The sequence below is a fragment of the Centruroides vittatus genome, unplaced genomic scaffold, assembly GCF_030686945.1.
Source record: "Centruroides vittatus isolate TY-2023 unplaced genomic scaffold, ASM3068694v2 contig_10, whole genome shotgun sequence".
NCBI lineage: Eukaryota > Metazoa > Arthropoda > Arachnida > Scorpiones > Buthidae > Centruroides > Centruroides vittatus.
Window position 1 is genome coordinate 4725894 of NW_027120658.1, and position 288358 is coordinate 5014251.

Sequence of the window (288358 nt, forward strand, 5' to 3'; positions counted from 1 at the left end):
GGTTTACCAGAAGCAATTACTTTCTTTCTTCGCTTTTATTAAATTTATTTTATTTTATTTTCTTATAATATTTTCATAATTCATTACGAAATATCATATTGCATATAATTCTATAAAGATTTATTTCAGTTAAAGGTAAATTTGGTAAAAATTCTTATAATTATATACAAATAAGATAGATTAAATGGAGTATTTGATATATAAAATCGTCATAATGAATGATAGAACTTTTAGAATTTGAAATTTTATTATTTTTTTCGATTAAAATTATTAATGAAAGAAAATTATTCAATAAAATTAAATTTGTAATAAATAATGAAATTAGTCAATGCGCACATGTAAAGTGTTATAAATTTTAACATTAATTTACAACTGAAATTAAAACAATTTAAATTTTATAAATTTCAAGGAAATTACGAAATTTATTTATTTTTTAAAATTGTTTAAAAGTAAAGTTCATAAATTTGAATCTTGTCATAGCAAGAAACACGTAAAGAGTCGATATATTTCGCATTATAAATAACTAAAAATATTTTATAGAGAATTCGGCGGCTGCTCTACAACACTCAAAGTGTGCTCTCTTTACTCCTCCCTGTTCGAGTGGTTAGACTAGAGTAGTTATTTGGGTCATTCGCCTACTGTGATTTGTTAATTACACTATTTCGGAATGATGACGTCATTAATCTCCTGCTTCTCGGTAGAGGTTGCAATTAAAATTGAAATTTTCAGCGAGTAGAAAGATGGCGTAAAGTGTAACACATCTATTACCTTTTAGTTTCATAGCGAAGAGCTGTAGCTGAGAAATGGTCTGGAATTGCGTTACGAAAGATTTTATAACTAAATGTTCTCTATGCTTATTTTTAAAATTATTTACTCGAAATTTGATACAAATTGTTAGAAATAAACTGTCGAAAATTTATAGTTTTCAGAATATTTAGCGCGTTACATTTCTAAAGGAAATCAAGGTTTTATATCAGCGTTATAATATCTTTGAAAAAATTAATTTTTGTTTACAAAAAATTAAATTATTGACTGTCTGATAAAGTCTAAAACATATCATGCAAACAGTATAACACGTTTTTTACCTTTGAGCAAAGAAATAAATTACTATAGAGACACGTATAGTCTCAAAACATTTTGAAACTATACTAAATACATTAAAAAATCGTAAAGTATTATAATAATTGTCCAAATGTTCTTAAGAAATTTTAATTTAGGTAGATTATAAAGATTCCATTTGTAGAGTTTTATGTTTTTGCATAAATTCAAAATGTAATTTTATGCGGGCGCATAGAAATTGTTTTAAATGTATCTACGAGGCGATAAAATTTCTTAATAATTTTTTAATAGTAAGCATTAAAAATTCTTCTGAAAAATATAATTTATTACATATTTAGAATGCTATTTACAATGCAAAATGAAGAGTTCTCTATTTAATATTTATGAAGAAAACCAATTCACAAGTATTCAATAAGGACGTTTGGAGAGCATTATTTTGATTATAAATGATATACAAAGTAAGACAAGTGTCATTAACCGACATATATTTTATTTAAACATCATAACTAATTTGAGTCATACGTTATATCAAATACATTATCATGTTGAAAAAATCATAATTAATTAGATCAGATCAATGTTATTTAAATTACTTAATTAAAGTAGTGGATATTTATTGATAAATTAAACGTGTTTGGGATACAGCATTTTATAAATCATAAAATTCTATATAATTTTATTTACATATAAAAAAATACTCCATATTGTAAAGTGTTAATAAATTATTCATCGTTTCAGTTGTTTTAAAATTTAAGATTACACTTTACAGTGTATATTTAGGAAGAAGATACTGTTAAAATAAATATTGTATAGAAGAGAATGTTATGAAAGATTACTTGCGAAAGCCATTGGTGTGAAAGCAGTACAGTGACTAGAGTCGATATTAGAGAGAGCCCGAATAATAACGTGTAAACCTACATTCACACTGTGGGTGCAGCTGTGAATGAAGAGTAAACTCTTATACATGTATATATCCAATCATTCTCCTGTACTCAAATTTTTCTTTATTAATTTATACACAAAAGTGAGAGATATTCGGTTCACTGGGCTCTCTGTCTCTCTGTTTACGCTGCTGTAAAAAAGTCTAATTTTTTATATATACATTAATTAAGTTATTAATCTATATTTTTAATTTGGATAAAAATACAAAAATTTCTTCATTTATTTTTTATTAAAATTAAATAATTAAATCCATTTTAGCGCTTTTAAAAAAACGGAAATAAATGATTATCTTTGACACTAAAAATGATTCATAACAGTTTGTTACTAAAAATTGTTCACTTATATGCATTTATTTATAAAAGAAAACAATAAAAAGTTACGAATATAAATGTAAGAAATAAAATTTTGAAAATTAATAAATATCTAATAGAAAAATTAACTGAAAACAATTATAATTTAAAAGTTTTTCTTTGTAAAATATAGAAACTTACGATTTATTTTATATAAATAATAAAATAGTTAAAATTAGCCATAAATACTATGAATTTTTAATCTAAAATAATTAATTAGAAAATATTTTTTTTGTATAGAACACAAAATTAAAACATAATTTCATTTCAGTAATACTTTATTTGCATTTTGTAATTTCGTTGTAATTTACTGGAATGTTCATCAGTATGTAATTAATTTAATTTAAAATGTTTAATTTACTTAGACAATGATAATGTATTTAATTTACTATGTTGATACTATCTTAGTTAAATATTTTCTCTGGAAGAGCCAATAGTTCCATGTGTTTACAAAAAGAATGTAATTAGTCAAGATGAAATACAAATTAAGGTCATGTTAACGTTAAAACTTGTCCTTGTGCCACAAGTGTATAACAAATATTACTATCTAAATGTCTGTACGAATAGTCTGTCGTTCTGAATTCTTCTTCGAATGTATTATACAGGATAGTTAGAATTAAACTGACAGTACTCGGACAGGGTACTCAGGGTTCCCCAAGACAGTGGTTCGTCGGTTTATGTTCATCCGCCACCCGTGCTTTACTCGGAATTCCATGGTTTGCTTCGTTGTGTTCTTTGTCCACTCCGAGTTGGTGTTTGTGTGTTACCTCTCCTTTGAAGGAGCATTTTGTTCTTGTTTTGGTTAAGCGTACTGTAATTGTCGGGTTTCATCTGTCACCTCCAATTTGGAGCACCCACACTGTTCTCTGCGGGCCTAGGCCCACGTTCTGTAAATATTTATCTTGGCATTACTTATCTTTGCCCGGTACTGACTCCTCATGGCCGTCTCTTCACACTTTTCTATCATCTTTGCCTCATCTTCCCTCCCCCTCTCTTCTTCTTCTCACTGCTCTTCTAAGGCTAAGCCATAGGTACAGCCTTCTAAACTTTTATAGTAATAGTAGTACTCGGACAGGCTATGGAGTCGGCTTTACTGAATCGAATCGAATGAATCTTGGTACACATGCTATGCAGATCATAGGGAAGAGACTTACGGAGAAAAATTAATTGAAATTTTCGCCACCAGGGAAAATGTGGCGCTGCGAGGATGACAATTATAATACAAGTGAACAAAATTTTATTATAAGAATAAAATTACATTTTACACATTTACAGTATGTGCTCAATGCAGGATCCTTCTCTGCCGACCACATGTTGTAATCGTAAAAACCGCATTATCAACTGCCGCACGTAATATTTCAGGAGGAATCTGAGGACATGTCGAACTATGCTAGACTTCAGCTCCGACACGGAGTGCACACGCCCCTGATAAACACGATATTTCAAATAATCCCACAGCCAGAGGCATAAGTTTTCGATTGAATAGTGCCACATTTTCTCCTAGTGGTGAAAATTTCAACTAATTCCCTTCGTACATTTTTTCCTCACGATCTGTTTTGTATGCATACCAAGTTTTATTCGATTCGGTTCACTAAAGCTGACTCCACACTTGTCTGAGTACCGTCAGTTTAATTCTAAATATTCTGTATATATATATGAGAACGTTATAGGATTCTTATTTAATTCAATATTTGTCTGTTATCAGCCCACAAATTCATTCTATATAGAAAGTTTAGTATTTCTGGGTTAGCCGTATACACCGCATGTCACTCTCACTGTTTTCTTTTCTTCTTTCGTTATTTTCTTCTCTATAAACAATTTCTCTTAATCTTTTTCTTCGTTATAAATAATTTCTCTCGATTCTCTTAGCAGAAAATTGTTGACAATGAACACGGGAGTCTTCAGTAAATTCCCTTTGTTACGTAACGTGCTCACGTCCATCTTTAATAATTAAAATAACAGCGAAGATATCGTCACAACATAATTACATCAATAATCTCATTAATACTACTTAACAATTACAAATATAACGTCGATTTGAAATAATCGAATAATTTTTTGTCGTTATAATTTTCACTTTGAAAGAATTGAAAATTTTAAACAATTATAAAGGTTATAATATATTATACATAAATAAAATAAAATCTTATATTTTAAAATTAGAAATAGTCAAGCTAAGTTGTAGTTTAGTGTCTAAATTCAGCAACACTGAAGACCTGAATATGTCAAGCAGAACGGTAACCCTTTTAATAATCAAATAACATTAAAAAAGTTATATGAACCAAAAAGACATTGACAATGTAAAGGATGACAACAAGGAGACAAAAAAATTTATTTTTTATTAAAATAACTGATATGTTTGAAACGAGACAAGGGTAAACATGCCAATTATTTTCATAAAAAATGAATTTTCTGTCTCCTTGTTGTCATCTCTTACATTGTCACTTTTTTGGGGGGTTGTTACGCCTATACTATAAAATAAAGTGTTGATATTATTTAGTTTATCATAATTTTATTACGAAATAATATTTTTTATTATGTAAATTTAAATTAAAATAATTTCGATTAAATCTGAAATTAACTTTATATTATATTTTAATTTAATAATAAAATATCTAATCAATATACAAATATAATACACTTATAATATTAATGTTTATATTGATACTAAAAAAGTACGCACTTTTTAATGCTAAACAATATTTTAAAAATATTATAAAGTGACAGGATTGCAGTTAATCTGTCTTCAGAATTAGTAGCAATACTAGTGTATTGCCATTAATTTAGAAGGTACACATTACCCTTATAAGGTACACAAATCGAGCGAAGGCTCAACTTGTGTACCTTCTGCAGGATAAACGACTAATTAGTGATGATAATTCCCGCCGTCCTATTTGTCTGTAATTGTCGTTCGTCAAACTTCCAATCGATATTAGTGGAGGGAGAATTGGCGTGCACCACACATTCCAAATACACGTCACTCCCTCCCTTAATAAGAGAATGACAAAGTTAGTTGTTGGAGGTGAAATAATAATCGAATCTAAATTCGATTATTATTACAACAGAAATTCCAGTTTTATTTTGGAAGAAGTGTTATTAAATAACGCATTTTTTACTTTCCAAAAAGTAAGAAATGACTCGCAAAGATTTTTACATTTTTGCACTCAGGGGGCAGAGAAATGCAAAAAATTCGGGGTTTTCTCTGTATGTATGGCTGTTAGTGTGTGTGAGAGGTGCATGATTTTGTTCAGCCTCTTTGAAGCTAACTCCTGTACTTTTGTCGAAAATTTTTGAAATTTTGCAGTGAAGTATGTGTATTAAGAGCATTGATGCTATTAAATTTTTGTGGTTAAAGATTAGGGGAGTGGGGAGATAAAGGGGGTCGTGTGCCTTATCTAGAGTAAAGTCGAACTTAATGACGATTTTACTCGTTATTAGCATTTACAATTTTATTTATAAAACCCATTCCTACTCTCAAAATCAAGCTTTTTGCCATTTTATAATGATTAATAATATGAATGTTTTCAATAATAAAATATCATAACAGATGGTGCCACACACGCAGTTTTAAATGTTGCCCGGAAAATTAAGCAACTCGTTTCTGGATTTTTAAAAATTAGCTATTGACTTAAATTTTAATATTTAAGTCATCGAGAGAAGGTTCTAGTAATGTTCAAAATAACCACTCAGTCGGTTTGACGAAACACAAAGTTTATATTTACAATATAAATGTACTGTACAAAATAATACAAATTAGAGTCACAATTAAATATGCACAAACACTAATCCAACGACAACCGACTATTCCCGTACAAATTCGTCGAAAGAACTCCTTACGATCAAACAGACTTATAAAGAACAACACATCCGAGTCAGGAACAGGTTCGTACTAAACCACTGGGGTTTACTTTCCCCAGATTTCCGTAGCGTCCAACGAGAGACAGTTAGAACTTCAGTAACAACGATCCTAATCCGATCCGATCCGATCTTCCCGATACGAACCTCTCTTCCCGCCGAAACTACTCCTTAAATAGTGTCCAACATTGGAACCCTCTCCAATCAAATTCGAATGTTTCCACAACGGCCGCCAACGGTCACTTCCCGCCGGCCAATCGTCCGTCTGTCGTCGATTTGAAACTTAACGGCTCTTTCCAACGAAAATTTCTAACGGCCGTTTCCCACGGTTTTCCGTTATGAAAGTTCGTTATAATTTAACAGGGTGGGAATCGTACGCCTTGACGATTCCATACCTTACAGTTCTAAAAATGAATTATTCGTATAATATCCAGATAGCAAATACCCAAACCACTTTAATTCATCGAGATATATAAAAGTTTTAGTTCTTTATTTATATTATCAATGCTTTTATCTGAGACAGGTTCTAAGGGGAGTGAGATTATCTAGAGTTTGTCTTCTCGTCAATGGCATGTGACTAGTTCTATTTGGTCTAATCAGCACCGAAATGACTTTACTTCTAGAATACAAGAAAAAGATTTTCACAATGTATGTGATACAATAGTTTCCAAATGAAATATTGACAATAACACTTCTTAAACTTACTTTACTTTATATCTAGAAGGACAGAGAAACGACTTTATAGAAAATTTATGTCAAACAATTTAATGTAACTGTAATAAAAATTACTTCACGGGTATTTAAAAAATAATGTAAAATATTATAAAATTATTTGAGAAAATAGAATATGTTCCAAACGTGATAAATTGCTTACATTCTTACAGGAAAATGGGAAAGGAAATAATAATATAGAATTTATAGTGTATTATTCACAGAAATATTTTTAAATGTTCCATATAAAAAAAAATAATAATAAGATTTATATCTTGATATTTTATATTCTATTTTACTTACTTTATATTTCTGAAGCAGGAAAATAAAAAATATTATAAATTTTTTTCCGAGAGATTATTTTTAATTTAACGTATATTAAAAATATATTTTAATTATTTAATAAATAAATTTTATCAAATTTAGTTTGAGCATAAAATAAAAATAAAATTAAAAATGATTGTTTCATTTATTAATTGAAGCTAACACACAGTTAAACCTGGATATAGCGAACACTTAACTACACTAATGAAACAATAAGCGCATGTAAGCACTATACTAATAAAATGCCAATAAATTTTGCATCACAAAGGACAAAATTAACTCAAACTCAAGCTTAAGATGAGATGAAACTCAATCAAAATAAAAATAATTATTAATACTCTTCATTAAAATGTCATTAGTCTAAAAAATGATTCAAATATTCTCTTATTTTACTTATTCGATCTTCTATCCTCAGAAACCCTAATTCAAATTAATTCAATTGCTTGAAGTATGCTTTAGAATAATTAACGATTAATTTTTCTTCAATATTTTTCTTTTTAGAACAATTTATGCATTGGAAGATGAGCCAGAAAAACTCGATAGCATCTGAATTTTAAAAATTTCAACATTATCAATTCAAAAAAGCGTATTATTCTTATAAATTTCAAGACGTCATATGCATTTTACTTGACAGTGGAAGAAAAAGGACTGAAAGTAAACGGAAGAAATATTTTAAAAAATACGAGAATCCTGGCTATATGATAATCTACATTTTATTTATTTTAAAATAAGTGAAATCTGCTGACAGAAAGTGTTCTTTCCGATCATTAAGAAATTATACTTTTGAATCCATTTATATTAATATTGGGTAATTATTTCTTCCAGTTAAACGGTTAACAATTCAATTTCTTAATTTTGATATATACTGTATATAACAGATGGAAATTATGGCAAAAATTTGTGAAAAATAAACCCCCTTATCAAGATTTTTACATTAATGGATTCAGGAAACCTTAAAACGTTGAGAAATGTAAAAAATTAAAAGGAGATTTATCTGTATGTATGGGTTTTAGTTTGTGTGGGGAGCAAAGATTTTCTTCATTCATTTTGAGACTTAATAACTCCTGTGTCTTTTGTCAAAAATTGTTCAAATTTTGCAGGGAGATTTTCGTGTTTGAGGCATTGTTGCTATTAAGTTTTCGTAGTTAGAGGTCGAGGATATGGGGGAGATAGAGAAGGGTAATTTGTCATATCTCGAGTGGGGACGGATTTAATGAAGATTTTACTCGTTATTAGCATTTACAAGTTTTTTAAAACAAAACACCTCTCTACATTCAGAATTAAGCTTTTGCCATTATAAAATAATTAATAATATGAAACTTTTAGTAGAAAAAAAAAACTCATAACACATGGCTTAGCACACAATTTTTACCTCTTGCTGGAAAAGTTACGCAACTCATTGCTGGATATTTTGCTACGTATTCAAATAAAGAGAAAACATTTCTCTATATCAAAGGAGTTCGATATTAATAAATAGAAAAAGCACAAATTATTATCCACCGCATTAAAACTAATCTATATTTCTGTATAAATGAGAAATTTATTAATATTTACAGTTCTATAAACATTTTAGAATCTTTCAGGTTTCAGAGACTTGTAGTAAACTAATTTCCCTTGAAAAAAAAAAAATAATAATAATAATATCTGTTGATCTGTTGAGAAAGACACTTGATAACTAAGTTATCAAGTGTCTTTCTCAACACAGAAACTATATCTTGTTAAATTCAATTAAAATTAATTCTAGAATTAACTGTAATTTTTAATTGAATTACAATCCATTATTTAATTCTTAATCTTTGTATCGAATTTCTACACGGAATTAATAAATTAAATTACAATTTCAAATAGTGTTTTCGAAAATTTTAAAATTATTAAATTATATATAATATAATCCTTCTAAAAACATTCAAAATATTTTATTAATTGACGTATTAAATTTTATTGTCATTTAACGTAAAAGACTTTATTTGTTCCAGAAAAAAGTTTTAAATCACAGAAAATGTTTAAATTTCAAACATTTTAACACAGAACTCAATATTAAAAATGCTGTAAAAATATTTTTATATATTTCTTTGTTAAAAGAATATAAAATACAATAGAATAATATATATAATATAATATAAAATATTTTTCTTTTCTCTGTCGTATTGTATTTCTTCTTTACATAGATTTTAAATTTTCGTTGTAGGCCCTATATATAGCCTATTTTCAATACAATCTTTTCGAAAAAAGAAATGTAGCATATTTTTGTAATTTAAAAAAGCCATTACAGGTTCTGTATTTTCTTATTTATTACTAGAATAAAGTAAAAACACTCGTACGTTATGAAAGAAATTTTCGTAGGAGATAATCTCTTTTAAGACATTAAGTTTATTGTCGCGCATTTGAATGAACAAAATGCTAAATTCAAAAATGGAATTTTTTGATAAATTTATCAATTTTTTAAATACTAAGTGACTGAAAGCACTAAAATATTTTCTAGAAGATTTTATTGTTTTTACGTAATAAAATTTTCAAGAAAAATTCAAAATGTACAGAATTTAAAAATATTTTCAATATCAAATCAGATTCAAAAAATGATAGAAAGGAATTCATTCAATTTTTGTAAGGAAGGAAACAACTAAAAAAATTAAAAAATATATATATTTTTAAAATATTATATTCTGGATATCCCAAAGACGTCATCATATATTTTCTAAAATGTTTTTTCTTTAAAAATATAATAAAAAATTACAGAAAGGATGCTGAAAAAACAAAAATTTTCACTTGAATTTTGTTAAATCTTTTCATTATGTGATTTAATATTTGAATTCTAATCAATTAAAAAATTCAGGAAAGTCTTTAAATTAAATAAACCTAAAAAAACAATTTAGGATCTTTATAAAATGCTGATTTATATAAAAATAATTTTTTAAGATTCTTAAATACATGTATTACATTTCGTTAATAATCTAAACTTTATTTTTATTTCTAAAGCTGGTATATACACTTTTGAAACTTTTCAATAAACTTTTATGTATATAATTAATATATTTACATGAAATAATAAAATATTTATATTAAGTTATTGTATACAGGATTATCTTATATATAAAATTGTCGTGTCACAATTTTTGTTACCGTACTCCTCCGAAACGGCTTTACCGATTTTACCAAATTTTATATGCATATTCAGTAGGTCTGAAAATCGGCTACTATCTATTTTTCATACCCTTACACCGTTTCCCCCTTTCAAAAATATATTTACATATGGATTAAGGCTTTTATGTCCAACAGATGGCGCTAACTTCCGATGACCTAAGTTTGCTTTTCTGTCAGGCATTCTGCTTTTCCGTGAGAATGGACTGAAGCAGATCATTTTCTATCTTCTATCTATATAAATAAAATATAACGTTCGTTTGTTCCTACCGATTCTTTTGAAATTTTGACACAACGTTGCATTCGAATACGCACGTGTTTTTATATAATATACATGTCGAAATTCCCCCAGTGGGGGAGATGGACGAGATTAAGTCTTACCGTGAAGAATTCGGCTTCTATTATACTATTTTACATGCGGTTTTTTGCGTTTTTAATTGCGTTTTAATAGGTTACGTCAACAGAATATACACTAAAAAGGGATTTTTCGATATTCCCCAGCGGGAAAAGTGACGGGATTAAAGCTTACTGTAAAGAACTCGGCTTTTATTATACTATTTTAGATGCGTTTTTGATTGCGTTTTAATAGGATACGTCAAGAGAATGTACACTAAGAAGGGATTTTTTGAAATTCCCCCCACGGGAGAAGTGTTATACATTTATAATAGATACATTTTGAGCCACAACAACGCGTGGACGGGTCGGCTAGAAATTACCTAGAAATAATTTATATGGCAAAACAACGTTTGCCGGGTCAGCTAGTTTAATATAATATAAGAACTTTGATATTTTACTTCCAATTTGATATATAATTATGAACAGGGGTTCGTACTGAAAGGTAGTATTACCATAGCAATTTTCAACAGGAGCCTCACGAGTAATATTGAACAGGCAAAAGCTGTAATAAAATTTTTGCCACACTGTCTCCAGCATGGTAAATAAGTAATTGTATATTTTATCAATGATATATTTTTACATATGCCACTGCACCAAGGATTTTAACAGGTTCTACATATTAAGATGTAGAAGAACCTCATAATAAATATCAACTCTGCCCTGTAAAAAAACAAACTATGAAAACATTCTTTTATATATATTGAGGTTTCTCTTACACTTGTAAATTTTTCATAGCTTATCAAGAAAAATATGTTATATGGGTAAAGCAACGTAATACCATGGCGATCTGCCAAAAAGTGCTTCTCGAAACTACTTTTCACACAAAACTGACTTCTATTTAGGTATAGACATGTGAAGAAAAGTCGTAAAATCAGGCAGCCATTCTATTAGTCAGGTGCAAAGCAGGACCGACTATCACTGTTCTTCAGTTTTCTGAACTTATACTGGTGAGCCAGAAAATTGTAATTAATTTTAAATAAAATGAGAAAGTTACAGATTCACTCTGATTAACTTGTATATTTTTTATTTCGTTCTTTATACATATTGAAACTATCCAAAGATATGAGATTTTGTAAAACTATATAAAAACATTTGTTATAAATTACAATATTTAAAAATTTCATAACATAAAATTACTTTCTTTTGTAAATTTTAAGACAGTTATATTGAATTTTCTTCAATAGTTAGTTTTTTTTTTTTTTAACAAAATCAAAAGAATTTCCTCAAAAGTTTTCTTCTGATTCCGAAACGAAGTTTTCGATTTTATGTTTTTGAATTTTTAAATTTGATTTTCTTAGAGAGAAACATCAGAAAACTTTTGGAACTCGATCGGACGTCGAATAGTTCAAACATAAATAATGAATAGTCCAAATACTAGTTTTGCCACCGTTCGATAGTAAACCATATATACATAAATATCTGATTTTATAACACTTCCTTATGCTGCTGGCAATAATTCCAGTGAATATATTAAATCTAACCCATAAACAAAATATTTAATACTGTTTAGGTATTTTAATTCGCCTTGTAAAAGAAAATACATTTTTATGACACTTATCGAATATTTCTTCTCCCCTATTAAAACCACTGTGATTTCTAAACGAAAACTTTAAATTCTAAACAATGTTCTTTTTTATATTTTTAGTTTGTAATTCAGTAAAATGTTCTAAAAAGTAGAATCCATTCTTTGACAAGTCGTTAAACATAATATATGTAAACTTTGATTGGGTAGGTAGTAATGTAAATATTTAAGTTATGAGTCAAAGAAAAATTAAAAGTAGACCGAAAATGTATTTTTAGCGCATGTTTTTCTTCTCTTCGAATATCATGGTATTAATGAAAATTAATTTGTAAACCCTTATTGAAAATAATTGAACGGTTTGGTTTGATGGGATAAGGTAACGCAGTACTTGGAGGATTTACCAAGGGGAAATTCCTTCCGAATAAAGGAAGCTGGTTTCTATTTAGTTGTTAGACATAAATAAAACCCAGAAAACTGTGTAGCCATCCTGTTTCGTGAACCGATCACGACCGACTTCCAGTGCTCAGTGGTTTTACACACTCGGTCACTACTGGACTATAACTGAACGTTGAACGTTACCTTAATTTTTAACGTGGCCAGTCATTGGCGAGTCGAACCCACGATGAGTGTTCAATGGTTTCATTCAGTAGTTTAGTCTGACCACAGCTTGGAGAAACCTGAATCGAGTCTGAACGTCGAAAACACCAAAAAATTTTATGGGCGATCCCTCCCTAGCACCATTGTTTCTGCCCTGAGGCACTAAGAGGATTTATTTCGTACCACTCTTAGGTTCGGCAAACCACAATGGGAGGAATTTAAAAAAATAATTTATACACAAAATAACTAGTGAAATTTAAGGAAGCTTTTAATAATCCATTACATTGATTTGCATTACAAACTTTCACATTATAACCTAAATTTATAATAAGTTTTTTAAATGATAGTTCTAAAGTCACAAATTAGAAACTTTAACAAAAATTTTCTTCTATCAAAAATTTAATTTTATAAAATTACCACTTTTTAAATCGATTCACTTTATTTTTCTTTAAATTTTCCGTTAATTTTCTTATTCCATTCGAATAAGGTACTTAACAGAAGCGATAAAATACAACTTTTAAATCGTATATTTGCTAATAAATAACATAATATTTAATTAAATGATAAAATAATATAATATATATATACAGTGGGTGATCGGTTAACGAACATAATCCGTTCCAAGACTTTGTTCGCTATCCGAATTGTTCGTTAACCGATTATCGAGTTATAGGTTTTTATGGAAATTTGATTAATTCGTTCTGGAGATTCCAAAAAATAAAAAATATATACTTTCTTACTACGTTTATTTATATGTAATAATAAAAATGCATATATGCACAGTCTTGCATTTTTATTAGTCATATTTTTTCCGTTATAGAATCTGTCTAATGTCGATTGCTTTTTTTCTCTTCTTCAGGATTTTCAGAAGTAATTAATAGCATTGTAATTGTAGAGATCCCCAAGCCTGTTAACCTCAACCTGGTTTGGATACCATTCTAAGACTGTTCTGACAACCTCCCACTTCAAAAGATGTTTAACAGCAGATGTCAGCATTAGTCCTCTTTTTTAGAAGAAAACGTATCTCGCCGAGTTTCTTGGTGTTCTTCATTCAAGAGTTCTTGGCCTTCTTCTGTCGTCAGATCAGTTGCAGGTTCCATTATGAGCTCTTCAATGTTTATTTCTGAGATGTGATTTTTGTTACTTCTTTAGCTGCTTGAGTCTTCTTGATTATACAGTATCTTTCTAAGATAAGATTGAACTGCGTCTTACTGTAGACCTGTTCAAGCCATACTGCATAGCAACATCAGACATCTTCTGCCCACTCTCTACCTTTACTATTATACTCTCACCTTTCGTAAATAAAAACCGACGCAAAATTTAACGAGTTTCATGAATACTATAAAATAATTGTTTCTGTCAGAACAATAAAAGGCTGGAATTACAAGGGAGAGTTTCAATCTTCAGAAGAATACTATCCGATCAGTATATACCGTGTTGAGCGTCGATGTCGACGTCTCCCGCTCTCCGAAAAGTTTCGAATTGTTGCCTGAAGACAAGGGAAAATCAATCGGTATTCATTATTTTACGTCGCTTCTTCTTGTGTTTGTTCTGTGAGGCGTTCGTTGTCCGAACATAAAAATCTTTCGGGAAAATGTTCGTTAACCGATCACCCACTGTATAAGAAACTCTCTTGGCTTGATTTATATTCCATTTCTTTCATCGAAATTTTCAGAATTTTTTAGAAAATATTTTTATATACATATCATTAATTATTTTAGTTTAATTATTGTTTACTTTTTATAATATTTAATTTTTTAATTTGCAATTTCGTTGCTAAAGAACTTTTTAAAATAAATTAACTTTATATAAAAATGCAGGGTGGTAGAAAAGTCATTTTATCAATTTAAAATCTATTTTCCTATTTTATATTTTCAAACCTTTGTTTCATATTTTGAAAATCAAAAAATAAAAACTTATCCTGGAGTTTAATTTAAATTGACGACAATTGGAAACTCAACTGACATATAGGTCCATAGACTTTATATGGCAAACTTTGACCTCGACTATCTCTGCCCATAGATGAAATTTTAAACTTATAGCTTCGTTATGAACTTATGTACTTTATTATATAAAAAGTAAATAGAAAAATTAACAAAGAAAAATTTATTCTCTTTTTAAATGGTATAGAGTTGCGACTTATAGGCCACTCTATATTTTAAACATAATTTTTTAAAATAATGTTTTATACAATTAAATTTAATTTAATACACATCTTAATTGGATTTTAAATATCTCTTTTACTTTTTAAATGAATAAAAAGATCAAGTTTTTTAACTTTATTGGCACAAGGGTATACTAGACCATACTGTTCCAAGTAGTTGTTAGAATTTAATAAGATAGTACTAGTACTAGAAGAAATAAAAATGTTAAATACTATAAAGGATTTAATACCGTAAACAATAATTAAAACGAAGAATAGATCTGAAGACATCTAAGCAGATCAATATTGTAAAACCAATATATATCGATAAAATCACTGGTGTAAATGTACTATAAAACGCACTGTTAAAATGATACAAGAACTAAAGTTGCAGTTTATTTAAAGGCCAATAGCCGACAACATAAAAAACATTGGTCAAAATCATGTCCAATAAAGATTAAAAGAATAAAATAACAACATTAAAATGCTGTGAACGGATAAATTCGTGATAAGTAGTTAAAATATAGATGAATTCAATTGCAGGTGTACACAGAATGATCTTCAACCGCCAAAGTTAACAGTGGGTGAAACGTTTATGTCTTATAAGCAATCATATCACGAAAATTTTCTCATGCTTATTCTCCAATGATTACTGTTTTCCCCTGGTATTATCTTATAAAGTTTATTACTAGTCTGTGCATCTTAAATTGTTTGCTACATGCTAATATATTTGGATATAAATTCATGTAGAAAAAAGAGCAATGGAAAAGTGATTTAACTGTCTTAGCAAGTTCGTTTTTATACTGACGTGTTGGTATCCAGCAAAATTTAATTACGTACAAAATTTAATTACGTAATTACGTAAAAAGCCTGTTCTATCATATTGATAGAACAGGCTTTTTGATATTTTCTAAACTAGAATGTTTTTTATACTAACAATACTTTATAGATTTATTAAGGAAGGTCTAACAGTGAAAAATCTACTTAAATTCTAAATACAATTCTAAATATCAAATCTTATTATAAGACAAACCAAAAATTATAGATTTAAATCCGTAATTTAAAATTATATTATTTAAATTTATTTATAACTTCAATAACGTCTTTATTCCCTTATCTTTTTATTTAATAATTATTTTCTTATTCATAAATTCGATTTATCATTAATAATAAAATAAAATCGTTATTTAAAATTAGTTAAGTTATTATTATTAATTATTTATTAATTAAGAAACTTAATTAAATTTTAATTTTTAAATGGAATTTTATTTATTTAAGAATAAAAATAAATAAGAAAGTTAAAAAAAAATTCTATCGAATATAAATTATATTTAGAGTTTATTTTTGATTAATTTTTAATGAAAATTTTAATGAAATCCTATCATAAATTATATTACACAAATAAGAAAAAATATAAATACAAAAAACGAAAATTGTTTTCAAAATTTTTGTTATTATTTTCATGTATTTAATTAAAATACGATGCAGTTTTTAAAATGATCTTGCAATATTTTTATTTTAAAAATGATTATAAATTGTAAATTTATTCATTTATTTATATTTATTTTATTAGATTTCATATTGATATATATGTATGGGGTTTATTCCATTCTAGTTCTATTCCCTGAAACTCAAGACGTCCTGCTCTCTCTATTTCCTCTATCTCCAAGGGAGAACCCATGCTCTTCTTGGTCTCGTGCATGGCCTCTTCCTTGCTCTCTCGTTTCTGTAGGTTGTTGCCGGAATGCAGCATTATGTAATCTATTTTCTGCCATTTCATTAACATGTAGCTGGTATTGATATTCCTATGCATCTTCGTCTATGTTTCTGAAACTTCAGCCTTCCTCTTACATCAATTTTTTGGTGTTCCAGCCGTGAGACTCCTAGAAATGGTCTCAAAATACAATATATATATATATATATATATATATATATATATTTATTTATTTATTTATATTTATATTTATTTATTTAAATTAATTGTTTTATTTGATGATAGCTTGAAATCACTTTGAGCAATAAGCTTGTATCAATGCAGTATGAATTTCCATAATGAATAAGATAACGAATAGAAAGTCTACATAAAATTCGAATACAATTCTAAATATCAAATGTTATTATAAGACAAACCAAAAATTGAACTTTTTAGTGGTTCTTAAAATAGTGAAATCGTTTGAAATTACAATACACAGAGAACGAAAGAATTGACTAAACTATTGTGATATATAACTCTTCCTACTAAACCGGAAAACGAATGGCTGATCTAAATATATTTAAAGCAGATAATTTCAGCTTATTTCAAGTCCCAACACGCGTTACCCACTTTGGTAAAAACTAATAACACTTAAATCTGTGTTCTATTACAAGTTGACGATACACAAAGCGAGGGATTGTGTTTCATCTGCCAGCAAACTACAATTTAATCTTTGAGTATGATCATATGTTAAAAGTGATTAATGACGTCAGGAAAGAAAACACCATTTCCATCTATCTTCCAGGGTTAAACTATTTATTTTATCTTTATCATAAAGAGGAAAAGTCTTAGTATGACGTAAGATTACCCCGAATGACGATAAAAAATAAAACTTTCATAAGAAAGTTACAGTTAAAAATATATATATAAATTTTAAAACGAAATATTTACAACATTTAAATGCAATTTAAGTAAAATTTATTGTTAAAGTTACGCGTGTTTACAAATAATAAAAGAACGAATGACGGAAAACAATCAGTCAATAATAATTGAGTTTGTGTAAACAAGATAAATTTTGCATAAAAATGTAATTTAGTGGTAAATGACCATAAAAAATACTTTAAAGGGGTAAAGAAAGAAAAATGAGACTTGATCGAATAATAAAAGATTAAATGCGTAAAATACTGAAGTTTATTGGACAAAGAATAAACATTGTCAAGCGCCTTAATTACGTTATTAATGTCAGTATCAAAGCAGAAGACTAAATAACTATGCAATAATCAATTAAGCACTGAAAAATTTCAAAGGAAACAGCTTGTAAAATGGTTCTTGACGAAAAAGATCGAGGATTTATTTTTAAAAAATCACACTTGATTATCTTTAAATCTGAAAATAATTTCCATATCGGAGATGGTTTCGATGAAAGAAATTATTATTGTTTACAACAAAGGGTAATTTATTATTAAGGTTTAAGTGATTTCCGTTAAAATTATGTTTTAACAGATTATTAGAATACTGGAAATAAATACACATCACTTAAATAACTTAGATCTTTGCTAATTCTTATAAAATTGAAATTTTGAATGTATTTATTCCAGAAGCCAAAACGCTTCAGGCTATTTATAATGCAAGCTTCAAATTATGATAATTATTAAAATGAAGTACAAGCATAAACATCCTTCATATGAATTGCAACTTTAATTCTTACAACAGGACAAGTTCGTGTAAAATGACACTTTCGACAAAATATTGTGTGGAAGTATCTTCACATTCTTCAAAATCTAATTCAAGAGCATCTGAATATGAGTCCAAACAGAACAATCCTTTCCTTAGTGCTTTCTTTGTTTTCAGATGTACAGTTTCATTACTTTGTTGTATGGCCTAAGCAGTTCTTAATAAAGTCATAATATTTTAAAATAATTTAAATTTAAACATTGCCCAAATAATGTAGTGAACAACTTTTCAATATAATTTGTTTTTGTTTCCATAAATTATTATGGAAACTAAAACAAATCGACAGGCAATATTATATAAATTTTACTAAAATTAGCATTTATTTATAAATAATGTTTGACAAAAATAGGTAGTACTTTATAAACACGTATATTTAAAAGAGCTAAATACATGCTAATAATACTGGTTTAACTGAAAATAGTTATGACAATATTATTAATATAATACAAATAACAAAATAAAAAATGTCTTGTAATTTTATATTTTGGAAATCTCTAGAAAAATATCAAAGAATTGAAGAATTCTATTATTAAAATAAGAGTTATTTGTCAATATATTTTCAATAGAGAAACAGTAATTACGTGCACCAACAAAGTTTTATTTTCAGAATGGTCTAGGCTGTTAAGGTGTCAGGCTACGGCTCTGTGGGACAGAATCAAATCTGGGAGGAGAAAGAGTCTCAGGAATTTTTCGGGAGCATCAGGATCCCTTTCTCGCCTCCATTGAGATCTTAGCTAAACCCACGATAGACATGAATAAAAAGTCTTAGTGTCCACAGGGCAACAAGAGTTTTAAAAATACTTGATATATAATAATTGTTTAAGAATTCTGTTATATTGGTCATTCTACATACGTAAAATGTATAAAAAATCGCAACGAAATACACCTAGAAAGAATTTAAAAATTCGTTTATAGAATCATAATTGATAGACATTAAACAATTATAGCTGTTAAAAATAGTGTGTCTCCTTTCTTTTATTGAATTACAACGACACAGTTCATAAATAGTTTCATTTGATTAGCAGGAATATCTGGAATCGATTTTTTGTTGAAATTAATTTTAATGTTTCTTATCTTTTTTTGCATGACTCACTTTGGCAAATCTGTCAAGAGACTTAATTAAGTCTTATCAGTATAGAACGATAATATTGTGTAGTTTGCTTCACTTGTAATAAGTTTTAGATATTCTGAACAAATTAAAATTTTATCAAGCATTTTATCATAAATAATTTAATACAATAAAACAATACGTACTTATTAATATATTTTAGTTTATTATTAAGTATTAAATATTCTGATATTGGATATTTTACTCTGAAATTTTTATTGCAAAATATAATGTATTAAAATATTACAGTTATATTGTATTCACACACCCCACACACAATTAAATTCTATGGTAAGGTGAAGTTATAGTGGCAACCAACTTCAAATACATTACTGTATTGAGTTACGTGTGCTCTTGAATATTCGTCTCTCATACTATTTATAACTATAACTGTTATTATATATATCATTTTACTATTTTGTTTCAAATCATAAAGTGTAAAAACATCGTATATTGAAAATACAGTAATGTAAATAATATTTTAAAACTGAATAGCTAGCTGACTTTACTTGTTTATTATATAAACTATAATGCATAATTAATATAATATAATAAACAAGTAAGTAAGGTCAGCTATTCAATTTTAAAATATTATATAAATTATAATTATAATTTATAATAAAATATGTACATATTAAACACGTAATTCATTTAGAAATAGTTAAGAGTGACGTTTTTTAATATATAAATTAATTTATTAAATATTTCAATTGACGTTTATAAATTTACAAATCTTTCAAAAAATATTAAATGTGTATATATATTAGGAATTAAATGTTTAGTCTGAACTGATTAATAACTTTTTATTTTTGATTATTGGCATTAAGTAGGCCATTTTATATCTTAAAAAGTATTATATCTTTGAAAAAATATTAAATTTCTTATGTGTTTTTCATACCAATGATGTCTTTGGTATGAAAAACCCATGATTAATTCAGCCATTGATTTTCAATATCCAATGAACATTCGTCATAGGGCCGGGCTGCAATTTTTAGATCTGGATGCATAATGCTCTTGATTTCAGTAGTATGTTGCCATACTTTTCCAGTTAACAAGAGAGTCATGCCGGTCACACTTATTTAACTCTGTCTGGGAAAACTTTCGAATTGAAATAACATGACTTTCGATCCAAATCAGAATTTCTTATATACTTATCGGCTCCTAAGCTTTACATACGTTGTCCATATGAAGTAGCATGACTTTCGATCCATCACTTAACCACTTCGGCAATCTGGCCATCCTAATTAAGACGCTTATTATCCACAACTTTAAATTTTTTAAATTTACGTCATTATACGGAACTCTTATCTTGTATGTTTAAATAACATTGTTAAAAATAATTAAGAATAATGTATGATATTGTTTTGCAATTACACTTATACATAATTACGTTTCTAACAGCTCGGAAACGATGAAAAATCTATACTGATTTCTAAATAAACACGTTGAAAATAAATATTTTAAAATGTAAAGTAATTTCTGTTATAATATCAAATTTCTTCATTAATATTAAAAGTAATCACGGGGTGGTCTGGCCTTCGAATCGGCCCGGGAAATTACATTTTTTTTTTTTTTCAAAATAATTAGAATTAAATTTTCTTACTTTATTTTTCTTGTTAATTCTAAAAATTAAAATAAAAAATGTATTTTAAGTCAGTTCTCTCCACTTTATAACTATTTTCATTTAACTTAACAAAAATACTAGTCCACGAATGGAATGAAAAACAAAGCAAAATAAATAAAAAAATAACTGGCAGAATGCTTGAGAAACACTTGTCTATTATACTTACAACTTTTAGAATGGTAGGCATATTGAAAATCATCTTTGTATTTGACTATGATTAAGGAATTTAGATGTCCTCCATTTATAGATCTATCATCCACAGTGTCTTCTAAACGGTTAGATTAATTAATTAATGCGTAGTATTAGCACATTATATACTAAATAACAGGCCATGATTAAGAATTTAAGAAATTGAAGAAACATTCTCATGATTAAGAAAGGACAGACAGACTTGCAGATTGGAAAAATTAAGGAATTGTAGTTAAAAGAGAAGTTTTAAAATGTTAATTTATAAAATTAAGTTAAAATATCAAAGTGGATTTCAAACATAACAAAGTTCGAAGGAAGAATTACACCGTATTTTTAATATAAGATAATATGATTTACAGAAATAATCCCTTATATTTTCCTACCAATTTTTATTAATTTTCAATTATGCTGAATTATAATAAATTTAAAAAGTACCCACAAATATTGGACATTTATAGTGATGATCTAAATGATTTCACGTAGAAATTTCAAGTGACGCATTTGTGGTGACGTCAACAATAGAAAAGAGAACAATTGGAAACTAATAAACAATAGTTTCAAATTGTTCTTTCTTTTTGTTGTTAGCAAAATTTTGATTCGGTAGGTGATTTTGAAAGTGATTCGGTTCGAAAGTAAGCGATATTTCATGTTTGAATAGGAGATACATAAAGTAAATGACAAAATCTCTGTAAGTATATAGAAGCTGTTTTGTTTTATCTTTTGAATAAGACTTCCTACCTTTACTACTTCGACACTACCCCAGTATAAAAACTCCTATATATAAACAAATTCTACATGGGCAATATAAAACAAAATTAAAAAATTAAGGACATTGAAGCACAAATAATTTGTGTAGAAGCTGTTTCTTAAAATATATAATCGATATAGAAACCGGATTGTGTCAAATATATGTAATGTAAGCGATATCCTAAACAGATAGGTTTATTTTCCAGTGTTGAAATCAAATAAAACAGTGAAAGAAATATTACCAAAGGCATTAATGTCATAAATTGATTAATAATTTGATCAGAATCAGTTGTCACATTTAAATCGAAAGACAACTTTTAGTACTTTGTTATAACTTTTAATACTTTTAATGTTAATACTTTTTCCACATAAACCTTTAAAGTACTAAATTATGCTATGATTTCGTGTATTATCTTATAAGAATTTCATTTCAGACAATTTCCAAGATTACCCAAAATTAGGAAATTTGTGTTTCTCCAAGAACGAATTTTTTTTTGACATTTTCTCTTCAAGACACAAGAAAGAAAAATCAAGATAAGTAGTTTAATTTCGCTACTTCCTTTTCGTTTAATATCGACAATAATTAAGGATTCTTTTACGAATTTAAATTACATTAAAAGCTTATTTTGTAATCACATTTCACGTTACAGTTTTATAAATATACTTGATACATTATTTAATAAGTACCTCGAATTATCTTCTTTCGGAAATTACTTTTGTAGAATAGGTATATTGTCATACCATATTAAATATATCAGTGGAACAGTTAATATAATTGAAAATTCAACGCATTTTCCAGAACAATAATTAATTACAGAGATGACAATATGGGAAATTAACCCTAAAAGTCCCTAACATACACTTCTAATATTAACGTGAAGAAAAAGCAACAACTTTCGTAATTTATAAGTGTTCAATACATGACATACATTTCCAACAAATTTCAACGAAGGAAAACAAAGGAATGACTTATTTCCTCTTCAGTTTTTCTTACACTACATGCAACAATTTAGCATTACAATTCACACTCTTAACACACAAGAATTTGAATACAATTTACATGAAGTGTGGTGTCTGACAATTCTATATCATGGGTTAGCTTGTAATAAAACAATTTAATTTCGGCTAAATTGGGATGTGTTCCAATCAATTTTAATCAATATTTAATTATTTAAAATTTAAAAAGAAATATACAGTTTCTACAGTTTTTACATCTGTATCTTCTAATTTAATTGGATAATTGTTACTTAATGAAAGGTAAGATTTTGATTGGAAATTTCATTTAGTCTACTTAACTACTAACTAAATTAATGTGTACTTTTCTGTATTTGCTAAAACAGAGAAAACTCTACCTTTGTAATAAATCTGGAATTCTGTATTTGAATCCTAATAATTTAGAAATTTCATTTATATTTTGAACATCTTTCGAGTTTTCCTTTCTCCTTCCATAATTACTTTTTAATCTATAAAGAGTAAAGTATTACATTTGTTGTTTCAAAATAAATAAAGGTAAAATTTTTAAAAAATAATAATAAATAAATATTTTTCTAGTAAATCTGATATTACAAACAAAAATTTTAAATGTAATTTAATAAATTTGATCCCCGAATCAATAGAAATTAAATATTGATGGTATTAATATAAATCAAGATTTATATTTAGTTTTGTTTCATACGTAAAATGTTAGAAGATAATTTAAATTATGAGTTTAAAATTCTAAACGACACATTACTACACAAACCATTGCTGCCTATTAAGAATTCATTAAAGATTTTCTAGAAATAAATGAAAATCGTTTAAAACGTTTAAAAATTTAATTATATGATTTTTACAATTCATTAAATTTAGAAATAATTGAATTTAATTTATTTGTTATTAAAGGTGGTTTTTGGAGACGGATTTACAAGGAAACATTTTTACCAAATCAATAATTTGCACTGGGAATTAGAAAAGGAATATTTAAATACGTGTAAGTTTTTGTTTTATAATAAAATCGAATCGTTCTCGGACTGTTCATTTACAAGAGACTCCTTAATAGTTTTCTTTTCTCCGAATAACAACATTTAACAGTAGAAGTTAAAACAAAAGAAGACTTCTATAATGATGTATTAGAATGCAGTATGATGCAAATTTCTGAAGAAAATGTTAATGGAAACAAAGACTGATGCATGATGAAGGAATAGTGAAAAAGGTTTCATTGCTGATTACGGAATTTCCAGGGGAGATAAAAACTTAATCATAATCACTGCAAATAAGTTGAAAGTAATAGTATTTATTTCATTATCTAATTTTAGACAATTTATATACTGTAACCACAAATACATTTCCTACATTTAGATAAAAGATAACTATATATTTTTATTATTTCTTGAACCGGCGAGTTTCAAGATACCCACAATGAGTTTTTATAAATTATTTTAAAATATTTACTAGATTTCAAAACTTTACATAAATACTCCATCTCAATTTTTTTCCTGCATTTTCAGCCTACTTTCTTAATATTTTCCATGTTTCTCTCAAATAATTTTCTCCCAAAGCTTCTCATATCACAAATTATGGACTGAAGTGTCAATTACAAATTCAAAACTCAGCAACTACATTTTGATAGCATAAATATAGTTGAAAACATCTCTTGCAATACATTGCATGGTTGCAATTAATGCTGATTTTCTCTGGTTGGCTAAGAGTTTGGCTTGTATCTTATTGCTTATTTCAGGTGGCATGTTATAATGAATTTTAATAAATTTGCTTGACCGATGTTTTTCGTTTATTTACATTTGTTATTGTGACATTAAGAGAAGCAAATTGCTAGTGTAAAAAGAAAGTTGATGTCTTCTCAAATGAATAAAAATTGATAATTTTAATTTTTGGATGGAAATGCTCAGATGAAAAAGAAGAAAGTTGCAACAAGTTTGATAGTCTGTCGAGTACTTTTCAACAATAATAGAGAACAGAGATTCAGTAGAGAAACTTTTAAAACAATAAAAACAAAGTGAAAAAATTTTAAAATGTTCTTTTCCAGATGTAGATGAATGTATAAGAAAAATGGTTTGTGTAATGGTAAGGCCAAGGAATTTCTCTTAAGCAGAATGATGTTACAAAGGAAAGCTAAGATTTTGAAAAACGTCTTGCCATAGCAAATTTAAAGTCAGCAGTGGATGACTTCAAAGCTTCAAAAGTAGACACAACATAGTCTTCAGAAAACTTTGTGGCCAAAGTGTTGGTGCCTCAAACTTGGTGTGAAGAATGGATCAAGCAGCTTCCTTCTCTCATGCATGCCTATGAGCCAGTGAATGTCTTCACCACAGGCCTTTTGCCCCTTGTTTACCCAACAGAATGTCAACAATTAAGGGAGAAGAGTACCGAGTAAAGTAGGTGTAACTGTACTCTTAGCAATAAAACTGGAAGTGAAAACTTCCACTACTGATGATTGATTGAAAGCGGTCCTAAAGCTGCCGCGAAAAGTCTTAAATGCAAAAAATTATGAAACTCATAAAGAAAAATTAACATCAGATAACATCAGATCACATCATTATTATTTTCTCTTATACAATTTATTTTTATTTATTTATATTGAAAAATTTTCCGGTTCGTACGACATACACAAACCGAAAATTTGCTTTTTATGTGTAATTAAATTAAAGTATTATTTTAAGGGATTAAAGTGAACTGTATATCATCATACAAATACGAATACAAAGGAAAGTTTTCTTGTGCTTCTTGTCAAGTTTAAATTTTGTTTTCTTTTTTAAGAACATTATTTATTTAAAGTATCGAAGAAACTAAGTCTTCTTCATTCTTTCGTATTGTCCAGTCACCAGAAAAAAAAACAGTTTTTTCTTCGCAGAGACGACCTCTTTATTAAGATTACTGCCATTTTAATTTGTAATTATATTGATATACAGATTTTAAATTGTTTGGTTTATTACCAATGAAATTTTAAACTGTTTTACATAATCTTTTCTTAGGAGTAGCCTCAATGAAAAGTTTGTCTCTGCGAAGAAAAAACTGTTTTATGCTGGTGATTGGACAAGACAGAAGAATGAAGAAGATTTAATTTTTCAATATTTCAAATTTGTGAAATATATCGTCTGACATTATTTATTTGTTTAGTGTAATTATGCAAACGTAACTACAGAAATAAAAACGAATAAACTAAGTAATTTATCAATTTTTAACACAGATATTCGGATAATCTACTTTATTATATAACGGTTTTTCGACTTTAATGAATACCCCCTCGTCCGAAATGATCTGTAAAATGGAGATTTTACTGTAATGTTAACGAACTTTAATTGTCACTTAATGTTTTATGTATATAAAACATAAAATGACAATACATAAAACATTAATTGAGGAGCACAAACAAATAGGCCTACAACTGTAGCAGCACGAGCCCTGTTTGGATCCGATTGATCCCGTAAACTTTTGGTGACAATTCAAAGAGTCGATCGAAAAAAAAAACGTAACCCGTCTGTCTTCCAAAGAAAATTTACGAAAGGAGTCTGGGCAGAATCTCAAAATAATTGAAGAGAGGAAGATAGAAAAGATACGAAGACGTTGTCAAAACTCTGTCCTCAAGGCTTAAAAGAACATTGCTGCTTTCCACCAACCGATCCATAGAAGTCAAACGAGTGAACTTAAACATTTTCCATGAACACTTTAGACAATTTTTTTCACTGCCTCATCTAACCATCTCAATCCCAACGATTATCCACTGTATCGATTTGAATTCGAACCTGTAACGTCTCTTTTGTACGCTGCCAGTATCTGGTATTTATGTCTGGAGGCACCTCTAACATCTCTCTCGACCCATAATGTAATTGCGACTGTGTAAAATCGCATTGTCTTGAAGGCAGAGGTGTAAAACAACATAGTTAGTTAAATTTAATTTTCTTGTTAAAAAAGTTAGTCTCCTTTTGCTTCTTTGAATGGGCGTCCTCTCACGCAGAAAAAAGTTAAAAGCCCCATTTGCGTGGATTGAGTTATCGATTTCCAATGAGAAAGAAAACCAACGGTGGTGTTTTTCAGAACTTTTGTTCATCACTATTATCCTAGATAATAGATAAAAAGCCATATAAATTAATAAAATTTATATGTTGTAATGTGCTACTTGTCGAAAAATGATAAGTATAGTGTAAGTAAAACTAAATATATAACAGTTATAGTTACGTAAAGTAAGAGCTTCACTATAAGTATATAGTGAGACAGTATAGTGTAGGTCAATACATATCGTAACTAGTATTTATAAGCATCAAGATAAATAGAACCCAATAAAGTAATGATAAACGGTTCCTGAAAATTGTATTTTTTACGAGTCGATGACTTTTTTAGTTAAAAAAACAACCAAAACATAGAAGAATATTAAGATATCTCCATACTTTATCCTAAATAAAGTTATAATGCTGAAGATAATTTTCTGTAAAATTTTGAGATGACGTTAATGGACGTTAATGGACGTTATGAATATTAATCAATCACATTTTTTAAAAGAAATTCTGTTCAAAAATGATGGAACTTTATATTATTTCTTGATACCAACTTAATTAAAATCTACTTACAGAAAATAATTAAAATTTGAAACTAATTACTAAGTTGTATATAAGTATTTTTCGTGAATAAATATTTTATTAAAAAATCGATCGAAGTTTATGAAAAATTTATATTTTATATCTTTACTGTAATAAAAATAATGAATTTTTAATGAGAAAACACAAAGAACCATTCATATTCATTGAAAATTTATATACAATTTTTTACCAAGTATATATATTAAAATAATTTAATTAATGAAAGGTATTTAAGGATTTTCTTAGAAATTGTAGAAATCATTACTTATTAATACTTAAATATAAAAAAAATTAATTTTAAAATATTTACATTAATTAAAAATACGAAAAATTCCACTTGAATGTACGTAAAAAACAAAGATTATATTGAAAAATATAAAGCAAATTTTTATTCGAAATGTAATCAGATGACATTTCGAAGTAAATATTTACAGTACATATAAAAATATAAATAATAGAGATTAAAAGCAATCAACTTTTCAAAACTATAAACAGAACATCTTTGTAAAATTATCAAGAGAAGAGATTCTCAAAGGAGATGAAACAATTCAGTAAACGTTATTGTTTATGGCATTTCTAATATCAAGTAACATCATCTCGAAAGAACTTTGAATACAGTGATTTGCTGTAATATTCTACCAATTTTTTTTCTCAAATATGGAAAAGTAAAACAATTTACAATTCGTCAATATAAATTGATAATAAATAATATAATCTTAACAAATTTATATACAATATTATTCATGCAATAAATATTTATAGCTAACTTTATATCTTTATTTTTAAATACTAAATAAGAAATATCAATAATGAGTACAGTATATAATGGTTTAAGTACTTCTACTCTATATTTATCATTCAAACTTGTCTTATGTAAAATGTATATGATAATATTGTTAAATATAAAGTCATGTATAATGAAATAACATTTAAATATGTAATTTTGTTCATAAATCATTTACACAGTAAATAAATCTTTTCTACTATAAAGCATGAGATCATGTCATAAGTTTAAAGAAAGATAAAAATTAAGCTTTTATGCAAATATTCTGTAAAGATAATTTTCTTTGTTAATAATTTTAATATTAAAATAAAAAAGTTAAAGAATATTCTAAACAAAAATATAAATAGAAAACAATTTAATCCAAAAAGATAACAAATTAAATTGAGGATCACTTAAATGATAAATGAGAAAATTTTCGATTTCCACAACATTTTTTAGTCTAATAATAGTTAGATTGCAATTTTAAAAAATTGTAGATCTATGAATTCCCACTGCCGTCGGTCTGATTGTCTGTCCTCCCTGAGTTTCGAGAAAGTTGTTAGATAGATGAAAGACGAAAACAGATATGGACATAATAGGGGAAGGAAAACCCGATTAACTATATAATAAGTTCTATTCTAGACCAGAAGTCACGCAAATTCAATTCAAAAATTTCTTCTTGAATGGAGTTAACATAGATGACCGACATGACTATGATCTTTTCAGGAAAAGTATGATGTACAGGGGCAAGTTACTACAAATGTGAGATGGAGGACATATATTTTAAATTGAATATATTAAGAATATGATTATAAACTGCAGTCCAACATTGTGACGATGTCACAATAAATAATTACTCGTTATCAAAAACAAATTTTAACATAAATAATGTGTAAAAATTGCATCTAGTAATATAGGAAACATACCTTTAGGGATTTTATTTCGAAATTTTAAAATACGATCACTAAAGGTAGATTAATTGATATTCATTGTTTGCATCTAAGACACGTTACACTGCCAGATTAATAATGTTCTAAATGTAAACAGAATGATAATTAGGTAATTTGCCTATATTAGAACAGCATTAAAATATCGTATTCATAAATAAATGTATACATTTCTTGATATTTCTGTGATAATATCTTGTATCTGCGTATTGAAGATAATCACCGTCTTACTTCTTCATTAATTATTTTGTATACATTAAATAAAATTCTAACGTTTTATATAGTAATCATATCTATAATTTTTTGCTGTGAAAAATATGTTCTGAAGTTATAATTGTTACATTATAAGTATATATGATATAGCATATATATATAAGCACGTAGTCTATAAAACTAATAACATTCTATAACACGTAGGATGATATTAAAGATGTTTATATTTTTATATCATTCTTTTGTCGAAAAAATACACTTGCATCAATTTGACATTATTTTACCATTCTTTAATGAGAAAGTATTAAAATGACGTCAAATAGACATAGAAGTACATCTCCAAATTCCTTTTATCTAACAAAATCGAGCTACTTGTTTAGAGCCACATCATCATTACAAAAATAAAAAATAAAAAAGAATACAGAAGCAGAATTAGTAAAAGTTAATTGTGAGACAACAAAAAAAATTTAAATGGGAAAAAAACTATTAAATTTTTATCTCAGTTTCTTAGAGTAAATTGTGATAAATTCAATCATTTTTTTTAGCAAATGAAGATTAATTTAGACGTTGCTCTTAATGATCTTTTAACTGTAATCTAAATTTATACAGTATCTTAGTACAGGATTACTAGTATAATCTACATTCTGCATGATAATATAACGACACAATGTAACACTGAGAATAATCGCATTCTTTATTTATTATTATTTTTTAAAATAAGAATTTTGAAGAAATATTTAGCTATCTGCTTCCTGTAGTTAACAATTGTTTTTAAAATGAGCTAAAATAGATAAGATAAAATATTTAATATATTACAAGTAATCAGAAATTTTTCTATTTTCATTTTAATTAAAATGATTTCTTTTATGAAATCTGGTTGGAGTTTATTTAAATTACAAAGAGATTAATAATGTGTGTTAGTATTGTAATATATCATTAATACTCTTAAGAGCATTTTAATAAAGTAATTAATATCAGCAGTGTTTATCCTAACTTCTGATACTAATTAATGTAGTCATTTCTATGGTATAATGTTTTATAATTAAATTCAAAATTCATAAAAGTAACTGCTTATATATCTGTGTTAAATCGATTTATGTACTGCTAGCCATTAGAATTGCTACACCAGGAAGGAAAGCAAATAGCAGAATTATATTTGTTTTACACATACAGTATAATGAAAGGAAGACATGATCAAATTGATAGGTAATCTTGAGGTACAGAGCACCCAGAATGGAGTACTTTTCATGCAAATTTCGTGTTTGTTGCATGCATTCTTCACGGTGTAGCAATTTTAATGTCCAACTGTGTATTTCAATTACAGTGTGTTTTTAGATATATATATTTACGTGTTTAATGATAAGTGTTTGTTAATTCTAGACTTTATTTTCACATTTTTTCCAAAAACTAAAAAATTGTAAAATTAATTAACATTACTGATAATCTTTACCATAGATTCTAACATCTCGGATGTAAACATATTGTCGATTTTAGTGCCATAAAATCTTCTGTGGTTAACATTCTCTCGATTATGCTACCACAAAAATCTCTGTGGTTAACATACTCTAGATTCGACTACCTCTGTGATTACAGTGTTTAAGTATTTTATAAATATTCTTACATACTAACTTTTTAACATCCATATTATTTACCTTTTAACATATATTATATACTTTTCCTACAGTAAATAGAAATTATTAAAAATACATAAATATGGATTAAAGCAGAATTATGAACAATATACCATTTTTGAACTTTATATAAGAAAGATCTGTAGGCATACAGTATGTTAGCAGTACATGAATTAATCTTTTCCTCTGTTAGTAGAATATAATTTGTATAAAATGGAATCGTACGGTACCAAATTATTTTTTTCGTTTATGCAGGTTTCATTTCATGCAGGTTCTATTTAAAACAAGTTTTACTGTATTTTATATCACTTATAGTTGGTGTAATGAACTAGAAAATACACGATAATTTTAAATATATTATGTCTAAAATAAAATTATACTTCAACGAAGATAATTTATTAATTTTTCCGAACATGTAAATAAAAATAAATAACTTAATCAATTTATTGCGAAAACAGAATGTGTTAGGTATACTCTAAACATTTCATCCAATTAATTTGGATTTTGTTAATTTTATGAGGATTACAACGTAGATTACATTATAATCCTAGCAACTACTATCTTTTACAAAATAAACATTTTACTTCAATTATTTAATACGGACGCAGATTAGCATACTAAACTAAAAAGTTCTACAATAACATTATTTAACTTAGATTAATATGAAAACAACAAAATTAAGCTTCTGTTTACAATGGATTAAAGCTGTTTCTTTTAAAAGTTAACGTTAACGAAATTAGAAAACAATAAAATAAATAATGTTCAAAACGCTTAATAAACTTCTATATTAAATCATGCTGTTACCATTAGTTCTGTGAATCAACTTCACTTTTTAAATAAGAATTTCTGAAGAGTAGGAATAACATTAGTTAGTAAGGTTCTAGAAGTGTTGAGAATTTTACTGACGTAAAGTAATCAAACACTAATCTAATACTGTATATATTACTTCAGAAAAATGAAAATTAATAGGAGAATTATATAATTCGAATTTCTTTGCTATATGTAATTGCTTATACTGTACTTATATACCTATTACTTAGCATATAGCAAAGTAATTCGCTTGTACAATATTTTTCAATCTAGGACAAATTCTATTACAGGAAAAAAAATTATATCGTTATCCAAATTACTATACTAATTTTAATACAGAATTGCAAATTATATAATTGGAAAGGCTCACAATCATAAAACAGAGTAATTAGAATGTCAATTTACCATTTCCTCTAAAACAGAAGAAACCATTATAGGAATACAAAATAGCAGTGATTTAATGCTCAAGTTTTCTTCATAATACTGTAATTTATACTGTAAGATTAATTATACTTCCTTATTGTTAATTATCTAAAGTAACAAATTAATTTATAAATAAATAGTTTTGATTAATACAACTACTTATAAACAAACTATTTTATATATACAGCAAATACACGCAGTATATAATTTTTCAGTTTATATACTGTGTGTAGAAAGGGGTTAAAAAACAACTAAATTCTTCTTTAACACACGCATAGAAGCTAGTTTCCCACAAAAAGTCCTCTAGGAGGCACTTTTTCATGGTAGATCTCTGATATGTTATCTTATTGTACCAACCCAATCGTTTTGTTTAAGTTTTTTGTCTTCAAATAAGTTTATTATTTTAATTAAAAATATAATTTTAAAAATATTAAATAAATAATTTAACTTTAAAATGGCTAACTAATTTATACAGTATCTTATACAGGATACAGAATAATCTACATCTGCATGATAATAATAACGGACATCAATATAACACTGAGAATAATCGCATTCTTTATTTATTATTATTTTTTAAAATAAGAATTTTGAAGAAATATTTAGCTATCTGCTTCCTGTAGTTAACAATTGTTTTTAAAAATGAGCTAAAATAGATAAAATAAAATATTTAATATATTACAAGTAATCAGAAATTTTTCTATTTTAATTTTAATTAAAATGATTTCTTTTATGAAATCTGTATAAATCTTGTATGTATTAATATTATGGATGACGTATGTATTACGCTAAATCCTTTCTTGCACAGGCGTGATACCACATACACTATACAAAGGTGTCGAAACATTGGGATTCACACCAGCACATACATCATATTACAGAACAATGCCATACTAAACACATATCACATAGAATATTCTTAAACACAGGTGCATAAACGAACAGCACGTAAACAAAACATTTGTTTTCCATAATTACGCTTCGACTTTGGTGCAGCATAGCACTAAGCATAGGTGTATATGACGTTTAGGATGCACTTCATCAACACCAAATTAAAAATAAAAATAATTAAGTCATGCAAATAATTAAAATAGGTCAAGTGATCATAAAATTTGTAATCATCTTTATTATCTTTATACTAAAATTATACAGCATTAACAATAGGCCTATTAAACTTTCTAAAGTTAATATTTATATATTTTAATATATTTACATATGTAACACAACATAACACGAGAAATGTGAAAATACTATTTTTGTGAAACGTTATGATATTTATGCAAATAAATGGAAACAGTAAACAATATCTACGAGTTCTGGAAAAAATGTTACTACTCTATATTCCATGAATATTTTTGTAATAATTCTCGGATTTTATAAAATATTTATTATTTTTTTAGTAAATTTTTAGTAATTAAGTATTCGTATAACTTATAGAATAGTACATAATAGGTACAGTACATAAAAGTATCGAATGAGGTAACAAAATATTGGTACAATAAAGAAGTTTCTCTATGAAAGTTTTAAGCATAATTTTTAAAAATTCTCATCGTTATAAATTAACAAAAATAATTACTAGAAAATATGATTGTTTAACAATATAGAGCTTTATTCATTTATAAATTAAACACAATTCTTACTTAAGAAATGTAAATTTTAAAAAATAAAATTAAAACTATAAAACATCGATTTAATCTCTATATTTCTTTTCTCTTTATGACACTACATGCATTTGTTTTCTCCTAATACATAAGATGCATTTTTTTTCTGCAATTAATATGCCATTATTTACAGAAAAATGATGACTAAGAAGTTATGATTCAAATTTTTAAAATATTCTACATTATTTGCTTATACTTTTTAAATAATGTATCTATTAAATTTCTAAGTAATACTTGATTATATTATTAATACCTAATTATACTTAATATATTGGTAGTTACTTTTTATTGCATAATATAAAGCAAATACTTGTTATTATCAAAAGACATTTTCCAATTATTTTTTATTTATATTTAAATTACTCTTATAGGGGGGAAACATTTTACCAGATAAATGAATATTCTACATCAATATTTCTTACTTATTTTCTGCAAAAAGAAGTTAGAAAAACATTTCATCTTGTAGAAGTAATGTAAATGCATCTTAATAAATAATTATATATCATATATATGTAGCCTTTTTTCTCAATTTGTAATGCATTATTCATAATTTTTATGTAATCATTCTTTTTATTTACGAATAAATTTTTAGAAAAGATTATCTTTTTAAAGATACAATGCTAGAATTTGTATGGAAATTCGAATTAATTTCTCGTTTTTTAACTAAATAATGAAAAAAAATCTCATTTGTTTCCACGACACGACACACTCTTTAGTACAATTTTATATTTGTTTTTATTTTGTTTGCACCAATAACATTTATTGAGAATTACTTAAAAAATTCTTATAAAAGAATAATATACAGTCGAATATTTTGTTTTTACAGAAGTTATAAATTATTTTATGCATTGAAACAGTTAATGAAATTATAGTTGCAAATTCAAGTAACAATTTTTCCGTTGAATGCACTAAACTTTAGACATAATTAAATTATTAAATAATATATAAAAAATTTATTTTAAAATTTACACACTTAATTTTTTTAAATAAAACTATAAACTATAATAAAAAGTTTTTTGTAAATTAAAAAAAATTCTCTAAACGATACAAGAAACGAAGTAAGTGGTTATTTGTATTAACTGAATAACATAAATAATTTTTATTATAAAATATTTTGATTTTTATAAAATTAATTTTAATTAAATTTTCAATGCTTCAAGTATGAAAAACGAGAGAGAAGAAGAGAGATTGAGTGCAATTTCTATTAAAAAAATTAAAACAAAACAAAAACTTAGGGGGAAAAGTTCGAGCCACGAGTGGATCTTCAAATTAATTTAATATTTTTTAAAATAATACGTTTAATGCTTCAATGAATCACGTAAGCAACTTATAACTCTCGCTTTCTTGAACAAGGAAATTGATGTAATTTCATTATCGATGATTTATTGATTAACGGATCGATTAATTAAAGCGTTAAGTGCATTTCAGACAACGACATATAACTGTTGATCATTTTTCTTTAACGTTAACTGTTAAAATTCTGTATTGCGCTTATTTTATAAAGTAAACGGCATCATTAATAAATTTTTTGTCATTTAGAAATAAATGATAACATAATTGGTTCGAAATTCAATTTATCTTTAACAGAGTTTTTAGACTTTTCCAATATCGCAATGAATATAAATATAGTTTCGTAAATATGTACCATGTTTCCAATATCCAATAATATTCTCCGGTATTTTGTGATGTTCACTAAACTCTTTCCTAATCGAAAAAAAAAGAAAATCGAAAATGGGTTGACTGCAGCTACCAACAGATATTGATTAATGATCGAATATTGTTGGGTCCTAAAGAATTTTATTCCTAATCCATACAGTTCACATTTTCTATATGTAGTTCAATTGCTAAACAAGATAGGTATATACAGATAAGCTATTTTAATGCATATAATTATATTATATTCTAGGAAATAAAAATAAGAAATGAGCGACAACTAATTACTTATTAACTCTTACGTCAAATTATATTATTATCACATTGTTATAATTTTATACAATTTAACAAAGGTTTAAGTATAATTTTGAAAGGGTCATCGATTCGACAGGAAATTCGAGTCGGACTGCAATTTTTAATCATATTTAATTTAAAATATATGCTCTCCACCTGAAATTAGTTGTGTCTTGTTCCTGTACATCATACTTCTGATAACAACAGGTTAATGCTGTTCATCTATATAACTCCATTCCGGAAAAATTTTTGAATTTAAATCGTATGACTTCCCGTCTATACCGGAAGTACATATATAGTTAAGCGGCACCCTCTACTAAATAAGCTTTCCATATTTGATTTCGGCTTTCATCTACCTAACACTGTTCTCTAGATTAAGGAATGACAGACGGTGGAAATTTACAGGTCTACAATGTTTTCAAATTGCAGCCCAACAATAGTTAAATAAGTCATTAATATAAGAAGTTAACAGTTATGTAAAAATATAGAGATTATTTATCATTTTTTTCGACCATTCTTCTTTCTTTCGCCATTAAGAAATTGTTAACATGTATTAAAAACTGTTGTAAAGCATGTCTAGACTACTACATTGTTTAGATATTAATCCATAAAATATATCTCATTATCATGGAAATCTAGTTATAACTAAAGGTAAATAAGAATAGAATTTTATTTTGTAATTTAATTTTTGTGATTTGTTTGTAAATATTCAAACATAATTTATTAGAAAAGAATTCAGAAAATATTATTTTAGTGATTGAGTCATTGAAACGATTCAAAAATATTCGCACTGAAAATAATTAAAAGAGTATTAAATTTATATTAAACAGCAATTTGAAAAATTTTAGACCTATAATTCCCACTGTTGTCAGTCCATCTGTCTAATCCGTCTGTCTGTCTTTTTTAAATCTCGAGAAAAGAGTTAGTTACGTAAAAGCAGAGAATAGGCATGAAAACAATTTTAGCGTGAAGGCCCTGGTTAACAATACACGCATCTCTACTGGAAATTGTGTTGTTTCAATTTAGATATTTCCCCTGAAAGGAGTTAAATAGACGACTGGCACGACTCTATTGCTAAAGGAGAAGTATGATGTACAGGGGCAAGGTACTGCTAATTTGAGGTGGAGAGCATATATTTTAAATTAAATAAATACATGATTAAAACTTGTAAACTGGCATTATGGCAATGTCACAATAAATAATTTTTCGCAATAAGTAATATATAATTAATAAATTTAATTTAATCGAAATTAAGTTTTGCATTGGTTTCTCTACTTATAAATCATTAAAAATTATTGAAAAATTGATAATGATAAATTGACTTTTTAAAAATATTTTTCAAAGTATTTTTTCTTATTATAAATTTATATCATATAAAGAAAGCAAAATTAATTGAAACTTTATTAAAACTTCTTTTCAAATAAAGTTATTTAAGATGTAATTTTTATTATTTTGTTTCTTTCAAGGCAATAAAATTCTAGAGTTCTCTTATTTTCATTATTATTTTAAGAGACTAACTTCAGTCTGAACAGAATGATGTGTTATAGATGAGATTTTTCTTCAATTCACAACAAAATTTGATTTAATATATTCATTTAAAATATTGGAAATTTTAGATAGAAATGTGTATGAAAAGGATTATTTTGATTCATATAAAGATCTTAATTACATAAAAATAATTTTGGTGATTGCTGTATTATTGTAAGAATTACTTGAAGAGAAGCTGAACAGAATTAAAACGAGTGAATAACAGAGACTCTTGAAAACTCTGATTCGATTAAATCAGATGGTTATCACTTTAATGTGGTTTTTCTACGTGGTTTGGCAATTTATTGCCATTCTAACGTTTGATAACATCGCTGTGCTCTGGTTAGAAATGGTTATTTGTGAGGATGTTTTGGAATTCCTCTAGGATACAAATCGTGAATTATTGCATAAAGATGAGAATGTTATAACGGAATTTCATTTATCACAGCATTACATTTTTATAAAGTATAATATATTTTACGTTTAATTATTTCGCGAACAGAGCTTATTGTATATTTAAAATATTCTTTCTAAGTTCTGAAAGAAATAACTTACATTTATGTCTGCTGCTCATTCGTAATTAGGATTTATATAATGAGTAAACGAATATTTTAAAAAATCTACCATAAAAAATGCTCATTTAAATATTATTTTACGATTAAATTAGAAATGTTATATTTTAGAGTAATTTTGTTTTTTTAATTTTTGAAATAATATCTTATATTAAAGCTTTTGTAGATACTTTCGTGAGAAATTGCTACATACCTAGAAAGGATTTACGTAAAATTATTATCTTACTTAAATTCAAAGTATTATTTCGGAATTAGTATTTGTTTAATGTATGGAAAATTCTGTTTTTCAAGGCAACATAAAATAAAATTTGTTTTAACAATAAAATTGTGTTCAATTTTCTATGAAATATAAATGGCAGAATATAGCTTGCTTTTCCTGATCAGTGTAACTTTATTGGGCTGCAATTTGAAAAAAATTCTAGACCTATGAACTTCCACTGTCATCCGTCTGACCGCCCGTCTCTCATTCTTAATCTCTAGAATGGAGTTAAATAGATGACAGCGGAGACTAGGTAGAAAAAGCTTACTTAACAAAGGGCTTTGATTAACTATAAATGATCTTGCTGTATAGATCGTTAGTCACATTATTTCAATTCAAATCTTTTCCTCTGAAAACAGTGAATAGATATCCGGCACGTCTCTATTGTTAAAAGAAAAGTATGATGTACAGGGGCAAGATACTACTAATTTGGAAATAGAGAGCATATATTTTAAGTTAAATAAATTTAAGATATAATTAAAAATTGGATCACGATATTGTGACGATGTCACAATAAACAATTGCTCGTTAATGTTGGTATAGTACAGAATTAATATTGTTTACAGTATTTGATACATATGATCATCGCATGTTACACACAAATAAATATGAAACATACGATCTTTCGTAAAAGTCACTTCTAGCAACTATTACCTTAGCAATTAAAAAATATTAGTAGATAATTTTAATTAAAATTTTTTATAGCGTGCCTGCGATTTTGTACGCTTATTTTGTCGTTGTTATGTAAATTAATGTTATTATCTTTAAACATCGTCGTTTAAGTTAATAACCAGTTACGAATGTACACGCAAATTACATTAAAATGTTAAAATCTTTATTGATATACAATGCAATATGCCGTAATTTTTAAACTTCGGACGAATTAATTAATTGCTAAAACAATTTAATTTTGTTATTCAACTTTTTATGATTAAATTCAAATTTATATCATTTAAAAACAATTATTATAAAATATCATGTGATGTTTCTATTTCTCGTCTTTCATTTCTCCATCCGGAATTCTAAACTAGTGATAAATCTAAAAAGAAAAAAAATAAAACTTTTTTCTAGGGTATCGTTTTTCTCACCTCGGAATTAAACTTTTGATAGCAAATATAGAAAGCAATTTATATCAATAAAAAGCTTCAACTTGATTTTTCAAAGTTTAGAGGATTTTTCTCGGATACGCCTTATAAATTTTTATTTATAAAAAATGTGATACTTGTTTTCCAGTTTATATACTCTTTTTAAAAGACTGAAACCATTGTTAACTTAAAGCAATTGACATCCTTATAAATTTTATAATAAAGAAATTATTTAAATTATAAAGATATAACATATATTTGCTGTTAATAATCATTTCTTTAATTAATTGTTTTTTTATAAATTAGAAAAATATTTATGTGCATTTTTTGTAGACATTTAATACGTGTTAAGCCTAAAAAATTAAATAAATATCAAATCCAGAGCTTGAAAGATTTTAATTTTCTGATAATTTTCGAGTTATCTTAGTCTATATTTTTATTTCTTATATGTATTATAATAATTTAATATTAATTTGAGATGTAAGCGTTGCAAAAAATGTATTATTCACTTATTATTACAAAAATAAAACATTTCACTTCGAATATTTGTATAAGAGATGAAATTGAAAAATTAAATTACGTCATTTGTATTATGACGAAGTCTGTACTGTAGATTTTAGTGTATGTCCACAATTGATTGTTGGTTTGTAACAAGTTTTATAAATGGAAGGAAGTGAGAAAATCGTTTGTGCATCGATACATTTACACATGAACACAGACACACACATAAACATACTCCCCAACGTCTGTCACAGATGTTGTTCTCCATCGTATCAGGTTATCCACTGTCTCGTCCACATATGCAATAATGTTATTAATATACAGCACCAGAATATTTTGTAGTAGCAGCAAGAATACTTATTATAAAGCACAAAGAATCAAAAAAGTAAAATTTAATATTGTTCGATAAATAAATAAACCATATTCCAATTTTTTTAATTACAAGGGTTTATTCTAGTGTAATTTTACAGCATTGTTTAATCGTTTTTAAATGTATTTTTTTGTTTAATATATTTAACAGTTTTTATATCAGTCATCTATTTAGGATTGACTGATAGAAAAGTCAGTCAATCCTAAATACACTTAATTACGTTTTTATTACTTTGTATCATACAATAAGGATAAGTAAACATTAGAATCGTTGTCATACTTGAAAACTCTGAAGATATATTTTAATAACTCTTAAATAAACACTTTAGTAAATTAATTAAATTTTCTAAATTTAGGAAATTTAATTTATGTGAAATACTTTAAATAATATTTTGTTAAAAATTCTATTAATATTACAAAATTTCATTATTTGTTTTCAAAGAAGTACTTGTTTCTTCCTGAACGTGCTTCATTAAGAGCATATAATGTTTATTATAATATTAAATACCTGAAAAATTAATTGTTAATAATAATAATAATTAAATTAATACGTTAAAATGGTTTCATTTAAATTTGCAATCCAACAACAATGAAAATTTTATATTTTAAATAAAATTTCGGTGAAATTCGAGATTTCGAATTGCTCCACACAACGTGGGAGATGAATATGAAAAACACTGGTGAATTTCTAAATTTATACTACATGTGAACATAATTTTTAATTGTTGTTGTTTTATATTGTTATACACTAGTCGCTAATTCACTTGTATATATAAGTGAATAAAATTTAAAAGTATTTGGTATATCGTGTTATATCTTTACCTTTCTTTAAGAATACAAATAAAATTATAGGATTTAAAGGAAATTATAACAAATTTAATTTAAAATAAAAGAACTTTGTGTTAAGAAATCTATTGAATGAAGACGAAGAATCATTTTCAAACATGATTCCAAATTCGACAACAGTTATAAATATTGTTTTAATATTATTCTGTATGTTTTCTGCTATATAATCATTTCTTAAATCTATAAATTATGTTCGCGGTTATGTAAAATTTAAATTTAAATATATTATGTAGCATAGCAATAATTATATTTATAGTACAGTACGTGTCTCTTTCATCGAATTTAATTCATTTCAGAAGACCGTTCGAACTCTGAATCGTTCGAAGTACCATATATTTGAAATTTATAACCATCATTTATCTGTTTTGACGATAAATTTTATGTTTATAACGCGAAGATAAAAATATAAATGAAAAAAATACAAGTAATAGAATAAAAAATCTATTGTCTTGTTTTCGGACTTTGTTGACAAAAAGACAATTTGAGAAAACTAGTAGAAGATGAAATTGCAAAATTCGTTTTATTCTATCAAGAAACTTTATAAAGGTTGTATTTATCACGTAATTAAATAATTTTTTTTATACTTGCTAAACACGATTTCAGAACACACACATAATTTTAAAACGTCTCTGTTTTGTTAAACGTCTCTTAAAAATTAGAAAATTCGTAGAAATTGAGAGAATTTGACTTTACAAAATGTCTGTCTGTGAAATGTCTTCTATTCGAAGATAAGTATTAATTATTTTCTGAGGCTAATAGGAGATAAAGCTGTTACTCCAAATAGGTAACACCAGCTGTTGTTCTTTGACTTATCTCACGTTAGACTTTCTGAAAAGAAACATCTCGTTAACCATTACATATTGCATGTTATCACTACATCACATCATTCATGATCTTATCTCGAAAACGGATAGATACACTTGTAAATAAGTACTGTAATATATTAAACTGCATTGTTTTTAATATTAATGTGTGATATAAACAGAACTGTTGAAATGGTTATTAATAATAAAAAGCCATATTCCATTTATCTTTAGTTTTATGTCCACATATTCACAAATCACTTCTCCATATATTATTTATTAAATATATTGCAAAATTTCTATCACGATTTTTCTTATATAACAAAATTTTATAGAATTTGTTTAGTGATTTTAAATTTCTGTTTTTCCTTTAAAGAACTCGAAGTTGTTTTGTAAATGGAAATTATTTCATATCTAATGGGATATCGACTAATAAAAAAATTGAAATAATTTAAGCCGTATATTAACACACAGTTATATACAGTTGTATACATTAGATATATATATAGATGGTTTATATGTATATATCTAATGTATATTGTATATGTAAATATACAATATATATATATATATATATATATATATGCTGGATACAACACACACATATAAGCTATAGCATATACAGTATACAGTATCCACTAGTATATATATACAGTTATACATTAATATATTAATACACATTAATTTAATAAACAATCGAATTCAATGCTTAATAGTCATAAAGAAATAATTATAAACATACGTATGAAACTGAACTGTTTTCTCATAGTTTTCACACAGACAAAAATTAGGGAAAGCTAAAAGAATTGCGGACTCCGGAAAACGCCGAAAATGAAATATTGTAAAAGGTAACAGGTTGGCAGCACTGTCATGTTGTGTCATGATTTACTTTAACCACGTAACCATGGCATGATGTGTTCGCGCGTATTCGTCTATGTTTCTTCCATCTGAAAATTCTGTTTTTGAAAGATTTTACTTTTCAGTTAAGTGTTTATCACAAATATTACATTAAGTTTTATACATATTTCTAAATGTGGATAATAATGCGTTTTATGCTATTTATTTGTCACTTATCAAAATGTGGATAGGGCTGCGTTTCACTTTCCCAAGCCAAGCTTTCACTTTTTAGAATCAAATATGGAGATTTGGAACAACTGTATACACAGCTTTGTAGTGTCCAGAATTATACTGTTTTTTTTTTAATAATGCTCTTCAACTTTAGATTGATAATAAAAAACTAAGATATAATTTATTTTTGTGCATATTTATTAGAAACAGAAATCAATAGAATCAACAGTGTATAAAAAGAAATGAACATCTCAAATGTGAAATCACTACAATTTTAGGTTCCCATTATCAGGATCTGCTCCTGGTCAGGTTCTAAAATTATAGTAATTTGGTCTTCATTAATTCTGCCAGAAAAATAGAAACAATTGCCTAACAGTATACCTGACTTTTACACAAATTATGAACATTAATTTACATACCAAAATTTTTATAAGTTCGATAACATTCACGAAATTTAATAGTATCTGTCTTTTTTGTAATTGTATAATTATAAAAATTCTAAAAGGGTTAAATTTTTAAAAGTAATTAAAAATATAAGAACAATAATTGGTATTTTGCTGTTAAAAAGAATTTTAATGCATTAATTTTTAAATGATCGGAAAGTAAAAGTGATGTGTGTTACTGCATATATAATCCCTATACATTTATATTTATATATATAAACGTGTCTATAAATGCAAAATATAAATGTAAAATATATAACAATAAACTTTATTATATTTTAAAAAAGCTAGTGAATAGAAACTTTATAAAGTCTTTACAGATTGAAAAGTTTTCGAAGTTTACAAAGCATATAATTCCTATATAAAATGTAAACAAAAAGAGTCAGAGCTAACTGAGATATTTATTTTATTTTTAATATTATCAAGTACAATAAAAATAATATATCCTAGTTCATCTTTTTTCTGTTGTAAGGACAGCATTTGTAAAAATCCTGTCTATCGAATAGGATGTAAAAGGAAGCAAGGGAATTGAAACAGAATAAACACGAGTCGAGTCGTCAAACTGTTGACAATATAAAACTCTTTGAGTGAAATTAGGATTTTTATGTCATTCTTATCACAACTTTACTAAATTCTCTTGGTTAAGTTATAAAAGAAAATCATTTTAATATGTTTTGACTAATAAATATACTTTTCCTGTTTGGAATTTTGAACGTAATTTAAGAATGTGCTTAAGGCTTTATTAATGAATAAGTATAAGCTAAGTTTAATTATACTTTGAGAATATTATTAGATATTAAGATTAGTATTAAAGTAAGAAAGAATGACATCTATAAGGGACATGTTTCTATATCCTTGAGACTAACATTTCAGAAGTGTAGTTGTATCATACAACTTCTTAACTCCTTATAATACTTGCAAATCACATTATATTAATTTAATTTTATATATAAAAATGAGAAAGTGCCTATCAAATAAAGAATATTTTCAAAATATAAATTTTATTTGTAAAGAAACATTCCACGTGTTTTATAAATAAATAAATGTAAATGGCAAAGAGCCCACCTTTGCGTAATACAAGCTCCAGGAGGCCCTCAATGTTCTAAAGAATCTCTCTTATGACGTATTAATTTATTTGAATTTTTTTAAGTTATATTTTTCATACAGATATATTAATTTTTTCTTATTTCTTATTTATCTATTTCGATGAATATTTGAAAAGTAATGTTAAAGGAGAGCTTTGCTTAGGCAGACAGACGTTCTCAATATAAATATTCTGCGACTTATTTTCACTTAGAGATTTTTGAAAATATGTAATTTAATTAAGTCTTCATAATTAATTACAAGAGTAATTAACATCAATCAGATTTAATAATATGTAGAATAATAACATATTTTTATATAATAATAGTCAGTAATAGACGGTGATTTATTCTTGACTATTATTATTTAAAATAAATATTATTATTAAATTTCGCTGTACAGAAATATTTCTTGTACAAAATTTCTATATTAAATATAAAAATATTTATTAACTACACACTTTTAAGTCAACACTGCATCACTTCTTTGATTTTTCAAAGACAAATTCTATCGAATGACTTCAAATTACGTAAAACCAATATCAACCAAACCTTAAAAAAATAATGAAATATATCAGTCTTATAATAATGATAGTAGGAAAAATATTATATAAAGGAGAATGTTGTGGTTATAATAATACTTGTATAGATATATATTAACAGACATTGTAATGGTTTTCTTCAAGAAATATGGTCATTGAAGATATATGGTAAAACATTAAATTTTATGAGATTTTTATGTATGTTTAAGAAAATAAAAAAAGTGTTTCGCATAAGTTATTTATAAATATTTAAATATTAATTATTACAAGCAGACAGACAGACGACAGTGGAAATTTATAGGTCTACAATTTTTTCAAATTGCAGCCCAATTAGAGATCATCTAACCTTAGTGTGAATTTAATGATAAAGAAAGGCATTTGAAGTAGAATATCGCAATGTTGTAAGCATTATACTAATGAAATTATGAAGGTACAAAAATTATAATCGAACAAATGAAGCAAATTATTTAATGCATCCTAACGTTTGAACAATGAAATGTTTTCTTTGAGTGAAGTAAAATAAATATTGATATTATTCATATCCTGATAATTAAAAAGATGAATACATTATAGAAGAATATTCACAATGTTTTAAAGAGTTATACGATGAAGATTTATAGATATTGATTACTGTCACCGGAAATTAGATGATAATGATGAAATTAGATGATGATGATAGATGATGAAATTAGATGATAATTGTTATTTTTACATAATTTATTAATTTATAATCAATAAAATAAATTAAATTTAGTATCTTTTTACAATAAATTAGTCTTTGAAATCTTTTTTACACGGAATTTAAATTTTAAAATTTTCCGTAAATTTTCGATTAAACGATCGAGAAGACAAAACATGATCTAAGCATACCGAATAATAACATTCATTATTCTTAATCCATAATATTTTGGTATTTATTTTTGCATTTTCAGCATAAAAAGTACACAAAATATTAAATTATCTAATGAAACAGTTGAGAACGTAAAAAGTAGAGAAGACAAAAAATCAGACAACTAATGAGTCTTTAACACTGATAAATGATTAAAAAAAACCTGAAAAATATAAAAAAACGGAAGATAAAAGGTACATAAATTAACAGAAAAAAAGTAAAAGTTTTTCTGGAGTATAAATTATATTAAGTTCACTTTAATACTGAAAAAATTAATTTTTTTAAAAAAATAACCTATGTAAAAACTGAACTATAGTGATTGGAAAGAAAATATTAACCTTTGGCTAAACGGAGAATGCAAGACAATAAAATAATTTATGTACTTAAATTTTAAATAGGAATGAAAAGAGGTGGGGGGAATTACAACCCTTAAGACAGTAATTTAAGGATATTTTTAACTGATGACATAATCGATGATTTACCTCTTACACAAATAAGTGACGTTGAAAGAAAGGAAGTGGAGAATAAAATAGATAATGAGAGAAATCTTAGTTTCCTAGTTTAATTTGTAAAAAGAAAGATAAGTAATTGTTCTTAATAGGTATGAATGTATACTGTTATAATAAATAAGTAAATATGTATGTATAGAAGCAAACAGAAACTAAATTTTCAAGAAGATTTAGAATTTCATTCAATAGGAAGAAGCGGAAAAAGAACGTCTACAGAAATTATTGCAACAATGTGTAGTAGATTCTTGCCTTACAACCTTAAAATGAGTGTGATGAGGATGTTATATAAACTAAAATAACAGATAAACGGTTTAAAATACATTACATCAGTCTTTAATGTTGAAAAGTTATTTAAATTTTCTTGTATCTTAAATAACCAACCGGTCGATTCAATCGAATATATTCGTCTCACAATGTTTGATGTAACGTTTGAGGATGTGTAATTTAGTTCTACGAGTACATTTTTTGGGGTAAATTTTAATTTTACTGAAAATATTCGTTTAAAAGTTAATTAACCTTAATTATATCATAATTACATTAAGTCGTCGGCAAGATGGCCGCTGTGGGAGACCCGAGATCAAACCCAGGTAGTAGTAGAAATACAAGAATTTTTCGATGTCCAGATAAGTTTGGCCCTATCCGTCATCATCCAGTTGTGGTCGAATCAATGATGAGTCTAAAAAAGACCCATTAAAATTTGTTTTTTGAGTGGTTCTTCATATCAGTGTTCTTTTTCACTTTCTACACGTATTATTTACCACTCATTCACTCTTTTATCTTATTCTCTCCGTCGATTTCTCCAAACCTCCTTCCTTACGTCCAAACTACTCGAGTAATTCCCGAAAAAATTTTTACATTATTTTCAAACAATAAAAATATTTTTATAAAAAAATTTCAAGCAAACTTTTAAAACATTATTCTCTTTATTTTATTAACTTCAAATATTTAAAAAATGTAGAGTGACTATGAAAAGGTTAAAAAAATATTGTTAAATAAGATCTGTGAAGCTGTAAATAATTAATTTATTTTTTAATTAAGAATGCTGGACTATCTTTATATCTGTATTATAGTAAATAATGAAAAATAAAACTTTATTCTTCAGTAATAAATCAGTTAATTGACATAGTAATAATTTAATATTATAAACTATTTAAGGCAAAACGTATATATTATTTATTGTAACGTATTTATTATAAATTTCTTGCACAAATATTAAGATGAGAGTTTAACTATCGTTTCAATAGACTTAAGCTTATATAAATTTTCAAGTTACAGTCATCAGGTCAACAGTAATTAATATATATATATATATAGTTCTAGCCGTCACAACACACGTATAGAGTGAGAGCACATATACTACAAATTATAAAGGTATATCAAGTTACTTACATACCAGATGAGAAATGATTTAATTAATATGTACCAAATAAATTGTTTTTAGTGTACAAATATTTGTATAAGCCATTATAAACCGAAAATTAAGTAAATACATTTCATCTATTAGCTAATGATATATAACTGATAGACCCAGAAGTGTATTATAGATAGAAGATAAGAGCTAGAAGGCTGTCAGTTCTCTGGCAAAATTTATTCAACCTTTTCTAATCCATGATTTAATTTTAATATAGATTAATGTCTTAACCAATAATCTAATTGTGAAATATTTCTTAACATTGAATTCATTGAATACTCTTCAAATTTTATAGTATATGTCTTAACCAATAATCTAATTGTGAAATATTTCTTAACATTGAATTCATTGAATACTCTTCAAATTTTATAGTATATGTTTAACAGTATTAAGCTCCATGCTGTGCATATAAAATACCTCGTAACAAAATAGAAATTATAGTAGTTAAAATGTGTTTTTAATGTTATTATTTGTTTATCAAATTCGTAAAAATTTATCTATAAAAGTGAAGTTGATGCGATATTATTAAATTTATATTAAATTTATGGCGAATGCCGTTATTAAATGTATAAATTTTATATTTCCAATAATTTTTGTACATTATTCATAATTTAATTATAGTCAAATTTAATTTTCTATTCAGATAAATTCGAAAATGTAATTTTTCTTCATTAGTTTTTTTGTATTCATCTTTATCCAGAAAATAAATTATCATTATATTACTAATTTATCTTTTTTACAATCTGCCATAAAAAATGCTAAAATTATATTTATAACTTTTATTATGATTTACAGTTTTAGATTTTAAAAAAATTTAATAGTTTTTGAAAATGTTTAATTATAATTATTGAAATATAATATATATTGCACTACTTAAGGTATATTATTATCATTCAATACCCTTTAATATAATTATAATTTTCTTCCATTAGGATTAATAAGAATTATATTAAATAAATTATCGGAAATATTAAGATTTGTCAATCGGTTGGTTAAAAAATTAAGAATATTACAGTAAGAAAAGTTTCACATTATGAGCAATTTGAAACAATACAAGCAATTGAACAATTCTATAACTTAATTTTTCTTGACAGCTCTCGACAGTGTAGAACATAACAAAAGTCGAGAATATGGGTAAAAGTATTTTACTGTCATCTCATGAAGTAATTTCTTTTTCGCAATTCGATCTAATCCCAGTAGATTAAGAAAATAGATAAATCAGAAAAATAATGAATCACCTGCGAGAGAAAATGATGTTCAGGAGAAGAAGGATGAAGATGCTCTTACACTAAAAACTACTAAGTAGAACTAACGTTTTGCTTAAACGAAGGAGAGTTGCCTATTTTATGTATTCTTTCTTTCTATTATTAAAAATATAATATACATTTCTTGAAAGAATAACATAACTTGAACATGTTAACTATTATAAAAATATTTAACTGGCCAAAAATTCGATTAAGAATACAGATGATAGATTGCAAAGATGTCAATAAATAAAACTTTTTGTATCTTTCCTGGAATAGAATATGATTTATGATAGCTCTTAATTGTGTTACAAGCGACACTAATTAATATTTACTTTATAGTTTAACCTTCCTCTACAAGTTCAGTAAAATGTCAGACGTTAACATAACCTAATTGGACATGCTTGTCTTTTCAATGAATTTACATTCTCTCTTAAGAGAATTCTCATAATCGTTACTAAAATTAAAACCAGCACATTTCAATGGCAAAGTATTAAATCATAATCATAAATATGAGTTATAGCACGAAATTTATAATATATTTCAGTTAACAGGATGCCAAATATTGTAAGTTAATAACATATTAGGTGGCAGTAAAATTAACAAAAGTTTGAATTTAACTTACTTGAAAAGTGTGGCATATTAAAGTGTTACGAAGAACACACGATTGATGTGTGATCCGAAGACAACCGATAAAAAATATTTTAGTTATAAATCAAAATTTATATTAATTTTGTAATTAACAGAACATTTTAAGTCAACATATTAAAACTGTAAACATCGACGCTATTCGCTGACAGGAATATATCAATATATAGCGATGAATAAACAACAGTAGCAACTTCCAATATTGCGATGTGTATTTTGTCTTAGATAATCTTAAGTTGTTTAATTAATAATATTAATTGTTTATATAAAATAAAAATTCAAGTTTTTTTTATTTCCTTTTTAATTGAATGTATCAACTCAGTTGTTGCTCTTAACTGCTTTGACAACTCTCCAGATTACGTTTTCTTCCAGTATAATGCCAATATGCATCTTGGCATTATACTGGAAGAAAACGTATATTGAAGTAATCTCTATGAATAATACACCATAAGCAAAACATGAACGTTGTTTACACATTTAAATAAGCTATTCAAATATGTATTAAATAAAATAATCAGTATTAAAAGATAAATTTATTAATTTAAAAATATAAAATACGAAAAAATTTTACCTTTAAAACTTTCAACTCTTATTATTTTCATTATAAATGTATTAAATAAGACAACAAGTTCTATTATAAATTCCGCCATATTCTTCCATATTATTTATAATTTTTGTTACTATCTCATCGTAACTAGTAACACAAACAGTTGACATTTCATAAATGATAGTAAAACGCTCCTCACACGTTATTTAATTTTTAAAAAAATTTAACTTCTTCATTAAGTATATAATCTTCATTCCTCAAATCATGATTGTAATATTTGATAATTGTAATATTTACATTCAAAGTACAGCCAAACTCGAAAAACTCCACGTGTACAGCTTGTTGATGAGTAAATTTTAGTATTTCAGTAAACATCATCAACATTTAACGCCTTATTAGATTAATTTACATAAAGAAAAATCTAAACTGTTGTGAAGGAAGAATTGTCAAAATTTGTCAAGAAAGAAGAGAAAGTTCTTTATCTTGAACTTTATACATGATTTTATCTGTTACATTAATTATAAATGCTCATACATTACTTTTTATTTAATTTTTTTGTGCGTGAGCTCAGAATTTTTACTAGATTTATAAATTATTCAGTTTATGTACGTGTGATGAGGTAATTTTAATCATAATGAATTATTCGCTTCATAAATAAACAAGTTTCATTATTACGATTATTATTTTGTAATCATGTTTTTAATTTTTACATATGGGGGAAACTATCCATTGTTTGGCGTGATAACTTAACCCTTTTTTGTCTTATAAGTGTAATTAATTTCTTTATATAATGTTGTTATTTTATTATTTGGATAGTTCTCTTCACAATTTTTTTTATTTTTTGGATATTTTGTTTAAATATTTCTTAGTATCGCTTTGTATAATTTGTTTGTTTTATTTATGTATGTTTTATATTTTTCTCTGTAATAACTTATGAATTGTAATATTACATTAGTTTGCAGTGTATTAGTAATGATTTTGCTGTATGTATTTCCCGCATCATGTGTTCTTCCCAGTATGTCTAAATAAATAAATAATTTTTACATATATAAAATTAAATTAAAAGAGAACGACTCACTCGTTAAAGTGCAATATAGATTCTTTGATACGTTGAGATAAAAATTTATGTTAATTAACATAATGTCTCGAATATTCTATTTGTCATATTAATTTTGTTGATATTTTACATGTTTTTATAAAACATACACCGATTCTTATTACATTTAATCATTGCTTAAAAGCTGAAATTTGTTATAGCTTTATTAAAGTGATGGATAAGGAAAGCACAAGGGCGATCTGTCAAGGGTGTGCCTTCTGGGAATAATTTCTATGAGAAACTGACCCCTATTTAGGTGTTAGAAATGTGAAGAAAATCAAGGATATTTCACGCGACCAAGCATGAACCCACTACCACTGTTTAAGGGTTTTATTTTCTTGGCTACTGGCGGGCATGAATTTGAAAGAATAGGAATTATACCACGTGTAATCCTATTGAATAATATGCAATTGTATCACATAAATAAAATAATAATAGCAAATAAATGAATTATTCAATTTAGAAAATCCTCAAAACAAACAATTCAAAAAATTGTCATTATTTGATCTACAAATCAAATACTAATTTTAATTAAAATTTATGACAAAACTTCAGTTTAATTTCACAACGGAATTAAATTATGTATAATGTTTTAATACACTTTACTGAAACTGTTTAATAATACAATAACTGGGTATTGGTACCACAAAAAGAAGTTAGTGCATGATTTGTATACGAATTCTTAAAAGAATTAACATAATTTCTCACTTACGAAATTGTTAATTTTATTAGAAATGAATAATTGTTAATATATTAATAATAATCATTACATATATCTTTTAGTATTATTTTTCTTTTCATTTCTTGTCTCTTTCTATCTTTTGAGGTCAAGATAGTGTTTTTCTATACCCATTGTAGATTTGGCAGACCCACAATGAGTCTCCACGGGGTTTGACATATTTGGGACATACCTCCTGCGAAAATTTCTAGGGATTGCTCTCTCTGATTTAATTCCGAGTCCTACAAAGCCTAGGCTGACACCTTAATTAACCGCCTTGACAATCCTGCAGACAAAATTATTGAATGTTATACAAGATCAATTAATATTCTCCCCGCTCAACTATATCATTCTGAATAAAAATCATTCGTTTCCACGGCAATTTTATCCTTACAAGCATAAAATTACAAACATAAAATTGGGCAATAAAAGAAAACGACTTTATGAGAACCCCAAGCCGGAAGTTTTGCCAACACCTCACTGATAACAGAGAGTTAAGTTTAAAATTTGAGTTTTCTAGGCCCAGTACTTCTTCTATAAGAGTGCCGGATGAAGAAAAGAAAATAAAGTGCAAAATTCGCCAAAATTTTTACACTTTTCAGTTGCTTACATTTTGACAACCTCTTTATAGAAAAGCCTGAAATTTTGCGAATCATCTAACAAAATTATTTTTCAAATGTGGTATTCAGAATTGCCACAGGTTTTTGGGGACAGAGAAATTTATCCCGGAAAATAGGAAATTCTGATTCCTTTATATATTTATTTGAGAGCTCTTCGTAAAAAGTCATTAATATTTTATAGTAGAAAAGTTTGAATAAACTCTTTTACGTTAAAATATTAGAATTTAACATTGTTTCATATAATTAATTTTTCAAATTTTGATAAAATTATCAACCTTTAAATTGCATAATGAAAGAGTATATTTTCCTTAAAAATATTTTCTGTAAATATTACATGTAAGCATTCGATCTTTTCATACGTAAATGTTATCAGGAGTGAGTCTATGCCAACTTTAACATATGATCTTATACCTTGTTAAAAGGTCGAAACCGCATAGGTTGGAAAAAAGCTACAAACACTACAGATGGAAAAAACAGATGAAAAAAAGCTACAGACATTGAAATCAGTAAATATAATTAATTGTACTGTATATAGTGCGGAGAATATAATAATTTCTCTACTGTAAGAAAGTTTACATAATACCTGGTTAACACAAAATACGAATGATAATGGTCAATGGTCTTGAGCTAGATCGTCTAAGTATTCCTTCTAATGGTAATAGGGCGATAATGATACGACTGCCGATTATGGAATTGGCGGCTGATGATGGATGGTCACAGATCAGTCTCGAAAGTTGGCTGAAGTCCTTACGAAGAAGCAAGGAGCCCAAGAGAAGGACAGAAAAAGAACAGGAAAAGAATAGTCCTTACTTCTTAGTAAGGACTTCCTTCCTTTTTTTATCCCTCTTGTGCTGTCACTTTTTTTTTCCTTTTTTTTACTGGAAAGTTTTATCCGGTAGTTAAATCTTTAATAGCACAAATTTGAGAAGTGTCTATTTTTATTTCTTTTCTGAAATTCAAGTTAGGGTTTTCACTATTAGCATGTGCCATTGACGTCTGTCACAAAAAAGTGTAAACCGGCATGGAAGTATTGTAATGATGTTCCTAGTAGAGTTCCTTTTTAGCGAAGATTGGTTTAAATCAATGCCAAAAACAACTTATACAATAGATAAAATATTTTGGATTCTCACAAATAATAGTGAATATAAATCTTCAAATTATGTTTTAACATAGGTAAACAAACTTTAAAAAGTGTATTTATGCTTTTAGAATAGCTATAACAGTTTATATATTTTATTTACATGGCATCTTCTTTGTATTCTATTACTCGTACCTGAGTTATAAAGTTTACCAATCAAACATTTTTAATAACAACATTTTGATAGTTTTAAGTTAACTCTACAATTTTTAAACATAATACATTTATGAATACTTCAACAGCTCCATATGAATATTACATTGTTAATTAATTGAAACTGAACAAATTAATTCTTATCGAGTAATAATATAGAATGGCAGATATAAAGACAGTTTAAATATTTATTATATATCCTACATTTCTATATAAATATTTTATAAACAATTCCCAATAAATATTGTTCACAAAACTAAAATTTTTATTTTTACTACTTTCGAAGCGTGTACAATGGAGTGAAGTAAATTTATCTTTGATTATGGTTAATTAAAACAACTATTTTCAATAGATACTCACAATCTTAGCGTCTTTCCTGTATATAATCTAATACGTAAATTATTATTAGCATTGTAAAGGTTAAGCAAACCACAAATGTTTTGTAAATTCCATATATACTGAAAGTAGTCATAGGAGTAGAATTAGCCAGGAAATCTTATTTGGAAGATCCTATTGATTTAAGCTGTAAAAGTAGCTTAAATCATTTTTATTTCAAATTTTTAAAGTATCATATTTCAGCACTGATGAACAGTTTGGCAATTTGTTTGTTTACCCGGAATCTTATAGCCCAATACTAATTATAGTCAACAAAATGGAACACATATTCGAATGCGAGCACCCGCACTGGCTACTTTTTAATCGCGGAAACTAAAAGAAAATACTAAAATTTCTACTTTTTAGGCAACAAAATTGTTACTTTTTTAATAGAAAAAAAAGGAATTCAATTGGCCATAGTGTCCTAGTAATTATTTAGTTGCCAATTCAGCGATAATTCGGTAAATAAATAATCTCCGAATAGAAAAATTTGAAGTTAAAATTTAAAAATTGCCTGTAATTTTATAAAGCTTTGTTACTAAATAAAATTAGTAATGAACATAGAAAATCCATCAGATAATCAATGGTTTCACTACATTTAATGACAATAAAGAAATTCGACTATTTTATTAAAATTTAATCAAAATTTTATATATGAAAATAGAATTTATATCTAGAAAATATTTTGGAAAAATAGGATTTAAATTGTCGTTTTTAAAATATGAAAAGAGAAGAGAATAAAACTGTCATCTTAAGTATTCTATTATTATAATCTTCTTTCCTGTAATATTTTATATAAAAATTGCTTTTTCTATTCAATAATATCCATTTTAGAAGCGTTTCTTATGTAGAGATTTATCTGAATGGATTGCTAAATAATTAAAATTATTAAATTATTCAGGAATCCAGTCATATAAGTCAGATAAATTTTTATTTTTATATAAACTGGTGTAAAAGTAATTCAAATTTATATACAGTCAAACCTCTGAACAGATATTGATGATAACAAAAGAAAAAATGGCCGCTGTTAGGAGGTGGCCGTTATTAGATGTTGTATACAAGTTTATACATTATATATTATACACTTATAATGTGAAATTAAATAGGAAATGATATAATACTGGCTCTCTAAGTAGAGGAAAACAAATAAATATAAAAATTAATTATTTTATTTATTTATTATAAATATCATACAAATTTATCCACGAATTTTAAGTGTTTTGTGAATGTTACACTTCGGCTCATCATATATTCATTAGAACCGGATTCTTATTTCTACGTAAAAATAAATAAATATAGTTTCATTATAAAATTTTCTCAAGTGCGAAATAAATGAAAGATATCCAATACTTAATCCTCATGAATTGGTTATACACTTGTATTTTATAAGGCATGAAAGTTTTATAAATCACAAAAGATAAGCATCTTAACTCGACGTTATTGTTTAGTTCCACATTGAGAATGAGTGCAATATAAATCTTTTATACTGTAAATATTTGAAAAATCTTTAATGCACTCTATAACAAAGCTTAGTACTTAAAACTCATAATTCAATAAATATTAATGATGAATTAGGCCTACATAGCCTATATACTTGTAAATATATTCTATTATTGGATTATTTCTAATGATTAATTACAAAAAGTATAAATATTTTTATAAATCAAGTATCTATATCCCAGTGGCGTGCCGTGACATTTGATGATAGGGAAGCTGTGTTTCTGTAAGAAGCCGACTTACAGGGGCAATCAATTAATTGCACGTCAGGGCCCGTTCGTATTCGTTTGTTCGATAAGCCAGTAAAAACCGTATACTTCTTTAAATGTATTTTTAATAGATTATCTGACGTACTTAATAAATAACAGAGGTAATTATATTGAACTTTCTTATTAGATTCAATAAATTTCCTATGCCCTCTAAATGCCAATTCTTTCTTTGAGAAAAAACATATAACGTCTATTAATTTAGATATACCTATTAATCGTAATTATCTCGTTGTAATTTTCAATATTTGTTTTATATTTTCTACCAATGTTAATTTCTATTTCGCTTTGATTTCCAAATTGCTTCAATTTTACGAAAGAATCGTTATTCGTCATAAATTTTATCGTCAAAATGTCGAAATTTTTTGTTGACATATTTATATTTAATTTAGGCATTGGTCTTTTTCTTTTAATAATGTTTTCTTTTTCATTATATGGTCTTGAGCCAAAACATTTTTAAAATAAATTTTTGAATCACTAGCCACGATATAAGGGCTAAAATTAAAATTATCAGAAAAACTTACTTGGTAAAACAAAATGTGTGACGAATATACATACTTAGTACAAAAAATTCTTCAATTGTACGAATATACTTTTAAAGAAACTTATAATTAAATATAACTTTGTGAAGAAACGTACATAAAAATAACAAAATATTCTTTACTTTTTAAATCTTAAAACAATCCACTTAGTGAAATAGCTCCCTACAAGTGGCTAATGAATGGAATCAGAGACGGTCCAGGTAGGTGTGTGCGTGCCAAATCCCGAGGGTGCCGATACCGGTCAATGTCAAATGCCTCTTTTGTCGCATCACTAGTATATATCAAAGGACGCGACAGGGTTGTTGTATATTTTAAACGTTTCTCACCATAGCTGTAAAAATCTAAATATGTTAAACTTAACAGATTGTCTGTCGTTCGTTTTCCAACTAATTCGTTTTAGGACCAAGTGTTCACGGAAATTTCCAAAATTTACAACTTTTCGGTCACTCTCATTGAACTGGAAAAATTTCTGTCTTTATTACATCTAATATTATGAAGAAATCAGACCCCACCGTACTCAGCAATAGATTGGTTCGGTTAAGCTTCTGTTTAAGTAAAATTTCGGCTCTTTCATCAAGGTTTTATATATGTTTGTAATTCCCTAATTGCTTAATTATTTAACTACTTCTTAAGTAGAAATAAGTCGAAACTAGTTACTTTTGTACTTGGATATCTGTAGTCTTGGGAAAGAAGTGGAAAGAAATTTTTATGACAACGGATACATAAATCGTAAATTTAAGGAAAACAAATTCTAGAGCTTTTTTTGTACCATTGTACGTCTCATTCATTAAATTTGGTTGTAAATGATGCTGCCAAAGTAACAGTTAATTTTTTAACACTTTACTAGAATTGTACACGTTTTTTCTGCATCCTCTTACAGATGGGACATACTAAATCGTAATATCACCGGTTTAACATCGAAATCCGTAAGTAATATAAGATGGGAGAGTGGAATAAACGCGGAATAAATATATCAAATATTTTAATGGATTTTTTTAAAACTCCTGTCAACTATACAAAACTATCATAAAAACATGCCAGTAAATTCCTATCGGTTGGGTTAAGTTATAAATCTAGTCTAGGGTGGGCAACCTTTTTTATAACATGGGCCAGAATAAATTTTACGTTCTTTCCGCGGGCCGTAGTAGTTAATTGACGTCTTCTTGTGACTTGTAATTTTTTTAGTCTGCAAATATGAAATAAATAAATAAAAAGTTAATTACTACATTTATTTCTCTTATCGTTTTCGAAAATTACAAAGAATTGGAAAAATAACTATTAATTAGTTTAATTTTATTTCCACTTTAATAATCTATTAAAGATCTCGCGGACCGGATAGAAACTTTTCGCCAGCCGTAGCTGGCCCGCGTGCCGGGGGTAGCCCGCCGTTAATCTAGTCCACTCGTGATTCACATAATCGGGCGAGGGCGGCCGAATATCTAGCAGGCAGGCGGCTAACAACCGGTCCAGGATATAAAATTAGAAGCTTTATGTGTGAAGCATCCACCAGCTAAACCGGATGAGGTTGGTGCTCTGTAAACCGCATGTGACAATGCCTATATAATCTGGCTGATTGGAAACTGACCCGGTTTCGACATTCCTTCTGCCACCGAATTATTCGAATATACAATAGCAATCTTATCGTTTTTTTCACATGTAGTATAGAAATTTGTAAAAGATACATAATGCAGTTATAATAAAATATTAATTTTAATTAATGCAAAGTGTGTTAAAATATGAAAATTTATATTTTATAAAATGCAAGGGAAGGTCATTGGAAGGTGGAATCGGCGCTTCCATCGCTTCCAATGACGGCACGCCACTGCTATATCCCTACAATTTACATTTTTCAATAAAAAGGTGTTAGATATATGACCAGCACGACTTAATTGTTAAAGGAAAAGTATGATGTACAGGGGCAAGCCACTACTAATTTGAGGTGGAGAGCATATATTTAAAATTAAATTAATTAAAATTATGATTAAAAATTGTAGTCCCGACTTTGTGACAATGTCACAATAAATAATTGCTCATTCTCTTAAAGATTTGTATATTTTCTATTATTTTCAAATATAACATTAGAAATTTTACTCGAATTCTAATCAGAAAAGAATTCGTACAAGTATTTTGAACTTTACAAATTAAATTTTAAAAAAATCGAACGTGCTTTAACCTGAGTAAACAGTGCCTCATATAATTAAAGGAAGTCTGTCATGTTGCTAACTTTATAGAAAACATAATTAAGGTAAACTAACTGACACAATAAGGAAAAAATACTTTATTTCTGCTAATAACATAAATATTTATCCTAAAACAAAAATATTTTCCAGCGTAATCTGTACAAAAATTTTTTGTGGTTAACTTAAAAATATTTATGAAAAATACATGGTAATTAAATTTTTTTAAATCCTTGAATCCATGTACTTGAATTACTGGATGAAACAGCGTAAAACTAAAATGACTACAAGTTATTGAGCTAATAGTTAGCACCTAATCATCAATTAATACATAAAATTGGTATTTAATACTGCTTTCATTTAGAATTTGATACGTAATTTTGATTATTCAAAGCAAAATACCTAGTAAATGTCAATCATTTGCGCTCAAGCTTAGCGCTTTTATCTCATAAGAAGAAAAAAAAAATAGCTGTAAACACTTCCTTCTGCGGTTAGATCCTTGAATATCTTGTACTAAATACTTGATCCAGCAATATTGGTTAAATCATAAAAAATAAAACGAAGGATCTAGGGTGTGAACAAGATTTTGACGAATTTCTATTAAAATAACAAGAATAAAAACAATTTTAAAAGTTTCTAGTTAAGAAGAAAATATGGAATTTATAATTAGATCTGTTCATTATTATTAAATAAGTGTTGTGAGAAACTAATTTAATATCGATTGAATGAGAAAAGTCTATGTGCATCGTGAATTATTCTCTTTCCAATTGTTAAAGGATAACTGGTCAAATCATTAGTGTACAATTTGATTATTTCACGCCATTTCATTTTTGAACCGATACTTTCATTCAACTGTCTTTCCTTTTAATTATACTGTACATTTTCAGCAATTATATTATTAGTGCACATTAATTGTATAATAGTAAGAATAAATTCACAGCTTTTTTAAGGATTTTTACTAAATTAAATTAATTTTCAATAACTTAATTAAGAATGACTGTCTTACTGCTTTGTTAGATAACCCGCAGCAAAATTGGTTATAATATAATTATTGTTTTTAAAAATGGTAATTAAATTGCATAATATTTACGAGTTTTTTCGTCTTTAATTAATCAATAGCGCAATTAAAACTGATATTAGGAACAGCCTAAATTAAAACGTGCAAATCTACATTCATTGTGAAAGTACCCACACCAAGAGCAAACTTTTATTGTGTACATGTGTGTGTAAATGCTTTTGTCATAGTTTTTTCTACATGTAATAAATTCCTGTTCATTTATTTATTTACAAAGGAAGTAGATGCCCATGTGTCTGCCCTCTTTGGTTACGCTACTGTCTTTTACGGAAGTAACTTACACGATATCCATTCAAGTGAGGAATAAATTATGTTCTACTTCAAATTGGCTTATATTTCCTTATATAAAACTTATTACTTTTACTTTTAATGTTATATAATAAGATATAATAGCTTGACTTATTTTTAAAAAATTATCTAAAACAAGAGAAGAAACATCTGATAATTCAATGCTTCTTAAAACTTTGCAAGGATGATAGAAAAGTGTGAAGAGAGGGCCACTACTAAGTGTGAGCGGTCAGTACCGGGCAAACTACTACATTATTTTAAAATATATGTAAATATGGTTATCCTGCATTTAATCGGGACTTCAAAATCCTACTAAAAAGACATAACATTAAATTCTTCGCAGTATGTAAAACCAAATTATAAATAAAAAAAAAACATTCGCTGAAAAATTTTAAAAATTCAAAATCATTATATCACATTTTTTGTCATTAAGAAAGGAAAAATTGAAGAATTGATAAGAGAGGAAGGGAGAGTTTTCATACTCTTTTCTCTGGCCAAACTGATGATGGTGATTGATATAGGCCAATGAATAAAACAATGAAAAAGCCGAGACCAAGAGATATCGGCATTTTTGACACGCAATTTACCAGTGAAGAAAACTATCACAGCGAATGGGACATAAAGTGAAATTGCTGGCTTTTCTTCAACTCCGATAGAAATCGGTGGGTATCATTGTCACGGGTGAAATGTTCTTATTGTTCACGAGTTTCCAACAGATGTCTTTGACACGTACTAACTTTTTTCAAATAGATCATTCTAAATTCAAACTCGAGATTCTTTCCACAAGAAATATTTAAGCCGAAATTAGTTTGTAAACAAATATTAACCTCTCAAAAATTACTCAAAATTCATTTAAAAGACTGGAAAGTATTCGAGAGTTTATTTTACTTTTGAATACAAAAATGTGTAATGTAGTTTGAGCAAAAGTTACTTATAAACATGCAAAACACATAACAGTTGGTATTTAATATTTGTTTATACATTATTTTCAGTTAATTTTTTACATGCAGAGTATTTCTGTTTGTAATATTCATAAAACACATATATGTTTCCATTATTACAAGAATTAAAATTACTATTAGTTGAAAGAGATAGGAAAAACATCTCACTTCTTTGCTCCAATGGCTCCTGATTACAAGAAACTACATTAATACTTCGAAAACTAAAAAATCATGAAAGCTGTAAATCTTAAGAATTTGAGTATTTTATGTAAATCCATATATTTGACTTTATTATTAATTTTCAGATGTATAGAAATATATTATTGTAAAACTACATTATACTATAATTTGTATTTAAGTTTTAAAATTTTAGTAGATACTTCATCGTTTTACGATATTTGACAAGTGGCGGAAACGTACGAAAAAGAGCTGATTTCCTTGAAATCAATGGTATTTACAGTGCCATTCATTAGACTTTCCGTTTGATTTGTTCAAAATCTGTGTATAATTAGCTGTACACTTAGAATTTAATATAATCTTTAATCAATTTCTTTTTATCTTTAATCAGAGACAAAGTCTGAAAGACTATCGAGCTGAATGGAGTTTTGCACAAAACAAATTCAAAGAAATTAATTAGTGAAAAATTTTAAAAGATTTGAAAAAAAATTAATACGATTTTTAAGAATTCAATTCTTTGAAGATTTTCTATAGCTTCGAGAAACGTTTTAAATGACGATTTTACACATAATTTTGTATTACCAATGTCTCAATTGTACATGTTCATTCATTTACATTAACTCATTCACATTTAAAAAATTCCTCTTCGAATCACTTAAGTTAATTTCTTTTGATCAGAAAGGAAACGAGAATATTCGCAAAAGATTTCTTTTAAGGTAAGAAAGAATATTAATTCAATCTTAAAAGCCAAATTAACTTATATAATGCTCATGAGGTTACTTAAAACGATTACCACGCTTGAAAAAGATTTCTGCATAAATTAAATTACAAAAAAATTGAGAAAATGAAACACTGTATTACCGAACACAACAAAAGTATAATTTATTTAGATTATATTTTGTTTGTTAAATTATTAATTATATTTCAACTGGAGAAGGAAACAATAGGTGAAATGACAGATGAATTGTATCATGGTATGGGGTAGTGTTGAGCTTGTGAAATGGTGTGGCGTTGAAGTGATTTTAAGAAATGAAAAATGCGTTCTTAGATTTTTGTAATTAATTATACATAAAATAATATACAAATTTCACTTGAAGAAAATACATTTTAAAAATTGTTGCATAAATCTCCGCTATTATATGTTCTAAGGAAACAGTTACTTAAATTTTATTTTAGTTTTAGTAATACACATTTACATTTACATTTACCAAAGGATTAGAAGGCCTCCACCAATAGGTATAGCCTTGGAAAAAGAAATATAAAGAGTTATAGAAGTTAGAAGAATGAAGAAAAGAAAAGAATGAGAGGAAAGTGAAATATGAGACTACAATGTGCCACCCGAGAGCCAATTGTATAACATCAATGAATACAAATTACAAACATATAGTTGTGTACAGAATGACTGCCTCTACAACTTGAAGCATTAGGAGCCCCATAACGGCTAACTTGCCTTGATGCTCAACACACAAAACGCGTATGAACAGCCCCTTTGGGGGTAAAACAGACAAAGCCCTCCATGGCTTAAGAGGTAACATAATAAAATAAAACAAAACAAATTAAAACAGTTGCATGTGTACACAAGACAAGGCCTCCATGGCTTTGGAGGCAACAAAAAAAAAACGAAAGCATGTGTACAAAACAGCCAGTATATGAGAAGAGGCTCCCAACAGCTGTCTTGCCGTGGGGCCAAAGCAAATGTGTATGTACCGCCTAGCTGTTATACTTTAGAATGTCCGTTGCTCTGATGAAAGTTTCAAGAGCCTGTAGGGTCTTTTGACTGGTGAAAAAGGCTTCCAACTGGCATGGCCAGTGAAAACCATGGTCATACAGAGTGCTCGCTAAAATTCGTATTTCGTGTTTGTATTTAGTGCACAAAAAGATGATATGCTGCACGTCTTGATCGTCAGCTAGGGCACAAGGGCATTTCCTATTCCCTTTGTTCAGGAAATGTTTCAGGTATGCCTTGAAGTTCCCGTGCCCTGTAATACACAGGATGTCGAAGTTAGAAACAAGTTTTTATTTTTAATTTTCTTCGCGAATGTGTCTTTTTAAATTTAAAAATAATTCCTGTTCTGGAACATTCTTTCGAACACTAATTTGTTGGTCACAACTTGTTTTCGAACGCATTTGTTGTTACTTAGTTGCAGTATGTCAAAGTACTATACTGCGATAATCGACTTGTACTGTACAGTATAATGTAGGAAATGTACCATCGGAAATTGTTAAATTACTTCCTATTCTATGAGACATCGTTTACAGGACCATAGCGTGGTACAAGGAGATGGGCACACTCAAGGACTATCCTAAAAAGGCAAGATTAAAGACCTTCAATATGCCTAAAAAGTGTAATATCATCATAAATCGCGTAAGGAAAAATCCAGCAGTGAAGATAGGAAAAATTGTTCTTCAGTTAGGTGTAAATTGCGAATTGATCCGGAAAATGGGGAAGTGTGACCTTGGCCTTCGATAAACAAATTACAACGTGTTCAAATACTTATTGAAATGAATAATCTTCCCAGCAATACAGTGCAGAAGTCCTGGCTTGGATTGGTAATCATGGTATTAATTTTATCCTATAAATAGAATGGTTACTATATAGCCCAGACCTCAATTACACGGACTATAGTATGCGGTCAATATTGGAGAGAAGAATCTATGCTATTCATATTAAAACTTGGATTTGCTGGGGCTGCCATTATTCGTAAATAAGAAAATATATATGTCGAGGAAATGTAAGCCCTATATAACAACTCTATGAAGCGTCTATGTCCCTGTATCAAGGCAGGCAGAGATATTTTCAGAACAGTTGTGAATACAGTTTTGTATTGTGTGTAGTAAAAGTTCGTCTCTCTCCTCCCTCGTCAAGCGGCTTTCTTGAGTAAGTACGGCCTGAGATGTTCGAAATGTAGGAAATACACCTCCACACTCAACTCGTTTGTTATATTCTGTTTATTTACAAAAAGTACAGTTTATCACGGCACCATACTGTTCTGATTAACATGCTAACATTCAAGGATAAGTTGGAATAATCGAAGATCGGATGCACCCTTGATAACTTCTACACCGTAGAGAAGCTCTGTCAGCACTTTTCCTCAGATCTCAGACATCACGCGGTACCTGAGCGTTCTTCCCAGAGGAGTACAATCTCTCACCCTATCGTCAACGGGCTTGCCAAGTTCTGAGATCTAACTGGTATCGGCTCCGAGCCTTGCCCTCCATCTCTTTTACTCTGATCTTCTCCCCAATTTCTATATATTTTTGGGGAGGAGCCAACTTCTGATCAATCAGAAAAGCGGTCGCGCGCGAAGCTTTTTTTCTTTGATCCGAATGTGGTGATCGTTCTCCCATGTGTTTGTTTAATTGGTGCTGTTCTCATACCGCTGTAAATGATTTTATGACCGGACCACGCCTGAATCCAATTTAACAAGCCACAAGAGTGCTTTGTTTTTCTCCCAAATTAATATTTTACACGTGTTATAGGAATTTGTTGTTAGATTTTATATTCAATACCACGTTCTCGAAATATAAAAATATTGATATTTTACATTGTCTTAAAACTTTTTGTTGTCATCCTCTATAAATGTGAAATTTGATAAAGACAGCTATAAGCAGTTTAACGATAAAATAAACATTTAATGATTACGTGAACGGACAACTTACTTATTGTAAATTGTCCCTTGTAAGAAACTGATTAATCCCCTGATGTACAGTACATCATTATTCTTAAGACAGGCAGTAATCCAGGTTCAGAATGTCTCTTTTACTTCTGCATTCCTCCGTTTCCTCTCTCTTAATTTTTCCTTATTTTCTTCTTTGTTCTTCGGATCTTGTTCGAACCACTTTACTTTTTCTTATTAGCGATACCAAATATAATTTATCGTTGTCTAATATTACAGTAACAATTATATTACTGTATATAATTGTTACTGTCACATTAATTTTAAAAAAACCCAAGAAATAAACTCCTTTATTTGCAACTACTAAATACATAATAATTGAATCATTATCAATAGGAAGCGTTTAATTTTGAAATATTTAATAGAAAAAATAATTAAATCGTCCACATGAACGGCATGTAACTTACTGAATATTCATCATTACATGATCAAAGCGCGTGTGCGAAATTTTTAAAAGAGTGGAATTAAAAAAAAACTACGATACGAAAATCAGTGTATTATTTTTTGCAATAAAGTTATACAGTAACACAAAGCAGTAGAATAAGAAGGAACTGAAAGGAAGCAAATGTAAATATAAGTAATATACACAGCTGGCCGTTAAAATTGCTACACCATGAAGGCTGCGTGCAACAAATACAAAATTTGCATGAAAAGTACATCATTCTGGATGCTCTGTACCTCAAGATTATCTTTCATTTTGATCATGTCTTCCTTTCATTATACTGTATGTGTAAAACAAATATGATTCTGCTATTTGCTTTCCTTCCTGGTGTAGCAATTTTAATGGCCAGCAGTCTCTTTAGTTTATAATGATTGTCTAGATTTTAGAAATTTAGTGAGGACCTTAGAGTGAGTTCTCTCCGAATCGACGATAAGGAAAAAGCTCTTAAATGGAAAGACATTGTTGAATTCAATATAAGGAAGAATGAGTTAAAATATTTTTTAAAAACAAACCATATTGATCATAATTATCTTTGACTACAGAATCCAAAATACACAACTGTTGATTAAAAAACTTCATAAATCAGCCGACAGTATAAGACGTGTCTCGAAATGCGGCTACAAAATAATAATAAAGAAGCAAGCGATAAACTGATATATTTATAGTATTTACCAAATGCTAAAAATAATAACTTCAAAAAAGAAGTGCTTTACTGTCAATAGTTTCTTATTTATGAAGAAAATATAGTACTGTTTTTGAATCGCTCTCCTGTATAGTTGAAATAAATAAGATTTTAAGTATTTTTAATATTTTAAGTGATAATAACAAATGTCAAAATATGAATTAAATGTAAAAGCTATTTTTAATTCTGATGGAATATTTAAATTAATTCTTTACGTTATTATTTGCATTTCATTTTATTCGGAAAATATTTATTTGTGAAATTAAAGTCAATTATTATTTGAAAAATTTTTAGCAAATATTTACTAAAAATATAAATTACTTTTAACAGTTGAAATGTTAAAACGTAAGTGTATCCTGTAAATTATAAAATAAAACAAAAATTTATACAGGAAACTTCTACAAATTAAATAATATAATTTTATTTTATCGGGTTATAAAATAGTTAATAATAAAAATATTTAAGCTTAAAAATTGTTTTAAATATCTTGGAAATATTTAATGTGTCGTATTAAATTTTAATTAATAAAAGTATCATAAATTTCATAATAATTTCTAATAGTAAAATTTTAAAAACACATTGTTTATTTTATGAACGACGCATTAAATTATTAAAACTACTTCCATTAAATGATTTTTATCGACGAAAATGAAAAGTTTATTTTTAAACTGTTCTCTGAAAAAACAATGTGTACTGAAGAAAATTCGTTAAACGAACCACGTATAAAATGAATAGTTATAATTTATATCTTATTACGTATATTTTTTTTTATAATTCACGTTAAAACGTTGTCTTTTTCATTAATTTCTTGGGTAGAGAAAACTGTGTGAAGCTTCTTTATACAGCTCAAGTTATGGGATCATGCAGAGAAGCTTCACACAGTTATTTATTGACAGTGTCTCCTTCGAGTAATTTAACCGGATGAAAAACGTTTTGCATTAATTTTAAGACGGTCTACGGCTGTTCTGCTATCTTTTATACGATTTTTCTCCATGAGAATAGTGGGTTAGTATGAATAAACTCTAATATTTCCAAAGAGATTTTCTTGCAAATTTCATTTTCAGATTGTAAAAAACTTAATGAAGTAATCATTGAAAGCATATTACAAAGTTGTAAAAATAATTTGTAAAGTAAAATGAAAATAAAAATTGAAAAATTATTAATACAAAAAACGATAATAATAATGAAATTTGAAATTTTTAAAAATAAATAATAAGTTCCTATTAAAAAAAAATTAGCGTAACTAATTTTTCGTTGGAATTTGTAATTAATGAAGTTTTAATATTGTGTGATAGTATTTAAATAATCAAACAAATTTAAATAAAATTACCTTCCTCAATAATATATTTAATAATAATAATAACAATAAATAAATTTAATAAAAAATAATCATGTAGCTCTTTAAATGTCATTAAACTACATTGAAAAAAACCTAAATTTAACCAACACTCTAATGATAAACATAGAAATACAGTTTGCTTCAATCAATTGATTAAGCAATTTCATTACTGAAGAACGTTGATTCCTTTAGCAGATTTTTCCTCTACCTCTATTACTAGACAATTCTACAATGCTGTACAGGCTGCTACAATGATGGCTACTTATTTATTATTGACGTTATTCACCTTCCACTAGGTTGTTGGCAGTCTGACATTCTTGTCAATTTTAGTTGGATAACCAATGTTCTTCTCATCCTAAAAGACTTTATATAGGATTACCGGGTCTTACTTTCGGTTTTTTTCTTTAGCGATTTGTCAAGTATAGTATTAAAGGTTTATCATAAGTAATTATACCGCTTCTACTCTTTTATTAAATTACTTTTATTAATTCCATACTTCATCACAAAATGACAAATTGCACGTAATCCTCTTAACAGGTAAAATCCATAAATTTGATAAAAATTTGAATGTAAAGAGATAAGATACATTAAATCTTACTTTCATCTTAGTTATTAAAAACTTCATTCTTGACTTTATCTGCTTTACAGAACACTTGATTTGTAGCAAGTGTCCAACACAGTCAAGTTTACCTCTGTTGTAATGGTTAATTCCATCTATATGCATCTAAACGTTATCTATTTCTTTCTCTACTTTTACATTTTCTTAGAATTATATCCAATTCTGTCTATACTTCTATACTATTAATAAAGTTGTAGTAAGAAATGCATAAATTGTCGACATATTTTTTGTATTATAAATACTTGAATTCAGCTTAGAATTTAGCTTTTCTACGAAGAGAACAATAGTGGTTGAAGATGGTTTAAGTGTAATATCTGTTACCTTTAGTTTCAAAATAATGAGTTACAGATGACAAATAGTTTCGAATATCCACATTTATCGATACAAAGGATTTTATAACTACATATTTTCTACGCAGAGAGTCTTTAGATTTATTTTTTTAAATATCTACTGGTGTAATGATAAATTTTTTTTGAGAAATTTTAAGAAATTCCAGGAAAAAATTACTTAAGAGTCCTATCTAATCTCATTTTCTTACTTTCGATAAAATGTAATTTTATTTAGGAAACATTGAATTATCAATTCACTGATAAATTATGCTCAAATAGTAAGCTAAAATGTAATGAAGATGAATCCAAAAAAATGACAAAAATATACAAAAGAAAAGCTAAATTATAAGAGAGTTTATAAAACATTAAGCAGAATCTTTAACACAATTTATTTAAATTAAAGTACCATGGTGGTTATTTTGATCTCAGATACTTTTCAAAGTAGCCTGCTATAAATTTAAAATGGTTAATTTTTCAGCATTATCGCTTGTATTTTCTTTTGTCTCTCCTATAAAATATCCTTTCGTTAGAGGAAGAAGATTTTATTGAAAGCAACTGTAGAGGCACAAAGGAATATTTAAGAATAAAATTTAATTTAACCCTTTCAGGTTTTCATTATAATTATTGGGTTTTGTCCATTTTTGATTCAGCTGCATTAGCTAATCGTAACTGAAAATATCCAGCAACGAGTTGCTTAACTCTCCCGGCAACATTTAAAACTGCGTATGGCGCTATTTGTTATGATATTTAGTTAAAAATTGTTTATATTTTTAATTCTTATGAAATGGAAAAAGCTTAATGTTGAGGATTGGGATGAGTTTTGTATAAAATTCTAATTGCTAATAACGAGAAAAATCGTCATTAAGTCCCTATTCCACACTATCGAGATATGGCACACGACCCTCTGTATCTCCATATCACCTTTAATCACCAAAATTTAATACCATCAATCCCCCAATACACAAATCTTCCTGCAAAATTTCACAAATTTTCGACAGAAAGAAAGGGAGTTATTAAACTGGAGGGAGTGAATGACTTACCACATGCACATACAAACATCGACACATACATACAACTCTCCCGAATTTTTTTGCATTTCTCGATGTTTCAAGGTCCCCGAGTCCAAAAATGTATAAATCTTGGAAGGTCGTTTTTTGACCTATCGCCATACTTTTCTTCTGTTATATATAATAGAGTATTAATGAATGTTGATTTAGTTAGATTAGACGATCGTAATGTCACTCAACGACACACCGTTTTTTACTCTGACAATTTACTTTCTCGTCACATACAGTATATTAAATACAATTATTTCAGTATTAGGAATATTAAAATTCAGTTAAATTTCTTTTAAAATATCGAAGGACTTGGAAGAGTTCGAATTAGCTAAAATATGTAATAAATATTAGCGATTCAGTTATCACTACAATTTTCTTGAATTTAGAAAGAATAAAAAGCATGGGATTTATTGAGTTATAAAATTATACACATATTTTAAAACAGTAATATATATTGTTATTTTCAAATTATCTGTAATGTTTCTAAGAATTTAACATTAGACACTTTAAATGACGGTTTGAATTCCAGGAAAGTTCCATTAAAGATCAAAATGGGGATATTGTATATAGTGCCTTGTGACAATTTAAATAAAATAAAAACATTATATAATTCTAGATCAATATTACTTGTACCTCTTTCCAGTGGATGAAAGTATTATCATAAAAAATTTAAAATATATTATATAAAAGTGTCAGGAATTTTGTGGACCTTATTCTGATAATCATTTACACAAAATATATTTCCAAGGCTACTATGTTCTAAGATTCCACTCACAACTATCAAAGTATAAAAATAAAAAGATCAAGATTAAAATAAGCCAAACAATTAATTAACTAGAATTAAACTTGTTTTCTATTTTATATATTTTACAATATTGAATATATTACATATTTGTGTATTTTTTGATTCTGTCACTTAAATTTTGATTTCTTGTCACTTAATTTCAATTAATAAAATTAACTGAAACATTAGTTTAACTTTGAATAATAAATTGATTGTATAATTTTGATACAGTATTAAGAATTTTTCGACCTTTCCGTTATTACAAGTTCCACCGGTATTTAAATCTAGAGAGTTGCTGTAGAAATCATTCGTAAGCCGAAATGGCGTAAAGCAAAGCAACTACCATTAACTTATATGGAAATATTTGTAGATCGTTCCGAGAATCAAAATTAATTTACTAAAGCACATCAAACAACACTTAAAACCCAAAATAATGCTAACTGCACCAGAAGTACTATCTTTGCCCAACATTGTCTGAGGGATAAAACCACTGAACACCTGGCCGTGGGTTCCCGCCATGCAGTGGGCTGGTGGATTTTTCGGGTTTACTTCGCGGTTTTAGGGGCCAGCTTTCTATAGAAAGTCCTCCTTGGCGGAGTTCCCTTGGCAGATCGCCCACGTTCCACTTTGCCGTAAACAAACATTGCAATCCCCAATCCAGCAAATCAGTAGAGTTAAAGACAGCCATCCAGCCATCAGAAATGATAACCACCCATAGTTCTGCTTCAAACGAGTCTTCAGTTTTCTTAGAAACTTTAGGTCGCTTTGGTTTAACAACAAGGAAAGAGAGCATGCTCAAAGTCGTGCACAATGTCTTCCAACTTGGCATTGTTCATGACTTTGAGGTCACAGCAGAAATCACTAGGACCGGGTGAAGACACTACAGAAGGGGAAAATGTTACCCTTGTCTTGTTTGAATCCTTGTCGTTCCACATCATCCATCTCCCACCACACCCAACACTCCATCGGTAAACGATCGATCGAGATGGATTCGGATTTCTATCAATTCCAACAGTGATGGCCAAAAGTTAAAAATAATGGCTATTTCTATAAATATTACGTAAGATAAATAGCAGAATGAAACAATAATTAGTGTAGTTTGTTGTAAAGCTGTTACAAATAAACAGAATAATTGAAGAACATACAAAAAAATTCAGTGCATACTTTATACAAAATATACAAAATGGAGAAAAGAGGGAAGTTGTGTGTCTCTGACAGAAAAAAAACTGCCACAGTTGGTTAATAAGGAGTGTGATCACCCCTAACCGCAATACAAGCATTACATCAATGTTTCATGCTAAGAATGAGGGTCTGGATTAATAGCAGTGACAAATTCTCCCACAGAGATGTTTTCAGCTCAGCGATGTGACTTGGTGGATGCTGGCGAGCCTCAACCTTTCATCCAAGAGCATCCCACACATACTAAATCAGGTTCAAGTCAGGAGAACTTGAAGGCCATTGCATTCATTGAATATAATCTCTTTAAATAAAATCGTCAACAGCTGAGAATAGCGTGGCCTTGCGTTATCGTCCATGAATAAAAACTGTGAACGATTAGCTCCTTGGAAAAGACGAGAATGAGGTTCGAGAATCTCATTTCTGTACCAAGAATCCTCCTCTGAAAATGTGATGACAGTGCATTCATTAAACATTATATCCGCCCAGACCATAACGCTACTACCAAGATAATGATCTCGTTCTGTAATGTCGAATGCGGGATTTTTGGACGGAAACTTACGACCAATCACAAACCTTCCTTGCGCGAACAGCTTTCACCCAAATCCGCTTTTATCGGATGAGAGTGAAATTTACATTTACGTCCACCGATATTCCGACCCACTCGTTTACGGCCAGGAGTTCACTATCGGGCAAGTGGTCTATCACCGGACCACACGTAAATCCAATTAGTGAGGTCGGCGCTTCTTTTGTTCCCTCTCTGTGTACAACTTTGTTTACAATACTTTACAAAGGGTTTAATGGCCGAAGATAAACTAAGTAGTTTATCTTCGGCCCGATTTGGAAACGTTGTACGGGGTCCACTAATATGCAGTTAGGCCACTGGGTGAGTTGAGAATATTTTGCTGAATGCATCTACAGAAATATTATTTTGTAACATATTGAGTGCATGACGTCATGTTTAACAGAAGACTTCATTTTTGCCAACCTCGGGTATAACTGATTAAAGATGACTGCGCCAATTCATTTGAAGTATTAGGTATATATATATATATATATATTTAGGAATATAAAGACGTGTATTGTAGTATTAATCGAGCGAAACACAGCTTTCACCAACTAAAAGTAGATATACGTAAAATATAAATTTAATGTTGAATTTAATTTAATTTTTCGAGTATATTTAAGTGTGTGGAAACGAGCAGAAGCTACTTAGAGGCCATCACCACCTGTTTCAACTTATAATTTATCGTTGAGCAGATACATTTCGGTTACAACAAACAAGTTACCACTTCCATACTTCTATTTAATTAGGACTCTTGAGTCTACTGATCATAATCAATACAACTTTAAATTGTATTTAATTACATTTCAAAATTATTCCTTAAATTTAAAAAAAAATAATTGGAACATTTAATAATATGGAAAAATCACATTTATTTACGAAATAACATGCAGATAGTCAGTTGCAGATGTTATAAACTTTCATCTCATATAAAATTGTTACTGCTGCATCTAATTTTAATTTTGAAAAATATACTGATTTTGTATAAAAATTTAACTGTTAAGAATATTCATTTGTAGCTAACATTTAGACACGAATAACTGAATTCAAGCATTATTCTATTTATAGTAAAATTAAATCTAATTATATACTGATTCCAAGTCATTTTACGTGTAATAAATAACTTTCCCTTCGTTCACTTTGGGAAGTCGAAGTTTGAGGAATGATGTCACTTCCCAACGTTCTCCACATCTCTACTACAATCTATAACTTTTTGGGCTGCAATTTTAAAAAATTGCAGCCCTATAAATTCTCACTGTCTATCTTTTTTTAATCTCGAGAATAGAGAAATCTGAGACCAGATAGGGAAACCTTAGGAAAAAATAGGTTCCGAATTAACTATATATGAACTTTCTAAGCAAACCGGAAGTTACGTTATTTCAATTCAAAAATTTTCTCTTGAAAAGTTAGATAAATGACCAGCACAACTCTATTGTTAAAGAAAAAGTATGATGTACAGGAGCAAGCCACTGCTAATTTGATATGAAAAAGTTATATTTTAAATTAAATAAATTAAAAATATGATTTAAAAATGCATTCCGGCATTTTGATGATGTCACGACAAATAACTGTATATATATTTATATATATTTCACCCCATGTATATATAAAAAATGCTTATATAGTTGTGAAACTGAGAAATAGAAATGCTTTGTGCAGAGTTCATTACTATTTATTATTTTTTTTATTATTTTGTATTCCTAATTTTTGATTTTTGCGTAAGAATGGGTGATTTTTTCTTTTAAGATTTTCCTGCACGTTTTTTCAATAATAAGAACAGTACCCTTACTTTTGCACTTCCTGTATATATAGACTAAATAACTGTAAATAGCAGATTTCAAAATTAAATGAAGAATGATCGATGTGAAGACTAAAGGAAAGCTATAATTTAAATGATTCGAATCAAATTAATAATAATAGATATCTCGAAAAACAACTTAAAATCCATCGCTCGGATATCCTGAACTCTAAGAGATGTCAAGGTTCATCAGTTCATAGGGCTATAATATTTAACTTAATGCGTTTTCTAATTTCTCGATAATGTGCTTGATATTCCGTTTTGAACAAAGTATTTTGTTTTCTATAAAAAGTATGTTTTTACACAAACGTTTAAAGTTAGGTCAATGTAGCTTTATTAAATTGGATGTAAAGTAAATTCATCTGGATTCAGTAAAATTATTTTTTTAAACTAGTAATATATTAGTTTATTATAACATTTTAAATAAATTTTAAGCATGAAGTGAATCAAATAATATTTTAAAATAGAAATGAATATGAATCAATAACATTTGATAAAACTAAATAATGTTAAATTTGGGCTAAATTAATTCTTTGTCATAAAATTCCGTATTATTTTGTACATATCTCTACAACAATCAATTTTAATATTAAAGATCTCAATGAATAGCTATATATCTACATGAAATATTTGATATTATAAGAAAATATATAAGTTATTTCTCAGTTTTAAAAATATTATAATTTTATTTAATTTTTTTGTAAAAATTTAAAAATTTAAAATAAATATATTTAAAAATAACACAAACTGAAAACTAAATACAAATAAATATTTTGATGTCTTATAAATAATTTAACTAGAGATGTAGAGATTATAGTTTAAGTTTATAACGAATAAATAAGAAAGCAGATGACATTCTCTTTCACAATAAATTATTTTTATTTATATGTACCACTACATCAATTTTAAATAAAAGTTTATACTATATATTTTAACTTCACATAAACAAATCCTTCAAAAATAGTATATATTTAACGTTTTTAAAAAAAGTGAAGAGGAATTCGTAGAAAAAACTGTAAGAGTCGTATTACTCAAATCTGAACTATTTTTATACGCTGGTAATCAAATTTTAGTGATAGCAGTCAATGAGTTAAATAAAATAGCAAAAACGCTTGATATCACAATTTTTATACCATGCAAACATATAAAACAGCTACAGAGATTAATTGGAAAATGATTGAAGAAATATCTGGTATTAAATGAAGACAATATTAACAATACAAAAGCTACAGAAATATAAGAAATCAACAAAACAATTATTTTTTTGGAAAACTGATATTATTCATTACGATATAAATTGCGATTACATAATACAGTATCACCACTAAAGTTATCCTTTGTTATAGAAATGAAGTCTGAAATCTAGTTAGAAAAGTAAAATTAAAAGTACACGATATAGTAAATAATAATAAATTACATTAAATAACAATTAAAATAGAAATACTTTTTAATGAAAACGGAAGATAAGTTTATCAAACTTAACATTTTAATATAATGTTGTAGACAGATGTTTCTAAAAGTAGATAAAATGATCTAGAACGTCTTGAGTTTAAAAAAATATGATCTATGGTTTAAATCCAAATTGTTCACTTGTCAGTGAGATGGTATAAAGTGATGATATAAGATACTTTTAGTGCTTATTGCCTCATGTATGTAATTGTTTAGGTGTGTGAGTGTATAAATAAAACAAAAAAACAATTTCTGCTTCTGTTTCTGATCTTAACATTGAATATTCATGAAGATTAAGTTTATAGAAACTATTGTCAGTATCAAGAATATTGATTGTTCCATTCATCTTCCGAAAGGATTAACACTTTAATTCACGATGTTTATTCCACTTAAACAATGATTATTTGTTTATTTAGCTTTGTTGACAGTTTGTTAACTTTCTTAGTTAAATATTGTTCTTGGTATAATTGAATTCGTCAAAAAAAATACAATTAATTTAAATCAAATATAAATAAGATGTTAAAATCGACTTTCTCGTATTCTAATAATAGCAAATATCATTCTTAATAAAATAAAACAATTGTTTATAAAGCTTGTACTTTCACAAATATATTTTCTCGAAAGCTTTGTTCTTGTACTCCTTAATTGCAAAGTGGTGATAAAGTATTATAGTATTTAACAATCGAATTATTAGAGCATATTAAAAGTTGTAAACTTACACAAAGTTCTGCTTTTAGGATAGGTCGTGACAGTGAATATTGTTACGTCAAAAACTTAATTACTTTAATGTTTTGATTATATTACACTGCATTTCAAATACCGAAAACTGCTTAACTGTATGTTATGTATCCTTTTGTAAAATGCACGATAAAATATTTGTTTTCTAATGGAACGAATCTTTGATTTTTAATCGGATCAAAATTATTTACGATAAATTATTTCGTGTAGTTAAAAATGCTGAATTTTTATATTTAGTATATATGATAAGTAAAATACATAAAATTAGTGAAGAACCTGCTCACCTGCAGGCAAAATACATGTAATAAATAGGCTTTTTTGAATTTTTCGTTGTACGTTGCTATCTATGGGGAAACATTTCTGGATTTTTAATTGATTATCAATCGAAGTGTTAACTTTCTGCCTAAAGTTTGACAGTTTTGGTCAGCGTATATTAGGCGTATCACTTTTATAGGTCTTCCTTTCCTTCAAGATAAACAATTCCAGACGGGCACATGCTGTCGAATATGTAAAATATTATCACTATTTTGTCATCTCGATAATTAATTAATAGGTATAACAACCGCAAAGTCATCAATCATAAGCATAATTAGAAATACTTATTCTTATTATGTCACAGGTATGATTCCAAAATTCAAAATTACTAGCAGTAATAGTAACACGTATTTGTAGTTTTATATTAGAAATATCACTAAAAATGTAAATTTTTTTCAACTAAATATAGCAATATTTAATTATTAAATTAAATTATTAGTAAATTTAAAAATTAAATACTATTTGATACTTGCTTCTTTCAAGCAACAGGCTTTTCTTCTCCTTTGAATATCAAGTGTACGAATTGAAGCTGTAAAAAAATTAGAAATAGAGTATCAACGGAGACATGTTTATTCTACTGTAGATACATTATTGATCATTGGACTCGTCGATAATTCTTTGCATTCATTAATTGGTTGGTTTGAATTGAAACCCCTCTAAAGCGACAACTCTCACATAGAGATCATTCTTACTCAGAACCATTGGTGATCGAAAAGTAAGAGTTTTAGTGTATTTGCAAACATATATTTACAAAGTATATGTCACGTACATAAGTAAAGTACACAATCCTACATGCAATATCTTGCATATAAGATTCCATGGAAAAATGTGATATACTTTTCCAATAAAATTTGTTTTGTCCACCTGTTAAATATAGTAACACTTTATTATAAAAATAAAAATTGATATAAAAAATATAATTGCTTAAAAACAAAACAAAAATTAACTAAAATTTTAAGTTTATATAAAGCATTATAAATTTCAACACATTGCACAAAGAAAAGATTCTAACAATAAATTATTTCCACAACATAAACGTAAGTTAACACCCGAAACAGCTTAATTTATAGGGAAAATAAAAGTGGTAGCCCTTAACTGATTTATATTAACACCAATGCTTTTATTTGCGACAAATATGAGGCGGGTGAGATCATCTAGGACTTGTTTTTCTCTGTAATGGCACGTGACCAATTCTCTTTTGGTGTAATCAGCGTTAAAACGACTACTACAGAACAAGAAAAAGAGAGGTTTCGGTAATGTATACTGTAATTTGTTGCCAAATGGAACATTGACTGCAACACTTCTCCAACTCACTTTAGTAAATCTAGATGGATAGAGACACGACTTTATTGCACATTTTCTTCAACCAATTTACTACAATTGAAACGAAAAGAATTATTTCAGAAAAAACTAAAGAATAAACTAAAAGATTTTACAATTATGATACTTATTTATTTTAAAATATTTTTGTAATAAGGATGTAAATCTTGTTAAATGGAGGCAGAGGATTTTTCTCCAGAGTAAAAAAATATAAACAATTGTTTGTTTCTTTTTTACAAATGTGAGCGTTATAAAGTTTGAAATAATGAAATAATAAATAATAGCAGCACGCCCATACACACCCAATCCACACCACATAACAAAAAATTAAACATTGTTTGAACTGTTAACATATTTTAAAAGTAATTACACAGTTTATTACTCAGATTTTTAGATACATTAATTTAAAATAATAAAAGTCAATTTCAAATTTAACAGATGATAAATATGCGAGTTTCACTAGTTTTGTTGTATCCCTTAAAGTTGAAAACTCTGAATAAGCACACACCAAAGAATAAATAAAGAAACATTTTATTAAAATATACTTCATCATAACATTATTTTAAAATTCTTTTAACATCATTAAAAGCATCTTTCTTGAAACAAAATCCAAACATTGCATTAGGTAAGTGGTTGTAATAGCTTAAGAAATCATTTTCTTGAAAATAATGATTAAATTTAGAAACTATTAAGAAAATTTTCTAGTTAAACTGGTTTTTGATGTAACCAAATCTCTGTTCGTACTGATACCTCCGTTAAATAATGTAATGTAGTATTTATTTTTTCTGTAACATGTGAAGTGAACAGGAAAATAATTAGAATACTGAATATTTAACGAAAGACAGGAATAAGTAATATTTGGTAATGAAGTCTACAACAGATTTGTTCAACACTGTTAAATACATTACGAATGAGTATCTGTGGTGATTTTTTGTAACCGTGAACGAATCAAAAGGCGAGATAAGATTAACGAGAACATTTATTAGCTTACATACATCCGACTTGGATTTTGCACAAAAGGCATCTGCTATTGTGAACAATTGACGAAATAAAAGTATACATTTACCAGATAATAAGCAATTTACTTTTTGTATATACAATTGACAAGATTATGTTTCAAATTATAAACAGGCGATCTTTCGATGGTCAGACATACAAAAAAAAATGAACAGTTAGCGCGGTTTACAATAAAGAATATGATTAATCTTAACGGTATCACAGATTATTATTATTTTTTTAATTAACTGTCTTTCCTACAGGCAATAGGAGGGCCTTTTTTCACTCCACTACGGATTCGGTCAAGCATAGAAGAATGGATGAAGAGGAAAAATGGGTGACAAATCAGACAGACCACCTACCGAAAAATTCCCGGGGATTATAGAACTGTTTGGATTCGATCACGGGTTTCCCATAGCAGTAGCCTGTTACCCTAACCACTCGGTCATCCGGGCCTCATCTTGCTCACAGGAAAAGTATAATGTACAGGGGTAAGACACTATTAAAAAGCTTGAGAATACTGAGATAAAAAATTTCAGCCCGACATTGTGAGGTCACAATAAATAATTTCTCCTAAAAATTAATTGTATAAAATTATTACATTTATAAATATTCGAATTAGAACATAAGATATAAATTAAGTGATGAAGAAAATAACCATTCTTAATTTGGCTTTTGACTTCAGATCAAAATAATATATGATACTAACAATAAAAATCATCACAGTGTACCAGAATTGTTTCGTCTGATTTTAAATGATTTCATTTGAATTTCAAAGCATTTATTGAATTACGAGTATGAGGTTATTTCTTCTCTCCTATTTATAATTTGCAATGTAAAATTGTGCGACGTAGCATAATATTGCCATCATTTACAATACATTTATATCTTCTTTCCCGATATGAAGTGGCATTACTTGTCATAACAAAATAATAGATTTTTCCTGAACTAAGTTACAAAAACAAACAGCAATAAAGTTTTAAAAAGTTTAAATAATAATAAATATATGCTGTAAGGTATGGAATCGCCAAGGCGCGCGATTCCCACCTGTTTGTTATAACGAACTTTCATAACGGAAAAGTCGTTAGGATCGGCCGGTAGAAACGACCGTTAGGAACTTCCGTGGGAAGAACCGTTAAGTTTCAAATCGTCGACCATCGGACGATTGGCCGGCGGGAAGTGACTGTTGGCGGCCGTTGCGGGAACATTCAAATTTGATTGGAGCAGGGTTCGAGCGCCATCGAATATTTAAACTCGGATCGAAGTTCGTATCGGGATCGGCTGGCATCGTATCGGGGTGATCGGATCGGATCGGATCAAAAGGAGATCGTCGTTATCGAAGTGCTAACTAACTCTCTCGTTGGAAGTTACGTGTTTGTGTACGAACTTGTTCCTGACTCGGAGGTTTTGTTAATTACAAGTCTGTTTGTTCGTAAGGAGATCTTTCGACGAATTTGTACGGGAATAATCTGTTGTTGTTCAGACTAGTGTTTGTGCATAATTAATTGTAACTCTAATTTGGATCATTTTGTACATTTACTGTAAATATAAAATTTGTGTTTTTCGTCAAACCGACTGAGTGGTTATTTTGAACATTACTTATGCTTTAGATATATATTGTATAGTGTTGTAGAGTTTTTGAAGTTAGTAAAAATTCTGTAATAAACGAACAAAGTATAATAAAATCATTCCACGTATTATTAAAAATTACATGTATATTTTGTTTCCATCTTTCCTTTTTTCCAGAAAACTCTGAAATTAAAATCTTTTATTTATTTATTTAGTGACAATTATAAAACAATTGTTAATCCCATTGTTTTTAATTAATTACAGTTTGTTTATTAAGACAAAATAGGTCAATATAAACAAAAAAAATATTTTTAGATAAAATTGTAAAAGAAAAAGAAGCTTATAGTTTCTTAGCTATTCTATTGATAAAAATAATCTGTATATATTTATATATCACGTTTTTCAATAACTTTATAAAATATTTATAAATATGATAATCTAAATACACTGCGCACTAATCCCGCACAAGAGGGGTTTTGGGAGTTTAATCCTCTTTCCCTGGATAAAATCGAAGTATGTTTATTTTTTGGTGGAAATTTTCAAATTGCAGACCTAAAAATTCTCACAAAAATAGTTTCTTTCATAAATTCCAGAAAGACTAAGAAAATTTTATTAATTATTTTATCCTGACTATCGGAAATTGAAATATATTATATTGTAATTTCAAGAGCTATTAATTTATGACCATTTTCTAGCAAGTTTTTGAATTTCTAGAATTAAATTATCAAAATTTTACTCTGAGAATAAAAATTAAGATTTTTGCCAGCTCATTATTTTGTCAATTCAAATAGAATTCTGCATTGATATTCAGTAAACCCAAAATATTATTGAAACAATATATGTTGAGTCTATGAGAATGAAACAATTTTAAAATGAAGGAAGTTTACACAAATTATTTGCAGGTAGAGAGTTAAGTAGGAATTATTATTTTAATTTATTTTAAAAGGTAATCAAAATACGCTAATTGGTACTATTATATGCAGTGTATAATGTATCATTTTCCAAACATAAAAAGCAGAAATATTACAAAAAACTTAGCTAATTAATTAAAGAAATTTTAATTTGGACATGGTTCATTTTAAGACTGAATCCTTCATATTATACTTAAACATCTTATAAATAACACTAAATCTCCCTTCAGCCTAATTTTATTCTCCAACAAACTTGATAAAAATAAAGATATATTTTAATTGCTTTTTATATATTGTACCTTATCGATCTTATTGGTCCAAGTTTCAGCTGTACTCAAAATGTAGGAATCATTTAATAATTTATTCACATATTCCATATTTAATTTATATTTTAAGTCTAGAAATCCCATATGATGACAGACATTAGCGTTTGATAATACAAGTCATTTCAAATTTAATCGGGGTGCTTAATATATCAGTAGAAATGATGGAATTTCTATTTTATTATAAGTAAAAGAATATATATGTATATATATTATTTTCGTGAATTATAAGTCCACTTGACAGAATTTTGAACTTTTCTAGGTAGGGAAGAATGGTAAATCGCATTAATTTTCAAACGATGGCAGCTTTAAGTCTTGTTTTTATGGACGTTTTTTTTTTAAATATTTAAATTGTCATTTTTGTGTTGAAATTTTATGAACTCTTCATAATTTGTTAATTTATTGTTATCGAAGATTACCACCAATGTAGAGATATTGAGCAAATTAATTGCTGTTATCAACCATATCGTTCTTAGTAATGCTTGTGATAAACTTATGTTTTATCCAATTTATTTTCATAACATTAATAAGTAAATTAGTAATCAATTTATCATTAAAAAAGCGTATTCTTAACAATCTAAAAGAATAATAAACTGTAAATACAGGTGCTTATTTTCAAATATTATTTAATAAGAAATTCAATTTCTTATTAATTTTTAATGAATTTTAGAACTAAACATCTTCTTAACCTTTACCGTTTTTGTTAGATAAGTGAAAACTTTCGAATTAAAATTAGAAACTTCCATTCTTGTAACTAATCAGAAATGTTTTAGATTACATATTAATGTCACTAGTCTCTATATGAGATACAGCAGGATAATGAAAATTGGTGCTCAGTCTATTTAGGATCGATCACCATAAAAATCTCTGACTAAGATAATTCAAATCGCTATTCTAACGTCTAATCATTTTCTGCTAGATACTACACTGGATAACCATCTTCACTTCTTCCCTTCCGTTAGAGGAAAAGATAGTTAGAGATGAGTAATTTTATTTCCATTCTTCTCCTACTACTATTACCATTAAAACAATATATATTGTTACATAGTATACCTCGTTCTATGTTCGTGTGTATTGTTTTAAAGCATAATTTTCGAATATTGTACACTTCCCTCCTAATATTATGGAAGTAAAATTACTTTTAATAAAACGAAAAAATAAGTAAAAATCGAAGTAAATTACAAATATTTTTCGGCGATTTTAATTCAATACTTTTATTTTTTTTGTGATTTTGCCAATATGAATGTTTTGATTTCATATAGGCTAGTTTTGATGTTTTTGATATACAAGTTATAGCAATATCATAAAATATTGCTAAACACCAACAGCTAATGTTTACACTCGAGTGTTATTCCCTACTTTCAAGTGTTGTCTTTAGATATTAATAAAGTTTGTAATAAACCCATCTTCTTCGTCTTCGAGATGAGAGTAGCCCAAAGTGCGAGTTAGCACAGCGGGGTAAATGCGTGAGATCGTTCTATTGTATATTTTCGTGCTGTCCATGATGGAATTGTGGCTTATTAGGAAATTCTCATAAAGACCTTCACTACCCAACATAGTTTTTCTGAGATCAGTTTATCTCAAATGGAGAAATACAAAAGCCGGGAGTAACCTTCGTCTAGCATCGACAAAACAGTTGGCAGATATAATTATTTTTTAAAATATCTTATTATATGGAATAAAGACATCGATAAAATTTTCTATAATAACCGCATTTTTTACATTTTTACTTTTTAAAATAGCTTTAAGTTACAGCTGCAATTAGTATTTTTAATCATCATTATTATTTTTAACTATTATGCTTAATGGATACTAAAATAATTAAAAAAAAACTATATTTAGTTATTTACATTCGGCAATTTACACTGAATTTTATTAAAATATACATAATTTTTACATTTATACTGTAAAAATCATGTATATTTTGATAAAATTCAGTGTAATTGGCCGAACAGTTTTTTGTAGGTACTCTCTAGTATTATAAATTAAATTTGAGTACTATGAAGTACTCAAATTTAATTTCAAGTTATTAATAATTACACTAGAAATATTATTCGACAGTATTTGAATTTAGAATCATAACCCCCAAAATAAAAATAAAAACAATATATAGTGAAATAAGTATTGTTTTAATAATAATCGAAGACAAATAGAAGGATCATTCATTTGTGACTCTTTTCCGTTAATCGAAGTAGAATAAATAAAGATGTCTACTTTTTAAAAGTACAAATTTATTGCTTATGCGAATTTCATTTTAATTCTATTTAAAGCTGCTGCAAATACTTAGTATTAACATAATATTTTAACAATTCGAGTCAATCGATTAGGGACACTTCAATATTAAAAACTGACCGCCTGTTCTTTATAAGAGCTTAATATTAAATTTTAAAAAATTTTCTGAATAAACAAATCCAAATCTTAATTTCAGCACTTATCAGAGATAGAAAAGGAACAAGGCTTTCCAATAAAATTAGGATATATTGTTTCAAAAACAGATTAAATTAAAAGAACTCGATGGTAGGTTCCTCAACCCTGATTTAACAGTTAGAAATTAGTCAGTCGTAGAGAAACCGTGTTGTGCTAGATTGCTTATTCTAATTGTTAAACACAAGATCGTGTTATTAACTCAAACACTTGGCTTTGACTAATCAACTAAATAAAGGTGGAGTCAAAAGCCAAGTGTTTGAGTTAATAACACGATCTTGTGTTTAACAATTAGAATAAGTTATCGTTTCATTTCGTAAGCCAGCATTTAGGGTTAAATAGTAATATTTCATGTGTTTTATCATTTAAGAAACATGTTTCCTAGAAATACATAGTACGCTTCAGAACATACAGTGATTGAAGTACCTACCCCTTAATTATATCAATAAGTATAGATAAAAATTTTAATCGTCAGAAATTTAATAAAACAATAATAAATCAATACGTTGGATAAAAATAAAAAAAGAAATAGCAACATAGAATTTAAGTTGTATAACTTATATCAAAGAAACTTTTCAACGTAAAAAAAGAAAAAAAAAGTGAAAATGTGAAACAGTAAAAAAATTGAAAATTCCAAAATAAAAATATAAATATATAAAACATATTATATATTATATTTTATATACATTACTTTATATATTTGTATTTTAAAATATGTTTTGTTTATTTTAAAAATAGATAAAATTCAACCACAAAATATATAATGTTAGAAATCTACTAATGGAGATGTTTTTTCTGCAGATTAAAAACAGAAATTTCTCAAAAATATTGCTTTTAGTAATTAAATTTTTAGCCAATTTTTAGTATTTTATGCATAAAATAGACAAAAAATATTATGAAAACCATAGTCTTTATTTATATTAAATATATAGGCTGTATTATATATTTTTATAATATATATATTTAATTTTATGTATAAATATAAATAAGAAATATTTATAATATATATATAATATATATTTTACTAAATAACTGATAAATATTTTAAAATATAACTAATTATTTTTTTTAATTTCAGTGTTTAAAATATTTATACAATATATTATTTAACCGATTTATTTATTAAAAAGTAAAAAGTTATTAAAAATGATATTTTAAACAAGAATAAAATCGTGTAAAATGCATAATTCAATTGTAAAAATAAAAAATTTTATAAATCTAATTGAATCCGAAAGAATAAAATCTGAATTAAACTTCAAAACTAATCAACTTTGGATTATTTTTTTTAATCTTTTATTGTTTACTTGTTTTAAGGAATTTGATATACTTTTTCAATGATTCACTAATTCAGTTTCGATTCTTTTTCAGCAATCATCATTGTTTAAAAATAGATTTACAGATGATTAAATTTAGAAGAAAAAATTTTAAAAATAAAATAACTTTCTTGACTTATTTTATAACGTTCTTTTTCATTTATTTGTTATTAAAATTGATATACTATTTTTTAATTTCAATTGTGTATTGAATTATTAATTATGAGTAAATGTTTTTGTCTTAATTGAGTAACTTAAATTGTATAAAATAAATATTAATCCTTTGAACGATTTAATTTGATTAATTTATCAATATAAATTACAGGCTACAATACAGAATTAACATGCTACTATCATTTAAGGCTTCGTGCCAGTCCATAATTTTGCCCTTTAAAGAGGTGGGCTAACTATCAACAAAGGGGGAATCTCTATCATTAAATTACGAGTTTGGGTAGAATTCTATTCTTAATTCCATTAAAAGTATGCTGAACAGATCATATGACCAGGTGAAGTTTAGAAGGAAATTTGTTAAATGTAAAATTTAAAGATTAATTTTTAAGTGCAAAATGGGTAAAATCTTGTTGTTGATTTAATTTTTATGTTGATTTAATGAATTCTCATCGTAATAAATCATTAATTAAGTGAATACTTATACTTAAAATATTTGAAGGAAATAATATATATTGATGTTATAGAGTTTTTACAATTTCAAATGAAAGCGTGAAGCTATGAAAGCTATTTTTTACATTTATTGAGATATTCAAAATAAATTTATTTTATTTTTCTAGTTAAATGACTCGACTGTGCTTAGAACAACATCTATTAATCACAAGGCAAATATAAGCTTCTTAAAGTGATGATGAAATGAAAAATCAATTTTTCTTATGAGCTGAATTTTTCATCCTTACATAATATGTAGTAGAGAAAGATTTTTTGGGTAGAAAGTGTATTTTATTTTATAGGTATATAAAAAAATCTTATAAAAGAGAGAAGGGTTTATTGTTATATTGTTTAGTATTTCTTCATATGAATGTAACCTAAAAATTCAGACGAATGTGTTTAAAATGTGTTTGACAGTAAATAAAAATGCATTGATAAAAAAGTGACAAGAAATTTAAAATGCCTTCCATAAGACGTTAAATATTGTAACTTAATAAAGGATTTTGCATATCTACACGTTCAGAAAAAATGTAGAAAAATTAAAAATAATATATTAATTAGGCTGCAATTTAAAAAAATTGTAGACCTATAAATTCCCACTGTCATAAGTGTCTGTCTATTCTTCCTTAATCTAGAGAATAGAGTTAGATAGATGAAAGTCAAGACCAGAAGCTGAGGGGCAGGAGCTACCGATTAACTGTACAAGGACTTCCGGTTTGCTCGAGAAGTCACGTTATTTCAATTCAAAACTTCCCCTGAATGGAGTTAGATAGATAACTGGCACGACTCTATTGCTAACAGGAAAAGTATGATGTACAGGAGTAAGAAACTACTAAAAAACTTGAGCACATTGTGACGAAAAATAGCAGCCTGTCATTGTAATTAAGAATATATTTTAAATAATTTTATTAATTAAAATATTAAATAAATATGAATAATTACAACGTCTTGAAATGTAAATATTCTATACTCTTATATCATCGCATATTACAGACGTATTATTACACCTTTATCTTGGATAATTAGTACCTGTGACAAGCAACAAATACAAAAACAAAAAAAAAAAAAACTATTAAATTATACCTGAAGTACACTAACATTGATTTATGTACGAAATTTATTACACTAAAACTTTGTTTAGAAAATTTTTCAAATATTCTTCACTTTTATCATTTATTAATGACATGAAAATATGAGATTTCTTTTATAATTGTTTTTTAACAACGAAGTTTTAAATTTTTTTTCAATTGCATTTAATTCCTATAAAATTTTATACTAAATTTTAATTATCGTCTTCATTATTATCATTAATATTTTAAAAATTAAATTTATGGATGTAAGATAGATTTGAATATAAAGAAAACTTGTAAATATTAATAACAATTTAACTGTTTTAATTCACATTTATAATGCATAAAATATAAAGATATCAGGGGGAAAAGCAGAAAACTCATCTTGAGCAAAAATTCATTATATTCGACTGGAAAAATTGTATAAAAATAAAAAATTTTAATAATTTAAGAACAAAAATTCTTTTATTCAAATTTCCAATTTAAAGTTTCTTTAACAATTTTATTGATTCATTAGTGATTACTATTATTAACATTTGTCCGCAGGCTCCTTCCTTATCAATATTTTTTCTACAGACTTCAATCACTTCATACTTTTAGTCAATCATAAATTCAATCTTGTATAAAATGTAAAAATTTTAAAGTTATAAAAGAATAAATATCTTCCAGGAAAACATAATCTAAAAATATTTTTTATAAGATATAATATTTTTCTGCACTTAAAAGTTTCACTTTCATACGATTTAAATGAAATATAATTGTAATCTTTTATTCTTAATTAAAGTTTCTACACATCATTAGGAACTAATAGGCAACAATCTGTTAGAAAGACGTAACATTCGATGTATTTAATGCAAAAATACAATTGATTCACATATAATGCTGGAAATGTAATATTATCTGCAGAAATTTATTAAAATATTTATTATTTTTATTTAAGGTATCATAAAGAAAATATGATAGAAATTAATTTATGAAAATTACATTTAATAATCTGAATTATTTGTTGTATATTGATTTCTGTAAGTTGAAAAAATCACGTTTTTCTTAAATTTAATTTATATTTTCATTCTCTTAAGAATAGTTATAAATTTTAAATTATAAACAAAATTGCTGAAAATCAATTATAAAGTATTTTAATTTATCTTTAGTTGAAATGAAGCATATAAACGAATCTAACGACGCGTAGAAATATACAGTTAGATGTAACACGAAGAAAAGCTGAGACAGGGAAGACAACATGCCACACACAGGCGTAGCAGACCAAACAAAATCATGACCTATCCTATGACAAAGAAAACGTAAAGCACGCCAACAGTACATAGAACCGTCTAATACAGAATATGTCTTAGCACACAGAGATTACATTTTTAGTTTCACAAATATAATAAAATATACTTAAATTTTTTCTTAGTTTTTATGAAATTTTATCAGCAGCATTTTATGACTTTATTTTTAAAATAAATTATTGAACGAGCATCTTCAAGATACTAGTTGAGGAAATTTTAAGCAGGAATGCTTGAGAACTGAATAAAAATCTTTATCCTCCCAATTATAATATCCCAATACAGCTATGCAGACATTTTAATTAAAACTATACAGATATTCACATTTCCCAATCCAGCTATCCTGATATCCTGAGTATTTAAAATATGAATAACCAGTTATTCAGATTTTAAATATTCTAATTTACCTAAGAACACCTGGTGTATTTCTCAAATATTTTCTAGCAAATTATAATATTCGAAATCTGATAAATATTAATCTATGAAATTCAAGATCATATATCAAAAGCTTAAGTGGGACAAGCCCAGATTAATTATATATGAAAACAAAAAGTTATGTTATTTTAATTCAAAAATTTTCCATTGAAAAGGTGTTAGATAATGACCAGCACGACTCTTTTGCTAACAGAAAAGTATGATGTACAAGGGGAAGACACTACAGTACTATTTTGAGGTGGAGGGCATATATTTTAAATTAAATTAATTAAATACACGATTAAAAATTGCAGCCCGGTATTGTGACGATGTAATAATAAATAATTACCCGTGTTTATATTACATTTATATGAAGAAGTTTAGAAATAATTGACAACTTCTGATAACTGTTAATTTTATTAACATAATGATTGGTAATTTATTTCAAAATAAATTACATAATTAAATAAAGTTTGAATTTTTCATACTAAATTAATGCTAAATAAAGTTATGAACTTCGTCAAAAATATTAAATTTATTGAAAATAATTAACTGCTTATTATTCGTAATTAGTATCTATAAAGGTAATTATATTTTCATGTATATCATTTCTTGAATTTGCGTAAAGAAAATGTTTATTGTAAGTTTTACTTGTTATTTAATGTTTAAACAGTTAATTTATCTGATATTTAAATAATTCATTAATATGAAAAATTTCATTGTCCTGAAGGAATGAAGTTATCACTAATAACAAGGTTTATAAAATTAACTTTTATTAATAAATTAATGATAAGTATTTAATTTTATGAGTTATGAAATTTCATTTTTTAATAGAGAATTAATTGTAAACATGAAATTTTTAAGGATATTTCAATAATTTGTCTTTAGAAATTAAGTGTAACATAATAAAATATATCAATATTTAAGAGAACATTAGGCAATACTTTATTTTACAATTAAGAAAAAAACTTAATAAATTTAAACAAAGAACTTGAACATGTTCAAGCAGATTTTAATTCATTTCTCATTCAATATGACTTTTGGAAAAAACATTTTTGTTAATGGAAAAATTGCATTTAATTAGATCACTTGTCAGCAAGTACCGAAAAGAACAAAATTCCGCGTAAGTTTATGCTCCAAGGAGCCTCAAATAATTGCTGATAAACTTATGCAACATTAACAATTAACAAAAATCGTTTAAATATGTTGCGTGATTTTACTAATAACACTTTAATGTTTCTAAATACACCAAAAAAACTTTAATACGCCATGTCTTGTATTCTACATTAGAAATATACATTCAAACAAGGTTATTGATCATAGTAATTTTTGTTATTTGGTATTTCAGAAATTAGAAAAGCACAGTGGCATTTATTCAGTGGCATTAAAAGTTGAATCACCTGACCATTCGTCAGCCAGGAAAACATATATGCATATATCAGTTCAACATAAAACAAAATACCCTGTATATTTTTTCCTGAAATATTTATATATATCTTCCACACATTGATTTAGATAGGGTTTACATTAGTTTACTCGAGTTCTCCTCAAAACTTTGATATAAGTAGAAAACGAATATTCACTGTACTTCTGTAGACACACGGGAAGAAATATTCGCAATATTTCCAATAGTTGAACGTGAAAGAAATCTGAAGGGAAGCATGTGACAAAATACAAATGTAAAGAATTTGTAAGTTTGAAGATTTACTTTAAATATATCTGTATATGAAAAATTATTTTTTGTATTATGATTTAAATTAAATAATAAATGTATTGAATTAATCATAATAAAAAAATTAATTTTATAACATATGTATAAATTAAAAATGTAAATTAAATTTGAAAGGTAAATAAAACTAATAAATGTTATATTAAGTAAATAAATTATAAACATTTTATTTTATTTAGTTACAAAGAAAAACACACAGTAATATTCATATTTTTATTCTTAATATAATGAGTGTGTGTTAATATTTTTAAATGTAGAGACATCTTTTCATTCTATCATAATTTATTAAGAAAATTTTAAAAAATTTACATTTTTAATATATTTTCTGCTAATCAAATCAAATCAAATGAAATCTTTATTAATCATAATAGGCCATAGCCTGTTATAACAGGGTGTTAGACTTACATTGTATCAAAATTTACTTATATCTACATAAACAACATTCATGTAAACTTACGTACCCTGAAATTATAATACCTATGTGTATCAGGTTTGTTACATATAAATTTAAAGATATTGGTTACAAAAATTTTTTGCGAAATTATTCAATTTGTATATCATTATAGTGTTTGTTAAGTGAAAGAATCGATACATTTGGTTTTCCTCCTTAAAAGCACTTAGTTGTTTTAGATCAGCTTTAATTCTTAGTTTCTGGCCTTCCTTGCACTCACGAAACATGGGAAGTTTAGTTAATATTTCTTTGCATCTTGGACAGTGTGCTTTCGAGAATTCATAAATTTTATTATTTACTATAATCATCTTTTTGTTTAATCTAAGTTGGATAAAAAATTTCTTGATTGCAAAAGGCATATTAAATAACATGTAGTTATTATTAAAAGGGTAATCAAAAATAATGCTGTACCATTCTGCTTCTTTCCGGTTGTACATTTCCCCAATGTCTTGAAATAAAGAAATTTTTAATGTATTTTGGATTAGTTGAGTTTTAACCAGGTCGCTAGTTTCTGATTTTTCCAGCAGTGGAGTTATAGTCTGTGAGTTTTCCTTAGTTAATAAGTCGAATTCATCTAATTTTTGTATAATTTTCTTAGATTAAACCTGATAAACTGTTTTCTTCTTTCAGTAAATTGACATCTGACTTGATTATTCGTAATTCTGCATTTAATTGAGTGAATTTTTCCTGTATTAATTCATATATTGATTTTAAAAAGTAATGCTGTTTTTTCTTATACCGGATATTCTATTTCTCGTATCGTATCGAAATAGTCCTGTATTCTTGAAGTTCTCACATCATTAGGATCACATTTATCATGTTCTTGTTCCACGTGATGGAATTCTTGACTAGGTAATGCTTCTGATAGAGTAGCTTTGTGCAATACATTAGGGTTGACGCTGCGAGGCATTCCTCGCCCCGTCCTTTGCATATCCATATGACCGCTTTGTTGTGGCGAACGGGATAACGACCCTGGATAGGATTCTATCCCGGAAATTAACAATAAATACATTATCAACGGCAAGGGTAACCTATTTATGACCAATCACTTTCGTAGTAATGCCAGATTCAACTTATCAGTTTATAAATCCAACAACGCAATATCGATACTCTCGTCAAGAAAACGCTCCAGCAACATCAACGACCGGAACACACGCCCCCCCCATTTTTTGCTAATGAAGACAAAAATAATTCATTTTTGTTTTCTTCATTAGCAAAAAAATAGGGGGGGGTGTTATATATTTCATTAAATATTAATAATGTATATGAAGAAAACAAAAATAATTAATTTTTGTTTTCTTCATATACATTATTAATATTTCATGAAATATATACATTCAATTATAACCTAACGTTGTTGTAATATATTTGCAAGGCAAAAATGTAAAGCAACTTCTATATTTTCTTTGTCTTTTGACGAAACTTTAACGCCAAAAAGTGATAAAATAATGATATTTTCGTAAATTCTTTATTTACTATTTTAAAAAATATAAAATTTTTTGTAAGAACAAAAACTTAATAATCAGTAAAGAACGCCGGAATTAAGATTTTTTGGGGGGCTAAAATTCGAAAAAATTGTAAACCTACAAATTCCGTCATAACGCTGTATGTCTGGTTGTATGTCGTTAATCTCAAGAACAGAGTTCGATAGTTGATAGTAGAGACCAGATATAGAAAGATTAGGGCAAGAAGTTTCGATAAAGTATAAACGAACTTCCGGTCCGGACCACAAGTGACGTGATTTGAATTCAAAAATTTTCCCTAAAAGGATAGATGACCGGCACGACTTTATTGTTAAAAGAAAAGTTATGATGTACAGGGGCAAGCCACTACTAAGTTGAAGTGGAGAACATATATATTAAATTAAATTAATTAAAATTAGTAATAATATTGAAAACTCCTTACAGAAAATACAGGCTCCATATTGAATAATTAAATTATGTTTTTTAGTAATGAAAAATAATTATTTTCAGTACGATGAAAAGTTTTACACTCAAATTGACGGATTATCAATGGAAACATTTATAGGCCCAAGACTTTCAGAGATTTTCATGATACGTACAGATGAGAAAATTAAAAAGATAGAAGGAATAGAATTTTATAATTGGTATGTATACGATTGTATCATTATATTTGATGGTATAAAGACAAATGAAGAATTAATTTTAAAACAAGCCATCTTAATAGAGAAAAATATACAATTTAACATAGAGAAAGAAAGAAAGAATAGCATTAGACATAACCATAGAAAGAAATCATAATAATTTCGAATATAGAAAATTTGTAAAACCTATACAAATACCAAAAGTTCTTAATTATAAATCAAATATACCAGCAACGATGAAATTTAATATTTTTAAAATGTATATTGATAAAATTAAAAATAAAACAAGTAAATTACAAAATCAACAAATTTAAATAGAACAAGTTATAGAGATGTTTTTATTTAACAGCTATCCGAAAAAATTACTTGAAAAATGGCTATATTGGATAGCTAGTAATGTAAATAGAAATAAGACTTTTGATAAAGATAAAAAATGTATAAATTTAGTCTATATACCTAAAATATTCGAAAAAGTTAAAACAGTTTTAAATGGAAAAGTAAATTTAATATCAGAAAGGAATGAGTTATTTAAGAGATATTTACGTATATCATAGATTAGATTAAAAAAAACTGATATAATGGAAGAAAAAGAGGTGGTTTATTCCTTTGATTGCAATTGTATCCCAGCAAAAACATATATAAGCAAAACAAAAAGGAAGTTAAGAATAAGAATAAAAGAACATACACGTGCAATCAAAGGAAATTATGCAGCAGTAGAACATTGCAATAATAACGAATGTGAAATAAATTTAAACACAATCAAAATATAAGAAAAAAGTCCAATAATTATAAACGACAATTATTCGAACAAATCTATATAAAAAGGCAAAGCATCAGAATTAATAATAATTTAGGACGTGAAATTCACCAAACCTGGCAGAGCATAATCAATAACGTAAACCAAAAGCGTATAAATAGAAGAAAGCATTAAGTGACGGTTAATTTTATTAGGTTCATGAGAACAACGTTTGATGTAAGTTTGTTAAATTTATAATATTTGTACTCTTTTAGAAATGTAATTTTAAATTTCATTCTTTTTTTAATATAGCAACATATGAAAATTTAATATAATCTTCTATGCATGATTAAAGCATGTTTTGAAGTACTGTACTTGGATACAAAAATTCTGTAAGTCTTTTTAATGTTTTATTGTCGGGAATTTGTTGTTATTTACTTATTTATTGTAATATTCGATTTTAGATTATCGTGATAGTAATATTGCTGAAGAGGGGTAAGTTCGCTCGAAACACGTATTTTATGTGTACAGGAAAACTACAACAGGTGATAAAATAAAGATTTTTTGATTTTTCTGATTACGAACTCTTTGTGTTGATAGCCAATACACCGGTATAAAGTCCTATCAATACGTTAAATCCACGTAGACAATTTATAACAAATTAAAGGTGTGATTAAAAATTGAAGCCCGGCATTGTGACGATGTCACAACACTGTTTGCTTCTTTTCAAGTTAATCTTCTATAAGCTAAGACGTGAATATTTGATTAGTATTTCAGTATTATATTTACTTTGTCTAATGTAGACATTTATATTTGATAATGGTAAATTGTGTTTCTTTTATGCTTCTGTTTGTTTTGTGTGTTTACTATTATTGTAAATGCAGTTATGAGTAAAATTGGTACTAGAATATTGCGTTATTTTTCCTGCTGTATAACTATTTTAAATGTTCAATCAACATTAATCAACTTTAGATGCTAGTTTAGATATGAAATTTATATAAATTCGATTTTATAAAATGGCGGACATATAAAGTAAACTGTAAATATATAACTTAAAACGTTGAATCCTTTAAAAACATTTTGAAGAATACTTTTAATTTTGACTATTTAAATAAATTTCTTCTTTTCTATTGCATTTTTTAATTTCAATATATTAACTTATAAAAATTAACTTATAGAAATTATTTTAAAACATACATAAATAAATTTATACTGATAAAATTATGAATAAAGTATATTTTTATCTTCAGTCATATACATCTGTTAAATTTTAATAAAAAAAAATACTTATTCAATATTAATCTGATGATAAAAATAAAATCTACACATTATTATCTTCAATACAATATTAATTTTATACATTATTACATGGATATAAACAAAAATAATTATAATTTTATTTTCTACGCATTCTCTTCCGTATTATTTATTAAATTTAATTAGTAAATAGAAAAATGTTTTTTACAGAGAAATCTGTTTTTAATGGAAAAATCTCAATTATCGAAATACTTTACCACATGGTCCTACCACGTGTGTGGATATAATCAGCCGGGCTGAAATTTTTAATCTTACCTCTTAAATTAAATAAATTTAAAATCACCTCAATCAAAAAAACCTCAAATTATTAGTCTATTGCTCCTGTACATCATACTTTTCCGTTAGATGACCGGCACTTCTCAATTGCTATCTAACTCCATTCTCGAAATTAAGAAAGGATAGATGTAAGCAGAGTTTAAAATCTGCTATTCATTAGCACCCCTCCCCATTAACTCCACATCTGCGATGGTCAAGAATTCAGAGAACTGAGGGGTCACGAAGGGGAAGGAAGAGCTTGGACAGGGGAGAGAAGAGAGAAAGGTCACCACTTTTTAGACCGGACATGTGTGTAACAGACGTTGAAGTCATCTGTTTTTGTGATCGCCTTACTTTTTAGTTTAATTATTATATTATTAAATTTTGTAATATTACAATAGACAAACAGACAGACTGTAGACAAATTCCCACTGTCATCTATTTTTTCAAATTGCAGCCCAATAAATAACGAATTAAAAATAAATACAGTAGAAGAATGTTTCTAGACAAATATATTTTCTTAAACACTCAATTTTCTACTTAAAAGAATATATCCTACTGTATTTTGTCTATGACGAATGTACAGAATATATAATAGTAGAAGTGTGTATGCAAGCGCATGAGCAGGATTTTTAAATAGGTGGATTTTGAAAGTAACAGATTATTTTTTCGCAACGTAGTTTGTACAATATAAACAACAGGCTAAGAAAGAATTGAATTGTAAAGAGCAATTATTGTGAGATTGTTACAATACTGAGATAAAATTTTCAAGTTAATCAAGCTTATAATTTACTTAATTACTATAATTTAAAATATAAGCTCTCCATTTTAGTAATGCCTTGCCCCTGTAAACCATACTTTTCCTGATAGATGACAGGCATGATTCCGCTGTTAACTCCGTTTTGGAAAAAATATTTGAATTAAAGTCATGCAAGTTTCAATTAGACCGGAAGTTCATATATAAACAATCAGTCTTCTTTCCTTCATCTTTCCATACCTGGTCTCGACATTTTTCTATATACTTCCGTTCTTAACATTCACAAAAGACAGAGACGAATGCCAGTGAGAATTTATAAATCTGAAATTTGAAAATTGCCGCCAAAAAATAAACATATTCTAATTTTATCCAGGGAAGAAGGATTAAACTTTCAAAACCCCTCTTGTGCGGGATTAGTGCGCAGTGTATTTAGGTTATTATATTTATAAATATTCTATAAAGCTATTGTAAAACGTAATATATAAATATATACAGATTATTTTTATCAATAGAATAGCTAAGAAACTATAAGCTTCTTTTTCTTTTACAATTTTATCTAAAAATATTTTTTGTATATTGACCTATTTTGTCTTAATAAACAAACTGAAATTAATAAAAACAATGGGATTAACAATTATTTTATAATAAATAAATAAATAAAAGATTTTAATTTCAGAGTTTTCTGGAAGAAAGAAAAGATGGAAACAAAATATACATTTTTTTTTTTTAATAATACGTAGAATATTTTTATTATATTTTGTTCGTTTATTACAGAATTTTTACTAACTTCAAAAACTCTACAACATTATACAATATATATCTAAAGCATATATTTATTATTATTTAAACTTTTTAAAACTTTATTGCTGAATGCTTTTGTAATTTAGTTCAGGAAAAATCTATTATTTTGTTATAAGTAATGCCACTTCATATCGGGAAAAAAGATATAAATATATTTTAAATGATGGCAATATTATGCTACGTCGTACAATTTTACATTGCAAATTAGAAATAGGAGAGAAGGAATAACCTCATATACTCGTAATTCAATAAATGCTTTGAAATTCAATGAAATCCTTTAAAATCAGACGAAACAATTCTGGTGCACTGTGATGATTTTTATTGTTAGTATCATATATTATTTTGATCTGAAGTCAAAAGCCAAATTAAGAATGGTTATTTTCTTCATCACTTAATTTATATCTTATGTTCTAATTTGAATATTTATAAATTATTACATTTTATAACTAATTAATTTTTAGGAGAAATTATTTATTGTGACCTCACAATGTCGGGCTGAAATTTTTCATCTCAGTATTCTCAAGCTTTTAAATAGTGTACCCCTGTAGCTTATCCCTGTACATCATGCTTTTCCTGTGAGCAATACGAGTTGTGCCGATTATTTAACTCCTTTCAGGGGAAAATTATTGATTTGAAATAACGCCCGATCAAAACAATGTTCTGTTTTGATCGGACGTTTGTACATTGTTAACCGAACTTCCTACCTCTAAGTTTCCTACTCATATCTAGTCTTGACTTTTATCTAACTCCTTTCTCGAGATTAAGCAAGAACAGATAGACAGACGGACGACAGTGGGAATTTACAGATCTACAATTTTTGAACTTACAGCTCAATAATCTTTATAATTTTATTATTTCTGCAATTTATTCAACTTCCATTTTAGGAGTATTCAATAAAATAATAGATTTTATAATAGCAGTTAATATTACAAATTTTACAAACTGTTTTAATATTAGCATTTTCTTTTTCTTAATTACTATAAGCCCAATTTTAAATAGAGCATATAATTTTGTTACTATGGAATTTTATATATTTTACAATATTTTACTGGAAATATAGTGTGTAAAATATATAGAAAACAAAACGGACAATAAAATTTGAGTCGCTGTCATACTTTATTCAATTGTGTAAGAAATTTATTGATATAAGAAGATAAGAAACTGAATGTTACAGTACTTCTCGAATGTCGATCTCGTAAGGCTATAGAAACATATCCCTTGCGGATTTACATTCTTACATCAATATTGATCTCTTTAGTAACAATCAATATTCTCTTTATATATAAATAGACTCTGTTTATTCTGTTGATTAAATAATGCTCAAATAATAATTTTTTAAATAAAGTCATTAAGGAAAGCTTTAAGCTACATAAAAATTAAAGTAAATAATATTTATTTAATAAAAAATTTAATGTAAATGACATTTTTATGTATTGGTCATGAAAATTATATGTTGTTTTGATAAAGGAAAGGCACAGATTATTTTCACCAAAATATTTTTATCTCGTCAACAGTTAGGTGGTAGGTTTTTTACTCTATTTTCAATTCCCTTGTGTTCTTACACGTTCTGTCCTGTGGACAGAATTTTTATATGACACAGATGAAATCAGATATATTTCATTTATTATATCGGACAACTAGAACACAGATTTTTCAATTTTTCAATAGTGTTCCTGTCAATTTTTATATTTATCATAACAAATATATACACACTTAAACTTACAGTTTAATATAAACCGCTGAGAACTTGTAGTTTAATGTCAATAAAATTATAAACTTTATTAAAAGCATAAAGTTTAATTAATCCTCATTATTAACTATAGAATTAAATTTATTTTGATATATTTCTTCATAAATGTTAATATTATACTAATTTGTATTATGGAATTACGGTATTCGGTTGAATATTATAAATACTTCATTTATCCAATTTGAAACAATTCGCTTAATAAGGAAACTTTATGACAATTTGTTAACAATTTCCTATGAGATTTGTTATTAGGATTTTTAATATCGTTAATAATAAAGTTTATATAAAATTAAATGTGTCTGTAATTTAATTTAAATCTATAAGAATAATTTTCTTAGTTTATTGTTAAGATTAAACAATCAAAATTTGTTATAGGATCTTTATTATAATGCGTTGTTTATAATTAATTTTAACGTAATAAAATATAGCCTTAATATTTACAAGAATGGCTGGATGGACGAAGTGTTACGTATAACTCTGGAGAAGAAAACAACATCAAAAATTTTTCGGGGGTGGTCAGTCCCGATAAGTTAAGCTCCGATTTTCACCATCTGGTTTCTCCCATAATGGCCTATTCGAATCCATAATGGGTATAATTGAATAGGCCTATTTAGAGAACTCACAAGACAGATAGTCAAAAATCAATATATATAAGATAAGGACCACATTATGGCCGACCAGGTTTGAACTATTATTTTGACCAACTCCAAGTGTTTTCCAAGAATTGACTAATCAATTACCTTAAATCTAGGTAATAGCTTAGTCATGATTACCTATGGTTATGATGATATACATAATAATGTATTATTTCTTATTATTAAAAGAAAGTTTCGTACATTGTAAAATATGTTTAAAAAATGGTTTACTTCGACTCGTAATTATAAGAATACAATTTTTCTCTATCAAATTATTTCATGTTTGAAATAAACACTGGAAAATAAAACGCTAAAAGAAACAAAAATAAAATTATACAAAAATATTTACTTATTTACGTACAAAGTTTATTTACATTAAATAAACAAAAATAAAATACGAAATATTTGTTATTGAAACAAAATTATAAAAATTTTTAAATGTTATAATTTTTAATAAATTAATAAATGAAACTTTTCAAGTAGTTTATAGTATTGTATTTGAAAAAATAGAACATTGAAAATTGCATTAATGATACAAATTTATTTAAGGAAAAACTACTTTGTTTACTAAATTTCATTTTTAAACTTAAGTATAAAAGAATAATACAATAAAATTAGATTATTGTATATTTAGCTATTAGTTTTTTAATGTGAGTTGGTTTGTTCTAAACGACCTATCATTAATACTTCTATCTCATCAGTCATAGTTTATTTAGTTTTTTTTTATTTTTTTTATTTTTTGTATTGATAGGAGAAAATTATCCTTTGCATTTATTTAGAATCGAAGATAAATTAACTTTCTTTTCTTGACGTAGTTATTTCTACAAACACTAATTTCTATTTACCAACTGAACAATATTTGCTACAATCATCTGATTTATTTAATTTATAAAAATGCATCTAATAAGTGAAAATATAAACTTATGCTTTATTTGTTTTTAACGTAAATTTAAAAATTGTATTCTACTATATAAAAAGTAACAAAAATGTTTTTATTAACTCGCAAATTATTTAGAACAATACAAAAATGTTACGTAAAAATTTAAAACTCCCCAACCCATAATTGAAAATATAGAAGAAACTTAGTCGTCTTTACACTTCGTCGTATGTAATCAATAGTTGAAATTACACATAAGCCAATAATTAAAAAGTGTATATCACCAGTGGACATGTTAAACTGTTTTATATAATTTTGACTTACTTGGAATATTTTGACCTTAGTTACTAAATAAATTACTATTGTTGCATATTAATCAGATTATAACGTACGTAGGTATATCATTCTCCATAGTCGTTTACTATGGAGAATGGCATGTGTGACAGACATTGGGAAGTATATGTGCATTAGCTTCTAATTTATAAAACGTGTTTCAAATCAACAAGAAATTGATGTCTTACAATACTTCCGACCAAATACAATTTAAGAAATTTAATTTTCTTTTCCATCCTTCGTGTAACTGTAAATTTAATTATGTTTCTGTGCTTTGAAGTTCAGATATTTCTTAAATTGTGGATAATTTATTTGTATATAAAATATTCGTTATATTCATTTATAATATACAGTAATGATTTTAGCTGTAAATTTGATTTTGAAATTTTTAAGTTTATATGAATTTAGGCTCTAAAAACACATAAATATTTTTAAAGAATTGATATTATATAGCTTTATATATAAAAATTTGAAATAGATGTTTAGAAATATTTTCTAGAATCTTAAAATTTGCCAAGAAGGTTTTTATTGACATAAATTGCTTTCTAGATTTGCTATCAGAAGTTAGATTCTGAGATAAGAAAAACGATACTCTAGTAAACTGTTTTTCTTAGATTTAATAGAAGTTTAGAATTCCTAATAGATATAACGCGACAGTTAGATTATTGTGAAATTTATAAAATTATTTGTAAAAATTATACAAAAAAATATTTCTATATAAATGTGAATTTATCTGCCCTAAACACTAAACAAGGCTTATAATTCTTGAGAACAAAGGAAATAATTTACATAATTAATACTTAATTGTTTGGTGTAATGCTACTTTTAAGTCATCACATTTATTTATATAACAATGCGTGCAAAACATAACCATGTTGTAAATCTTTTCCAATGGAAACTTCTTACTTTCTCTTCTTTTTTACTTTGCTAGAGCAATATATTATATAGGTTTACGTCATCGCTTCGAGTGACTTTTACAAAGGATCACATGTTTGACATCTTAGTTCAAACATGTGAACCTTTGAAGTCACACGGATATATCAAATAACATACTACGCATTAATATCACAAAAATTTTGCAATTTATTATCATTATTAATAAAATACTGGGTAGAAAAATAAACCGTGAAATGCATTTCACAAATATTTTAAGGAGGTTGTCTTATTTATGTTTCAGAAATTTTCTTGGGAAGATTACTTATATTCTCCATATATCAGAAATGAAATCTTACTTTTCCTTAAATTCCGTTTAACAACCCAATAAGTTTGCATAAAACATTTTAAAAATATTTAAATTTTAAAATATAATGTACGTTAACTTTTAATAAAAGTTATATTATCTTAACGTTGCATTATTTAACTTTATTGTACGATAATAAAATTATACTTAATGGAACACCATTAAGAGTACGTTCAACAAAACGAACCTTTATTACTCCTCATCAGAAGGGTTTTAATTGCGCGCGAGATGTGTCTCAGATGTGAGATGTTCTATGTCAATTTATATTACATACAACTCTGTTGAGAGGACTTTATGCGTTATTACAAGCAAAAGATTAAATAATGTATTTAAATATTTCTTCTACGAATGACTAGATGAAGTGAAATTTTCATAACGGCATTTCGTACTTAGTGTTTAGTCCAGTAAAAGAAAAATAATTATTTGTATCTGGAACATAAGAATGATGTCAAATTTCGGAGCTAATATAAAAATAGATTAGTAAATTGTGAAAAGCAACCGGATCAATAAGATAATCATCTGATCTTAATTGTGTCAGATGGTTAATTTATCTGTCTTCTGTTACTTGCATTTCTAACTTCTGTTTTATTCTTCTTCAATTATTGTTAACGTAACGCAGAGTTTATCAAATTCTTCTATTATTGATATAATAATCCTTCTACGAATCTACAGTTTTCTTACGTGTTTACGTTGTTTTATTTTCAAACATTTTCAAGAAATGTTTTGAAAGTTTATACATTTTTAATACACTCATCAACATTTAAAAATATACACCTGAAGAAATAACAAAATTCATTCGAAAACATTATCAAAGCTTTAGAAAAATATGAAGAAACCATGAATAGAAAGTAAATATGTTTTGTCAGAATTTGTGTTTTCTTTTATATAATTTCAAGTTAAAAAAACTTAAATATTTAATATAACTTGGTTCTAGTTGTATAGATATTTTTATTTACAAAAATATTTTTCAATCATCAAACTTGAAATTAATGTCACGCTCGTCAATCGTATGATCTTTTATCATAAGACTTTTATGTTACTTTCTTAACACGCAAAAGATGAATAATTTATACCCAAAGATAATACATACACTAGATTATTCTAAATAAATAAAAATTTATCTAAAATAATTCTGTAAAGTATTATGACAGAATTTTTTGTACTAATATTCGTTATATTTACTTGTTCGGTTCTATTGAAGTATTTACTATATACTACACTAGTATTGTATAGTAGTTTATAGTATAATAGTACTTTGTTATTACAAGTATAGACATCGCAAGCTTAGTAGACATTTAATATATAATTAAATATATTTACTATTCTATCTTGAGGAAACCGTGTTTTGTATTTTCGTTTCTTTTCTTTTCTTTCGAAGACACAATGTAGTGACGTAAACTTCGCCCAGTGTTTAAGTTTACGTCACTACATTGTGTCTTCGAAAGAAAAGAAAAGATATTTACTATTCGCAATTAAACAAAGATATAAGCCAACAGATTCGATACATAACCGTAAGTGACGTCACAAAATCAATTATTTTCCATCGAACCATTAATATGTTGAATGATATTTATTTTCTCTAAATAAATTGTAATAATACAATCTAGTTGACATCATTTATTTCATTATTTTTGAATTATTTTTATAAAATAATTTATTGACCGTTATAGTTTAAAAAAGAAATTTCATAGTTATTAGTTTGCTTTATTGTTTAAGTTGTTTTGATTTTTTTTTTATTAAGGACACAGTTTGTTTATCAAAAGAATTTTAAAAAATTAAAATTTATCACTATTTATTACTTTAAAATATTTTTCACGAGAATGTGTTTTTTTTTCTGATATTTAGAATGCTCTCAGGCCACTGATGTAATTAAGTTAAAGTACATTTTCTATGTGTTGTGATCGATCGACTTAGGAAAAAGCTTGCTCTGAACGAAGCATTCCTCAAGTCTCAACTATAACAGACTACAGTATTGGAAATGAAGCCAGTTTATATTAAAATGAATCGCTTATACGGAAAAAGTCCCTTGAAACATTCCCAATAAAAAAGAAACACGAGAAATCAATCTTAAATTATTTTATTTCAATAGAACGTTTAAGTTTTAATTTATTAAAATATTATTAAAAGTTTTAATTTCTCATTTTAATTTAAAATGACAAGCACTCTGTACATACAAAATAGGCTTGTGACATTGAACATTTTGTTTTAACTATAACTATAAGGAAATCGAATTTCAATTTATCATCCTGGTGGTGTTTTAAAGACTTCTTAATTTTCTGTTACCTAAGAGTAGATGTAAAATTGAAAATAGATAAAATATATTTTTTTGATTTTTTAATTTGAATAATAGTCTCGGCATTCGAAGTGACTCAGCTACAAAAAAAAGATAAAAGCAATTCCCTTTGTCAATATAATTTTGTCATCAACAATACACAATATTTGCTTATACTTACGTAAGAAATGATGTTCTCCGCAGTCTATCCTTTCATAATGGGGTTTATTTTTGATGATAAAAGAAGAAAAGCAGTAATGACACAGGGAACATTTTCACTATGACAAAAGATAAAGACACTAATTTTATTTTATAGTATTGTTTTCTGTTGAACAGAAAAAGTTGTTTTTGTTATGCATTCCTGTATATGTTTGTCTATATATATATAATATATATATAGATTTTTAGGATGAAAGGTTGTAAAATACGGAAGTTGCTGTATAATTGGGAGAAGTTTAGCTGTTATTGACAATTTCGTGAAGAATGGTGTAAATTACAGGAAAGAAGTCTCCAGGGAGACCCGGGAAAAAAAATTCTAATTCCTTTCTGTTTGTAGTAATTTCCGGGGATATTGCCGAGGAAGTTAGTATTAATGGGTGAACTAGTCAAATTTCTCTCTTTTGAAATATAATCATAATATTAACCGCAGTGTATTTCCTCTCTTATTGCGTAGTCCGGAGCCAAAATATCCAAATTTAAAATGTTTAAAAAATTTATCTTGCACTTTTTGTACTATTTCAAACCAGACAGATAGTACGTACAGTACGTAAAGCGAAATTAAGTGTTCTATTTACTACAAACTTAACTATTTTTAACTTTATATATAACCCAAGTGAATTAGTAATATAGTTATTTGCTTTCATCATGAAATTCCTGTGACACAAAAAAATAGATAAAATAATTGTAAAGAAATTACTCCACGTCTGGCTACCTGGAGAATGATGCGACAACTAAAATTGACTACAAGTTTTATCTCTTTATATTACAGATAAATGTCTTGGAAATAGGATGTTTTGTTTCATTTTCTTACGGCTTATTATTACTGAAACAATTGATAATGTTTATTTATTTATTGCATTTCTCTTTAGTATCCTTCTACTCAATAAAATTGCATTTTATTAGGTTAAATACACAACATAACGAATATGTTGGATATTTATTTTTTAAGGTAAACACTGGATTGCGTGCTGTTTAAAAGTCATTGGCGTGCCACATTTGGCACACGTGCCAAATGTGCCCATCCCTGATTCTATATTAAAGCCTGAAAAATTTGGTTTATTAATATTAAAACTTTGTCTCATCTACTCTATAAATTCATTCTCAGATGTTTGTTCTTTTATATCGAACAGCTAAAAACAACACATTACTACAAATATTGATTTTTTTTCTTCGATCCTTATTACAGTATTATGCGTAAAGCTATAAAGTTTCTAAACAAATGAAGAAGAAACATGAAATTCATTTTTGCAAGAGATTGTTTTGCAAAAAGAAAGAAATATAATTATAAAAATACGTTTGTTAATTAAATTAAAATGCAAAATATAAAATGCATTTTATATATTTTCAATAGAAAATAATTTTCAAATATTTTACAAAATTGTTTATATCTCTTATTTGTTTGAGAATGTTGCGACAATTAAAATTGTCGCAACATTCTCCAGGTAGCCAGACGTGGAGTAATTTCTTTACAATTATTTTATCTATTTTTTTGTGTCACAGGAATTTCATGATGAAAGCAAATAACTATATTACTAATTCACTTGGGTTATATATAAAGTTAAAAATAGATAAGTTTGTAGTAAATAGAATACTTAATCCCGCTTTACGTACTGTACGTACTAAATTGTTTAAATCTCTTATTCAATTAACCTAATTCTAGATACGTTCTTAAAACGTATCTAGAATTAGTTTAATTGAATAAAAGATTTTAATTCTTATTTGATGAAACTCTTTTCCTGTTTAACCAAATTTTTTTAATTCACTTTATGAAAGAATTGGAAAAAAATGTTATATTTGTATTTATTAAATAAAACAAATGTTAATACTAAATAAATTCTAAATAAATGAATGAATAGGTTTGTATATATATTAGATGGTGGAAGTATGTGCAATAAGAGAATCATAAATTATAAAAATTTACTTTTATCTTAAATGTAGATAAAATAAAGTTTATTAATTATAATCCTTAGTTTGTATATTCTACATAGTATGTAAAACAATAATTTCTAATCGACCTTTACGAATATTTAATCGTTGAGTAAATATAGTTTACAGAGTTCTTAAAAGATAAATTTATATGTTAAATAAACCGGTATTTTCATTTTTAATGCTTGTTTACTACTTATTATTATTAATTAAATTGTGAACAGTATTCGGTAAAATACTGAATATAGGAAGAATTGCCTTTTACCTATATAATTACACAAGATTCAAAATCATTACAGTCCTATAGTATCCAAATATTACTCCCAAGGCGGCAATAGCTGAAAAAGGAAGTTTGTTTTTAAAAGAAAATAATTGTCTTCAATTTTTTCTTACACTCATTCAGAAAAAAATTACACACCCAGCTAGAATTGTCCGATTACAGAAAACTTGACATACAGCTATATTCATACAGGTATGTAGATGATTACAGTTATCGTCCATTGCACTCCAGGAATGCCACTAACGTGACTTTCAATCGCTATTCTAATATCTAATAATAATAAAAAAACTTATGGGGGTTTTCAAAATAATCGGTCTCCTGTTGTTTGGAGGTTTTTGAAAGTTAGACAAAACACAAATACACAGTGGCTAGTCTCTAGAGGCCACAAATAGACTATCAAGAGAGATTTGTTCCATTTGAGCATTTGTGGTCGTCTCCGCAAGTACAGAGCCTGGAATGGCAGTAGCAACATCTGTGGGTAAATCTGTCACAGTATAGCACGCAATACTTATATGCCTCGATCCCCGAATTTATCGCCATATGTGGCTAGGAAACAGGAGGTCTTACAAAGTACTAAATTATTCTTTAAATTGTATCGTTGTTTCACGGAAATTGTTGTAGTATGATATTGTAATCACTTATTCTCGTCATAGTTTTAATGATTGTGATAAGTGATTACGACATAGTATATTCGCACTAATAAAGTTTCATTTGATTCCAACGTTCCCTACTTGATGCATAACTTTTCAGGAATGTATAATTTGTTATAATTTATTCTTATAAATTATAACAAATTAAAACTAATCCATTACAGTAAACCTCGTTATTTCGAAATTCGGGTGATCAAAGAAACACGTCTACGAATTATCCGAACTTTTTTTGAATCGAAGTTTTTTATAATTTTCGAATAAAATTATGACATTGTTTTATGTAGTTTCACCCGTTCGGTTACAAATATGTTAATATTATAAATTATTTTAAGTAATTTAACCGTCACTTGGCGTGTACTTAATGAAAAGGATGAAAACGTAACCAAATTACATTCAAAGCAAGACCTGAAAATAATGGATAAGTGCTTCAATAACAATTACCGCGAATTTCATCTTGAGTTAGACTACGAAAATCATTTGATGTGATGAAAACAAGCTTCATTAATAACTGCAAAAACTATAAGTACGGTACATTATATTGTGACTAAACACGTGGATTTAATGGACTTTGAAATTATTGAAACAATAAATTTTTGTCGAAAATGTCCAAAATTATTAAATGCCAAACAGATTTCATTCATAAAAATAAAAATATTCTTTTCGTTGGCAACGTGTACAATGTCCAAATGACTTAGAACTGATATACTGTAGAGTACAATAAGTCAATAATATGAATTGGTAAAACCGAAACTTCACTTGGGCTTGGAAACTTTCTTATAAACACGTAATATGATGGAAGATTTCAAATTAAACGATATTTTTGCGGTCAGTGGATTAGATAATGACTTCCAATTTCATAGTAAAGTTCAAATCGTGACTCCGATTTCCGGAATCAGGGACTATAATTGATTTTGAATTACGCCATACTTCAAATTATCCGATATCGAAAGTTTTAACCATGTTTTACTGTAACTACAATTAATTACAGTACTTATTTTTGAAGATAAATTTGAGTTTCAACAATTAATAAATGCAACTTGAAAGCATCTTCGAGCTTTTCTTTTGGTTAAATATGTTAATGCTTTTACTGGAATGTACAAAAATGACGACAATCATTTTTTTATATTGTTTCTTAACTGATGATTTGTAAATTATATGTCTAGATAAAATCTATACATTTCCATTGCAATAAGCATGTATTAAAAGCGTACTTCAGATGCTTCATCACGATTACGCGACTGTTTTATTTCTTCAAAAGAAAAAAAAAAGACAAAGCTTTTGAATTCCTTCCTTTTTTGTCGTGTTTTCCATACTTATCTTAATATACTTTTTATCTTTTCCAAAAGTCAAATTTGCCATTTAGAAATTTAATGAGAAAAATTACTCCAAAGGTTAGCATGTTATTGCTCTGTTGAAGAGCTTATTGGAAAAGTAAATGGCAGAAAATGAACTCACGTGTTTTATATTGCTAAACAAGCGACTGTCTTTTATTATTATTATTATTATTATTATTATTATGTTGGGTTAAGTGAGATATACTCGGTTAACACCGGTGGCTGTGTACTTGCCGGACCAAAGTCAAGGCATAGTAACCAAAACAGAAATTAAAGAAGTGTATCAGTGTGTGTGTCTGTATTCAGGAATTTTCTCACAATATGACATGTATTCAATATAGTGGCCTTCTGTAGTCTGATGTATGTGTTTCTTTTCAATTGTAATGTTTCCAGGCTTTTGTGTAGTGTGTGTGGTATGACACCTGTAGAGGAGAGAACAACAGGTACAATAAGCACCCTATCCATCCTCCACAGATGCCTTATTTCCTGGGCGAGTTCTGTGTACTTGCTAATTTTTTCAGTGCATGCGTTTTGTATATTGTGAGTGTTTGGAATGGATATGTCTATAATGTATGTGATTTTATTGTGTTTGTCAATGAGTGTGATGTCTGGTCTGTTGTGGTAAATTGTTTTATCTGTGATTATGGCTCTGTCGTAGTACATTTTGTGCGTGTTGTTTTCCAATACTGTCTGTGGGATGTATTTGTAGTATGGTTCGTGGATGTCTACTAATTTGTGTTTCTTTGCAAGCTCTTGGTGTATTATATTTGCTACTTGATTATGTCTGTGTAAATAATCTGTCTGTGCCAAGAGCTTGCAACCAGAGGTGATGTGTTGTATAGTTTCTGGCATGATGTGACATTTTCTGCATGTGTCATTTGTGAGTGTTGCATCTTTGAGTATGTGTTTTCTGTAGTTTTTAGTATTTATGACCTGATCCTGTATGGCAATCATGAATCCTTTCGTCTCCCCAAAGAGGCATCCCCGAGCTAACCAGCTGTTTGACGCAGTTTTGTCAACAAAATCCTGGGCCAGATCATAAGGATGCCTGCCATGGAGTGCCTTTCGAGCCCACGATTGCTTAATGGTGTCTATGCTTTTTATATGTTGTGTTGTGTCCATATGATGTGAGTGTAAGTTTAATGGTGTGTTATTCGAGTCTGCTAGAGTTACTGCTTTATGTAATTGTGATGTTTCTTGTTTTTTGTAGAAAAACTCTCGCAGTGACTGTATTTGTTTGTAGTGAAGGTTAACTATGTCAATCAGGCCACGTCCGCCATCTTTACGTGGAAGGGTTAATCTTTCTGTGGCGGATTTAGGATGATGTTGTTTATGCTTAGTAAGTGTTGTTCTTGTTTTCCTTTGGAGTTGCTCAAGATCTGTGTGAGTCCAATGTATAACTTCAAAAGAATATGTGAGTACTGGGATGACACATGTGTTTATTGCTTTAACTGTGTGTTTTGCATTTAACTGTGTTCTGAGAATAGCATTTAGCCTACTTTGGTATTCTTTAATTAATCTTTGCTTTATTTGTGTATGTTCTGTTAGTTTGGCCTGTTGGAATCCTAAATATTTGTAGAACTCGCCCTCTTCCATGGATTCAATAATGTCTCCATTTCCAAGTGCAAAATCTTCTTTCTTCAGGATTCCTTTTTCTATGTGAACTGTTTTGCATTTATCTAGGCCAAATTCCATTTGTATGTCCTTGGTGTATAAATGTGTGATTTGTAGGAGTTGATGAAGTTGTTTTTGTGTGGATGCATAAAGTTTTATGTCATCCATGTACATGAGATGTGACAGTGTATACTGTGTTGTTTTTTCATGCCTGATATTGTAGCCATATTGCGTGTTGTTTAACATGTTGGATAATGGATTCAAGGCTAGGCAGAACCAGAGAGGACTCAAGGAATCTCCTTGAAAAATTCCTCGCCTAATAAAAATTTGGTTTGTTTGTATGGAAGTGTTACTAACCCTGAGATGTAGTGTTGTTCTCCAGTGCTGCATAGTGTTTTGAAAGAATGCAATGAGTGATGGATGTATTTTGTACATGTGTAGAATATGTAGCGGTCAACTGTGTGGAACACTGTCGAATGCTTTTCTGTAGTCTATATATGCCATGTGTATGTTTCTGTGTTGTTTGTGTGCTTGCCGTAGAATGACTGAATCTATGAGTAACTGTTCTTTGCATCCCTTGTGATTTCTACGGCAACCTTTTTGTTGTTCTGTTAGAATGTCGTGTTCTTCAACATGTTTGTATATTTTGTTTGCAATACAGGATGTCAATAATTTGTAGAGTGTTGGAAGACATGTAATTGGTCTGTATTGTGCGCGGTCTGTGGTATTGTTGTTTTTAGGTTTCATGTAGGTGATGCCCTGAGTAAGAAAATTTGGCATGTCTTGTGGATTGATGATGATGTGTGTTAGGTGTTTAGCTAGTTCCTGGTGCAGTGATGTAAACTTTTTGTACCAGAAATTGTGAATGTTGTCTACACCAGGTGTCTTCCAGTTGTGTGTTCTGTTAACAGTGTATTGGAAATCATGTGTGTTTATTTCAGCACAGGGCATAGTTGGTATGTTGTGCAAGTTTCTGTTCTCCTCCTCGATCCAGCCTGCATCAGCATTGTGCGTGACAGCACTGGACCAAAGAGAAGACCAATAAGTTGTGAGTTCTTCTTCTGTTGGTGTGCCACTGTGCTGTGTATCAGTGTTTGCTTTGTTATTAATTTGTCTGTAAAAGAGTTTTTCATTGTTTGTAAATAATTTATTTTGTTGTTTTCGTAGTGTACATGTTTTGTATCGTTTGAGTCTACGTGCTTTGGCAGCAAGTTTTTGTTTTAGTGTATCAATGTATTCTGTAATGCGTGTGTTGTGATGTTCGTGTTTTGTGTGTGTTTTTATTTTCTTGAAAATGTTTTTGAGCTGTTTCCTTAATTTGGGTGTTATGTTGTTTTTAGTGTATTGTGTCAGCCTGCCTAATTGCTGTCTAATGTCATTTATTTGTGTTTCTATTCTTCTCTGCCAGGCAGGTTTGTGATAGAATTGTGTTTTCTGTGTATTTGTCTGTGATTGTACTTTCAGTCCATGTTGTGTCACTACTGTGACTGCCCCAGCATAAACTAATGTATGAATGTCTGAGAGTGTAGAAATTGAATGAATGTAGTGTGGTAGTAAGTGAGTGTTTACATAATTTAGTGTTTTTCCTACTTCCTTCGACGTGTTGATTTTTGGTATTCGTGGTCTTTGTGTGGGATCTGTGCCTGTATATTTAGTGAGTGTTTCCTGAAATATAAGTGAGAGCGTATTAACTAAATCCATGTCTATGTTATCAGTGATGGATGAGGAAGTGTCTGTAGTATCATTAGTGGTAATTGTTGTATGTGTGTTATTATCAATGCTTGTTGCTGGATTATCCTGACAGGTTACATGATCTTCATTAATGTTAGATGTTTCTGTCTGTTAATGTATTTGATCAGCAACCTGTTGTTTGATAAGTTCAAGTGTTGTTTGTGGAATAAGGTTATTGTGTATAATTGTTCTTTTTTGATCAACAACCCTTTGTTTGGTGACAGTGAGATGAGGATACTGTTATGTGAATCTAAGGTGTAGTTGTTGTCTGTATGCTGTCATGTTTGTTTCGAGTTTTGTGATCGTGTAGTAAGTACGGATGATAAACTCATTCATTTCTACCGTCCATTTCATCCGTTGGCGTGGTTTTTTAGCCTTTGTGGTCTGTGGATGCATTGCCACAGAAACATTAAGGCTAGGTTGGTTCCTCACATCTGTTGAGGGCATTGCAGTAGCCATGCTTGGGCCGGTGCTGCTTTCGCCACCGGTAACCAAGGGAGACTGTGGCCTATTTTTCGAACGTGAGCCTCTGCCTAACCCACGAACGCGGACCTTGTTAACCCGGGCGACGTCCGAGCCGGTATCACACTTTGATCTAGTTATTACCATAATAAATATCTCCACAGAATGTGGGTGTGGTCACTTTTAGCTTCATTTCTCCCCATAGACCTTACTGGCATGGGTGTCCCTACCAGGAGCTTGTGCTCCAGCCTGCATTGCCCTATGGATCAGTAAAATTACTGGGCTCTCCCACCACGACCAGGTGGTGACCATGGGAGAGTTTGTTGTTGTTTGTTGTGGTTAAGTGAGATATACTCGGGTTAACACCGGTGGCTGTGTACTATGCCGGACCAAAGTCAAGGCATAGTAACCAAAACAGAAATTAAAGAAGTGTATCAGTGTGTGTGTCTGTATTCAGGAATTTTCTCACAATATGACATGTATTCAATATAGTGGCCTTCTGTAGTGTGATGTATGTGTTTCTATTCAATTCTAATGTGCCCAGGCTTTTGTGTAGTGTGTGTGGTATGACACCTGTAGAGGAAAGAACTACAGGTACAATAAGCACCCTATCCATTCTCCACAGATGCCTTATTTCCTGGGCGAGTTCTGTGTACTTGCTAATTTTTTCAGTGCATGCGTTTTGTATATTGTGAGTGTTTGGAATGGATATGTCTATAATGTATGTGATTTTATTGTGTTTGTCAATGAGTGTGATGTCTGGTCTGTTGTGGTAAATTGTTTTATCTGTGATTATGGCTCTGTCGTAGTACATTTTGTGCGTGTTGTTTTCCAATACTGTCTGTGGAATGTATTTGTAGTATGGTTCGTGGATGTCTACTAATTTGTGTTTCTTTGCAAGCTCTTGGTGTATTATATTTGCTACTTGATTATGTCTGTGTAAATAATCTGTCTGTGCCAAGAGCTTGCAACCAGAAGTGATGTGTTGTATAGTTTCTGACATGATGTGACATTTTCTGCATGTGTCATTTGTGAGTGTTGCATCTTTGAGTATGTGTTTTCTGTAGTTTTTAGTATTTATGACCTGATCCTGTATGGCAATCATGAATCCTTCCGTCTCCCCAAAGAGGCATCCCCGAGCTAACCAGCTGTTTGACGCAGTTTTGTCAACAAAATCCTGGGCCAGATCGTAAGGATGCCTGCCATGGAGTGCCTTTCGAGCCCACGATTGCTTAATGGTGTCTATGCTTTTTATATGTTGTGTTGTGTCCATATTATGAGAGTGTAAGTTTAATGGTGTGTTATTCGAGTCTGCTAGAGTTACTGCTTTATGTAATTGTGATATTTCTTGTTTTTTGTAGAAAAACTCTCGCAATGACTGTATTTGTTTGTAATGAAGGTTAACTATGTCAATCAGGCCACGTCCGCCATCTTTACGTGGAAGGGTTAATCTTTCTGTGGCGGATTTAGGATGATGTTGTTTATGCTTAGTAAGTGTTGTTCTTGTTTTCCTTTGGAGTTGCTCAAGATCTGTGTGAGTCCAATGTATAACTCCAAAAGAATATGTGAGTACTGGGATGACATATGTGTTTATTGCTTTAACTGTGTGTTTTGCATTTAATTGTGTTCTGAGAATAGCATTTAACCTACTTTGGTATTCTTTAATTAATCTTTGCTTTATTTGTGTATGTTCTGTTAGTTTGGCCTGTTGGAATCCTAAATACTTGTAGAACTCGCCCTCTTCCATGGATTCAATAACGTCTCCATTTCCAAGTGCAAAATCTTCTTTCTTCAGGATTCCTTTTTCTATGTGAACTGTTTTGCATTTATCTAGGCCAAATTCCATTTGTATGTCCTTGGTGTATGAATGTGTGATTTGTAGGAGTTGATGAAGTTGTTTTTGTGTGGATGCATAAAGTTTTATGTCATCCATGTACATGAGATGTGACAGTGTAAACTGTGTTGTTTTTTTCGTGTCTAATATTGTAACCATATTGCGTGTTGTTTAACATGTTGGATAATGGGTTCAGGGCTAAGCAGAACCAGAGAGGACTCAAGGAATCTCCTTGAAAAATTCCTCGCCTAATAAAAATTTGGTTTGTTTGTATGGAAGTGTTACTAACCCTGAGATGTAGTGTTGTTCTCCAGTGCTGCATAGTGTTTTGAAAGAATGCAATGAGTGATGGATGTATTTTGTACATGTGTAGGATATGTAGCAGCCAACTGTGTGGAACACTGTCGAATGCTTTTCTGTAGTCTATATATGCCATGTGTATGTTTCTGTGTTGTCTGTGTGCTTGCCGTAGAATGACTGAATCTATGAGTAACTGTTCTTTGCATCCCCTGTGGTTTCTACGACAACCTTTTTGTTGTTCTGTTAGAATGTCGTGTTCTTCAACATGTTTGTATATTTTGTTTGCAATACAGGATGTCAATAATTTGTAGAGTGTTGGAAGACATGTAATTGGTCTGTATTGTGTGGGGTCTGTGGTATTGTTGTTTTTAGGTTTCATGTAGGTGATGCCCTGAGTAAGAAAATTTGGCATGTCTTGTGGATTGATGATGATGTGTGTTAGATGTTTAGCTAGTTCCTGGTGCAGTGATGTAAACTTTTTGTACCAGAAATTGTGAATGTTGTCTACACCAGGTGTCTTCCAGTTGTGTGTTCTGTTAACAGTGTATTGGAAATCATGTATGTTTATTTCAACACAGGGCATAGTTGGTATGTTGTGCAAGTTTCTGTTCTCCTCCTCGATCCAGCCTGCATCAGCATTGTGCGTGACAGCACTGGACCAAAGAGAAGACCAATATGTTGTGAGTTCTTCTTCTGTTGGTGTGCCACTGTGCTGTGTATCAGTGTTTGCTTTGTTATTGATTTGTCTGTAAAAGAGTTTTTCATTGTTTGTAAATAATTTATTTTGTTGTTTTCGTAGTGTACATGTTTTGTATCGTTTGAGTCTACGTGCTTTGGCAGCAAGTTTTTGTTTTAGTGTATCAATGTATTCTGTAATGCGTGTGTTGTGATGTTCATGTTTTGTGTGTGTTTTTATTTTCTTGAAAATGTTTTTTGAGCTGTTTTATTATTATTATTAGCAAAAGGAGGTGGAGGAGAAGAAGAAATTTACTACTACAAACAAAAAAAATTATAATTTCTCTTAAGAAGTAATTATATTATTTATTTCTTTTAATAAGAATTAGTTACGAATTGTGTGTTTAATCTTATTAGTAATTGTTACTAATGATCAAATTTCGTGTCGAAGCGATGACAATCTTATAACTAGAGTAGACAATTATTTCGTTAATCTTTCTTTTAATTTTTTTTTCTTTTTTTGCTAATACCACAAATTGACAGTTATATAGTCTGGCTTAGTAAGGATTATTTGCAAGAAATCCAAATGAATAACGACTAGGATTTATTATTAGAACCTTACTGCCTTTCTGCTTTTGTGCATTGTAGCATGTGCTAATCAATTTATTCCCTATATATTTTGGTTTAATGCCATTTAAAATTTGATTAACGTTTCGAAAAAAAAATTTTGGAATTTATGGTCTGAGTTTAAATGCTTCAGCATCCACGAGTAGTTGATCGTTAATCAAAATTTGCTGACTAATGGGATATACGCAGTTAGATTTCAATTTTCACATCTGTAAACAATTATTTTCTGATCTTCTAAATTTATAATGTTATTAAATTTTTTTTAAAATCATTCTGAAAAGTAATTTATATGTAAAAACAAATAAAAGCATATAAATCAGAAAAATCTTTTTCCTATTTTTAATTTATTAGATATTAATTTATCCTTATTGCCTTTATTGTTTTAGTTTATTAAACTGAACGTCTTATGTAGTATATATAATAAATTTAAATTAATTATATAAGCCTACGTAAGATAGCATTAAAAATGTTAAATTTAAAAAGTTAAAGATTAACAGTTAAATTTGAAATGTTTAAAAAGGTGTAACGGTAATTCGGTGTAAATTTGTCTGAAGTTTTGGACGTTTTCAGAAATATTATGAAAAGTATTTAGAATACATGTCGCATATTCCGAACTAATAACATTTTTATAAATGCACTTCATGTTACCAAGTATTCTTTCAAATGCTATACAATACTCAGAAGCCAGAAATTTTTCCCCACAATTGTGTAACATTGGTACCATTGTGTGATTTTTAAAAAGAATTATTTCAAGTAGCATGAACTAAAACTGGCACTCAGAAAGAAGAGTTCTTCGCCTCCTTCATTGCAGAACCCGCAGAACCAGTGTCCGCATTAGATACACCTTATCCAATAAGGGATACTAATAATTTGGCAATACAACTGATAATTCGGGGCTACAAGAGATTTTTTCCAGCTCCGAATTATTAGTTGAATGCAAAGCAATGGTCTTCGTCTTCACCGTCATCCTCATTCCATTGTGGTTGAATATTGTACCTGGTTGCAGATCTGTAGCAGATGTTTCATTCTCTGGTAAAAGTACCGAGGTTTCGGGTCCAATATTCACTCTCTGGTTTTTTTGTTTTCGGAATCAATTGCACTTCCGCGTTTTTTTAACTTTGCCATCTTGAACATGCAGATGAAATGTTATCGTTCAATAAAAGTGAAAAGTAAGTCTAGCATGTGAATACAGAAAGCTCTAAAACAATAGGATCGTGTAACTAGATTCTCATATTTAAGGCTCCTCAAAACATTTATTAAAAAACTATTCATTCCATTTTGGTTCTTGTGCGAAAAACCTTATACCACCAACACTGTGCAACCAAGCCTGGTAAAATGACATGAGCATTCCAAAGTTATCCAGAAAACAAAAATTACCCTGTTTACGGCAACTCTTATCCGATCTATATATATTGTAAAAAGTCATCAATAATTTATATGTTTCTATCTTCACAATCAAAGAAGAATATTTTATAATTATTCGAAGTAACAAATATTCAATTATGGTTTTATATAATTGTAGCTGAAATTATGAGTATAGTTTTTTTTCTAGTGTTTCAACAGTAAATTCTGTTTTATAATAACAACTTTTTTACTTCATAGTCGAAATCCTATAACCTAATTATTAAAAAGAAAAAAAAATGAAAAGTTTAACAAGGAAAATATATTAATGATGTTCAGTTATCTAGTTAATTTACGTACGAACTTTTTATTGTAAACAAAAAAAAAACATACTTTCTGATTTTTAGAAGTATTTTCAAAAACAAAACAAAAAAATTAATCGAATTTTGTAAATTTTAAAATTAATTTTTCTATTACTAGGTACGAAACGTAATGCATTTACACTGGAAATTTTTATTATTACACGCATTAAACTTTTTTAAAGTTTAATGCATGAAATAATTCAAAAATGAAAGTATTTTTGAATAAAAAATGTTATCTTTTCTTAAGAGAGAACTCCAAAAGATAATCGTCAGTGAATGTTGGTTGTCTAATGAAGTAAACAACTATCTAAGGAACATTTTTCATTTTTGTTTTTCTTAAAAATAAAAAAAAGGAAAGAATAAAATGTTCAAAAGTGATCCTGAGAGAATGTAATTAGGATATTTGCGATACTTCAGACCTAACTAAAAATCCTCTGTTTTAGAAAATTAATCGAATTTCTCGGTAACGATTCAACATTCCAACTCTTTCATCGTAACACGACACCAATCGCAAAACTCGGCTGAAAAATATCTATCACTAAAGCCACAGACCACGTTTATATTCTCTTTTTAAAAGTAACAGAGAAGTTATGTAAATAATTTCACAGATAAAAAGCAAGAGATGTGAAATATAAAAGAAAGAATTACATATTAATTTCCGTTGATATTTATAAATTATGAGACAAATTACATTTATTAAATTATGTTAAGATTTAAAAAAAATTCTTGTAATTTTACTAAAATATAATGAACTTGGTAAAGACTAACAACATTTAATATAGGAAATGATCCTGTATATTTATCAACTATGAGTTCAAATGAAAGCTTCCGAATCGAAGATATTTTCAGTCATTTCTCAAATCAAATTTAAAAATACGTATAATACTGATGCAGAAAACAGACGAAAGAACTTTCTTAACCATTCTAAAATAGTTAATTTCTAAAACATGAGGTATCGTTCAATAACAGAAAGTGTTAAAATTAGATTTAATTTTAATTAAATCATAAAGTATTAAATTTATATTACAATATGCTATAACTACAAAAGCGAGTACAGGAAAACTAAATTACTATATAAAATAAATAATAGACAGCGTAAAACAGATCCACGTAAATAAAATATTATTGTGATTTTAAAATTCTGTTGCAAGTAATAATTTAAAAGCCAAGATATTGTAACGAAAAGAATATAAACGTCATAAACTGAACTTATTAAAAGGTTAGAGGTTACTAAATCTTAAGTCTAACTGGTATCATTTATAACAATAGCTTTTTCATAATTACAAATAACATCTAACTGTATAAATATAACGGTAATAAAGTTGTAGAACCACAACGTTTAGCTAGATGCAATTTATTAACGATATAAAAATAGAGATGCGTATTGACCTAATTGGAAAATATTAGGTGCGATAACTAATTAGTAAAATATTAAACGTGTTTTTTGAGATACATGTTAAAGTTTAATAGAATATAAAAGTTTTTATTTGCTGGAAAATTTATTTATATGTTAATATTTTGTTTCTGTAATGAATAAACTTTCTTATGAATTATAATAAGTTTTGTTTGTAACTTACTGCATAGTGAAGAATTTTCTACAAACTTTAAATATTTAATGAATATTCTAGTAGTTTTCTTTTATTTTATAGTATACGTGAAAGTAGATCATTATTTAGGCATTTATTTTTCTATTTTCCGTATTTTTCTATATTATATATCTGTGATTAATGAAAAAATATAATGAGTAAATGCGAAATTAATAACGTTACTATGATGATCTAGTTAAACTGTTTTTATTAAAATACAGAAAAAATAATACAAATTAACTATCTAATTAATTTTAATTATTATTCGGTGAAAATATGATGTATAATTAACGTTATTTCAATTTCTTGTGCCATGCTAATACAGGGTGTCCCAAAAAATGTATACAAACTTTGATTGTTAGTAAGTTTTATTTTTATTTTTATAATTTTAATTTCAAAACTTTATAATTTAGTGTAAAAACATCATAATGTGAAATAAAAATCTAAATTATAAAATTATAAAACGAAAATTAAGAAAATAAAATTTATTTTTCAACATTTATTGTATATTATTTCTTTGTTGATTTTACATTGTTTATTTTATATCAGCGCCGTCCAACTTATCATAGCCCGCGGGCCATATTTTCTTCACCAAACGTTTCGGGGGCCAAGAAGGTTGATAAATGAAAAGTCAGTTTATGTTAATTAAAAAAATATTTTATTTATACTAAAAAGAAAACTTTAAAATATTCGTAATATATTAATGAGAACATTGTGGCCGTAATTTTCACATAGTAAAATAATTTTAATATTAATAATAATAATTTAGTAACATAAATTTATTCATAGTAAAATGTACTCGCGGGCCGTAAAAATAATTTGGCGGGCTTATACGGCTCGCGGGCCGCCAGTTGGACAGCCCTGTTTTATATAATAGAAAAAATAATTTAAGTTTATTAAACAATTGTAACATTGATAAAATATTTCATAAATTAATAAAACGTTTTTTTATAACTAAAATAAAATGAAATAAAATATTATTATTATTTATTTGTATTATTATTTGTAAATAATGTATATTTGTATAACTATTTGTAATATAATATATAATAATATATTGTATAGATTAATGAATATCTTTAATATGGTGTTAGCTATAATTTTAAACATAAGATACTGTATATTTTATTATGTGATTGATGAATCCATTTGATAAAAACCGGTAAGAAGAATGGGCTATAAAATTAGGAGTTGGTATCATATTCTCGAGTTCTTCTTCAGATTACATTGAAAAGAAGCATCGGAACGAATGTTATATTATCAAAACAATTTTTCCCATTGATTTTGATTTAGTATTTGATCGTCAATTAAGAAAATCTATTCGTTGTGCAGTTGTAAAAATTATTCTGTTTATTTAACTAGTTTTCTACTAATAAATGCAGCAAAATTACAAAGCAAAAGCTTGTTTCGTGATAGCTATAAAACAAAGAAACGTTTTCTACTGGAATATCTTTCGAAATGTTCGGAGTAAATTCCAGTTTAGAAAAAATTTGTATAATCTTCTTACCTTTACCATTATACTTTATTATCTAATATCCTTCTTGGCGTTGTAAACTTTTTGTTAACATTAAAAATTCTGATCCTTTCTAAACTGAATTTCTCTTATTTAATCACTTTCTATCATGGTTTAACTTGAAAAATAAAATTTTAGTCTGTCTGGTGTTCTTTCTTATTGTTAATTTACTTTTATAAATATTTTTAACTCTATAAAAAAAAGGATTAGTTGAAAACATTAGTCTTAAAACTGGAATCTATTTAATTTATTCAATAAGTAACTATTTAAAATTTAAAGAAACTGAATAATCCTCTGTAAGTTCTTGCATCTTACCTTAAAATAGTACTCAATTAACTTTTTAAATCGTCTGAGACAGAAATTAAAGCTGAATATTGTAAGAAACTTTGAATAAAAGATACAAGTATATTTCTGCTAATGTATTATTATATAAAAATACACATAAGTGTGCAGTACATGTTAATTTCGCAATAAAAAAAAACCCTTTTCAGAAATTCATCAATACTAATATTCTCGACAAGTTAAAAACAATTTTGGCTGCAATTTGAAAAAATTGTAGACGTTACAGTCAAAACCCGTTTTTAGTTAGAACGCGTTTTAACTAGTTGAAACTAGTTTATACTGGATGTCTTTGTTAAAACCCGTTTTGTCTAGTTAAAACTAATTTTAACTCAAATTCATTTTTAACTAACAGTAAATTCCAGTTTTAACTAGACAAAACGGGTTTTAACAAAGACATCCAGTATAAACTAGTTAAAACGCATCCTAACTAAAAAGTGGTTTTCACTGCAACGTATAGATTGATTCGCGGTAAGATGGTAAACGGGGAAGATGCCTACTTTTTTAAATTTTCAAACGGTGACGTCAGATATTGTCATGTGTTTATGTGATGAATCGTTGGGCCAATATTGAGTGCGAAAAGCTGTAGTTGGCTACCGTTACCTCATTTTTTACATCTGAGAAGAATAAAAGTAAGATAAGAACGAAGTTTTTGTTGTGAAATGTTTCTAGAATCATTTTAAAACTAAAAGTTAAAATAGAATTTATTAAAAATCGCGGAATTAATAATGTGTGATGTAGTTAAGGTTTTAAAGTTTCCATTGGGAACTACCGCCGATCCCGATCAGACATGTTAGAACATGTACAACGTAGGCATCTTACCCTGACAAATGGAAAAGATGCCACATTTTTCATAAGGGGTAACATGCCTAATTTTTGTTAATTGATTAATATGCCTATTTTTAATAAATTTTTGTTTTCACGTTTTATTGCAGGATATGCATAGAAATTATATAAGGACTTCTCAAAAAATTTTTGGACTGAAAAAAGCTTTCAGCTAGCTATTCGCATTTTTCACCGGATGCTCGCCCTCTGGTGTTTAAAAACAAAACTATTCTATCTGGGTCGTTTGCTTAATTCTTGTGTATTATCAGCAGTAAAGATGAATAGAAAAAGCAAAGCTTTCTGTTGCGTTCCAAATTACAATTTCAAAGACTTACGGGAGCTTAATATAAGTTTTCGTCTATTCCCACACGAAAAATAGATGATTATTCGGAAATCGGTCGGTTATATTTATGAGCTTCTCCGAATTCTGAAAGAGTGGATTACTGTTAAGAATTGGCGGTGTCCCGATTGTCCAACTTTACATGAACAAGTTATGCTGTCAATTTTAAAAGATATTTTCTTAAAGTTAAAATGCCAGTAATTTTGTGTGGGACAAAGGATCGGATTTAAGCATTTCGAAGCCCTAAGCTGAACTCTAAGTCCCCTTACCAACCCTTCCCAATTTTAGAAGTCAATCATAAAAAGAAAAGAATTAAATCAGATTATGTCTCCGATTTATACGGATATTGGAAGAAAAAGATGAGGTTTCACTGGTCTTGTTTTATAACTGAATTTAATTAAATTTTTATACTCATTCAATTAAAAACCTTTTTTAAAATTCGTTTTATCAATTTTTTTAAAAAAAGACCTTATGTTAATTCTTAGAAATAAATTAATGAAATACTACACAAAATAAAAAGTAAAGCATATACTGTTGGTTCGTTAAAAAATGTTTATTACAAAATTCGACTTTAATTTTTTTATTTTTTTTTATTTTTACAAATGTTTGAGGCCCCTTGAAAGTCGAAGCCCTAAGCAACAATTTAAATAGCTTTTTACTTGTAAATCCAGTCTTGATAGGACAATGTCGAAGCTGATGCTCTTAACACAAAGGGCACAAATATGTATAGAACGATCTCTCACTGTTTCGATACCACATAAAGACGTGTCCCGCTAGCAATAATTGTTCTACTATAAAATTTCTCGATAAACAGCTACAAGCAGCATGTATCATTATATCGGACAATAATATATGATTAATTTTACAATACTAGGTTCAAGCGACCCAGATGAAGTAGCCATTTTATGGAAAATGCAGCGCCCTCTATAGTTCATGAAAAACGCGAATAGAGCACGTTAGAACGGGCGGAAACTTAACAATACTTATGCTGTGCTGTTATACTTACTATGAAGTACTTTGTACTACATATGCAATAAATTAAATTTGGTTAAGATATTCGAAAATTAATTTTATGCAATTAAATTTGTTATCTTACCTTAATGGCATACGGCATCTCACCCGGATACTTAGGGTGAGATGCCTAAAATGCCAGACAGTAAAAAAGTCGTCATTGCAAGCACAATATACAATTATTTTTCATATAGTCCAAAGTTTTATTTGAAAAACATGCTCAAGAATATATTTTCGTTAGAGGCCTCCAAAACCCTAATTATCGCTGTAATTTTCTTTATAAGCATAATGTTAGGCATCTTCCCCCGAATCACTATACACAACTTTATTTCCCCCAAACATATTTATGTAGCTAAAATTAGTTTTAACTAATGTTAAAAGTTAAAACTAGTTTTATCTAAAATCAAAACATGTACAGCAGTAAATTAACTAGACAAAACCCATTTTGTCTAGTTAAAACTAGAATTTATTGCTAGTCAAAAATGAATTTGAGTTAAAACTAGTTTTAACTAGACAAAACGGGTTTTAACAAGGACATCCAGTATAAACTAGTTTCAACTAGTTAAAACGCGTTCTAACTAAAAACGGGTTTTGACTGTAGCATAGACATAAATTCCCAGTGTCGTCGGTCTGTCTGTCCGTCTTTGTTTAATCTCGAGAATGGAGTGATATAGACGAAAGACGAGGCTATATATGAACTTCCGATGCAAACTGGAATTCATGTTATTTCAATTCAAAATGTTTCCCCTGAAAGCAGTTGACCGGCACGACTCTATTGTTAAAAGAAAAGTATGATATACTGTACAGAAGCAAACCATTTGTAATTCGCGAGCATATACGTATTTTAAATTAAATTAATTAAAAACATGGTTAAAAATTGCAGCCGGGCATTGTGACTATGTCATTATAAATATGCTCGTTTATATAAATTTATAAAGAAAATGCCTTCTTCAATAATGAACACTTTGTAATTAATTACAGGTTATCAAAAAGATATTTATTAAAATATTTTATTAAATTTCATAAATTTTGGGCACGTTTACTGGGATTTTAATTTTAAACGTGTTTAATTATTAGGTATAAATTTATGTTTGCTGAAACGAATTCTCTCAACTGTTTATATTCGTAATATTTTAATATAGTTGGTGATAGTAAGTATCACTACTCAACGCTGTCTAGAGAGATATTCAGTTCCATTAAAGAGAGACATCCCAAAGTGTAATTAACCATATCTGATAAGGTGACATTTTAGAACACGTGAAAATCATTTCCATTAAAATAAGTACCAAAACTCACCCATAGCACTTTTGGCTCTGCAAATAACAAAATTTCGTTTGTAGAAGGCACTCATGCCATACAAACGCCACAGCAATGCAGGAGATACTGCTTAATGTGGTCTCTGTTCTAGCGGTATGTGTGAAAACAATGGGAGGTGTTTAAGGGGCGATAGTAATCGATGATCTGTGTTGCTTCTCGCATGCAATGTGACATTGTCTTTCAAGGCTGCAAAATTTGCGACAACTCCTTGACAAATCATACATTTAAGTATCCCTGCAAATAAAACTGTTTTCTATCGCTTGCAGCGCAAAAAATACCATAGTGGCGAGTTTCACTACTACCTTATGTCATTGGCATATTATAAAATTTAACCATATCAAATCTGCAGGAGTATTTTAATTATAATAATTTGGTACTTTATTTAAACTAATCGATCTTTCAGAATTATTAAATAAATTTGTCCTCTCACATATCGATAGAGAGCTGATTTTAACAGGTTTTACATATTAAGGTCAGAACATCCTCAAAGTAAAAGTAAACTCTGTTTTGTCATCTTGTTATGTTGTGTTAACTGAGACAGGCGCTTTAACATTGGGAGATATCTTTGATCCAAACCCATTGATAAGTCCTTTGGTGGGATGTACAGTACAGTACATAGAGAACTGGGCGCCTTATTTAAGATAGGAATGTGAAATCGGAATACTGAGCACCTATCGAAAATTATCCTTCGTCGTTTAGCGGGTTCGTAATCGAAGAATAAGGCAAACAAGCAATAAACTAGCAACCGCACAACAAGAATGAGAACAAAGACTTCATTCTCTTCGTAAGGAGGACACATTATGAGGAAGCTGTATTCATTTTTCTGTGTTTCTTCAATTACAGATTTTTTAATTGAATATTCATACTTGGATGTTTTTTTAATCAATTAATAAAAATGTATTAAAAATAGTTAGAAATATTATCTGAAGTAAGGCATGTACTGTACTAAAATAAATAAGAAAACAAAATTAAAATATTCACAAAAAACCAATAAAAGTATTAAGTTAAAAAATTAAAAATATATATTATATTTTTAAAATCTTTAAGTAGAAATGTTTACTTTTAATAGCAATTTTTAATACTTTCTTCAATTTCTTCACTTAATAAAACAACGTATGCATATAAATGAGTAAATACAGATAAAATTAAAACAATAATTATGCTAATCATTCAACTTTTCAAATTTTTATTTTTTCTTCATAAAAATTTTTCAAAATATTAAAATTTATTTAGATTTTTTTATGTATTGAAATATTATTTAATAAAAAAGAAACATTCACAAAACATAACTTAACAAATGAACAATAGGTCCTGTACAATTTCTATAAGAATTTTGAAGACTTTCATATAATTCTATCGCATAAATGACTATTGTATAAATAATTTGTCTTCTATGAATAATGTAAATGCTTGAAAATAAAAGAAAAGGATCAAATTTTTGTGTTTTCTATTGTTATCAACAAACTTCTTGAATAGCAAAAATTAAAATTTTATCGAAGAAACTTCTTTTACAATCTCATCTAGAAAAGATATTTTAGAAAAATATACAAAACAATAGCAGAAATTGGACAAGCTGGCAATGGTAAAACTAACCAAAATAGAATATATTTTTATTTTTTTACTTCGAAAATATTGTGGTGAAGTGTATTGGAAACATGGAATTGAATACAAAATAAAACATCGTGCTTTCTTTTAATATATTTTTAAGATATTGATAAAAATAAAGCTTGTAAAAACAATTTTTTGAGATATATATATATATATAAATATTTCATACGTGTTTTTCTAAAGATTTATAACTAAATTTAAATAGATATTATTAATCTATTTATATTTAAACTAAATTCCTATTATTCTACTAAATTTGAAATAATAATAAAATAATTTTCATTTAACAATTTATTTAAGTCTGAAAGTATTTGTGAATTGTTTATTTATTTATTTATAAAGCAGTAAAATTATATAATTTGTAATATTCGATTTTGCATATCTTCTATATATATATAATCGAGACGAGTTGATAATAATAATAATAATAATAATAATCAGCGCAGAGCCCAAACGGTTAGGAGTTGAAAGTTGAAATTTGGTACACAGTTAGGGTACGTCACGAGAACGCACACTAAGAAGGGATTTTTTTGAAATTCCTCCCCACGGGGGAGAGGGACAGGATTAAGTCTTAACACTTCCATCACAATGGAAGCGTTAAGTAACAATGGAAGTGTGAATCAACAATGGAAGTATGAAGTAATAATGGAAGTGTCAACAATGGAAGTGTTAACAATGGAAGTGTTACGTAACAATGGAAATGTTAAGAGCCCAAACGGTTAAAAGTGGAAAGTTGAAATTTGGTACATAGTTACGGTACGTCACAAAAACGCACACTAAGAAGGGATTTTTTGAAATTCCTCCCCACGGGGGAGAGGGACAGGATTAAGTCTTAACACTTCCATCACAATGGAAGCGTTAAGTAACAATGGAAGTGTGAATCAACAATGGAAGTATGAAGTAATAATGGAAGTGTCAACAATGGAAGTGTTAACAATGGAAGTGTTACGTAACAATGGAAATGTTAAGAGCCCAAACGGTTAAAAGTGGAAAGTTGAAATTTGGTACATAGTTACGGTACGTCACAAAAACGCACACTAAGAAGGGATTTCTCGAAATTTCTCCCCACGGGGAGAGGGACAGGATTAAGGCTTAACACTTCCATCAACAATGGAAGTGTTAAGTATCAATAGAAGTGTTAAGTAACAATGAAGAACAAGAGAAGGCGACGTGCAAGATTTACGGGCGCTGGAGGAAAAAAAAAAGTAATATGTTAGAACATATTCGATTTTCAAATTTAAACAGATTAATTCGGTTTTTCTCGACTTTTCTTCTTTAGAACATTGGATGAAAATCGAACGATATAATCAGAACACGTCGTGAAAATCGAACAATATTACAATATTCGATTTTCAAATTCGACCTTTTATTAAAAATATTTAATTTGTTGATGAAATGACTCTTTTTCTTCTGTGACTATAACGTAATAATCTTAATCTTCGCTATCATTACTTTTGCCCGAGCAACGCCGGGCCTATCTGCTAGTTAAAATTATAACTGCGATATTATTATTTATTCATAAATAAATAAATATACATAAATAAATATAATATGTAATAAGATGTTAAAATGTAACTCTTTAAACTAATAACATTTAAAATGAAATGTATTATACATCCACAGACTTTCGTGTATATGGATTTTAATCCATATACACGAACAGTTTATATATATATTAATTAATAAATAAAAAAATAATTAGACATGTTTCTATTTTACAACATTACTAAATTGTTTTATTTCGAATCTTTAATTAAAGAACTTAAAATCTTTGGATATCAGAATACATATGCAGCCTTATGTAAACTTTCATACACATGTTCTAAAGAATTTTTGAAATGAATCCGACATAAACAATGAAATTTTAAACCTATTCTTCGCAAATACGTTAACAATTTACATATTTTCATCACTTGAAATCTTAATTAATAACTATAATAGTAAAGACACGAACAGGTTTTCTTTCGTAACTTTCCAAATGTTTGAATATAAGAAACGAGACAGTCTTAATATTTCTCAATACTAGTTTCATTAAATTCACACACAAGCCTTATTAAAGACAAATAAATAAATCCCTCTTAGAATATAATAAAATTATGTCTTTATTTCTCTTGAATAGGGTGAATGAATATTATAATTAACCAATTCATTAGTCAGATTCGTGATGAAAATTTAAATTATTTTGAACATTGTACTAATTCTTCGTGCAAAATTCAAATATTTTACTAAATAATTTTATTGTTTATTATATTAATAATTAATACAGATGAAATAATTACAATAAAGATATCTATTTTACTCTTAACAGAATATTTTAATAATCTTATAATTTATTGATAATCAACTGTAGTTCTATAAGAATTCTAATTAATAGAAAGTGGTAATTACGATATTTCATAATTAATAATAATTATTACTATTGTTATTTAAATTAATTATAAATTTGCAATATTTAAATTAGTTATTTTAGAAAATTAAAATTTACTATTGTTTATTGGGATTTCGTATATTAATCATACTGGTTTGATCGATTGGGGACAAAGTGCATTAAAATTAAAACATTATTACTTTATTAAAACAAATGAAAATAAATAAATTTCGTGTTAATATTGACTCTTTCTGCCAAATCGATCACACAAGTTTAATTTAGTATTAATATACGAAAGTCCTAGTACATGATCATTTACAATAACATTAAGGACATTAATTAATATTTTTTATTTTTCATTATTTATAAATTAACAAACGATACAAAATAACAAAGGAAACAATTTTATACAACGAAATTCAATGCGAGAAGTCAATATATAAAGGATTCTGTATCGAAAATAGCATTAAGGTTGCTATTATCGATTGCTATGGCATTTCAATACTCGCACAATACAATTCATATATGCAAAATGACCATCTAAGACTTACACCGTTTTTATATTTTATAAAAAATCGAGCAAGCAATAAATATCTTTTCTCTACTCCCAAGCAGAATTTTTTTATTAAAAAATAGTGCGATAATATACGCTTTCCTGATGTTACAGAGTTACTAAAAATGAGTATAGACCTAAGTTATCAAGCACTCCAGTTACAGTAATGATTACAATTTTGGTCTCACCGAGTCAAATAAACAAGGGAACGTGACGTTGGACGACGTCACCGGATGGTGGTGATGTCAAGAAGGACAATTTATGATGTCGATAGACTCAAACCATCATGAGAAATAAGCTTTTTTTTTTTTTTTTAATTTCTTTTACCAATATTTCTGCTTCATTGCTAATTGATTAACTCGATATTATGTCTGAACTTACTTACATTCGTTAATGATCTCATATAATTCATGTTGTCTCTGGAGGAAACTTCGAACGGTAGTTTATGTATTGTCATTGCAACTTATTGGATTTTTTTTATTATTATTCTTTTATTTAATAACAGAAAGTATTGTAAATTCTTAAATTGATTTTATTTATTACAATAATTGAAAATTGTACTTGTCATTTAAATTTTTTATCAATTAACGAGAATAAATTTATGAAATAAATATTCCCTTTGCACATTCTTTGAAGTTCAATTTCAACGTACAGTAATTGGAAATTCGGATGATTTAAATGAAAAATAACGTATATTTTAGTTTTACTTTTGAATTTATAGGCATTATAAATTGTAAAATCTTTTTATAACCCTCTTTTTAAAATATATTCTAATTATTCTACTTAAACTTCTGTTCAAAAATAACAATTTCTTTATAAAATAAGAAGATAAGAACTTAAAAGAACAAGATTTTAAAAGTATTTTATTGATATTATCTATTTAATACAATTTTTAAATTTTATAATATTTGCTAATGAAGTAGAATGTAAAAATTTTCAGCATTCCTTGCAAGATTAGTGAGTGCCTGACAACTGGGAGTTTAAAAGATTTCTTAAAGGCAATGAATGACGTGACCTTTCGCCCTTCAATATTGATTATTTTCGGAGGTTGGCGGGAAAATAATACGTATGCTGACAAGCTATACTCTACACAGAAGTGAAACAAGAGCAAACAAGGTATGACATGACTAACATTTTCATGCAAACGGAGTGCATAGACGATTACATTGGGGTATTCATGATAATTAAGTGATAAGTTATCAAGAGTGCACTTTAACATAAATATATGATCAAAATATAAGTCATATATTTACGAAAAACTTTTAAAGTAAAAGATGAATTTAGAGTTTCTTCTTTTCTGATATCTGTCCGCATTTATATTCTCCTACGTCTACAACCGAAACGGAATTGAGTTGCATGAGTTTTGATAAAATATTTAAGAAGTCTCATGTCAAAATGTCTTAGGTAGTGTGACGTGCTTGATTCCTTACTTAGCATCTATACTGTAGTGTGTGATTTAAAGTTATATTTACCCTAATGTTGATGCTATCGAATAGTCTTTGGTGGGGAAATGTGGATACTGTTTATATTGATACTGCATGAAAATATCCAATGGCGTATTAATAATGTATATACTTCAGTTTATAAGTATTTTGTTTATTATTACACTAATCAAAAGGAAATCTCGGTCGAATTGCAGTCCAATTTGTAATTTTCTCTTGTGTTGTACTACGAAAATCAACATTAACAAGCAATTAAATTGAAACTCCCGGCTCGAGTACCCGCTGAAACTAATGTAAAATTAGATTACTTTCTACATACTGTAATTATCAAAACAATATTTGAGCAAATGTAAAGAATAAATTTAATTTTACGTTTAATAATTGGAAGAAAGTTTATAAAGAATTCTTGTATAAACTTACGAACGTCATTTCCTATCACACTTCGTCATTAATTCGAACAAAGGAAACTATAATTAAATTCATAAAATTGCCAATAATACACCGAAAGAACGGATTAAAGAAGATATTTTATTACAAATTAAAATTTCAATTAAAGGATCATGAACAAACATCAGCTGACATCTTAAACAGTAAATGATTAAGTAAATTTTTAATCAATCTTCTTTATTGATTCAACTGAATTCTAAAGAAATTCAGATTTTATTAACTCTGAATTTTCTCTTAAAATGAAATGAATAAGAACAGTTTAATTAGAAAGAAAATTCTCTTTTATAACTCAGTCGAAAAGAAGAAAATATAAACGATTTTAACCTTTATTGTAACTCTTATCGTTTTAATTTGATAGTAAACCATAATAAGATCTGCTATCAAATTATTTTTAAGTTTTTATCGAACAAAGTTTAACTGAATGTTTATCTGGTTACTGCTTAAACATACGTGTTTAAGCAGTAACCAGATGGGTCATACATTCATTGTATGAATTTAAATACGTAATTTCTTCCATAAAACAACTTGAAAGGCAATCTAAGAAAGAAAATATTAATAAATTTAAAAAATCTGTAACTTATATTTTTATAAACGAGCATAGAAAGGTCGAGAAGGAAATAGTTTTGGACTTAAAATTGGCACTCCCTTCCTAATGAACTATTTTATTTTCCTGTAGGAAGTAGTTTTTTTAATTATTGAACATTAAATGATTTTATAACTTCCCTCGATTATTTTATTAATTTTAATTTAAAACAATTCACTAAAATATCTAAATATTGTATGGAAATTAATTATAGCCAAAGAAACTGTCAGTCTGTTTTGTTTCTTTTAGTCTTTATTTATATTTAAAAATGTTATCATGATAAATAAGAATATTTTTCCAAAAAAATATATGAAAATAAAAGAACAAATTATATAAAGTATTGATTTGAATGAATAAACTTTAGAAAAGTGATAAAAATATATTAAAAATTTATTTTTACATCATGTTACTTCATATATTTAAAAAGTCATGTGCAATTTCACCTAATTACAAATCCTATAATTACTATAGCTTTTAAATAGTTTCAAGAAGACTTCAAATTGAAATAAAACTTAAAAGTGAGTATAAATGAAAATCAATAAAACATTGAAATTTTTCTCTTAGGAATGTTATCATCAATTCGTCGGGTCAGTGCCATAAAGTAGTATGTCACTTTTCTTCTAACAGACAAGTGAGTAAGGTTACAGAAACAATATTTTCAAAGAAAAACCTCCATTCAAGAGAAGTTACCATTAAAAGAATTCGGTCAGTACGAGAAAAATTAATTTTTTTTTATACGTTCTCAAACTATTTTCTGGCTTTTCAGTAAAATTGTTTAAAATTGACATACAACTTTCTCACACCACCGGAGAATGTTCTCATTACGTCAATGCACCAGTGATAAAACCATTGAACAGTTGAAGTTAGTTGTAGGTTTCTGCCTGTCCAACAAGCTAACCACGTGAAGTATGACGGATTTTCTTCACGTTTATAACACCTAAATAGGGGCCAGCTCACAAGAAATCCTCCCAGGAGGCATTCCTTTTGTCAGCTCTCCCATTGATTTTTAACCAAACCTGTATCATTGATATAACTTACCAGCTGCCGATTTAGTGTAATTGAAACAACTTTGATGATCATTTTTTATTTCAATAAACACGACACTAATTTCTACCCGTATACAATTACGGACTGCAAAAAGCTCTATAGAATTACCCCTAAGAATACTTATTGACTAATTCATTAAAGATTTTTAACTATACAGGATAATTTATTTTATTAAATAGGCCGTAAAGAAGATCTCTTTGCAAAATCCTTATTAAAGACTTGGTCCAAGTCTTTATTAAAGTGTCAACAGCCAAGTGAATGTGTTTGTCGTTTCACTTATGATACAGAGACAAAATAGAGAAAAGTTCTAGATAATTATCTCAAAAGTTTGCCAAATATCGTATTAAATCTGATGATGATGAGCAACTTCGGCCAGTGATGAAATTTTTATGTAGTCGTTTAGGCTATACATTAAATTATTTAACTAAAGAAAAAGATAATCTACATGTTATTTAATACAAGTTATAATTATATATGACATTGTACTACAAAAGTTTACTTTTCATGTTAAATTACGTAAACGAAACCACATCAAAATCATCCAGAAAATAATTAAAATATACTTTTCTGACATATTTTTTAACGTTACATTTTAATCGCTGAATATTAACAGTATATATATATATTGGATATACATAAATTCCCTTAAATATCGATAAAATTAATATTTATCTGTTATATTAATAAAGATCCACAGTTCTGAAATCCATGTACGATTTTATAAATTTAATGTTAATTCAGAAATGTGCCTTATTTTTTCACTTTTTTACTTTTTATAAAAACAGTAATACCTAATAATTAGTGTTTTTAAAAATGTAAAATTCGAGTGAAGACATTTTAATTACACACTTTCTCGGATTATATTCTTTATTTACTTAATTACCAAATATAAATAGATACAATAGATTCTCTTTATATGCCAACTTCATATTCAAAGGGCAGTTTTCCAGAAACAACTGCTGGTGAATTATCTTTGTGGGATAGGACGCTCAACTACTAATCTTGTGGTTTTCTTCCTTCTCCTACTTTCTAATGAATTTTCAAGCACAAATTATCTCATCCATACTTTCTTCTTACCTCAAGGATCATCTGCGCTCAAAATTGTCAAGAGTTTCCTTTACTTTCTTTCATTTTTACACAGTTTTCTCTAAAATTTTTTATTGAAAATAAAATTTTCAGAAAATTTTATTTCCAATAAAAGAAATATATATTTCTCTTATAGAAAGTGATAGTAACATTATATTTCTTTATTGTCTATATAAAAATCAGTAATAGAAATCAAATAGTAATCTTTGAAAGCAATTTTTGAAAGGAAATTTTATCAATAAGTAATCGTATAAACTTCCTTTTTGATAAAGTATGAGAAATTTGGAGTAAAAAGCAATCTTTTTGAATAATGTATAAAGGAAAATTGATAAAAATTTAATTATAAAAATGAAAGTATCGATTGAAAATGGTTAAGTCAACCGTGTAGTATGAAAATTCAGGTTATTTTATGTTTCATGTGAAGTTATCAATCAAAATATTTGGCCACTATAAAACGATAACATTATTCTGATATTTCGACATAAAAATACTAACATATAACACCAATAATATTAAATCTAAGACGTGATGTCACTTTATTTTTAAAAAAATATTAAATATTAAACGTTAAAAATTCTATGCAGTTGTATTAATTAATGATATTTGGATGTTTAAAAGTTGTCTTATACATTACTTTTATCGATGTATTAAATATTTTAAACGAAATTAATATTTACTATTTGAGTACTGAATCTAGTATAAAGTGTTAATGTAAAACAAAAGTTTCTAAAAAAAGTAAAATACACTAAAACAGGTATTTAAATTATTTTACTTTCCCGGCTGTTAAACGTAACAGAGGGAAAGTATGGCGATCAAAAATTCCTCAAAGTTTTTACATTTTTGGATTCAGGGGACCTTGAAACGTCGAGAAATGTAAAAACATTCGGGTTGTTTTTCTATGTGTATGAATTTTAGTGTTTGTGTGGAAAGATTTTGTAAAGACAGTTTAAAGCTTAATAATATCCGGTCTTTTTCGAAAATTTCTGAAATTTTGTAGGGTGTTTGTGTTTTAAGAGTAAGTTCTTATTACGTTTATTTGAATATTATTAAAACACATTAAAAATTATTATTAAATTTATCAATAACTGGAAGCATAGTCGATAATCTGTTGAAACAAAGTATATAATAATTCATAATTATGAATTATTATATACTTAATTATTATTATTATATAAGAACTAATATATAAATTGCATAAAGTATATAAGTTTATTTAAAACTTTCTAAGTATCATGCAATGTTGTTTTCTAAGCCAGCGTTTCTCAATGGGACCATGGAGCCACAGAACAATTCAATGAATCCAAAGGTTAAAAATCAACTTTTGGGGGAGCGAGTATGCTCTAAAGGTGTCAAGTCAGAATAAGATATTGAAATTATATAAAAATGTTAAACTTAAATAAATAAATTATTACAGAAACATGTGTAAATGTTTAAATATAATACAAAAGTAAATTTGATAAGGAAATTAAACTTAAATATTTTAGAAACAACAGTTATATATAGTAATACCGTATGTACTGTACTGTATATACGTTTTGAATTTGAAGGTCGAAATTTAACCTTAACTCAAAATTTATTAAAATGAGCTACTATTCTGTGTTCACGGAAAAATATCAAGGTCCAAAAAGGTTGAGAAACACAAGTCTAAGCTACTCTCGCTATCTGGTCATCATTACTCCTTGATAGAGATTAATGGATTTGTATTTATGGACAGAGTCAGGGATTTCACATTCTGCAAACGGGACACACGACTAAAACTAATAAATATTTATATATAAGGAATGAAATATTATTATCACTTCAAATAATGACCCGTGAATGTTTTACTTGAATATTAAATTGACCCAGAACAAGTATTTGTGCGCTTATTTTCATAATTTTAAAATTAATTAGAAAATATTACACGTTAGAAACCAAACTGTTAATTAGTGTCAGAGGTCAAGATAAACATTTTCTTCTAACGTTAATGATGCTATTGCACTAATTACTTCATTGATACGCTGTTAAAATAAGTGTTCAACGATAAAGATTGTCAAGTTATAATGCATATATTTTATATGGATCAAGTGAAACAGGTTAAGAATAAATATAAATTTAAGAGAAAAATTTAATAAATGAATATTCTTCTTACTTTCACTTGATTCATATAAAATTTACATATCAATAAAATAAATAAAGAAAAATGGTGTTGATAAATAACGTCTCATATGTAACTAGTAACAGATGTTCAACTAATATAATATTTAAATTTAGGATTATAAATGATGAGAAATAATATTAAGTTGCTCTGAATGAGTCTCAGGAAAATACGGGTGTAAATTTACAGGTTTTCGAAGCATTCTATATAATACATACAACTGTATATAACTTTATTTATAAGAAAATTAGAAAATATGTAAAAAATCAACAAATTATGGACGTTAATTCAAGCATGGATAGTACTGTTCCTGCCTAAAAGTGCTAGAAAAGGAAGTCTCAGATTCCATTGATTCAACAGTAGTGATGTTGATTCTCAGAGGACGCCATTCTCCTGTCTCTTGTCTAGTCCGTCTAGAACACTGGTTGTCACTTTCCAGTGACATGTCACTATTCTTGAGAACATTGTTTTCCTTTACTCCAACTTCCAATAATGTCTCGTGTTTCTTAAACCTTTACTTCAATACTTTCTTGCAGGACGAATTTCCAGTCACAAGCCTTCTGTTGCAAAATCATCCCTACAGGATCGAAAAAAAAAATTTACTTTTACCTGAGAATAAATGAAAAATAATGTTTGCATCTCTGTCGATAATCTAATAAACGTCTAATTGCCCTATGTTTAAAGAAATGGTACACTTAACTTATTGATGACAACCGTGGTACTGTACATCAATATCAATTAATAGCATCAGATTCTGACATTCTGATATTCAAAAAAAGGAAATCAGAACAGTATATATGAAAGTATACATTTTAAAATTAAAACAAAAATTGTTCAGATAAATTTTTTACAATATCAAATATTTCTTTTCATCTTAATAAATAGAATGAATTATTGTCTTCCTAGAAAAATATTTGTTTAAGGTAAAGTGTAGATAATTCGGATAATATTTTAAACTATTATTAAAGGAATTTGAGATAAATACAGAACAAATCTTCCTTCGTTTCTTAAATGTATTAATGTAGTCAATCCTGGAACCGCATTGTGACAATTTACAGAATTTCTTACAAAAAAAACTGTTTTGAACGAACCAGTTCTTATAGGGAACTTAGTATTAATGTATTCTGTACAAATTGAATGTACGAGGGAATCTAAAGTAATGATCTAGATCTACTAAGTGACCACTAAAACCATTGGCTAATTGATTTTCTTTTGTACTAAGTAAATAAAAGAAGAAAAATTCAATTGAAAAGACTTCGATTTTTAGTTTTTAAATTTCAGTACTTCTTCGATGAATAGTTCTTCATAATAAAATATCAAATTATTTAAGTAGGCCTAAACATAAGTCAACAATTTCATTCCGGTCAAAAATATTTCAATAATTAAAACTAATAAAATTATATATGCAATTCTTATGTGTCTATGCTAAATGTGTATGTAGTGTATTGGTTTATTTTAACAGGAAATTATAAATATATAGTTAAAAATGGGATTTTTGACAAATTATAATTCGTTTAAAAATAACCGATATTAATATTGCACTATAAATGAATTTAAAATGTTTATCAAAACATTCTTTGGTTTCTAATGTGCATTATTATAACATAAAAATCTGGATAATAAGATATAATTAGGCTTTATTCACTTTTCCATTTAAATAATGCATAATGTTATATGTATTTTGTTAATTATCAGGAAGATGTAAAATGCAATAATCCATAAATAAGCAGGGTGTCTACTTAAGTATTCTAGCTATTCACAAATGTAAGGCTGGAATAGGCATGTAGTGCATTCTTAATCTATCGCTAAAATAACCGAACAACCATTTTCAAGCCAATTTAGTATAATATACAAATAATTTTTGACTGAAAAGAATAAAGACGAATTTCATACAAAAAAGTGAACTTCATTTTGTTGGAGAACGTATTCAAAACGACCGCCTTCAGCGGATATACAAAGACAGACTGTCGAATATGGCGTTAAGGATAACACGTAGTATTCCTGATGTCACCCTTTTCGTATGCTTCATACATCGATGTTTTTAAGTGACACCATAAGAAAAAGTCCAGAGGGATCGAATCTGAGAATGTGCTGGCCATGAAACAGGACACATCTGTCGAGATGAGGTGGCGCGCACTCGTGCAGGTATCGAAAATACCAGCTGTAGTTGAACCAATGGTAAGACCGAATTATTCGTCACCGTTGTGTTTAGGATCTTCAAATATCGGTCACTATTCGGGAAGCCGCAAACGAATATAGGATCAAGAAGCTTACTTATTACCTTTATTTACAAAACGCCTCTGTCCACAGTGCATCGCAGAGGTTAGATGAATACGCTACATTTGAAGGGTACAGCTGTAAATCAACAAAATAAACAATAAAATAATACATAACATTTACACGGTAAATATATAAAAGGAATCTAGTGATTATGTTATGCTTAAATATGTAACTAGTGAACACTGAAAAGATACAAATTATATACAAAAATTGTAAGAAGACTAGTTTTTTTCCCATAAATACCGTATAAGCAAATGAAAATAATACCATAAATCATATAGCTAAGATTACTTTAGATTAAGAATTATACCAAAATTTAAAGAAAATATATACAACAATTATTTACAAAGTCTATACATAAAAAAAGAAGGTATAAAAATAACTATTAGGTAATAAGATACTCTGATTCTAAATATTGATGACCCATCTGTTGTTTACAAGTCTCTTTACAATCTGTTGTTTACTATTGTACATATACATATGAACTTTGTACATATATAAATGTACAAAGTTTGCGTATATGTGACAACAGAGCTGTGACTGGTTTTCATCCTGTTGCCAATATGTACGAAATAGTCCATGATGAAGCTTCTGAGGCTTTTAAGCAAACCCTGATTACTGATAAGTGCCTGTGCTGAGAAGGGCCAGTTAACTCCTTCAAAATTTGCCACCATCTTGATTTCCAGGCGGGATTTTTCCATAATAGGACACTCATAAAGGCAACGAATAGAACCATCCTCCTCCCCACATAGTATGCAATCCCTGTCGCCCTGAATATCAGACCGGCACAGACAGCTGAAAAAGCAACAATCCCAGTGAGATATTGAATTTCCTTGTGAGAGAAGGCACCTGCAAAAAAGCAGCCTATCGAGTCCGATGTTGAGAAAAAAAAGACGAGTGATTCCCCAGTGCCCTCACCTTTCCACATTCTTTGCTACAGATAGTAATTGTGAGTATTTATCCGGGATATTACGGAGCTGAGTGGCCGAGCATTTTAGATACAATCACAGAAAGATGCTTGCTGCCTCGTTAGCAAGTTCATCTGCTCCGTCATTGCCATTATTCCCTTAGTGACCTGTAATACGCGTTAAAGAATACCGATTGTTAGAATTAATGGTGCATCAATTTATCCTGTTAACAATGCGATGGGTATTCCTGTCATCGTTTAGTGCAAAAATAGAGGTAGCTGAGTCAGTGCAGATGTTAATGCATTGTCGATGACAGTAATTATTGCACTATTCGAAAGCACAGAGAATAGCACACAATTCAGCCTGAAAAGCAGTGCAGCTGTTCTGAAGATGCCTTTGCCGAAAAGTAGTGTTCAAGTTGTTGTTATATGCCACAAAGGGACAGCCAACCCTGTTGTCAAATTTAGAACCATTCGTGTAAATACTGAGTTCGGATTTGTCGAAAAGGCTGACTAGTAAACAAAGGCCATTGATGAGGGAGTAACATTTCACCAATAGCGCACTGCCTCTCAGAAACATTCTGGCTAAGAACAGTGGAGAGCTCTGAAACGGGAAAAAAGTTGGGCTCAAGCATTGGTCTTGATTTTTATTACAGTTGGCTGTTTACCAGCCAGGACCTATAGTGCACAGATTGAGGTAGTGCTGTAAGCTCTGACAAGGACCAGAAGAGCTTGCCTCTATGCACTAATAAATCGCCTTTTGATGTGAACATTGTCTATGTCCTTTACCCAGACAGCAGAGGCATACGAAAGGATAGGAACAAAGACGCTCTCATAGATAATATCTATGTTTTCTTTGCTAAGGCCCCTGGTATTTTTTGAATAATTAGCCAGATCATTAAAAATTGTGGTTGGTTCTGTCAGCAATGTGCTTAATGTGGGGTGTAAATGTGGATCAAGGAGCATACCTAAGTATTTTATATGCTTGTAACATTTGATGCCAACAGTCCCCATTTTGATGGTGGAAGACAGATCCTTTAGTAAAGGATCTGTCTTCTTTGTATAGTGATTATAATGGCCTTGCTCTTTACTGATCAGCTTGTTGTTTTGTCCCCAGGCGAGTACCCTATTAAGAATAGCATTAGCTTCCTCTTCAAGATGCTGCTTGGAATTGTCTCCGGTGAGCAGGAGAGAGTCGTCTGCGTAAGCGATTTTAAAATTATCACTAAAGTTCTGCTCTAATAAGTTGTTAAAAAGAACGTTCCTGAGGGTAGGTTCAAGAACCGACTCCGTGGACATCCTTTCTTTATGTTCCTTTCAAAGGGAAGCATACCATAATAGAGCATGGCCTCTCTATTTTGGAAGTAGTCAGTGATAAGTAAGCTCATAGATGTTACTCGAGTAATTCATTTGGCGAATTCAGTTCTTTCAATAAGGCATGTAGTAGTTCCCACCATGTCATATCGAAAGCATCCTCAATGTCCAAAAAATCTCTAAGACAGAAAAACGAGCCCTGGAGCTACCTGACATGGGTGAATACATTCAAAATATCGTCCACAGTGCCCCTCTTCTGCCTATACTGTTTTAGGAGGACCAAGAAGCTGCTCAATCTAAATTCCATACCAGATGTTTAAATAAAATGCACTTAATGTCATGTAAATCGCGTGCATCGAACTTGATCATGGTAGATATTGTGACTAGGATATTCCATTCCGTAAAAACAATGTCTCATCAGTTTATGAAATTTGCTGAAAGAATTATAGCTTGTCATGCTATAAATTTAATATAATGTTGCACCACTCGAATTGCTGTGCGGAATCCTCTTCATGTTGTGCTGGTTGCAGATAACAGCAAAATGAATTCATGTCATGCGACATAATATCCGCTGTATCCGTATCCACTGCAGTACAGAACCTAACCTAACCTAACCTAACCTATCCAATGTTGGAAACATCTCTTTTGTTCCGGCATAGATGTTTAAGTGGAAACCAGTAAAAGTGGAAATCAGGGAAGATGACTAACGTTTTGTTTTTCTTGAAAACGTCAGTTGCAGTTTATTTATTTGTGTGCTTTGAATACAAATATCAAATTCTGAGTTGTATTTCGAAATTAAGCATTGGGACTTCCTCTTTCCGCTACAGAGAATTTGTGCACCAAAACTGAGCTGGCTTTGTTAGAATACTGTGGAGGTATAAGAAACTGGGTACCGTGGAGTCATTTTCTCTTTTTTGTCTCGTGCCATTACGGAATCCAACTTAAGCAAATATTCGTGTCAACGAATATTGAAAGTATACTTTATTAGTTTGCATATCATTAGCATATATGTTTTATTACATGGAAATTATGGAGTCTATAGGTACTCAAAATCTGCAGCTCTGTACAGTCAAAAACCTACGAAGTTCACTTGTAGCTCGCATTCAGAAAAGTTTCTCACCACTGATGAAAAATAATCTCTTCTAAAAATATCTTATTCTCCAATTCTTAACATTTTCAATAAAATAGAAAGAAAGAAAACGCAGAAATGGTTACATCGTGACTATATTAATGTAGTATTATAGGTACTTTCAGAATATTATCAAAGGCTACTGTAATATATAATTTAACATAAAAACAAACATTCTCATCAAATTTATTATAACATCTTAGTTAGAAAAGTCATGTTTTTGAATGAATTCTCTATATAAAAGATTATCCATATTATAAATACCTAATCTGCATTGAAGTACCTTAGATAATTTACTTAGTACACTGAATTTCTGCTATCAATTATCAGATATTCGAAAGATATTTTATTGGAAAAACATTCAAAGAAAACTTTAAAGTGTTTTCCCATTTTTGTAGTTTTACATACCTTGAAAAATACTTAACAAAGTGTTTTTAGATGCTTTATATACATGTTTATAATAATAAGTATTTGTAACTTTAGAAATGATAAATTATTTAAATCAGTATTCGAAAAATTTAATTTTAAAATGGATAGACGTGTATTAAATTTAAACTTAGTTTCGTAGAGTGCAAGTATACGATATCCAATTAATTTCTGTTAAGTAATATCGATAGCACCTATATGACAGCATTTAATTTTGAATAAAGTCAATCTAGATTAAGTAAGAAGATTAAACTGTCTACTATACTAAATCTATATTAATACAGAATAAATTATTAGTTTTATGTTTACACGTGTATATACAAGGAAAATGAAATTACAAGTGATGTAATTTCATTTCCCTATTTCAACATGAAAATTCTACAAATATTTCATAATTTATTCAAAGAACGAATGGAAATTTAATTGAATAATTTGTCAAAACCATTATTCTTTGTATATTCCAGCATCGTTCATAAATACTCTAATTTCTGAAATTTTGTAAATCTCTTCTCCTTATCTAATCCAAATATTCTTAATCTCTTTATTCTGTATTATTTAAGTTAATCTTGAATATCCAGTTATGATACCAACACATTGAAAATACAAAACAATATATTAGAGAAACGTTATTTTTTTTTAGTTAGTTTTTGTTAATTGTGAAGAGAAGTGATCACCTGTGCTTAGCATTACAATTGTATAAATTTAATTTACAATTAAAAATATAATTAAAACATGCCAGGACATTTTAAACCGTGTTTTACATATCGAGGCGGAAGAGCAGCCTACAAAAGAAGGTCGACTCTGCCGTAAAGACAGTTATTTCCCGAGTGTGAAAAGGACGTTAAGATTTAAAAGAACACACATTTTTTGTAATTGCTTCTGTGCATTTGATACTGTAATATATAAATTAAATAAATAAATATAAATAATTCCTTTTATTCGTATATAATAGAAATTAATTTACCTTAAAAGATATAGAAAATGTAAGCAAATAATATTTGCATACACGTGAATAATCAATTGTGTTTTGTTTGATTAAATACAAGATTTTGCTCATAGCATCGTTTTTCCACGCGAAGAAATAATTTTATAGAAACAGTTCTATTGTAAAAGAGTTATAACAGTTAATTTGCATTTTAATGCATTTTTTAGGATAAGCGATTTAATATTTCGCAATGTAATTCGTCTGAAATATTATTATACGAGATAATAAACTTGGATGAAATATATGAAGGAGAACTATAAATTCTCGAATTGATTTACATTAATCACTATTCTTCACGCATTATTTATATTGAGATAATATGAATAAAAGTTTCAGTTTTTGTGAAAATTTACTTATAAACATTAAAAATTTTAATATATGCAAGAGAAATATCTGCTTATATTTATCTTATTGTGTGAATATACACAGATGGGCAAAAATACAATTGTTCTTATGGGAAAAGATATGTAGATTATGATTATTACAATAGCTTTATTAACTCAAAAGAATGTCAAAATAGAAACAAATAGTACAAATAAATAAATAACACAAGAATAAACTCTCTGTTTACTTAATTACAACTGTAAACCTACTTTTGTCCACGTCTGCAGTTATACTTAATTTTATCTCAATAATATTTGCTAATCAAAAGTTAATCACTTACATATTCTGAATAAATTTAAATTAAAATGAATTCTAAATAAGCAGTAACGTTTTTCTAAGAAGCTGTATGATTGAAGTGATTGAAACTAAAATTAGAAAATTAGAATGTCTCTTTAAAAAAATAAATTTTTTATAAGTTAAAAAGTTTATCATTTATTTATCTTTATTATATGTAAATACATATATACATATATATTATACACCATATTAATAAAAGAATTCGAACACCCATCTAAGTTGTCAGATGACCGAAGCGATTTGTAAAGGTCGCCTTTGGTGGCCTGTGTCAAAGAAACCGCCCGACTGAGGTAATTGCTCCCACCTGGGGTTGGGGCCATAAACGGCCGGAAGGATCAAAGGTGTAGCGTCTCCACTTAAGGGACAATGTGTTGGCCACGTGCCGGCCAGCTTGAGAAAACAAGAATAAATAAAGCACGGACGCAAATGTGAGCTACGTCGGCAGGGGATAGGGCGGACGTCTTGGAAGGCTCTAAGAAGGGGAAGGAAGTGATTGGTCGCAGAAGGCAGTGCCAGAATCCCTTAAATTGGAAGGGTGGCAAAAAGGCGAGGAGAAAGGGCGAGGGACCTGGTACGTGGCGGTCTCTGACAACAGGCAGACCTTTGAGGCGGATAGAGAGAGTGTTCTCCTCTTAGAAAGTCCTCTGGAGAAAGGTTGTTGTAGAGACGGACGGCCACGAGGTTAAGCCATCTCCGGAAGAGTGACTCGTGTTCCCAGGCCAGCTAAGTCGACGTGCTGCATCACAGCTTCGATACTGTAGTGTACGTAATGCTATTACATAGTGTATATCTTTGTAAATATTTGTAAATAAACTGTATATAACTGATCATTGAGTGTGGAGGTGTGACTTTCCGACGGACCTTCTAACGGAACATTCGTAAAGATCACGAGACGAGTAAGAAGGATCTTCACTGGCGCAGTCTTCGACAGGATATTCTTGCAAATCTTCAGGAGATTCTCGCAAGACGACAGGAAAGTACTGAGCCCACATTCGAGATTTGGATACTTACGGAAGGAAGAGTAGCCGGAAATCAAGGCGGAACAGAACTCAACAGTGGTAAGTTGTTCTTGATTATTTGTATTCAGAATGCCGGGACGCGGAAGGACTCAAGGGTCAAAAAGGGGTATGCCATGTTCTGAGGATCAGGGAGGTCGGGCTGATCTTAGTCAATCCCAGGAAATGGATACGGAGCCGGAAAGGGAAATTTTGGACCCCGAGGTCAAGGTTACGAACAACCAGAATGAAATAGAGGGGCATGAGTCTGACGAGTTAGAGAAATTACGCTTGCAGATTAGACTAGCCGAGATAGAAACTAAAAACAAGGAGATTGAAAGGGATATTAGAAAGAGCGAAAAAGAAATGGAAAAGGAAATTAGACTAGCCGAAATAGAGTTAGAGAGAGATCGTCTACGAAGTGATTCTAGGACTAGTAATAACTCTGAGCTGGGAGGTAACTTGGATAGCCTAGCTAGAAAAATCAGATGGGCGTTACCTAAAATGCCAGACAAGGAGGCGGAAGTACCGTCGTGGTTTCGAGCCGTAGAGGTAGTGTTACAAACGTACGATGTGCCGGAAGAACTTCAGGGGCAGCTAGTTTTAACGGTGCTATCGGAGAAATGTAAAACGGCGTTAAATAGGCTTACGGCAGACGAGATCAGGGATTACCAAACCTTAAAACAATTCCTACTAGACGAGCTGAGACTGTCTGCCGCTGAGTACCTCAAAGAGTTCACTTCCGCTGAAAAGGGAAGCAAAGAAACGTGGCCCCAATTCGCAGCTAGAATGGAGGATCTGTATCGGTATTATCTGAATAGTAGAGGCGTAGATTCTTTTGGGCAGCTAACAAAATTAGTGGTCTCGGATCACCTTAAGACTAAGTTAGATGCCGACACTAAGCGTTATGTTTTGTTGCAAGAAGGTAAAGGCTGGTTCCCACCGGAAGAGTTAGCCAGATACGCAGATAAGCATGCGGAGGCTGTGGCAAAGGGTGACGTTAGACTTATACCTGAACGCGAAAGGGATAGAACAGTCACTAGAACTGGAGGCATGAGCGCGAACAATGGAGGTTCAAGAATGAGATGCTATGTCTGTGACCAAATGGGTCATCTCAGAAGGGATTGTCCTCGGAGACATACTAAAGAGGAAGGACCGAAGTCTAAAGCAACGCGAGCGGTTAAAATAGACGAAACTGTAGAATCGGACGAGCAGCTAGTAGCTAGGGTAAAGGTGAACAGGGAAACGATCAGCGGAAACGTACCCGTTAGTGTAAACAAAAATCTCCTGCTCGCTTGTAAAGATAATAAATTTTCTGCAATAGTGGACACGGGGGTAGATATGACGGTAATTAGGAAATCTGTAGTGCCTGTTTACGTGTCGCGGGCAGCGAGAAAGGTTAAGTTGATCAGCGCATTTGGGCAGCAGGTATCAGCAGTGTTAGCGACAATACCTGTGAGACTAGAAGGGAGGTCGAATAAAAAGAAAAATGATTACGCTCCAGCCTTGATAACTTGCGCATTAACTGACGAACTTAGCTGCGGTACAGATGCATTACTTTCGGCAGCCGATTATTGCGTTTTGAGGAGAGTCGAACGGACGAAAACGAATAGGCGACGGAAACCAGTCGCGAGGGTTACGGTTGCGAAAGAAAGCGGGGAAAATAGGACGAGCCCCACGACAAATAAAAAGAGCGATGCTAGAAAATATTGTAAGGCGGGTCATGGTCGGCAGGCAAGCGTTCCCCTTCGGCTAGTTGACCGCACGCCTCTTAAGGAACAATCGGTCCCTAGGGCATTGGTAGCGCGGGATAATAAGGCAAAAATCGCGCACAGAAGAGGGAAAAATCGTAATGAGATCGACGTACTATCCAGACGGGAAATCAGGAGCAATCCGGAACCCCCAGATCGTACAGACAAGGCAGTTTAATTTCGGTATTAAGTCCTTCGGATAGATGTAATCAGTATCTACCAGGCGATTTTGAATGCAATGTGACGGGACAATTTGCCGAAGATGTTATTGACTGTGTAAAATATCTTTTTCTGTAAAATATTAAATACTGTATATTGTTAGTATAGTTTATTATTTGTAGTAACTTGATCCTTGTAATAAGAAAGGAGGAAGTGTAGTGTAACAAAATAATTTGTACGGTAAAGGTTGCTGTGTGTCGCGGTAGTATTGTTTATGTCAAACAGGCTTTTGTTGAAGCGCAGTTTGAACCTTGTCGGTGGGAGGTGTAAAGGTCGCCTTTGGTGGCCTGTGTCAAAGAAACCGCCCGACTGAGGTAATTGCTCCCACCTGGGGTTGGGGCCATAAACGGCCGGAAGGATCAAAGGTGTAGCGTCTCCACTTAAGGGACAATGTGTTGGCCACGTGCCGGCCAGCTTGAGAAAACAAGAATAAATAAAGCACGGACGCAAATGTGAGCTACGTCGGCAGGGGATAGGGCGGACGTCTTGGAAGGCTCTAAGAAGGGGAAGGAAGTGATTGGTCGCAGAAGGCAGTGCCAGAATCCCTTAAATTGGAAGGGTGGCAAAAAGGCGAGGAGAAAGGGCGAGGGACCTGGTACGTGGCGGTCTCTGACAACAGGCAGACCTTTGAGGCGGATAGAGAGAGTGTTCTCCTCTTAGAAAGTCCTCTGGAGAAAGGTTGTTGTAGAGACGGACGGCCACGAGGTTAAGCCATCTCCGGAAGAGTGACTCGTGTTCCCAGGCCAGCTAAGTCGACGTGCTGCATCACAGCTTCGATACTGTAGTGTACGTAATGCTATTACATAGTGTATATCTTTGTAAATATTTGTAAATAAACTGTATATAACTGATCATTGAGTGTGGAGGTGTGACTTTCCGACGGACCTTCTAACGGAACATTCGTAAAGATCACGAGACGAGTAAGAAGGATCTTCACTCGATTATTGGTCAGTTTACTGCTCTGGAGGTTCCTAGATTCAAATCTGGAATATAGGTATTGATTTTATTAGTATCTTGCCCCTGTACATCTTACTTTTGCTGGTAACAAGAAAGTTATACAGGTGATCTATCTTACTCTGTTCTGGTGAAAATATTTAAATTGAAATAATATAATTTCTGTTCAAAACCGGAAGTTGCTGTACAGTTAATAGAGACTTCTATACCGAAGTGTTTCATAACTCGTTTCTATTATCATCTAGTTAATTCCGTTCTCGACATTGATGAAGGACAGACAGATACAGACCAATAGAAATTTATTGGTCTGAAATTTGAAAATTACAGCCCGAAAATATATTGAAACATACATCTAGAGGAAAGATTTTTAAGAGTGAAGAGAGTGATGGCAATAAAAACTGTACTCATTCACTATTAATACCTTACATTCAATATGTAAATTTTGGACAATGAAGTTTCTGGAAAATATAAATAGTATAGTGAATACCACAAATACAATTTTCATTTATTTATTTTTCAACAAATAAATTTATCTGATTTTTTTTCATATATGTATTCAAAAATAAATTCTAATATTTGCAACTAAATATTTTAAAATTTTTTTTGACTGTTAATTTAATCACAATTAATCATTCCTGATTATTTTCACAAAAGATGAAGAAATGTTTTTAAATAAATTTAAATCTCGTGAAATTTTGTTTAGTAATTTATTAAAAGTTTAAATTCGCCGTAAATTCTACAAATTTTAATAAATTATAATATAATAAATCACAGTATATTAATTAAACTGAAATATATTTCATTTACTGTTCTCTATAATCAATTTACTAATTAAATAATTTTATCACAGTTAAATTCGTGTTATAACTTTTAAACGAGATTTATTCTGAAATTATAAATAATGATTAAATTATTACAGATGTAGGCTAATCATTTTCTGTATATTGATTGAGTTGCAATTTGAAAAAAAAAATTGTAGATGTATAAATTCCTACTGTCTATCTGTTCTTCCTCAATCTCGGGAAAAGCTGTTAGATAAATGACTGTGGCCACCAGATTTGAAAATAATTTTAGCAGGAGGCTCCGATTAACTATATATAATCTTTCAGTTGCACGGAACGTCACGTTTTTAAATTTAAATTTCCCCCTAAACTGAGTTAGATAGATGTTCGGCGTGACTATTGTTAGCAGAAAAAGTATGATGTACAGGGGCAATATACTACTAATATAAAGACCTATATTTTAAATGAAATAAATTTAAAATTTTCAGCCCGGCATTGTAACGATATCACAATAAATAATTGCTCGTTGTAATTAAATTGGAGTTAAAGAATAATACTTTTACTTAAAAGTTAATTTTTGCTGAGAAAACATGATAAAGGGTCATCAGTCGGGAGTCAGCAAGGATCAAAACATGTTTATAGTTTAAGGGGTTCAAGAAAATTGCATCGTTGTATACAACAGAGAGGGAGGGGATCAAAAGTGTCTCAAAAACTTATACAGTAATTAATTAATGGAGGGTCTTAAGAAAAGTTATTAAATAATACTTAAGTAGTTTCTTATAAATTTAAACAATGTTACGTAAAGTTTAAAGCAATTTCTAGTTTAAGATATCTTTTAGGGCTTAAGAAAATTGTAAGAATATTAAAAAATAAGATAAGCGAGTCTCCATTTTCTTGTTGATAATCAAAATTTATTTACTTTAAAAAAAATAAATATTGTATCAGAAAAAAAATCTTGATCTTTTCTACATCTTACACAATTTGTTTCCTGTGATTTTAAATGAAAAATATATGAATAATGTTTGTTTATTTTTGTGTACCTTATTGATTTTTTTCAACTCTAATATTTTAAGTACAGTAAACAGAGAAAAAAATCGTTAAATTTGCAATAAAAGCAAAATTAATAAATCAGAAATCAATACAAGTTTCCTCTATATCTACGAGAAATTAAGTTTAAAAACATTACGCATTATTAAATTAATTTCTTAATTCTTTAATTTTATTACAGAAGAACATTATTTGTTTAATTATTGAAAAAAAAATAATCTTCTAAAGCCTAACATCCTCGCTGTCATCACTGTTTACATCCTTTCATAAAAGTGAATTCGCATCGATCAAACTGTAAAAAACCGTTGACGTCTGACAATGTCAATTTATGTTTTTAAAAGAAGAAAAAGAAGAAAAAGATAAAAGCAAATAAAATATTATTCTTTTCAACTTTGTTCATAAATAAATGGAATTTTTTGAATTATTAATTGTTTATAGGCCTATATATTCTACAGTTGTGTAATATATATATATATATAAGTTTGTTCCTATATCACGATAGTTTTAATTCTGATTAAAAGTATAAAATTATTCATATATTTTTAACAATAACAAATTAAATATAAAGAATAGATTTTTATAAATTTCATTTAAATTTATTACATTTCAGAAGGACATTATTTAGTTTTTATATCAGTTTTCTTAATAAAACTAAGAAGAAGTGATGTATCGATGTAAAGATTGATAAGTACTTATATTCTTTATACCCGTTAATATCGTAAATAGAACTTATCTTTTAGATAAATAGTTCCTGTAGGATGCTATCAAACTAAGTGTTTTTGATTGATTAATCTTAGGATACATTCGAAGAAAACAAGACACAATAAATGGGTACAAGATCGAATGTTAAATTAAATCACCCTTTTAATTACTGTATTCTTGTATAAAAGTTGAATTTACATGGAAATTAAATAAAATATTATTTATTTTATTAATGTTAGAAATTCTATCCATCATATAAAATGGTTTACAAGCATATATATATATATATATATATATAATCATTTAAACTGTAGTAATAAAAGTATTATTAACACACAGAAGAACACAATTAAAAGAGTTTTTAAAAAATATTATTTTTTAACATTAAAAAATAAGTTGAACTACTGCTTAATTTACAGTATATAGCATCTAGAATACAATATTTAAAAGTACAATATTAAAATAATATGAGAATTTTAAGTTTTCACCTTTCAAGCATTAGTCACATGCAAAACTTAATCATTAATTGTTGTCCTAAATTTAATTTAATTAATTAAAATTAGCTGAAATTATTGTTAGTTTTCGTTTACAATAGTTCTATATCATGCTGTGCAATTAATTAAAACTTAATGTTATACTTAATTAACGTCTCAAAATTAAATATTTTTAAAATCTCGGTTTTTAAATTAAGCTATAATTTCGAATTCAAATGTATAAGAATTTTACAAACAGTTTAATTAAACTTTTAATTATGGAAAATGTAATATAAATTGTTGTAATTAAATATATTAACGAAAATTTTGTAAAATATCTAAATGTCAAAATTAAATTTTAACAAACTATTATAAATTTAATTATAATAGTGTTATCATTTAATTAGTAGTTTGCTAAAGAAAATATACTATAATAAAATATAGCAATAATTTAATTATAATTTTTAAAATATATTTACATTTCTGAATCTCTCATAAAGTGTTAAATTAAATTAAATTTTAAATTATTTAATAAACTTCTAAATAACTTTGAATTCAATTAAGTACAATTAAATTTAAAGTAAACCATTCTTATTTATTTTAACAATTTCCCATACAATTTAATTTACAGTTAATTTACAATTTAATTTAATAAAAAATCTATAAATTTTGCCTAATTTTATTTTAAAAATAATTAAGCTTTAATATTTGACAGTTTTTTAATTTAATTTTTTACATTTAAATTTATTTTATTAAAAAATTTTATTATAATAATTTTTATAATAAATTTTTTATTCACTATTTTGTACTTTTTTAATGAAATTTTATTATATTAAAATTGTGTATTTAAATTGTTAAAGATATATTAATTCACAGAAAATATGTCATTTTATTTCATAAATTTAATTAATTATTTAATAGAATCTTCTTTTATTTAATTAATTATTTTTATATACATTTTTTCATTACTTTAACAATTTTAAACTTATTTGTATATATATATATATATATTATATATATATAATTGGAGCTCAGAAGTGACGATGAAGTGACGATGTCAAAATAGTTGTAGTGATATCGGACCTTCTCCTCGTTCTCCCTCACTTACTGTTTGGTCGGAAAGGGTGCAATCTACCTACACGCGGTAATAAAGGGTTGTAAAAGGGGATAATAAATATAGACAAAGAACCATAAAAGGAAGGGAGAGAAAAGGCGGGAAGGGAGACAGTGAGAGGAGTTCGGGACACGGGAGAGAGAGGAAGGGCGAAGTGGTGGTCCCTGAGTGAATTAAAGTTTTTTTTTGTGGAATATCTGTAGGGTAGGGAATCGCCTAGGCGAGCGATTCCCGCCCTGTTCGCAAGGTAACGAACTTTCGTGACAGAAGAACCGTTAGAAAGGTCCGTTGGAAAGATCCGTTGTGTTTCAAATCGACGATAGACAGACGATTGGCTGTCGGAAAGTGACCGTTGGCCGGACGTTGTGGAAACATTCGAATTTGATTGGCGGAGGATTCGAACGCCGGACACTATTTAAGAAGTTGTTTCGGCGGGAAAGAGATCGGATCGGATCGGGATCGTTTTCTATCGAAGTTCTAACTATCTCTCTCTGTGGACGTGACAGGAACCTGGTGAAAGTGAACTCCAGTGGTTTATTACGAACTTTTCGGGACTGAGAGGTGTTGCTGATTCTAAGTCTGTAACCTGAGATCGTAAGGTGTTTTTCTGACGAAACCTGTACGGATAATAGTCGGTGGTCACTTGGATTAATGTTTTGTGCATAATTAGTTGTAAATTATTTTGTATTATATTGTATATTGTCTTGTAAATATAACTTTGTGTTCTGTTCAACCGACTGAGTGTTATTTTGAACATTACTATATCTGACTGTTTTGGTTTTGCGAGACGAACCGACAGGGGGAATCCGCTGATTCAGAACGGATTCCCTACAATAGTTATTTTAATTTAAAAGTAGTTTTGGCTTAGAAAAGTCAGTTCCTTACTACGCTATTTCATCAGAATTGGAACTTGTAAACGTCAAAGATATTAAAAATGTCATTACAATTTACGTTTGGATCCTTTCTCCTACCGGTATTTACTGTATTATCTCTTAAAAATTATTTACAAAGGTTAAAATATATTGTTTATTGCAAAACTGAAAGATATGTTAAGAAATTTAGGTTTTTTCTAAAATGTTTTTGAACTTTTACCAGTTGTACAGTACAAAGCTAATTATGTACAGTTATAATAAGTATTTAAAAAGAGAAGAAGTGCAGTACATACAGCAGATTAAATATACGTGTTATTCTTGGTTTTTGATGTCAAATCAGCCGTTTTGGATACATAATAGCAATATTTTTCAACAAAATGGAATTCTACAATTGAGACTCGATATATATACATTTAGATGGAAATTCTAGCGAGTATAAATTACATATTCAATGAGTTCATTTCATACTTTAGGATCCGATACTCTGCCTTCTTATTTTTGTATGCGCCCTATTTTAAAGAGGTTGGGGCTAATCTTGAAATATAGATGACTTTGATTAATGTTTACCAATAATAACTTTAACAACGTTATTTCATAAATATATATTAATTAAATTACTGACATGTTTAAGTTTAAACTAATGAATAATAATTATTACCTATATTTTGGTTTTATTTATGTTATAACTATATATTCCCCTTTATAAAGAGTGTGTGTGTATATATCTAAATTGAATAAAGATTTATTTCTTTGTTACTATTATTATATTGTTGATAATTTTAAGTTTGAAATAATTTAAAAGTATAAAATATAAGTTCATTCATTACTTATCATTTATGTTAAGATGCGGAATTTAATCTAGAAATTTGAATTTAAATGTTTAAAAGTTGAAATGGTATTAATTTTAATGCAGTCGATTTAAAATTCCTTTTTAAATTGGACACGAAAAATGAAGGTTCTTATCAAGTTTCACACACTTATGTCTTCTCAGGATACATCCTTAGGAATTATACTCTTATAGGTGTACTTAAATAATTAATTTATCGTTACTTAAAAGAATAAATCTATGTTGTCAACACACGAATAGGATGATCAAACAGAGTAGAAGATGAAGGATTGGGATGAACTGATCTTTGGACTTACTTTGCAGAAAATAGGAAAAGAAATAATTAATTATTTAATTTGTTGTAGAATTTTATAGATTTTCTTTTTATGTAATACAAAATTTATATAAAATTATCTGAACATAAAAAGTATTTAATGAATAAAGTTGTCAAAAGATTTTTTTTTTAATTATCGTAGATTATGGGTTATATTTAAGAAGTATTTAAAAGATAATCAACATTTTGAAACATAATTCATGTATTTTACAAGAAATATGTAAATTGGTACGTAATCCTGGAAATATTTACTAGTATTTGCTTTTATATGAAATATAATTCCGATCAATGTATGTAAATACACAGGAGAGAAAGTTTGATATTATTCTTCTTGGTATTTTAAAGGTAGATTTAAAACAATATTTACGTATCTGAAAAGTAAAAACAGAGAGACATGGATTTATAATTTACAAATTTATATCTTTTTTGTAATTTCTTCGACATATAAATTATTTAGCGAAATTAATTGTTCTTTAATCATGTTCTTTTCATTCTCAAAATACTTTAGTATGAAATACAAAAATTTATTTTATTTCCTTCATTACTTGATATATTTTTTCCTTTAAAATATTTAAAATGTATTAAATAATTTTTATAAAAATAAATGAAATTCTTAATATTTATCAAAACGGTTTACATCAAAGATTTGATAAGTGTGACCAAAAACAAACAAACAAATAAGTCTATGAGAATTCTGAAATCAAACTCTTTAATATTAAACATTTACAAAAATTATTTTATGAAGTTGAATTATTGGCGAGTAGAAATAGAGATTTCTTTATGAAAATGTATTTATTTTTCGAATATTCAAATTTTATTATTATTAATTATTGTAATTCTGAATTGATGAAATGCATTCATATTTAGATATAACAAAGCGGAATATGTAAAATAAAATAGAAAAAAGAAGTATTCTAACAGATAGAAGATAGTCCTAAGATAAATTTAAGATATTTTTTCGAATTATGCGGCTTTAATTCAATAAAAGACAAACGATACTTATTTTTCCTAATAAATGTTATTGTTTAATCTCTGCTTTCTAGATAATGTAAAAGAATATTTTTCACACCAAATTTCTAATTTCATAGATGGTTCAATATAATAATATAATGGATAAATTTTTAAAACAGAAATCTTTAGCGGAGAAAATAAAATTATAATGACTTATATAGGAGAAACTACGATAGAAAGAAACACTTAAGGTTTGAAAGGTTGTAAATAGTAAATACACATAGCCTTTTGAAAATTAATAACTTTATTTTCTAACTACGTGACAACATAATAATTTCTTTTTTAACATAAAGCAGATACTAGCTCAGCCAAAAGTGAATTAGACTATTCTTTTTTAACTATTAAAAATTAAACATATCAATTATTATTTATGTTATAAATGATATAAAAACCATGCATTTTGATCCGTTTTGCCCCAGCTCTGTGGCAGGACTGAACACTATTATTTTCTATTACTTAAAAGTAACCAATGATAAAATTACTTTGTTCTTTATTTCGATTTAGTTAAATATTATTTATCAAAATTAGTTGTATTGCATATGGGACACTTGAAAAACATTTGATAGATTAATACAATTTTATGTAAATATCATACGCAAACACAAAAAATAACCATACGTTAACGAAATAATTCTATGTACAGGTACATTCAAACGCAGTAACACAGATTATAAACTAATGTGATTTTATTTATTTTAATAATTATTGTGTAAACACAGCCATAAAATTTAAGAAAATAATTAAAGAATTTTCTAAAGTTTTATAATTTAAAAAATAATTATTATAAAATAAAAATCATACTAAATAATTCTTTAGAGTTGGCATTTCTCTTCTGTAAATACCACACAATTTACTTTCCTTTTTATCATTGAAATATTGATTAGTGCAATTAGTGTTCCCTGTAATGCAATAAATTTATTACGCACGACCTCCATCTAAATTAAGTTATTTAGAAACTGTAAAGGATTTTTAGACATTAAAAATGTGATTTTATTATTTCAGTTCTATAAGCTTTATAATTTTTTTAATAATAAATTGTATTATCCCTTAAATGCAATTTCTCATAAAGATAAAGAAGATTAACCAATCATATATTTTATGGTAATAATTACGTCAGGTTTATTACTCTAACACAAATTAAGTTTGCCTACTTATTACGAGTAATGAATAACTACAGTAAGCGAGTGCTTTTATATATCCAAAATATGTTGAATAACGTCGTAAAATAATAAATAAAATTTTTATTAATCATTATTTTGTACGAAAGATAAGCCTCAATATAGGTAAAATAATGATACGCTTCAAATTGAGTAGCAAATTTGAGAATATTTATTCCCAATTGTTGGAAAATAGGTAAGGAAAAGGCCAGTTTTAATACACTTAGATTAGATAGATGTAACTCACATCTAACTAAACCAATTGTATTGAAACTGGCAAGTCACATCTCTCCGATTTAAGTGTATTATACAGAGAAAACAGACCAATGGAAAGATGTGGCCTAGGTTCAAATCGGGAGGACAGAGAAATTAGCTTCTTCCTGAACCAACCACAACTACTCCTTTATTGATCAAAATCTATCCTTTAACTTCAGAAGGATAGAAATTGGCAAAAAGTAGATTTTGGATGAATGCAAGAAGCTTTCTATACTGGGATATCAGTCACTGAGGATTAAAAGTAACTTCTGTAGAAGAAAGTGATCAAGTAATAGAAAGAATTGAGATGGAAGAAAGAGTATAAGAAGAGGATTGAATCTAAATTCAACTAAATCCACCCGAAAAAGAAAAATTATCTTGACATTTTAAATCCAAGTTATCATTAATCCGGGATTGTTTTATCGAAGTTCTTCGTTAAAAACAAAAAGTTATTATAAATAAATTATATATAGTAAGTAGACTTCAGTTGATGTGTGTGCATTTCAATAAAGAAAAACATGTTGGATTTGAGGACTTATAGTTAATTATTATATTTCTTTAGACTATTGTATGAAATTATATTAAAATAATTTTACATTATTAAAATTTTAAGGTAATTTTATAATTATAAACATAGGAAAATATAATTTTAAAACAAAAATTAGTTTCCTTAATTATAATTTTATAGAAGATTACTGCATAAACTTTTATTAGTTTGATAATACTTTAAAGTATATTTAAACTGTGCTAATACTTTAAACATAATAATTATGATAGAAATTAAAAAGAAAAATAAATTGATAACTTTTAGATAAAACGTCTTGGCACAAAATTGCAATCATTATTAATTAAATTTAAGTTATCTTGTTAATAAATGATACTATTTGCTCGTAATAATTCTGCTAATACCGGTATCAAGTATATTTATTGAAATTAGTTAATTAGAAGTACAGAAAAAAAAGAAAAAAATACCCCCCGTCAACTTACATTTTCTTATCATTCCTTTTAAATTAATGAGTAAATACTTGAAAATTTCAAATTATTTTTAGTTTGAAAGTAGACGATTTTAATCTACAAATTATTTCAGTCTTTTATCATTATAACTTTTATATTAAAAAGTCGTTCTGTCCTGTAATTTACGCAGATTCATATTAAAATACTCTAACTTTAACAAAGAAAACCCTAATCAGATATCATTCATTTTTCTTTATTCTGTCAGCTAACAGCTGTATTTACTCCAAGTATAAGGTGAAATAGCAATAGAACAAAATACATTAAATTGTTTGAAGACTTTTAAATTAATAAGTACAATTCACTAATAATAAAGTCCCTAGATTATAAGTGTAAGGTTAAACTAGGCTAGACTGCAGTATATGTTAAAAGTTACAGTATAGTATACAGTATAGGTATTGCCAGATTAAAGCCTTTTGGTATTAATTTCTATACTTTTATTTTTTATGAAATGCTCATGTAGAGATGTCCCGACCCCATAAAATTATCGATACAGAGTACTTTTTGATACCTTTTCCCGTGTATCGTTCATTTTTTCACAGACCGGCAAGGTCTAAAACCGGATTTTATGGCCGAATCAGAAACCGAAACGGAATTTTAAACTATTTTCGATTAAGATAAACTTATATAAAAATTATTATTGACCAAAAATCAATAAACTTATTACGTCAAATTTTATTTCCAGAATTTATTTATGCTTAGAGTTCTGATTACTATTTATAAATAAATATTTAGTTAAATATTATGCAGTACTTTTGTTGGTTGATCAACTTGGACGATCAGTGATGTTTAAAATGAGCTACAATTTGCATATATTTGTTTTTACTGACATTAGTGAAATTTAAACACAAGAAAGAACATTCGACGTAAAGACATTGTTTACCTCTTCACTAACGATATGTTATCCACATCTCTTCATGTACGGTAGTATTAACAAACACAGAGTCCACTAACGTGACTAGATATGGGGCTCCTTTTCTGTACGTAAGACATCATATGAGTGTAAACTGAAGTACTGACTGAGACACTGACTTCGGAACCAGGTAGCCGGGATTCAATTTCCCGGAGTAAGCAACAAAATATTAATTGTTGCTCTGAGTCAACTCTGCCTTCATTATACAAAAGGAAATGTAATTTAGTACAGTTCCTTCTCAGCAGTAAAAATAACTTGAAGTCGCCGCGACATTTCCAGTTCTGATATCCGACACCGGCTGGTAGCGATGTTTTAAGACCGATATCGATACCGGTATCGATACTTTTGTCGTAACGAAACATCCCATATCGTGACGTCCCTAGGCTTATATAGAAAATAACCGTTGGTTGCATGCAAAAATAAATCAAATTTGACTTTATACTGAGAATAAAATGTATTATACTAAAATTAAAATCACACTCTGAAAAATCGACTTTTTTTATTCATGGAAGTATCAATTCGTTCAATGATATTGATTATAAAACTTTATAAACTATCGATAGAAAGTACACAGAATCAAGGCTAATCAGTTTCAAATAAATGAATCTCAGCAGAATACCTCTTCTTAACTGAGAATGTTGACAAGAGCAAAACATTGTGAAGATAAATAAAATCTTATCGGAACACGTTCTTCACGACACAGACGTGGATGTGTTACAAAGGAGGAATTTTTTTCTTCATTTCGAACAACGTGGAAATTCTAAAATAAGTTCAAAAGAGGTTAGAAAAAATTAATGTCACGTGATATTCAAATATAAAAGAGTATAAACATGTGTAACAACGAGTTAGCAATATATCACTAGGCAAGTAAGAGATTCATTTAGTTATAAAAATACACTTCATATTTCTTTTAAAATCTTCGCTAATGATTTAATAATTGTTAGGAGATTTAAAAATTTTATTTTGGCACAGAAAAAGGTATAATACTTTTTGCAATGGTTACTATTGATGGTAATTTGTAGCCGATTATATCAGAGCAAGATTCTTTTTGATAAAGCAGAAACGAAAAGTAACTTCTGTAAATTGCTGGATTATTTCTTCAAGATGATAAAATTATCATCAGACTAAACAGTTGTGAAGATCTGAAAGTAATTTTTCATTAAAAGCGTTTTAATCTCATTTAATTAATTAGATTCTAAAAGTAAATAATATTTTATAATCAATGTAATACTTCGACGTATTTAAAATATTAGTTGAATATTACTGTATAAACTTTTAAAATTCAATAGTTTTATAGTAAATAAACATAATTCTTAAAATATATCAATTCCTTTAAAATAGCCCAATAGTAACAGAGTAGATATAAGTACTGAACACCAGTTTGGCCCTCACCAACTGGCTGGCCACGTATACTATTCTAGAATTTCTTCACTTCTCTAACATCTAAATAGAAGCCATTTTCTATAGAAAGTATTTGGAAGACATCCCCTTGATAGATCTTCCAAGTGTTGAGTTCCTTTCTTCATTCAACCCAATGCTAAGAATATGTCTGAATACGTGTAAAGTCACTAGATTCACATTCTTCTATGTTAATAAATTTATTGCTCTAGTAGTCGTTTTACATTTGAGAATAAAAATATAAAAATTCATATCAAAAATAAGAAAGATATATTTTAATATATTTAGCATCCATTCTCAAATCCCTCCTTTTCTAATATAGTTATTCCTATTTTATTTTTAAGACACAACTATAAACCACATAAAATAATGTTTATAGTTGTATTTTCTTACTTATTATATTCCCAGATAGTTATTTTATACTCCTCAGCCCGTAAAATTATATTATCTTTCACTCTATTCACGAATTTCTGTAATGCTGTGTAATATTTAGTTTTTCTAGAAAATAACAGTTACATATACAAAAATAAGTTATAAAAAATCTAATTTTACTTGTTTATTTCTCATAATTTAATTAAATATTAATAATTAATTTATTCTCTAATATATAAACTTTATTAAATTCAAATATTTGTTTGTCTTCGAATTATTTATGGACCGAGATAATGCAAACAGATCCCTAAAGAGAGAGATAGAGACAATAAATATAATAAAATAGTAAATGAAACGATAAAATTAAATTAAATATTGAAAATACGAAAATACATTTGTAATTAATTTCTACAATTTCTATCTACGGTGTCACTAATTTACAATATTAAATCTAGAAGCTGTTCGACATTGTACCTTGTTGGGTATGAATAAAATGGTTATTTGAGAAGAATAAATTAAATATTTGATATTATAATTGATATAATTTAATAGTTTTCGAATTAGAAAAACATCTTGTCATGGAGATTTGATTAAATTTTATACATAATTAATTGTACTATCATCTTCATTTAAGAACAGATTATAAAAGCAGAAACTTTGATTTTTTTTTCAGAAATTTTACTTGAAGGTTTATAAAAATGTCATTCCTAGAAAATAAAAACATTTAAATTTTATAGTAAATCTACAATAGAAAGAAAGGTTATTTGAACAAAGATAAAATATATATTGAAATAAATCAGATAAAATTCCACGATTATAAATCTAATGATATACTTTATATCCGAAATTCTTATACAATCGAACCTTCAATAATGGCCAACTAAAAACGGTCATTTATAAAGGGCGGCCATTTTTTCAAGAATGTTGGACAAAAATGCATAACAAAATAATTTCTATCATTCCCAATAAAGGCGATTTTTTTGTACTCGCCATTGACCTTTGACTGTATATGCATTTAAAAACTATAAGCGGCATATTTTTTCAACTAAAATTCTTCACCTATTTCAGAATGACAACGGAGACAAACATAATAGGGATTGTTATTGTTGCACTAAACATTATTTTTAATTATATTCTAGAGTTTATAACACAATCTTTTCACTTGTTGAATGTATTCTAGATACACTAAATAAACGCACTCTCTATCATCTGTAACATTTTTGAAATTAACTAGCAATCGTTTTTCCTTTTTTTAATGAAATTGTTTGTGAATTTTTTACAAATAGATTTCATTTAACCTTTTCTTCAGTGTAAACTGTAGCAATGACACGACATACCCCATAGCGCATCGAGGATTAGTCCCACATTGAAGAGATACTTCAACGAGACTACTCTTGTCAAGAGGTGCTTCACTGTGGGACTAATAGAACAGTAGTCTCACATTGTGTGGACAAATTTGTTTCTCCCGATATAAATATAAAACGGCAAACCACTTCGATCATTAACAAGGATAAATAATTAATAATCAATTGTTTTTAAGAAAATATAATCAAATTTTACGTATTGTAGTTTCAATAAAACTCATATGTAGTATTTTATATAATTAAACTACGAATAGATCTGAATAATTTAATTTCTTGTAAATATATTATAATTTTATATAAACAGAGTAATTTAAAGTAAGCAGATACATTCTCTGGATTACTTTGTTTGCTCTTTTAATTCTAATCCATCAATCACTTAATTCTTGTTCATCAATTTACATTGAATCTGATATAAAAATTACTTTAAATTAGGGTAATTTTAGTAAAATTTAATACTAAAACCGACCACTGAAACGTTAATTACGTGAACATTTTTCTAAAATAATTATATTGTTTTATAATAATTTCGACTAAATATTTTTTACCAAAATTCGTGTAAGCTTAGTAACTTATATCATATTTTTTGCATTAGATACACATTTAAAACAAAAATAATTAATAAAGGATTATTTTAAAATAAGTCATACATTACGGAAAATTTGATGTTAATAATTTAACTATAAAATTAAGAAATAATTGTCTTAAAGGACTAGCGGACGGTCGAGGCGGTTATGGCTCCATTTTACCGTTCTGAAGGGACCGGTTTCGAGTGCAGGTGGTAATAAAACCTTCAGGAAGTTTTTATGGTTATTGTCTGTCTGGGAAATTTTAGACCCTCTGGCCAAGCCCACCATGGGTCTAATCAACAAAGGCTATTTTATATTACATCTTTAAATGCTGTGCCTGTTCTATTGTTTTTCAAATATATGAATGGACCTATGTCATCTATATGCCCATGTACAAAATAATTATGTTATTAATATATTTAATTATAATAGTAATGTATAAGAATGATACTAAGCATATATTAAACATAATTTAATAAATACATCAACTTTAAATGATGAAAAAATGTTGGAGGGTTTTAGCTAATGAAAAAACAAATATTTTTCCGCTGGTTCTGATTCTAGGCAATTTTATTTTTAATAAAATACTGAAAATTATGCGAGATTAAAATATAGTAACAAAATATGTAAATTTTAATATCATTTTAGTAGTTTCCAGCATTAATAATTGATACAAATTAATGAGTTTTGAGTACTTTAATTTATTTTCTATACATTTCTCGACAATTCGGACAAATACATTTGTCAAGTCAATATAAGTTTATTATGAAATTGATCGAATTGTAATTGTAAATTAATCATATGAATTACCCTCTTCTCCATTTTGATTCTTTCATAAAATGAAAATTTAAATTTATGTTCCTGTCTAGATTTAAAAAGCCCACCACTGGTCGAACGGTTCTGTCGCTAAACACTGGGAGTTCGGTCACAGGTTCGCGCCGCGCTCGGACGGGCTGGCCACGTGGAGTTTTCCGGATTTTCTGTACGTTTGTAACACCTGAATAGGGGCCAGTTTCCCATACAAAAGCTCCCAGAAGGCATTTTCCCTCGCGTAACATAAGCGCACCGGAGAAGGCAATGTGGAACCACTCTGGTTGTAACTTCCCCAGGATACACCTTGGCGTTTTAACTAACCACTTATTAACCTGCACGAAGTGCTCGTCGACATCAGGATTTCTGATATGGCATGCAGAGAGAAATTTACAAAAATTTGAAAATCTAGACAGGTACGTAATTTTAATATATATGAATCAATGTTTAGGTTTTGTTTCGAAGAAATCACGTTACTTTTTTATAAATAAACATCCGAACAGGAATAAAATATAATTTCAGATACGTGAGAAAATATCCACGTGCAACATACGAATTACACGTGCTGCAAATGCAATTTGGTCTTTACCTGTTTAGAAACATATTTTTTCTTTTTTTTGTAGAAGTAATTAAAATATTATTTCATTTTATGAAGTTACTCTGTTTTTATCAATTTTTCTTCGATATTTTGTAAACTTAAATGAAATATTTTTTGTTTAAAAAAAGAAAATAAATAAATTAGAAAAACTAACTCGTGTATTGTATTTTAATTAGTTTTGGAAACTTCAGAAGTTAATTAAATTAAACTAAAATGTAAAAGTACGAGTGAATATTTTGTTAACTTTTTGCAATTTTTATAATCCTGTTTTACTCTAACAGAATAACAATAAAGAATTCAAAAATTAATTATAGAAATGCTTAATTAATCTCTGTTCTGCGTAGACTAATTTTTATGTCTACATTTAATTCATATCTACATGAAATTTCACTATAAAATATATTAAATACCAAATTTTTTGTTTCATAAATTTAAAAAAAAAAATTAAATGCATTAAAGCTTAATTACTTAACTAAAAACTGATTTTAAAAAATTATACAGTAGTGTAAAATACAAATTTTATAAACTTGTTAATATAAAATAATAAATCACTGTGAAAGTGTTGAGCAAGTTAAAAATAATAGAAAATAATGCAGATTAGCTGAGTTATAATAATGGAAATTTATAGGAAGGTTAAAATTATGCAAAAACAAATTATTAGTTAAAACATTATGCAAATTAGTCAGACTTTTGTATAAGAACACCCGACGATACTACTTATTTCGGTTAATGTTACCCTTGGTGGCAAGATGGCGACCAGAGGGATTTTTCCCTACATTCTAGACGGCAACGGGAAAAATTTTCCCTAATTCGAGACTGTTACGGGGATAATTTTTTCTTTGCGTTCGACGTGGCTAACGCGTTTCCGGTCGCCATCTTTGTCTTCTATGGAGACTGCGCGTTGCGCACTGTTTCGTAATAACGCAACCTAGTAACTCCTATACTATAATTAGCTACTGTAAACCCTATTTTAATAGAAAAAAACATTTTTTACTCACGTTGATTGTCTGTCATTTCCCTTTTTTACATTTCTTCCCGACTTTCGAACTTTGATCTTCGTTTATTATAGATCTTTTTTCCCCCCTTGTTTTGCGTCGGCTGCTACTGTCGATGACTTCTTATTTCTTCTTTTTTTACTCGCGGTGGTTGACATTTCCTTATCCCGACCCTTCTTTGCTTTCTTTGAATTCTTCTTCTTATTATCGCCGTTTTGAACGGGTGCAGACGGAACTGTCTCGGGTTCTACTGTAGCTTTTCGAGATATCCCGGATGCTAAAGCCGAAATCGTCGCACCACATTCTAGCACACAGGTAGTGCCATATGAATGACAAGATACATCCCCAGGACAGACGACCACTTTTGCTTTTAAAAGTTCCTTCGTACACTGAATATTTAACTGCACATGAACTGCATTTAAGAAGACATTCATTTCTTTCGCTTCTGTAATATAATTTGCATGTCTTATCGCACGTAGAACACGTCGACTCTATCTGCTGTATACCTAATTTGACCGCAAATTTGAATGCATTATCAATTGCCGGGTTCAATCCCAATTCCGAATAATCTGTTTCCATCATTTTATAAAACTTCCTGGTAGTACATTTGGCCCAGAATTCCTTCGAACTCAAATCAACGTCGCCCATGACGTGCACGAAATTTCAACAAAAAGAACGCAATTTCTTTTTGTTTTTACTCGTAAAAAATATAAATTATCTTTTTAGCAATTCGGAAAGAACAGATATTGTAAAAAAAAAACTCGCTGCCAACAACGAACATGCAACACACCACTGTCTTCTACACTCCCTCCAAACGAAATTTGCATAATTTGACGATCTCGGCACCAACACATTACGTCACAACATTTCCAAAGAGCTTCCTCTCTCTCACGTCACAAACGCGAAATCGCGCGTCTCTGGAAACACGGTCGCCACGTCGAACGCAGGGAAAAAATTTTCCCCGTCGCCGTCTAGAATGTAGGGAAAAATTTCCCCGGCCGCCATCTTGCCACCAAGGGTAACATTAACCCTTATTTCGTATGAGGTAAAAGAATGAAACGTTAGAGTAAAGATAAAGAAAAATGCCTTCTCACTTGTCTTGTGAAATATCAATAATAAAGATCGATTCAATATTAGGAATATGGAAATAAACTCTTTCAAGAGTCTTGAGAGGTAAAACAACAACATTCGTAAACGTTTATTTGGACACCCAAGATGTTAAACTGAAAAAAAAAATATATATATATATATATATATATATATATATATATATATTAGTATAATATATAATATATATATATATATATTAATATTTAACAGGATAATTAAAACAGGTCTCAATGAATTATAAGAATATTTTTCCATATATTTTATTTTTTATAAAAATATAATTCTTTAATAATTGAAATATTTAACTTAACCTTAAATATAATTTTTGTAGACATGTGCGAACTTATTAATGAATAAAATATTTCTAAACTGAAGGATTAATAGATTATACAAGGGATTAATAGAAGGATTAACTGAAGGATTAATATATTATACTTAAGTAATAATTTAATAAAATACTATTACAGTATCTAATATTAAAAAATTCTAGCAACGAGTTGCGTAAGTTTTCCGGTAAAGCTTCATATTTTTGTGTGGCGCCATCTGTTATGAGATTTTACTTTAAAAACATTTTACATTATTAATTATTACAAAATGGCAAGAAGCTGAATTTTCAGGATAGAAATGAGTTTTATTAAAAAATTTCAAATGCTAATAACAAGTAAAACTTTCATTAAGCCCACTCGATACATAAAAAAAGTGATCCTCTTCTACATTTCCACTTCTTTACCCTTAATTAATTATCAAAGCTTCAACCCATCTAGTACACACAAATTTCCCTACAAAATTTCAGAAATTTTCGACAAAAAGCACAGGCGTTATTAATTAAGATTCAAAATGGGAAAAGAAAATCGTACCCCCCATACTCACACACACTAATATCCATACATAGAGAAACCCCCGATTTTTTTGTTTTTCTCTACGATTCAAGACCCCCTGAGTCCAAAAACTGTAAAAATCTTGGAAGGAGTTATTTTTTTTACCGATCTCCGTACTTTTTCTCTGTCACACTGTGACACATAACAACTGGTAAATTTAAAATGTACTGTACCTAATATATACTCTAACAGATGTGAAGTCATAAGACTGTATTAATAACCTGTACTAAAATATACAATTACATGTTTCATAAACATAAAATTAAGAATTCATAAATAAAATGATTTTTAACAACAAAATAATTTATCGTGAATGGTTCTGGAGGATTTAAAATGAAAATAATCAAGAGAATAACAATTAATATAGAAACAGATTGTAAAATGTATAGAAGATTAACAATTTTCTGAATGAGGATATTAATGTAAATATAATGTATGCAAAGATAATTAAAATAAAATGCACTTTAAACATTTAAAATGAAATTATTTGGTTTTATGGATCACTATAAATAAGGGAAGAATTAAATCATTACATTTACAAATTTATAAACACTAATTTATATATCATTTAAGGCTATTTTATCAAAAAACTATTATTAAAAAATATAACATTATTAGTAAAGTATTTATAAGTTATAATAAAGATTGTAGCTAAAGAATATATTTTATTTTTAAAAATTAAATTGATACTCTTCGCTTTAATTCTAAGAAAATAGTCTTTATTTATTTAGCGCCAAGCACATTAAGCTTTTTAACCTTTTTAACCTTTTACTTTTTAAACTTTACAACATTAAATATCGTTTGCATATGTAAAAATAATTTTTAAAATAAAGTTTTATACTTTATATATAAAATTTCTTAGTATAAATTCTTTCTGAGAAATATATCATAGAAAAGAGCGTACTAAAGATAGTCTCAACACTGTCATTTGTATTAAACTATAATTAAAAATAATTTAAATTATTATTATTATTATTATTTTGCGTTTCGTTTAGAGTCTTCTATTACTTCTTCGTCTACATCATATTTATAACGTTATTTATATAACATTAATTTTAAAATATTCATAATAAATTAAAGAGAAAAACAACTGTTAAAACAGTCAAATTGTTAAAATAGATGTAAAGAATCAAACATCAATTTTAGAATTAAATGATAAATGGAATGGGTTAAAGATAAGAATAAAAGAATTGACAATGAGAAGAAGATAAATGATACTATAAAAAGGCTAATATTTTATTTTTATTACTCGGACATATTCTAAGAATTTTATTTTGACAAATCCAATTTATATTATTTATTACGACGTTTTTTTTAATGCTGAAGTGTAGATGTTTTTCACTTGATAACTATTATTTCAATGTGGCCAGATGTATTTGTCAAACAAATATTGATAAATAAAATTTGTAATTTCGAGAAAATTTAAAAGAAATACGTAAAGTAGGATAAAAATTTTAACTAGAGAAGACAATGTTTTATTGATTAATACAAAGAAGCGCGTATTTTAAAGTTTAGTTTTTAAAAATTAAATGTAACGAGATTTTGTTTGTTAAAACAAGCATTAATTATTTCAAAATTATATAGGCCTATCTTTGTTATTGTTAATTATGCTTCAAATACATATTCAAAAATATCCAGTGACGATCTGCGTAACTTTCTCGGCTGTTATGAGTTTTTACTTAAAGAAAATAACTTTTATATTATTAAGAAAAATAAAATTGTGTGTTGCTACATCTATTATTAGATTTTGTTATATAAAAAACCTTAATACTTTTGTAATATTTTTTCGATAGTAATGTATAAATCATCTATTCACAAGCGATTTTTAACCAGATATTTATATAAGTTAATAGTAAAATACAATTTTATACGATTTTAATTTATACATCCTGTAATTTAAAGGTATGTTTTATGTATCATTTATGTACTTATTAATTCTTATGTACGTACTTTTTATTGAAATATGTAATCAATATACATTATATTATAGTTGGCTGAGGAGGGGCAAAAACAGCCGGAAACGTGTACAGGAAAACGATGTACCGTATCAACTAAAAAGGTAAACAATGAAAATTTGCCATGTGTCTTCAAAATACACTATAAAGTCAGTGTTTAACAAGTCAACAATTAGAAAAGGACACAGTTTCACAAAATACAATACATATAAAAAACCTTTTATATTTTTAATTACTTTAATCAATCCTTACTTCCTCAGCAGATTTACCAACAATAATACACAAACACCTAATTACTTGCTGAGCTTGCTGATATCTTTATTTTCAAACGTTTTCAACCTAATTATTATAGGTCATCCTCAGGAAAAATTTATTCCATTTTCACATTCGAATATATAGCCTTCGAATGCTCGTGATATTACAACGTTTCGAATGTGAAAATGGAATAAATTTTTCCTGATGATGACCTATAATAACTAGGTTGAAAACGTTTGAAAATAAAGATATCAGCAAGCTCAGCAAGTAATTAGGTGTTTGTGTATTATTGTTAATTACTTTAAAATGGAAAAATGATTAAGTTTGAGGGTAGGGATAAATTTTATAAAAAGGTTTAAATGGTAATAACGAATAAAATGTTCATTAAATTCTACTCTTGTAGGAATACAACACATTCCCTTATCTCCTCACCCTCTCGACCTTTAACTACCAAAATTTAATAGCATTGCCCTCATGTACAAGCCACCATGTCAAATTTCGTTTTCTTTATTTTTATCCCGTTCTGAGATATTAAGCGAAATAGATGCCAACATACAAACACAATCATACCCCTCACACATACATACATACGTATCCACGGAATTTTCGGCGTTTTTTGGATTCAGGTTTCAAAATGTGAGGATTTTCAAAAAGCTCGGAAGGACAAATTTGACACGATTCCGATATTTTCCCTTGATATGTATACATAACAACAGGGAAAGTACAAGTGGTGACCATAAGGAATACTTTAAAAACTTCATATATTATGACAGGGGTGGGCAAGCAAGAGTTCAGTGGGAGCCGAAATGTAGGTTTTGCAAAATGCATGGGAGCCGCAGTTCTGTACTGTCGTGGCGGATAGTATGGTAAAGCGCGCAATTTTATTATATAATATAAATATAATATAAAATAAATATTGAATTTGTTTAATAAACATATTTTCACGAAATTATAAAAATAAAATTGTAAAAATAAAAATAAAAAACAGAAATTAACACTTTCAGCAAGAGCCGCATGCAACTCAAAAAGAGCCGCATTTGCCCATGCCTGTATTATGAGTTTAATTATATATAACACAATTACGTGGTTTGAAATTTGAAAATGAATTTTACGTAACTTTCAGAAGTATAAAATATTTTTGTATTATTTTATTTAAAAAATTAAAAAATTCGTTGCAGAACGTAAATCTAAAATATTACATTTCTGAATGTGCCAAATAGATGAAATCAATGAACACTAGTAGTTGGTCGTGAGTTATGCCCTTGCCAAGTGGAGTTTTCCGGGTTTTTCACATGTTAATATTACCTAAATAGCAGCCAGTTTCCCACAAAAAATCCTACCGAAGACACATTGGTGTCCTTGGCACATCGCCCACATATTATGTTGCTCTAAACAAGTAAACCAAACTTGAATTCAGCTTAATTTATAAATAACAGCAGTTGAACAAAATTAATTATTTTTTTAAATATGAAAGATAAAAATGCATAATAGAAGAGGGAATTAAAATTAAGTCACAAATAGACGATTCATATTTTTTATTATTGTACTTGTACCATCGAAGTGACTTAAACGATGATTGATCGAATGGTTACGTTTAAACGATTATTGAGAACGTGCTTAAAATTGAGGTAGTACATCAATAATCATTTAGGTACAGTACACCTTTACTTTGATGAACAATTCAACAACAATTATTGAAGATTTATTGCCTGGAGTTTAGATACTTTTTCAATGATCTTATCTTTATTTGTGGTAAAATCTTAATATGTTTTTTATTGAAATTTTTCAAAAAATCTTCAATTTATTCGAATATTTTACAGAACAGAAAAGAAAAAAATTATTTGGAATAGGTTCAACGTTGTTTGAAATTTTCGTTTCAAAAACTTTTATGATGTTTAAACAAGGAAAGTTTCGATGAAACTCGCGCACAATTTCTTCTTACAAACTGTATAAAATATACCTAAAAGACGTAAGGGATGTAAAGAGCATGTTAAAGATTATATTTATTATATTCTCTTGGGTTAATGCCAACTGCTGAAGGCAAATGACCCGTAATTAGATATGTATGATCTTTTATCGAATATTGGTAAAGGTAGTATACTTTCTTTACGTCTGGATTTTTGAATTCAATCGCATTTCAAAAGAATTCTCGTATTCCTTTTTTGAATTTCAAAGAAATAAAAGAAATGACAGAAAATGTCATTATTCGGAATAAGAATTGTACTTTGTTTATTTCTGTTTTAAGAAAAGAAGACAAGTATAAAACCGCATAAAAGTATTTTTAATGTTTAGAAAAATATAACTTTAAATGATTCGGCATTTGATTGGAGTCTAGCTTTACAATAGCGATGTTATTTATATACTTTAAATGATTTCATTTCAATATATTGTGTCTTAATTTTTAAATTATTTTTCAAATAATAAATCAAAATTCCTTACATAATTCTACCGTTTTAAAAGGTTTGTGCTATTTATATTAAAATACTTAATAAGTGAAGAAATTAATTTATACAGGATGCTCCAGATTTGAACCATAGGAGCTATGTTCATCTTTGTATGTTCTTTCACAGCTAAAGTAAAATGCTAAGGATAAACTAAGAATGAAAATAGAAGAAAAGAGTTCATTAAAGATACATCTTTGGATATAAACATTGAATTTAAAAGAGGAAGCTTAGTCACCAGTGCACACGTTAAACCAACACAGTCCATTAAATATTCCATCTCATTCGAATGACCCTTATTTTTTGTGGTTTTAGGCTCTTTATCGCTCAGAGAGCACAAAAAGGCCAGATAATGACTTTTATCGATACAAACCGGCACTATTTCAAGCGCTCGTTAAAAGAATATATTTGTATTGTAGTATTGTACTGTACATGATAGACTGAAGGAATTTAATATAATTAAAGACACGATCAACTTTTGGATACAAACCTAGCACGATAACAGGACTTATTAGAAGCTATAATGGAAGCAGACTAAAAATTCTTAACAGCAGACTCAACAAAATCACAAAGTTCAATTTTTACAACGCCATGAAGAACATTATGAAAGAAATGGCAGACCGTAAAATTAGTTCAGACTCTTTACGAGTCTAAACTAATTTTAAAAAGAGCACCAAATATTTACAATATAGAATATATTGAAGAATGACAAAGTTATGTTAAACAAAGAGGAGAAAGTGGGTGTGTACAAGATACCTTATGAAATTAGAACTATATTAAAGTTACCAAAAGAAATTATACTTAAAAAACATCAGTATTGTAAAATAGGGCTTATACAATACAATACTATTCCAGATGGCACAAATGAAAGATTCTATGGTAAAATGAAATGAGGCAGAGATAATTAAATCTTTACAATCAACAATATATGCGCTGAATTCTTACGTCACTTTTATGTAAAATTTTACTTTTATGTTCTTTATATTCAAATATTTAAAATTTAATGTTCTGTTCTATTTTAGAACAGTTTATATAAAGTTATAAAATTACTTGTCCTGACTGACTGACTGATTGATTCGTCATCGCCCAGAGCAAACCGCTGAACCTAAAGAGGTGAAATTTGGTACACAGTAAGGGTACGTCATGAAAACGCACACTAAGAAGAAATTTTTGGAAATCCCCCGCGGGGGGAGAGGGAGAGGATTAAGGCTTAACCTAAAGAACGTCTTTTACTGCACTATTTTAGATGCGATTTTTTGTTTTTAACTAGGTTTAGTCTTCATTGAGTACTTAAGTGTACTAAATTGATAACATTTCAGACATTGTTATAAATATTTTTACATATTTCGATCTTTTAACCAATGTTCGAATCGTTTTAAATTCGAAAGTCTGGATGCAGCATTCTCTTTGGAGACTTCAGCCCGAGTTCAGGTCCCCTCCACGAAAGTAACACGTGAAATCAATTTATAAGGAAATGATTTAAAATTGCTTTGATAGAGGTTATAACTGCAGCACATTAAAATATATCCCGGTTATATTTTCGTCTTGAAAATTATTATTACTTTTATATAAATTATTCTACACTCTCTACAACAGTGCACTGAGATTCCAAAGATTATAGTATTAATTTATAAAATTTCTTGATATAAATAGATTTATATACATTTTTTAAATTTAATTTTTCTATCTGAGAGTAAACTCGCATTTGATTTACAGAATTAACTCTTAAATTACAAAAATATATATATAGTATTTTACTTATTTGCGTTATTTTTTTACGTCAGGATAAAATCTTGTAAATATAATAGCAGCAATACACGTTAAATAAATAAACAAATAAATAAAAATGTTGCAATTTATAATAATTTCTATATTTTAGTAGGAATTAAAGTGAATATGATAAAATTGAGAGGATAAGTTAAAAAAACCGAAAGAACAAAATGAATTATTTGATAGCCGGATGACTGAAACGTTTGTCAGCTTACCATTCTGGGGAATTCGGAATTGAATTCCAACATATCTGGAACGAACTTGCGACCTCAGGCCTAGGATGATATGGAGAAAGTCCTCAGTGTCCGTGTATGGGCAATAAAAAGGCCTTTTTGCATAATCATCAAGGGAGGCGACAGGAAGGATGTTCTAGTCGCTTCCCTTGTGTGTCTGGGAACTCACAATGACTATGCAAAAAGACCTTTAGTGCCTACAGGCGGAAAGTGAGGAAAATGGGAAAACGCATTTAATGCCGTTCTTATAAAGTCTTTTTTAATAAATATAATCTACAATATTTTCGATATCTACTTCCTGAAAGAAGATCTATCACTTCTTTAAAAGGTATCATCTGACATCCCGTGAAATATCTTGAATTTATTCGTTACATTCCTTATCTCTCCAGTTTATAGCCTGAGTAACAATGAAACTCCTTTAAAAATAGCACTTCTATTTTTATCTTCATTTTTATAACAATATAATTTTGAAGAAATATTTTCATTAATGTTTATTTTTTTAATTTTTTTAAACCAATAGAATATTTCAATATAAACTCCACTTATCTTGATTCCCAGATATATTTATATTTAATTTCTTTGAAATAAAATATTAAATGATGTATGGTTTATTTTAAATTAATTTTATGTGTATCATATACAAAATTTAAGGTATAAATTAAAGGTATTGCACGTATGATGAATGATGGAATTAATCAGGAAGTATGACTGTAGTTCAAGGAGTTAGATATCAAATATGCCTTTAATAATAATGGCGATTCATTTACATCCATACATATTATAATTGTATAATACATATAAGTTATAAAGATTTTATGTAATTAATACAGAGACTTAGAATGTGAGAAACTATTAAAAAGTTTCTCACATTCTACAGCTTTAATTGTTTTAAATTAGGTTTTTATAAAAGTCAGCCCTTCTCATATATTTTAATTTCTATATTATATATATATATATATATTTTAAATATTTTGATGCAGATAAAAAAAATAACTTTCGAGGTGCAGACAGCTAAACAAATTCGCGAAATGAAGTAAGTTTATTTTATTTAAATTAATTTACTTAAAAAATTTTAATGATATAAACATCCTTGAAGGATTTAATTGGAATTTTAATGTTCGATTTACACATAATTTGTGTTTTATTCACTTTTAAAAATCATTTAGAGTTGCAACTTGATCTTCTAATTTGTATATGAACAGCAAATAAAAATGTTAAAAAATAGAAAATTGAATAAAATTAAATTTTAAATTTTCATAATCTTATATATAAAATTCTCGTGTCACAATGTTAGTTACCTTACTCCTCCGAAACGGCTTTACCGATTTTTACCAAATTTCATATGCATACTCAGTAGGTCTGAGAATCGGCTACTATCTATTTTTCATACCCCTACACAATTTCCTTCCTTTCAAAAATATATTTATATATGGATTAAGGCTTTTATGTCCAACAGATGGCGCTACCTTCCGACGACCTAAGTTTGCTTTTCTGTGAGGCATTCTGCTTTTCTGTGAGAATGGACTGAAGCAGATCATTTTCTATCTATCTATATAAATAAAATATAACGTTCGTTTGTTCCTACCGATTCCTTTGAAATTTTGACACAACGTTGCATTCGAATACGCACGTGTTTTTATATAATATACATGTCGAAATTTCCCCCAGTGGGGGAGATGGACGGGATTAAGGCTTACCGTGAAGAACTCGGTTTCTATTATACTATTTTACATGCGGTTTTTTGCGTTTTTAATTGCGTTTTAATAGGTTACGTCAACAGAATATACACTAAAAAGGGATTTTTCGCATATTCCCCAGCGGGAAAAGTGACGGGATTAAGGCTTACTGTGAAGAACTCGGCTTTTATTATACTATTTTTAGATGCGTTTTTGATTGCGTTTTAATAGGGTACGTCAAGAGAATGTACACTAAGAAGGGATTTTTTGAAATTCCCCTACGGGGGAAGTGTTATACATTTATAATAGATACATTTTGAGCCACAACAACGCGTGGCCGGGTCAGCTAGTTTCTATCTATAATTTTTTTTTTTTCGAATGTAAAAAAATATTAATTTTAAATGAATTATCGAAATAGAAATAAATAAAAAATTAACAGTTATAACGCTAATAAATAAACTTAAATTAAATAAATAAAAATTAATGTCAAAACAAAATTACTTGAAAATATTAATGTAGTAAAATATATTTTCAAATTGGTGTCAAAGAACAAAAAATTGTTCAACAGAATTTACATTTTAACGGTATATTGAACAATTAAATGTACAATAATCAGAATATATTTTGATTTATCGGTTTATCTTTTATTAATTGGGCTGCAATTTTCAAATTTTAGACCTATAAAGTACCACTGGCATTTGTCTGTCTATCTGTCCTTCCTTAATGTCGAGAACGAAGTTAGATAGATAAAGGTCCTGACAAGATATGGAAAGCTTAGAGAGAGAGGACTCTAATTATTTATAAATGAACCTTTGGTTTGAAACGGAAGTCACGTTATTTCAATTCAAAAATTTTTTCCTGAACGGAGTTAGATAGATGACCGGCATAACTGTTGTTAACAGGGGAAGACAGTAATAAAATTGAGAGCATTGTGACAAAAAATGCAGCCCGACATTGTGACATCGCAATAAATAATAGAATGCGTGCATTTTGCATTTTTTTTTTCAATATTTGGTGTGTATTGATAGTAAAGTACTAACATAATTCGCTCAGTGACTGTTTTTCACTGTATAAATTGACTTCATTAAAGATTAAAACGACGAGTGTATGAACCTTCTTGGGAGGAATGAAATAAATCGAAACGAATAAAATTGCAAATATGTCAAATTATTCTGATTTTTTAAAGTAAGAGTAATAAAACTAAATTCATTGGTAAAGAAAGAGAAAAATATAAATAAAATTAATGTTTCAAAATTCTAAGTTTTATATTCTCATATCGTTTTACAATTTAAATTTAAAATATTTATATGAAATTTATTTTTATTTTGTTATGTACAGTAAAACTTCTCAAAAACGAAATCTTAATAAAACTGTTCCATGAAAGGATAGAACATAATAAAACAGGACTATGACAAATCAGAACACAGTGGAAAAATAAAACATTTATTATTATCGTTTCTATATGTTGTATAGATTTTTAATCATTGCAGATTGTCCATTTGGCATAAAAACATCAACGTATAGTTCTACAACATTAAATGAGTAAGACCTTTACACACCTCCGTGGCTTCTTATTGGTTTTCGTCAAAACTTATTTAAATGTACAGAATAATGGGATGAAACATTCTCGTTCTAGCAAAAGTACAAATAAACTATGCGCCTACATTTCCAAGAATTACAAGAGTTGACGATTATCTGTTTTGTCTTTATAAGTTTAAAGAATCAATTTATAACAAGCAATTAAATAATTGCTTGTTATAAATTGATTCCGCATTGTGACGATGTCACAATGCGGAAATGAAATTTTTAATCATGTTTTTAATTTATTTAATTTAAAATATAGGCTTTTTACCTGAAATTACTAGTGGCTTGCCCCTGCACATTATACTTTTCTTTAACGGTAGAGTGGTGCCAGTCATCTGTATAAACACTCTTCATGTGCGTATCTGTGCTAGAGTGTTATTAGGAAGATAAACAATGTTGGCTTAAAGGAAGTGTACGAATCTCATACTGACATAAAGTTGAAAATGAAGTCTCTACCTGCTCTCTCATTTGTGCCAATATCAGAGGTAAGAACTGTCTGACCAGCTAGCTGCAACATTTCCGGATGAGGATAACTACAATGAAATTCTCACATATTTCTTCACAACCTACATCAGAAGAGTTGCAAGAAGATCGCCTTTCTTTCCAATTAGAATATGAAATCATTTTAAGGCTGATACTGAGAGATCCTAAGGTTACAAATTGTTGTAAAGGTTTTCACAACGCCTTAAGCTCATTGTTTCATTGTAGTCAACCAGGTATTTGGAACCTATTAGAGGGATTAAGACGAGATATAGCTTGCCAGCGATTACTATTACCAATGTCGATATAGGTCGCCCAGAAGTCAGAAAAAGAAGGCATGGGACCCTTATTCATCAAGTAGCAACAGTTGTGCAAGAAAATCAAAATCAAGAAGATAAATTGAGATTTTTATACCTGCAATGATTATATTTTTAAAAATATATACTTTTTTTATACACATATTTCATTAATAAATAGTTATGACATATCGAGATATGACAAAAATAAATATTTTATTTTTCCCCTGTTCTGTTTCTTCCGTTTTACACAGATTTCATTGTATTTATCATTATATGTTATTAGTATATGAATATCATAAAAATGCGATATAATTTTGAAACATAAGTGTAGATTTAATGTAAAAAATATTATAATTTATTATAATATTTTCAGCTTTGCAGAAATATTTACATCGAATTATTATATTATTTAGAATAAATAATATGAGGGGAAATATAATTATTAATATTTTTAAATTATGAATGAAAATTGAACTTTGACCTTTTTCTGCAATAATTGTATTGTTAATCTTATTAGAATAAGAAAGTATTTAATTATTAATTTTAATTTATTATATTAATTAATATAATTAAATGTATACATTCATCTAGATTTTTTACATAAAACTGTACATGTTTGAAGCTTCTTAAACATAACATAATATAAGAGAAAATAGAGTAAATATTCAATAAATTGTCATTATTGACAAAATTAAATTAAAGTAAATAATATTTCTAGACGTAAACAATACTTTCTACATTAAATTTTATTTTTTACTATTTAAAATTAGAAATTATAAAGAGAAAAAATTGAACATAATTTCCAACTGAATAAAGAAGGAATATTCAATTTTATATCGGAAGAAATTACTGTTTTTAAAGCAGATAAAAAATATTAAAAAATATAATTAAATTATATATAATTTAATTATAAAGAGTAGCAAAAAATGAATACATATATATATATATATATATTTGTATAAAGAGTATAAGAAATATAAGTAAAGAATTAAAGTAAAATAAAAAATAGCAAATACAATAAATCAGAACAAATATATACGAGTTTTATATTTACGAATTTCATGTAATATATATAAATATAGACAGTATACAATGTGCAAATTATAAATATATAGACTAAGTAAATAGCCTAAATAAATAAATAAAAATAAAGTATCCTTTAAAAATATTAAAGATCCTATTTTTATAATATTCATTTAAAATTAAACACAAATATCAAACAGATTTTTACAATTTCAATAAAAACATGATTTTCCTAGTTTATCTATGTGATTTTATATTTTTATATTCAAATCTCTCATTTCATTAAAATAGTTCGCGTATTTCATCGACTCATAATAAACAAATATTTAAAAAACTTTTATAGTTATATAAATATTAAAAATTTCTATATAAAACCTGAATTTATCGTAAGCTTTTTCTCAATAATAAATTGAGATATATTGATTCCATTTCATTCGAAAGGGAAATATTTATAAATCTTGTTTAGAAAAATAAAAAGTAAAGAAATTTCAATGCTAAAAGCAACGATATGACTCTTGAAAATTTGGCTTAAAAAAATTTGTGAAATATCTACATGCATTCACACAGTAATAAATAAATAAATAATAAATTCTTTTATATTGTTGAATAAACTTTTAAAACATACAAAAATTTAAAAATTTCGAGGAAAGATAGGTTATATTTGTTAACTTATAACGATGCAAGAAATAAAAAGGTTGAGGGTAGAATTTTTTATCACACAAATTAAGTAGTGCATTTTAATTTCTGGTAGTTTGATTTTATACATAAAATGTTTGGAAAATTTAATAAAAAATATACTAAGAAATTTCAAAATCACTCCATGTGGCAATAATGTGTTATATTATTTTCAGCCATTGTTAATTAAAATAAGTTACAGTAAAATATTTTAAACAGTACTTTACATTGATAAATATTTAGGACAAGTACATAATCAAAAATTCACTAGAATGGAGAAAAGTCTTCACAAAATAATAATAATAATAATAATAAAACAGAATAAAATAAAGAGCAAAAATACAAAAAAGAATGTTTTCATATCACAACAAAGTCACTTGCTTTTTAGAGTGTTTTTTTTAATCTAATAAGTTACTAATATTCTATATAATTTATAAAAAAAATATATTATAATATGTATGTAATTTATATATAAATTATAATATATTATAATATATATGTAATTTATATATAAATTATTTATTTATTTTAGAAATTTTCAGTAAATTTATTCAAAATTTTCAAAATAAATAAATAATTGAATAACCTTTAGAAATGACTATTTTATTAGTTATTTATGTATGTATATATATATATATATATATACATATATAATATACATACATATACTTGTACATATACATACATATACAATATATATACACACATATACATACATATACAATATATATATATATACACACAAGATAACGAATATATACAAGATAAATGATATACATATCATTTCAATTGCTCTTCCTGTGGCAAGTAAGTCGGCCTACTGTAAATAGGATTATGAGAAATTATGGAAACCCCTTGACAAATTAATCTGGAGGATTTAAATTTAATTGTTAATAGAATTAACATAAATTAAAACTAAATGTGTTTAATTATTTATTGTTCTAAAAATGTATCTTTATATTATCAAATTTCTCATGAATTTTTCGAAAATTTTATAATTTACAAACAAATTATAATTAAATTTTAATATATAAATTAGAAAAATAAAAGCCGAAAATCCCGAATTAAAATATTTTTTTTATGTAAAAAATAAATTTTTATTGTTTAAACAATTAATTATGCCATTCAAAAATCATAATATAAATATTAAATTATAAATAATATTTAAAATATTATTCTTTTTATCATTAAACTCGCGAAATAAAAAGAATTAATTAATGATTAATATAAATTTATATTATAATTATTATAATATTAATTTTATAACTTCTACTTTTAAATTACAATTAGCATAATAAACAATTAAATTTAATTCTTTAATAAATAATATTAATCTATTTATAAATATGTTTTATAATCATCGTATGCTAATTATGTATATCTCTGATAATTAATTATAAGAATAGTTCCATTGTTTTATCAAATATTACCATTTAATGCGATCTTTAAACATGATTTATCCTTGATGAAATGGATATATATCATTGAAGTTATCGAGATAATAACCAAATATCCCTTGGGCCATCATTCATTATCTTGTCATAAATGAAAACAATAGCTAGAAGTAAATATCTTCATGACAATCGTCATCTATTCTACAACTGTATTGTAATCGTAGAACAATTATTAATCTGTATAAATTGCTGAGGAAACAATTGATTAGGTGTAGTTACACACATAATTTATTAAATAAAATCTTAATTTTCGCATTTGCAGTTTACTAATTTATTTACTTCTGTATAAAAATATAAAGGAATTTATTTTATTTATGACATTTGTAAACTTTATTTGGAGATTTATTAACGAGTACGTAATTTATGGTGTATAAGGTAAACTTTATATTTACTAATTAATATAAAGTTTACCTTATCTTTAAACCAGAATAATAAAAGCTATGATATACATTCAATATAATCCTTCGATATAGCGCCACACTTGATTAAGAGCAAATGATGGCGCTAAATCGAGGATAGACTTTCGAAATTTGCGTACCTAATTAGAATTAGAATAAGCTAATTTTTAAATAAATATTTAAATAGTATAAATTTTTTTTTATTCTCGAAATTTTCCCATTGTTTATTTTTTATTATTTACACGAACTTTTAATTTTAAGTAAACTTTTTAAATGTTTAGTTCCAAGCAAATAAATGAAATAAAACAAATTCAACTCTTAAAATTAAAAAAATAAATGAAACTTTATATTAAATTTTTCAAGTTACGTTATATGATAAAAGTTCGTTTTTATAATTATTAAAGTATTAAATCTTTGATTTCCGAACCTCTAATCAATTTTAATTAAGAATATTTATACAAAAAAAATTTAACAATTATTTTCGAAATATTTTTTGTCTAATAAAGAATAAAAATCAGAACTTTGAACAAGGCGTAATAAATTATGTTTTCGTTACTTTACCTTAAGTAAATTTCATGAAAATAAGGGGAAATAATGAAGTTAATTTGATTTATAAACAGTGGTTTAACAACGACTTTAATGCACTTAATTGAAGAGAAATACTATAAAAAATTCTATTTTTTCGAACACCAAAGACCAATTTTATTTTTACTAAAGATAAAAATGGGATTACTAATTTTAATCTTATTTTCTAGATACATTCAACTTCCATGCTATATTTTTATTCCCTTGGTGGAAAGGAAGAACTATAAGGAACTAAACGAAAATATTATTGTTTATTAACATGATATTTAAATACTAATAAAATTCAAAACGTAACTGTATTAAAATTACTTATTATACAGAAGAGAAAGGTGAAGAAAGAAAAAAAGACAGACTGACAGCCCATTCTCTGAAAGGATGCTGATAATAATATGTAGAAAAAAAAGATGTAGATCAAGTGTGAAGCTGAAATTGATATTTATTACTTAATTGATAACAACTTACGATATGATATGATACATAACTTCTTATTTGTCTGTTACGAAAGAAAACTGATAAATTCAAGGTTATTTTTCAATTATTTGTGATATTGTAAATACAGAATGAAAGCTTTAGTATTAAATTTTTAAAATTAAAGTCTGGTAAGATAAATTCCTAATATGTACAAAAAATGAAAAATGTAGTAATAGTACAATTAAACGAACAATTAATTATTGTAACGTTATCACAGTGCTCTCAATTTTAGTAGTATCGCGCTCCTGTACATCATACTTTTCCTGTTAACAATAAAGTCATGCCACCCATCTATCTAACTCCGTTCAGGAGAAAACATTTGAATTGAAATTATTAATACGTAATTTCTGGTACAAAAGAGAAGTTTGTACACGGTTAATCGAGCCTCCTGTCCCGATTACCTATATACGTGTGAGAAGCCGGGAGGTCGACTGATATCGGCTTAAAACCCCTTGGATCGGCGACGACCTGGTAAAGGCCGTTCAAGCGTTACTGGATGGCTGTTTATGTTTGTTTACGGTCAGAGATCGGAAAATCCTAAAACTTCCCTCCCCTGTCAGGACTGACACCAGTTATGATTGAATTTATAGCGTCCGAACTCGCGAAGTCTGCGGAATTTGTCGGCAAAGAGGAGGGCGTTTCTAATTTCGAGTGGGGAGCGCGATGGGCAAGTCGATAGGGGTCCAAAGTCCGAATAGTTGAATCGACGCCATGTTTAACGAAATAACAAATTTAATACATATCTAAAACTTACATTACAATATACAAGTATTACGAAACATACAACTACCTGTTAAGCGTAAGCAAGGTTCTAGGGAATTCGTTCCCACTCTATCTACTTCTAATTAAGAGGGAGTTTACACATATAACCCCAATGTACAGTACCTCGTGTCATTCCAACTTGACGTTTCTAGATCCGGTCACTTGCTGTAGTTAAAGTCGTCAGGACACTCGTGGATCAAGGTCGAGGGTTCAATGTCAACAATCAGGAGAGAGACTGTTCGGGAGGCGAATATCCGGGACACGGTCTGGGAGTCACTTGCTGTAGTCAAAGATAGTCCTTAGATACTGATCGCCCGAAGATCGGGTGCTCAGCCGTTATATCCCCATCAAGTATGGGAATTCGATCATATGACCATTTGTTTGTATTGATGACACTCTGAATGTGTCATCGATGGGCCGGCTAGGGTGATAAGAATTAGTATACCTCTGGCGGATAGTTTACTCTTCGATTGTTTGTAAATTCTCCCAGTGAACTCGTTTAAACATCAACCCTCTCACACGTTAATAATTTGTTGTTATACCGTTATTTCGAACTTTCTCACGTCGATGAGAGGGGTAAGGTTTTCGTTGTGACAAAGGTCTCTTTCAACATAAATGTAAACAAGGTTGTAAATAAAGAGGGAACAAAATAAATGTCATTCTTGCTAATTGGATCTACGTGTGGTCTGGTAATGACCACTTGCCAGGTGGTGAACACCTGGACGTAAACAAGTGGGTCGGAATATTGTCGGACGTAAATGTCACTATCATCTGATAAAAGTGGACCTGGGTGAAAGCTGTTCGCACAAGGAAGGTTTATGATTGGTCAGAAGTTTCTGTCCAGGAAATCCTTAAATTGAGGAGCAGACGGAAAAAAAGATAGAGAAGGGCAAGAAACTGGGTACACGGTAGTCTCAGGCACTTGGGAAGCCTGCTGAGTTTAGAGAGAGCATACTCCTCTGGTAAACATCTCAGGGACAGGTAAGTGCAAAGGATAAACGAACCGTGCAGTTGAACCACTCCGTAGGCTGACCAAGGCTTCTCACGAACCTAATCGTTCCAGTAAGTCAAACTACACCACGCCTTTTGTTTAATGTGTTTTCTAACTGGTATTGTGTAGATATTTTTGTAAATAAACTGTACATCACGGACTATCTTCAATGTGGAGGTGTGCTTTCATCGAACCTATACAAGAGCATTATCGAGTCGTCGTTAATCCAGAAAACCAAAACGAGACAAAGTTAAGAAGGAAACTTTACTATGAATTTCTTATAACTCGAGTTTTTGCTAAAAATTCACGAAAAAACACTTGAATCTTATATACAAACTTTTATCTATTTAACTCGGTTCTCGAGATTAAGGAAGGATAGACATACGACAGACAGAAGACAGCAGTGGGAATTTATAGGTCTGGAATTTTTGAAAAGTACAGATCAACAATAAATTTCATAACAACAAATATTCATAGTAATGTTCAAAATACCCCACTCTGTCGGTTTGACGAAAAACACAAATTTTATATTTACAGTAAATGTACAAAATAGTCCAAATTAGAGTTACAATTAATTATGCACAAACACTAGTCTGAACAACAACCGACTTTTCCCGTACAAATTCGTCGAAAGAACTCCTTACGAACAAACAGACTTGTAATTAACAAAACCTCCGAGTCAGGAACCAGTTCGTACACAACCACGTAACGTCCAACGAGAGAGTTAGTTAGAACGACGCTCCTCCTTGATCCGATCCGATCCGATCACCTCCGATCCGATGCCAGCCGATCCCCATACGAACTTCGATCCGAGCTTAAATAGTCGACGGCGCTCGAACCCTGCTCCAATCAAATTTGAATGTTCCCGCAACGGCCGCCAACGGTCACTTCCCGCCGGCCAATCGTCCGATGGTCGACGATTTGAAACTTAACGGTTCTTCCCACGGAAGTTCCTAACGGTCGTTTCTACCGGCCGATCCTAACGACTTTTCCGTTATGAAAGTTCGTTATAACAAACAGGTGGGAATCGCGCGTCTTGGCGATTCCATACCTTACATTCATTATCAGATAAGAAGGATGACAAGTGAGTTCATTAGTTACATCTAGTATTTCTTAATGAAAAATATCTGTAATCTATTAACAAATCATTATCCAGACAAGATCCAATCATTATATGAAACTTTTATTGAATTTATGTAGACATATATAGCATTTTGTATGATAGAGTCTTATTTCGGTCCATCAAAAATAATATTTATTTGACAGCACTTACTTTAATCATATAATGAAGATTGCTTGTCGGACGTTCATCTTGTATGTGAAATCTAGCTCAGTTTATCTCTTCCTATAAATTATATGAAATAATACATTTATTTATTTACCTATATTTGACTTATTCAAGTTAGATAGATGAAAAGTGAGATCAAATATGGAAAGGTTGGGGCAGAAGACTCCGGTTAACTATATGCGAGCGTCCTGTCTGGACCGGAAGTCACGTGACTTTTTACATTAAAACATGATTAAAAGTTGCAGCCTGGCATTGTGAGGATGTCACAATAAAATAATTGCTCGTTATAATTAGACTTATTATGTCGCTCTGTGGTTTGATCAAGTTTAATTGAATTACTTTTAGCTTTGATAAAGGTTTCTTCTATGAAAATAGAAAACAAGATCCGACTCATCACTACATCAACATTTCTTCAGATGCTACTTAAGTGTATATAGCATTTTCCCTTATCTTGTTAATACTTTAATCAAAGAGTCTACTTCGATTTGTTGTGATGCTAAGCCATAACATAACAGGCTCTTTTTCTCCATCAAGCAATGATACATTTGAAAATGTGAGGCCCTAAGCTGCAGCTTCTTTAGCTTATGTGGAAATCCGGCTCTACCTCAAAGTTATGAATTAGAAGTGAATTTATAAGTAAAGTTTTCTTAGTAAAGTTACCTTGTTTAAATACATCGTTGTATAAAATGAATATATTCCAATTTACACATTAACGTTCAATATTTTTACCACGGTTAAATATTCAACATAAAAATTAGTAAAAAATTTGAAAATGCTTTCATTTTGGCTTGAAATTAGGGGAGTCGTACAGTACCAACCTGTACTAGTTTTTCTCTACTGGAACTAGATAGCAGCATTATACAGATACGCAGAAGAATATTATCCTCATTGGTCATATATTGAGAAATATTTTGTTTGGTTAGAGTTAGGGGAACCAAGAAACATAGAAGGTGTTTGTTGATATTTAGTGCGTCCAAAGTTATTTTCGCGGCTTTATTTCTACTTAGGGGATAAGTAGTTAATTTTATTTTAAAATACATTTTGTCTACAGTAATATTTTAAGATTTATCGTATTACTTTCACAATATAAAACTGTATACAACGACAATCTCCAAAATGTTATCCCCGTGGTAGTCGTTTAGTATTAACCACTTACCTGTCATGCAAGTACCTACCAAAAATACTTTTTTAAGAAAGATATCAGTTTTCTTTTTTCTCAAGTTAGAGAGGAATGGAAAAAGTGAGAAAAAGAAGACAGTAAAATGGACTGAAGCTGATATGAAAATGGCAATAGATGACATCCTTGCGAACAAATATGACTCAGAGACAGAATATTAAAAAATATTAGTGGATCAAATGAGAGCAATCCGAGTTGGCAAAGAACTTTCGATGAAGAAATGAATAAACAATGAGAATCGAACGGGAAAGAACAACATCACTAACATGACTTCATCAGCGGCCAGTGTATGTCCGTTTTCTGATCTGAGATTTTCGACTTACGCTTTCTCAGAGTCGGAAGTGACACCCTTCCCGCGACTTTTCAACACCTCCAAGTTATTTTGGTGCTTTAATATAACAAGGAACGGCCGATTTCAGTCAGTCGTCGCCGTTCTTCATCCCTTTAAGATCTGTGCCTGTGTGCTATTACTACTGTATCAGCAGTTTTGTTCATGTCTTTGGATTTCTCGTCGTCCTTCAGTTTGTGTGCCAGACTGTGTTTCCAGAACTGATAATTAATGCAAGAAATTACCTCCCCTTCTCCTTAACGTGGGATTTCTAGTTCAACTCGTAAGGTACAAAAATTTGTAAACTCTCTCTCTCTCTCACCGATGATAATCAGCATAAATGCATATACTGTGTCTTCTTTAGTCGTGTAATGTACTGTTCAAACTTCGTGCCGTCTAATAAATGTGTAAGTGTAGTAACCTGAGTTGAATGACTCCTTTTCCACTGAATCTCGTCATTTCCTAATCTATCGTCTTACCCCTACTCTCACGTACGAGACCGCGTTATTGCCATCCTAAAAATACTCGAACCTTGTAACGTACTTGGTATCAGAAATTTCCGAGTGTATCATTTATAGTCGGAAATCGGAAGGCTAAAATGCCTTATAAAACTTCACTGGGATAGCCTGGACCTCACATTGGTCCAAGAGAAAAACATCAAACGGAAACACATAAACAGAACCTCACAGTGGTGTCTAGACATCACTCAGCAAGCGTCCTTCACATAATTTTTTTGTAAGGAAGATCAGGATTAAAAATTTTATTCAAGAAGACTGGGTGCAGTATATTGCATGTAAGGATTGGTATTCACTTTTTGAATAAATATTATTATTATTAATTATCGTACAATAGTTTTACTATTGTCAAAGAATTTTGTACTTTTATTTGCTTGAATAAAAATCATTAAAACAATTTATATTCCATTAAGATCTGAATACTCTTTAGAACAGTAACTGATCGGTACTGACAACAAACCTCGACAGAAAAACCTTTAAAAATGCATCCTTTTGGGTCGAGGTTTGGATATTATTAAGTGCAGTTAGAGAACACTGGACGACAATATTTTCACTACCCGAATTCATAACTTGTTTATTTCAGAAATAATTAGTACTTAAGGTAAAATTTTAGAGAAATCGTATCCTGCACTTTATGAAGCCCTTTTGAATATTCACGACTACACTCCAGAAGTTAGTTTGAGTTTGAAAAAAAAAAAAAAAATTAAATTTGCTTAAGTTTCTATAATATAAATCACTTAAAATGAAGATACATGATGTTAGAATGAGTAAGGCAAGATAAACTCAATTGTCCCTTATGTCCTTGACTGGGTTCATGGTTGTTGTTTTCTTCCATTCACTTTTACTAAATGATAGAGACTTTTGAATATTTAATGTCGATCTCTTGTGTTGTCATTCTTCGATAATCCATTATTCATTGCATTATCATTGTTATTGATAGATCAATGCCAATCGAGACATAGGCGTGTCATTTATTGATTATGATATATCTGCGTTATTTTAATAAATATTTCATTTTTCATGTTTTTTTCATATTTATCTTTACATTATTCTTCTGAACAGGTTTCACATTTGCACTTGGAATTAACTTCATCGTTTTTTCACGATTTTCATTTCTTCACGCAAATCTTTTCTAAAATTTTATTTTAAACAGATGTTTTGTCTATTTCTTATCTCCACTTTGTATGATAAATTTTACTCTACATTATTTGTTCGTACAATTGTACTCTAAGAAGTACAATAAAATTTTGATTTTGTACAGTACATAACATGTAAAAGCATAGCCCTGAATGAAGTGTTGTATTTTATTGCAGTCAGAAATATTAATTATTTTACATTATTACCCAAATATATAACAAATAAAAAGGTATTTAAACTAAATTAATGGAAGAAAATAAAAGTGTTTGTGATGTAATAAGGAGACATAAGACAAGGGTTAAGGAGGACTTTCTGTAGGAAACTGACCCCTAGGCAGGTGTCAGACAAATGAAAAAAATCCGAAAAATTCCAAGGATCCAGCTCCTTAAATTTCAAATGCAAAGCTGGAAATAACTACCACCGTTAAGAGGTTTTATCTATTTAAAATGGGAAAAATGTACGAGTTATTTCAGTTTGTTGACTCTTTTCCTTCTTCAAATTCTTATTTTAGATAACATTTTAATTAAAGTTTTTAACATTCCAGTACGAAATTTAAAAGAAATATTATACAATATAGCTGAAAATTTTATATTAAAATATTATTGAATATATAGTAAATTAAAAACAAAGAAATAAAACAACTTCATTAATTCAATCTTACAAAGTTTACTTACATTACAACATTAAAGTTATATAAGCTTATATAATAAATCACATATAAAATTGTTATTAATTTGACGATTCTAAAGTTGTAAATCATTAATTAATTATAAAGGAAATGATAAAATTTTGATAAGCAAGGAAAATATAATTACAATTCACCCAGAAAAATATTAAAAATGAAGGAAATGTTTTTGTCTTATTGCATAATATAACCTTACATAGGTGAAATCTTGCTAAGGTTAAAACGTAGCTGAGACAAAATTAATAAATTTTTAATAAATCCGCTTATACGTTTATTAATATAATCTTTTATATACGAGAATGTAAGATTTTCTGAATAAACTACATGAAAACATTAATTAAAGTTGCTCGATAACGTTAATAATCTTCTTGATAGAATAAACAACCGAGAGATATTTATCTTGAATCGCCATTAGTTTCTAAAGATGAACATCTTTAAGATGTTTACGTTAAAGAAGATTCAGATCTTGTTTTAAAGATTGAGTAATATTCTCTTCGGAAATAATTATTCCTTCTTGTATACTTTAATTTTCATTGTAAATTTTAATTTTATAAGCAAAACGGTAATACCCCGATTCGCATTTTGCACATTTTATTTTGATTCAACTAATTTGCTTTCTTAAACATTTCAATTGATTTTAATTATATGCAAAAATATTCATAATTTCTTTTCTATTAAATTACTTTAAAAATTCCTTTAGAATTTGCTGTACAGGTTCAATTAAATTTCAAGATTTGGCTTTCTTGTAAAACTTTTCCGCCATTTTGGCACAAAAGGCCTTTTAGTAGTATCTGCCAGGCCTACAATGGGACCTGCTGAACAATGAGGAAGAGGCCCCCTATATCCTCTGAAAAATTCCTGACATTAGGATAAATATTCTCCTCTGATTTCCTCTGAATTAGAAATAAATTATATTTCTATCGTCTCTAAACACAAATCATCTCTCTAAAGTCACGAATGTATACTCTCGCTTTTAGATTTCTTTAAATAAAAATAATAATCGTCTTTTTAAAAATATTAATAAATTAATTTAAAAACTTTCCTAAAAATTTCATTTTTAAAATAATTTACTTGGAAAGTTTATTTATTTATTTGACATCTTTATTTTTGTATGATTTATTTTTACTCCTTCAAAACTTATATAATATATTAGATTTGTACCTGAAGTTTGATGTTTTAGCCAATTTATGAGTGAATATTTTAAGATATAAAGTGTATAAATTGAGAGAAAAATGAATTTAATGTATTTTGACAACTTTGCTAAAAGAATTTTTTTATTATTTACGTAACAATTTTTATGCATTTTTAAAATATTTGTTTACTGTTTAATATTTTTAGCCATAATATTTTTAAAATAAAATTATCCAAATACATTTGTGCATATTTAAAGAATAATTTATTTTACTATAAAAGTAATATATATCATTTTAACAAAGCTAAATTCATGTAAATAATTACATTAATATTAAAATTATATAATCTATGTTATGAGTATTTAAGACAATATTTTTAGAAATGTTAATAACTGAAAATAAATAGAACATATTAATTCTATAAATATATTTTAAGATGTTTATCTTATATTATAGTATACAGTATAATATATACGACTATAATATATATAGGGGGGGTAAAGAGCCACAAAACACGTTGTCTTTGCATGTATTACATAAGTAGCATGATTCTCACCAATAATTTTTAATATTTTTCTAATAGAAAACAAGGTTCCCTATATAACGAAAATGGGTTGAAGAGAGATGTTGATTATTGGTTAATATTCGGGTCTCCTGAATACATGAATAACCCCGAATGAGGTAATTTTAGAAGTTTCGTAAAAGTACCATTGACTTTCATACATTTTTTGAAGCAAGTAATTCAATGAAGCTAAGCCCATTGTACACACACAATCTGCTCCGAAAATTTTATTGAAATCCATTCATTGCTTACAAAAATATTGCACAATAACGAATTTTATTCCTTAAATTCTGTGTTAATTAGATTACTACTATAGTATTTCCAAAGTAAATTTATAAAGAGTAAAAATCAAAGGGGACATTTCCTTTGTATTATACCTTTTGGATGAAATAACCTCATATTCCCCTATATATAGAATATATTATAATATATTTATTATGTTAACTCTAAAAATATGTTTAATTCTAGTTAATTCGATAAAAGTTTAAAAATAATTTAAAATAATGAAGCGTTAAGAGTAACAATTACGTAATTTTGATGCCTTCTATTTGTCTCGAATCAGATTTGTAAAAATAATTTATCTTATAAATTAAATTATTTCTTTTTCGTTTTAAGATAAAACTTCCAGAAAGTTTATGAAATCTAAAAGTCCTTATTGTTAAGATGAATCAACAATCAAGATACATTATAAAATTACTTAATCATTCACTGTTCAAGATGTCAGCTGATACTTGATCATAATCATTTAATTGAAATTTTAATTTAGAATAAAAGACTTCCTTTAACCGTTCTTTCTTTATAACTGACAGTTTTATGAATGAATTAATAGTTTTATTTGTTGGAATTAATAAGGGAGACGTTAGAGGAAAAGAATTTTGTAAGTTGATACAGGAATTACTTAAAACTTTCAAGTTTTCTTTCAATTAGAGAAGTCAAAGTTAAATGTAAACTTTACATTTAATCAAATATCTTTTGATAATTAGGGCATATGAAAAATAATATAATTTTATAGTAACTCTCAGCGGCCACTCGAACGGAGAAGACACATAGTCTAATTGCTTGTTAACGTTGATTTTCGTAGTACAACACAAGATAAAATTACATTTGGTATCATTTTAAACATAATTCCATTGGAGCTAACTTTTATGCCCCGATTATAAAAAAAAACTTATTAATATGAAAGACTGATTGTTTCCTTTTTTGGATACATCAAAAACCTTCCGACCGAGTACAGTTTAAGTAGTGGCTCTATAAATGGTAACTAGGCTCTGTGAGGCACACCGTTCTATCAAAGGAGTTTCATTAGCATTGATGTTTTAGTATAAAGAAAACATTACAAGACCCATCTACAGTTTGAATGCTAGGCAAAGAAATTTAAATCGAACACGTCACACAGCTAATGACGTTTTGATAAGAGGTTTCTTTAATATCTTAACAAAACCTTCAGTCCTGTAACTAACTTCCGATTTAGTTGCAGACATTTACAATACATATATTTTATAAAATATTTATTTTATATATGTCTTATGTTCATCAAAACTTCTTAAAGTGACAGATGAATAGCGAGTTCTTTCGTTTCTGAAATCCACCCAGCATTTACTGTATATTCTTCTCTGAAATCGAAAGTTCCGTTTTAAACAGGTTCTATATATATATATATAGTAAAACCTGTCCAAAACAGGACCTGAATAAAACGGATAACACAAGGTTCACTGTATATAAGTAAAACCTGTATAGTGAATATTTTTTCCGTTTGGTAGATATTTTTATACAGAAAAACCTGTATAAACCGGAATCGCACGGTACCGAATGTTTTTCCCCCCATTTCGGCACGTTTCCGTTTTGTACAGGGTTTTTTTTAATGTAGAAAATTGCTCTGTTCCGAAGAATTTTTTCCTGATACGCAGGTTTCCGCTTTATTCAGGTTCCGTTTTAGATGGGTCTTACTGTATAATTATCTACGAATGAATTAGACGGCCGGATGGCCGAGCGGTAAAGGTGGCAGCCTACCGCTCTGGGGGACCCGGGATCGAATCCGAGCGGGTCGAATAATCCTCAGGAATTTTTCGGGGGGTGGTCCGTTCGAATATGTCGGGCCCCGTCCCTCACCACCCGGTCGCCCCATTGTGGGCCTGGCCGAACCCATAATGGGCCTACTAAAAGAGGCCCTCTTAGTGCCCACAGGGCGGAAAGAGTTAAAAAAAAATTATCTACGAATGAGATAATATTTAATAATGTAGAGTTTACTTCTTAATTAGACATAGGTTTAAGAATTAAAAGTAAAAGCTTCATAATACAAAAATCATATTAAAATCTTCTAATTTTTAAATAAAACTCAATCCAAAATATGTATTCACGATTTTAAAATAGAAAATTAAAACGTTTTAAAGATCGAAAATTCATATAACAGTAATGATGTGGAGATTTATAAGATTTTGTTCAATTCATTTCCTTTAATTATTGATGTAATTTAATCTAAACGAAATTTTTCATAAAAAGATTTACAAATTTAATAAAATTTAATGAGGAACGATATCGAAACAGTTATGCAATTCCGAAAAAAAACGAAATATAAACCTATTGATTTTAATTAGATCTGCCGGATTTAATTTTATGAAAAATGTTTAATTTAATTTAATTATTCGTAAATCTTGAAGAAAAATATTTTAAATTTAATGTAGAGAGGAACATTTCTTATAAAGAATTATTTAAAAAATCCAGCAATGAGTTTCGTAACTTACCGGTGAAAAACAGTGAGGAGAAATAACAGTAGCTGTGACGCAATCTGTTATGATATTTTGTTAATTGACAATATAACAGTTATTTTTTATTATAAAATGATTGAAACCTTAATTTTGAAGGTGCAGATAAGTTTTATACATAAAAAAAATGAATTGTATAAGCTAAGTCCGATTCCAGTCGAGATATGACACACGCCCTCATTCTATCTCCCCATATTCTTGACCTTTAACCGCCATAATTTAACAACGCTCCTTATACACAAGCCACCATGCCAAATTTCGTTATCCTTACTCCATGCCGAGATATTAATCGAAATAGATGCACACACACACACACACACACACACACACACACATGCATGTTGACGACATTTTTCCTGTTTTTTATGGCTTTTTGGGCTCAGAGGGCTCAAAACTTGAAGATTCTCAAAAATCCAGTTGGTCAAGTTTGACCCGATTCCAATATTTTCCCTTGTTATATACATAATAATCCGGAAAAGTAAAAACTAATATTCTAAGCGATATATTTTTATTTAATTACACATGTTAAACACTTACCTTGTTACACTTATAAAATAAAATATATAAATGAAATATCAAAGATCCGAAATGAATTCTCTGTTAAATTAGTTTTTTGAAGAATTTCAGATTGGAAATTAGTTGTAAAAACGAATTTTAAAGAATATGTGAAGGACGTATTCATTATAGAAATTTACTGCAGGTAATATATAAATATTTAAACCATCCTTATATTTCTAGTCATTACAATAAATGAAACACATTGTAATACATCATTATTTTGCTGAATTTTTTACGGAAAAAAAAATTCAATAGGTGAAATGACAACACATAAACTACCGTTCGAAGCTATTTCCAGAGATAATATAGATTATGTGAGCTCATTAAAGAATGTAAGTTCAGACATAATATCAGGTTGATCAATTAGTAAGAAACCAGAAATATTGGCAAAAGAAATTAGATAAGAATCGTTACTTCTCTTGATGGTTTGAGAGTACTGACTTCATAAATTGTCCCTCTTGACGTTACGACCATCAGGTGACGTCATCCAACGACACTTTCGACTTATTTATTTGACTTGTTTGGGCTAAAGCTATAGTCATTACTATAACTGGAGTGTTTAATTAAATTATATCGTCGTTTTTAGTAACTTTAACATCAGATAAAAGTTAAACTGGAGATTATTTTTTATGAAAAGTTCATTTCTGTGGTTAGTTCTTTATTACTTGACTTTTATGAAATGTAAAAACGGTGTAAGTGATATAAAATACATTTTTATTTCTTAGATGGTGCTTTTGCATGTATAGATTGTATTATGCTAGTATTGAAATACCACAGACCTTAATGCTATTTTCGATATAGAACCCTTTACATAGAGACTTCTCGTATTGAACTGAATTGTACCTCTTCATTTATAGCATATAATTTACTATTTTGTATCTTTGATTGTGATATTACGAAACAACGAAATGTTTTCTTCTTTAAATCAAATACTATAAAATTTAAATCTTGTAATGTACATATTTTAGTGAATCTTTTTTGTTTTTTTCTTATATCGGTAGATCAATAATTAATTAAATTACAACACCAAGTATTCTACTCTAATAATTGTATTTGGTGGTACAATATACAATACATTTTATAAATAATGCATATTTTTAATATTATATTTGCAAGTAGCTAAGGAATAAAGTACTTTGGCCTCACTTATACGAAACGTTTGGATAGAAACAGACTTCTTACAGAAAAAAGAAATAGTGTATTCGAAACGGGATAATATAACTAAAAAACCTGAAATTTAAATAAATAAAGCAAAAAATGAAATAATTTAAATATCTTTATCGTCAAGTTTGAAATTTTCCATATTGGCTTTTACTGTAATCCAATATAAAGGATTAACGGATTAAAAAATAATGATTTTTGTTAAGTGTATTCCGGTGTAGTTTTTCTGATTTGAACCCCGTCCCGATTTTGTGCATGGCCGAACCCATAACGGGCTTGCAAAAAAAGGCCCTCATAGTGCCTACAGAGTGAGGAGTTAAAAAGAAAATAAGAAATGCACGTTACAGAAATTTCTAATTTGTAAATTTCCGGAATTTTACAATTAATTATGATTAAATTATTTAATTCATAATGAAGAAAAGAATTTTTTAAAAAAGATTTTGGGTGAAATAATATTAAATTCGTTGATGCTGCAAAGTCGATGCGGAGGTGGAACTTTGAAATAGGTTATGATTTATTATATGTTGAATGTATAATCATAGGGATTTAGAAGACAAAAGATACGTCGTTGTGTATTACTTATGGTTTAAAGTTTCAGGAACAGTCTCAATCTATTACATGAGATACTCGAAAATATTACTTCTATTTCAGCAGTCACTTTATGCAGATTCTTTATTATAAATAAAATATAAGATGTCGGAAATGATGTTTTTTTCTTCCTCTAACATGTGACATTTATTTATAGATGTTTATCAGATGATATTAAAGAAAGTCAGTAGGGCGTACATATTTTATGACATAACTAAACATATTAAAATTGTAATTAGAATCTAAAACCGTTATAAAATTCTAAATACTTAAATTAGAAAATTACAATATTTAGAATTTTTAACGGTTTAATATGAAAATTCGGCTAGAAGCCCCCAGTTTATTAGTATATTTTGGTATAAACAATTTTTAAAATGCAGATTCTGATGTAAATTTGTACATTCAAAGAAGAAAATGAAGATTACTTCAAGAGGCGTGGGATCCGAACCTTTATTCTTCTATTAGAATGTTTTAAATAGAAGAATTGGGTTCAGATACCTTATAATAAAAGGAAATTTCTATTTGTGTTGAAATCTATACAAAAATATAATTATAAATTTATATTTCACAGACATAAAAATCTATGAAATGAATTTTTTAAATTTATCACGAAAATAATAATAATAGCGATAAAAGTTAATACTTTATAATAGAATTACATTAGTTTATTAGGAATTAATATAAACTTTAAATGTTTATTTTTAATTATAGACTTTAGATTATGTGTTATGTAGGCTATATTAATTGTAATTAAATTTTATTGTTATTTTATTTAATTTTGTAGTAAAAAATAGCATTCAAATATTTATTTTCAATATATTTTTAATTTAGAGTTATTAAATTTCTAATAAAAAATTTTACTGTACACATTAATATACGATACTACAGTGCCCTTAATCTACAGAAGTTAAAAAATTCAAAGTTTAGTAGATTAAGAGTGATAAAATACTAAAAACTTTATAATTATCTGTGATAATTCAAATACCATTTATTGAATTCTTTTTTATTTATATCTAAGTTAAGTCGCATCAAAGACAGCGCGGAATTTTTATTTTGTAGTACACTATCAATTGTCAATTAAGTTGATTCTTCAATACTAGATTCTCGATGTAAAAAAAAAAGAATAAAATAAAATATATTAAAGTAAATTTCACAATTGTTGCTTGTCCAATCCTTTATATTTTTTATTTTTGTATTTTTTCTTCCTCACAAAGATTCTAAGAAAAGTTTCTTCTTTACAAATTTTATTTTTATTTTTTAAAGAGTTTGTTGACAGGAATAGAAGAAGCAAGAATTCATTTCTTTTTCTTTATTTGTTTAATGTTTACGTTATTTTTTTATTATTTGAAGGAATATGATCTACAATAACTCTGTATTCGTTCATAGTGCAGAACTAAATTAAATTCTTCTAAATTCTTATAAAATATTCATTTTACTTTATTTTATTTATCGTAAACATTTCACAAACTGGATTATGTTTATTTTATGGAATAATTTCATTATTCAAATATTGAATTAAAATAATTTAATGTAATGTATGTAGTTTTCATTTTTCTTTTCTTTATAAGGAAACTGAAAAGAGAATGCTATAACACACTAGAGAAAAGGACATAGATATACATTTCTGTTTGTATGCTTAAATTAAAAGAGGAAAGTTATACTTTATAATAAATATAATTTCATTTTAATGGATTTTGTTATAACCCAGTCAGGAATTGTTCAAGTATTTTGAACTTAGAAATTATTCTAAATATATTTTATTTACTTCTAATTTATTTTAATTGCTGTTATCTAATAAATTCAATTTTTAATACATGAATAAACCCAATAAAACTTTCTTTAATTTCTATAAAAATCAAGTCTGAAACATAATTTTATTTCATTTAAAAAATAAAACACTTCTTTATAATTATATCTTTGTTAACAAAATATTTAAGATAAACTTTTTATATATTTTTAATAATTTTATTTCTTTTTATTAAAAAAAATATTTCCTTTTTCATTATAAATAAATAATTGTTATAATAGAAATAAAATTTTTTTGGTATTTTTATTTGTATTTTATTTACTTCCTTCATTAGCATTTTTGTTAGTTTTATTTCATTAAAATTGTCTAAACTTGAATTTTAGACAATTTTCTCAGAATTTTCGCCAGAAATTTCTCATGCAATTGTCACATTTTATTGTTAGAGAAATTTGAATTATTTTTAATATTTCAAATTTCTCTAACAATAAAATAATAAACATAATAACTTTAATGTTAATTGGAGAGATTTGGCCAAAGTTTTCTTCAATTCAATGAATTTTTTTATTAAATTTTAGATGAGTTTGAGCTTTTCTATTTTTTAAAGTTTTTCTTTAATTTTAAGAAGTGAAATTTTTCTAGTTGTTTATATGAATCTTTGTTTAAAATGAATTAAATTGTGACAATCATAAGTTATATATACAGGTATAGGACAAAATAATAGGAACACCTGTGAAAGAATTTAAAATATTTATTAGTAGGGAGTTGGACCACCATTGGTCTGAATTACAGCTTGTATCCAACATGAGATTGAGAAATAAAGGTCCTGCAGAAGATTAAGGGCAATTCCTCCTGCAGAGCGGTCTCAAGTCGGGTAGTGTGCGTGGAGGAGGAAACCGAGCATGGACTTTGTTCTCTAAAAATCCCACACAGGCTCATTGATGTTGAGATCAGGGAGGACACCACGTGAGATGTTCCACTTTATCATTATGCTCATCCAACGATGTTTGAACACAGCAAGCCGTGTGTACAGGGATGTTGTCATCTTGGAATAGAAGACGTTCTCCAGGAAGCAGTATGAAGCATAGGGTGTAAATGATCTGCGAGAATACTGCGATAATGCTCGCCTCTGACCTTTTCCCTCAGGACTACGAGTGGTTTCAAGCCACGCCACAATATTGCTCCCCACAGCATCACAGAGCTCCTCCATGCTTTACGGTAGGAACCAGACAGTCAACATGAAGTGCCTCTACCAGTGTTTGCCAGACGAGCACACATTTAGTGGTCTGAAATAATGTAAATGGTGATTCATCAGACCAGATGAGCTGTTCGCATTACTATTGTGTCCAGTTTCGGAGGTTTCGGCACCACTGTCGTCGCTTTATAGCATTCTGCGGAGACACTAACTTTGGGATGGCTACTCGGCCATGATTGCTCGTAGCATGCAGCTCCCGCTGAATAGTTTTGGTGGATACGGGGTTCCGGAGATGGGTGTTTATCTCGGAAGTTATCTGCGGCAGTGTAGTCTTATGTTTTTGGGCGACTATCCTCTTCAACGCTCGTCTATCCCGGTTGGTCAACTTTGACTTTCGCCCACTGTTCTGCTTCGCAGAGGACACCTTTCCCAGTTTTGTGTAGGCTGTCATAATCCTTGACACAATGGACCTCGAAACACTCATAAGGTTGGCTGTTCTAGACATGGACGCTCCAGCGAGGTGAGCTCCAAAAATCATGTCTCTTTACACGTCAGACAGGTCGGACATAATGGCGTTTTGCTGGGAACAGAATTTTCTCATGCAACTGTCACACCGACAAATACTCGATTGATACATTCCCTTTCACAGCCACTGGATAGCAGACTGTTGCGACACGTTGCCGGGCTGTATTGGATGGTCGAAGTACAACACATTTTGAAAGGGGTGTTTCTATTATTTTGTCCTATACCTGTATATATATTATATACTTCATTTTCATTTTTCCTATTTTGTGTATCCCAATATTTTGGGACAACCCCACGATTATTAAACAGACAAATCAATTAAATTAAATTAATCTTAATTAATTTTTGCCTAACAATTTTTAAAAAAAAATATAATTACCTCTCGAATTGAATTGTTACAGAAATATAAAGAAATTGCTGTTCAAAATTAAAAATTACAATAGAAGGAATTTTATTTATAATTTCTTTCTCGTAACTTTCTCTTATGACTTTAATTTGTTTCTAGTATGTTTAATTAATAATAGGAATTTTCATAGTAAAAATATAATTCTGGATTATATATTTAATACGTCGGCTGCAATTTTCAAATTGTACACATATACATTCTCACTGTCGTCTATTTGGTTGCCTATCCTTCGTTACCCTCAAGAATGGAATTAGATAAATGAAAATCGAAAACAGATATGTAAAGCTTAAGGCCGTAGGCCTGAATTAACAATATATGAACTGCTGTCTAGGTCAAAAGTCATGGAATTGTTTTTAAATAAAAGACTATTAGAAATTAAAGACAGGATTTGTGACCATATCACAATAAGCAATTTCAAATATAGATTTCTGGTGTTTTACATGTAATAATAAATAATAATTATTGCTTAACACTTTCGATTGCTAATTAAATATTATTTCTCTTCATTTTATAAAGGGTGTAGACCGAAATATTGAATCAGGATATATCTCCCTTCTGCAACGTATCAGCTAACAAGTGCATAATAGTATAGGGGCTATTCGATGACGTGTTCGTCATGTAATGCCGTTCCCATTTCCATTCCGTCTCAAAATTATACAAACCGTCCTTCGTCCTGTTAAAATACTCAAGGGGAAAATAGCTAGACACAATCAAAAATGAGAGGAGGATACTGAGTGAAGCTTCTCTGCATGGCACGTGTATCCTCAAAGACAGTTTATAGGAATAAATAAGCTAAAATGAATTAAATAATGTTTATGAATTTTACACAGAAGATTGTACGGTTAACGAAGAATATAAGATATCGAAGAGTTTCGATTAAAAGAAAAATTATAAATTCGTAAATTAGTCCGAATTTCAGTGTAAATTAAAGTGTAATTAAATTGATATAAGAATAATATATTAAGAATATTAAGCTACACTCAAAATATTGGTATACCAATATTTTGAGTGTAGCTTAATACTTTATAATATCCTACTATAATAAAAGTGTAGAGGAAGAAAACAAAAAAGTATTAAAGAACTGCAGCTAAATTTTAATGCAATTTAAATATCATTAGTAACAACACATCACATAAATCATAAATAGTTGACAATTATTTAAATTATTTTTACATAAAAACGGGCAATTATTTATTGTGACATGGTCACAATGTCGGGCTGCAATTTTAAATCATATTTTAAATTTATTTAATTTCAAATATATGGTCTCCACCTCAAATTAGTATTGGGTTGCCCCTGTACATCGTACTTTTTCTTTAACATTAGAGTTGTTCCAGTCATCTATTAACTGCTTTCACGAGAAAAGATCTGATAGGAATAACGTCTTTCATCTATCTAAATCCTTTCTTGAGAATTAAGAAAGACAGGCAGACAGACAACAGTGGGAATTTATAAAATTGTGAAATCTTGTACGATAATTTGAATAGTGTTTGATAATATTTTTATAGAATTTAGTAAAATAATTATTTATACGAGGCATAATAAAAATAAAAGTTTTATCATCGTTATGCTGTAAGTTCGAAAAATTTTTACAGGATAAAAAAATAATATTTTACACTCCAAAATTTAACAAATAATAATAATGTAAATCAATATTCGAATTTTGGAAATAAATAATATTTAATTTTGAATTAACTTAAATGAATTTAATGCATTCAATTATTTGCTTGTTTCTAAATTTTTGTGCAGAAAAAGGAAATAAACTTTTCTCTTTATCTTAAAAACAATTAAAATATATCAATTAAATAAAAGTCTGCTCGATTTTGATGAAAGTATTAAGAATATAAACATTAGAGAAAATTTATTTATTCGTCTAATATTAGGGAGGATTAAAAATAAAACCTCTAGCTCGAGTTTTATTCTCAAGTGATTGTAAAACTTATAATTGAATACGGATCTAAATTAAGATATAAAAACTTATGTAAAAATAAATTTTGAGATTAATTCCCTATAACTTTTTAGAAAAAATCTCAATAAATAAGCAGCTACAGGATTTAAGAATGGTATAATTACCTGAAACTCTCTAAGAATTAGACTTAATAATAATAAAAAGAAAAAAATTGTTATTTGTTTTCAAATTTCTGAAGAGAAAAAATAACTTTAAAGAAAGAAATTAAGTAAAATAATGCAAACCAAAAGTTCGTATATAGCTTATATAGTTAATCGGAGTCACCTGTCCCTACTCTTTCCATACCCTTTCTAAAATTGTATCTATTTAACTCTGTTCTCGAAACTAAAAAAACAGACAGACAAATAGCTGCCAGTGGGTGTTGATAAGTCCGGAATTTGAAAATTTCAGCCCAATTATATGCAAAGGAATAGGTTAATAATGACGAATAGAACAAATAATGTTAAAAATATATAAATTCTGTTGAGATTTCTGGAGGAAAAATCGTTAAAAATCACCGTAAATACGAATATATATGTGTTGTTTTTGATAGTTGAGATGCTGCTTGTCAATATATACTGAAGAAAAACTCGAAAATATGACCATGACCATATCTAAACTTTTTACAGTCGACTTTGATCAAATAGATTCCTCTCTCATATAACAAAATATATCTTATGTTCGGACTCATCTGTAATATCAGCTGAAAAGTGTATTTTATTATATTTTTATTGTAATTTTGGCTATTAATATTTTGTAAACATACAAATAAAAACGAATTTGTTCATTAAATCTGTATATACGAGATCTATACTTTTACATTCATAAAATAACTGATTTTTATACTATGGATATAATAGAATGTTTTAAATTAAAATTTATAATTATATTTTTAAAAATATTCATAGTCCCATCCATTACCACCCGGTCACTCCATTATGGACCTGTCAACAAAAAGGCCTTCTTAATGCCTACAGGGAGGATGAAAAATAAAACATTTGCTTATAAATTACAAGATACAAGAATATGTAAATTTCATTTTAAATAAATCGTTGAATATTTAACGAATTTAATAATATTTTTTTATTCTAATGTAATACAGTAATCGTTATTATTAGATAAGATGCTATGATTTTTAAAACTTATCTCATAATAAATGCTGAATGATAATCATTAAGGGAATATTTCTTTAATGAATTCCGTTTTAGTTGTTTAATTTATCTTACATAAATTAGAGATAACTCGGCTACATTTTATTAAATTAAAACGTTGATTTTTTTCTACATTTTTAAAATAATTTTATTAAACTATTTTATAATTTATACAATCTTTCAGTAAATGTTTTTAGGTAAGAATTTTCAAATTGCAGACCTATACACTCCTATTATCGTCCGTTTAACCGTCTGCCTGTTCTTCGTTAATCTCGAGAACGGAGTTGGATAAATGAAAATCGACACCGGATATGGAAAGCTTACGCTCCGATTAAGAACATACGAACTTTTGGTCTAGACCGGAAGTCACGCTATTCCAATTCAAAAATTTTCTCCAGAACGAAGTTAGATGACCGGCATGACTCACTCGTTTAACTTATTTATGATTACTTTAGATACCTTACTAAGAAATTCTTTGAAGAATATTTAAGCAAAAACTTTTAAATGAAATAAGCAATTAAGTTTCTATTCATCTGCCATTTTTTAGTTAAAAGAGATTGAAACATGGTCGGTTGTTTCAGTGACAAGAAACATTCTTTAGCAGAGTTTTACGATTAGTATCGTGTCACTTCCACGGAGTTACGACGAAAGAGTTGGAATGTTGCGATCGTTACGGAGAAACTTGGCTAGTTTCCTGAAAGTAAACAATTATTAGTTAAGTGTAAATTATTTCGAATATGAAAGTTATATTTCGATCACTTTCATGGACGTCCGCAGAAAATATTCGAGAAGACATAGCTTTTGGACAAATAATTACATCAATAAAATTTTATTTATTTCATATTTTGGATACTGTCACAAGTAGATTATATAACACAATATTGCATCTAACTGTCTCGTGATTCAGGGTGTAAAGTTACATTTAGGATTATAATTTGTAAAAGTTTTCATTTGATCCCAGAAGGAAAAACTGCCCCATAATCATTTGGATTTCTAGAGAACTAAAATTGATTATTTGATAAGTGTTTTATTTCTTTAGACAACCAACGGATACTGACGATTACTTATGAAATTTTTAAAGTAGTTAAAGTACTTTATATTCGAAATATTACATTTTCTCTCTCTCTCTCTCTCTCTCTCTCTCTCTCTCTCTCTCTGTCTCTCTTTCTTTCTCTTCGTTTTTTTGTTTATACCTCGCTCTGATTTTAAAATTATTTTTTTATGCGTCTAAAAGAATTCACAAAGTAAGATAAAAAACAATGGAGTTAATGAAACTTTTTTGATAAATATGTAAAATATTTAAATTATATTCAAATACTAAAAGTAAATAATTTATATAAGTAATTTTTTAAATTACAATAAGTTTTTAAAATATTAATATATATTGACAAATGAATTAGACAGCTATCTAAGCATCATTAAATAATTATTTTTTATTCAAGTTTTCCACTTTTATAAATCAAGTTTTAATTAAATCTGTAAGATTTCAATTATGAAGAATAAAAATTAATCGTTAGTTTGATCAAACAAAAAATAAAAAAAAATCTTATAAAAAACCACTGCCAAGTGTGGAGTGGAACTTTAGTTTTTATCAAATATTAAAAAAATATATATATTTAATGCTTCAATAAATGATACAAGAAGCTTATAATATACGCTTCTGTGACCCTGAAGTTTGGTGTAATTACATTATCGATGGCTTGATGATGTATAGATGAGTCGACAGTTAAGTGCCTTTCCAATAAATCTCATATAATTATCAATCACATTGGTATAAAATTAGCAATAAATAATTGCAATAATGCCATGTTTACGTGTTATGTAATAATTATACTGTATATAAAATATCTTCTCTTTTATAAACTTAGTAATACATTATATAAATATATAAATTTAAGTTTTATTAATTGTGTTTCAGTTTTGTCAGAAATTACAAGGTTGACATAATTACAACCCTGTTATAACATAAATGAGCTTTTAAATGCTTCCGATGTATTGTGATAAATATACAGAATGGTGAGAAATCTGTGCCAGAAGATTACTGAGGAAACCAGTAGTGAAGCTGCTCGTTTCCTCAATAATCTACTATTATCGTGCAGTTTATTAATATACTAAGTTAGTACCGTGTGAAACGATAATGCAAGAGTGGTGCAACCACTTCTCTTACGTTGATAAAAGCGAAGTTATACCAGTCCCTAATGGAAATAGGGCAACAAAATCAATTGTAAAGTTGTAAAGGATGACAGAATACGTAAATTTAATATTTATTGCGATTCAGAATGCCAATCAGGACAGGGGAACATGCTTTCAAAAGGAAGTGAATGAGAAGAGAAATGACATCAGAAACAAGAGAAAAAGTTAATTTTTGATTTTTTCCATTACTAATTAGCTTGCAATCATTGTTTGTACGTAAATAAAAGAAATGTATAAATGTTAGAAGTTTTTAGTGTTTGTTTTTTTTTCTGGAGTAATTTTTCATCGTTCCGGAGTCTATTTGATACGTTTGAATGTAACAAAAGAAGAAATTACTTATTTGTCATACTTCGCGACTTTGAAATTGATATTGTATCACGCTTCTATAAATTAAAGGGAGAGGATACGATAGTTGCAACATCGTTTAGTTCTGTCCAGAATTAATTAACATCGGCGTAAGAAACAATACAATTTTAGAATTTTTTTGCAATGATTTACTGAAGAAATGCTTGTCACCACCTTCTAGGGATAAATGTATAATATCCAAACGCACGTATTTATAACACAAATTATACCTTCAATATTTTGTGATGAACAGTACGTTAAACTATGTTTTTAAGGGGGAAAAAAACAAATTATGTATTCCTTAATAATTGAAAATTCTTACAGAAGAAAGTATTTGATTCTGATTAGTAAATTTCGCATTCTTCGAGATTAAATGTCGATCAAATGCTAAATAAGATTATTATATGTGTTGTATTTTTTAAATAAGAAAATGTCAATGCCGTTAAAGTAAGAAAAACATAATTGCAGTAATGAGAAACTCTGTTAATTATTTCCTATTAATTGGATTTCTTACAATCAACCCTTATTAAACAAGCTATATAATTATCGCTGTGTAATTAATCCATTAGAATTTAGCAAAGAAGATTAACAAAGTGATTGTCAACATATGAAAGGTAATTCTAAAACTGTCACGAAATTCGATCATCAGTAATAACTACTGACGAGATCAAACACACGATTATAACCAATTCTTCTCATTAAAAGTTCTAAATTATATATTTTTGGATGGAACATAAGCAAAGTTCTTTATAATTATTTGACATTCGATAAATACTATTTTTGTTAATGAAAAATGATAGTCGATCATTTAAGAATTCATACAAATTTTTGTATTTTCGTATTTGGGAAGAAATTAACGATTTGCATTAATTACAATAAACATCAGAATTTTTGTTTTACACTTTTATTATAAATCTGCTGTTCACGGGATATGTGAAACACCTTGGGGTCGTTCATTAATTACGTATACTGCTTAAGAAGGAGACAGGAGGTGGCAAAAATTTGTACAGGATGAGGAGAGAGAGAGGGAGTAGACAGAAGAGGAATTGTCTATGTTGATTTTAATAGCGGTATAAGCCTATCTACTATACTATTAATAGTAGGTAGGTACTAGTATTTGGAATAAAGTATCAGAAACTCAGAACTCATCTGCATGTAATTAAAAAAAGGGGGATTTGCAAAAACACATCACTGAATCAACAGGGAGAGGGGAATTAAGAGTGGATAAAAAAAACTGTAAATGTAATTAATGAACGGCCCATTAGCCCTTTTTTTATATATGCAACAACTTTTCAATGTAACGAAAATCTACAAGGTAATCCAGGAATGTATGATTAAAAAATAATAATATTCTGGTTAATTAAAATTTTCGTAATTTCATTTATATATTATTATACAGGTTATCTGTATTAACTATATTATTTGACTAACAAAAATAATGGAAATTGACTCTTAACATTAATTAATTATATTTAATTATATCTTAAAAACCTTCAAAATCCACTTGAATATTGAGTATTGGAATCAAAATTCTAAATTATCCACTTCCGTTTTCCTCTGTTCTAATTTATTTCTGGAAAAGGGATGTAATTCTGATAAAACAAAAGGCATTTTCTCTTAATAACCAACTCCATTTTTCAGCCATTGCCATCTCCAGAGTAATATTTGGATAGTTTATGAGTATCATTACTTTGGACATTGTGTAATTATATAAGCATAATGTAATTTCGATATCGTTTGCAGTCACATTCTTTTCTTACTTTCTGTTATCTAATTAAATATTATTTATAATTCAATTAACTATAATTAAACAAAAGTTAAAAATGAAATGAAAATGCAGCGAAATTCTTTTATTTTCTACATTAAGAATTTATTTTTAAAAATTACTAGGGAACAAAGAACTGTATAATTAATTGTTTTGCAGGTAAAATAAATGTTATTTTACTCCAAACATTTACATTTCATAAATAAATCAAGATAATACGGAGAGAAATTCTTATTAAAAATTTATTTAATGAGCGGACTACAAAAAATTTCTACATAATTTAAAATAATGGAATTTTAAAATTCCTTTGATGTACTTGTTTCCTTATATTATTAAGATTTTTTAATTCTATAAGTAATAATTTAATTTTTTATGTGAATTCAAACTTTCTCTTCTCATCTGCTACAGAAACTATTCAGCAACACAGAACTCCCGATTGTCCGTGTTAATTAGTGCAGGGATGTGCACGGAAAAGCAGAAAACACGGATAATCCAAAACATCCCCAAAACTATAAGACTGAAGCTATTCAGGGATTACAGTGCCAACTTTGCCCTGAAAAACAATATTCCAACACTAATGATTTATTTCAATTCCTTTATTTACTTTGTCATTTTACAGTAATTCTAATATTTTGACGATGCACGGATAACCCACAATACCGATAATCCACCCACGGATAATTGGGAGTTTTGTGTATATTTTCTAATGAGTTGTTAGAAAATTGCTTTACATAAAATTAAATTTGCTCATTAATACTTTTATTATACGTGGCAAAAAAGAAACTATAAAGTTACTATTTATTTAAAAATACGAATAATTGTTAGCATTTTTAGAAAATATTTACAATAAAGAGAGTAGAACAATTCGTATTTACTGAACGAAGTGAAAAATTTTGTAGTTTTATATTATTTTTAGGTATAATTCTGTATTAAAATTGCAATACAACATCAGCATCTTTAATAATATAGTTTAAAAAATGCTAATTTTACTCTTAAGAATGAATAATTGATGATAAAAGTTATCAAAGATAATTTTATTAAAGATCAAAGTAATTTATGTAAAAAGTTTGAAGAAAATTTAAATGTTTATTCGCGACAAATCAAATTTACTTTAGTTTGTACACTCGCAGTACATCAATAAATATTATACTTAATATTCATATTTAACAAAATATTACGAGGGAAAAAATAGAATATGTTAAAGTAAACAACTTATAGAAGGCTTATTTTCGTTTATTTGTTTAGAAACATTATAGCTTCCTGCAGAATACTGTAATAGTAGTGAAGAAAAATCAATATTTGTGGTAATGTGTCGTTCTCAGCTGTTCGATATGAAAGGACAAACGTGAGGGAATGTTTCATCTGTTTCACAACTTCAAACTTTAATACGAATAAACCAATAAAGACAGAGGGGGTACCCAATTCTGTCGCTAGTGACACCTGAGGGGATAATATCGATTTATCTGGGTGTCAATAACTTACTATGGGTTGCAATTTATATATAAACCCTTCACTTTTAAAATATAGATTAAATGTATTAAACGAGTATATTATAAATTATGATTTATATTTTAGTAAAAATATAAATTATAATTAAAGTTTCATACGAAAAATATTTACTAAGTACGAAGGCAAACATGGAATATAATATAAAAAAATTAATTTCGAACGAACAAAAATCTTTAATCATAGTTTTAATTATTTAATTTAAAATATATGCTCTCCACCTCAAATTATTAGTATCTTGTCCCTGTATATCACACTTTTCCTGGTAACAACAGAGTCATGCCGGTCTCTGGAGAAATATTTGAATTGAAATCACGTGACTTTCGGTCTATACCGAAAGGCTGTAAACAACCAGTCGGGGCCTTCTGCCTCAACGCTTTCTATATTTCTTTTCTACTTTCATCTATTGAATAACGTTCTGAATTTTAAGGAAGCACAGACAGACAGATGGCCGCAATTGAGAATTTATAGGTATTTATTTTTTTCAAATTGCATCCGAAAAAATATTGTAAATTTAATTATAAAAGGAAAATTTAATTAGTTTTTTATGAAAAAATACTGTCGTTTTATTTAAAACTTCGGAAAGATAATTTAGGAAAGAAAGTTATAAACTTGTTTTTTTTCTGTCTAATTTAATAAAACATATAAATTAAATTTTATTGAATTTCTAGATAAATTTATATTCTTATTACGTTATATCTTATGAAATTCAAGAATTTTCTTTTTCCTGAATAATTTTTGAAAATAAACCGATAGAAGTAAATAAAGGATTAAGGAAATAATACAAGTTTAAGTACTTACAGAAAATATATTTTTCATGAGAAAGTTAGTGCAGATGATATATCATTTGATTCATACATTATTCTTGATTGAAGCTATCGAACCATTCGTTTCTTCAATCTTTTATTTATAGTAAACTGTAATCACTATCACGTATTCAAGAAAAGATTGAATAAAATCTCATAAATATAAAATTTTAAGAAGCTATATTTAATTCTTTATAAATTCAATCACGAAACAGAATTTCTTTTTATAGCTTCAAATTCTTTATTACGAATTCTGATGGTTTTCATTTATTTTTACGTAAATATACAAAGAGACATCACTCTTTAAAGAAAAAATAATTCTTTTTTTTCCATATTTTAAAGAAGAAATAGTTATGTAATTTTTATTTTTTAATCTTTAATTTGTTTGTTGGCAATTTAAAGTAAATAAATAAATAAATTAATTATTTGAATCCCTACGTGTCAGAGTTCTATCAATAAGACAAGAAAGGAGGAAAGTTTCATATTGAAAACACTGCAAATAAGTTATTTTTAATCAAATTTTGATAGAAAATTATGCCTTATTTCGATTGTAAACATGATTCTATATTATAAAGAATTCAGAATTTTATACAAATATGATGTTAATAAATTAAATTTACTCTTCTCTTTCTTTCTTGAAGGTTCAAACTTTCTAGCAATTTCTGTAGTATAACTATACGTGATTTATTCTGAATAACAGCATTTTCAGTCTAACTAGAATGGTCTGTTGAGTTGAGGCTTTAGGGTTTAAACAATTGCTAGCAAAGCTTGCCCCTTCATTGATCGGTCGCAATCCATAGCAAATGCATTTTAGCTTATTTACCTGATGTAGTCAATGTCCTGAGAGTATTCTTAATATTAATTTTAAAAAAAACTTTCTTATTAAATTATTTTAAACGAATAAATATTGATAAATATTAATTTTCTAAACATTATTTTCGAATGAGAAAAGATCTCACTAGTAAAAATAATTGATATAAGTACAATGATCTTATTTGACTGCAATTTTTAAATTGCAGAACTATACATTCTCGATGTCGTCCGTCAGTCTGTCCGTCATTCAATAATCTCGAGTACAGAGCAGATAGATGAGATAGAAAATTGAGACTAGAAGTGAAATACTGATGAGATGGCGGTACCGTGTAACTATATGCACATTCCCATGAAGCTCCAAATGATTACATAAATATCTAACGTATGCAACTATTTGCTCAATTAACAGATAAAACACGTTTAAAAGATTTTATTTGTGTTTATATTAAAATGAATTATATTTCAATCTGATGTATCTGAATATACAGAGCAGTATTATATTATTCCATATCAAGTACAGTACCTGAAAGAAATACAAGCAAATCAAGGTGATTAACATTCATTAATTCTTCTTGTTCAGATCAGAAACTGGAGAAGCAGTTTGACAAGACAAATTATATAATATATAAGAAAATATTTATTTTTTATTACGAACAGATAATTAAATAATTATTACATTATCTCTTATTAAACGTTAAAAATAACATATTAGATAATAAGATAGACCTTATATATTATAATTTTTATTTTTAAAATTTCAATAAATAATAAACTATATAAAAAACGTTTATATTGTAACAGAATATATATATAGATTTTTAAACAATTTATTGATTTAATTCTTTCTTTAAAACTGAATAAAAATACGCCCATTGCACTATAAAATAATAATTAACAAGCATTTGGTGAATATATCAAGATGAATAGTTTCTTTTATAATAAACATTTCTTATAGAGATATAATGCTACATATTCCCGTGAATATTGTGATATAAAATTGAATATAAAAGATTTAATAAATTTATTTAACGTAAAGAACAAATCATGACGTTATAACGTAATATAATGTCATATTAATAATTATTTAATGATTCTGTTTAATTCGCCAGAATTAATCAGAATACAAGTAATTAATAATAAGTATGTTATAATTTATAGACTATATAAATATGCCCACAAATTTTTAATGTAACAAATTCATTGAATACATAAATAACATAAATTAATGGTATTGTATGTCATAGAACCATGTGTATGAAGAAAGTTACCAGTTGCAGTATAGGTTAAAATGACTTTAAATTGATGTTATTAAAATAATTATAATTGGTAACTAAATGTGGAATATAATGCTTGGTTTGACTTGTGTTGCTAGTGTATTTTTTAACATTAATAACAAGCGATTGTTGTCAAAAACATCCTTTGTAACTGGCTATCGCCTTATTACGAATAAATTTTGAATTGAAATTGAAATTTTACCTAATGGTAAATAAATAAAGTTTAAACAATATATTTTTCCGAATAAGTATGTTATATTAATTAAATAATTTTTATAAATGTATTTATCACTTATACAAATTCATCATGAGCATTAATGAAGTAGGAGAGTGCAATTTATCAATAATCTGAAACTCACGAAGAAGCATTGGATAATATTAATAAGTATAATTATTAATTAAAAATAAAATTATTTTATAATATAAGTAACCAAGAAAAATTTGTCTTTACTTCGTATAAATAATATAAATGTAGTGTAATTATAGTGAAAGTTTAGTAAAATAAGACAATGAAAGAACAAGTAGTTAACAAAGATTCATGCAGACAGTGATGTAAGTTCAGATTTTTATCTCTTTGTTGTGGTTTCTTTTCGTGATTTGGCAATCTATTGCTATAATTATTTTGAGGTTTGACAGTATCAAATTGTTCCAAATTATAAAATGCTTTATGTATTTTTAATACTCGTAATACATTAATAATTCGAAGCAAATTTATACATTATGAAATTATCTTGTAACATTTCAAACAGTTAGAAGTAGAAACTTATAAAAAATATTTAATAAAAATATAATAAATAAATATAATTTGAATAGAATTAATTTGAATTTTAGATAAAACAAATAATTAATTTTATTTAAAAAATTGTAAAATACAATACAGTGACATCATCTTAAAATTGTATAAAATTATTGGTATATTAGATAAAATTTTAAGTAAAATATGTATAATTAATTACGATATCTACGTTAACATAACTTTAAACATTATTTCAAGTAGAATTTTAGTCTAAAAATTATAGTAAAATCAATGAGAGAGAGAGAGAGAGAGAGAAGAGAGAAGAGAGATCTTCTAAGGAATATATTTTATAACATCATAATTCTAATCGAATCGTCTTATTAATGATTACAAAATTCTTTACTTTGTATGAAATATATGTCGTATATAGATTACATCTTTTTATACTGTCGTCAAAGGACCACAAAGGATCACATATTTGATACGAGTACTCAATACCAAACATGTGATCCTTTGTAAAAGTCACTCGAAGAGATGTCGGAAAACTACATGATATATTATTGTAGCAAGGAAAAAAAGCGAAAGTAAGTAATTTACATTGGATAAGATTGAGAACATCTCTAGTGTCTTTATAACTCAAAATTTTGTTATTGTTATGTAAATGACTGTCATCATTTTAAAAACATACTTTATACCAAAACTTATGATTATGTAAATAACTTCTTCTCCTAAAATGTGGTAAACATATTAATCACAGTGAAGATCTAGCCTATGTACCATATAAATTCTAATATTAATGTACAAGTATAATTTCATTTAAAAATTTTCTAAATCATTTTAAATTTAAAACACTTAATCAATATTTTATTATAAAAATCAAATACAAATCTATCGTTTGTTGAAGAATTATAAATAATCCTTCCATTTCTATGCCATTTCCTACTGTCAACAGTTCGCAACTGATAGCAAATCTACGAAAAACATTTTACTAGAGTATCGTTTTTCTCACATCGGAAACTAACGTCTGATAGCAAATCTAGAGAGCAATTTATGTCAATAAAAAGCTTCTAGCTGATTTTTGAAAGTCCAGAAAATATTTCTAGAATATCCATTATAAACCTTTATTTGTAAAGATATATGACACTAAATTTTTCCAAGTTTATATATCGTTTGAGTAAAGGCATTATTAAAAATTAAAGCATCAATATAAAATAATTTTTAAAAAACAAATTCCTCGAAAAATATTAAATATTTTACAGTATTATCAACAAGAATAAAATTTTTTTTTATTTTTTAATATTAAATATATTAAGTTGACAGACATATATGTAAATATTCTATTTTTTTAGTTTATTTCACTCTGTCGTCATATTTTATTTATTAATTCATTATAATCTAATTAAGAAATTTTACTAGAAAATGTTTATTTTTAAATCTATTATTCGTACAGTACATTATCCAAAAACTTAAATTTTCTTCATTCAATAATTGTATATTCGTAAGATAATGTTTGTTAAGATAATGTATGATTTTCAATACAATATAAAATAATTTAATAATTAAATTATGTTACTTGTATTGTATTGAAGTCATACATTATCTTAAAGCGAATAATTGATTGTTGGTTGAAAACAAACTTTATAAATAGAAAGAATTGAGGAAGTTTTAGTGCATCGACATACTTACAAACGCATCAAATACTTGCCAATGTCTGTCACAGATGCTATTCTCCATTGTAACAAGCAAAATATCTTTATCGTGACAAGCAAAAATATTTTTTATAGAATACAAAAGTAAAATCCAATTACATTTAGTAAATACAAAAATATACGTTAATGATGTATTTAAAAATATATTTGTATTAATTAATTTAAAATTAATGCTTCTGGAATTTATTTTGTAAAAATATTTTTTTAATATCTTAATAATTGGATATTAATTATTTTTCTGTACTAAATATTTAAAATTTAATTATTTTATTCGTTATTTTAAATTTTATACAATAAAATATTATTCTGCGTAATTAAAAAATACAATGATTATAATTAATATCACAGTTTAAAATGCAAAATATTTAAATATTTTAAACGTAAATTTTTTGTTTACGAATTTCAGAACAAAAAAAATCTCAAATATTTCCTATATTTTAATAAAAAATCATATATTTTTATTAAAATATTTTTAACAATAATTTTTTATAAACATCTCTTAATCTTGGCATTGATATACCACAGAAATAACTGAAATTAAGATTCGTGATTTTTGCTAAATTTTTATTTATTGCATATACTTCTCAATTTACAATAAACAAAAGAATTATATTTTATTTAATAGACAAGTTTTTATAGATATAACAAATCAAGTGATTATATTAAACGTTTTTAGTTTGAGAACAGAAGTTTCTGCAGAAGTCTCTAGAGAATCTGTGCCAAGAAAAGGCATCAATTTAGCTTTGACGATGTAGACGTGTTAGGATAAGTTTCGTTCCTAAAATGATTCAAGGAACACTAGCTAATGGGAGTAAAGAAGTGTTAATGGTTGGATCGACAGAACTAACTCTCCTCTATTCCATATAATGACTAATAGTACCTTACGATTTAACATAATTTTCTCTCTTCCATCCTTCTTTTTATATTAGCTGTTGTTATTATATTCAGGTTGCTAATAATAATATAAATAATTTCCATTACATCATGCATACATTTATTTTAATAGTATTGTATCTCTATTTAGAAAATGGATATGGTTACAAGGAAAAATTGATTTGATGTAATATACAAGTGAAATCATGAAAGTGAAGGACTGTTTGCAAATTGCCTGTTTCCAGGGTTATTTTGACAAGTATTCGTTATTCTCTACCACTAATACAGATTTCAACTTCACTCCCAATTGATAACAGCTGTTTTCCTTTGGTTTCTCTAACACATGAAAGATTTTGCGACGTAAATATTCTTTTTCTTTTTATATTATATGCTACATTATCACCCCGAGATTATAATGAATTGATTCAGAGTCTTATCAGTAGGTAGATACACTTCCATATAACTGTTATATTTCTATTGTTCTTTAAATCATTTTATAATATGAAGAAAACTGCGGAAGTGATAATTATAAAAAGTCTTATTCTCGTATTTTTCAAATCGGTTTTAAAAATCTATAGCTCCTTCAAAGACAAATTTCAATATATATTTAAAATTCGAAAAATAAATTATGTTAACATATTTTTTCCTACAGAAAATATAAAAATAAATATATTAAAATGCATCAGAAATTCTTAAAAATTTCTTTATCAATTTAATAACTTTTATTTTTACGTTTTTCATCTACTAAAATAATTTATTCTGTTTAAAATAGAATCGATTTTGTATTTACTGGGATATCGATTAATGGAAAATTTACATAATTTTTATCCATATTTTAATATTAACAATAACAGCTTTATATATAAGACATTTGTTTTAATATGTAATAGTAGTAGAAAGAAAAATATTTTAAAAAATATTCTGCGATATTTTCTTTAATTTCCTTATCATTTTTTGTTGAAAGTTGTTTGCATACATGAATAGATAATAGTAAAATGATTTTGTTCTTTTATTTCATTTGTATTTACAGATACTTTTAAAAAACATTTTGGTTAATCAGGTTCGAGTGATGCAAGTGGAATATAAATAAAAAAGTTAATGAAAGCTTTTAGTGTCTATACATCTTCTGGAAAATTTCCCAAGAATTTTACTCTATTACGTAACAAAAACATTTTTTAACATGGATAATTAAGTTGCAAACTTCTGTTAAATCTATTTTATAACAAATTCAGTGATTAGATCAAAAGTATTCTAATCGGTTATTTATCGTTACCTCTTTTTTAGATGTTGGCAACTCGTCTTTAATTAATGTGATTAGACTGCAATTTTTATATTACAGACCTATACATATCCACTGTTGTCGTTCTGTCTGCTGTCTGTCCTTCGTCAAGCTTCAAAACCTATTTAGATAGGTGAAAATCATAACAGGATATGAAAATCTTAGGGGCAGAAGTATTTGTTCTTTAACAACTCAATGCATGCCTTTCATAAATTTCTCAAAATTTTTATTATATATTTTATGTATTTTTGTAAATGTAGAGAAATCGTTTTCTTAAAATTTTTCTTGAAAAATTATAAACGTCAAAAAATCTAAAAAAATTAGATTTCTACTTTAAATGAATAAATGTAGAATAAATATAAAATACACGTCAAGATATATTCTTACATATGTTTCTGAGAATTTAAATGCAAATTCTGAATAAAGTTCATTCATAAATTTAAGAATTATATCTAGAGAAGATCTATAATACTCACACAAACTACAAGAAAACGAAAAGTCTAAAATATGTATATATATCTTATAAGGAAAAAAAAATAGAGACTGAGCTATGTCTGTTTTATATTTAACGTTTCAACTTTTATAAAAAGAAATATATCTCACTTCATTTTTTTCCATGATATATATGGACGACTTTCTAAAAATTCACTCCACAACACAGAACGTATCTGAACACAAGAGAATTGGAATTGAGTAAACATAACATTCTAACTGTTGACAATAAAAAATAAATAAATAAATAAAACTGTGAGTGAATAGAAATTTTACATCTTTCCAAGAAGTCTTTTCCCAAATATAAAAAGTATCTTATAGTATTTTCAATAATATTTAATATTTAAAATTTAACATCATTTAAAACTTTGATAATCTTATTAATAATATAATTTTATAAACATTATAAATTAAAGATTAAATCGAATTCTTTTATATATTTTTAAATTATTAATTTACATCAGTAAAAGGAATGTAAAAAATAATAATTTAAAATGTAATTTTAGATTTGAAGCAACAAAATAATGTATAACAGTAGAAATTGCGGTCATCACAAAGCACTTGCCTTTACTGGGTTTTACGGATTATCGGGAGAATTTCAAAGCACTTATTGAATTATATGAGAATTTTTCATGTCTCGTAAATCAAATTTTCGATAGAAAATGATACAAGATTGTATAATGCAGCTATTGTTTGGAAATACATTTATATTATCTCTCTCAATTGTGAAAGTGCATTAGTTATTGTAACAAAATAAATATCTTAGAACAAAGTTACATAAACATTCAGACGAAGCAACTCTACAATCTTCTTCTATATTTTTATATTTGTAGATAATTTAAAAGGGGTAAATAAAATATAAAATAGGCTATTTACTTTTTAAAAATACAAAAATTAAAATTCTTTTCTATTATTTATAATTTTCTAGAATATTTTTTCTTTAGTAATTAAAAACAAATAATTAATGAATATAAATACTGTATTTAAAGTTTAAACAAAACAATATAAAATTTCTAATTTTAAATATATAATTACTATTGTTTTAAGTATTATTAAATATATTAAAATATTTTTTGAAAATATTTAAGTTCTATTTGAAAATAAAGAATGATTTATGCATTTCTAAAATTTAAAATTCAGCATCCCATAAATCCTTATACTCTAATTGATAAAAGAAAGATTTATATACATATATTTTTTTAGGTTTACAATATCTTTAAATAATATTTATATCTATAATAAATTATAACATAATCTGAATATAGAGCACACTTTTGTTTGCTTTATATGAGTATCAAGAATACATTCCTAGCAAAAGAAAATAAACATTATTAATAGCATAAAATTTCAAGCAAGAAATTGTCATTGTTCTGTACATTAATGTTTTAAAAAAATCTGTTTTTTTAAACCTTTCTATCGATTTCTTTTCTGTTGTAACTACTTTAAAACAAACTTCCATTATTTTTTTTATCCGGATTAAAGAAGATTTATAACACAATTCTGTTACTTTCTAATGTTTTTGCTATAGCAATTATGGTTTAAAATTTGATCTGAAATTAGAAAAAGAAAAAAAAATGAATAAGATTTCTCTAAAATATCATGTCCTGTGATGGTATGTTATCATTTTATCATTCTTTTCTCTATAGCACGTAATGTATTTTAATGATTATACAAGTTTCTTGAGTTAAATTGGTGTATAAAATATATTAAAAATATTTTTGAAGTAAAATTTGATTAAATAAACTTCATAATTAAATGAAATTTATAATAGAAGAGAGGATGAATATTTTAATTAAGGATAATGCAAGGTTAGTATATTTATAAATATTATTTTGTAATTCTATCTGAGCTGTGTTAAACACAGGAAAGTACTACATTTAATTTAAAAATTATGTTTATTTAAAATATCAAAAATAAATTAATTTGAAAATAAATGTCTTAAAATACTCTTCTCTTCTTCTTTATATTTAATTATTTCTATAAAATAAAAGTAAATTTAATATGAACAGGAGATAAGTTTAAAAACAAAATTTATTTTTTTGTAACTATCTCCATTCCTTTTTTATTTTAAAACAACAAATACATTTTATCTAAAATAACACAGCAACATAGCAAATAAAATCCATAAAGTTTTAATAATAACTCTATTTACGATGAAACTAGTCTATATAAACAGAAAGAAGCATAAAAATATAAAATTCACGTTCTTCTTGTGATAGAAAAATAGAAAAAAATTCTTTACATCAGACCAACACAATAAATATGATACTAAAATCTTCACATCTTATGTTGTTTGAAATATAAAATTCGATTTTATAGTTTGTAATGATTATTTATTTGTTTACTGTATTATAAAAATTTTATATTTTAAGCAATAAAAATATATTTTTTTTAATGATAGAATAAGTAAGTTTTTAAATAATTTTTTTTAGCGTTTTAACACAACATAAAGTTACAGGAAATAAAATCATTTATTTTATTTTATTATTGAAATATTTTTAAAAATTTTTAACGTTTTGTATGCGATAAAAAGCGTACATTTTGCTTAACTATGTAAAAAATAATTAAATATTAAAATGTTTAATTTATAGCAAGTTCAATTTATATAATTTTTATAAAAATTTATTTTATTTTTTGTATTTTCAATATTTGTTATATTTATTAATAATGGAGTAACGCTACAATATCAATGGGCATTTACTATTGCTATTTTGTATAAGTTTGAATGCGTAGACGTACAGTACTTGAGGCAAATCTTTAAAGTTGCATTACAGAGGGATGGAATTTGTATTGTGCCACGTGTTTCTTTCAGATAAGAACATTTTTTTCAAATATACAAAGCAACATTAAACTTCCATTGGAAATATGGACCTTCCTGTATCAATGTAGCACATCCTACGTGTCTACGGAAACACTGGACATTAATTTTTCTCTTATAGATTTTTGATGCTATTTCTTCAATATCATCGAATTACCTCTTTATAATACTTTTATATTTCTGTTTATAATAATATTTTCATGTTTTGTCATTTATCTTTATTATATTGTGAAGTATAAATAGTTCCTAAATTAATTTAAAGAAAATATATTAATATTAATATATATTTTAATTAAAAAATCATGTGAAATTATGTATTTCAATATAAAACTACATAAAATTCTTATAATTTAGTTCTTTTTCTATCTACCAAAAAAATTTTTAAAAATATTTTATGACCAGCTTTTAACGTTAGAAGATTTCATCGTATTATATAAATAGAAGATTGTCAAAATTTTCTTCTGTGTCTTTTAAAGGCAAATATTAAATTTTCTATCTTCACATTACATTGAAAAAAAAAGGAAAAATAATAAGAATAGAAAGTAAAGTATTGTTCGTTAAAGTACTACGTTTGTTTATGTAATTATGTTTTATTTCGTAATTTGTTTTTCTTGTGTCTTTATGGGGATATGTTTGTTTGTTTTGGGGAGATTAAATATCTATTTTATGGTGCAGACTATAATATGAATATCTAAAACATTATCTAAATGACCTCATAAGCTAGTATCAACAGAAAACTATATTTACATTTCCTATCAAAATGAAGAATAAAACTCACTAAAATAAACACGATTAATTACCATGCTGAATATCATAGACATACGTCAGCTGTTCTATTACAATATTAGAAAAAATAGTCTAAAATGATTACTGAACTGGTGTTTATATACATACATTTGTTTTAATGCTAAAAGGAATGAATTAATATGGACAAAACTAAGTTGAGATAAATTATAATGGACGATAATTCATTTTTAGAAATTTTCATTATTTTTAATTAAATAATAACAGTTTAATTTCTCTATAAATTTAATATGTATTTGTATATTATTATAAATATTTTGATGTTTTTTCGGTTTACTTTAAATTAGAAACTTTATGTTGAGTTAGAATATTTAAGTGTAGAACTTGAAATGTTTTGAAGTTTTTTATACCTTTGTTATATCTTTGATATATGAAAACGTAAAACCTTAAAAAAATCACTAAAAAAGTATAGAAAAACAAAGTTATATAAAATATTAACATGTAGAAACGTAAATATTTCAATGTTATCCAACAAGTACATCACAATCCAGGTAAGTAAGAGCAGTTTTCTATAAGATTTATTGCTGAAAGACCTGAATATTTTCTATAATAAATTTCAAATTTACAAAATATTGAAATATTTTTCTTGTTTAAGAAAATTTGTAATTTAATACAATTTATCACAAAAATTATTCTCTCTGTCATATTAAATAAAAGTCATTTGATATTTGCTTGAACGAGTTAAAGATATTTTGTTAGAATTCATTGATCGCATCGATTTCTGGATCTTAATATATCATGCAATTGCTCCATAACCGACTTGTAACCATTAAGATATACGCATTTTGCTAAGATCAATCAGAAACATCAGTGGCTTTCGACTGATTTTCTGACGGACATGGAATATTCAGCATTAATAATTGATTTTTACATTAAAGTGCCATACAGAGAAATATACTTTTATATTTAACGGTGTAAAATGCATGGTCAATTTAATTTTAAATTCTTATGACTCTTCTAAACTTAGTTAATAACAATAAAACAATTCTCATAAGATACTGATAATGAATTGTGAAATTTCTCGTAGTAAGCGAATTATTTAACATCAGATAAATGGGTTTTATTAAATGTTTAAACAGTGGTACTTTCACGATTTAACCTCTCGTAATACTCGTAATGAAATATTTACGAAGAAAGTTATCTTTTTGGATATTATTAATGAATATTAAACGTTTAAATAATTCGAAATACACTTACTGACAATAAAGTTACACACCAAGAAGGACAATGGCGAACAAACATGTGGTTGCAGCTGTTTGTGCTTATCTCACTGCTCTGGTGGTCGTCCAGTCTGACTGCCGTGTATGTATGCTCCAATGTATCCACTGTTCCCAATGTCTCGTCACAGCCAGATCCAAACGGGTTATCTGTCGATAGACAGTCATCAGAACAAACATTTCAAAGAATATATATAGATTTGCCTGATATTAACGTCATATTACTAAGCACAAACCAAAAACCCTCTATGAAATATATTTAGCAAATACATAAGGAAACGTTACGACTAACTTGGCAAGTAAAGATCGTGGAAAGTTAGCGCATTTCCAATGGCTTACTTGTACTAATAGAATTTTTTCAATTTTAAGTGAGAAACAAAGAATCTTCAGAAAATTTAAAAGAACTTATTATCTTCACAATAAAAGTATATATCGCCATGCAGTTTGAAAAAAATGTTAAAGTTTTCGTGTAAATATGGTCGGATCATCTTGCACAAGGACACACTTTTGAACATAAGACCATCATTATATTTAAAAGCGATCTTAAATGAGGTAAGTTGCAAACAGTATTGAGAAATACATATTCCGCTAATCCGCAAAACAGACGAAAATACTCATATAAGAGAATTAATCCTAAGAAAAATAATGACTGCTATAAAAAAACTTATAAAAGAAAAAGTATGAGAATTTCAATTACCGTGGCTGAATTACTATGAACATAGATTAGAATAATCCAGCAACTACAGTTACTCCGAAATTGTCTAAACGACTATATCAGATAACACAGTCATACCTTCAGAGAAATTTCCGTGTCACACAAGTCGATACATGTATTAAGCTTGCCACAGAAGTGATACCATCAGTTTGTGGCACGGAAGCACGAGATGGGATTTATCAGAGCAAGAATAAAATCAATAAAGGAATTTCCAAAATTCGATACAAAATCCAAATTTTCTTTTTAATATAGCAAACTGCGAAGTGAGTGTATATTAAAGTGTATTCATGTTTATTTTATGATAGCTCATTTACATTTTTGTTTTTAGATGGATTATATAATAATTTTCGTGTTTTTACATACATATAACTATAGTTTCCTGAAATTGTATCTTAGAATGGTAATTTTTTTTATTACAATACATATTGATTTGTAGCAACTATTGGCAACACGAGAAATATGAAATAAGAAAGAAATTTCTACATTTTCATTCCTAAATCAGTTATAAGTAATCATTCACTATTAAATTTTATTGTATCTTACATACCTTTGTACATCTTTATAAATTCTTGATTTATTTTCAAGTATTTTTATTAAAAAAATAAAGGAATTGATAAAGTTCTAATTCAAGCGTAAGAAATTTTAGGGCTTAATTATAATATTACATTTAATTTAATTTAATTACCTTAAGATTTTTACATAAAACTGTACAAGCAAATATTGTTTAATATTCCAAAACCTTTAAATAAAATGTTTACATAGATTATGAAAAATTAATTTAAATATAACACAAGTAAATATTTTATTATAAGTATTTCTTAATTTATAAAAATAAGAATTTTGTTTATATTAATTCTTTTATAAAATATTAAAAATAAATTTTATTTTAGAAAAAATTACATTAATTTACTGACATTTAACAGTTTTAAATAAGAATTAATTAGATAATTTAGTATATATTTTATAATACATCATATATAATTAGTTGTATATAATTAAAATATACATAATTTATTATTTACAGTTGAAAGAATTCTCTGCTTATTTTTAATAATCTTTATGAGATTTTAGAAATTAAATATCTCTAATAAAAAACTAAATTTAAAAAACACTTGTTTGTGTTGTTAATTTAATAAAATCTGTGTACAGAATTATTTTAAAGAAAGAATGAAATCTAGACCCAAGGGACTACAATCTTTATGATATATTAATTTTAACTATGTCATTACGCTTTAATATAATTGAAATATAGAAAATAAAATATATATATATATCACCTATATTGTGATTTGTTACAAGCAATAGTGCGCAAGACGGTGTTTTAAATTCATTAAATTCCTTCCATCAATCTAAGATATATTTCATTTAAGTTAGATTTACAGATTATGGAATGAAAACTGTGTTCTTAGAGGAAGATTATATTTTAGTATTAAATAAATAAGATAATAAGAATTGATACCTTAATCATCATTATCATTTTATCAATATCCGGAAGTAATAAATCTACCAGAAAGATTGATAGCTTTCTGATGAATCTGTTATTTCCGGATGTTGAAAAACTGATAATAATGATTAAGATATAGATATAAAGGAACAATTTTTATTATTATCGATATTTTGTTAATGATTTAAAAGGATTTTTTGAAAAACTTTCTTTAGTAAAATACTTTTAAAAAATGTAAAAGCTCGAATGATGACAACCTGTCTCACGAGATTTGAGAAAAAGATATTTTCTATTTCTAGAGATTTATTGCGAATTTATAAAAATGAAATATAAAATTCTAGAAAATATATAGTTTATTCAAAAATATTTTTCCAATGTTTTCCATATAAATATATTTTTAAAACACTTTTAAATTCTTTTTTTTCACACGAAAATATCGAATCAATGTTGGATATGAGTGAGAAATTAGAAAGATAATTAATATAATACATCCAAGAAAATAATTGATGGTAACTAATTATAATTAATTTTATGACATCGATTTAAAGTGAAATTTAAACGTTTAAAATTTATAGAAATTATAAAATAATGGGTAACTAATTCATATTAAAATATACATAAATTTATTTTATAATTGTTTTATACGTTAAAATTTTGATATTCATGCTAACAATAAAAATTGATTTTTCAGAAATTTCAGGTAAAAATTTTTTCTGTTTTACCTCTCAGGAATTAGTTTATGGCCTATTTAAATATAAAGAATGATTAAAGTCAATAGATAAAAATGAATAATGTTAACAATTGTTTAGGAACATAGGTGAATAGAATTGATATTTAGTAAATCAATAAAATTGTGAAAAAACTAAATAATCGAAAAATTTAAATCGACTTTAAATCATTCATCACTGACAAGGATCTTTCTTCATAACCTAAGCATCTCGATTCATCTCATACGAATTTCATGTATTCTTTCTTACAATATACTGTAAGTGGATTCACCCACATGCAATAGATAATAGAATGCCAAAATATTATTTAGAAATTTCTTCTATCAATACTTATTGCTTGAATAATTATGATTTCCATAGATAAAATAGAATTTCAAAGAAGATTTTGAATTATTATCTAGCTGAAGAAGTGGAGAGGATGTTGAAAAAGAAAGATGGCACAGGAGTCTGCAACAGAACACTGCTCTTAAAAGCTACAGAATATGATTATGAAGATAAGAATATCAGTTAATGTTATTATTCTGTAAATATTTTCAATTCTTTCTCATAATAATCTTGCAAAAATGTATTTATAAAAATTCTCAAAATACTCATTTGAGAAAAGTAGAGTTAGAAGTATCATTAATTCAATTTACCATATAAATAATAAAATAAAAAACAATTTTAATAAAGAATAAATAAAAGAGATTACATAAATTACAAGTTAAGAAGAATTTAATAAGAGGGATATTACTGTATTTAAAGAAGAAAAGATTCAGTTTAAAGAAGTAAGATAAATATAATCGATTGTAAATTCTAAACAATGAGAATTGTTTGAGTTTAGAGAATAATCGAAACTAATGATAATAAATGATTGAAAACATGATATTAACTTTGTTTTCAAAGAAAAGAAATAATTAAATTGAAAAAATAAAACTTTATTCTTTAAAAATATATTGTTTGGAATACAAATGATTTATTTTTATAATCCAAAATACGTATTCATTACTTATTTAAAGTTTTATTTATATAAAAATAATATGAAAAAATAACGTTACATCTCCGTATTTTTTCATTTTTATTTACTTTTTTAAAAGAAAAACAATTTCAAACAAACAAATAAATAAATAATAATAATGATGATGATGCTTATTTTATCCGAAGAGAATATAGAATATTCTTTTATTTTTTAAATAATTATTAAACATTAAACACTAATAAATAAATTTATGTTAATTAATAAAAATATTAATTTATTTAATTTTGATAAAGTTAAAACATATTGTAAATAACAACTGTCACACTTCAATTATTCAAGTTCTGAAAACATTAATTATTATTATTATTTTTATTTAATTAACCAGAAAAATCTGGTTAAAGATAAATATTTTGTTAATTTATAAATATGTTGAAAGTTTTTAATTATTTTTAAGCATTATCAATTCGTGTAAAATTATATTTAAAGCAATTTCTTTATGGGATTCATCACATCATAAAACATATTTTATTGCTTAATTTCAAAAAAATTCAGATAATATTTAAGTGTTTAAAATATTTATTAATCACTCACTTTTTAATGCAGTCAATAATGAAATTTATAAAATATTTTAATGTGTTTTATTCTTTTTCTACTGAATTTTTGTACGCATTTGTACTGTATGTTGCAATTATAGTAAATTGGATGAGGAAAATCTGCAATGAGGTCATTTCTCGATTACCTAGATTTAGTAAAGTGACTTTGAAAAGTCTTTTAGTCAATGTTCCAGCTGGCAACTGATTATCGTACACATTTTTCCAGAATCTCTTTCCATCTTATATTGTAGGAGTGAAGTCATTTTGGTGCTGATTACATTTAAACGTAACTGGCCACGTGTCATTAACAAGAAGACAAGCCTGAGATAATCTTCACTTGCTTTAGATTGCCACTGATAAATGGATGGCGTTAAGATAAATAAATTAAGGCACTTTAAAGTGTTATGTTATTTTTTTATTAAATAAACAATTTACTTTTAGAATATTCTCATAAAGTTATTAACGTTGAAGTTTTATAAATGAATTAAAATTTAATTCTTAACGAGCAATTATTTATTGTGACATAATCAGAAATTCAGGCCGCAATTTTTCGTCACAATGCTCTCAATTTTAGTAGTGTCTTGTCTCTCTGTACATTATACTTTCGCTATTAACAATAGAGTCGTGCCTGTCACCTAACTCTGTTTAGGAAAAAATTTTTAAATTGAAATCACATCACTTCCGTTCTAAACAGGAAGTTCATGTATAGTTAATGTTTTTCCAGACCTTCTGTCTTCTTTTATTTATCTAATTATGTTCTCGGAATTAAAAAGGACAGACAACAGATGGATGCCAGTGGGAATTTATAAATGTAGAATTTTTGAAAATTGCAGCCCAATATGTATAGTATATTAAATTTATTTAGTCGTAAACGGTAAAGTTATTTTAAAAAAACATTATCTATAATCTTATAGCTTGTGCCAAGCGAACTACGAAGGCTTTTATAACGAGCTCGAAGGGTTTTGACTAAGCCAGCAATGAGATGACCGACTAGTGACAAATAGTTCTTTCAACTGTCTCATCACCTATGAAAGTTCCTACCTGGATTTCGATTCGAATTCATTTCTCTCAGATTATATCCCATTATTATTTCAGCCATCCGGCCGCGTATTATCTTAATGAGAATTTAACGCGACGAAGAGAAAATGTGCAATTTTGTTCGATGATACTTATCACATCATTTCTTCGAATTTTATGGCGTGTTTTATGGTGAAGTCTTTCATCATAAAATTTGTAAAGTATAAAGTCACAATTTTAATTGTGTGGTAATTATTGGCTGTGCTACTGCTTTTCTGATTTTCTAAGTCGAAACCAACAAGCACCATAAAATAAATTATTCCGTATGTCACTTTATTAGTAAACTATTTTTCAAAATTTTACTTTTACAATCGTATCGAACAGGTTTTAGTGTAGATGTGATGAAGTATAAACATTTAAAGCTTACTAATTAATTAACAAATGAAAAAATTCTCTAACAAGCTCATTAATTAATATTGCGCCAAGAAGAGAACCAATTTATATTGCCTTTGTTTCATGCTCAATTCCTATTTTTATGTGTTTAGTTCGTTCACTCGAAGTTCGGATCGAAGAAGGAAAACCTATGGTTTCAATAAAGCAAGTACAGTTAAAGTGTAGAGAATTGGTTCTAGACCTCAGGCACTGATCAGCTGGTGGTTAGGAAAAATTAAACTGAAGTAGGTCAAAGATATCGTGTTTGTCGATAATAATATAAAGACTTTCGAGAAAGGAGAGTGGAAGATATTTATTTTGTAAGTTCAAAACTTGTTAACTGGTGACAGCATACAGTACATGAAATTTAAATATTACGTTGTATATTCATATTCACTTGTAAGATATTTAAATTTCATCAAAAGAAAAAATTTTTATCGTATTTAATTGCTTTAGGAAAAAGGTTTTTAATATCCCTATTATTAATGATGTAAAATTTTGCGACTGAATATAATTATTTTCAAAACTCCATTTCTAGACGCAAACACCGAATACGTCTTTTCATTATTAACAGCATGAAATTATGTAAGCTTTGTACAGTGTATTATTAAAAATTAATTGGTGCATGATAACTTAAATTTTCCGTTTTTTCTTAACTGAACAATTAACATTAATAAAGAGTTTTAAAAACATTAAATACGTTAATTCTTCAAATCAATTCCTTAAATTTTAAAGAACTTCTATATATAAAATGTAGCAAGATATTCATGTTTGTTTCAAACTAAATTAGAAGTCGTGTTGTTAATGAATATCAAATTTGATTTTAAATGACCTCGGGTGACTTTACGCCTGAGTAATAAACTTCGTCCAGTTTTCCTATTCAAGAAGGGAGTGACGTGTATTTTGAATGTGGGGTGCACGCCAATACTCCTGCCACCAATATCGATTGGAAATTTGACGAATGGCGGGAATTATCATCACTAATTAGTCGTTGATCCTGCAAAAGACACACAAATTAAGCAGAGGCTAATGCACATGCATTGCTACTAATTCTGAGAAAATGGAAGACGGTAATTTTATAATGCTTAGCATACAATAATATACCGTATTTTACGGACTATAAGACGCACCTGAATTTTGGAGGCAATTTTCGAAGAAAAAAGTGCGTCTTATAGTCCGTAAAATACGGTATATTATGAAACATGGAAGTCATTCTAAAATTACAATAATACATTAATTTTTTAAAATAATTTCATACAAATTAAATATTCTCTAATTATTTCCTTTTATCTTTCATGAAATACAGTATATAATATATCAATTAATTAATTAAAAAATTATTTTGTTTCTTATGTATATACTAAAGTAATAAGCTAAAGACTTGATTATTTAAAACTAATATTTACATTATAATAGTAATAGTTGCAGTGTTGGTGGTAGCTCTAATTATAGTTTGAGTGATGTCTTTGCGGTTGTTGTTGCAACTATCAATTATCGAGACGACAAAATAATGGCAATTCACTCTAAAGTTCTCCGGTTATAACACCTTAAACATATTGTTAAGAGCTATTAGATCTTACTTTTAACAATCGTTCTAAAAACTTTCCTTTCTGTTCGACAAGAAAAACAAATTTGTATAATGTGTAAGACTTTTTTCATATAATAATTTATGTTTCCTTTATTACTAACAAAAAAATAGTGCATTTTTGGCTGTTTAATAATAAACTGTTACGTAAATTTATAATAATGACATCGCTCCTATATTCATACTCAGTTTTATAGCATTGTTATTGATAGATTAAGTTCAAGTAGCACATCAAAGTGTTAGTATCAAACTACTGTAACTGATATTAATACAATCAATAATAACTACAATATAGTAGCATAATAGAATTCCTGTATTATACAACTATTAATTTAAATATTAACATTAAATATTAAGTGTTATTGACATAACTGTAAGGATGCTACCAATTTAATTTCATAATGCAATCAATTTAAGTAAATTACTATATAATTTTTAATTTAGGCGTATTTATAGATTGTTATATAAAATTACAAATAAGAAGGTAAATCAAAGTAATATTATATTTAATTTTATAAAATTGGAATATTTACGACAGAGAAGCTTTATCGATTATCCTTTCATCGCATCTCATTATGAAAATATCTGATTAAATTACTTTAATTAAAAATTATAATACTACTTAATAACAACTAAAGTCATATTTAACTTTTTAATACATAATTTTTTAAATAAAATTTAACATTTATTTATTCTTCATCTCAGAGAATTACTCAATCTCCTTATTCGTGCCATTATCATGTACATGAAAAAATGCATTTTTATCTGATTATTACCTGTCAAATTAGTATAATTACTCTGGAAAATAAATTACTTTTAAAAGTAATTTCGAAATTTATAAAAATATTAAAATATATATTTATTTTTCACATTTATAATTGTTGGTGATAAGTACTATTCAGAATATTGTCAAACTTTTATATATATTTTACATTAATTTATACGAATTATTTAATTTTTTATTTAGAGATTAAGTACTAGTCTTTTTTTTTTTTCTATTTTAAATCAAATGCTCTGTACACATTTTATTTTATATATTGAAGATATTAGTGCTTAAAAATTTCATAGTAAATAATGTATGTATTTTTATAATGAATTTTATGTACTATGAAAACAATGAATAATGTAAAATATGTAAAAAACCCTCTTAACAAAGATTTTTATTATAATTTATTTTAATTCAATAACTAAATTTTCGAATTTTATTATAAATTGTCTTAAATATTTCTGATGAAATTTATTTCTCTCTGAACAAGTTTACTGATTAATAATAATTTAATGTACCAGATTCTATACATTTTAAAATTTAAAATGTATGCAAATTAACAAATTTTTATTTATTTCTCGGGAAAATCTATTGCATAAACATATTTTAAAAGTTATTTAGAAAGGATTAATTTATCTTTATAGATTACCTTTTTTTATATATAAATTTTATCTATGAATTTGCAAAAATATTGAAGTTTTGTAATGATTCGAATATATTCAAACAAGTATATTTTATTTTTTAAAACTTTATTTTTCTCTCGTAGATATTTCAAATTATAACAAAAGAAAGTACCAAGACTTGTTTCGTATTCTATCCTCAGTTTTCAATTGAGTTTTGTGTTTCAGTAGTACACACTCTTCATAAAAAGTAAATAAATAAAATAAAATTTATTTTAATTAATTTTACAATCGCTTCGTGTCCAATCCTATTGTACTTTTCGAATTTTTTTTTCTGTTTCTGTTCTCACGAAGATTGTAAGTGGAGTTTTTTCGTTGGAATTTTTATTTTTTTATTCTTTCTTCAAGGAGTTTGTTGATAGCAATAGAAGAAGTAAAAACGTGCTTTATTTTTATTTATTTTTTATTTACTAAATATTTACGTTATTCTTTTGTAAGACTCCTTCAATTCTTTACATTATTTTTCTTTATTGTAAATATTTTATTTATTAAATTATCTTTCCCTAAATACAATCAAATTATTCAAATATTAAATTAAAATAGATTTATAGATCTATATTAATTATGATTCTTTCATTGGCAATTTAATAAATGAGATGAAAAGCATAAGAAAAGTTTAAAAGTAATTTTGTTCCTTTCATTGTAAGAAAAAGGAGAGAAAAAATATTTGAAAGTTTCTAAAAATCTCTTTTAAATTGAAGGATTAGCATAATCAATTTTTTTCATTTCAGTAACATTACTTGTAATCCAAGAGGAGATTCTTTATCCACGAATATCTTGAATTAAATATTGTTCTATTTCTTTTATATTGTTAAACGACAATTGATAATAATTGAATAATATAATTCTGTTTGTGTTTCCCCATATATAAATAATCTCTAGATATTAAAAATAGTGAAAATTTTACACGTAAACGAGATGAAATTATACAAAATCTTCATCAGTTTTAATAAATAAAACACAAATTTATAATCCATCCATTGTTAAGAATATAGTCAGCATTGTTATTTCTATGTCTTAATAATTACATTTAATTTTATTTTTTTCGAATTTCTTTCAAAAATTTTATATAAATAAATAGTGAAATTATTTTTTATCGTTTCTTGCCTCATTTAATGTAGACAAACAATTGTTTTAATGAAAACGTCTTGCTAGAGGCATTTTATTTTTAGTATTTGTACTACTTTAATTGGGATTCTTGTAGTTTTTATTTGTTTAAAGGTTTAATTGAAAATAGAATTTTTTTGAAGTTTTATAAAATCTTAATTCATATTTTAAATTATTTTAAAAGAAATTTTATAATTAAAAAGAATGATTCTTTTACTTTTAAATTCTTTATTAGAAACCTCATTCAGAACAAATTATTATAAAAAAATTTAATAAATTATAGGGGAGAAAAAAATCTATTTTAAAAAATATATTATTAAATATAATCAATTTTAATTTATAAGTTTAATATTAATCTTAAATCTCATAAATTTATATAAAATAGAAGATTTTTTTTTCACTTTAAATATTGTTGGTGTCGTTAACCTTTTTGTTCTCCCGAAACCTTTTGTAGAATGTATAATTCTATGGCCACCTTCAATGTATAATATCTTTAAATTCATAAAATAAAATACTGTATATAGAAATACAAAGACAACAAATTATATTGTAAGACAATTATCAGAATACTATACTGATAAATTTGTGATAGGGTGACATGTTCAATTGTAATATAACACGAAAATATCTTATGACTTCTATTCGAGACAGTGTAAAATGTACTGCTAATACTTTGGGGGTTTGTTGCTTGTATTCATAATTAAAAGAAATGCTAATTTTCAGTTTGTGAAAGTAAATAATAGTTAATTTTTCCCCATTCATTTTCTTTTATCCCCGATATTTATTTTTGATCTCCCAAGGTATTCTCGGATCTCGAGTGAAGAATTTTGTTTTAATTATTTATATAAATTTTTCATTCCGGAAATATGAAAGGAATGTGAAGGAATAGAAAGTTGCTATCATTCAAACAATGCTGAATTAAATATTTGCTAACTTTGTTGTTTGTCTATGTATAATATTCGGTAAACGTTATTAGTTTTCATACAGATAATAAATTTATTTTACATTTATTTTTGCTATTTTTACGGGGAAATTTTACGGGAATGAATGAATTTATTTAAATAGAATTTAATTAAATTCGTTTATTCATTTATCTAAAGAGAATTTAGATGATAATGAACTTCATTCACGAACATTGATCTACTGTTATAATAAATCCACAGATTACTTTGAATTATGAAATTTATAATTAAATGTAAACAATAAGAAAATGTCTTTTTAAGAAATAAATTAGATATATTTTAAATTTTAATTAGACTAATTTTAAGTAATACAAATTCAATAAAAATAATCATTATTAACATATCATTCTTTTCATGCTTTCTTGCGTTACTTACCCGGAGGAAAGATCTAAAAATATTTTTCAAAAATTCTTTCTTACATTTCTAATAATAACTAATAATTAATTATTTGTTTCTATTACCGAATTAGTAGCAGATTTTGATCATGTTGTATAATTAAAAGCTTTTACAAGTATTAAAAATATATATACATGGTGATTCTGAAGCAGAGAGAGAAACTTTGGGGAATTATTCTTCACAGGAAAATAAAGAAGAATAGGCACATAATTTCCGGAAATGAAAGGTTTTTGAGAAATCAAGATTATTATGACAGTGTTAAACGAAAGACAGTTTTTATCACAAAATCCCTTAATAACTCTTTTACATAACTCTTGCCGAAATGATATACATTGATTAAAGTGAGCTGGAGCAATGTATCCTCCATGGAGGCCGCAATGTCAATGTGGCCTCCATGCTCACCTAATCTAAATCCTTCGGATTTTTATCTGTGGGGCTACCCAAAGATGTAATAGTATGCCTTTTTATTGACAAAGTAAACATGCTGCTGAACACATTATCGTTGCCCGCATCACCGGGCCTGAAACCTTAAAATGTATGCATTGGTCCATGCTCTGACGTTTTGAAAATTTCTTATAAAGGAAGCTATGTAATTGAGAGAGTTAATAAGAATGCTTGCAGTAAAATCTCTCTTGCACCTGACTGAGGAAGACAAACTTCTGTAGATGATTCCATAGAAGTTTGTTCTATTATTTCAGAATCGCTCTGTATATATTAAAACAATAGCAAGGAAAAAACATCTTAAATGATTTGACTGTGTCGAAAGGTGTTAAACAAGTCTGAAAAAGCACAGTAATCAATACTAGAAAGAAGGGAAGATTGGTAACAATATGAATTGATAATATAAAATAAATAATATATTTGTTTTAGGTGACGATCTGCTTATATTAAGTGACAGAAACACTTAGAATTGTTATGTCAAAACAATTAGATAACAATTCGCTATCGATTTTCATGCGAATTCGGGGACGAGAAAGAGAATCTGAATTTATAAAATATCCGGAAGTTAATACAAATTCAGATTATCCATAAACAGGTAATTAAATTTATACTAAGAAGTGAAAGAAACTTTATTAATTTATATATTAATAAAATACAATATTAGAAAGTATTTAATACAGTATAGAACACAATACAAAATGACTCCTGTTTAATGCACGTAAATTTTCAGTATACAATATTGAAATACGATAGAAAATGTTTATATTATATTTATCGATATGAGAATTGTTTTCGTGTCGAAAAAATAAATCTCAATTAAAATAAATTAGAATTCAAATAATTCTTTACAAATAAATACAAAGCCTAAGAAGAGTCAAAAAATCTATTTTAATTTTTTATTTATTTATTACTAATTTATAATAAATGGTAATAATAGAAATATATATTTATCCTAAAATATAAAGTTCATATGCCACATTAATATCTCATTTATAAAAGAAATTAAAATGAAAACCATTAAATACAAACATTAAATGTCATTAAAAATAATTATGAGTATTTTTAACGTAGTAAGTATGGTTGCTGTGTATACTAATTTTGTGTGTACCGTCCTTGTAATCCAAATAATGATACTGGTAGACGATCATACAGCAATAATAAACGAAAATTTTCCCTAACCATTGCTGTATGATCGTCTACCAGTATCATTATTTGGATTACAAGGACGGTACACACAAAATTATGAGTATTTTTATAAAATATTTCTATTATTTATAAGAAAAAAATTTGGGTATTTCATATAAAATTTTAATTTATTTTTCATTTTTTTAAATTTAAAAATACTGAAACATAATCAATTATTTTAGCAATAACAAACATTTGTAACGAAATTTTATAATTAAGCTCCTGTTACATCTATTTAGTTACTATGAGTTAAAATTTGCAATCGTTATGGTTAAACTTTGATAGTTTTTTGAAACTAAACTATTGCTAATATCAAAAGTAACGTTCTTTATGAATCACATTTGGGTTTTCTAGAAAAATAGAAACAATTTTTAATAATTGTTTCATTTATTTCTTTTTAAATAATTAATATTTACTAGCAATAATATTTGAAATTCTTGAAAGAAAGTAAAACTTTTCATTTACATTTATTTGAGAAGTACTAAAATAAAATTTGTGAAACTACTTAAAAACTTTTTAGTAAATGAACTAAATTAAAAATAAATAATTAAAAATATTATAAAATTAATATTTTTATACGCTTATAGTTTATAATAAAAAAACCTATTAAAAATATGCTCTCTTCAAAGCGAGTGCATTAGAAAATTAACCAGATAAATGAGCATCATTAATTTTTTTTGCTTCCAGTTTTTGTTAGAATTTTCCACTTTTATAAGCCAAATTTTTAATTAAATCTAGGATTTCAAGTATGAAAAATAAAAATTAATCGTTAGTTTGATCAAACAAGAAAAAAGAAAATTAAAAAATCTCACCAAAAAAAAAAAAAAACCAGAGCCATGTGTACACTAGAATCTTCAGCTTTAATCGAATATTTTCTAAAATAATATATTTAATGCTTCAATAAATAATACAAGAAACTTATACGCTTGTGTGAGGGTGAAGTTTGATATAATTACTTTATCGATGATGTATTGATTTATAGAAAAGTTAAGCGATTTTCTAATAAATAACATTTAACTGTTAATCACAATTACAATAATATTCTTTATGTCAATTATTTAATGAAGTACTGATAATTTATATATATATACGAAATAAACAGAATGCATGTAATATATCTTTCCTTTCATAAAATTAAACGTCTATTAATTAAAATACGAATACATTTATATTAATTGATTTATAAAATTATTATGATTTACGTATAAAAATAATTAAATTTTTATAAAAAAAGCTTTTGTTTTTAAATCTTGATAAATTTTAAATGTCACCATAATTTAAATGAGTTTTTATATATTTTTTATAATAGATCAATGCATACAGCTAAGATATATTATAATGAAACATACGAACATGTTTTTGCAATGTTGAATTAAATATTTGAATATTTATTACACTAAACTTTTCTATAAAAAATAAGAAAAGAAGAAGAAGAAAAGAAAAAAGAAAACAGAGATCGAAACTGGGTTACTACCGCCACCAAAAGATATTGATTAATGACAGAGTATTTGTGGATCCTGAAGCATTTTATTCAAAATCCATAAATTTTCTATTCTTCTATGCTCATACATCGATCAAATACTTAACAAGATTAATGTATTTTTAAATAAAGCACATGCCTATGATGTTTAAAGAAAGAAAACCAGTATCGCTGTAATGAGAAACTCTGTTAATTATTTTGTATTAATAGGACTTCATACAACTAATCCTTATTAGAACAAAGTAATATAATTGTTATCTTATTATATAATCTATTAGAATTCAACAAAGAAAATTAACGAAGTGACTAGTGACTATTAAAGTATAAATTTCAGACCTACTGATTTTATACAAAATTCGATCATCAGTAATAACTACAGACAAGATTTAACACATGACACGTATCTGACTCTTCTTATTATAATCTTGTGAATAATATATTTTATGTTTATAATATGAGATAATATATTTGAAATAATATATTTTGTGAATAATATATACGTATATATAACACAAGCAAAAAATATTGTAAAACTGCAATATTTAATCAACTTCTAATTTAAATTAAGTTAAAATATATGCTCTCGATTTTATTAGTCTTGTCCTTGTACATCATACTTTCTCTGTTAACAAAAAGTCATACCAGTTAACTAACTCCGTTCAGGAGAAAAATTTTGAATTGAAATCACGTAACTTCCGGTCCAAACCGGAAGTCCACATACGGTTAATAGGGACATGCTGCTCTGACGCTTTCCGAATCCGGTCTAGGCTTTTATCTCTCTAACTTTATTCTCGAGATTAAGGATGGACAGCCAGATAGACAGACACACAGACAGATGCCAATAGGTCTTCAATTTCAAAACTGCAGCTCAATTATTCTTATTATAATTTGTGAATATATACGTGAATAATATAGGATCAGACATATTCAAAGTTACTTATAATTACTCGATATTTAATATTTGAAACTCAATTATTATTTGAAATTAATGTTTGAAACAATTATATTACTCTACTAACGTTGAAAATATTCCATCGATTAACAATTTAAACAAATTGATATATTTTTTATCATACACCTGAGTAAGAAATAAAATTTTTTATTATAATAATTCGTTAATTATAATTCCCTAATGATTCATTTAATAATACACCACCAAAGTACAAAGGCAACTTTGTAATGACGAAATATTTCATTAGTTGAAGAATTACATATTACAACATACCTTACAGGTTACTACTGGAGCCTTTTTTATTCTTCCTGTAGTCAGTACTGTCGTATTATTAACACTAATTTAAATAATAGTAAATGTAACAAAAAAATCTATAACAACTTTTTCCCTTTTACTATTATATAAATTAATTATAGTGGCAGTTCCCAAAGAAAGTTGACTACAAGAAACTGTCCTTTGTGAGATGTTACAATAACAACTAAAAAACTATTTCACGTCATTATAAACATATTTTTAATAATTCATTAAAATTTTATACATAGGAAACTGAAAAAGCTCTTTTTTTAGAGGTTTTATAATATTTGTAATTTTTTATTATTATTATTATTCATACTAACCTTTTGAAAATTCAAAAATAAGATAATATTTTTCACTGAAATAAACTAATTAGTTTCCAGAATAGTGTTTTTCTTTCTAGTAATTTTTATTGTTTACTTTTATGACAGTTCCTTCGAAAAAATTATCAGGATTTTGGCAAGGGAATACAAAGATATTTTCAACAAAAGAAAACTTTTTTTCATTGTTTTAATCTTTCGGACAAGGAAAACAATCAAATGGAAAAAGATATTCCTTTCAGGCAATGTTCAGTTTTTGCCTAAAAATTATGCAAAATTGAAAAATCAGACCCCAAAAAACCGATTATATTTTGCAATTTAGTAATTAGAAAACTCTTCTCTAAATTATGCCTAATGATAACATAACAGGCTGACATTAATGGATATTTCAATTATAGATTGGCTTTCATATTAAATACTGAAACTCGAAGTTGATTCCAAACATCAATTACCTCTTAAAATCTCGGAATTTCTCATCATACGTAGAGTATTGGAATGATATCTCTAAATTATCGACTTCCGTTTTCCTTTGTTCTAATTTATTTATAGAAAAGCGATGTAATTCTGATTCAACAAAAGGCATTTTCTCTTAATAACCAACTCCATTTTTCAGCCATTGCCATCTTCTCCAGAGTAATATTTGGATAGTTTATGAGTATCATTGCTTTGAATATTGTGTAATTATATAAGCATAATGTAACTTCGATATCGTTTGCAGTCCACATTCTTTATTTACATTAAATTTCTACTTAATTAAAGATTATTCAAATTTCAATAATTGTAATTAAATAAAAGTAATAATTATTAAATAAAATTGCTGTTTTAATGAATGAATTTCATTTTTAGTGTTTAAAATGTATCTGGAGGTGTTATACTTTAATAAACATGTTTGATTGGTTTGATTTGATGGGATATAGCAAGGCGACACGTGGGAGATCTGCCTTTCGGGAGGACTTTCTATGGAAATTTAGAAAATTATGGAAAATTAGCCTCTATTTAGACGTTAGACACGTGAATTAAACCCAGCAAAGTCCACGTGACTAGCCTGTTGGTCAGGTGGAAACCCGCGACCAACTGTCAATGTATTGTGGTTTCATCCACTTGGTTACAGATTAGATCCACGCTTTATTGATAAGAATATTTAACAAAATTAAATAAATAAAATGAAACAATTTAATTTTGAAAATTTTCTTGTTTAGAAGGTTTCGAACTTTCTGTAAAACATTAATAACTGTAAAGAAAAAATCAATATTTGTGGTAGTGTGTTGAGTCCACGTGTTTAATATAAATACACGTATGTAAATATATGTCTGTTGTGTAACATTAATTAAATTATTGTCACTAAAATTAAAATATTGTAGTTTATTACATAAGAAATATTTAGGCAAAATAAATAAGAATTGAATTTCTTAGCATCAAGAACCATTTTATTTGAATTGAAATTTAATTTTAAAAACAAAATTTAATCAAAAAATATATTTTAAATTTTATTTGTGAAGTAGAAAAATTTCATTATTCTACAACATAAAATTTCTTTCGTTAACATTTTTATGGATTCATTCGAATAAAATCGAGGATTTATCGTTTCAATAATATAATATTATATTATTTAAATTTGATTTATTTTCTTTATATAATAAAAGATAAATCAATATAAATAATAAAAAAATTTTAAAAGATTCAGAATGTATTGCGTGGCCCAAAACTCACTTAACTGTGTTTTGTCTTTTATTTCATGTGCAGTAGTGAATATAAATTAATAAAGTGAATTTGTTAAAGCTTTAAGTCATGTCCAATATGAAATTCTTCTCGTTCAATGTACAGATTTTATAAAGTATTAAAGTAGAAACTTTGGTTTTACAATGGTTAACCTACTTTGGTCCTTCTTGTGTATACACTTACTATGTTTGTGTATACAAGTGTACAAAGAAAGCCCAAAAGTCAGTTATATATTTATATCTTATTGTGAGATTCTGGAGGGGCAATTAGGAGATTAAATTAATTAGTTAAAACTGAAGAGAAGTGGGAAAACCCCCAGTTCCTTTTTCCCACCCCTCTCTCGATACTCGGTGGATAACACCGATCAAATATTCCTCCAAGTGAACGATTATTACGATGTTTGGACTTACGTCATAAACTTAGTCAAAACAATCAAGTATTAACGGTGGAGACCTGTCAAATTGAATAAAATTATGAGGGAAGGAGAGTCGTAATACCAAGAAAAAGTATCAACAGTCCGACCAAGCCGTTCGATCCGCAGTCAAACCCGGACCCAACAATGTTAAGTTTATTTAAATAGTTGTAGTAACTCCTGTATCGCCGACACCTTATCGACGACCTCGCTGACCATCCCACTCGCGCTTAACTTACGCCATCCATAGACCCTGTGAACGGGCTTAGTCCTCCCGTCGCCGATAAGAGGGGTTTAGAGTTTCCTTTTCTACCCCCTCTGGTCCTCACATTATTATTTATAGCAAAATATCAATATTTACAGATGATATACCACTATTGTAGAAAAATATCGAATATTTTATTCGTTTAGTTTTTTATTGAATTTTGATTTATTTGATGCATTGAAAGAAACAAAATCTCATGAATTCAAAATTTAAAAAAAAAAATGTTTTTTTGGAATATTCTGTGTAGAAAATACAGGAAATCTAATATTCAACATTAAAATTCGAAGACGAAACATGCATTACTTACACCTTGTATATAATTTTAACTTTATAAATAATTAAAAATTTCTCAAAATTTATTGTTACTGAATTAAATCATCGTTTCTATTTCTTGAAAACATATTTTTCCCCCATATGCAATATATATTTATAATAAAGTTATTTTATTACTTGAAAATAAATAATGCATAAATAGTGATGTTATTACGTTAAATGTTTTGTTCTTTGTTCGAAGTTTACACATGGTTCTCATATAACTGAGTCGGAATGCCATCGTTACGAGATGAAGAGAGGCATTTCGACGAAGGTGAATGTTAGTCTTGCGTGTGTCGTGAATCGCTCTACATCGTTGTATAAATTTCATTTCTCTGTTCTTATATTCGCGTGTATTCGATATAATTAAATATAATAAACGTGCTTTACTTGACTTTTCAATAAATTTGAGTGCAACAAACAAATAAATTCATATTGATCACAATAAGAATGAACAAGTGGTAAATAAGGTTCGTAGTTTCATTACTGAAAATTCTACTCGAAAATGTTTTAGAAAGTTTTATTGTTTAGACATTTAATTTTTAATGAATTAAATTCATTCTTAACAGAATAATTTTTTCATTTAAGGCCTTAGGGTTTCTTCGAATCACAGCGAAGTTATTTCTTATATTCAGCACTCGTAACTTATTCCAAATGTATGTTTAACTTATGGGTGTTGCTCGAAAGCGTTCTAATTATTAATAATACTTTTATGAAATAATGTTTTAAAAAAAATTAGTTTTTGAAAAATGTTAATTTGTTTATCGGAACATTTTAAAGAATTACTTGATTAAATATTTTTTAAAAGAAACAATTGTAATTAATAAAAAATAAAGAATTGTAATAAATTATCAGGAGACATTTATTATAAAATATAAATTTTAATAAAACGTTTGGCTAAATATAAGATAATAAAAAATAAATTTAGTTTTTTAATTTAAAAATGCTACTTAATGAATTGTTTGTTCGTTTATTAATTTAATTTTTTAAAAATAATTTTAAAAAATAATTTAATTTCTGTTTAAATGTTTTCAGAAAAGAATTTTGATATTAATGTTGTCAAAAAGTATTAGGTAATTCGTTTTTGAAAAGAATTTTTCTCGTGTCAACATTTATTTTAATTAATATGACAACTTTACTAGCTCGTATGTTTATCAGTGAGTAAATAAATAAATAACCAAACATTAAAACAATATTTATTAAAATTTTAATGGAATTGTTTATATAATCGTGCATTATTTGATTTAAGATTATAAATATTGCACAGAGATATGGTACTTTTGTAAAAACCACTACAAGCAATTATTTATTGTCACATCGTCACAATGCCTGGCTGCAATTTTAATCATATTTTTAATTTATTTAATTTGTAATATATGCTCTCCACCTCAAATTATTGCTGCAGTGTCTTGACCCTGTACTACATACCTTTTCTATAACAATAGAGTCGTGCACTTTTTAGGAAAAATTTTTAAATTGAAATAACATGACCTCTGGTTTGCATCAGAAGTTCGTATATAGTTAATCGAAGGCCTCCTGTCCCTAATGTTTCCATATCTGTTCTCGTCTTTCATTTTCTCGAGATTAAGGGAGGACATAAACAGACAGACGGATGATACTGGGAATTTATAGATCTGCATTTTTTCAAATTGCAACCCAATAAGAAATAACATCTTAAAGTAAAATATAGAGATTACATTCACAATTCAAGATAGAAAACATTAAAAGTGTTTAACTGTTTCTTTATTCGTACATTCCTTATTATTTGTAAATTATTCTGAAATAAGCAAATTTTAATATTTCGAAAAGAAAAACGGTTGCAAATACCGAGCTGCAAATGTAAGAAATGACAAAAGAATGCGCAGATATAGTGCTTTCACTGTACTTAACTGTGATCGAGTATCAATCTACAAACATTTATTTATACGTCTGAACTATTTATTAAAATTTGTTTTGCTCTTTAATTTAGCAGAAAAAAATTATTATTCTATTTGTTAAATTAATTAATATATGTTTTCATGCAGCTGAGAAGATTGTATTTTTTTTTCTTTCTATTCTGAGCACTCTAACATACAGTAGTATCTACGTCAAATAACAAAACAATTTGATAATTGCTACACTTCAGAAGAATTTTCTGTTTCATTTTTTATTCAAAACAGAAAAATATAAAGTAATATATAAAGTAAAACAAATAAAAATAAAAATAACACACATCTTGTAGCTATAATAATATTAAGTATATTAAGTATAAATATATTAAGTATCAGACAGTATTTATTTGCTATTGTTCTTCAACTTTGTTTGACATTCTATTATTATATTATTCTGAAGTTTGATAGCATCACTATTTCGGATACGAATGATTAGATATAAAATTCATCTCTCTCGTGTATTATTATTTAAGTAGTTTGAAGATATAGAATGCATTTATCGAAATTCCGCGTAAAATGGCATTTATAGAAATAATATTTTTAGAAACGATTAGATGTATATTATACAGCTAAATATAAAAAAATAAATAAATAAATAAATTGGTTGTTACGTAGAATATACGAGATATTCTAGTGTACACATTTTTAATTTTATGGCATCCTAAATGGATCTTCTGCTTCTATACGTTTAGAATCCTTACGATGTAAAGTAACTAATTTAAATTAAAATTTAATTTACTTCCTATACTGTGAAATATTTTAGTAAAATAAATCTTTTTACTTGTAAGTAGCTTCAAAGATATTATGTATTTTAGTGTAGCATTATTTAAACACAAAAAAATAACATTGTGTCTAAGTAATTTGTGGAAAATATAGAGTATTATTTAAGTAAAATATGACAAAATCATAAATTTAAATTAACTTAAAAGTTGTAGAGGATATTTTAATTATTTTTAAATCGAATTTCTTGAAAGATATGAATTGGTAATAAAATTGCATTAAATCTTTTATAAAATATATGCGACAGTTCGAATTTTCTGCTCGACGTCATCTTATTAACGGCAATAAGTTGCAAAATTTCTTACTTTGTACGAAATTGATGTAGTGTATGTTATTTGATATATTCATGTCAAACATGTGATCCTTTGTAAATGTCACTCGAAGCGATGACGTAAATCTACACATTATATTACGTCAGCAAAGGAAAAAAGAACATAAAATAAGTAATTTCATTTGAAAAGATTTATAGCTTGATGTGTTTCCGTACTCAAAGTCTGTAAGCGAATGTGATGAGTTTTAATGAAGACCTTACATCATGGCACTGTAAATGAATAATGCAGTTTACTGCTGTTTTTATTTATTTTAAGAATTCACAAACGTCTCTTATTTGGAAAACAGGAAATTTTTCATTATTGATATTGTGCCAAGAATAATTTTATTCTGTACTTTCCACAAATGATTAGTAATTGAAAACAATTTAGTCTGTTTGTTATTAAATTTAAACTTTTAACTTAAAATATATATAGATATAGTGTCATTTATACAGACAAATTTTCCAAAAGAACTGATGTCATATTTTTATAAGTAAAAATTTTAAATGTATATTCTAGAAATATCTGTTTGACTCTTAAAAATCATCTATAAGCTTATTATTAGTATGTAATCTTTTATATTTTATATAAATTATAGTTAATTATATTAATTGGTTAATTAAAAAATGAATTTATTATATAAATATATAATTTTTATTTTGTTCCAATGAGTATGTTTTATATATGTATTATAAATAATATAATATAATATAAAAAGATAATTCAATTAGAGCAAGAGTATTGAATTGAAAGTTGACATTAATGTAAGACAATATTTGATTACTGGTTCAAAGGAAGTAAGAGAAATAGGGTGATTCCACACAATTACACATACACACAAATATTTGCAAATGTTTGCACGTGCTGTTTATCCTGCAAATTCAAAATGCAGAATAAACACTGACAATTGAGTATTCAATTGCCACGTTTGGTAAACTTTCGACTTTTAAAAATCCACAGGAAAAAATCTATGGGCCATCTCATAGGTCCATTTCGACCTATCTAGTACTTTCAAAATTGACATCCAATTTCGTGCTGTACGAGTATTGTGAGGTGATACACTTCTACTTCTTATGTATGATACAGTGAAGTACTTATCAATCATAGTTTAGAACGTTCAGGGATCTCACATGATATTTCTGAATGCACTAGAAGGTAATAATGCAACATTGCCAACATTTTAATTGGTAATGTTGCCTTATTTTCATTGGCGGTAAAAATACAACGTTCCTCTCCGGTAAAATTCAACAGTCCTTTATTAAAATAAAAAAAAATTATGTTAAGAATTTAAACAAATAATGAAAATTAATTCATCTTTAAATATAATTTAGGAATTGCAGAAGAGCTCAAAAAACCAAACAATAATGCAAAATCGTTATTTTAATCTATACAAAAAAGAAATAAAAATGTTATTATTAAAGAAGTACAGTACATATAAATATTTACTAATATTTAATCTTATAAAACAATCTCTTTGGACAACAAGTTAGAAATAACTTGTAGAATATGAGAGTAAGAAATTACTGTTTTAAGTGTATATGCCCTAGAATTGCGATGTCATCAAGTACATTATCCTCTGTAGTTCAAATATTCAGCACTTGAAGAAAAAAAAAATACATTTCTATTTATTAATATAAAGCAGTGATTCTCAAAGTGGGGGTCGCGATCCCCAAGGGGGTCGTAAAAAATATTTGGGGGGTCGCTGAAAAATTGATGCCAGATCAATTTTTCAAATATTTTATAAATCTACTATGGATTCATGTTTAGAAATAATAGAAATAAAAAATATATAAAATAATTTTTACTTAAATAAATTGCACATATAAATAATAAAAATAATATAAATATTTAAATACGAGCCTAACCCCCTCCCTCGGGATATTTTTTGACACATACTTATTCTTCGGGGGTCCTTTAAAATTTTTAGTGCATAACGGGGGTCGTGGTCCAAAAAGTTTGAGAAACACTGATATAAAGTATGCTATAGTGGAATACCATTTAATTTACTTAAATATCAAACGAGAATAACAAATATTTGCGTTACATTCAATTTATTTTTGTTCCTATGCAGCTTTCCTTACGAAAAGTTACAAATCAAAATGTAACTTAAATTATAAAAAGAAGAGGTAGTTATTTAGTTAAATTTAAGAATAATTTAATAAAAAATAAGTATATAATACAGGTAAATAAATTTATATTTATTCGTCTTTTTCTACTTTTTAAATAATTCTTATCATCAATTCGAAATGTTCATTAGCTAAATTATTTTGCTTTTATACATTAATAATAAATTTGTATTTCTAACTATTTCATTACATTATTAAACTGTTTTTAAAGTGAAAGAAGTAACTTCACTTTTGAATGAATTTGAGACGGATTTGATGATTTTTAATAGTAATTATCGAGTCTACATGAGAACTGGAGTTATGTGCAATTGTCGACGAACATCCCACATCATAAATGTATCAGTTTATGTTATAATAACTAAAGTAACCTGTAAAAAGTAGTGATGTGCAAACCCGTTACATAGTAATGGTACTCGTACCATTCAGTATTTATTACTCGATTCTTGTTTCACTCATTATTCGATTATTCAATAGGAAGTGATCTGTATGGATTAGATAGCGACGAATATGTATTGATACTTAATTATCGTTTCGAGTAGTCGATATTATTCCACTACTCAAGCAAAATTTTTTGAATTTTTACTCAATAGAATTTTATCGAATTCCTCTTGTTTAGGAGGTATTTTTGTCGCTTTTGTCAGCTTATTTTATTTTGATTGAATAGATACTCTTCCCACTCATTTTAATCAATTCTTTTTTAATATAAATTACTGTCTTTTCTATTGCAGACAAAGTTTTAAGTTTTGTTAGTACAGGCCAATTATAGTTTTTTTCGTATTATAACTGATAGTAGGAACTTTTTCAAGTTATTCACAACCTTACTAGTCATGTGACTGAAAGCTGAATCGTTTGTAGTTACACTCTTAAACGTGTGTTGATTACGAGAGTAACAAGTAATAAATACTTCTGAATGGATTAGTAATGGGTAGTTATGATTTATTCAATTTTGTAAAATAATACAACACTTTCTAATAATTCAAATTAATTAACATTAACTTGTAAGTATATTCGGTTGAATGAAAATTTAAATTTATTGAAATGAATAGAAGAAAAAGAATTTACAGACTATTCTAGCTTTATTTTAAATTGATATTTAAATTTTCTACAAAATAGTGTCATTATTTTAATAAAAGTGTAGGGTAGGGAATCGCCTAAGCGAGCGATTCCCGCCCTGTTCGCAAGATAACGAACTTTTGTGACGGAAGAACCGTTAGAAACGGCCGTTAGAATAACCGTTGCGGTTTGAATCAACGATCGACGGACGATTGGCTGGCGGAGAATGGCCGTTAGCCGGACGTTGCGGAAATAGCGAAGCGGATTGGTGGAGGATTCGAACGCCGGCCACTATTTAAGAAGTAGTTTCGGCGGGAAAGAGATGGGATCGTTTTCTATCGAAGTTCTAACTATCTCTCTCTGTGGACGTGACGGAAACCTGGTGAAAGTGAACTCCAGTGGTTTATTACGAACTTTTCGGGACTGAGAGGTGTTGCTGATTCTAAGTCTGTAACCTGAGATCGTAAGGTGTTTTTCTGACGAAACCGGACGTACTGTACTTCAGTCGGTGGTCACTTGGATTAATGTTTTGTGCATAATTAGTTGTACGTTATTTTGTATTATTTTGTATATTTGTCTTGTAAATATAAACTTTGTGTTTTGTTCAACCGACTGGGTGTTATTTTGAACATTACTAAAAGTTACGTGAATTTTTACTTGCTTTTGCTGAAATTTCAATACTTTTTACATTATTCGAACTAAAAATTCTATTTAGAGCTTAATTTGAATTACCGTATCAGAAACATATTGCATTTGTACATTTAACAATTTAATTAATTTAACAGCTGTTCTTCCTCCGTTTAATAAGAATATCATCGAAATTTTTGTTAATTTAGAAAAAAAAACCCCTCTCTCATAAAGGAATTGTTTTCTTATCATAAGTGCCAATTCAATTAAAGTTTATTGTACAGTACATTATTATATATTACAATTTCACCATCCTGAGCTTTCAACAGTCAATTATTTTATAAATTATTATCTCCCCCAGTAGGTCAATGCATATCATTTTATCATATGAAAACAAAAGCCCTTTACAATGAATGAATATTTTAAAATCGATTTAACCTTATAGTTTCAGCGTCTGAAAAATTATACAGATATCAAGATTTTCAAGGAAAAAATTGTGTTTTTATCGCAATTTGTATCGAGAGTTCTGAGAAAAATTGAAGTAAAAAATGGACTCAATTATCCTTTATTGGACAGATAATATTTTTCTGTTTTGGAGCCGTTTGAAAAGAACTATTTTTCAAAAGTAATGAACGATTAACCTCAACTTCAAATTAAATTTATAATTCGGATGAATGACCTTCTCGAATTATTCTGTTCATTAAAACTGTAGTTCAGAAGAATAAGTATGCACTTCGGGAAAAATAATTAAAACAAAAACAACGAGAATCAATATTATAAGAAATCAAACGGGCTGATTTCTTGATTTTTCTGTTACAAACAGCTAGATCCTCCCTAAGTTATGTTCTTCACAGTTTTGCATAAACATTAAAAGAAAAATTGACTAATCAAAAAATATTATCAACTGTTAGCACTGTTCGTAAGAAGTTTCCTATTAATAAAAGACTATTTATTATGGTAGTATATCCGAAAGAATTCATAAATGCGATAATAAACATCATTTTTATCTCCCTTTCACAAATTGGATATGGTAATCTAATGGGTTAAAATATACTTCTGGTCATTTATGATTGTATCAGAAAATTTTAATAATTAACATACTGATATATATTTTTTTAATCTGGAAAAACCAATTTTTTTTTTTTTTTTGTTTTGTAAAATTTAGCATAACGACTTGACAAATATGAATATTTGTAGCATAAATTAAACTAAATCTTTACTCTTAGAAGAAAATCATATTTTAATATTTGTACAAATTCTATAAAATATAAGTTTATTTTACACATTACAGTGTAAACAAGTTCTTAATGTATTCATGTTACTCATTTGACACAGAGTAAACATACAAAATAATTCCTGGCACAGAATTTCGACTCTTTTTCTAAAATCTCTCTAAATTGGATTTTACAAAATTTCTCAATTTGAATTCGAAGGCAAATTTTATAATTATATCTCGTATTGCACTACACACTCCAAACGTAAAATGCATCTTTAAAATTCCAATCGTTGTATTATGCAGAATGCATAATACAACATTAGCATTAAGTTATAGCCTACATTCTTTTGGTGGAAATACGAGTAAACCTTTAAAATTTTTGTAAATGAAAGACACATCGTAACTAATGCAAAGAACTCCAGTTAGATGAATTTTCATGAAAATTGTTTTGGTCTATTGATCTATGTCCGAAAGTAGTATTCTCTGGTAATTCTTTTTATTTCTTTATTTGTTCTTTTAAGAAAGAAGAGAGAACCAACGAATGACCTGAGGTAACGATTTTATTTAGTTTTGTACAATAGTGTTATGCATTTCGAGTGTCTGCAGCACTCTTCTTCAGTCATCAATCACTTAACATAGATGCACATATCCCTTCCGACAGCATTTTTCGAAAACTGAAGTATAGGATATGCTGAAAAGATCTCTTTTCAGCATATTTTATCGTGAACTTTTTGAACCCACAGCATTTCATAGATGTGCAATCGTAACAGTATATGACCGAAAATCTATAGAATGCTCTAGGTCCAGAAAGCTACAATATACATGAATATACTGTACATATTTTACTATACACGCAAACTTTTCAATTCTAATACTATAGGAGATTAAAACTTTAATCGTCTAAGTATTAAGTGTAATGAGATTAGGAAATCCATCTTTATTTGTTCTATTAATTACAAAGATTAATTCATAATGCATTCGCGGTTTTTTTTTTTAAATTAAACTTCAGTTTATATTTTACCAATGTTCAATTTATTAATTTAAAAGACATATCATGGCTTCAATGATTATCTGGTGATATCTGCTGTCTTCAAATAACAGGATGTAACATTCTGAATTACGTGATTTCGATTTATAAGTTCGAAAGGAACACAAATTACTAATTGAGTAATTTTACTTATCCAGAAATTTTAAAAGATGTTATTCGCGATATTATTGAAAAATATAAACTTAATTTTTAAAATCTATGCGAAGAGAAATTAAAAATCTCCCTTTGTATCTCCCTTTAACTGTAATTTCGATGTTTCTAAATATGGATAATATATAAAAATTTCTATCCTTTCTATCTTGATCTTCATCGTATACATCCTCGACTGTTAGCTATCTGTGAACGAATCTTTCTCATTTCTTATTAAATCAAATAGTGTATAAAATTTTTCTTTTTAAAAGTCAATCTTTCATTTTTTTCCACGTTGCTCTTTAATTTCTTGTACAAATACTTGTTATCTACATTTGCCATTATCCTCCTCTTTCATTTGTTATTATTCCACCATTTTTCTTATCTTTTAATCTATCCTTAATCTTCCATTTTCTCCAATTTCTTTCTAATCCTTTCAATAATCTTCCTTGGAATCATAACTGTGCTGAGCTGTTTCTTCAATCTATTAATCTCTATTTTCAAAACTCCTTTACACCACGAGAACTGTAAGCTTTTCCTGAAAGCATTATTAAATTGCTGTCAATTTAAACTTAGTTGTTACTAAAGAAAGTCTGTATACTAATAACCTTTCTGCTGTTCCCTTTAGTGATTACTTTATCCTTAATTTTTAATCTAATATTCAAATCATATATTTTACTTTTTCTTTCCTTTTTTTAATCTCTCCCAAATGAGCCAACTGTTAAACTCGCTGACATTTTATCTTATCGCTAAATTGATCTATCTTATCATTTTCATTCACATAAAAAATATCTTTAAAGTTTTGAAGGCTGAAATTTAGAAGTAAAATTTTAAAAGAATGTTTATTAATGTTTTACAATAATTTTTAATTTAGTGTCAGAATTTTAAAAAGTTTCCTTGGTTAATTTTAAAAATAATATATATATATATTCCCTCTCTTTATATCTATTAAAGTGTTTTCTTCTGTTTAAAACAGAATTGATTTTCTATTTAGTGAGACATCGATTAATAGAAAATTTACATATATTTTAATGTTATTAATTATTACATTATAGGAAATTAGTTTCAATATGTAATCATCATGAAATGAAAAGATATTTAAAGAATTTTTTCCGATATTTTCTTTAATTTTCTTTCACTCTTTTGATTTAAATTGTTTATCCGTATCCGAGAACGGTTTTCTCTTTTTATTTCCTCTACAATAACAGATATATTTTTTTAAAATTTCGCTTAATCAAAGTTTAAATTGATGTAAGTCAAATAAAAAATTAGAAAAAAGTTAATGAAAGCCTATATCACCTTTAAACTTTATGAGAAATATTTTGTTTAATTGTTAAAATTGAAATAAATATTCTTTTGACATATTCCGAGTTCTCGTTAAATCTACAACAAATCCACTGATAAAATCAATTCATTACTTTAGATTTCACGCCTTGAAAGAACTTGTCAATCCGCTTTAAATTGGACACCTATCACGTGATTTTACAATAGTTCTTCCAGTTTTTTCGTGGTTTGTTCTCTGAAGAAGTATAGTGACCCGATGAGATCTTTACTCAATAAATAGAATTGCCATTGATCCGAACACTGCTATCTGATTGATTTGTTGTCATTATAATACCTTCTTCTATTCTTAAGTTTTCTAAACTCCCAAAAACTTTACAAAGTTACTTTCCAGTGACTGCTTCTTTCTTATTCTACCTGTACAATATTCTACAGCATGTGTACAAAAATTAAGTTATTCAAACACTCCGTTTGGAAAACTCTTATAGAATTCAATAGAATTCGGCATTTGGTTGGAGTCTAGTCTTATAGAATCTTATAGAAAAATTAATTCATGAATTCGATATCATTTAAATAATTTTCTACATAATGGGAAATTTGACATTAAGTAACATGAATTTTTATCTCTGTTATCAAGAAATTTTATCTAAATTTAAAAAATTGTTCCTTATTTTGGCTAAGGAAAGATTAGGAACTTTTTTTTATCAATTAAAGATTGTATTTTAAATTTTATTTGAATATTTAAAAAGTTACTATCCTTAGATATATTGATATAAGAAAACAATTTAATAATATATAAAATTATGCACTAATTGATGCTATTTATTTATACAGAATGATCGAAAAATCATTGAACCATGATATACTTTTAGGATTACGATTATTTTAAGAACGATTATAACATTATTAAAATATATCTGGGTTAACTGATCATCTTGTATATCAGAAAACATTTGTAGAATTTTTCTTCTATGCTAAATAAATAAATAAATAAATACATAAATATATATATATATATATATACCTATAGAAGTTTAAAATATTTTCTAAAATAAAATACCGTGTTTTCTATTAATTAATTGAAGAATTAAATATAATAAAATCAATTAATAAAGACAACTATTGATGTAAATGTGTTTGATATAATAAACAATCTAGCTAAAGTATCAGTACACATGTAAAAATGTGCATATATAAATTTATAAATCTTAAGTATGGAAGTTCCAATATATGTATGTATTTATCATTTAAATTTTGTGTAAATAATCAAGGCGATTATAAACTTTGATGGAGATGCATTTGGATAGAACATTAGACGAAACTGTATAAATTTATATAAAATTTCTATAGTTAAAGAAAGACTGTGCAAGTTAATGTTTAGGCTACAGAAAAGGTTCGTTAAAAGTCTGTCGATTGAATAAGATGTCAACGAACACAAGGGAATTGAAATACAATAATCACAGAACACCTAATTGTTGACCAGTTAAAACTATTTTGGTATAAAATAGAGTCTTTGTTCCTTTCCTTTATCAAACTAACTTATAGAGCATTCTTGATAAGATATAAAAATGTCATTTACACTACTTTTTCAATACATTTCATATTAAATAAACACGTTTTACTTTATTTTTTATGTAGATTAAAATAATTACTTAAATATTATTTATTTAACCGAATAATGTTCGTTTATATATATAGAGGATATTGGTTGATATTATAGAGAACAGCATTGAAGCAAGAATGTAAACCCACAGGGGATGTGTTTCTATAGCCTTAAGACATCAACATTCGAGAAGTAAAGCTGTATTACAACTTATTATCTGTAAATTTCATTACCCAATTGATCAAAGGATAATAATAACAGTAATTTTCTTATTTATTTTCTTTTTTGGATATTTTATAAATCGCAATTTATCTAAAACATCTATAAAATTTATAAAAATTGTTTAAAGAATTTGGTATATTTTATTTTATATTGGTGTACAATAAAACCTGTGCAAGACGGAACCTGAATAAAATAAAAATCTGCCTGTTCAAATGGATAAAATTTTTCGAAACGGAGCGAATTTTCTCACGTTGAAAAAAACCTGTTCAAAATGGAAACTTGCTAAACCAAAAAGAATCGATACCATGGGATTCCGGTTTACACAGGTTTTACTATATTTGTTTTAATCCGTTTATATTTGAATTAAAACATAAAATATAAAATAATTAATAATATAAATAGACAAAATGTAACTTAACTTTTGACGTAATAGTAAAATAATATATGATACTAACAATAACAGTCATAACAATGCATTTACCTTTACCGGAATTAGTTGGATTTTAGAGAATTTCATTCGATTTTCAATGCTTTTACATTAAATTTTTCATGTCTTATATATCAAGTTTTGCAGTGTACTGTTTATATCTTTTCCTAATGTGAAAGATCATTACTTATCCAAACAATATAATTCCTTTAGGTCGGTTAATCACTTTAAACTATCGCTCTTGGAGATCCGGGATCAAATTTTGGCAGGTCGAATAAACCGTAGTAATTTTTCGGAGGCCAGACCGGATATTTCGGGCAGCCATTCCTCACCTTCCGGCTGCCTATTATATATCTGGCCTTAGGACATAGCTATACCAATTATAGTACGTATGGTCCTAGCAAATTTTGGGATACCTTACCGTGAATTGAGGGTTACGGTAGTCCAGGGCCTTCGAAAAATTTTGCAAATGTAATCATCTATATATGTATAAGTATATATATCTGCCTTCTTTTTTTATTTTCAAACCAGGTAATATCGCCGAGTCCACCTGGTCTTTCATCCCTGTGGCTACAAGTGTCTTTCCGTTTGTTCGAGTATCACTTGAGAACGATTTATCCGATTTCTACAAAATTCTGCATAGTGTACGGACAAATCTACAAAAATAATCGAAATATAAACGTTAAAAATTATATATTTTTCTAAGAAAGTAAATGTTAACTAATAAATATAACTAATAAACCTGTTCTGGACCATCTCACGTCCAGAAAAAGACTTCCTGAGGAAGGAAAGAGTATGATATTATAAATTATTTTTATGATATTAAAATTCAACGTACAACTTTTTTTATTTTTTATTTTATTATAAAGATTTTAAAATTAAATTTAAATATTTTTAATTATTCCTTAACATATAAGGATACAGAAAATAATAAATTTAAAAAAAATATAAACAAGCGAACATAATTTTGCAATTTTTCTTGCTGTTATTAAATTTAAACACTTGCCTCTTTAATTTAAATATTTATCTTCTGCATTTTATAAGATAATAAATTATTTAAAAAATTGTTAGTAAATAATTAAATTATAATTATTTTTATATGATTAAGCTTAGTTTTAAACTTAGAAGTAAATTAAAAAATTATAACGTTTTATATCAAGCTTAATTTATACGTTATATTAAAAAAATATTAATTTACATTATAAAATTTTAAAATTAATTTTCTAATTATTTTAAAGTAAAATTTCGAATTAATAAATTAATGTATAAAGTAAAACCTGCCTAAAACGAAAACCTGTTCAAAACGGACAAAAATTGTCGTTACCGTTTTACACAGGTTTTACTGTATTTGTAAATTATGAAATTTAAGAAATATATATCTTATTTTCGACATACTGATGTTGTTTTTATTGCTTCAATAATAATATTTTCTTTTATAAGAATTAATGTCATGAAAAATCAGATAGAAAAATATTTTTGAGATAATAATCCGAGAACGAATAAACATAAAATCTCGAAGATTTAAGATTTGTAGCTTCTTCTAAATCTTTTTTCTTCTTGATATAAAGAAAGATCTAGAAGAAGCTACAACACACTATTTCATACAATATTTATATATGAAATAAATCACTATATAATATAGCACACTTTTATTTTCGTTATTTATATAAACATAAATAATCGTTACAGAAGATAATGTTATTAAATATTCATGTTAAGTAGAAAATCGTCCTTTATTCTAAACATAAATTTTGTTTCTCGTAATGTTACATTCATTTAGTCTACATCATGTGGCCATATTTTTCCCGTTGTTAAGATTTATTACATCAAAAATCTGAAGAATTAGATCTGTTGGAAAGTGCATTTTATAGAAAACGAGCAATTATTTATTGTGACCTAATAACTCGAGGCATCAATTTTTAATAGTCTTCTGATATAAATTATTTAAATATATACGCTCACGATTTTAGTAGTGTCTTGCCCCTGTACATCACACTTTTCCTGTCAACAGACGAGTTATGCCGGCCATCTATCTAATTCTGTTCTGGAGAAGATATTTGAATTAAAACCATGTGACTTCCGGTTCAGACTAGAAGTTCGTATAGAGTTAATCCGGGCTTACTTTCCCTAAGCTTTCTACATCTAGTCTACTTTTATCTATCTAATTCTGTTCTTGAGATTACGGAAAAAGAGACAGACAGACAGCTGCCAGTAGAGATTTATTGGTCTGCAATTTCAAAACTGCAGCCCAAATATACTAAATTTTGTATTGATTTTACTGATAATAAATTATACTGGTTTAATTTTAATCTCAAAAATGATTTATTGAATAAAATAATTAGAAAAATTAACTTGAAATCACTAATTATTCTATAATTGTTTTAATATAAATAGGATTTTAACAACATTGGATTAACGGGCTGCGATTATCAAATTGCAGACCACTGTCGTCTGTCTGGTTGTCTGCTGTCTGTCAGCTTCGTTAATCTCGATAACGGAGATAGAAAAAAGAGATTAGATATGTGAAGCATATGGACCAGAGGTCCCGATTAATTATATGTGAATTTCCTGTCCAGACCGGAAGTCACGTAATTTTTTTTTAAATGTTAAGATGATTAAAATTTGCAGCCAGGCATTGTGACGGTGTCACAATAAAGAATCGCTCCTTCTAAAAAAATATCCTTAATTTAATATAGTAAAATTTAAAAAGTGCGATAAAGAAAATAATTTTTTTTCAAAAATAAAAGTTATAAATGTTTTAGAAAATTTCTAAAAGCAATTTGCCATTTTAAATGAAAAATTTGCGATTTATGTTTTATATTTTAACCATTTCTTAAAGAGTAAATTTAAATAAATTGAATATGAACGTTAAACAAACTTTAAAATAGCATCTGTTTTTCCTTTTAAAATAAAATAATGGATATATTTAGAAGGTTACTGGTGTGGGACGAGAAGTAATGCAATAACTGAGTGTACTGTATCCAACAAGTTTACCAATAACTGCATTTACGATAAAAGCAGTTCATGTAAACAGATGGAAGCATAAAAATACACAACTCACTATTTACCTTTTAACAAAATATAGAAAAAGTATCTACATTAAGCCAACAGAGTAAATATAATACTAAAGTCTTCTTCATGAAATTGTCAAATTTTGCATAGAAGGACATAAGAAGATTAAATTAAAATATAATTTTTTATTGTAAAAAATAATTTACTAATAATGATAAAATAAATGTTATTTAAATACTTTTTAATATTAAAGAATGAGCAAAACAATTATGATATGTCAATAATAATAAATAAATAAATTAATTATAATATTTAAATAATATTTTTTATTTTTGCTTAGTTAATATTTATTTTATTTATACAAACATAAATAAATAAATAAAATAATTAATATAATTAATAACAATTTGTAATTTAAATTAAACTTTTTCATTTTTTACATAATTTTATTAAAATTAATTTGATTTTTTAAACATTTTAATCAATATATTATACAATTGAAATTGCGAGTAAATTGCGAGGAATGTTTTTTTTATTATTTGTAGACATTTTAAAAATAAATCTTTGAGCCAATGTTATAGATGGAAGGAATTTCTATTGAGCCACGTATTCAGATAAAAACATTTCTTTCAAATACACGTGCAACCATTCAACATCCATTGGACAATATTCTTACGATTTCTTCCCACGTTTCTACAGAAGCACTGTAGACATTCATTTTTTTCTTATATCAAAATTTCGATGCTGTTTAACAATTCGAATGGCAATCCTTATACAGAGGAAAATGGTCAAGCAACAATGCTATTTAGAAGTGCTGAAAAGGTTAAGGAATTCTATTCGAAAAAGACTTGAACTGTAGCCTGACAAGTGGATCATCCATCATGACAACGCCCCAAGCAATGATACGTTCAGTGTTCGTGACTTCCTGGCTAAGAAATCAATTACCAAATTGGATCATCCACCCTATTCACCTGACTTGCCCTCTTGTAATTTCTGACTCTTCTCGAGAATAAAAATTGCCGTGAAACGATAAAAATTTCATACATTTCTGACGTCCAACGTCATGTGACAAAGAACCTCATCAGCATTCCAGAAACGGTTTCAGGTATTTTTTCAAGAATGTCAACACCATCTAACTATAAACATATAGCTGCAGAAGTTGACAGTAGCTACTACTGCACAGGTATGAAAACAATTTTTACAGGTGCATTCCCTGAATAAAATTGTCACACTTCGTGTACATCTATTACAATATAGTTTGTCCTTAATTATAATTATGGTCTACAATTTATTTCATTTAATTCCAAATGTGAAGATACATAATTAAATCTACAGAAGGTCATAAAAGATTTTATAATGCAGATTATTTTTCTAGCAAAGTAATATTTTTTTGATTATTTTTTTTATTGGTAAAATATGTCATCGTTTTTTATTAATGGAAGATTCCTTAAATTCTCTAGCGTGTCTTTTAAAGGTACACTATTAAATTTTCTGTCACTCCATTACTTTAATAAAAGAAAACGAGATTAAAAAAATAGAAAGTAATGTATCTAAAGTGTTGTCAAAGGCCAGTGTCAACTGAAAGTAAATTTATATTTCCGCAAAAAATATAAAACTGATTTAAATAAGCACAAAATGAATTACCACTCTGAAAATTTATACAGTAATATCAACTCATTCTCCTTAACAATATTAGAAAAATGCGAGGTTACCGAATTAATTTCAACTTGTATAATATGAAAGAATTTTTAAAAAATGTCTTCTCTTTATATTTATTAGGTTAACTAAAATCTTTCTTTTAAAATTATAGAATAATTATATTAAAATTTATTACAATTTCGTATTATTTTAAGAAATTTCATACTGAAAATGAACAACTTTTAGGTTTTTAGTGTAAATATTCATTAGGAAATACTTTTCCTAATAGGGATTCGCTTAGAATATTTTAAATTGAATCTAAAACTGCTAAAAAAGGCTTCTACTTTAAATGAAATTTTTAATCAAGGTAAATACTCTCTCTGGATGACATTTAAATAAGAGAGTAATGAACATTTACTTGAACAAGTTTAAATAAGTTTTAATTACACTAATTTTTCAATTATATATATTATAAAAAATATAACTTCTTCAATAGATTTTAATAATTTTTTAATAATTTTCTTAAAAAAATTAATTTCTGCATTAAATAAAGGTTATTATTTTTTATTATTTTTATAGATTTTTCGATATAAATTAGACTTAAATAGAATTAACTGTAAATATTTACAAAAATACTAAACTTTATTAATTACAATGATAATTCCCAAAAGAAATTGTTATTAACTTGTCCATATGGATGAATTGTTTATCATTAGATAAATGAATTGCTTTAAATATTTTATACAGAAATTAAAGCTATGAGAAACTATTCTGTTAAATTAGTAACTTATAAAAAATATGAATAATTTAACTGTTAATTATTTTGAATTACTTAAACATTCTTAATGAAGTTATTAATTCCCAGGATATTAAAAACTTAAATTGTATTTAATTATTTAATATAGAAAGTGAGACATTATCAATAATTTTATTAACAGTAGAGAAACTTATTATAGGCTATAACTCGTGATTAAATTTATTATTTTTCATATGTAGATTTAACCTATACTTTATAGCATATAAATATTTATAAGTTATCAGTAATTATAAAGCTGTATTCTATTGTACTTTATATATTTTGATTCCTACTCTTTTGTAAGTTCCTGATTGAAATTTCGTATATTTTAATTAACTCTGAATTAATATATTTTGAAAATTAATGGAAATGATGTAATTATAATTTCGTTGCAAGGTATCTTTAGGGACTAACTGAAAATTTCTAAATAAAGCTTTAGAGTAACAAAATGTCTTTAGGCAATTCCTTCGGGGTTCCAATTCTTCTTGGCTAAACTAATATTTGTTTACTTAGTGGATGGATGCAAAATAATTTTAAATATAATTTATTTATGTGTTACACATATTAATGTATTATAATTGGGAATTTGCTTGCGAATTAAGTGTAATAATTAGATTTATGTTAATTTACCCAATATGGTTATGATTACTTTCATTATATTTTATTTTAAAAATGCCATAAATCCACTAACTTGTAATTAATAAATTTATATAAAAGATATTTTATTACTTTTTGTAATATTTTTCCCCACAATCCTTAGGATGTTTCATAGGTCAAATCTGCATCTAAACTAAACAAGCTGCCTCGCGTTATGAGTCTACAGCTTAGGGCCTCAAATTTTTACACGTATAATTAATTCGTGGTTGGAAAGGTCTGTTATATATTATGATTTAGGGTGGCAATAAGTCTGGCCCTAAAGGAGAGCAAGGTATCTTAACATTTTCCTTTCTTTAGCCGGTTGTTTCATCACACAGTAAGATCTGTTGACGTCGTATAAGTATTATGTTCTAGATCTTCCTCTTCCTAATTTTTTCCTAAACTTTTTATTTAAATACGCATAAAATAAATAGAAAATATACGATTATTAATTTAAAGATATTTTAATTAGAAAATTTTGGATTCAGGTATTATATTTCATAATTTTTAAAATCTTTCTATTACTATTAGATATATTACATTCAGAAATAGATTTATAGATGATGTAAGGTTAATTTAATGGAAAGGAGATAAATTACATTCTGAAAAGAAATATTTTTACATTAAATATATTAGATGCGATAACTTTCTGACGGATGCATTAGTTCCGGATGATGTGAAGAAATTGAAAATGTTCAAAGTATCTTAAGGGATCAATTCTTTTATCATTCTTATTCAGATAATATGAAAGTCTTCATATAATATACTATGAAATAAAATAAGGAATTTCTTCAATAAAATATTTTTATAAAATATTAAAACTCTCGAGGGATGATAACTTATCACTTCAGATTAGTTTAGAAATTATATTGAATTAATCACGATTTTACTATATTATAATATATTTATTATGAGGGGTATTTTTTAACAGAATTTAGAAAGTAAACAATGCGAAGTAGTCTTTAAATTAAATTAAAAAATACATAATTAATAAAATTAATTGTGATAAAATATATAGATTCACCAGGATTAATTCAAAGTAGAATAAAACTTGCTTAGTTTATCTTATATAAAGTAAAGTTAAATTTTGAAAAGTTAATTTGACTAAGTAAAAAACTGATTAGTTGCAAATTGCGGAATTTCAAAGAAGAAAATCTTACTGATTTTGCTCTCAGGATGTGTTTTAAGCTTCATTAAATGTAGAGAATGATCGGAGTCAATAAAGAGGTCGATAAGGAAATTACTTTTGGATTTTGTACTTTAAAGAATCAATGGATTGTTTATCAATAAAACTCTTAAAGAATATATAAATAATTAAATGCTATTAGATGGAATAATTTTAAATTCACTTATATTTGCACGATTTCTTAAATGAGATTTAATTAAAAATATCCAAAATTAAATCTTTATGACATAACTCTTGAGTTTTCAATACACGTTGATGTTTTCTTAAGATTTTCTATCTTCTGCTAACTTTATATATTTTTCGAGAAGAAAAATTCTTTTCTTATTAAGAAATTTCCTTTTCAAAATATTAATAATGATAACGATGATTAAAATTACTACTTGAGAATTTGATAACAAAATTAACACCGAAAAAGAATTTCAAGCTTAATATTAAACAGTAATTATATTCGCGTTTAAACTAACAATTCGATGTGTTTTATAAATTTTAAAAATATACAAAATTTTAAAGTTTCTCCAAACAAAGTTTTGCAAGTTAGTGTAATGAATTCTGCACATAAATCAAAGTTAATGTGCTTCAGGTATAATTTAAGATCTTTTTCCTTCTATTTATTTGTTGCTCGTGTCAGAAATATTAATTACCCGAGATAAAAGTATAATAGTGAGTTTGCAACAAATGAAAATGAACCGGAGTGTACACGTTTGTTAAATTTCTAAACATTTCACAACATTTCACATTCCATAGATTTATTTAATACCTAAATTAATAAAATTATTTGAAATATCCCATCGATGTTTCGAATTAAATTAAGATTAACTTTAATGTATATATATTTTTAACTTTTATCTAATTAAAATAAGATGTACAGTTCCAACATATAAATCCTTTTTTTCCAATTTACTCTCTTCATTAGCTATGAAAAATTTCAATTTATGTTTGAGAGACAATAATTAAATATAAGTCACTTAAACTGTAAGCATAATTAAGAAAAATTCATCTGTTTTTAATTATTTTAATATTATAATGAAAGAGGAAAGATCTTTTGTAATTCCCTTCTCTTTTTACTTAAAGTAGAAACTTTTTTTAAATTACGATTAATTTTAGTTTTTTGAAAAGTAAGTTTGCTCAATCAGTGAGACTTTCTTTGATTATTTACTATGAGGTAATTTTATTTATTCAATTAAACTTAGTACTGTACATTTTGTACGGTACCTAAATGGTGCATAAGATTATAATTTTATCTTCTATATAGCATCGTAGTGTATATATATATATTCGGAAGCTATAGCTATATATACGTAGGTTCCAAAAATAGTCAATGGAAATAAATAAATATATATATATATATATTTTTTTTCCATCGACTATTTTCGGAACATTCCTTTGTTGATAATAATTCAACATTCTTCATTCTTCAGCAAGTAAGACTGAATATTTTATATCTTGCTGCATTACTGACAAGAATCACTTATCATTCATAACGTAAACATCCCTATCAATCTCCAACACATTTCTCTGTGTTTGTTCTATAACAAATGTTGCAAATGAATCTATTCGAATGTGAACGGATAATGGAATGGGAACGTTTGTTTGCCTCCTTGACAATATCGGCGGATTCTTTTTTGTTTGGAAATAAACTTTTCGATTCTTTTCATACAATTAATTAATTTGATTAAGATGATGCAAACTTTTCAAAATAATTAACAATCAAGAAATGTGTTGAACAATTGAGAATTTAATTTACGATTAAAAAATAATTTTAGTAAAGAATAAGAGAAGATAAATACAAAATAATGTCGAATTAAACAAAAAGGACGTCGTTTAAAGAAAAAATTACCAAAAAACTTGATTATTTTACAAGTACAGTAAAACCTCGATTTAACACTTCGGATTTAATGTACAGTGCACCACGTTGCCCAAATTAGTTCGTTAAATCGAGGTTTTGCTGTAATTGTAATTGCTTGTAAACTAAATTCGAAACGATAATAATTGTTAAAAAGTAACAAAATTGAATTTATTATTACAAAAATAATCCCGATTTAATTTTCAAAAATTAATATGTAATGTAATAAAGTATCAAAACTTGATTAAATATTTTTAGGATAAAATTTCAACATTCAATATTTATTTTTCACATTTTTAGTACTCTTAAGAGAATAATTTTTAACAAATGCATTAATGTTTTATAGTCATTTTACTACTTTTACATAGTTTTTTATAATTAAGTTTCCTATCAAATAATTTATTCAAATACTTTTTTGAAGCGTGACCATATCTTTGAAGCTTTAATAAAATGAGATTTTTATCGATAAATTTTACTGGAAAGTGATAAATTTATAGAATTAGAATTTTTAAAAAAATAACAAAAAAATAATGTTTTTGCTTACAACTTTTAACATATTTTATTTTAGGCAAAAAATATTTAAAAATTAATTAAAATTTTTTATTTTTATTAAAATTAATTAGTCTAAATTTATAAATCAATTAATAATAGAGGTATAAATGTTGATATTTGATTTTTAATCTTTATAAACGGAAAGTGTCTTGCAGTAAAAATAATTTTTTACTTGCTTACTTTTAAATAACTTATTAAATCTTTTCTGCTTTAAAATACAATTGGAAACAAAACATATATACACATATCTGTATTTATATCACTATAAAATGGTAATTCATTTTTCAAATTTTGAATATACAATATAAGATTCACATGTTAATGCTCTTTGTGTCTTTGTTTCTTTTAGTGTATTAATTATATTGCTGTTCTCGAAGGCTCATTCTCCTTATATAATTTTTAAGGTACTTAAGACTTTTTGGTGTGAGATACGAGAATGACCTTTGACCCAGCGGTAATTGAAGTGTTTGTATTTTAAGAAATTATTGATTGTATCAATTATATATTTCTTTAATGAAATAAATGATAATTTTTCCTTAATCATTTTTAACCTCTTTGAAATTTTCTGAAGTCATTGTTTTTCTCAATTATAGTAAATTCTTTGATGAAACTCTGCAATAAGGTCGTTCTTCTATCCGTATATATAGATCCACTAAAGTGAGTTGCAGAAATGTTTTTGCCATTGTTTCATCTGGCAAACGATTATCGTATACATTCCCTTTCCTTTTTGGTATTCCAGAAATGAAGTCATTTCGGTGTTGATTAGACCAAAAGGGAACTAACCACGTGTTATTAACCCAAGATAATCTCACTCGCCTAATATTTCCTTCGGATAAAAGCATTGGTGTTAATATTAATAAATTAAGGACCGCTACTTTTTACATATTTTGATGAATTAAATTGATTAAGTCAGTATCTTTATATTATGGGAATAAGATATTAAGAATTTCTATTTTAATGAAAATTACGATTTAATTTTGTAAATATGGACCAAAAGTTGGATTTAAGTTTTAGGAAAATCTTTATTGTCATTAACATCATAAAGAAAACATTTTTTGTATTGATCGTTTATCATTTCTAAGTATGTCGAGATAAACAAATTGAGACTTAGTTACTACAGAATCATTATTTTATGGATTTCTGCACTAGGAAAGTGATTAACTACAATACAGTAGGTTCATATGACGTTCAAATACATGATGATTCTATACAATTCCTTCTGTAATTGCAAAAGTTCTGAATTACTGAAGTCTGTCAAATATGTCGTGTCTGTCAATAGTAATGTAACAACCACCAATTTAGACTCTAAATATCTAAATTATAAAAATGCCCTCGACGATTCAATTTTAGCAGGATCGAGAGAGTATACTGGAACTTTGTTTATCTTGTAGAGCACACTAATTGCTGACAGCATGAGCATGCAAGACATTTAGTTGTTCACTGTGAGTGCTAGAGATTTTAAATAATTAATTTATCTATGGATTTAAAAAATTATATTTTAATTTATTATTATATCCGCAAAATTATTCTTGTATTTTCTTCTTTTTAAGAAAAAGTATGTTTATATGTTGATTCTGATAAAGAAAAAAAAATAAATTAATAAAAGAAAGAAAGTAATTATCGAACTATTATTATAATAACAATGTTAATTTTAGGCATAAAAAATGTAATCTCGTTGTTTAGAACAAATAATTATATACACTTTACAAATCAAACTAATTAACTACTGTAAAAATTAATGAGTATTTAATTGTTTCAAGAAAAAAATCATTATTAAAAATTCTTTGTACTAAAGCAGAAATAATAGAAAACATCAAAAGTTTTACAAAATCATTAAAGAAAAACTTCGAAATAATTAATTTTAAACTTTTCCATCTTCAGAAAAAAAAATATTTATCGAAAACACATTTTAATTATTAATAACACGAAATTATGTTAACTTGGCACAGTGCACTGTTAAATATTAATCGATGTATAACCAATAAGTCTCTTTTCTTTGCTAAAAGAACAAATAAAACCATATATTTAAAACGTTCCCTGCAAAAATTTCCTTATAAAATGTGTTAACTCTTCAATTATTCACATTTTGAACAGTTTAAACACGAACATCGCAAATATCTTATTATTTACTTTGTTTAATACGCCACTCGTCAGGGTTTTTACGCAATTTGAAGAATTTCTCGATTTTAAAATGTTAATTTCTCCACATTCTCTATATACTAAACTAGAAATAATGCTAATGTAAATCAAATCTAATGTTAGTTGTCTATCCAGGTCACATTACGCTTGAGTAGTAAACTTCGACAAATTTTCCTATTCAAGAAGAGAGTGACGTGTATTTGGAATGTGTGGTGCACGCTAATTCTCCCGCCACCAATATCGATTGAAAGCTTGACGAACGACAATTACAGACAAACAGAACGGTGGGGATTATCATCACTAATCAGTCGTTGATCCTGCAGAAGGTACACAAGTCGAGCACGTGCATTGCTACTAATTCTGAAGGAAGAGTAGAAAGTAATCCTGTGATGTTCAGGATACAACGTGCGTACTTCCATTTATTACATATAATAATATACACTTTATAGATTTATATAAGTTGATATTTCTACATTCGAATAAATATATTAAGTGAAATAACTTATAAAATAAACTCTTTCGTAATAATAATTTAAAATTAGCTTTTAAAATTAAATTAATTAATATATTTTTTATTAATTATTTGAATTATAAACTACTTATCCATTTTTATATTTAGCATATATTCATAATTTATATTTAATTTCTTAATAATTGGTTTCTTATTCTTAACAAAAATAAAAATATAAATGTAAGGACTACATATATAAAATTTAATTTTTATGTGATGGTTAGGGTGGTAAAAATACTGATGGTTCTAATTATGTTTTGACTGATATCTTTGCGGTTGTTGTAGCTATTAGTTATAGACATGACAAAATGGAGGCAATTTACTGGTAGAATTGTCTATGTGTGCCTATCGGGAGAATTGTTTATACTGGAGGAAAGAAAGCAGTGAAAGTGACACACGGAGCATACACTAACTCAGAATCATTAACCTTTCAATGAAAAGTCAACACATCGGTTAATAAAGGATAAATGGTGATGATGGTCAACGAAGAACCTCTAGATTTTGCCACACATTTACAGAAATCTGACAAAGATATTGATTCCATAAAACGTTGTGAGAAAGACATTGTTGGAGACCAAAGTGTTTATTCCATATCAGTAATGTATGGATAACTGTAAACATGTATTTTAATAATTCTGTATGTATTTTTATACGAATGGTTTTATCATAAAATTTTAGATTTAGATAAAAATCTGAAATTAATTGTAGCCCATTACAGAGAAGGATATAGCGGTGGAGTTACTAAAATTTTGCATTTTGCGTTAGGAGTATACCATACCGTGATTGAAACGTCACAGAACAAACTTCTAAGGTGCCAGTATTCACGTCACAGACTTAGATCCTGGAAGAAATTTCAAGTATTTGTATATTATGGTAATTCGAGTATATATATATATATTGTATATGTAGGCCATATAAATTTTTAAATTAATATCAGATAATGTAAAAATAATTATTTGTATATGAGACAAAAGTGCTGATTAATTTAATACAGAATTAGTTTATATTACGCCATCTTATATCCCTTTTTAACAAACTAAAAGTATATAAAGTACACCATTTAAGTAAGCGTTGCCAACTGAGTAAACTAAATAAATTGTTATTGTTTAATTCAAATAAACAACGTAAATTAAATGAAATCCAGGTAGATAAACATTCCTGTCTTGAATACAGGACTACTAGACTCAAATGAAATGTCACAGCCAGAAAATTAAATTATAATATTTAAATTATATAATTTAACTTAATATCTACATAAAAGATCAACCAATTAATTATTCACACGTTAAATTCAGTAAAATATTTTAGTATATTTTCTTAATTTTATTTAAATGTCATTAATAAAACAAGCAAATATTTTGTATTTAAAACGATAATTATCGTAAGGAGATTTTATTCATTGTTTTTATTAGTAAAAATGTAAAGACTCATTTAGACTTTAATTGTTCTTAATGTTTTCAAAGAAAGTAATTTTCTTTTGTTTTTTTCGAAATATAAATTAAACAAATAATTTCTAAGAAATTCAGGATTAAATATATTTTAAAAAATTAAAGAATAAATACAAATAAAAATTTGATGTCTTCACAACCACAGGAACACAATTAATATGAGCAGAGTTGTGATGGATGTTGTGAAGACATCAAGTTTTTATTTGTGTTTAGCCTTAAATTTTTTTTTAAATAAATTAAACGAATTTATTTTATCTTAATACAAAATTATATCAAATGAAAATAATGTTTTTTACTCGTATCAAACCTAAAATACAGATTTGTACCTTAACCAATGCATACCGAATTGAACAACCATACTATTTCACACGAATGACTTTCATACATCTTCCTTTATACACAGAAGATTTATATTAGGAAACTTTTAAGACCAAAAACTCTTCTCTCCTATTCTTTCTAACTGTAATTAATTTGAACATTATATTAATGAATCATTGAAGCAATATGTTACACTAATTAGAGAGATATTATTGTTTTACGATGAAAATAAAAAAAATATCACAATGTAAAATAGCAAATTGAAACTTTAATTAATAAAATATTGTTTCGATATAAGAAAATTTCTTGAGAGTAATTTAATTAAGCAATATTTATAGCTGGAAATCGCTAATGAAAATCATTAACGAACAGAAAGAAGCCATTGTGGTAAACATGGTTATGTGTTTGCATAACGAATATCATTAAAAAATATCGATTCGATTCGCCCGAAAAGTTTAATCAGTGGTTAAATTTCTTCGTTGTATCTATATTAATAGAGATTTAAACACTAGAACTTAAATAAATCTCTACTTAAATATACTTTTACTGCGTTTTAATTAACACTTTTCAAAAATAATTAGAGATTTTGTATATCGGATCGTGGATTTTCTAGTCACAATCGAAAATTCTGTAATCAATATTATAGGTTATGCAGGATAAATAATAAACTCATAGAATTACAGATATCTGCATAGAGAGGAAAATGTAAGGAAAATTACATCTTGACCAAGAATTGATCATTACTTAGACTTATTACTATGAATAATAATCTTGAAAATATTGCACAATTTTGATAAAATTTTACTTGAAAATCTGTAATAACTCGCTTAAAACCTTTTTGATTTTATTAAAATAATAATATTACACATTATTTTTATGTTGTTATAACGTTGATCAAAAATTAAATACTTCTCTATTAATAAGTAATATACATAAAAATACACGAGAGGGTTTTTGTCAATGATTTAATTAATGTTTATAGAATAATATTATCAAGCAATAAAACAATATAAATCGTTTAAATGAAATTTTCTTATCGAATATCTTTCATACATGTAAATAAATTCTTTGTTCAATTAAATTCTTCAATTAATGCGAACGAATTTTCCAAGATTTCATTTTAATAACAAAGGACTGTTAATCTTTTCAGATGGCAATTGGAAAATCAATTTTCCTCCAATATTCTTGGTAGCGACAATAGTTTCTGTTGAGTTAACTTCATCAATATTTCTGACTGTAATCATTGTGAAGATCAGAAACAGAAGTTAGTCAGGAATTTTATTCTTTGTACAATTTAGATCATCTAAGATTACTCTTTATGAGAATTTTAGCAATTTACGAAAGCAATTAATCTTAACTGAAATTATTTTTATTGATAAAAATATTAATTAATAAATGAAAATAATAATTTAGACTAAGAAGACACAATTTATTTTATTATAGAATTATATTTTAAGATTTTTTATCATGTTTATTCGAATATTTTTATATAATTATAAATAGCGGAAAATATAAAACTTTTAGTATAAATCTGAAGAATTTTAAAGTTTTTGTAATTATTCCAGCGTTGATTAGAAGATTTTGGAAATTTCTAAATTATTCTCGTCTTGAACATCAAAAATTCCTTTGTTCAGTTTCAGTCAAAAAGAAAAATAGAATTTAAATATAAAGAGAAAGCTAAAGTTGTCCCTAATTTTTTTTAAAAAAAAACGTAAAAGACATAAATTCATATTTAAAAATACTTCTGAAATTTCTGGAATAAATATACTTTAATAAACAAAACGTGTGTAAATTACTTTAATTTCTAACATTTAATTTTGTTATTATTTCTGATGAGAGAGGGGAAAAAACACGAAAGTCTGGATTTTCAATAATTACTTTTTATATTTGGAAAGATTTGCGCTTAAGATAAAATTACATTCATGAAATATCAATAAATATTACTTGATGCATCGAGTCCACAACAAACTCTCATTAAAAATCTCTCATATGCAAAAATGTACAATTTTTTTTAATGTAATTTCTTGATAACAGGCAAGATATTAAAAATGTTCTTGTTTTTTATTCAAATAAATAACATTACGAGGGTAATAAATAATTGCGTGTATAAATATCAATTGAAAATATGATTTCTTACATTTCAAAGTGACTTTAAATATTTTTATATTTTATGATTTCTTATATCATTTGCTCACACAAGAAGTTTGAGAAGGAAATTCTTCATTGAAATCTTTTACGACACTTCATTTAAAAGTATGGAATGAATAATACATTTTAATCTTCAGTAATGATTGTATGTACTGTACGTTCATTTCATTTCCTTTTCAAAAAGCAAAATCATTACTTTAATTAATTTTCATTAAAAATAATTACTTAAATATACGCTGTATGTGTTGTTTTTAATGTTACATATGAAATAAATCTAACCTTATTATTATTTATATAAAGTAAACTTAATGAATAGTGTTGTCTATTATATGATGCTACTATCTTTGTGCCTGATATAAATTTACGTTCGCTTTTCAGTGTTCAAATACAAATACAGTGAACAACCGTATAATGCGCTCCCCTATAACGCGAATTCGTATAACGCGACGAAGAAATTGTGACTACTAGTTGTGCAAAATTCTAATTTTGTCGTTCAGAGTTATCCGTTTTCTCCTGAACATCTCAGGTTTTATTTTTGTTTCAGTACACGTGGTTAAAACAGCAAATGCTTTTTATAATTTATAATAACGATATATAATATTTATTAAGATTTATTTACCTGTACTGTATTCTGTTTTGTTTTTTCCTTTATTACTAGAAACCGTTAAAACACGTTAACTAAGACTTTTCTCACAATAAAATCAGATTTGAAACTAACACCTATCTCATTAGCAATATGCGTTTAACTAACTCAGAGACAAGTTTAAACTTGCATAAAATCGTTTAATAATGCATGTCTCTTATAACGCGATTTCCTATAACACGAAACGTATCCCCTGCGTTGTACGGGAGTTCGCTGTATATCATTATAGAGAATACAATAGAATTCTATAATTCTTTCAGATAAATTAATATTATAAATCCTTAGAGGAATATCTTTTCCGTTTATGTCATTTAATAGACAGTTCTGACAATTTAAACTGAAATAAGCCTATATTCATTCGTAAACAGGCTGAAACAGTAAACATTCATACATTCAAAGCATTAGGACATTCATGTTATTGTAAGATGAATGTCCTAATTCTTTCTAATGAATGAATTGTAAGATACGATCTTTGGCCAAGCCCCCTTCAGTAAATTATTGAATGACCAGCAATTCATACTATTAGAATTATCTAATACTGTATTTACAGTCAATTTCTAAGCAATTATGATTTTACAATATTCTTACTACTTGCAACTTGAAAATGTTTGAATTTAAAAATAAATCGCATTAACGAATTTATTCTTTGAGTTTGCATAATTTTCGAATGAGTAAGATTATATATATCACAAAATTATTTGTACTAATTATATATTGATATGTGAAAAACAAAAAATTAAATTCAATGGAATTTTAAAAGTTCTTTCTCTTCTTAATCTGACAAACATTAGTAGAAGTTTGTTACAATTTCTTTTCGTTTTCTTATTATTAAAACCCTTTTGTTTTATTCTGTACATATGTGTAGCTAATTATAACTTTCCTTATGCAGCTGACATAACAAACTAGTACTGCTTATCTGGAAGACTTTTGATAAGTCTTACCATGGATCAAGTGCATACTCGGCCACAAAAATTGGCTATAGCAGGAGGACAATGCGTTAATACATACAGTACCTTTATGCCAAGAATGTTAATGTTCTGCATTATCTTTCAAAAGAAAGTTCAAACTTAAATACTATAAAAATATCTGGCATCTTTTACAAGTGCAGATATATCGAGATCAACAGTACAACAACCGGAGGGAATACGTTGTTGCCATTATCGTACCACGTTGAAATTGCTAGAAACTTTATCTGAGGTGTGAGTAAAGTCCTGTATCCATACCAAAACGACTTATTAAGGGAGTTGAGAAGAATGCAGATCAAACAGAATAAAAATCTAGATTTGTAAAAATACAAGAATGTAAGATGTGAAATACAAAAATGTAAATCTAGATTGTTTGGTAGTAACAAACATCATGCTCATGTTAAAATTTTAAGTTCAATAAAAATCCGTTTTGATGGAGTCTGACACCCTGCAGTTTCTTTGTTTTTTCATAACATTATACATCCAAATTTCTGTATTAATCTATATAAGTATGGCGCATTGTGCACTGAATCAGAGTGCCAAATAGTAGAAAACATTTTTGACTACGAGTGTATTATAAAACACTGAATTATCACTGTATAACTTAATATTAACTTAATATTTAGTAAATACTTCTTTTGCCTTCAGTGAAGAAGAACTATTAATTCAGCAAGATATCAGAAATATTTGGGCAGAATTGCTGACCAACTTGTGTAGTGACACCTTCAATGAAAGTTTGGAGGTGATTGGTGTATCATGATTCCTAATATGCCTTTAAACTGTGTCCCTTGAAATGCTCTACGACATTCATATTGGGAAGTTTGGAGGCTAATCTATAGGCTAGAAGTCAAAACTTAAACCATTCTTACAAAATAAATGCCTTCTGGCTTCAGCACATTGTCATCTCGGAGAAAAATGCCTTTTAGGGAAAGGATAACATTGCAGATTATATACAGTCAACAAGCAGTTGACGATAGCAGAAACCAGTTATAAATTGTTCCACATACATCACAGGTCCAGGTCCAGAAATTGGACACCTTATTCATACTTTACAACTGCCTCTAATGGCTCACCGCTGGCATGGAAATTGTGGAAGTGCCACTTCCCTTGTATTTTCTAAAATATAAATACATATTGTGCGATTACTTTCATATTTTAACGTACTTTGAATTAATTAAAATTAATATTTTATTATAAACGCATTATGTATCTTATTACAAATTTCTATACTACATATGAAAAAATGATAAGATTGCTATTGTATATTCGAATATAAATTCGTATATGCATATTCTCAATTGAAGCGCCGTATTGCGTTATACGGGACAGCTTTCAGGGCAAAAATATTTGAATCGTGTGAAGCAGCCAGATTACAGGCATTCGCTAAGCTTACAGAGCACCAACCTCACCCGGTTTACCTCGTGGATGTCACACACCAAAATTTCGTATAACGCTTCCAATGGTTCTGTCCAGGGCCGGCATAGCTACCCTATTATCAAATCTCACCACACGCCACTGGCCTTTACTATTGATACCATGTGATTAAGAGCCTCGTGTTGTTGATGCTAAATACGTGCACTGTCCTCCGTGGAATTAAAAAAGATAGTGACTTGTCCGACTACCACACCTTTCAGTTTTCTAACATCCAATTTGCATGCACTTAAACCAAACGACTCTTTCATGCTAACAGACTTTTGTAAGAAGAGGATGTTGTAGTGATTTTCTGCTAGTATAACCATAAATGCATGCAACTCATTGTCTCCAGATATTGTTTTGGGTTGGCTCAAGTTGTATTGAGCAGTGAACTGTAGAACAGTGCTGTATTTGCTATCGTATATTGTTTGACCATTTTGATACTATTCCTGGTATACTTCAGGGCATCTCAAAAACAATCTACCACTTCAGCTCTTTGAGCTCTCAATCTTTTACAATCTGTCCTTAATCTGACAAATCCTTTTCTTTTACCTAACATGCTCAGAATTTTACTATCTGTTGAACTACTTACACCTCATCTATGCTATGTAGGCCAACTAATTGCGTAACCTCAAAATCACAAGATTAACGGATCGCATTTTCTTTTCACAAAAGTAGTCATAATTTCCTGATCACTGTGTATAATTATCCTTGTATTGTTTTCGACATAAATACCTGCCAAGTGTGCCCATAGATATTCTACGGGCACACTTCGCACGTATAGTGTGCTCTGTAAGCGTGCAAAATAATGTTCGTAGAAAGATAATTTATGTCATTGAAAAAAAACCGAAAAATGAAGAAACTCTTCTTTTGGTTTCTCGAAAGCGTGAATGGTTTTAGAAATAAATCAATCTTAAATTTATGTGCTGTACCTCTACGATGATTGTTGGGGAATGGAAAGAAAATGTGAAACAAAAGCAAACTACAATCGTGCCTAGAATTCTCGGGAAAAGAAGAAAGTGAAGATGTTCATGGATACCATATATCGGTTGCATGGACTTGCTGAAACTTTTTACTTGTAAGAAAAAATTTTACTTTAATTTCTTCGTTCAATAAAAATATTTTAATTTTAGTAAATGTTTATTAGGCTACGTGTCTCCAAGGCAAATTTAAATAACTATACTTGTCAGCATGATTGGTTAATCCATTACTCTTTGGATAAACGTTTTCTTGTTTCAGGTTTTACTTGAAAACGCACTTTTATATGCTCGTTTATAACTTAATATTAATGTAATTTTCTTATCATAAAATTAAATATAACAAATAAAAACTATATATAATCAAAATTATAAAAACAGCAGTAGATATTTTTTGATTTCGTTGATAACACATCATGATAAATATACTTTAAAATTATTATTAATATAATGTAATATATCAATATATATATCAACGATAACAATGTTATGGATATATCACGCTTTAATAGACTTTCTGCTCATTATTTTTTTTCGGAGAAAACCTGAATACAAAGATGCCTTCAAGTATTTATTATGCGAAAAATTATATGGGCTCTTCATGCCCTGAGTGTTAATAAACAAAAATACAAATTAAATAATTTTAATTTTAAATAATTAAATTTGGGAATGAAATTAAATATATTTAAATTTATAAATTCAATTTCTTTCAGTTTCAATTATAAGAATTAAAGTTAATTTTACAGGCTATTTATTTGACATATTAGATACTTTTTATTCTTTATTGCAAAATTAAATTTTTCGAATAATCTTTTTTTATTAATATTTTTTAATGAATTGAATAAATTCCCAATGTAAATAGTTAGAAACTTTCCGGTTTTTGTCGGAATTGATTTTGTAGCTATTAAAATAAATTGATTTTAGTTGATCTTGTCTATCTTCATCTCACACTTCAGTGAATGAATCGAAAGAAATTAATTAAGAAAATCTTACTAAGTTCTTATCAGTCATTACAGAACTTTCGTTATGACAAATATATGATTTAATCTTATCTCTTTGTATTCGAATTACCATCAAATTTATCTTCAAGTCAAATACATTCTTAGCAGATTATAAACAATGTCGTATTTCGTAATGAAGGATATAAAATGAAATTTAATACAAGCGAAGAAAGATAATTACTTCTGGTAAACCATTAATAGTAAGATTGACGTATCTCTGACAGACAAAAACACAGAAATGAAAGTAAGATTCCGATAATCCTATATAAAGACTTCTAGGACGATAGGAACATTGATTATCCAACCAAAATTGACAAGAATGTCAGACTGCCAACAACCCAGTGGAAGGTGAATAACGTCAATAATAAGAGAGTAGCTATCATTGGAGCAACCTGTGCAACATTATAGATTTGTCTAGTGATAGAGGCAGACTGAGAGAAACGTGTAAAGAAATCAATGTCTTTCAGTAATGCAACCGCTTGATCTATTGACTAATGCAAACCATATTTTTCTCTCTTTACAACGTTCGAATGATATCGAAATTTAGTTTAACAATTTATTTATAACTATATTTTAAGATTTTTTTAGTGGAAAATGTTATAAAATTTTTATTCATTTTTATTTTTTATTTATTATCTTTTTGTGTTTTAACAAAAATTTAATTATTTGTGAATTTTAACAAGATTGAATATTTTCTAGAATGATAAATGAAATGTTCCTTATTTACAGAAAAAATTCTTAATATATTTATCAATGTTTTCAATTTTCGTTTTTAATCAAAAATTTCCTGTATTTTTTTATTTATTTTTTATATTTAGTTTTCAGTTTTTTTAGTATTTAATCAAGTTATTTCGGTTGATGAATCAAGGATGTTATTTCAATAAGATTATTTTTCTAATCATAAATTTTTATTTATATTGGAAAATTTTATACAAAATTATTTTATGAGAAAGTAAATAAGTATATAATAATATAAAAATATTACAAAATTTCATTATTATTATTCAAATATTAATTATTATATAAAAAATCCCATTATTCCAATATGTATTAATTAAAAAAGTTAGTTACCTGTCTAATTATTATTTATTTCGTAATAATAAAAAATATATATGAAGATGTTGAAAAGAGGACAATTTAATTTTATTTTAGCTACTTAATTAGTAATAATTAGAATAAGGTACATATAGTTAAACAATTTAATTTATTATCTATTGTAAAATTGTTTTAATATATAGTTATGATTTACTATCAGTAGGATTTTAACAAAAAATGTTTAATAAAACTTTTTAAAAATTATTTATTAAATATAAAGGTTAAAAGTAAAACAAAATAGACGAATTTTTATACAAATTTCTACCTAAAGGTATGTTTATTATTTAAATTAAAGTTACCATTTTGCTGAAGATCCGCAAGATCGAAAATGTTGCATATTCTATGAGTTCATTGTTGATAAATAGAAAATGTATTTTTATCGGCTACTAGCTGTTACCCGCGACTTCGCCTGCGCGGATTTTGAAAGCAAACACCATTTATATTCAGTATTTCAACAGACATAGTAATTGTTATATAACACCTACCGCTGAGAATGATGAAAATTGCGAGAATCAGAAGAACAGTTTTCAATGTTCGTTCTATAAATGAACGATCGTTCTATAATCGAATCAATATGCAATAACAAATTCAAATTTAAAACGGTTCGAACATTTGGTTAAAAAATCAAACTATATAAAAATATTTATAACAATGTCTGAAATGTTATCAATTTAATACACTTAAGTACTCAATTCAATGAAGACTAAACCTAGTTAAAAACAAAAAAATCGCATCTAAAATAATACAGTAGAAGCCGTTCTTCAGGTTAAGACTTAATCCTCTCCTTCTCCCCCTGCCGGGAAATTTCGAAAAATCCCTATTTAGTGTGCATTTTCATGACGTATCCTAACTGTGTACCAAATTTCACTTCTTTAGGTTCAGCGGTTTGCTCTGGGCGATGATGAATCAATCAATGAATCACTCAGTCACTCAGTCAGGACAAGTAATTTTATATATTTAGATAAAGTATACTGCAGCAATGTTTCTGATGATTGCATCGTCCAGTGATATAAAATTCGGAGGAAGGTGGTATGCTTTTATATGCAAAGTGGAAAGTTCTCGATAGTTAACAATTTAATTGAATTGAAAATCCATAATTGTTGCAATGAATGCTGAAGGCATATGATCTCGTGAAATAGCGTAGAGAATACTTCGCCATTAATCAATAATTCTGCACTTAATTCGTTATAAGAGAGATTTGAATTTGGAAACATTGGAAGGAAAGCTGAATGAGAAAGTTAACGTGTAAGTACACGATGGCAGGATAAAATTCTGAAGTGAGATAACGTATCGCTAGTTCTTCCGAACTGAAAGTAACGTGAGAAGAGACAAACAGATTAAACGGGGACCAGGAACTGTGCAACTTGAATTTAAAAATCGACTGCCCATGTAAGAAACCATTACTGATGAGTCAGCAAATAACACCTTATCTGAATTAAAGAACATGCAGATTGTGGGATTCTGTTATGCTTTCGGATAAATTCAAATTTAATTACTTATGGCATATTATTGGTACGAATATTATTATTATACTTATTATTGGTTATTATTGCATAGCATAAATTTGAAGAGGAAAAATAACAATTGACGAATGCATTAGAAAAGTTTAATATCACGAGCTTGGTATAGAATACTTGAAGAAATTTATTCATTCTATGGCGGAGCTCTGCAAAACTTTTATTTGAGATAGTCCTACTTGATATTAGGACTGTTCTTGTTACGTTTTTCAGGTCTAATTACATTGTGAACTTCGCTTTCTTTCGTAGCTGCAAGCAAAAAGTTTTAGCTACAGAAGCGTCAACACATTAACAGTATCGGCGAGTCTATGGCGTGTACTTAAGTTCAACGTAGCATACATTATAAGAAATTGCATATTTTGGTTTATTTTTCTGGTTTTTTTCCGTATTACACATCTTATTATTAAAACACACAATCACAGTTGAACTATACTAGTTTGCATATCTGTTAAATAATTTTTCGAATATATCATAGGTACGTACATATATGCCGCTACTGAATATTAAGGATACTGTATCTATATAAATACAAATTAAATCAAGTAATAAAAATGGCTTCTTTTATATCATATATATTAATTTATAGTGATTTCCTGTTAGCATGTATTACGAGTATTTCCTTTTCATTTATAAATCTTTTCATGAAAATACATTCATAAATAATTAATTATTGCTGTTCAAGAGTAGGAATCTTTTATTAAAGCTTATTTTCTGTAAACTTTATAAATTATTAATTGCAAAATGAGTGAATACATAAAACTTTATCTCTCTATTATTAAATGTACGATATTTGTTTATTTAAAAATTAATAAATTCTCGAAAGTTTTATAGTTATCTATTACATTTGAGTATTTTAATTATAAATTATTCTTTATAATCCGATATCTTAGAATTACCAGTTTTAATATTTAGTACATGAAGATGTTTTGCTTCTTTAATTTATTTTATATGTTACTTTGGAAATTACTTACATAAGTCTTTTGTAAAATTTTAATGAATAAATATTTTCTAAATTAAGTAACTCTACTTCTTAATATAAATATTAAATATTTATTTTTCTGGAAGGTAAAGAAAACACTTTTAATCAAAGACATGAAGACAACCGATTAATAAGATAGAAGAAAGATGACTTAACTTCCATTTATGTTTGTATAATTAAATCTAATATTTAACAAAAATCTAAAAGGCATACCGGCCTTAGATATGTAAATTTTCATAAATATTAATAATTTCATTACTGCTAGCTTTGTTACTTACACAATGATAAGAAAAAACACTAGAATACATTTTTAAATGTATTTGTACAGTATCTATCTAAATCACACTACAGTAATATACAGCATATAAATTTATTACATTTACTGTTTCTTTGCTTGTTTTTGAATGTTAAAATTGTGAGATTAAACTTGCATTAAACATGAACATATTAGTAGAAATCTTGTATATTTATGATAATTGCTGTTAAATGTAATATATTAGATAGAGATAAATATCATTTGGACAATGATGGCAAATACAATTTATTATTACACAATTATGTTTTCTTACTTTCAATTTAATATTAAAATATAAGAAAGAAGAAATTCCGTCATTTTTCTATCATTTATTTTTTGTGAAACGTAATGATACTTTAATTCAATTTTAAATAATCACGTAAGCATTATTTTATTTATCCTTGCACAGCTTATTCATTTAGCTAATTTTCTTTTATTTCTTTTGAAATTTAGATGTGAAATTTTAGAAAAATCGAGGTGATTCTTTTCGGATATTCTTGTATCCTTTCGTGTCAAAGGAAATCGGATTAAGCGATCTGAAGAGAAAATGTTCCTCTCGCGTGAAAAAAGACAATTTAAGTGAGTGGTCACGCACAATCGTGACATTCATAGTAAATACGACAATGTATGCAAAGTCGTTACTTAAGCACTTCCGAAGCCACAGGCAACCTTTAAAGAAAATAATTCTAAAAAATTCTTCATATTTTTTTCCTTTCTAATTGCACGACATTTCATTCGAACTCGTTTCGATTCTTTTGGAGAATCGTGCATTCTGTTTAATAAGCTTTAAGACGTTTGTCTAGTCGATGATAGAAATAATTTATCACAGATTATAGTAAATTCTAAGACGACAGCTACTTGTATGCAGATCTCGAATACCACCAAATAGAAAGTCTGATAAATGGCACTATAAATTCCATTGATTTTATGAAAATCAGTACTTTGTCATATTTGTCAAGTACCTAATATTTCTAGAAACAATAAAATTTCTAATAAATTTTTAAAACTTAACTAAACTAAAGAATATCTGAAAATTTGAATTATATTAGAAATTTTTTTAACGTCAGAGTCAATAAATAGGGAGGTTGTATGATTAATAGAATTGACGGTGTTCGGAATTTCAAAAGATTTTTTCGTATAGAAATAATGTATTCATCTCAAGTATCGTAAAGGATTTTCTTATTTTTCTTAAGAAACGAACTTTTCATTTACAATACACGCGCTTCCAATCAAGTGTTTGCCCCCTCTCGCTCTGTCTGTAAACACGCAAATCTTATACAATAGATAATTTTTATAGGTTTTTTCCGTGCTTTAAATTTAAGATATAATAAATTTTTCTTCATTCTTACACAAAGATTTCATAATTATTTATATTAAAATTAATCACGACTTCAACTCGACGTATGTATTTAAATGCTGACATTTCAAGTCAGGAACTAAAATTGTTTACAGAATTTCTGTTTTGATGAAATTTTTGGTTACCTTAATTAAAAGTTGTTTATAATAACTAATATAAATTATTTATAAATCATTATCAACATTATATTTTAATAATACATTATAACTTTTTATTTTATATGCTTGCTAATTAATAAATATTTTCAAAGATGTTATTCGCTCCAACTATTGCAATTACTTTGTTAACAATTATCTATAATATATGATAATTTTTTTTATCATATACACTCAATAATTACTTTATGAATTAATTTGATGTTTTATTTACAATTCTTATGCATAAATATTTATAAATATACATGTATTAGCAGATATGCATGGCGCTGTGCGGGAAAAATGTAAGAACAATAAACATTAAAAACAAAACAATATTAAATTTATTTTAGACTACCATTGTCATGTTTAATCACCAAGTGTTAAATTATAAGTAAAAATGTAACACAGTGAAACAGAATAAAACAACAAACAAATTGAAAGAAGAAAAGAAACAAATCGATCGTATGTAAATTCATATAAGAAAAATAAAAACAAATGAACAATCAGATTTAAAGACAAACAGACGAAAGATTGATGCTCGGCACCCTGGAAAAATCCCAAGTACATTTTTGTGCTTAGCAAGCACAAAACGTGTGTACTCGGATGGTACGGAATGGCGCAATTTCATTGGCAAGGCAGGCAAGAATTGGTGTTTCGAACAAAAAATACTCGTTGACTTCTGTCTGCACGTGAAGATAATTCAAGATATTCAATTTTTTTTTCTAATCTTAATTCTAACGTACCATTTATAGCCGAATACGAAATGGTAATCGACTAACCAATCAAATCTCGCGAGAAACGGAATAAATGTTTAAACTCAGCACCCCCGAAAACCCTAAAGAAATTTTGAGCATTCTGGTAACTTTGTATTAAGTAATGTTCCTATTCGAATGCCACCCACCCTGCTGGTCAGATAGACAGGGCCTCTTTTGGAAGGAAAATTGAAGTTAATTCCCCTAAAATTTTCCTGGATGAGAAAATGGTACTGGAAAGCTAACAAATCAATTTTCTTATTAAGTAAATATTATAATGCTATATTATTATTTAATAAACCATTGATGATTTTTAACTTTTGTAACACGACACATCAATGAATTAATCAAAATTTTACGAAAATAAAAGGTATAAACATGCATTATGAGAAGTGAAATTCAAACCTGGTACACGAGTCTTACTTGAATACAAAGAACAGTTTAACGTTATGCGAAACATTGCTTTGAATTTAATAAATCAGTGCTAAATTTATCATGTTGCAATGAAACGTATTTTGATTGGGCATGTACAAAATGTATATAGATAGAATATTATAAATAAATAGTACCAGATTTTATAAGCAATACTACATTTACTGGGAAATGAAAATATATGCATCCATTCATATTTAGAAATCCAGCAACGAGTTGCTTAACTTTTTCCGCAACGTTTAAAATTGCATGTGTGGCGTGTCTGTTATGATATTTTACTATTAAAAACTTTTTATATTAACCGATCGCCATAATTCCCTCTCTGTTATTTAAAGTATGGCGATTTATATTTAACAGAGCTTGGAGAGTAAAACTTTGTTTCTTTGTTGTTTAATTTATTATTTTATTTTTTGAATTTGAAATCGTTTTATTTACGAACGTATTTCGGATTAAACGTTTTACTCGGAAGGAATTCGAAATTTGCATTTAGAATGATCGATTCCAGAAAAACTTGGAATGTCAAAGAAATCTGTTAGAGACGTGTGAACAGTTAGAACCTTTTACCCGTGACAACGATACCCAGCGATTCCTATCGCAGTTGAAGGAAAGCCAGCAATTTCACGTTATGTCCTCCCGCTGCGATAGTTTCCCTTACTGGAAATTGCGTGTCAAAAATACCGATGCCTCTTCTGCTCGACTTTTTCATTGTTTTATTCAGTGGCCTACATCAATCACCATCATCAGTTTGGCCAGAGAAAAGGGGGGATGAAACTAGTTACGCCCTCAACGGAGAACTCTTATCAATTCTTCAGTTTCACCTTTTTTTAAGTCGAGATATTGTCGGTTGTGATGAATTGATCAATTTTTTATTATTTTCAGTAATTATTTATCGTTCTTCTTCAGATCCGTCTCAAAAATTAAATTTTATCTCTATTTTTATACATATAATTTAGACAAATTTTGAGGTAAAATCAAAAGAATAATTCTAATAGTTGCGTGATATCTATCTATCTTCCAGGCAACAGATTTTTTCTTTCATTTTCTTTCACTTTTTTGTAGTTTAGCTCTTCTCAATAAATTTCTTTGAAAGAAGCACTTTAAACAAACAAAGGAGTGGAAGAAATCAAACAAAAAGTTTTTTAAGTTAACAAACAATCACGATGAGCTTTTTCATTGATTATATATAAGATTTTATCTGTTTTTTTATAAATTTAATTTTATCAATTGACATGTGAAATCCTTATTTACCTTAATTTAAAACAATGACAAATTTATTTATTTATTTAATTTTCAGACATTATATCGCTGCTTTAAATAAAAAAAAATTTATTATTAAAGCAATTTATTATTTTTTAAGGATTTTTAAGCCGTTAAATATGTAAATTTATTGCTATTAAATTTCACTTTTAAAGATACAGATAACAGTGGAATGGCGAGAAGTTTATAATCTCATGTGAATTTTTTATTATTTTAAATGAACGAATTTACTGCAAAAGTGTACTAAGGTCTACGTAAAAGTTTGCGATTTATTTTAATTTTCTGAAATTATTCTATGTTACTTGCAACTGTTGTGAAATAAATTTTTGTGCTGGAAAATAAATAACACGAGTCAAATTATCTTTAAACTGTGAAAACAACAATGATGCAGAAAGTCTTCAAACAGCAAATTGTATGATTATGTGTCGGTTAGTGAATGAAATGGTGTGAAAGGATCACATTGTCCACCAATGACCTGGTCACTCACCCTATGACACTTGCCTGTCGTCTTATTCTCAACTGGGAGTAAGATGATAGGCGATCCACAAGAAACTCGCTCACTCGATCGATACCAAAGCAGCATGTGACAACACTTACTTAATAATGCTGTCACTTGGAAATTCTATACAATACTCTCTCACGCTCTTCTAAGAATATTCTTCTTTATAACTAATATAAAAATATCGTTATATTCTTCAATAAATAAATGTTAAAACAACAAAATACCATTCAAAGTTATAAAAAATCTTCCTCCAAGAACAGCATTCTTGTCTTTATCTTTATGGCTTAACCAATATTGGAAATCGAGTAATTACGACAAGATATTCGAGTATCTAATTGCAGACTGAAGATTGTTTACTGCTGTTTTCTTTTTTTTATCATTATGTTTTCTATGAAATTAGAAACACGAGAAATTTACTTTAATTACCTACGAAGCACTCTTTAGTCACGTTACCAATTCTTTTATTTAATTTGAAAATTTTGAAAAACAATTTTAGGAATTTTTTTTTTTGATTGGACAAATTAAAAAAGTTTGAGCATTCTCATTGTAAATAATACAAAACAACTTTGACATTTAAATGAGTTATTTGTTAATATGTCAATCAACTATTTTAATTTAAATTAAAATTAATTAAAATTTAAAATATTAATTAATCATTAATATTTTAAATTTTTTTATTTATTGAATATTATTTACAGGATAATTAGAATTATAAAATATGGCAATTCTACGTATTAAATTTTTAATAAGTTAATAAAGATTAGAAATATTTATTTATAAATAATAAATTTAATTAATTAAGTGAATAAAATGCACGATACTTTTTAAAACTTTTTGTAGACCATTGCATACGCGGAGATATGTATATATTCATATGTATTCGATTTAATAAAAATTTATATATGTATATATATTTGTATAAAATAATTAATTGCTTCATGATGCTAATAGATGAGAATCCATCATTAATCTTCAAGTGATTATGACAGTTTTATGCATTAAACGTCGATATATGATGCATAAAGAAAGCAAATTATTCAAGATATCTCGGAAATTATAAAAGATATATTTTATTCTATTTATTCTTAATGTAAAACTAAACAATAACGTCCAGTAAAGACTCATCTTTCGTGATTATAAATCTTTCAATGCTTATGATATATGTAATAAATTCATGAGGATTAAGTATGAGATATCCCTCATTTCTTTAGAATTTGGTGCAACATTAGAAAGGATAACACTTGTTTATTTTTGCATTCATGCATATAAAAATATGGAAATTCTGTTTTTCTGAAGATATAATAAGAGAGGATATAGCTTTGAAAGATGTTGAAAGATAGGGATCAAATCAACTAAATTTTTTAAAATTTCTTTTTATTTATATGAACGATTATGTATTCATTTTATATTTTAATAAATTTTAAAGTTGTAGGAACGTAACTATAAAATCTCATTTATCCATGAGTCTGAATTGAACAATGATGTCATTACATTTCTGGCAATAAACGTGGTAAACGTATAATTCTTAAATACATTAAAGTAAATTATAATTGTACTTTGCAATTAAATAAGTGATTATCAAAGTCGAATAACTTTATTATATAAGATAAACACGCACCTAATTACGTATTATAGAATCAAAATTCATGAGCAAATCCTCAACCTGGAATTAATGAAAGCTTAAAGTTTGTAATAAAAACGAATTTGTATTTATAATTACTTAATTGGTTATAGATAAATAAAATAAATATAGTATATTTATATACATTTTTTTCTTGTTGTGAAATTAATTTCCTTTGTATTTATATATATTAATATAATTAATGATTAAGTTTTTTGAATGATTTTAAAATATATATATTTTTTCGAATCAACTCGTTTCTGTAGAATAAAATTCGTCCAATTATTGCGAGTAGTCTTGAAAAATTATTATTGACGTCTTCTCATAAAAATCCAGAAAAAATCCTTTTTTCTTTTCGTTTCTTTGCACGAAAAATAATAATAATGATCTATAAAAGTAAAGAAAGAGGACGATTATTGTTCATACTTTTTGGAATAAAAGTTACTTTCGTTTTGTTAAATAATAAATTATAACAAAAAATTATCTAATTTTTTTGTTTTTTGACTGTTTCTTGACTGCTAACATCACTTTACTACAATCATCACCTACGTATAGAAATATAACAATGGAATAAATCAGTTAACAGTTATGATTCATCAACTACGCCAACGTTTACAAATGTAACACGATATTTATTACTAAACAGACTAATAAGAGGTGAATTTGTTAATATATTAAATAAATATACGATAAATAACAAACAAAATAATTATTACATTTACAGAGAATAGACACAATCAATTGTTAACTGATTACACTTAACTACTTGCATATGCGAAATCGTTAAGAATATTGAATAATATATATCTATAATATTCAAGAATAAATCATAATTTTTAAAAATTGTAAACTTTACTAGAGAATACAATTTAAAATTTCTTGAATGTTATAATTATTTAGCAATCGTTCAGATAAGTCACTATACTAATAAACTCGTCCAAATTAGAGATTATTGAATAGAAGAAAGAACTTTACATAAAAAAGCGATTTTTTCCACTCTTAATTCACTAAAAATGACAATTTAAATCTTATTTTTTTAAGAGGAAAATATTGTACAATTACGAATTTTCTAATACAGAAGTAAAGTGTTTTTCGATTCAAATTAATTAAAGTTTTTAATACAACTTCATTACATCGAAGTGATTAAAAGTAATGAGATGAAACAATGTTTCTTTAATGAAATTTTTATTCTTTCCTCTAATTATATTTAATAGCAAAGTTTTATGAAATAAAGGAAAGATAATTAGAAATTTAAGATGAACGAAATTAATATAAATATTCTAAAAATAGGTAAACATTTAAATTAATCTCAGATAAATTAATTTGTACATTAATTTATTTCCTCTTCCTTTAAAAATTATTTTAAAAATGCATAATTTATATTATTCGGATTTAAGATTAATTTAATACTCTCTTATACAAATTTAAATATATAACATTTTCAATTTTTCTGTTTATGTAGGTTATAGATGAAAAATGTACTAATTATGATATGTTAATTATAAGTAATAATTAGTAATTAAAGAAAATTATTGACTAAGTTTAATATAGCTTATATATATATATACGATATATAGAACTTAAGATAATATAAACAAAGATATACAATATTTTGAGGTGGTGTTAAATTGTAAGAAATCCATTCACTTGTGGACGATGCAAGTAAATATATCAGATACAAAAATATTAGTATGAATTCTTTATTATGTCTTATGCTTATATACACAAAAGAATAGGAGAAAAGTATTGACGTATAGAATATTTATGTACCGTGTAGTCTCTATTAGAAGCTCTTTTCTATCCGTTCATTTTCTTAAAATTGTCGTAAAGAAGTCCTCTTCCCCGTTATAGTAAAATATTTTTCTTGTTGAAAAGTTTAAAATATAGTAAACAGCGCATTTTACCTTTTTAATATACTGGAAACAGCCTTTTTCTACACATTTCTACAATTTTTTGCACTAGAGTAAATATATCTTAGAGCAGAGCTTTTATTGCCACATCAGCAATGGAGAACTTAACTTGCAGTAATTTTTACATAAAAATGAAATTAGTAGGTCCATGATATAATGTTTTCCTATGGTGAGTAACGTTAAAACTAGGAAAAGTAATATGTGATAAATAACAGTTTTAATGGAAGCCCATGTTTCGGAAAACATTTAAGATCAGCGAACACTTCTAATAGGGATAATACGGGTTTTATATAATAATTACTGGTTTAATATAAAGTTAATTGTAATTTAATACATAATTTTTCCTATATACTAAAAGTCATTTATAAATAATATTTATGATAATCATTAAATGAATATCATAAATAATATTGATGCATTTTAAAAAATATATGAAAAATCCCAAAATTATGTTAATTAATTACAAATTTCATCGTAAAACAATTTCATTTTTAATAAACTTACAAACAAAATCGCACAGTCAAAATTTTATTTATTACATTTTCATAAAATTTATAGAAACATTAAATTCAATACAACTTATAAATTTATTAATAGTTTACAAAACATTAAATTTTAAGTTTATTTATTGAATTTAATACAAATTAATACGATAATATATTTCTTATCATTACACAAAATAATTAATATACACAAAATAAATACAAAGTGAAGTAAACAAAAGTTAAATTGTTTTCTTTAGTATACAAGTATATATCAGAAAAATTACTTTTACTAAAATATTAATTTTTTTATTTAATTTACTTAATTAAATACATTAAAAATGTTATGAATAATTACATTATTCATGTATTTAATTAAGAAATCTTATGCTTATTTATTTATTTACTTCCCTACTAATTTAATTTAATTTTATTATTAAGAGATTTGGTTGATTATTTGAATTTTAATTATTATTTGTTTAAAAATTCAGTTATAAATTTAAAAAAAAATTATATGTCAACATATTCAAATATTCATTTTAGAGATCAAAGTGTCGGAATAAGAATTAACTTCTTACTCAAATATTTATTATTAATATATTTTTTGAATAAATGGAAAATATTCATGTTTTTCCTATGAAATAATCTATTTTTATTTTTATTTAAACAAAATAAATTCTGGCAGAATTATTATTATTATTATTATTACATACAGTAATAAATAAAAAAACGATATATAAAATCATCACTTTATATTTTGATATGAATTGGATAATTCATAAAATATGGCAACACATCAAATGGCTGATCTGCCAAAAGGAGTGCTCACCGAGATGACTTTTTATATGGAACTAGCAGCTATTTACGTGTAAGACACGTGAATAAAATACGGTAATCTCTACGTGGCCAGCCTATTGGTGGGACAAACCCGTGAGTGAATATCAGTGTTCAGTAGCTTCAGCCACTGGTGGGCATAATTTTATTTGTATTTAATTAATCTACATTTTTTAAGATTTCAGGAAAAATTACATTCATATTTTGAATTTTTTCCTTCATTTTTATAGGGAATGATCGAAACACAGACTTGTTTTCAGGTATGTGTTTTGCTCATCCCGTATTCAGTTAAGTGTTAACCATACACGGATCATAATAGATAGATTTTTTGTTTATTTATGTAAGCTGTTAATTATTCTGTATATAAATTTTCATAGAAATGGAATTTTTTAATTTAATAATTAAATATTTATTATGACTAAACATATTTTTCTAAAATTAGTTAAGTTTTTAATGTAAATATTAAAATGATTTTAACACTTTAACTTTCGTCGTTAAACAAATTGTTAAAAGCATTTGAACATTTTTGATAATAATTAGTGAAGGTTTTTTAAAAATGAATTACATTTTCAATAAATTATTAGAAATTAAAAGTATATTTTTACATATTAATTCCTGGGAATATATACAGATATAATGTTTCATCTATTTTTAATATTTAAATTTTATTGTAACCAGAAGTTATTTCGTTAAAAACACTTTAAATAATATATTTTAATGAAATAAAGTATTCCATTAAACTGGTAAATATTGTGAACCTTTGTTTACAATATTTACCAGTTTAATGCAATACTTTATTGATAATTTTGTTCTAAGAAAAATTAAATTTCTGAATTTAATTATTTTATTCCTATAAAATGTTAACGTAAATTCAACATTTATAAAGAAGTTTTTCGTATTTATAACCAACAAGTTAAAAAAGATTTAATTCAATTCTTCAATAATTGGGGCAGGTATTCATATTATTTTCATTTTACTTAAATATTTATATATTTCAAGTACATTTTAATTAAATTTTAAATTATTTCTTAGTAAGAGAGTAAAAATTCACGTGAATAACAGATTTTTGTGTTATTAAATATTTATTTATTTATATAACTGAATAAAAACAAGATTTCGTATCTAAACAGAACAAATGCTGAGGTAAATTACATTTATACGTACAGTTATAAAGGTTATGTTCATTTTATTTATTAAATATAACATAAAATTATAAGCAATAAAAGAGTAAGAAACTCAACAATAATTTTAAATGAAATAATTCAATTTTTCTTATGTACAGTACACGTGATATATGACACCCAAATTATTATTGTTATTATATAAATGTGAAGCACTAAAATTTTATTATATCGTTTTCAAATCTAATTTATGACCAAATAAATTCTAGATTTTACCATTTAAGTAAGCAGTTGTTATTCACGTATTCAGAAAGTATTTCGTTACAAACAGAAAACTTTTCCTTACGCCTGCAATTATCTGCACGAATTCAACATAATAAAAGTTTCTAGTGCTGTATCTGCTGAATAAAAGCCGCTTATTTAACATTCTTTCTACTTATTAGCATAAAATTCTGATTAATTGTTAGCATGTTGTGCTCGCCTGTTCTGCAAAAAGATTACACGACAACGGCTCCAACAGATCGTTTAACCGATTGTTTTCACTATGCAAACTGTTGATCGTCAGAAACAAATTACAAATTAGTGCAAATTACAAAATCTAAAGCTTTTTACTTCCTGGGAATAAACGGTGTTAGCCAAAATGTGCCTTAGTATTGGAGATGAACAACAACACATACAGCACTTGAATACTTTCCAAATTCCCAAAATATTGGGGAGAACAAAAAATTTTATAAACATCTCTAGATAGAAAATTAATAAACTTACTTGGGAAATGGCAAGTTTATTGTGAAAAATATCTTAAATACAGCAAAATGGATTTGGGAAAACGATGTTTGATAGTTCAGTTACTGTATGAATCATACAGTAGCTAAACTATCAAACATTGGAGACAGAATTTATGACGGAGATTTAGTAATGATAATTTTGTTTTGATACTTCAGAACTGGAATAGTCTAATTGTGGCTATTTGCAAC

The 288358-nt window shown here is 27.3% G+C and overlaps 1 long non-coding RNA gene across 1 annotated transcript; it reads left to right on the forward strand.

Annotated features, from left to right (window-relative positions):
- The first annotated feature begins 23389 nt into the window (after positions 1-23389).
- On the forward strand, positions 23390-24493 carry LOC136990921 (uncharacterized). Its single transcript, XR_010879588.1, has 3 exons — positions 23390-23641; positions 24014-24101; positions 24206-24493. It is a non-coding gene; the product is annotated as an uncharacterized lncRNA (long non-coding RNA).
- The last annotated feature ends 263865 nt before the right edge of the window (positions 24494-288358 follow it).